General features: G+C 41.5%; 2 protein-coding genes across 12 annotated transcripts; one reads left to right on the top strand and one right to left on the bottom strand.

Annotated features, from left to right (window-relative positions):
- Window positions 1-49,514: 49,514 nt before the first annotated feature.
- CD99L2 (CD99 molecule like 2) lies at window positions 49,515-169,469 on the top strand. 2 transcript variants are annotated; one of them, XM_053670221.1, is made up of 9 exons: window positions 49,516-49,687; window positions 118,094-118,141; window positions 136,941-137,009; window positions 137,123-137,206; window positions 138,796-138,861; window positions 157,692-157,730; window positions 158,232-158,351; window positions 165,284-165,349; window positions 166,559-169,469. In XM_053670221.1, exons 1-9 carry the CDS (start codon window positions 49,621-49,623, stop codon window positions 166,621-166,623), a joined length of 624 nt encoding a protein of 207 aa, XP_053526196.1. In that variant the 5' UTR covers window positions 49,516-49,620; the 3' UTR covers window positions 166,624-169,469. The 2 variants fall into 2 exon arrangements, with proteins under 2 accessions (XP_053526197.1, XP_053526196.1); XM_053670222.1 differs by lacking the exon at window positions 157,692-157,730 and having other exon boundaries at window positions 49,515-49,687.
- Window positions 169,470-170,580: 1,111 nt separating this feature from the next.
- Window positions 170,581-262,522, bottom strand: MTMR1 (myotubularin related protein 1). 10 transcript variants are annotated; one of them, XM_037153389.2, is made up of 18 exons: window positions 262,129-262,468; window positions 245,973-246,078; window positions 235,594-235,617; window positions 234,984-235,010; window positions 233,233-233,283; window positions 229,431-229,506; window positions 226,806-226,900; window positions 226,337-226,444; window positions 217,248-217,349; window positions 216,853-216,936; window positions 215,607-215,756; window positions 214,380-214,568; window positions 200,860-201,045; window positions 200,243-200,449; window positions 195,505-195,597; window positions 184,629-184,742; window positions 180,052-180,228; window positions 170,581-173,019 (listed from the first exon to the last, which is right to left on the bottom strand). In XM_037153389.2, exons 1-18 carry the CDS (start codon window positions 262,284-262,286, stop codon window positions 172,858-172,860), a joined length of 2,109 nt encoding a protein of 702 aa, XP_037009284.1. In that variant the 5' UTR covers window positions 262,287-262,468; the 3' UTR covers window positions 170,581-172,857. The 10 variants fall into 10 exon arrangements, with proteins under 10 accessions (XP_037009284.1, XP_037009285.1, XP_053526193.1 ...); XM_037153390.2 differs by lacking the exon at window positions 235,594-235,617 and having other exon boundaries at window positions 262,129-262,522; XM_053670218.1 differs by lacking the exon at window positions 184,629-184,742.
- Window positions 262,523-288,358: the final 25,836 nt, after the last annotated feature.

The raw sequence follows: 288,358 nt of genomic DNA, 5'->3' as shown, positions 1-288,358 counted from the left end.
CCAAGTCTCCATGTCTTCTTTGGACCCAGTAGCCCTGATTCCTCCATCCCTTCCCCTTGAACTTCAGTTTGGAGTCTCCTCACAGCATGATTTTCTCCTCAGTGCTGCCCATGTGCAGCAGTATGCCTAAGTACAAGCTGTGGCTTTGTGGGTTCCTACCTCAGCAGAAACTCATAATTCAATTCCATGTACATGTATTGAATGCCTACTAATAAATAACAGGGGGTCAATGAAGTGTCATGGGGGTGGGGCTAGAAGGCAGGAGCAAGGCAGCAGCTTTGGGCTCTGACTTCTTGGTGTGCCTTCTGCAACATCACCTCGTCTCCCAGCTTCAGTGTACTCTGTCAAAGGTGATTCAAGCCCTGGCCAGGTGGGTCAGTTGGTTGGAGCGTCATCCTGTACACCAAAAGGTTGTGGATTTGATTCCCAATCAGAGATTGTGCAAGATACAACAGATAAGTCTCTCTCTCTCTCTCTCTCTCTCTCTCTCTCTCTCTCTCCCCCTCCCTCCCTCCCCCCCTTGTCTCTCTGTAAAATCAATAAACATCTCTTGAGGTGAAGATTTCTTTAAAATGGTAATTCAACCCACCTTACCCACCCCAGATATTGTCTCCTCTCCTTGTGAGAGAGGGGAGGGTGTGAGTGAAGCTGGTCTGCATGTCACTAGCAAAAGGCCACCTAGAGAATGGCTAAAGAAAAGTCTAGAAGGTGAAAAAAGTGACAGGAAGTCAGGGGTGCCTGGGAAAGTTCTAAACTCAAGGGCCCCAAGGCAGACTGCCTCCTCTGTAACAAAGCTTAGTGCCCAGTGGTGGCTTGAGTATAGACAGGCCCAGCTGGTTGAGGCAATGAGGGTACTCTGGACTTCTGCCTTGGTCCTCCCTAGAAAGTACCTTAATCACACCAGCGACCTGTGAGGCCAAGCCCCAGACAAACCCCATCACACAGGGGTACCTCAAAACAGAACCCTGTAAGCTTCTTGGCTACCTGGAGATGTTAGGAAAACATTGAAAGTAATTGGAAATAGGACAAAGAGTGACAAATGTTATTTAAAGAGTTTTTCGTTCTTGCCAGTTCAGGCCCTTCAAAAGATTAAAAGGAATCTTCATTCAACAGAAACGAAGTCCTAGCCCCCTATACCCACCCCCCCATACACACACATCTACACTCACACCTGCACCTACCCCTGCCGCAGGTCTTCTCCTGGGTGCCCAGGACTTAAAGGTGACATCCCTAAGGACCAACTCAGCCAGCCTCCTTACAGATCAGTGAATATGCAGCCAGGTGAACATGGGGGTGAGTGTAGGGCCAGATTGTTGAATCATTTAAAATATGTTAAGGGTACTTGCTGTGAAGGTCTTACAATGAAGCATGCCATTTCAGAGGGGGATGTAGGAGCCTTTGTAAATTCATGTCTTCACAGATAAAGAATCTAGCTTCTAGGACTTCCTAGGTTCCTTGCCCCACCCTCTTCACCCCAGGTGACCTATTCAAGGCCTGAAGCCTCACATCTCCCCTCTCCCTTTGCTCTTGGGTGGGAATTACATTCCAACTTTACTTTTTTGCCATGGGGAGGAAAGTGTTTTTGAAGGTAGGTAGGGTCTTGGGTGCAATTACAATAGGTTTGTAGAGTTGCACAGCTGGGAAGAAAGATCAGGTCACACGGGAGTCTCCGGCTGAGTCAGGGCTAGAAGTGTGGTCTCTTGACCCTTAGTGTCACACTTGTCCTACCCTTTATAGTTCAGCTCCACCTTTGGTGCAAAAGCCATTGGCAAGCTGGCAGGTACAGCCAGTGCCATTGAGAAAGTGGGGTTCCAGGTTCAGAATAGCCACACTCAAAAAAAGGCCCACAGGAAACCAGCCTCTGTTCAGCTTTTCCTGCCTGCATGACCACAGGTGAGTCCAAGGGGCCTTGCATAGCAGCCCAGAACCCAAAGGGCTACTTGAGCCATGGGACCCTCAGCCATGTGCCTGTCATGGCTGGGGCAGCCAGGGTCTTGCCTTTCCAGCAGAATGCTGAGGCTAGCCTATGTCTCCTCCACCCAGGTGCACTGAGTGAAGAGTGGGCTACTCCTGGCCTCCCTCCCATCCTGGAGACTCTAGCCCTGTAGGGGAATGGCAAGACCCACCCACCTGAAACAGAAGTCAACACCCAGGCCTCTGAGGCAGCACCAATGCCACCAGGCCCACGAGCTGGCTGAGGCTTTCATAATGACTGAGAGCCAGATGTGGATGAGCAGCCAAAGGGCTTCCTAGGAGTTATTCCCCACTCTGCTGCCTGTGGGAACACGGTCCTGGCCAATACCAGCCCATCCAAGGTCTACTGGGTGGGCCAATACCAGGACCCACCAGGTGGGCCTGGACATGTGAGGAAGAAGATGAAGTAAAAGTCCCTGTCCTCCCAGGCACCTGGTCCTGGGAGCTCGCTTAGGGGAGAAAGGGGTAGGGAAATGAGGACACGCTGCAGTGGGGTAGCCTTTACTGTCTCCCCACCCATTCCAGCAACAGCCTTGCTCTGTCAGATCTTGAAGAAATAAGTCAGATGGAAAAGGACAAGAAGCATATGATTTTACTCATATGTGGATATAAGAGAAAACAAAGAAACAGATAAACTCATAGACAACAGTATGGTGGTTATCAGAAGGGAAGGGGAATGGGGGAGGGTGGAAAGGATAAGGTGGGGTCAAATATATGGTGACAGAGGGAGATTAGACTATGGGTGGTGAGCACATGATAGAATATACAGATATTGTATTATAGAAGTGTACTCCTGAAACTTACATGTTACTAACCAGTGTTACCACGATAAATTTAATTTCTAAAAAAAAAGACTTCATTGTGCTTCTGGGTTACCTGCTCTAGACCACCTCACCTGTGACCCCCCTCCCTTCAGAAGGCAGCAGCAGATTCTCATCACCCCCTTCTCTACCCCACTCCTGGAGTTTCCAACCATCTGATAACCAGGCCCTTCTGTGCCTGCCCCTAGTGTCATGCCAAAGCCTTGCTCTGACTGAGAAACTAATGGGCTAGTGCCCTGTCTTAAGGAAAAGGTACAAACCATCTTTCTTCACCTGAACCGAAGGGATTCCTGCAGTGGGTAGAGGGGGAGCTAAACATGGCCATTTTCTAATATGGGATTGGAGTTGCTATTTTTAAAATGTTTCTCCCTCCTTGTTCTTGGGCCTCAGTTTCCCATACTGAAAGGGGAGACCAAGAGCAAGATGTCCCTGGGGTCCCTTAGGACATCAACATACTTAGGTTTGTCAGTGGGGCTTCACAAAGGGAATGATTCTCCTATCTTCACCCACTCACACTGCCCTAAAAAAAAAAAACAAAGCTGACAGGTGGTCCTCTGCACATTTCAGCACTACAGTAAGAGGTTCCTGTGGTCCCATACCTAAATATTCTTTTCTCCACCTGGTCTCCTTTGGGACACTTTTCACAGCCATCATTTGGGTTATTACTTGTTGAATATCTGTCTCAAGTGGGCTTTTACCCAACTAGCACAGGTTTGGGACCCAGGAGACACTCAGAAATACTAGATGAATGAATAAAGGCCTAAGAAAGTAAAGGCATGACTGTGTTATTGAAGGCTAGGTGTGGAGGGCACACCCTCTCAGAAACAGTCATCAGCCCTCTCTCAGATAGGGTGGGGATGATGAGAAAATTAGAAGACAGATGCCAACTCCCCAAGGGACTTAATTCAGCCAAGCAGGGAGCTGCTAAGGATCTACCTCACTCCTAGAGGAGGGCAAGGACACTCCCCTTTGGCTGCCTGGTGCCAGAGGGCAGCACTGGGAAACCAGAGGGAGGGTGGGTCCCTGTTCTTGATTTCTGAGCACTAGAGTCCTGTGGTACATTTGTGGCACTAACTAGGGCTTTGGCTTGCAAAGAGAACACCACAGTCTGAACAACTCTAAATAGTATTTTATGTTGGGTGTATGAAAAAAAAATGGGAGCCACTCTGCCAGGGATGGAGTCCAACCTCTGCCACTTAACAGGTAGGTGTGTGACTTGAGCAAGAAACACTACCTCTCTGTACCTCAGCTTCTCCATTTGCAAAATGAGACCAGTAATAGTACCCACATCACAAGTTCTTGTGTGGGTCATATGAAGCCCTTAGAGCAATGCCTGACACAAAATTAGTACTCATAAAGGGTTCACAGTTCTAATGGTCACCTTTGATTTCATTCTTGATTCTTCAGACAATGCAGAAGAACAACAGTTAGAGGGCAATCCAAACATTGGTGGCAAAGCCTGAACTGTATTTGTCCACAACTGAGAAACAATTGCCTCTGTTGGGAGTTACATTTTCCCTGGTGAATCACTTTCTCTGGGCTGTCTGGGACCTTAGCTATAGAATCAAGACCAGCTGGACTGGTGCATCAGAAGGCATACACCCACTACTACACTAGCCCTACCTCAACCCATGTTCATTCTATAAATACCTGGTGGGATCTGAGTCTTGTGTATTGTGTCCTATATGGGATTGAGGGGGAGAAGGGGACAACTGGGAATCCTCGAGAGGGGCACTGAGACCACAGTACTGTGATTGCTAGGTGAACTGACAGCTCATCTGGAACACGGACTGAGCACCATTTATCTTTCAATGACTTCACCTCCACAAGGTCCAGCCCAAGGTCTGACACAGAGTGTTTGCTTCATGAAGTATTGAGCAAGTAACGGTGTTTCCAAGTCCAAACCAGCACGAGTATCACAGAAGTACTCATAGCCTAGGAGCACATGGAGCTTTACTCTCTGCTTTTCCTTAGCCGTAAGGGGCCTTGGCAAACCCCTGGACAAATCCATGAGCCTCACTGGTCCTCAGTTTACCCTTCTGTACAGTCAAGGAGCTGCAGATACTAGAAGACCTCCAGGGTCTTTCTCACACTAATATCCACTGGAGCACAAACCCCTCAGTGTTTCTAAGATGCCTGGAAGAGGGCACACTATATGCACAGCGGTTGTTGAAGGAATGAATGGATTAAGAGACTCTGGTTTTATGGTCTTGTAGTGAAGTGGAAAATGTATGTTTATATTTGTAAACACATCTTCTTTGGTAATCTTTTCAAATAATTCTGGACTTTTTAAATGTGAGGTGACTCTCCCATTCAGCCTGCCTTAAGATATTTCAAGGAAAAGCTTTAAAAAATGATTTCTCTAGATTATCATCTTAACTTTCCACTTACTTTTGGATATATTTGTATCTGGCCTGTGAGATTCACAGGTTATCAAAGAAAAGGACAATCAGATAAAATGATAAAGGTGAGGAACTATAAACATAAATTACAAATGGCCCAAGATAGATCAGAGAACAGGATGATAATGATAATGATGATAATAATAATGATGATAATAATAATGCTATTTTGCATTTTGTTCTTTAACAATTCACAAGGTGCCTGCATAACTACTATCTACCCTGCACCTCACAAAGGTCTTGTGAGATATTTGTGCATATATTGGAAAAATTGAAGCCCAGAGAAATCAAGTGTTTTGCCCGAGAACACCAAGCCATCTGGACAGAATCAAGACTCCTGCCTTCCAGTCTTTTGACTAGGCCTTGCTGCCCTTTGTCTTCAGTGAGCAAACAAACAAGGAGAGGGTGTATCCACGGAGTGTATTTCCTGTGTCAATGACCATCCATGACTCTTCTGTCTGCTGAAAACCACAGAGAGAAGTACAGCAAAGGTCAAAGGGCCTGAGGGCAATTGCTGAAGTCATCAGATGAGTGACCTTCCAGGATCTTACCCCAGTGTGTCCCAAAGCAAGCTCCCTAACCTCAGCCCCTCCCTTATATGCACCCCAGAGAGTAGCACCACAATCACTCTAGCATCCTGCCTGATTCCCCTCTCTCTCCCATCTCCCACACCCACAATGTCCCCTAGTCCTATCTATTAGGTTTTCTGAATATCTCCCAAATACTACTGTTTCTTCCCACCTCCCTCCCTCCACTGAGCCATGATCATCTCTCCCCTGAACAACAATTTCCCTGCTTGGTCCTCTCAGATCATCTGCTCTCCACACCAACAATCCAAGGGGTCTTTTATAAATGTACATTTCTTTATTTTTACTGCTCAGTTTAAAATTCTTTCATGACTTTCCATAAAGTTGAAATGACACTACAGAAACACCTTTTAAGATTCAGTTCCAGCCAGGTTCCTGTGCTGCCACAAATACACTGCAGGACTATAGTGCACACACACCCTCACACCCAATTTCACACACAGAGATCCTGTGATCCACCCTAGCACTGCTGATACTAGTCCTAGAATCCAGAACAACTTGGGTGCTCCAGTTGTTTCTGTACCTGCCTGGTTGCTCCACCAGACCTGGACAACTCCAGGGTAAGAACTGCCTCCCATAACCTCTAGATGGCCCACTGCCCTGCAAAGAGTTTGCTTTAACAAGGATCTCAGAGTAAAACTCAAACACAATCAAATTGGATTAACAGTGTTGAGAAACGAAGGCCATCTCTTCATGTGTCTCTGGATATTCTGTATGTCCTCTTTGGAGAAGTGTCTGTTCAAGTCCTTTTCCCATTTTTTAATTAGGTTAGATGTCTTCCTAGAGTGGAGTCGTGTAAGTTCTTTGTATATTTTGGAGATTAAACCTTTGTCTGAGGTATCACTGGCAAATATGTTTTCCCATACAGTTGGTTGTCTTTTTAATTTATTACTGCTTTCTTTAGCCATGCAGAAGCTTTTAATTTTGATGAGATCCCATTTGTTTATTCTTTCCTTTATATTCCTTGCTCTAGGGGACATATCGGTAAAAATGTAGCTGTGTGGAATATCTGAGATTTTCTTGCCAATGTTCTCCTCTAGGACTTTAATGGTGTCACAGCATATATTTAAGTCTTTTATCCACCTTGAATTTATTTTGGTGTTATGGTGTAAGTTGGTGCTCAAGCTTCATTTTTTTGCACATAGCTGTCCAGTTCTCCCAACACCATTTGTTAAAGAGGCTATCTTTACTCCATTTTGTAGAGATGCTCAATATCATTAGCTATCAGAGAGTTGCAAATTAAAACCACAATGAGATACCACTTTACACCAGTCAGAATGGCTATCATAAACAAAGCAACAAACAACAAATGTTGGAGAGGTTGTGGGGAAAAGGGGTCCTTAGTTCACTGTTGGTGGGATTGCAGACTGGTACAACCATTATGGAAAACAGTATGGAATTTTCTCAGAAAAATAAAATTCGACCTGCCTTTTGACCCAGCAATTCCACTGCTAGGATTATATCCCAAGAATCCTAAAACATCAATTTCAAAGAACCTATGCACCACAATGTTCATAGCAGCACAACTGACAATAGCCAAGAGTTGGAAGCAACCTAGGTACCCGTCAGTAAATGAATGGATCCAAAAATTGTGGTACATATACACAATGGAATTCTATGCAGCAGAGAGAAAGAAGGAGCTCCTACCCTTTGCAGCAACATGGATGGAACTGGAAAGCATTATGCTGAGTGAAATAGGCCAGGCATTGAAAGACAAATACCATATGATCTCACCTTTAACAGGAAGCTAAACAACAAAACAAACAAGCAAACAGAATAAAAACAAAGACACTGAAATAGAGAACAAGTGGGCAGTGACCAGAGGAGAGAGGGAAGGGAATTTAAGGGGAAAAATGGGGAGGGATTTTGAGGAACAAGTATGAAAGACACAGGGATGAGGACTGGGGTGGGGGGAATGGGAGGGAGGTGGGGAGATGGGGCAGGGGGGGCTGGGATGGGAGAAATAGACAAAAAACTGTACTTGAAAAATAACTAAATAAAATTAAAAAAAGAAATGAAGGCCAGCATCATTTAGTAGTAATAAAAGCAGCAACATAAAATCAATTTTTTTTAGATTTTATTATTTATTTTTAAAGAGGAGAAGGGAGGGAGAAAGAGAGGGAGAGAAATATCAATGTGTTGTCTATTGCACAACCCCCAACCAGGGGCCCAGCCTGCAACCCAGGCAGTGCCCTGACGGGGAATCAAACCAGTGACCCCTTAGTTCACATGCCAGTGATCAGTCCACTGAGCCACACCAGCCAGTGCTAAAATCTATTTTTTAAAAAATGGTGAGGAGCCCTGAATGGTGTGGCTCAGTGGTTTGGGCATTGTCCCACAAACCAAAAGGTCACCAATTCAATTCACCTTCATGGCACATGCCTGGGTTGCACATCAGCATTTCTCCTTGCTCTAAAAATAAAAAACAAAATATTTTATTAAAATATTTTCTTTTATTTTAATTTATTTTTTAAATATATTTTTTAAAGGGTGAGGTGAGAGAAAGATCAACAGTGGCCCTGCTGCTGCTGCTGCTGCTGCTGCTGCTGCTATTGTAGAAGCCTCTGGGAAAGTCTCCCTGCTAGCTAGCTTCCTGCCTTTAATCTTAAAAGTTGGGTCATGATAATGATGATGATAAGCTGGAGATCACATAGAAATCCAGCTTCTGGAACAATTGATTGATTGGGAGATCTAGAGAGAACAGAGTATCAAATTATGCTATGTGTCACCCTCTCCTTTCCAAATCTTGCCAAAATTTTGCTTGTTATTATGTGATGATCTTAGCATATGTTGCTAGTTAAATGTTTGTGATGGGTTTCCACATCCCCTCTTAGCATGCCAAGTATTAACACTCTATAAATCATAGAATTTTACAGGTAAGAGGACAATTGGCATTTAGTGTGAACTTTTCTAGATGGGGAACTGAGTCCCAGAGAGGACCTCAAGGTTACATGGATGTATTAGTAGCAGAGCTGAGTATGGAAACAAAGGACCCTGCCTCACTACCCTGAGCTCTGCCCACTGCATCACACTGCCTCCTTCTCCCACCAAAGTGGGGACTGGAAAACTTTCCAGTGCTTTAGAAATGGAAGTGGGTATGTTTCTAGAGTACCAAGGGAAAAGGAAGCACATAACTCATTGAGAAAGGAAATGAATGTAAAAGGCAAGGTAGTTAATTTAAGGGTAAGAAAAGTCTCTGGCCTCCAACCACCCTACCTCTATGATGGCACTATTCCTGTTATCTTATGTACGTGAACTGTCCTTTTCAATATACCATGCCACACCCCCACCAAATGGGTGGAATTAGGTAGAGAGAGACTCCTCAGGCTCTGCTGATGGGGTCTTGCTTTCCCCAAGTTTCTTGATCAACTGATGGCCAGATGAATACCCCACCAATCAAAGTCCCCCTCCAGAAACTCAGAATACTGAAAGAGCTTCACAGAATGAGACTTTGAGCAGGACAGAATATAAGTCAATCCTAGCAAAGATACATTCTTGAAAGAATGCATCCTAGCAGGGATATGTCCTCATGAGCACATAGTCATATTTTGAGACCCCTGAGTACAGTGTGTGGTGGGTGCAGAGGTCAAGAGCACAAGCTTTGGAGTCAGGATTACCTGTCAAGCCTGAATTGCCGTATTTCCTATCGTAGTCCCTTGAGTTGGTTGCTAAATTTCTCCATGCTTTACTTTCCTCATAGGTAAAATGGGTCTGATAATACCCACCTCAAAAGGGTAGTTCTGAAGATTGGAAGGGATAAGTGTAGAGGGTACTTAGCCTGTGTCTGGACATATACAAAGTACTCGATAAATGTGATTGTCCTGCAAAGGGGGAATTGTTGGGTATCTTTTTTACTATTTCATTATACTTTTGGATACTAAGCAAGAATTATTTTCATGACCAGAAAAATAGAATGTAAGTTGGGGGTGGTGCTGGAAACTATCCTTGCAACAACATATTTTTTAAATACCACCTTTGTTACTGCAGAAGTTATTGCTCTGAGGTCCTGCAAATATTTTCCTCATTGTCAGAGAGCAGACAGGTGCTTCCAGATCACAGAGCAAAGGAAATCGCCTAAACTAGAAGATGGGTGCCAGAACTGTAGTCTTAACTTGTGCCCTGGAGTCAACACTGGTGCTTCTCTTTACATGGTCTGGGGGCTATACATGGCACACAGTATCTTCTTGGCAGCAAGGTCAACCAAAGCAAAAAACAATTTACAATTCCCATTAGACTTTTATAGAAAGAAAAACATCGCAGATCAGAGCAGGGGGCTCACAAACCTACACTATTTCATGATGAAGGAATAAAGTTTAGATTCTATATTCCTACTGAATAAAAAACAATTCTGTACTTTTGGATTATCGAAGGCATGGAAATGTAGAGAGATAGATAACAAGATGAAAATTGGTGCCTCAGTGGGTGGGGGTGGGGTGCAGAATCTTATTGTTGAAAAGACCTATGGTAGGCTGCAAAATGTTCCCAATAGATATCCACATCCTAATCATCAGAATGATTGAGTGTTAACTTGTATGGCAAAAAAAAAAAAAGTCGATGCAGATGTGATAAAGTTTAGGATTTTGAGATGGGAAGATTATTCTGGATCATCTGAATAGATCCTAATGTAATCACATGTACCCATAAGAGAGAGAGGTGGAGGGAGATTAGACACACGCAGGGGAAGGGTTGTGAAGACAGAGCAGACAGAGATTTGAAGATGTAAGTCTTGAAGATTGGAGTGATTTGGCCACAAGCCAAGGAATGACAGCAGCTGCCAGAGGCTGGAAGAGACAAGGAATAAATTTTCCCCTAGAGCACCTTGATTTTAGCTCAGTGATATTGATTTGGGACTTCTGGCCTTCAGTATCAGAACAGAATAAAAACAGAATAAATTTATGTTGTTTTAAGCCATTCAATTTATGGTAATTTGTCGTGGCAGCTCCAAGAAACTAGTACGGGACTCTTAGAGTTCATTTAATTGGATGGTTTCCACACATTTTTTAGCAGCAAAATTAACAACTCTTCTTTTTATATTTTTATTGATTTTTTAGAGAGAGAGGAAGTGTGGAGAGAGAGACAGAGACAGAGGGCGATTTGTTGTTTCTCTTATTCATGCATTTATTGGTTGATTCTTGTATGTGACCTGGCCGGCGATTGAACATGCTACCTTGGCATATGGGGAAGATGCTCTAACCAATACCCAGCCAGGGCAAAATAAATTACTTTTCAAATGAAAATTCATATGCTGCAGCCTATCATGACAACAGATGAAAGTAGAAGGGCAATGGCTGAAAGAGGGGTTAGGATCCCCATCTGCTATTCTTTTCCTATCTCTATGGTGGCTCCTGACATACCTCCAAGAACATTCCACAAATAGAGTGTGAAAACATGCATCTAGTTCCAACCACATCATTGTACAGATGGATAAACGGAAGCTTTGTGGTGCCAAGGGATTGGCTAAAGGCTTCTCTTGGCTGGTGGGCAGGGAGTATTTGTGAGGAAGAAACAAGACAAGCTACCTTTGCCTGTTTTCTCATTTTCCCTTTTCTGGTTGGACTAAATTCTTGTTTCACAAGCAAACAACCAAGAATGCATTGGAATCCCTGATAAATTTTGTGCTTAGAACCAGTTTCTGTTTTGAGTAAGCTCTGCCAATTGTGTTAAGGGAGGCAAGGCTCAAATGAAACATTTGTTCACAAAGAGCACAGACATTGATTAGGCTGTTACAGCATTTTAGGAGATGAAAAACCACTGCTTGATTCCTCCTCACCTGTGTTTGGAAATGTAGTCTCCCAGGTATGCCTATAACAGTAGGAGTGCAGAGGTGGACAGGAATAAATTGCAAAATTAAGCAGCTATTAGTGTACCTGGAAATATGAATCCTTAAGTAGATCAAAGAGAGCCCAGATGAGAACATAGTTGAATGGAACAATCAGATTTTGTTGTTGTTGTTAGATTAAGTAATATTGAAGGCAAGTCTACTAAAAAGCCTTTTGTGGGGAATATAGAAAAAAGTTACACTAAAATATTACTCTCCTTTTCCCCTCTGGCCTTGGTATTAACAGACAAAACATTAAAAATTAAGGTTTTTTCCTACCCAAGCATAAGCAAGAAGAATGGTATTTTTGAAGGGAAATTTACCAGGGACAAGGAGGAACCCAATGGGAAAGAAGTAAACAAGATCCAACTCCCTTCCCTAGAGTTTAAAATAACTGACTACTTACCAAAATGATTTGGAATTTACACTGATTTATATAACTCTTTCCAGGGCAGGACCGCTGGCCTTGTTGTATTTTGTCCTTCTGCTACTTGATCAATAGCATTGGGAGAAGTATTGTATCTGGACAAATGGAGGCAGGGTGTGTCCCAAGGATGAACAAAACCATGGAAGGTCTAAACCAAGACCAATAGGTGAGCCAATATCAGCTTCCTGATGAAGGCTGCTAGGAGGGGACACTCAGTACAGCAGATGGAAAACAACTCTCAGGTGACAGCAAATGACATCCATGTGGCTTTCTTTGTTCCTTGGAATTGCTAAAGAAAGTATCCTTCCTGCACTCTGGAGGCCACATGGTTTCTCCTGTTCCCACTTCCCAAAGGGAAGAGAAAAATGGAAAGAGAAAGGTGAAGCTCACTGGCTGCTGCCCTTGATCACTGCAGCTAACTGGACAGTGTGTCTTTGTGCAAAATATGCTAGGCACTTCCAGACTAATATAGCCTTCACTGGAAACAACCCATCTGGGACTTTTTCTTTTTTCTTTTACTTTTATTTTGGACCTTGAGTAATGACACACCTCAATTCATGGCATTACAATCATTGGTGTGTGAGATCCCTCTCTGGCTGGATCAATCCATCCATCCATCTTGTCCTCATGATTACTGTTTTCTACTCCAATTCCTCTCCCTTCAGTAGCAAACACTTCAGTGTGTGATCTGGCAAATATGTAGAGTGTGTATATGTGTTTCCAGTAAACCAAAGTGGTATTGTCCTGGAGAACTTGTTTAGTTTCTCCCTGGGTTCTTTTCCACGTAACCATATGTGTGATACCTTTCTATGCTGCTGTCTATTCCTGAATTGGTTGTTTGTAACCATTCAGTTACTTTCCCAGTGGTGGACACCCGGGTTTCCTCTGATCCTCTGCTAGCATTAGCAATGCATGATGAACTCCTTGTGTGGGTCCCTGTAACAGGTGGAATGTTGGCCCAAAGATATCTGGTCCTAATGCCTGGGACCCATACATGTTACCTTGTATGGGAAAAGAGACTTTGCAGATGCAATTAAAGATCTTGAGATGGAGAGACTATCCTGGATATCAGGATGGGCCTGAAGTGCAATCATGTGTTGCATGAGTTTCCTGGGGCTGCTGTAACAAAGTACCACAAACTGGGTGTCTTAAAACAAAAATTAACTCTTTCATGGTTCTGGAGGCAAGAAGTCTGAAATCAAGCTGTCAGCAGGGCACACTCCCACCCAAGTCTCTAGTAGAGAACACTTCCTTGCCTCTTCCAGCTTCTGGTGTCCCCAGCATTCCTTAGCTGTGGCAGCATCACTCTAAGCTGTGGCTCTGTCTTCACATCACCTCCCCTGTGTGTCCATGTATCCATTCCCCCTTTTATAAGGTCATCAGTCATTGGATCTAGGGTTCCTCCTAAACCACTATGACTGTATTTCCTAATAAGGTCACTTCTGAGATTCTGGGGGAACATAAATTTTGTGGAAACACTATTCAATCAGTACATATATATTCTTATAAAAGGGAGGCAAGGGAGATTTCACACATACACATGAAAGGCAATATGAAGATGGAACAGAGAAAGAAGTAAAGATTCTGGCCCTAAAGAATAGAGTGATATAGCCACAAGCCAAGGAACACTTGGAGCCCTCAGCAACTGGAAGAGGTAAAGAAAGAGGCACTCCTAGAGCCTTTGGAGAATGTGGGCCTTGCTAACAGCCTGATTCATCTCAATTATACTAATTTTGGACTTTTGGCTTCCAGAAGTACTAGACAATAAATTTCTGTTGTTTTAAACCACCAAATTCATGGTAATAAAACAGCCATAGGAAACCAGTAGCTCCTTTGTAGGCATGCAGAGTTTGTTAGGTCAGTGTGGACATGTCCACTTGATCTGCCTAGATTTTGTCAGGTGGCTTTCCAAAGCAGTTGCATCAGTCTAGTTTGACTCCCACCAATACACACAATATTTCCCCTTTCTCTTTCTCCTAGCCAACACTTGGCATCATATAGCTGTTTTTGCCAATCTGACATGTGTGTATCCTGTCTCATTGTTTTAATTTGCATTTCTCTGATTACTAATGAAGTTGAGCATCTCTTCACATACTTACTTGTTAGCCTTTTGGATTTCTCCTTCTGGAAATTGCCTATTCATATGCTTTGTTCATTTTCCTGTTAGGTCTTTTTCTTATTGGTTTGCAGAATTTTCTTGTATATTTTCTCTATTAATCTCTTGTCAGTTTAAACAGCAAATATCTCCTCCCCATCTGTCATCTGTCTGTTAACTATCTGTGGTGTCTTCATGGAAATAAATCCTTAGTTTTGCTATAATCAAATCTATCTTTTAAAAGCAAGGCTGCCAACAGGGGGGTAGACTGGTCAGGGATTGTTGCCACATATCAATGTACAGTAGAATCACCCAGAGGGTTTGTTCAAAGCCAGATTCTTGAGCCCACACCCAGAATTTCTGAGTCAGAGTGTGGAGAAGGCAGGTATTTGCATTTCTATTAAGGTCCTAAGTGAGTTTGACACTGCTGGCCCAACAACTGTACTGGGGAGGCCAGTTTGTGGGTTCAGGCACCACACCACCTTGCAAATGGCCAACAAACAATAGAAAGCCTGAAGAGGATGGTATAGCAGCTTAAAATTGGCTCACCGCCAGTGGTCAAAGGAACCCCAGGAGCCATCAGAGCAAAGGATTTCACAGAGGAGTAAAATGAGACCCGAAGAAGATAAGTGACTTAACCATAATCACACTACTGGCCAAGTCCAGACTGCCTGTTCATAGTTCTTTTCATTTCTTCACATGTACATATTCAAAAGGACTCTTCTAGAACATATACATGTCCTTCCACAGCATGGAGACATGCTTAAAAATGGCCAAGGGGATTGATTCATGGCAGCTACCCTGTAGTGTTTCCCACCATCATCACCATCATCAAGGGTGGTCCAGCATGAAGAAGCCAGGAAGTTTCTAGAAAGCATTCATGTGACACAGCATTCTTGTAATCACCCATCCCTTACTTTTGGGGGCACTCCAGAGCAACACCAGGTGTATGTAGAGAGGACTCGGGTGGTGGGCAGGGAGGTGTATACAGCACTCTATCTGGAAGTTCCATCTTCTACTCGCCTCTACCACACCACAGGTGACACCAGACTTCCAGAGCCTAAAACAGGCGGCTTCTCTCTGCTTCTATCTCCCCCTCCACCACATTCTTTCCTCTACTATCACTCTAAGAGAGGCTGAAGACTCAGGCCCCAGACTCCTTCTCCAACTGGGAAAGGATGAGAGTACAGAGGGGAAGGGTAGAAAAAGAAAGGCAAATGGGGAAGTTGAGAGGAGAAGGAAGGTTGGAGAAGAGGATTGGAGAGAGGAGAAGGAGGTAGAAATACAGAGAGGGGAATAGGAGGTTAAGGAAGGAAACAGAAGGGAAAAGAGAGGAACAGAGGTGGGAGAAGAACCAAGAGGGAAGGAAAAAAGGGGAGAAAAATGAGGAGGGATGGGTGAGGAAAGAAAGGGGAAGAGGATGGAGGAGTAGGCAAAAGGAAATAGCTTTGATGACAGAATTGTCAGGGGTTCCTTATCCCAATGGGACTATCTCAGAGTGCCAGTTTGATGTGGGAGAAGGGCCTTGGTGTCCCACTCACAGCCAGCAAAAGAGGCTGGCTCAGCCTTGTCTATGAATAAATGGGAAAGTCTTTGGAAACGGTGACATACTTTCTAGAAAATAAGCAGCACAGCAGGATGGTCCTAACACACTTTCTATTCCTTACTTCACCCCCCCCACCCACCTCCTCATCCTTGCTCCCCACCCTACTTTGCATTCTCTGTCTTACTCTTGGTTTTGGAAGTCCATCCTTCCAAGGGACCAACAAAAAGTCAACCTGGTTGACAAGATTGGCAGGGCATTCAGAGATCATTGTGACTTGGGATTCCCCCACCATATCAATCCAGTCCTCCACCACTAACTATGCACTGGGCATCAGCCTGCAGCAGGCCCTGCTGAGTGAGGTCAGGCATGGGCCCTGCCAGCTGGGCTTAGGACTTGGTGCTCAGCCTGGCCAAAGGGCCCCTGTGGAACTTTACCCTCACTTCAGGCCTTAAATCAAAAGGTGGGGAGCAGACTGGGGAAAAGAGGACAGGAGGACATGGCCCTAATGACCCTTAAACTACTTGTCCTGCCAACCTCTTGTTGCTTCCCTGGCTGCTCATAGCCCCAGCATCTGCTACCAACCAGCTGCCCTTGAACCCTGCTGACCCCCTTGAACCTCACAAGTCTCATGCAAATAAACTTCTGTCAAGCTGTGAGGAGGATTATCTGTCTCTGTCTTTGTCTCTCTCTGTCTCTCTCTCTCACCCTCCCTCCCCCAAAACCCCTCTGTCTCACCTTTTCTTTTCATTCATGCAAGCACATTTATTAAGTCCCCACCATTTCCCAGGTACTAAGCTGGGCACCAGGACTTTCTCCCCCTTGGAAAGAGGGACTTGTCATTTCAATGGTGGGGATGGTTCCAGCACTGCCCAAGCTTTGCCGAGTTTCCCAAATTGCACTTTCTCTGGCTCCCCTAGAGCTGCTTCAGCCAGATTTCCTGACAGCTGGCTCCAGACAGTTCCTCTTCCAATAACCTTTCAGGCCAGCAGGGCCTCTGGGCCCTCAGCACATGCTCCAAATCCCCAGCAATAATGGAGGGTGCTGTCAGCATGGGAGCCAACTTAAATTACATCATGCAGGTCCTAGAGCCTTGACCAAAGCCCTCCCTCAAACCTCATTTTCACCTCCTCCCATCACCCCCGTGAACACTCCCTCCCAAGCCAGTGACCATGTCTCCACTTCCTTAATCTCCTACCACACTTCTAGCTCCTGCCCCTGTCCTGGCCTCTAAGAAACCTCCTAACCAGTTCTCCACAGCATTAGAGCACTATTACAACCCTGCTAGCATGGCTACTGGCTGTCTTGAAACCTAGCCTCTCAGGCTTTCAGAACAGTGTGCTGCTATGGTTTTCCCCCTGTCTTCCCTGCTGCTCCTCCTAGTCCCATTCAGATTCCTTCTCCTTAACCTAAACCATTACAAGTTCACATCCAAATAACACGGGCAGGCAAGGATGTGGAGAAATCAGACCTCTCATTCACTACTGGTGGAAATGTAAAATGGTTCTGTCACTGCTGAAAAGTCTGGTGGTTCCCCAACAAATTAAACATGGAATTACCATATGAGCCAGAAATTCCACTCCCAGATGTAGACCCAAAGACCACCAGTAACAGTGTAAGAAGTACAAATGCTCAAGTTTCACCTCAGACCTGATTCAGAAACTCGAGGCTGGGTCCCAGGATCTGTGTTGTAAGAAGCCCTCTGGGGATTGCTGATGTGCCCTCAAGATTGCCAGCCATGGAGCTTGCTTATTTGCATGTCTGCCTCTCCCTCCAAGGAGCAAGCAGGGACTGTCACTACATGGTCACGCTGGTCAGGGGATATACCTGTCCTCAATGCACCCACAGAGCACTTCTGTCTCATCAACCTTGGGCCACACTGTCATCCTTTACTCATGTCTTCCCACCAGATTGTGAGTACTGCCAGGGTAGGGGCTATGGTTTCTTGTTTAAGGTTGTTTGTATTCTTGACATCTGGGTTCTTAGTATGTGCTCAATCAATACTTAAGAATATCTGACAGACTAACTGACTGAATGACTGAATGAAGGATGTGTTCTTATACTGCTTGAGAAACACGTGGTCCTTGTATTTCCTCTCACCTGGCAGTGAGGTCTAGATGCTGAGTCATAGGAATGTGTATTTTTGAAAAGCATCCAGGTGTTCCAAAAAAAGTGAAAAGAACTCTATCTTGTCCCCCTGTCAACTTAGGAACCAACCTTCCTATTTCATGCCTATGTGAAAACCACACTCTTCACCCAGACATGTGGATCCACTGGCTTCCTCAGTTCACAAGGACACACAGGTGGTCTGGTAAAGACTGCCACAAATGACTGGAATACATGAGTATGAAGGTGTACGGCAGTGTGCATGTGAGGGCTTACACGGGATGTGTGTGTGGTTGTGAGCATGTGTGAAGAAATGTGTGTGTGTGAAAGCATATGTATGAGAATGAGACAGTCTATGTAAGTGTATGTAGTTGTGTAAGCATGTGGAAAAGAAAATATGGCTGTGTGGGGGTATGTAGGTGTGTGCAAATGTGGGATGTATGTGTATGAGAGTATATGAATGTATGTGGGTTTATATGGGCAGACCTATATGTGAGCATGCATGTGTGAGCACATGTGAGTGTGGGTGTGTATGTGTATGTGAGGACAAATGTATGTGAGGGTGTGTATCTGAGGGCACATGTGTAAGTGTGAGAGTTTGTTGGTGTGTGTATATGTGAGTGAGGATATGAGTGAGGTAGGTCACTACTGGGAGAGAAGGATGCATAATAGCAGCAGGTGGCCAGTCTCTGCTACACAGTAGTGAGTATGACTTCCAACCACATGCAAAGTATGTCTGTGCCACACAGTGAACCTGTGGACTTTAAGCCTCAGGCTGTGTGCCCTACCTGGCCCTCAGAGACCTGAGAAAACTGAGGTCAGCAGCCAGAGCTGCTGCTTCACCTTGTATTCCCTCAATTCTTGACCAGGGCCTCTCTCAGGAGGCCAGCCTAGACATGTGGGTTGAATTGAATTGACAATAATTACAGCTGTCTTCAGGACAGGGACAGTGACAGTTTGCCCTGTCTGTCTGCCCAGCCACTTCCTGCTTCTCTCCCATAGCCTGGAATCACTCTGAGCTCCATGCCTGTGGATCAATGAATGGACTGCCTAGAGTCAGCTAAGTGGGATATGACATGGCTTTTGAAGTAAAATAATAACTGACCACTGACAGTCCACAATGCACACACTTATATAGAAGCCGTATTAATCCAACAGAACCCAAGGTGGCTTGTTGCTTACAGGAAGCCCACACTGCAAGTCTGGCCTGTGAGCTCTGTTAGGTTGGTCCCTTGCTGGGTAGGAAAGCCTTATCACCTGCTTGCTGGAAAATGTACTTGGGTGCTTCTGATGAGCAATAGGAAAACAGTTCCACACAGTTGGCAGCCAGAGAACTGAACCCTGTGATCCTCGCCTTCCAGTCTGCTCTAGGCACTGTTGTCATGAGTACCCCAGGGAAGTGACCTCTAAGAGAGTTTTGAACCTTCCCTGGAGGCTGGAGGTAGAAGAAAAGTTAGATAGGGGTGGGCTCCAGGCTTTAGACAAGGCAAGGAATGGGTCGGAAGAGTATTCCACGTTTCCAAGGAATACCAGGCTGGGTCAGGGTCTATCACAGGGTGTCACTTGTGCTATTGGCTGACATGACCACCCACATTGCTGTCCATCTACACTATTCCATCACTTCTGAGGTTGGCCTCATCTCCTTGCTGCTGTCTAGGCAGGAGTTAGGACAAAGCAATGTCATCAATAATCAATCCCAGGCTTCTCTAGGGCGCCCCCTATAGGAAAATAATGGAATGCAAACAGTCAACACTGGGATTCTGCACCCCACAGAAGGATGTCAGCCCATCTGGCTCTGCCAGCAGCTTTCATGGAGCAGTTCAGGGTGCATGTAAAGAGACCATTTTCTCTCCAACAAAGAGACAGGATATCAGAGAGGCTTGAAGCTAAGGTGTTGAGTGCCATGGGGGCCTAATGATGCCAAATGAAGATAACCTCTCTGAGACCATCAATGAGGAACTGGATTTACATGCAAAACTTCAGAAATGTCTGAATCTTCAGATCTTCTTTGCAAATCATGGTGGACTGCCTGGAGGAGAGGTTACTCCAAGAAATCAGAATGCACAGGCTTGAATGAAACCATATGGAGGAGCTTTCCTTCAGGTAGGAGAGGGCAAAGATCTTTGTGTTGAATGGTCTCAAGGGTGATTGGAATGTTTGCTTGAGTTTAAGGACCACTGCAGAAAGCCTCAGACAAGCTCTTTCTCTCCTATGGAATCCCTGGCTGGGCTCCAACAGGGCATACAGCTCAGCCAGAGTGAGCCCCTGAATGTGGCACTCTCCTATCTCCCCTCCTTCCCTACTCTTCTTTGTTTGCCCCATGTTCCCACCATTCCAACTATCTCAATACTCAGCCTTGGCCTTGGGCCTCACACTCCTCCTGAAGAGCTCACACCTTCTGTGGTTTTGATGAGTTATCTCTTTAGAATGCCTCCTTTGCCATCTTTACCTTCATCTGCCTGGTGCAGAGGCTTCCCTTTGAAATCTCACCGTCACCTCCAATCAAAAGACACCCTTCCTTACCTGTTCCTCCCTCTGCACACACCCCTCTGTGAAGCTTTCCCTTCCAATATCCCGGTCTCTGCCTGAGGACTTACCATTCAGGTCAGTCTCTAAGGGCTGCAGCAAGAGGGGGTGTTCTTAAACTTGTCCATCCCTATTGTTTTTCTCCTGCCACTGCTACTGCCACTGCCTTAGTTCCTACTTTCATTACCCCTCCATAACCTCCTGCAAGAGCTTTCTAACTAGTCTCTGCCTTCAGTCTTATCTCTCTTTCCTATCTGCTCATCCCTTCTTTCACCTACTCATTGGACATCAAAAGCCTCTAAAGAAAATGCAAATTTGACCTGCTCAGTCCAGCTCACACTTTTTGTTGTTCTACATAGGCCACAGGACCCAGTCCCAATCCAAGTTCTTTACTCCTCCTTGGCTGTTCACCCTCCATTCTGCCCCTACCCCCCACACTCAGCAGCATCCCCTGGGGCTCTTTGAACTGCCCCATGACTCATGTCCTTAACATTTCCTTAAGCTCTAGTCCCACACTGTGCTCTGTACATTTCTTAAAGAGGCATAGATTTCTACCTGCAACTCTCATTACTTGGGTGAGAGGAAGGGAGTAAAATGAGGAGGCCAATGTCACACAGAAGGTTGATGCCAGGTTGAGCAGTGGTGTTGGGCAGTGCTAGGGCAAGGAACCTCAGCAGGAACAGCAAGCAGGGGCAATGGAGCCACTCCATTACCTGAGATGACCTTTGTGACCAGCACATTAATACCGTATAGTGGAATTGAACAAATAAGTAAATATGTTGAGGATAATAAGAACCAGTTTTCTTGCTATTGGAAGAAAGAAGTGCAACTATGGCAGAGTGGAGTACAAGAATAAACTCTGAGCAGGAATTGGTGTAGATCATGGTTTTAGATATATAGACACAGATGTGTGTATGTGCTTGCTTGTGTGCATGGTATTATACATGTATGTATCCCCTTGTTCTGTCCAGTGAGGGAACCTAAAGCCAATGACATCCACAGCAATGAGCACACACAATCCCCAGACCTTAGTTTCTACATAATTTTTAACGCTTCATTTATTTATTTTTAGAGAGAGGGGAAGGGAAGGAGAAAGAGAGGGAGAGAAACATCAATGTGTGGCTACCTCTCATGCGCCCCCCTACTGGAGACCTGGCCTGCAACCCAGGCATGTTCCCTAGACTGGGAATTGAACTGGCAACCCTGTAGTTTACAGGCCCACGCTCAATCCACTGAGATATGCCAGCCAGGTTTTCTACATAATTTTGTCCACTAAGTAAACCAGAGTTTCTTGGAGAAATTGTTACTTTCCTGAGACAGCAAAGTTGACAGATGAGTCTTGAACATCTTCTACTTCCAAAAGGGTAAGGATGAGCTCTGAGAATGATGGGAACATGCTGAAAGGACCCAGGAACTAGTATGAAGAAATTCCCACTGACCAAGTCTGGAACAATGTGAGTATCAAAATAAAAAGTGATGATAGTGAATGATATATAATCTGTTAAATAGAATAATAATCCAACTGAGGTCTTGTGAATCTAACAGAATAATGGCTCCCAAAGATGTTTGTGTATTAAGTCCAGGAACATTTGGATATCTTATCTTACATGGAAACAGAAACTTAGCAGATGTGATTAATTTAAGGATCTTGAGGTGGGAAAATTATTCTGGACTATTTGGGTAAGTCTAATGTAATCACAAGGATCCTTATAAGAGGGTGGCAGTAGGGTCAGAATAAGAGAAGGATATGTGAAAACTGAAGCAGAGGTTGGAGTGATGCCACCCCTGGAGATCTCAGAAGGAATGTGGCCATACTGATAACTTGACTTTAGTCCAGTGAAACCCATTTTGAATGTCTGACCTCCAGAACTGTAAGATACTAAACGTGTTTTGAGCCATTAATCTGTGGTTATTGGTTACAGCAACAATAGGAAACTTGTATACCCCGTTTCCTCCACTGTGGAGAATGTGGGGTTCTCCAAGGCATGGACTCTCTTGCTCACATACCATCCCTTGCAGGGCCTCCTCACCTGAACCCTGATTCTAGTAGGTACCCAGGAAATATTTGTTTGAATTCACTCAGCCAGGGGAGGCTGCAGGAGCATGGTTAATGTGTGTGGCCTCCTGAGGGACACTCTGAAGGAATCAGGGTACCTATGAATGCTTACATACCATTCTGTTTGCCCAAGATTGGTCACATTTCCAGCTACAGGGATGGTATGTATGCCTGAGGGGGTGTGCTAGGGTCATTTTAATGTCTAGACAAGGAGTCCCAAACCCTAGGACAGGAATCCCAGACCAAAGCACTCTGCTCAAGAAGCATCTGGAGCCTTCTATATCCCTGTTCCCACCTGTGCAGGTACCAGGTAGGCCCCAGTGATAAGTTGTAGTCCTGCAAGGTCCTAGGGCTTTTCATCCATGGACCTTCACCATACCCTTCTGCTAAGGGAGATATATTCTAACAGTGCCAGAGCTGGAAGACTTGCACAGAACCGTTGGGTCCCCTCGACAGTCCCAACTCTGGCACTTTACAGGGAGGAATACCAGACCAAGAGAGGGAAAAGGCTTGCCCATAGTCTCACAACCACTCAGTGGCAGAGCTGGGTTGAGAACCTAGGTGGCTGGACCTCAGATCACCGAGCTTTCATTTCCCAGGATCATGGCAGGGGGCAGGGAAAGGGGGACATCTTGCACCTCTAATTCATCAGAATATGGGAGAGCAATACAGGGTTTTAAATACATATTTAGTGATGGAAATGTTCTAGAAAGTGGTTGTGGTGATGGTTGCACAACTTTACAAATTTCCTAAAAAATCACTGAATTGTATATCTATAAGTTATAGTATCTACATTAAACTTCAATAAATCTATTATAAAAAAATATGCCCTGGCTAGTGTGGCTCAGTGGTTGAGCGCTGGCTGCAAAACAGGTCCCTGATTCCATTCCTGATAGGTCAGGGCACATACCTGGGTTTTAGGCCAGTCCCCACTTGGGGGCATGTGATCAATATTTCTCTCTCACACACTGATGTTTCTCTCCCTCTCCTTCCTCTCCCTAAAAATAAATAAATAAAACCTTTTAAAAAGATATCATAACATCTCTTTGGAAAACTCATAAAGAAACCTATACTTTCACAGCACAAACTATTAGAATGAAGCTTGCATTATTATTTTTGTCCAGTGAGGTATGGGTTTAAAAAGTAAGGGCCCCTGGCAGCCTATCAGAACCTCCCTGGGGCAGACACTATGGTGGACCCCACAAGCTATTGTTTGCCTAAAGCTTGCCCCTCTCAGTCCTTAAGACGCTTGTGGTAGGGAGGGAGATACGTTGCAAACAGAAGTATCAGGACTGCCTGCAATATCTGAGGTGACAGGGATCAGTGCTGCCAAAAGGAATGGACCAGTTACCAGAGACTCCAGAGTCAGCAGAAGAATTGGCATGAGACAGAGTACCAGGACTTGAAACAAAGTCCCTACCCTAACCAAGCACAGAGTATGCCAGCTACCTCATCAGTTCCCTATAGCTAGCTACCTTGGAGGCTGTGTGACTGGGCCTCCCCCTGCTGCCTTACCTCTATCCCTCCTTCAACTCTATCCATTAATTTATGTTTACAGTGTCTTCAGAAAGTATTCTTTGGCTTGATGCCAAGCCAATTTGAATTTTCCAAGCATGACCCTATGAGTCACTATATTAAATGCCTTCAGATAGTTCTCATTGTGGCATATACACAGTGCATTTGGCCAGCCATCTGCAATCACCATAAGGTGCCCAGCCCAATGGTGCAGCACCCAGTGCCAGTGACAACAGGTTCAATAATGATGCTGATGCATGCTGGGGAGAGACAGACCCACGGCATACATTCTTCTGTGTTTTTTTTAATTTAAAGAGATAGATCAGCTAACAAAGGACTACCCAATAATTCACTTAATTTTTAATAGCTTTATTGGTGTATGTCACATATGATGCGACTCATCCATTTAAGGTGTGCAACATAATGATTTTTTGTATATTCACAAGGTTGTTCAACCATTACCACAATCAATTTTAGAACATTTCTGTCATCCCAAACAGAAAAACTGTACCATTTAGCTATTGTCCCTCTACTTCTTCATCCCACCAGCCCCTGGAAACCACTAATCTACTTTCTGTCTCTATATTTTTCACTAATCTGAATTTTTGGATGAATGAAGTATGTGGGCTTTAATGGTCAGTTTTTCAAGAGGAAAACTGTCCAGGTATTGAAGAGCAGGGTTTAGGAGTATGGAGAGGAGGGTAGCCAAAAAGGGATGAGATCATAACTCCATTGGAAGAGCACTCCAAAGTGGGGTGTGAAAAGGATCGTCTTCCTCCATTCAGTGTGGACCAAACCCAGTGTCTCCCCCTGGGGGAAGGTTCTGTCTTCACAGAGACTTACCCTTCTTTGAAATTTCTTTCTCCCCTCTCTCCTCCTTCCAACCTTTCTGGCCTTGCCTGGTTCTTCTGTCCCAAAAGGAGAGGAGAAGGAGGTTGGAGGGTGCCTTGTTTTGTTTGTACCCAAGGAGAAGTGCACATGCACATGTGCTCACACACAGCCTCTACCTCCTTACAGAGCACTTTTCCTGAAGGGACCTGCCACCATGTTAATTTATTGCTAACCCCCTCCTTTCTCCTCCTTTCCAGAGCCAATTGGCCTTTCTCCAGCTCTCAGGAGCACCGCCCAAGATGTTGGCAGCCTCCCCACAGTCATCAGCACCTGACTCACTGAACAATCTATAAAACTCAAGCTTCTCAAGGTTGTAGGCTTAGAACCCTCTGTGTGGCATGAACCACATCAAGGACTCATCCAAGCTCTGCTTGCACATCTCCATTAGCCCGCTCCTCACTACCTACCAGGGCAGCACATTGCCTCTGGATAAAATATAGAAAATTTTGTAAAAGTTCTACATTTCTATATTCCTATAGAAAATCCTTCCCAATATCTTCCTACAACTCCTAATTTTACTGCTCAGGCTTCAGGGAGAAAGTCTAACTCTCTTCTCCCTTATAGCCCTGAAGAGATTTGGTGACAGGTACCAGCTGCTCTTGAGTCTTTTCTTATTTAGGATGAGAAAAACAACCACTACCACAACTGTAATTAAAACAACACTGCCTGCTTTGTTATCCCTACAATCCTCACAACAGCCCTAGGAGTCTATGATTACACTCACTTTACCAATAAGGAAACTGAGGCACAGAGAGGTTCAGCAAACAGCCAAAGAATGTTCAGTTAGAAAGGAAAAGATTTAAGGCTTGAACCCAAGTCCCCCTGACTCTAATAATGCCCATGCTCTTGACCTCTGCACCCACCACATGCCCTCAGTGCTCTTCATGCAATTTTTATTGAGCTAGATTTCACATACCAAGATATTCACACACCCCTTTTAAAATGGACAATGTTGTGATTTTCACTGTATTCAAAGGGTTGTACAGCCATTACCACTAGGTAATTCCAGAACATTTTCATCACACCAAAATGAATTTTCCTAACCATTAAGCAGTCACTCCCCATTTTCCTCCAGGTGCTGACAACCACTGATATAATTTCTGTCTGTTATAAGTCTGCCTATTCTAATGTAAATAGAATCATACAATATGTGGCCTTTTGTGACTGGCTTCTTTCATTTAGCATGATATTTTCATGGTTCATCTATGTTGTAGCATGAATCAGTACTTCATTCCTTTTGTAGGCTAAATAATATTTCATTGAATGTCTACAACACAATTTGTTTATCCACTCATCTGTTCAATGGATCTTTAGGTTGTTTCTACCTTTTGGCTGTTATAAATAGTGCTACAATGAACATTTGGGTACAAAGTATTTGAACACCAGTTTTCAATTATCTTAGATAGATACAGAGAAGTAGAATTACCAGGTCATGTGTTAATTCTATGTTTAATTTTTAAAAAATATTTTATTTATTTATTTTTCGAGAGAGGGGAAGGGAAGGAGAAAGAGTGGGAGAGAAATATCAATGTATGGTTGCCTCTCATGCATCCCCTGCTGGGAACTGGCCTGCAACCCAGGCATGTGCCCTGACTGGGAATCAAACTGTGATACTCTGGTTCATAGGCCTGCGCTCAATCCACTGAGCTATGCCAGCCAGGGCTGTTTAATTTTTTTGAGAAAATGCCAATTTGCTTTCCATCATGGCTGCACAATTTTACATTCCCATCAGAAATTTAGAAGGAGTCCAATCTGTCAATTTCTTGATAGTGTCTTTTGAAACACAAAAGTTTTAAATTTTGATTGAATCCAATCATCTACTTTTTCTTTGGTCACTTGTGCTTTGGGTGTCATATGTAAGAAACCACTGTCTAATGCAAGGTCGCACAGATTGACACCTATGTTTTCTTCTAAGAGTTTTATAATTTAAATGCTTATATTTAGATCTCTCAACCATTTTGAGTTAATTTTCATATCTGGTGAGAAGTAGGAGCTCAAATTCACACTTTTGCATGTGAATATTGTTTCCCCAGCACCATTTAAAAAAAAGATATTTATTTACTTACTTACTTATGGGGGAAAGGAGGGACAAAGACTGGGAGAGAAACATTGATCAGCTCCCTTACACACATACCTGAACCGGGGACTGGCCAGCAACTCAGGTATATGCCCTGACTAGGAATCAAACCAGCAACCCTTGCTTTATTGGACAATGCTCAGCCAACTGAGCCAAGCCAGTCAGGGCTCCAGCACCATTTGTTGAAAAGACTATTCTTCCCTGACTGAATTTTTATGGCACAATTTTAGAAAACCAATTGGTCATAAATGTGACAGTTTATTTCTGAACTTTCAATTCAATTTCATTGATATATTATCTATTCTTGTGCCAGTACCATGCCCATTCAGAGCTATGGAAACAATATAACAGCAAGGAAGTATCCTCACCAGGGTGTATTCTTGCCAGAATACATTTTTTTGAAACAGAAATGTTTTAATTTTCATAAAGTCCAATTTATCTATTTTTTCTTTGCTAGTTTGTGCTTTTGGTATCATGTCTAGAAAACCATTACCAAGATCATGACAACTTACCTCTATGTTTTCTTCTAAGGATTTTATACTTTTATAATTATAACTCTCATATTTAAGGCTTTGATCCATTTTGAGTTAATGGCAAAAATGACTGGATTAATTTATTTTCTGTCTGGCTCAAAGTCTCATTTGCTAAGCCTCCTGTTTCATTTTTAGTTTCTGAAGGTAAAGTGCAGCCAGTGTTTGTTCTGCTATAACTTGATCAAGATTTGGTGGGGAGCAGGGTGGAGCAAGACTATCAGCGTGGCCTGAGGTGTCTTTCACTCCATTTTCACCCTGTGGAAAGAGGAGCGGAGCTGAACGCTGGGAATTTTTTTAACTACCTTCGATTCCTGGCCCCAAAGGCTTTACAAATGAAGAAACTTGCTCTGAAGGAGAGTGGGCTGGCTAAAGGTCACACAGCCAACAGGTTCATAGCTGAACTCCAGTTCATGTGTTTTGACTCAAATCCCATGTTATTTCTATTCTGTAATGATGTCTGCCTTCAATGAAACAAATAAGAATCAGCAGGGGACAGAAGCCCAGTGGGGAGAGATAAAAGGAATACGAGTTCTCAGCAAAGCACTCAATGGGTATCTTTAAGCAGTGACAGACTGGATACCAGACAATTTCTGGGTCTTTTAGAAAAGCTGGAGTAAAGTTTGTCGCATGTTGCTAATTCCTAAGAAAGAAGGCCCTGCAGAGAAAGCATACAGAAGTTGAAATGATTTCACCTACACAAAAGGCCTAAGTAAATCAATGATACTTTTCTAGTCTACAGATGTTCTGTTTAGAAGCTATTGTACACTTGCCCTAAGAACTAAACAAGAGCAAACAAAATGGGTTTTCATCATAGTACAAAGATTTAAACTAGTTCCAGTGAAGAACTTCTAGGAATGGAGTTGTGAATTGAGAAGAAACTGTAGTGATAACCTTGAAACAGTCCATCATCTAGTACCCTTTATTTATTTTTTTTAAATATTTTATTTATTTATCTTTAGAGGGAAAGGGAGGGGGAGAGGGAGAGAAACATCAATGTATGGTTGCCTTTTGTGCATCCCCTGCTGGGAACTGGCCTGCAGGGAACCGGCCTACAACCCAGGAATGTGCCCTGACTGGGAATCGAACCACGATTGTCTGGTTCGCAGGCCCGAGCTCAATCCACTGAGCTACACCAGCCAGGTTAGTACCCTTTATAACCACTTTCATCCTCTCCTGGGACAAGGAAAGACCTAGTCAGCCTTGAGCACTTAGCATATGCAAAGCAGTATGCCTGGGAATCAAGGTACCAATCCCAGCAGGCACCATTGGTGGAGGGCCTGCACACAAGAAGGTAGGAGATTTTACCTAATGGCACTTCCAAATGGAAGAGTCATCTACATAAGACAGAATGACAAGGTTGCAAAATCTTTTTCTCTCTAACAATAGTCCTCTGAGAGACTCTGCATTAAATGCTCTATCTAAAAAGGAACTTCATGCAGACAGACTGTGGTGTAGTTTCATTCTTTTGCATGTGGCTTTCCATTTTCTGAGCACTATTTATTAAAGAAGCTTCCATTTCTCCATTGTACGTTTTTAGCTCTTTTGTCAAAAATTACTTGTCTACATGGTTTTATTTCTGGGCTCCCAGATCACTTTTTATCTTTATTGTTGTTCAAGTAAAGTTGTCTGTATTATCCCACCAACACTCCACCCCCACCCCAGCCTTCCTTACCTCCCTCCCTTGATTCTACCCCCTTGGTTTTGTCCATGTGTCATTTATAGTTGTTCCTGAAAATCCTTCCCCTCTTCCCTATAAGGAACCGTTCTGTGTGGCATGGGAATGTAGCCCAGCCCTCACTCAGGCCAGTGGGGAATGAAGTCCCGCACACAGGAGCCATGCCCACAGATAGGTTCTCCCATGGGGAATCAGGCCTGCATTGTACATAGGCTGCTATGAGATTTGCTTTTGCTAAAACTCCCTCACCCTGAATTGAGGAAGAAAGTGCTTACTGTAACTTCCTAAAATCTGAGCTAAACCTCCCAAGTATGGAGTGCATCCAGTTCAACCACTTTTCTCCTTGATTTGTGACATCCTTCTTTTTGAAGTAATTAGCAACATTCTTTCCTTTGTTATCTGTAAAAGGCAATCACCTACAGTGAACCTGTGCATAGTAAATGAAGACCATCCTCAATGTAATGTACCCAGAAAAGCAATGAAAGCTTGTCCAGGCAGGGGATGGGGCCCTCTCTCTCACTTAGAGAGTGGCCATGCTGTACCTTTTTCTGCACAGGACTTCTGTAGTCCATGTGAATTTGTTCATTGTGGCCAAAACACACAGACCCTGCCAGCTAGGGTCCGCATCACTTCCAACCCTTTATACCCTCCCCCACCATTATATCCTCCCACCTTCCTTCTGACTACTGTTAGTTTCCTCTTAATTTCAATGTCTCTGATTATATTTTGCGTGCTTCTTAGCTTTGTTGATTAGGTTCCACTTAAAGATCGGATCATATGGTATATGTCTTTCACCGCCTGGATTATTTCACTTAGCATAATGCTCTCCAGTTCCATCCATGCTGTTGAAAAGGGTAGGAGCTCTTTTTTTCCTTTTTTTGGGGGGTCTCCCTGTTTTTATTTTTTAATATATCTTATTGATTATGCTATCACAGTTGTACCATTTCCCCCCCATTCACTCCCCTTTACCCTGCACATCCCCTCCCAACCACATACCTCCCCTTTACTGAATGTCTATGGGTCATACATATAAGTTCTTTGGCTTCTACATTTCCTATACTGTTCTTAACCTCCCCCTGTCTACTTTCTACCTACCATATATGCTACTTATTCTTTGTACCTTTCCCCCCTTTCTCCACCTCCCACTACCCTGTTGCTAACCCTCCATGTGATCTCCATTCTGTGGTTCTGTTCCTGTTCTAGTTGTTTGCTTACTTTGCTTTTGTTTTTGTTTTAGGTGTGGTTGATAATAACTGTGAGTTTGCTGTCACTTTACTGTTCATATTTTTATCTTCTTTTTTAAGATAAGTCCCTTTAATATTTCATATAACAAGGGCTTGGTGATGATGCACTCCTTGAATTTGACCTTATCTGAGAAGCGCTTTATCTGTCCTTCCATTCTAAATGAAAAAGCTTTGCTGGATAGAGCAAACTTGGACGTAGGTCCTTGCCTTTCATGACATCCAATACTTCTTTTCAGCCCCTTCCATGCCTGTAAGGTCTCTTTTAAGAAATAAGCTGATAGTCCTATGAGAACTCTTTTGTAGGTAACTGTCTCCTTTTCTCTTGCTGCTTCTAGGATTCTATCCTTATTTTTAATCTTGGGTAATGTAATTACGATGTGCCTTGGTGTGTTCCTCCTTGGATCCAACTTCTCTGGGACTCTCTGAGCTTCCTGAACTCCCTGGAAGTCTATATCCTTTGCCAGATTGGGGGAGTTCTCCTTCATTATTTGTTCAAATAACTTTTCAATTTGTCATTCTTCCTCTTCTCCAGAATGGCACCCCTGTAATTTGGATGTTGGAATGTTTAAAGATGTCCTGAAGGTTCCTAAGCCTCTCCTCATTTTTTTGAATTCTTATTTCTTCATTTTGTTCTAGTTGAATGTTTCTTTCTTCCTTCTGATCCACACTGTTTAATCCACTGGGCCACACCAGCCAGGGCTTGGTCCACACTGTTGATTTGAGTCCCAGTTTCCTTCCCATCACTATTGGTCCCCTGTACATTTTCTTTTATTTCACATAGCATAGCCTTCATTTTTTCATCTAATTTGCAACCGAATTCAACCAATTCTGTGAGGATCCTGATTTCCAGTGTTTTGAACTGTACATCTGATAGGTTGGCTATCACTTCGTTGCTTAGTTGTATTTGTTCTGGAGCTTTTTTTAAAAATATTTATTTATTTTTAGAGAGAGGGGAAGGGAAGGAGAAAGAGTGGGAGAGAAACATCAATGTGTGGTTGCCTCCCATGTGTCCCCCAGTAAGGACCTGGCCCGCAATCCAGGCATGTGCCCTGACTGGGAATCGAACCAGTGACCCTTTGCTTCACAGGCTTTCTTCACAGGCCCACACTCAGTCCACTGAGCTACACCAGCCAGGGCTGTTCTGGAGCTTTGATCTGTTCTTTTCTTTGAGCCATTTTTTTTTGTCTTGGCGCAACGGTTATGTAGTATGGGGTGAAGCCTTAGGTGTTCACCAGGGCGGGGTAACCCATGTCACTGCATTGTGATGCTCTATGTGGGGAAGGGGTCCGAGAGGGAACTATGGAGCTTGCTTCACTCTCTGAAGGTTTTCAGTCATTTTCCCTGCTACCCACAAGCAAGGTGTGCTGTGCCTTCTGCAAGGTGTGCCTTCTGATGCTGATTCCCATGTGGGTGGATGTGTGTATGTTCTAGGACCCTGTGGGCATCTCCAACAAACTCTCCTGTGAGGCTGGGAATTTCTCCCACTGCCGTGTCAAACCCCACAGGTGTTTTCAATCGGTGCTTTGAGGCTTTATTTCCCCACACTGGAGCCCTGGGTTGTGTGGTTTGTTTAGCTCCCCAGTTTTTATTCCCAGAGTATCCACACACAAATGTGGGACTGCTCACTCTACCAGCTGCCCCCTCATAGGGTCCACCAGCCACTGCCTTACCTGCCCCAGTCCTCCAGCAACTCCCTTGCCATGAGTCTTCTCTGCCCAATGTGCCTGTCTTCATCCCTCCTGGTATGGGTGAATGTTCTTTAACTCCTTCATTGTCAGCCTTCCATACAGTTCAATTTTCTATCAGTTCTGGTTGTTTTTTGCTTTTAAAGTGATGTTGTCCTTCTCTTGATTGTGCAAGGAGGCACAGCGTGTCTACGTATGCCTCCATCTTGGCTGGAAGTCCCTCCCTTTTACCTTCTGTTGTGTAGTATTCCATACTGTAAATGTACCATTGTTTTTTTGATCCATTCATTTACTGATGGACACTTAGGTTACTTCCAGCACTTGGCGATTATACATTACACTACTATGAACATGAATGCACAAGTTCTTTAGGATTGGAGTTTCAGGGTAGGATATAATCCCAGCAGGGGAATTGCCAGGTGAAAAGGCAGTTCCATTTTAAGTTTTCTGAGGAAATTCCATACTGTTTTCCACAGTGACTGCACCAGTCTGTATTCCCACCAACAGGACACTAAGGTTCCCTTTTCTCCACATTCTCTCCAACATTTGTTGTTTCTTGATGTGTTTATGATGGCCATTCTGATTGGTGTGAAGTAGCAACTCATGGAGGTTTTAATTTGCATATCTCAGATAGCTAGTGATGCTAAGCATGTTTTCATACATCTCTGGGCCCTCTGTATGTCCTCCTTGGAGAAGTGTCTGTTCAAGACTCATTTTTTAATTGTTTCTTTTTTGTCTTCCTGTAGTGGAGTCATGTGAGTTCTTTATATATTTTGGAGATCAAACCCTTGTCTGAGGTATCATTTCCAAATATTTTGCCCTTATGGTTGGTTCTCTTCATTTTAATGCTGTTTTCTTTAGCCATGCAGAAGCTTTTTATTTTGATGAGATCCCATGTGTAAATTCTTTCCTTTATGTCCCTTGCTGTAGGAGACATATCAGTGAAAATACTGCTGAGTGAAATATCTGAGATTTTCCTGCCTATGTTCTCCTCTAGGACTTTAATGGTGTCACGGCTTATATTTAAGTCTTTTTTTAAAGATTTTATTTCTACTTAGAGGGGAAGGGAAGGAGAGAAGGAGAGAAATATCAGTGTATGGTTGCCTCTCATGAGTCCCCTGCTGGGAACTGGCCTGCAACCCAGGCATGTGCCCTGACTGGGAATCGAACCGCGATCATGTAGTTCACAGGTCTGTGCTCAATCCACTGAGCTACACCAGCCAGGGCATATTTAAGTCTTTTATCCACCTTCAATTTATTTTGGTGTATGGTGTAAGTTGGTGCTCAAGTTTCATTTTTTTCTTTTTAGCTCATATCTCTATTTCTCTCCCCTTACCAAAGTGCTACTGGGTCTGTCGCTGTATCATAAAATTCACAGTTTGAGTTTAAGCTCCCCTCCTCAGCCATGAAATGACTCCCGAACAGATTTCAGATGTATGTAAGAGGTGGTTAACTGGTTGATCTAGAGTTGATTTTGATTTTTTTAAGAGTTAAAGTTTATTAACTCTTAAGAGTAAGAGTTAAAGAGTTTTTAAGAGTTTATTTCTTTGGAAAAAAAAAAAACCAAACTTCTCGAGAGTAGTTTAAATAGTCATTGCCTTCTTCTTGTCTTATAACTTAGAATATGGAGTAGCTTCTTTTCTTTGCCTTGGCAAATTGTCACATTTCTTTTTTAAAAAAAACATTTTATTTATTTGGCGTGAGTGTATATGCCACTCCTGGAAATTGGAGGTCGCTGCAGCGGAGGGGGGTGCTGGTACTGAGGGTGACTGACTTCCACCAAGATGGAGGCATAGGTGGAAGCACTGCACCTTCTCGCACAACTAAGTTTAAAAACAACAAAGTTTTAGCAACAAAAATGCAGCCAAACCATAGAAAATTGAACTACATGGAAGTCTGACAACAACGAATCATTCAGCCAAACCGGTAAGAGGGGCAGAGCCAGCAGCAGAGTGGGGTCGGGCAGGAAAGATCCACCTGACTGACACAGGTATGGCAGCAGCCGTGGGTGGATCCCAGGTGTGGAAAAGCAGGCGGACCCACAGAGGGTGCAAGGCGGTGGACCCACTGAGTGCTGATCACGGTCACACATTTGCATGCAGATAAACATGTGAAGGAGCTAGCAGTGAGACAGACCACACAGGCCCCAGTGCCAGGAAGCAGGAGAGGGAACCGCCATTGTCCCTCTCTGACCCTGCCCCCACACACAGCCTCACAAGCCAGTGACCTGGGTGGCCCCTCTCTGACCACACTGCCACATACAGCATCACAAACCAGCGACCTGAGTGGCCCCACCCTGGTGAACACCTAAGGCTCCACTCCTCATACATAACAGGCACAAACAGATCAAAACATGGCTCCTGAAGAATTCAGAGCCCCAGAGCCCATAAATCTAAGTGAACAAGAAATTGCTGACCTGTTGGATGCACAGTTCAAAACACTGGTGATCAGGATGCTCTCAGAACTGGTTGATTTTAGTCACAAATTAGAGGAACATATGAAGGCTAAACTAACTGAAATGAATGGAAATACACAGGAAACCAATAGTAATGGAAAGGAAACTGGGACTCAAATCAAAGGAGTGGACCAGAAGGAGGAAAAAAGGATCAAACAGAAAAGGATGAAGAAACAAGAATTCAAAAAAATGAGGAGAGGCTTAGGAACCTCCAGGACATCTTTAAACGTTCCAACATCCGAATTATAGGGGTACCAGAAGGGGAAGAGGAACAGCCACAAGTGGAAAACTTATTTGAACAAATAATAAAGCAGAACTTCCCCAATCTGGCAAAGGGAATAGACTTCCAGGAAATCCAGGAAGCTCAGGGAGTCCCAAAGAAGTTGGACCCTAGGAGGAACACACCAAGGTACATCATAATTATATTAGGCAAGATTAAAATGAAGGAGAATATTCTAGAAGCAGAAAGAGATACAGGGACAGTCACCTACAAAGGAGTTCCCATCAGACTGTCAGCAGATTTCTCAAAAGAGACCTTACAGGCAAGAAGGGGCTGGAAAGAGGTAGTCCAAGTCATGAAATCCAAAGACTTACAACCAAGATTGCTCTATCCAGTAAAACTTTCATTTAGAATGGAAGGGCAGATAAAGTGCTTCTGAGATAAGATCAAATTCAAGGAGTTTGTTGCCTCTTGTGTGTCCCTGCTGGGAACTGGCCTCAAACTCCTTGAATTTGATCTTATCTCAGAAGCACTTTATCTGCCCTTCCATTCTAAATGAAAGTTTTACTGGATAGAGCAATCTTGGTTGTAAGTCTTTGGATTTCATGACTTGGACTATACACAATAGAATTCTATGCAGCAGAAAGAAAGAAGGAACTCCTACCCTTTGCAACAGCATGGATGGAACTGGACAGCATTATGCTAAGCAAAATAAACCAGGTGGTAAAGACAAATATTATATGATCTCACCTTTGACAGGAACCTAAACAACAGAACAAACAAGCAAAATATAGCCAAAGACACTGAAATTGAGAACAGGCTGACAGTGACCAGAGGGGAGAAAGGGGGAAGGATTTGAATGAACTAGTATAAAGGACACATGGACAATAACAAGGGGGTTGGTGTCAGGAGGGAGGTGGGGAGGGCTGGGGGTGGGCTGGGATGGGGGTAAAGAGCAGAAAACTATACTTGAACATCAATAAAAATAAAAATAAATAAATGAATAAAGATAAAAACCACAAAAAAAAATTCAAGGAGTTCATCATCACCAAGCCCTTATGATATGAAATGTTAAAGGGACTTATCTAAGAAAAAGAAGATAAAAAAGATGAACAGTGAAAGGACAGCAAACTCACAGTTATTAACAACCACACCTAAAACAAAAGCAAACTAAGAGGACAGCTAGATCAGGAGCAGAACCATAGAAATGAAGATCACATGGAGGGTTAGCAACAGGGGAGTGGGAGAAGGAGAAGTGGGGAGAAGGTACAGAAAATAAGTAGCATAGGTGGTAGGTAGAAAATAGATAGGGGGGAGGGCAAGTATAGTATGGGAAATATAGAATCTAAAGAGCTTGAGACACGTGGTCATAAACTAAAAGGGGGGAATAGTGGTGGAGGGGGTGTGCAGGGTGGAAAGGAATGAAGGGGGGAAATGGGACAACTGTGATTTTATTTATTTATTTATCTTTAGAGGGGAAGAGAAGGAGAGAGGGAGAGAAATATCAATGTATGGTTGCCTTTCGTGCATCCCCTGCTGGGAACTGGCCTACGGGGAACTGGTCTGCAACTCAGGCATGTGCCCTGACTGGGAATCAAACCGCAAATGTCTGGTTCACAGGCCCGCGCTTAATCCACTGAGCTAAATTGTCATATTTCTTTATAAATTTTCATCAGAGATTTTTGTTTTTCTAATCATTACTTTAGACTAGAAAATCTCTGCGTTCAGATCTGTTAGGCCAAGTTCTAAAATCAGCCTGTGAAAGTGCTGTTCCACAGATGCCCTATATGCTGAGAATGTGTCCACATGTAATGTGCAAATATCTATTTTGCTCTTGACTGCTATTCAACCCAAATCCACTCAAGTGAATCTCTTTGAATACATGCCACCTACAGGTTAGTGTAAGTCAACATCAGTTGAATTCTCTTTAAGTACAGTCTGTGACAATTTCTTATTTTTACAATATTTGCCCTTTGAAACAGCCCTTGAGCTTACACATTTAAAGTGGGGCAGTGGGGTTCAGAGACTGTCAAGCAAGCAAAATGATTCTGGTTGTTTCATTCTGTTCTGTGCCCACACATAGCACTTGATTCATAGACTGCAAATGGAACATTGCACAGGATGGGCACAGGAGAATTAGTCTCAGAACACTCTGCAGACTTCTGTCTCTCTGACCAGATGTGCAAATCAAACTGAAAATAAGCACACATCCTCTAATAAGGGTAATATTGTTTGTACTTCCAAAATAGCCCATAAGAAATGGTACTAGAAGAAGAAGTATCACCTGTAAATTACAAAATTTAACATTTATATCAACAATTATCACCCCTTCCAGTGCTAGGGTCTGTTGGAGAAAGTCAAGATGTCCTTGTGTTGGCTCAGTAGCTGGTCTTTCCTGTGGGTTACATGTGAAAACCCTGATAGTAGTCAGAAACCATTCTACTTGATTTGAACTTAGCAGAAGTATCTGGTACAAATGAAAGACCTCCTTAGAGGACAGGGTGGCAAAGGAATGGTCCCCAGGGTGCCACTGAACAGCCACAGTTCAGGAAGCCACACCAACCACAACTCCACAGAAAGGCAGGAGGTTTGTTTTACATTGCTAATGCTTTACTGTGTGACCTTGGACAAGTGGTTTCCTGTCTGTGGGCCTTAGTTTCTTCATCTGTATGTGAGGGGCTGCTGAACCAGATAATAGTGAAAACCCTAAGGAGTTCTGCAGTTTGGAGCTGAGGTAGGAAAGCTTCCCATGTGCCTTTCATCCCTGATCTAAATGAAGAAGTATGTAAAGGCATGGATCACATTCAAATGTCAGAATTTCATTTTTAAGAGATGAAAGGGCATACTGAGAAATACACTAGAATTATGTTCTCTGGAAAAGATGGACTGGGCCCCAACTCAGTAGCTAGAGCCTGGCCTTGATCTAGATAGAATCTCAGGACTGTTTTTAATATGTTCGCTTTTCCTATTCATCCATTAGTCCTATTTCTAAAGACAAAATTACAACTAAAAGCTCTTATCAGAAACTCTTTCACAGCCTCACTCTCTCAGCTCAGCATCACAGGGCAAGAATAGAAAGGTGGGCATAAAAATCTGTGTCCATTGAGCTTGGCCACAGGCGAGATCTGGCAGAGCCTTAAAGGTGTCTCTCAAATTTAGACTTCAAGCAGAGGACATGCCAAACCTTCTGTTTGCTTTGCTCTAACAGTTTTGGAAACCAGCCTTTCACCACTGTCCTGGCCTAAACCTGGTGGGGGGAGGAGAATATATCATAAGGGCTCCAAGGTGGAAGGGACGTGAAAGAGGGACAAGAGAACCAGGCCTAAGCATCCCAAGGAGGCCATCCAACTTTTCCATCTTGAAGTTGTTCTGCCTCTTAAAAAGTCCCATCACCCCGTAGCTTGTCCCCTTTACCTTTGTTTCCACAAGTTGAGGCTACACAAAATAGATCAAATTATCTATGAATTCTCTCCAAGATTCTCCCTCATCACCCTTCTACCTTTTACTTTTTAAAGTCATATTTTTTCTTGTTTCAACACTACCCAAGATTATTCATCGTTGAAAATCCTGAGTTCCCTTTGACATTCTGAGCACCTGTTTCTGGAGCAAGCCCAGCTTGTTAATGTCTCTTGGAGAGGTTACTGGTATCCAGAACACAGTATGCATCCAGGCACCATGGGCTGACCAGGAGACAGTAGAGCCGTTACCCCCCTTCTTGTAGATCAGAACAAGCCCTCTTGAGAAGGTATAGGAAAAAAGATGTAAAAATATTTCACGCAGAGGGCAGGAGGCATCTGAGTGCTGGGGTGGGCCGGGGGAGAATTTGGGAGAAGGTGAGTTTGAGAAATATTCAGGAACTAGCTGCCTGTGGTGATGGGATGGATATGAGGGTAAGAGAGGGGGAGAGTTTGGGAGTCTGGCTAGCAGACAGCATAGGTGATGCCACCACCACCATGAGTTGAGACAGGATTAGGGAGGAAATACATAGAGTTACATGTGAGTGCTCACCTTGGCGGGGATACGTGTACACATGGGTACATGCATGCACACACATACATGCTTATATTTCTCTTATTGTGCCTCCTGCCATTCCCACCTACTTAGCCAAAATAATAATAGTTAAAATGAACAAACAAACAAAAAAACAACAGCTATCACTCTTGAGAGGTTACTGTATTCCAGGTACTGTTCCATCCACTTTCCATGTGTGTTAATGTGTTTTTACAAGCCATCCAGTCTATGGCACTGTTGTGATAGCAGCTCAAACTAAGACAATGCTCCCAGCTGCAATGTATGAGAGTTCAAATTCATCCATATTCTCAGAGATACTTATCTTTATCTATAGCTTTTCTAGTGGGTGTGAAGTGGGACCTCACAGTGGACTATTGTTTCCTTTTGAGAGTATTTATTGGCTTTACACTGGGGCAAAGCTCTCAGATGGGAGGAGTGCTGAGGAGAGACAATGCTTGGAGAGGAGGTTGATCTTTCAGGATTTGTTGTGAGTGGTCAGACATTCCGGGAGAAGGGATGGCCTGGACTGAGTCTCAAGGTATCCATATGTCCATTTCACTTTGAAAATAAACAAATGGTGCCACAGAGAAGTAATACAGTCATAAGAGTCATGATAAGGTCTGAGCCTTGAGGTCAGATGGTTGAGGTGCCTGGAACCCCACTCTCAAGAGCATGGTTTTATCTTAGAGACAGGTTGCCATTTGTAAGCTGGGGAACAAAAGGAGAAAATCTTTTTCAGGACAGCCCCCCTGACTTCTGTGCAGAGCATGTGTTCATCAGGATAGCACTAAAGGTAATGGGACCAGGGAACAGCTGGTCTAATAATCTTGATGTGAGATGGTGATGGCTTGAACCATGGTAAAGACAGTGGTGACAGCAAGGAGAAAACAGTTCCAGAAGATACAGTGAGATCTCTGAGCAAGGTACTTTCAGTTAGTTCTTTCAAAAAATTTCTCCACAGAAAGATAGTCTCAGAAAAATCCAAAGGTCAGAGTTTCTAAAGGAAAATTCCCACAGATGACAAAGGGAAGGCTACTGGCCTCCCCGTGCTCTGCAGCCAGGGCTGCCTCCCCTCCTTCCTGGAATCTGATGGGAAGAGTGAAGGTGGCAGAGAAAGAAAGGACCCTAGTGCCAGGAGCACAAAACATTTAGATGTGCCCTGCCTCTTCACCAAGCCAACTTGACCAGAGTTCATTTCATACCAATTATATGCACTGTGGAGAAAAACACGAAGTGAGATGTCTCTGGATTCTATAACATTTCCCTCTACATAAAATCAACATGAGGTCGCCCTGGCTGGTGTAGCTCAGTGGACTGAGTGCAGGCTTGCAAACCAAAGGATCCTGGTTTGATTCTCAGTCAGGGCACATGCCTGGGTTGCAGGCCAGTTCCCAACAGAGAATGCACGAGAGGCAACCATACATTAATATTTCTCTCCCTCTCTCCTTCCCTTCCTCCTCTAAAGATAAATAAATAACATCTTTTTAAAAATAAAGTAAAATCAACATGAAATCATATGTGAAAATAATAAAAGATGGAAATGCTCCCTCCAAGGTAGTAACAGATGATTTCTTGATAAATAGATAACATTTGACATTCAAAGGTTTTAAGAAACAGGTACATGTTGACCTTGGGTTTAGGGGAGATAAGCATTTGGAATAACAGGATACCCATTGTGCTAAGGGAAGTACAATGGGCGACAGAAATGAAAATATATGTTCACACAAAAACTTTTACATGCATGTTCATAGCATGTGAGCAGTATTACTCACAATAACACCAAATAGGAAACAAACCAAATGTCCATACATGGATGAATGGATAAACACAATGTGGTTTATCCATATAATGGAATATTATTTAGCTGAAAAGGCAACAAGGATTGTGCTACAATATGAATAAGCCTTGAAAACTTTACGCTAAGTGGAAGAAACCAGACACAAAATGCCACATACCATACAATTCATTCTAGAAATGTCTAGAATAGGTAAAATGGTATGAAATCTAGACATAGTATGAAATGTCTAGAATAGGTAAATCCATAGACATATAAAGCAGATTAGTGATTGCCAGGCACTTGGGAAGGGGAAATAGGGAGTGACTGCTAATGGGGATTTTCTTTTGGGGTGATGAAAATGTTCTGGAAGTAAATAGAGGTGATGTTTATGCAATGCTGAGTGTAATGAATTGTACATTTTAAATGGGTGGATTTCATGTTATGTAAATGTTACCTCAACTTATAAAGATAAAAAAAGGTTCTGTCATGTCACTAGGGCTAAGAACTAGGGGACCAGTAGGAGGAGACAGCAAATTCCAAAGCTGCAGGCCCAGTTCTAAGGGAGAGTCCAGCACAGAGGCAATAGGATTAGAATGAATGAGCCCCTTATCCTTCTGGGGCTAGGAGAAGGCAATATGTTCTCACAAGTCCTGAGGGGTAACCTGAAGCCAGCCACATAGAGAAAAGAAAGGTCATTACAGACAATGGGAATATGTAGGAAAACCTGCCAGCACAAAGCAGCATGGCGGGCTCAGGCCAAGATATGTAGGGCTTCATAGGCCACAGGCAGGACTTTTAAGAAATAATACATATTTTTTTATATTTTTCAGTAGTAGTTAACATTTAATATTATATTAGTTTCAGGTTTATAGCATAGTCGGGAATTTGGACTTGCTCTGAGATAGAGGGCCTTTAACATGAGATTGATGGATTTTTAAGTAAGGGAACATGATCTGATTTACTTTTTAAGAGACTCCCTCTGGCTGCTTGGTGGAGATTGGGCTGGAGGCAGCCATGCAGTTGTTCAGGGCAGAGATGAGTGCACACATCCAAGGCTGTTTGCAAGGCAGAATTTGTAGGGCTTGATAATGGAGTGGATGAGATCAGGAGAGGAGTCAGGGCTGCCTCCTAGGTTTAGGGTCCCAGCAACTGGGAGATCAGTGGCGCCATTTACTGAGATAGGGATCATGTAAGGGAGTGGCAGGGTGATTTGGGGGACAAGAAAGGACAGTTCTATTTTGGACATTGCAATGCCTCTGAAAAAGCCATTAGACAACACTGGACAGGCATTTGAATGTAGGTACCTGGTTTCACGGAAGAAACATGGCTGGAGAGGTAAAGGTTGCTGTGATCTGCATGTGGGTATGAATGAGATGGCCCAGGGAGAGAGGTTAGTGTGTGAAGAGAGGACCTGGCAGAAGTTATAATGTGAGCAAAAACACAGAGGCAGGAAGAAGCACAGAGGTTTGGGGAGCAACAAGTGTTCCAGTGAGGCTAGAAACTGGGGCCAGGAGGGGTAGGAGGAAGATGGTCAGAGATGTCATCCTGGGCCTTGAATGCTGAGCTTGGGAACTTACACTAGGTCTCAGGGACAATGGGAAGAAGCCACTGATGGGCTTGACTTAATACTTTCAGAAGATCCCTCTAGTGCAAAGAGTGGACAGAAGAGTGGGGAAAGAAGTAAGGATCCCAGTTAAGATGCTCCATTTTTTCTCAGGTGATCAGTTGTGTTAGGGGTATTCTTAGTGGGAATGAAGAGAAAGGGGCACTTTGAGAAGTCTTGATGGGATTGAATTGCCAAGTATTCAATCAATACATGTTAATTAAGTTTTGTTCAAATTCACAAAACCAGTTACAGACAGATCCGTAGTGCTCCAATTTTTCTCTGCCTTGGTTTTTTACCCATGTCTGGTGATAAAAGTCTACAGTCAAACAGAAGTTTGATATTTGCATAGGGGTTAATGAAATCAAATGGTTTTGTTAAACAGGCTGGGATTTGGCTACTGTAATATCCAATTTCATGTCCATTAGCACCCTATGGATGTCTGTGTCTCTTGTCTGTCTGTGTGCAGGAGGGTGTTAGATGTATTTGCTGCCCCAAAGGGGTGGTAATGAGTACCTATTGAAAACCAACAAGAGGTAATTTGAACACAAAGTTGTTACTATTAATTGGATGCTGTTTCACACGTTCGTGTCCTGTAACTTTTTCTGGGAGGTTTCTTCAACTGCTTCCATCACAGAAAAAGACACAGAGAGGTCAAATGTTTGTTTCTGTGGTTTAAGTCTCCCAAGTGCTTCAGGCAGTCTTCACTATGTACATTAAATAAGACCCTACATCTTCACATTTGGGAGGCAAATGTTAAGTCCTACGCCTGCAGAGGTCAGAATACAGAGTGGGAAATGCTGCCTCAGAAATATCACACATGTAAGGTATTTCTTGCCAAATGCCTAAACAGATTTCATATTAATTCTACTGAGCACTAGAAAGAAATTTACCAAACAATCTCCTGCATTAGGAAAACACAGAAGTACAGGTTTTGCCCTGCTTGACTTGGCACCCAGGCTTCCAGAAGATGAGCAGGTGTTCTGCATTTAGATTTCTAGAGAAGAGGACTCATGATAATGAAACTTGAAACCACGTACTGACCCACTGGCATTTTGTATCCATCTTCTTTTCCACCTGTATTGTTACCATGGCCACCATTGTCATTATCATTTCCATTGTATGGTCCTTGTTGTGTTAAGAAAAAAACTTCAAACCCCAAATGGTCATTTTAACAGATCAAAAAGGATGAGATAATTAGTATCTCATGGGAATTTGTGATACTGGACTACAAAATGCTCTGGTCAAAGGATTCCTTCCACGGGGTGAGCAATATTATGGCACACAGTTGCAACAGGTATGATGGGAGGTTTCCGCAGAAACACAGGGATGAAAGTCACCTCTGTCTGTGAAGCTGCACCTCCTGACCAGTCATGCTGAGTTGTCTCTGGGCAGCCAGCAGAGCCTGAAGGTCTACATCCCAGCTCCCTGTTCTTCCTGAGCCCAGTTAAGCACTGTTGGGACTCTTGCACAGGCCTCCTCTTCAATCTTCTCTTTGCCTCTTTGCCCCATCCCAATCCCCTCTCCACTTTCCCCACCCTTTTACTCTTCAATGGCTGTTGCCTAGGCAGCATTTTCTAAGCAGATACTGGATTTTGTACAATAAACTTCTGAGTCTCCTTACAGAAATGGATTCATGAACTTTACAGGAAAGAAGGGGCTGGAAAGAAGTATTTGAAGTCATGAAAGGCAAGGACCTATATTCAAGATGACTCTATCCAGCAAAGCTATCATTTAGAGTGGAAGGGCAGATAAAGTGCTTCCCAAAGAAAGTCAAGTTAAAGGAGTTCATCATCACCAAGCCCTTCTTATATGAAATGTTAAAGGGAATTATCTAAGTAAAAGAAGATCAAAAATACAAACAGCAAAATGACAACAAGCTCACAACTATCAACAACTGAACCTGATAAACTAAAACAAAAAGTAAGCAAACAACTAGAACAGGAAAAGAATCACCAAAATGGAGATCACATGGAGGGTTATCAGTGGGGAGGAGGAGGGAAAGAATAGGGGGAAAAGGCATAAGGAATAAGAAGCATAATAGGTAGGCATAAAACAGATGGGGGGGTTAAGAAAAGTATAAGAGATAGAGAAGCCAAAGAACTTATATGTAAGACCCATGGACATGAACAAAGGGGGGGAGGAAATGCTGAAGGGTAGGGGAGCAGTGCAAGGAGGAGGGTGATAAAGAGGAGAAAAAATTGGGACAACTGTAAAAGCATAATCAATAAAATATATTTTAAAAAAGAAATGAGCCCTGGCTGGTGTAGCTCAGTGGATTGAGCACAGGCCTGCGAACCAGAGGATCGCAGTTTGATTCCCAGTCAGGGCACATGCCTGAGTTGCAGGCCAGTTCCCTGCAGGCCAGTTCCCAGCAGGGGACACATTAGAGGCAACCATACATTGATGTTTCTCTCCCTCCCCTGTAAAGATAAATAAATAAAATATTTATAAAAAAAGAAAAGAAATGGATTCATGAAATGCCAGTCTGATCTCTTTGTCCCGTAGCCTCACTCCAGCCCCACTGAAAACTCTTTAGGTTCCCAGTTGCCTTTGGATAGGCTGCAAACTTCACCTGCTCAGTGAGCCATATAAGACCTGGTTCCAGCTAACTCATGTTCTGTATGTTTTAAGGTTTCTCATTTCTGGGCCTTTCCACCCCCATCTGCATGGTGAACTATTACTTCCCCTTAAATCAGCTTAATCCTGATCATCCAACTGGGAGTGGCCCCACAGTGCCTTGTCCTTTCCTCTCTAACTACCTGTATAACTTGGAGTTATAATTGTCATCTGTCTCCTCCCAACAGAGCACCTGGGATTTGCTTTCCTTTCTGGCCTGAAAACTGGGCCAGGCCCACACACCCATCCCCTTCTTTCATGGACACTGCTACCTCTACCACATACATACTCTGAACCTAAACCCTTCTCTTCAGTCCCACAGATCCCAGCATCTCCTCTCTAGATGGTGCCACTCCTGTGGACCACTTTCTTTGTCCCTCACTTTCTGACATTCTGCTGCTTAGTGCTTAAAACCCTTTAGTAGCTTTCCTTTGTTCTCAGGATCAAATCTTTGCTCATTAGCATGGCATTCAAGGTTCTGCCTGACCTTGCCTTACTATAAAATCCAAGAGAAGGAGAATAAGAACTCTGTGGAGAAGCAGAGACTGAGGGATAATTTGCTAACAATTTAACAAATGTAAAAGCGAATATTGTTTTAGAATCCATTTTCAGGGCTTCTGTTTATGTATGGGGTGTGTTCCAAAAAATTCCTGTTTCAGGGCTGTGGGTGGGCTGGTATAGGCAGTGAATCCCACACTTGTGAATTTCACTGGCAAGTAGATTTCTTTCTTTTTTCTTTTTCTCACATTTGGGTTAGGGTAAAGTTTCCAATTTTCTGTTTTGCAAAGTAAGCACATTAAACAAAACACTATCATGTTTTCATGAAATAAAGGACTTTTGTATACTAAAAAAGCCTATGATTTCAGAATAAAGGTCAATACTGTAGCTTTATTCGGGACAACTTGCCACAACCACTTCATTTTTCTTATTTCATCTGGGATTGACTGGTAAAGACCTGCTGAGGAACTTTTGTAGCCCTTGGTGCTCCCCTCCCCTCCGCTAGCTGTTCAAATTCCCCTTGATATGCACAGAGTCTTTGTCTCTTAATTGGCCTCCCACAGAGTGGGAAGGGAGGTGGGAGGGTTGCTTCCTTTACCACACCTATGGTGCAGGGGGCCACAAACTAGTTTGGCTAAGAGGGATTAGGGCCCAAGACTGTGGGAGGAAAGAGGAAGCAAATGGAAGGGTTATTGAAGCCAGGAGCATAAACTGAGCAGCTTTGGATCCCAAGGCCATTTGCCACTGCCCCCCCCATGTAATGTGGACTCCTTCTCCACTCTGGCACCCCAAGGATCAAATGGGAGGGGAGGTTAGCAGGAAATGGCACTCCTGACAGGGACAGAACTGCTCTCGAGATGGGTTCCTTCTGCAGTGGTGGGGATGGTGGCAAGGCCTTTCCAGTGCCCTGATGGGCAGATGCCACTATGTGGGGCTGATTTGGGGCATGGGAAAAGGATGTTTCCTTGGAGAACTTTGCGAGGAGGGGTCTATGGTATTTGGGAGCAAGACAGGAACTCTGCACTAGTGATAGTGACATAACAGCTGTTTTGGAATTTAGAACATATCTTCCCAAGGCTATCGTGTGTGATGAGGGTGGGGGACATAAGTTTGGACAGTGATGGAAAGCCAGGCTAGTCCTCAGAACTCTACATAACTTGCATTAGTGGAAGTCCTCTCAGCTCCATCTGTGCCTCTCTGTACTCCCAGACTCGCTTGTTGGCCATTTGTCCACAGCATACTTCTCTGCCAGTGTCGGAGCTGAGGAAAGCAGGGCTTCTTAGGTGAGGAGCTTGTTGGATCAAAAGATTTTACAATTGGTGACAGGACATGAGAAGTTCAAGAAGGTGTAAGTAGCAAGACGGTGGAGATAAGGCAGGCTGGGTCAGGACTCACCCCCAGCTCTCACATATGGGGGCAATGGGGAATGTATGTGTCTGTGTCCAAGGGAGGCACAGAATCACAGTTTCCAAGTGTAGAATTTCCTGTTGTAAGTCAATTTCATGTTCATTTCCAATTCAGCAGGATAGCCAGTACCTGACTGAGAGGATTACCAAGTTTTAGGTGGGTTCTCAGCCTGGCAGGCTCAGGGCCTAGATGTCATAAGCCCTTTCAGACTCACACTAACCTAACTTATGAGACTGAGAGACTGGTCAGGCCCCAGATGAGTCATTTTGCATAAGGAGAGTTGTCTGGTAGGATAACAGTTCAGACATTTGCAGTACTTTGATTAATTACATATTTTTGAGTGGGTGTCTTTTGGCACATGGTATAAACATTCCCTTTTTCTGTTGGTTCTTATTCTTGTGTCATCCTGTGTTCTGGAGGAGCACACTCTAGGTCTCCCATCATTACCTGTTAATATTCATCTTTGTCACAGTTCACACTGCTGGAACAGGGGCCAGCAAACTTTCTGTGTAAAGGGCTAGGAACCAACTATTTTAGACATTCTGGGCTCCACAATCTCTGTCACAACAACTCAACTCTGCTGTAGTAGCACAGAAATAGCCAACTATGATACAGAAATGAATGGGAGTGGCTGTGTGCCCACAAACTTCATGGACCCTGACATTTGAATTTCCTATAACCTTTGCATATCACAAAATAATCTTCTTTTGATTTTTTTCAACCATTTAAAAATGCAAAAACTACTCTTAGTTTGCAGGCCAAACAGATAGGTATGCTGGATTTGGCCAGTAGGCCGTAGTGCGCCAACTACTCCAGGGCTAGAAGGTAGTTTTCTTTTTAAGATTTTATTTATTTATTTATTTTTAGAGAGAGGGGAAGGGAGAGAGATATTGAGGGAGAGAAACATCAATGTGTGAGAGATACATCTATTGATTGCCTCTTATATGCCCCAACTGGGGATCTGGCCTACAATCCAGGCATGTGCCCTGACTGGGAATGGAACCGGCAACCTTCTGATTCACAGTCTGGCACTCAGTCCACTGAGCCACACCAGCCAGGGCATAGAAGATAGTTTTACTGTGTATTACACCATGGCCAGTATTCTGCTAGGGATTTAGGTGTTTGCACTACACATGTACCATTTAGGGCTCCCAGTGGGTGTGACAGTCCAGGGCATGTTGACTGAGATGGCCTCAACTCAGGGGTTGCATTTTTCTTACCTCTTCAGTATAGGCCACCCACTTTCCACCATGTAACTCGATCCTTAACACTACCTTATTGAATCCATCCAGGATTTCAACCATTTGGCTCTAAAGCTCATGTTCTTAGTCATTCACTCACTGGACTTCCTGGTGATCCCCTTGTGCCCTTTGACACTATGGGACTGGAGTTGATGAACTCCCCAACCTCAAGGAACCTCTGTTTTGCTCCTTTTCCCTTATTAATCATTGAGGCCATGCATGAAATTGTGAGGAATAAAAAATAAGGGTAAAATGCCTAGAATATGTCATGTATATATTTAGTATATGTTCAGTAACTACTGGCTATTTCTGTTCATTATCTAGCTAGTTACTGTCACAGAATAAGTAAGCACTGCCCTGAAAATCCAAATAGTCACTTACTCCTTATAGGTTTCTTTCCAGCCCCAGGATTCAGAGCAATGGATGGAAGTCACAGGCTTTATCTCAAGGAGCCCCTTGTGCCTCCCTATGGCTCAGAGTGGGGTGGGAGGTACTGGTGGGGGTGTCTCTGGAGGGGTAGGCCTGGTGGGGGACACAGGAAGCCTGTGAAGGGAAACTGCAGGGAGGTGGTAGTAGCTACCCTTTAAGGAAAATGTGGCCAAGGGCAGCCCATGTTGAATAATGGTACAGACAGGTTCGAGGACCCCACTCCAGACAGCAGTGGTGCTTTCTGTGTCCTCTGTCCTCAAAAGCTGACTACAGCTGGAGCTCTTCTTGAGGGCGTTTGCATCAAAGGCTACAAAGGACATTTTGCTGTTCAGGGTAGAGTACAAATCTGATTATGCCTGGTCGGGGAGATGGACTCCATTTGCGGGGGTGCATGGAAGAGGCCTGCAGCGCGTTCGTCTATCAGTGAGCAAGTCTACAGACTGACTCCACAGATGTGAACATGTGCTCTGAGCATTCCTCAAAGCCTTGGGACCACTGACCCTGTGACTCACCCTTCGTCCGTCCCCTGGGCCCACGGCACTCCAGCTTAGGATGTCCCCCTCTACCTCTTCCCTCTGGCCTGCGCAGGCACCCTGGCCTCGGGCTCATTACTTCGAGACATATCACTGTTTGCTAACCGTGGCCAAACACTAGAACGTGGCCAAACACTAGAACGGCCCTTTTATTTAATCTCTGGACAGGGTTCCACTACAGATTCCTGTGGGGATTGGCAAGTGGGCAGGCAGCCAGCAGTTCTGAATAACCAAGCTCAGCCACTGCCACAGAGGCACGAAGGTGGGTGCTGTCCTGAAGGGGTCTCTAGGGAAGACTCTTTTACCCTGGCCTGTGCACAGTCCTGGGTCCTGCTCCGGCCCCGGAGTGTGGCGCAATGGGTGGAAATCACTGCACACTCTCGCCTTTTGCACTTCTGGCTTCCCTGCTACTGTTGACTCACAGCTGCAGGGCAGCAGGATCCACCTCTGAGACTTCTATTCCTAGAGCTGGGCGGGAAGAGGCCTTGCAGGTGTCTCAAGCCTCACGAGTGCTGGGACTAGACTCAACCCAGACAACACCACCTGCTGGACGTTCTCAGGCCCCGCCCCACACGCACTGAGCCTGCTGGCGCATCCAGGCCCCTCACGCCTCTGGCGCAAACTCGCCCCGCCTCAGCTTACCAGCGCTTGTCCACGCCGCTCCAATGCTCATGCGCACCCCTTTCTACCCTTCCGGGATGCGCGCTCTCGCGGGCTCTGGGCGGGTCCTGCAGGGGTAGCAGGGCTCCTCCTCCTCCTGATACTCCTCCTCTTTCCGTGTCTCTGCACCTTCCTCTGGGGTGCTCTCCCGCAAACTGTGCTCCTCTGGCTTCCCTCCATCCTCTCCCAGCTATGGTGGCCGGGCGCTCGGTGTTCGTCTTATACCTAGCTTTTTCCTTGGTCACTCTGGTCCAGAGAGGTAAGGCGAGCAGAGCGTGGGGGGAATCCTCCCACCCCCGGGGGCCTGCGAGGCGGGGGCTTGGTGCCTGGAGGCCCCATCTTGGGCATTTGCGGCTCTGTGCCTGCCACACGGGCCTGTGCCGGAGACAGGTGGCAGGTGGTGGGCTGGGGTGGGAGCCCCTGGCCGGCAGGGGGCTGACCCTGCCGGGATCCAGGTAGCAAGAGAAGAGGGCCCGGGACCCCTCCATGTGCTGGGCTGGAAACAGCGCAATAGTACCCTCTTAAAATCCTGAAGGAGTTGTCACCACCGGTGACAACTGCTGCCCCCAGGGGGATAGCTTTTGGGAAACCTTTAAGTGAGCATTCATTACCCTTAGCAGGGCGTCTCAAAATGTGTTTCTAGGCCCCCTGAGACAGAAGCACCTCGAGAGCTTCCTGGGTGCATTCCTATCCCTTTTGTCAGGATCTCTGCAGGGATGGCGACTTGTAGGTATAACCAGCTCCCAAGACGCTTCTGGTGACCGCTCTAGTTTTTGAGGCATTGATGCTATTTTGCCAAGGTCAAGGAGAGAGAAATTCTGCTGAATCAAGGAAGCAAGTTTCTTAGATCCTGGCTACTCAAGGTGCAGTCCAGGGCCTGCGCAGCATCACCTGGCACTTATTAGGAGTGCAGCATCTCGGCCTAGCCCCTGACCTACTGAGCCACATTCTTCATTTTAACTAGATCCCCGGGTAGTTAGCATTCCAGTTTGAGAGGCATCTTCTTGGAATAAATGCAGTCTGTGGTTAAAAATAGGGTCTCCCATGGGTACTGGCAGGATCTTCTTACAGTTATTTATATCTCATGTTCACATCCAAAAAATGGGGGGGAGGTTAAGGAAAACACTGCAGTTGAGCACAGCCTTGTGCTCTGAACTTCTTGACAATAAAGGCAAATTCAGCTAATGAAAAACAAGTGAGATCAGCAAAAATAAAAGTTTGTTCTAGTATCGACTTCTGGTGAGATTTATGTTACGTATAAGGAGCACTGGAAAACAGTAGACAGTGTTAGCCAAGGCAGTTTTGCAAAAAATGCAGACATGTTCCTCATGTGGGCAACACTCCTGGAGTTGGTATAACATTTCACAAAGGTGCCAGGCTCTGTTCTAGACACTGGTGGTGCAGCAGTGGACAGAACTGAGACTTGGTGTTCATGGAGCTGATGTCCTGGTGGTGGTGGTAGGGGAATGAAAAGTACAAACATGGCAGTCTATTATATTATATTATATTGTTAGTGCTATGAATAAAAATGAAACAAGTTACAAGGTTGTGAAATTTTCTGTTTTATCTTTCTTTATGAGGTTAAAATTTTAATTTTGTGTATTCCCATTTGTGGGAATTCTCATTTGTGGGAAAGTATAATTATTTAATTGAGTTGCATCTAATGATGTGAAAAATTTGAACGTGGAAGCACAGAAAAGTTAGAAAAATGATATTCCTCTCAAGGCTATCTTCTGAAAGTCTTCAACATAGTATATACATTGAGAAGGTGAGGAATATAAATGGTTAAGTCTCAGTTTTTCACCATCATGCATTATACTAGGTGTTTTAGAAGGTGGTAGAAGAAACTGAACCAGTGAAACCATTTTACAGATGTGTAAATGGAGGAACAGAGAGATGAAGTAACTTGCCTCAAGTGGCAAAGCTAAGATTTGATCTTGGGCTTCTCTGATTCCATAGTCCTTGCTTTCAAGCACTGAACATATATATGCTTTTACTCCTGTAGGCTGCCCTCCTTCTATTGCTTATTGGCTGAGTGGCCTTGGGAAAGTACTCTGAACCTTGGTTAGTTTGCTCATCTGTGTAACACCTAACAACTCACAGAGGTTTCTGGAGGGGACCAGGCAAGTGTCATTCTCAGATCTATCACCAGCTACCAACTCCTGAGTGCTTGTTGTGTGTCAGGCGCTTCACACTTACTGTTTTTAATTGCCCCAACCATTTTGCTGGTTAGGTATTATCCTCGCCTTCCAGTTGAGGGGCTTTCTAGTAGAAAAGCTTGAAAGTGAGAGCACCAGGTTCCCATCCAGATAAGGCTGCCACCCAGTGGCCATTTTAAAAAATTTTATTTAGGAAAGCTGAACCAGAAGAATCTTGTTTCAAGGTAGGAACCCAGTTTTCTGGATCTTTCATACCAAATATACTGATCAATATGGGTTTTACATTGATGGTCTTCCTCTGGGTATGTGGGCAGTTACAGTTTCAGAGGGGCTGTGCTAAAGTGAACAAATACAAAGTAAGTGCAAATTTAGGTAGTTGCTGGCTCTCCCGGAGCCCTGAAGTGGTAGATAAGGTGAGCCTGCCCAAGAACCACTTCATTCTCGTCCAGGTCCTTAGCAGTGAGACGTGACTGGGAAAGTCCAGCAGGCCTCAGAAAGCACACACAACCTCAAAGCATGATTTGTGAGATGCCTCCAGATGCTGGCAAGTTGAGACAGACTTTAGGCTCCCAGGAGTTCAAAAGGGTTGTTAATAAGTCATCCCTGTTTCAGTTAGAGATGGGTTTTTAGTCCACTGTGTATTTTAATAGTTCTGAAAACAGGACAGGTCTGTAAGTCTGTATGTACCTACAGAAATTGGAAGCTCTTCTTTTGAGCAGCAGGGAGGAGCTGCTCAGTGGTGCAGGTGGATAGTAATTATAACAAGGGCTCCATTTCCCCAATGTCTTCTATGCTCCAGGCCCTCCAGTGCCTCACACACTCTCCCCATCATAACTGCCCTGAAAGGTTGCCATGGTGATTCCTCTCGTCTCCTGAGGTCTATAGTGGCCATTTGCCTACAACCTTGAAAATAACTGAGTGGTGTACCACATCTCAGATGAAAGATCTGTTGTCCATTGAGGTTTAGGACTTGAATGCAGGTTTATCTGAATAACCAAAGCAGAGGCATGAATGCCAATACTTTCAGGGATGAGGTAGGTCTTAGAAATGTAAGAAGTGGTAGAGAATAAGTGTGATGAGAGTGCCTGCTCCCTTTAAAGAGGTATCCCAGCTGACAAAGGGAGGGTTCAGGCTTTGGAGGAAGCCTGCCCAGTGCAACCACAACGTGGGGCAAGTCCCTTAACTGCTCAGTGCCTTGGTTTCCTCATCTGTAAAATGGTGATAACCACACCGTCCATCTCACGAGATTCTTATTAGTTTTACACGGGTGCAATGGATAAAATGCTTAGCAGAGCACCTGGATCTAAGCTTTATGTTAGTAATTATTCACATTACCTAAGACATGCCAAGCCACACTTAAAAAATACACAGTGTGAATCTTGAAAACATTATGCTAAGTGAAAGCAGCCAGACACAATGGTCCCACTTATATAAAATGTCTAGTTGGCAAATCCATACTGATCACTGATCAGTGTTTGACAGGAACTGAGGTGATTGGGTAATGACTGCTTAACAGGTACAGGATTTCCTGTGGGGAATGGAAATGTTCTGAACTGGGTAGAGGTGATGGGTGCACAACCTTGTGAATGTACTAAGAGCTACTGAATTATACACTTTAAAAGGGTGGGTTTTATGGTGTGTGAATTATATTTCCATTACAAAATTCACTGTAGTCCAAGCAGAAGAAATGAAGAAGATGGCAGCATGTAACACCCGAGTTTGGATTGGTTTTCAAGAGCCCTCGGACTTGTTTGGGCAGGGGAGAGAGCAAAGCATAGTGGACCCTGAGAGCTGATGGCACTGAGATGCCAGGCTGGGATCCATGCGGAAGCCTTGTAGGCTGACTTGGGCTATTTATTGGGTATGAGCTGATGAGCCACAGAGCCACCTGCAGGTTTGGCCAGAGCTGCTTAATCTCACTTGCCTGAGTTCTGGAATTGCTTCCTAGAAAGGAACGTCTGGGGCAGAGGGGGGAATCTTCCCTTTTCTGGATGGCTCAGGGTTGCCATTATGTGCGCCAGACAGCCATTGCATTGGACCGAAATGGTCTAGGAACTGTTTGCCTTTAAGTCTCATCTGTTTGGGTTTTGGCTCTTTCCTCATTGTGACAGGTCAAATCCCTGTCCCTTCCATCATTTTGGACGCCAGGTAACCAATAAAGTGTGTGAGTTTTTGAAACAACAATACAGAAATCACCCAAGAGTCAGTGCCAGTAGGCACTGAGGAAGGGCCTGTAGCTGCCACCCATAGAGATGACAAAGAGGTTGTTTGGCTGCCAAGAGGGGAGTGTGGAGAAGAGGTCATTTTGATTTTTGTGAGTTCAGGAGAGATACGTTCCAGGTGCACTGACTTTCTTGTTATGGGTTCTTTCCCCACTTTTTTTGGTGCTTTCCCTTGTGCCTGTCCCCTCCTTTTCTGCCCTGGGCATGCAGTTCAGCATGTATTCTTTTGCTGCTCTTGGCATGCCTGTGGAGGCCTGGCTGTGGGGGTTCCTGCCCCCTAACCAAGGCTTGGACCTCCTTGAAGCTTGGTCATAGGTCCACTGACTAGCCAATCTTAGTTTGCATGTAAAAGCTAAAAGTCATCCCTAACACCTAACAAATGGGCAGGAAAGTCTTTCATGCAGGTGCCAAATGGAGGCAGGTGGGGATAATAATAATAATAATGGCCCCCAGAGATGTCCCATGCCCTCATCTCTGGAAACTAGCCATGTTAGGTTACATGATAAAGGGAAATTAAGGTAGCAGATGGCATTAAAATAAAATTCTCCTGAGCTATCCTGGCCAATTAAAGAATAGGACCCTTTAAGTATGGAAGAGGAAGGTAGTAGAGTCAGGATCAGTGATGCTATACAAGAAAGGTTCGGCTGGTCTTTGTTGGCTCTGAAAGTGGAAGAGGCCTCCAGTCAAGGAAAGCACGTGCAGCTCTAGTCTAGAAGCTGCAAAAAGCAGGGGAACAGACTCTCTAGAGCTTCCAGAAAGAACGCAGCCCTGCCCACACCTTGAATTTAGCCTAGCAAGACCATGTTGAGCTTCTGACCCCCTAAACTGTAAGATAGAAATGTGTTGTTTTAAATCAATAAATTTGTTATAGCAGCAAAAGGAAGCTAATAGAGAAGCTGAGGAGTAGATATTACTGTCCTCTTCATTCTTTTGAAAAAACTAGCTTGTGATGTTTCTTCACATTTGCCAATTTAAATCAACCACCAATATGCTCTGAATTCAAGGTTTTATTTTATTTTAATTTTTAATTTTTTATTGTTGTTCAAGTACAGGTGTCTGCATGTTCCCTCCACCATTCCCCCCACCGCAGCCATCCCCACCTCCCTCTCCTGATTCTACCCCACTTTATTTTGTCCATGTGTCCTTTATAATGTTCCTGAAAACCCTTCCTTCCTTGCCTCCCATTTTCCCCTCCCACCTCCCCTCTGGTTACTGTCAGATTGTTCTTAATTTCAATGTCTCTGGTTATATTTTGCTTGCTTGTTTGCTTTGTTGATTAGATTCCACTTAAAGGTGAGGTCATATGGTATTTGTTTTTCACCACCTACCTTATTTAACATATAATGCTCTCCAGTTCCATCCATGCTGTCACAAAGGATAGGAGCTCCTTCTTTCTTTCTGCTGCATAGTATTCCATAGTGTAAATGTACCATTGTTTTTTGATCCATTCATTTACTGATGGGCACCTAGGTTGCTTCCATCCCTTAGCTATTGTAAATTGTTCTGCTATAAACATTGGGGTGCATAGGTTCTTTTGGATTGGATTTCAGGGTTCTTAGGATGTAATCTCAGCAGTGGAATTGCCAGGTGGAAAGGCAGTTTCATTTTTAGTTTTCTGAGGAAATTCCATACTGTTTTCTGGAGTGACTGCACCTGTCTGCATTCCCACCAACAGTGCACTAGGGTTCCCTTTTCTCCACAACCTCTCCAACACTTGTCGTTTGTTGATTTGTTTATGATGTCATTCTGACTAGTGTGAAGTGGTATCTCATGGTGGTTTTAATTTGTCTCTCTGATGGCTAGTGATACTGAGCATCTTTACACGTGTCTCTGGGCCCTCTGTAAGTCCTCCTTGGAGAAGTGTCTGTTCAAGTCTTTGGCCCATTTTTTAATTTGGTTTTTTGTCTTTCTGTAGTGGAGTCATGTGAGTTCTTTATATATTTTGGAGATCAAACCCTTGTCCGAGGTATCACTGGCAAATATGTTTTCCCTTATGGTTGTTTCTCTTTTCATTTTAATGCTGTTTTCTTTAGCTGTGCAGAAGCGTTTTATTTTTATGAGATCCTGTTTGTTTATTCTTTCCTTTATGTCCCTTGCTTTAGGGGACATATCAGTGAAAATATTGGCTGTGTGGAGTATCTGAGATTTTCCTGTCTATGTTCTCCTTTAGGACTTTTACTGTGTCATGACTTATATTTCAGTCTTTTATCTACCTTGAATTTATTTTTGTGTAGAGAGTAGGTTGGTGGTTGAGTTTCTTTTTTTTTTTTTTTTGTATGTAGCTGTCCAGATCCCCCAACACCATTTGCTGAAGAGGCTATTTTTACCCTGTTTTATACTGCTGCCTCCTTTGTCAAATATTAATTGATCATAGAGACTTGGGTTTACTTCTTGGCTCTCTGTTCTGTTCCATTGGTGTATGTGTCTGTTCTTATGCCAGTACCAGTCTGTTTTGATTACAATGGCCTTGTAAAACAGTTTGGTATTAGGTATTGTGATCCCTCCTACTTTGTTCTTCTTTCTCAAAATTGCTGTAGCTATTCGGGGTCATTTATGGTTCTATATAAATTTTTGAAATATTTGTTCAATATCTGTGAAATATATCATTGGTACTGGAATAGAGATTTATAGATTCATTGAATCTATACATTGCTTTGGGTAGTATGGACATTTTGATGATGTTAATTCATCCAGTCCATGAACATGGTGCATGCCTTCATTTGGTTGTGTCTTCCTTCATTTCTTTCTTCAGTGTTGTGTAGTTTTCTGAGTACAGGTCTTTTACCTCCTTCTTTAGGTTTATTCCTAGATAGTTTATTTTTCTTGTTGCTATATCAAATGGGATTATTTTCCTGATTTCTGTTTCTGATATATCATTTATGGTAGACAAAAATGCCTTTGATTTCTGAGCATTGACTTTGTATCCTGCTGTTTGAGTTCAAGATTTTAAAATAAATGTTTATAAAATTGGGGGGCAGTGATGATTTTGGTGCAGAATGAACATTTAGAAGTACTCAAAGGGCCCTGGGAGGCAGCTAGATTTCCTTAGCTTGGCTTTGATTTTAAACTGCTTCACAAGGGGATCAGAGTGTGCACCTGTTTCAGAGTGCACCCCTTTCTGTAGGCCACCTGCAGTGGGGGCCACTAGCTGTCTCCCAAGAGGCCTATTCCCTCACACCTGTTTTGATGGCTGCTCATGAGAAGTAGTGTGCAGCCTGGAGCCCTCAGACAGAGGGTCTCTTATTTGTTGAGGCCACACCTGCTCCTTTGCTGAGGAGGAAGAGTATGCTGCAGTGACTGCTCTCTGGAGGCTGAGGCAGGGAGAGGAACAGAGCAGGAATGTTTGGCCTGGACCTGTACTCTCCAGCTTTAACCAGTTTTGACCTCTGTTTTTATTAGTTTTCTACCTAGGGCTGCTCATAAGATGTCAGAGGGTTATGCAGCTTAAAACAAACAAAAACACTTAGAAAACTAGAGCTGAAGACAGCTGTAATTGACTCCCACAGAGAGGAGTGCCCCTGCACAGTGAACATCTGTTTAAAGTCTCGACATATGACTGGCATTGTGAGATGGTTCTATTTGGGATTATTCTCTTTGGGGTTATTTTCTAAATTAGAGGTGGTACCTTCAGCAGAAAGCATTTTTGCAGTGCAGAACTCATTTTGATCAAAATAGTGCTAAGGCACAGAGGAGCTCATTTTGACATTCTTCTTTCTATTGCTGCCTCAGCTAGCCTGGGATGAGGGAATTAACAGGGCCGACATCCCAGTGTGGCACCACCATTTGCTGTGAACAGTGGTCTTATCTCTGCTTTCTTGACCTCACAGAATTGTTCCAGTAGCCAATTAATTGCTAATGCAAACAGGCTGTGTGTTGTCAAGGTATTAGCAAAGTTAGGCTCCCTAGAGGGGACTAGAATGCAAAGGGACCACCTGCTTTCTTGGTTCTAGTGATAATCCAGGGACGGATGTTCACAATAGCAGTTTGCTTGGCCAGAATGAAAGTGCCTGTTCAATTAGTGAGCAGGGCCCAGAATCTGAATGAGCTCAGGAGGAACTGGCCCAGGAGCAACTCTAATTGAGTTGCTTACATATCCTTTGGGCTTCCTGCAGAATTCTGTGCTCTCTTACAGGAGTGACTCCTTTTTCACTGTTCATTCATTTGGCTCTGTCATCCGCTAAATAAATAAATAAAAGCTAAAGTAATGCCTGAAAAGAAACCAACAAACACAATGTTTTCATCTGTTATGTATCAAATACAATATACTGAGTGGAGCTGTAGTTTGAGGCTCCTCCCATTAATTTCTTCCCAATACTTTGCTTGCTACTTCTCCCCTGAAACTGCTGCTGGCCAAAGTCTTTGAGGTCTTTGGTGTTGCTAAATCAGGTCATATGACACCTCTGATCTCACCCTCCCCCTGGAAGCACTTTCTCCAGTTGGCTTCCAGGAAGACACACTTTATTACTCCTTTGTTTCTCTTAACTCACCTCCCTGACCACAGGACTGGTGGTAGTGCCTTGGGCGTAGTCCTTGGTTGGCTTCTTTCCTTACACTTGCTTCTCCAGGTGCTTTTAGTCGCCTCATTGCTTTAAATTCCTGTGAGTCTTCAGTTTCTATCTCCAGATCTGCTGTCTCTTGACCTCCAGGCACCGACATTCAACATTTCAACATCTCCATGTGGTTGTCTCATGTTTTGCTGGTGGGTAGGTTATTGAAATCATTCATGTTCAGTTGTTCCTCTTACCCCAACAAACTAAATGGATCCTGGCCTACCCCAGGGAGGTCCCTGGACCTCTCCATTCCCCAGCAAGCAAAGGGTTCAGGCCCTGTGCAACATGGTTCATTATTTTGACTATTACTCCTGCTAATAGGCATCTCAAAAGGACCCTGTGCAAATCTGACCTTCTACTTGTTCCCTCCAAACCCTCTCTTCCCACCCAAGTAACTGGAAACCCCATCCTGTTGGTGGTTCTGGCCACTCCTCCAGGGCTGGCTTTTTTTCATGCCCTACATCTGATCTGTCACCAGACTGTATCCTTTTGAGCACCCACAGAATCATCCAGACTCCAAACTCTTCACTCCTCTCTGGTTGCCTCTCTTAGCTGGACCACAATACCCTGTCATTGGAGCCCTGGCAGTGTCTTCCCTGTGGATGTCTGAGTCTACTCCTGCCCTTACAGTTGTTTCCACACAGCAGCCAGACAGTCTTTTAGAGACCTAAGTCACATTGTGTCCTTTTGCTTAGAACTCTCTTGTGGCTTCCTATTGCAATGAAAGTAAAACCTAAACCCTTACTGTGGCCTACAAGTCCCAACAGAATAGGGCCTGTCCTCCTGCTCTGACCTCAGCTTCTACTCCTGCTCAGAGCTGGCTTGCCAGTCTTCAGGCACGCTAAGCATCCCTCTGCCTTGGGACCTTTGTGTTTTCCCTCTCCTCTGGCTAGTTCTTTCCTCAGGTAGGTCTGTGTCCTCACTCATGTTTTCCCAAATGCCCCCACCTTGGAGAGGCCATCCCTGAGCACTGTATCTGAAATTGTACCGCAAGTACCCTGCTATCACTAGCTTGCCCGAATATGCTTATATTATCTGTCTACCTGCTTCTTTGCTTACTGTCTGTCTTCAGCACTTGACTTCGGGATCCATGAGGGCATGGACCTTGTTTTTGTCTTCATTGTTACCAGTATCTAGAACAATACCTGGCACAGTCAGGGACTCGGCAGGAAATGAATGGAACGCTCAAACATAGTAATTGAACATCTAATCAAACGGCCATGTACAAGATATGGGCAGGGTTAAGGGAGACCAGCAAGGGGTGGTGAAGCCTCTGGCCGTTGAAGAAACCTGTGGAATGTTTAACACCCTGGGCTTCAAGGGGTAAGAGGAGGGAGGGTTCCCTGGAACCAGAGTATATAGGATTGTAGGAGAGGTTAGGAGAGGACTGGGCTTCTTGTGGAGGAAGCTGCAGCAGCCTGGAGGGTTGGATCCAGGAGAATAAATGTTGCAAGTATTCTGATTGTCCAGCCTTTTGCTTCTGCTTCCCAATGGCTGAACCTATGGGTCCCAAAGTATACACCCAGGAGCCCCATGGCACTGCAAAAACTCATAGTGGCTGCAAACTCACGGTGGTGCCATGGATCTTTTTAATTTTTGAGGAAAATGCAGTGATGTCTGTCAGACACCACCATTAAATTGGTTGGAATTAATGAGCTAACTACTTAGTAAGTGGAGCTGTTAGGTGTTTCTTTGGGTCTTAGGTGCTGTGAAAAAGCCCCTGAGACACTAAGGGAACAGATGGCCTGAACCCAGCTGGAAGTTAGAGAACAAGGGAAGTTGTTGATATGGCTCATATTCATCAATAGGCGTAGAGTGCAGTATGTGTCTGCTAATGCATGAATGAGCAGTTATTGAGCCAGAAACAGTGTGGGCCAGTGTGGTCAGAACAGAGCAGAATAAAGCTTGTACCTACCCTCAAGGAACTCCAGTCCAGATAGACCTGGAAGCAACTGTATAGAGTAACTGTCCCATGTGTCATAAAAAAAGACCAGGATTATACTGTTGCTATAATGCTGTCTGCCTAGAAGACACCCCTAACCCCCTTCCTACCTTCCTTCCCACATTAAAAGTTGTTCCTGTCACTTATTGCTGGGTGATCAACCAAAGTAAACTAGCTTAAAACAACTGTTTAATTCTATTAATAGATTCTGTAGGTTGAGAATTCAGAGGAAGACAGCAGGGATGTCTCACCTGCTCCACAATGTCTAGAGCCTCAGTTAGGAATACTCAAATGGCCTGGGGCTAGAATTATCTGGAAGTTTTTTCATTCATGTGTCATAAATGATGGGCTCAGCTGGGACTACTGAGACATAGCCTTTCCCTGTGGTTTGGGCTTCCTTATAGCATAGCGTTCAAACTTCTTCATGCCCCCTTTAAGGCTCTAAGCATGAGTATTCTAGAATACAATGTGGAAACCTCATTTTTTAAAATTAAAACTTAAAAAAAATCGTGGTAAAAGCATAAAATTTACCATTTTAACCATTGTATGGCAACTTAGTACATTTTATGGCATTAAGTATAGTCATAATGTTGTATGACCATCACCAGTATATAGTTCTAGAACATTTTCATAACCCCAAACCCATGAAGCAGCCACTCCCTGCTCCCCCTTTCTGCAGCCCCTGGAAGCCACTAATCTGCTTTCTGTCTCTACATATTTGTCTGTTCTAGACATTTTACATAAATGGAATCATATGATATGTAACCTTTTTTTGTCTGAGTTCTTTCACTTAGCATGATGCTTTCAAGGTTCATCCATGTTATAGCATGGATCAGTGTTTCATTCCTTCTTAAGGTTGAATATTCTACATATCACACTTTTTCTATCAGCTAATGGACATTTAGGCCTACCCTTTGGCTATCATGCACAATGCTGATATGAACATTTGTGTACAAGTCTTTGAATATGTTTTCAATCCTGTGGGGTATATATACTTAGTGCATGGCCTTTTATGAACTAGCCTAAGCAATTATGCAGCATTACTTTCATTGCATCCTATAGGCTGAGTCAATTAAGGATAGTCCATATTCAGGTTGAGGACATGCATCCCACCTCACAATGGGAGAGTGTCAAAGAATATTTATTTAGCCATGATTAAAACTGGCACATCAATCCACTGAGTTTTCAAGCTCTAGATAAAATGTTTCATTCGTGGAAGTATTAACTGCTATAGCTCTGTTATGATGCATACTTCTCTGACTTTCTGGTTCTTTTTGAAATAATCCCTGTTATGCATGTTTGTTTGTATCAGTTAATAGCTTTGCTCCTTGCCCACTTCTCTTGATGCCAAGCTGCTGTTATCATCTGTTGGGTTTTCTCTCCAATGAGGGGGATGGAGTAGCTGGCACTGCTAGTTCTTCTAGCACTGATGTTCTATGAGCTCGACCTGGCCTTATTCACACATGCTTTCTCCAGGGGGGCAGGCCTGGAAAACATTGTGCCCAGCATACAGCTTCCTTAGAGGCACTTGCAGAGAGTGGGTCTCAAAGGCTTTAGGCACCCATCAAGGTAGGGCAGCCTGGGGATTTACCTTTCTCCACCTCCGACTGTTTCTACTTAGAGGAGTCATGAGGGTTGAGCGTTCTTTTTTCCTGGACAGAGGCGGTTGAGCAGTTTCCCAACCATGGCACTGTTGGCATTTGAGATGGAATAATCTGTCAGGTTGAGACCTGTGCTGTAAAAGCAGACATATTCTTTGTGATTCCATTCTCAATGTTCAGTATTCCTCATGAGTCACTAAAGTTTTCAGTCATTATCACATTGCCTCAAGATAGACATGTTGGAGTAAATTGGATCACAGTCAGACTTTGTGGATTGGTAACAGCTCCAGTTGACTCTAGGAATATACTCTCAGCTCCTTGGTGAGTTTTGAGCTCATCCTGGTTAGATCAGGCACACTGTCAATCTCTTTTAGAGAGTTACCATCTGCATAGATGTCCACAGATGGCTATCTCATTTATTTTGATCCTTATTAGTTTCCATTTTACATGGCAACCTTGTCTTTTTAAATGTTTTATGATTTTCTGATAATCGATGAGAAAGAATATATAGAAAACTGAGCCAAATATGTGACCAGGCAGTTGATACAAGAAGAAATCAAATGAGACAGCAAACATATGGAAAGATGCTCAATCTCGTTAATAATTATAGGTATGCAAATGAAACAAAATAATATAAAATTTGAGACTTCCACTAGGGTAAAAATTATAATAAAGTCTGACACTACCAGGTATTTACATGATTACAAGAGTAATATGTGCTCTTTACAGTAAACTTGGAAGATATAGAAAACTGTGGAGAAAATATAAACTGTTAACATATTAGAATACGATATTTTAGTACTTTTTTCTCTGTAGAAATATATATTTTACATTACTGGTATCAAACTGATATGTATCTTTTTCCTTTTTGTGTGAAATATAACAAATACAGAAAAGTGTGCAAGGCCTTTAATGAATAAGTGTAAAGTGAAAATCTGAGTCATCACCAGTCAGGATGAGAAATAGAATATCAACAAACACCCAAGTAGATTTCTGTATGCCCCTCCTGATCACAACCCCTCTCTCCCTCCAGAGGTGACCACTAGCTTTTTATGCAGATTATGGTAGATTTTTATGCAGTCATTTTCTTGCTTTACTTTATACTTCTGCCACCTATATATGTCCTGAATAATATAGTTTAGTTTGGCCTGTCTTTTTAGAAATTGAATTACAGGCTTTTGTGTTTTGTCTCCCCCTCCCCCAAAAAACATTGCTTATTATCTGTTGTATTTGTGCTTCATTCATTTTCATTACTATGCATAAATCTGCTGTTTGAATATACTACAAGTTTTTTCTTAATCCATTCTTTTGGATTCCTGTTTTTGACTGTTTCAAGCAGTGATACCATGAATATTGTTGTGCAAATATGCATAAGTTTCTCTAGGGCACTGGTTCTTTTTTTCAAAAAGATTTTATTTATTTTTAGAGAGAGGAGAAGGGAGGAAGAAAGAGGGAGAGAAATATCAATGTGTGCTTGCCTCTTGCCCGCCCCCTACTGGGGACCTGGCCCATAACCCAGGCATGTGCCCTAACTGGGAATCAAACTGGTGACTCTTTGGTTCACAGGCCAGCACTCAATCCACTGAGCCACACCAGCCAGGGTTCTTAAACTATGGTCTAGGGACCCTTAATCATAGTTAAACCCGAGACCACAAGGTTCAACTATTTTTATACTAACATTAAGATGTTAATTGTCTTTTGCACTCTTCTCAAGAGTGTACAGTGTTTTCCAGAGCTGATTTGACAAGTAATATTATTAATCTGATGGCTAATGGAATGTATGCTTTTGTCTTGTGTTTTAAAATTTACTCAGTTTTAATTTCTAATGTGATAGATATAATGGGCATAACCCACATAACAAAGTTAAAAGGTCTGAAAATTGCTATTCTAGGGTTCTACCTAGGAGTGGAGTTTCTGGATTATGTAGTACTTGTATTTCAGTCTTACCAGGTGATGCCACACTGTATTCCAAAGTGGTTGTACCAGTTTATATTCTGTCAGCAACGTATAAATGTTTCTGTCGTTCCAAAGCCTCACCAGCAGCAGCTGGTATTGTTAGACTTCACTACAATTTTAGCCAGTGGTGGATGTGTAATTTTATATTATTATAGTTTCATTTGCATCTGTTTTTTACAAGTGATGTTGAGCATCTTTCCATATGTGTATTCTCCAATTTGATTTCTTCATTTATGAATTGCCTAATCAAGTGTTGGCTCATTTTTCTGTTCTTTTTTTATGCTCCTCACTCATGATGCTTTATTTCCTCCTGTGTTTGGTTATTTTTGGCTGTGTACTGTTTATTGTTCTTGAAATATGTATGTAGGACTTCCTTTAACTCTAGGAGAAGTGTGCCTTCTTCCAGATAATATTTGTGTTTGATTTTTGTCAGGTGCTTTGGGATGTTATTAGTCTGGTATCATCTAAAGTAAGTCTAAATCTTGCCGCCCCAGCACCAAGAAGTCTTCCTTGCCCTCCTCTGGAGGTTCAATTGGGGAGAGGCAAGCTTGTTTCTAAGTCACTATTTCACCATGGGTATAGCACTTTGGGATCCAAGTTTAATGTGGGAAGATATTCTACTAGAGTCCTCAATTTAGGTGGTCTGGGGCCTGAACTTCATTCAGTCCCTTTGCCTGTCTTAGAAGGTTACTGAAACCAAAGACTAAGTTTATCCAGCTTGGCAAATAAATGCCTTCAGAGCTGTTGAATCCTACCTCTCTGGACTTCCTGCTGTGCCTTGCTTTTTTTTCATGCTACCATCTTGTCAGTTCTTCAGTGCTTTTAAGGAAATGTTTTTAAAATCAACCATTTAATTGTTTTTAATTGGAAGGTTGGTTCATATAAATCTATTCTGGCTTTACTAGAGACACAAATTGATGTATATCTTTATCCTGTTCAAGTATGTAATCTTATATTGGGTATTTTCTTATGTAATTAAAATGATTTTGAATATATGATTTTTGAAGAATATTGTGGTAGACTCCAGATCTTTGCTGTCATAAAGTATACTTCAGTAAATGTCTTCGTACAAGTATTTGGCTGAAGATGATGGTACCTAATTACAGGGTGGCTGGGAGAGGTGGGAGAGAGAAGTTCTGGACCTTAGTAGGTATTAGATTCATGTCAACTGTTGTTACTGTTATTATCACACATCCACGTAGAGTGACCAGAGCGGCATGTGTAGTGGTCCTGCCTGACGGCCTCAGTCTTTCCTGTGGTGGGGGAGGCAAGGCCTTGTGGTGGGAGCTGGCTATAGAGTTAAGGTTGGAAGGAGTAATGTCAGGGAACAAAGGGAGCTGATTAAGGAAAGGTGGATTGCTAAGGTACCTGAAGGGCCTAGCTTGAGTCACACACTGTGAACTGGCAGTCGTGCCAATGTCCATCACCATAGGGATGTCCGTCACCATGTTACTGCTGCAACATGGCACCACCCCAGAATGCATCAAGGCAGGTTGTGGGATTGCTCAGCATAGTCAGTTTCTTCCAGGAGGCATTAATTATGTGCTGCTTGAGAGCCAGGCATTCTGCGTGGTGTTGCACCAAAGGATACGACTCAGACACTGTCTTGCTTCAAGATTCTCTCAGTCTAGTGTGGTGAGAGAGTGGGTTTTCCTCTGAAAGTTGGGGGTTAGTAGGGGGAGAGGGCATAACATTGTGACAGGGATTGCTGGTGCTGGCTTGAGTCTCTGCAGTGACTGACTTGGGACTGTAGCTGATGGGAAAGGAGGAGGAGTCAGTTGTAGTCCCTATGAGGAATCAGAAGGAGTGACAAAGGGCTGCCTGACAGGTTCTGCAGGTCTGCTGGAGCAGGAGGTCTTCTGGCCAGTACTGGGAAGATAGTCAGGCCAGAGAGTGAGATTTCCAAGGTGGCATAATGTCTTGTCCACAGTGGGGATGGAGTTGCCTTTAGCTAAGTGAAGTGAGTGGAGGATGGTGGAGCTGAGGAAGGAGGTGAAGGGGCCAAATACCAGATTTGGAGAATATCCAGACCACTAATGCCAATATAGGACAGGTTGACTTGGGGTAGCAAGGAAGAACCCAGCCACTGCCAGGCAGCTTCACCTTATTCCATGACTAGAAGGGAATGTGTTGGAAGTTGTGAGATGGTGTCCTCAAGGAAAGGGGCTGCAGCCTCAGAAGATGAGGGAGGGCTCTTTGAGAGTGAAGGTAGTTTGCTTTGAGGGCCCCAATCTTCCCTCTAGAGGACAAAACAGGCAGAAAGTAATAAAGGGACTTGCCCATGGTCACAGATAGGACCTTTATATCTGTTGCTTCCAAACTGCAGTAGCCTTTGTATAGCAGATTGATTTCCTTTCTCCTCCCTCATGTCAGAATAATTCCATTTTTGTATATTGGGTTTGCCAAAAAGTTCATTTGGCTTTTTTCTTTAAGATGGCTCTAGTAGTACTTAGTTGTCTTTTACTTTACTTGAAACAATTTTGTTAGATCATATTGTGATAGCTGTCATATCAGCATGTATTTTTTTATTTAATTATTTTTCAAGTACAGTTTTCTTTTACTCCCATCCCAGCCCACCCTCCGTGCTCCCCACCTCCCTCCCATTTCCACCCCCCTTAGTTGTTGTCCCTGTGTCCTTTATACTAGTTCTTGTACATCCTTCCTCATTTCCCCTGAAATTCCCTCCCCTCTCCCCTCTGGTCGCTGTCCCCCTGTTCTCTATTTCAGTGTCATTGTTTTTATTTTGCTTGCTTGTTTGTTTGTTTTTTTGTTTAACTTCCTTTTAAAGGTGAAATCATATGGTATTTGTCTTTCAACACCTGGCTTATTTCACTAAGCATAAGGCTTTCTATCAGCATGTACTTTTTAAAAAAACGTATCAAAATTGGTAAATTTTTGTGTAGCCATTTTAATATTGAAAATGGAAGAGAACACACAACTTTTTCAGCATATTATGCTTTATTATTTCAAGAAAGGTAAAAATGCAACCGAAATATAAAAAAGAATTTGTGCAGTGTGTGGAGAAGGTGCTGTGACTGATCAAACGTGTTAAAAGTGGTTTGAGAAGTTCTGTGCTGGAGATTTCTCACTGGACGATGCTCCATGGTCAAGTAGACCAGTTGAAGTTGATAGCCATCGAATCAAGACATTGATTGAGAACAATCAATGTTATACTACGTGAGAGATAGCCAAATACTCAAAATATCCAAATTGATAAATTTATTGCTGAGAAATGAAAAAAACGTGTCTTGTCTTTTACTGACAAAAAAAATGAACTTTTTGGCCAACCTAATACCATACAATTCACCAACTTAAAGTGTATAATTCATTAGTTTTTAGTATATTTGAACAACCATCGTGACCATTGAATTTTGGAACATTTTTATCACCTCCAAAAGAAGCCCTTTAACCCTTTAGCAGTCACTTCCTCCTCCTTCTGCCCCAGAACAAGTAATCTGCTATTCATATAAATCTAGTCACAATATATGTGGCTTTTTGTCCCTGGTATCTTTCCCTCAGCATAATGTTTTCAAGGTTCATCTATGTTGTAGCATGTATCAATACTTCACTGCCTTTTTGTGGCCAAATAGTTTTCCTTTGTAAGGATGTAACACATTTATTCATTCATCAGTTGATTACCATTTGGGCTGTTTCTACTTTTTGCCTATGATGAATAATGTTGCTATGAACATTTTTTTTGTACAGGCTTTTATGTGGACTTAAGTTTTCCATTCTCTTGGGTGGAATTACTAGGTCATACGGTAGCATGGTGTTTAATTTCTTAAGGAATGGTCAGACTGTTTTACAAAGATGCATCATTTTATAGTCATACCAGCTGCGTATGTGGGTTCTAATTTCTCCGCGTTCTCTGGCACTTCTTTTCTCTTCTTGAAAAAAAGCATCCTAATGAGTGTGAAATAGTATCTCATTGTGGTTTTCATTTTCATTTCCCTGGTGACTAATGAAGTTGAACATCTTTTTATGTGCTTATTGGATCATGTACTTGAGTGAAAGTCTGTCTAGGGCATAGGGCTCTAAACTGGGGACCAGCACATCTCTGGAGCTAACACTAACCCTGCCTTGACACAAAATGGGCATTTCACTTTTCTCGTTAGATATATGTCCAGGTATTTTATGGTATATTGTTCCTGTTATAAATGTATCTCCCCATATCATCCCCCTACTTGTACAGGGATCTTATTAATCAAATCTTTCACATGTCATCTGTGCTTTTCCTTTGTCACCTTCTCTTTTTCCTTGATTCTTTCATTCACCTAAAAATGTGCTCAAGTTTTCTTCATCAACATCTCTCCTGCCCGCCTCTGTTTTAAGCTGATATCCCATCTCTCTACTTCTTCAAATCTTCACTTCCTGTTCTTCCCTTCTTCTCTCTTTGTTTTCCCAAACTAGAGTATAGTTTCTGCCATTTGCCTCACTGGTCTATTGAAAGGTTTCACTTAAGGCCACCAGGGCAAATGCATTTTTAAGTTGATTATTGAAGTGGCAGGTCTCAAATCATTGACACTAGTGATCTCTTTGGGTTGTGCAACTGGAAGGAAGGTAGTGATTCCCTTTACTATAGAGTTATTTGGGAAGATGCATACAGGGAGCCTCTTGAGTAATATAGTAGAGAGCAGGTGATAGAAGTAGTGGGATGTAGAACTAACAAAATAGAATTAATGCCAGTAAGTTTCTGGACTAGTGACATTTAAATAGTGGGTTCTGGATACCTTCGAATTGACATTGGGGTTGTATGTGAACTCCTGCACTGATGTACCTGGGTCATTCATGTACTACATTGCAAAATGTCTTTAGATGTTGCTGTGATTTTAAAAATGCAGAAATTTTATAACCTAATATGGTAGATCTTTCTTAAATTAGTTGTCCTTTTCTGAAATTTCCTGCTTCCCCATGCATTTCATCCATGTCTACTTTAGGGTCAAATTTTCAAGTTAAAAATGAAAGTTCATAGGGATTTTGTTTGGAATTGCATTTATGAAGTAGGTTGATTTTAGGAGAGAGAAAGCAAGCTTTTTTTTCCCTACAGCGCTAAATTTTCCCATCTAAACATATGGTTTCTCTATTTATTTCTATAGTCTTTTGCATTTTATAATTTCTGTCATGTTCATACTTCACATTTCTTGTTAGTCTTATTCTCAAGTACTTAATGGTATATATTCCTATTATAAATGGGATCATTTCCCATTATATTTTTTTTGTTACTTTTCAATTACAGTTTGCATTCAATATTATTTTGTATTATTTTTCAGGTGTACAGCATAGTGGTTAGACAGTCACATACTATATGAAGTGTTCCCCCTAATACTTTTGGTGCCCACATGGCAACATAGTTATTACAATATTATTGACTATATACCCTATGCTGTACTTTGCATCCCCATCACTGTTTTGTAATGACCGATCTGTGCTTCTTAATCCCTTCACCTTTTTCACACAATCCCCCACCCCTTCTCCTCTGGCAACAGTCACTCTGTTCTCTATATATATGAGTCTGTTTTGATTTTGCTTATTCGTTTATATTCTTTAGATTCCACATATGAGCAAAATAATATAGTAATAGTATTTGTCTTTCTCTGACACACTTATTTTACTTGGCATAATACACTCTAGGTTCATCAGTGCTGTCGCAAATGGTAAGAATTTGGTTTTGGCCGAGTAATATACCATTGTATATACGAAGTCTGTCCAGAAGGTATCCAGCCATGTAATATGAAAAATAGAGACATTTATTGAAGATACAAGAAAAATTATACATAGGACAATGATACCTCAGTTCCCTTCAAAGTAGGCACCTTGAGACCTCACACAGTTCTCCCAATCACTATCAGCCACCCAGTCATATTTTCCTGAATCTCTTTGATGGTCTGAAATCTCCTCCCTTCCAAAGGTAATTTTAGTTTTGGGAAAATCCAGAAGTCAGAGGGCATCAAATCTGGGATGTAGGGTGTTTGAGTCACCTGGGTGATTTGATGTTTTCCCAGACACTCTGCATATGGTATGATGCATGAGCAGGTGCATTGTCTTGATGAAGCTGCCAACCATCAGTTGCCCATAGCCGTGGCCTTCTGAATCATCCGAATAGTTTCTACAGAGGACTGTTCAAGCTTAATGCAAAATTTGATGTGGATTCATTGCTGTACTCATTCAGTCATTTTGAATGCGATGGCAGCATAGTACAGATGGTCACTCAACGGTGTCTCCCACCTACACTGATTAGTACAGTGAAGTCGTCATTGTTCACACATGCACATTCCAGACCAGTCACCTTGGTTGCCAGGTTACACGGATGTCACACAAACGGTTCTCCTTATATTAACAATGGCTGGACTTTCTCCAGATAATCCTTATATTTTGCTGCTTTGGGGTGAAATTCTCTGAAGATATCAAAGGCATTTGATTTAGTGGTTGTTTAAGACCACTGTCTTCTTGTTGATTTTGTTGGGAAGATCAGTCTATCAAGATCAAGAGGTTTGTTAAAATCCCCTACCATAACTGTGTTTCTGTCATTCTTTCCCTTTATATCCATCAAGATTTGCTTCACATATTTGGGTGCTGCTATGTTGGGGGTATAAATGTTTTCTAGGGTTATATCCTCTTGTTGGATTGTTCCCTTTATCATTGTGTAGTGTCCTTCTTTGTCTCTTACTGTATAGCCTTGATTTTAAAGTCTGTTCTGTCAGATATAAGTACTGTTACCCCAGCTTTTTTCCTTTCCATTTGCATGAATTATCTTTTTCCATCCCTTTACTTTTAGTCTGTGTGAATCTTTTATTCTGAGATCGGTCTCTTGGAGATAGCATGTATATAGGTCTTGTTTCTTATCCCTTCAGCTACTCTACTGTCTTTTAGTTGGAGCATTTAAGGTGATTATTGATAGATAATATATTTTTTGCCATTTTATTTTTCAACCATATATTTTTTGTTTTCTTTCTTTTTCTTAAAGCAAGGCTTTTTCACATTTTTTTCACATTTGTTACAATGCTAGTTTGGTAGTAACAAACTCCTTCAGCTTTTTTTTGGGGGGGAGGTCTGGGATGCTCTTTAGTTCTCCTTCAATTTTATTTATTTTTTGATACTTAAAAAATTTTAAGTACATTTTATTGATTATTATCTTACAGCTGTCCTGGTTTTCCCCCCTTTTTTCCCCTCTATCAGGTACCCCCTTTCCCTCTAGCAATATCCCCTTTAGTTCATGTCCATGGGTCATACATATAAGTTATTTGGCTTTTCCATTTCCTATGCTATTCTTAACATCCCCTGTCTATTTCATACCTACCAATTATGCTTCTTAACCCTGGTACCTTTTCCCCATTCTCTCCCTCCCAGCTGTTAACCCTCCGAATCATCTCCATATCTGATTCTGTTCCTGTTCTAGTTGTTTGTTTTTGTTTTTGTTTTTTAGATTTGGTTGCTGATAGCGTGCATTTGTTGCCATTTTACTGTTCATATTTTTTATCTTCTTTTTCTAGATAAGTCCCTTTAAAATTTCATATAATAAGGGCTTGGTGATGATGAACTCCTTCAAGTAGACCTTATCTTGGAAGCACTTTATCTGCCCTTCCATTCTAAATGATAGCTTTGCTGGATAGAGTCATCTTGGATGTAGGTTGCAGCTTTTCATCACTTTGAATACTTCTTTCAGCTCCTTCTTGCCTGCAAAACTTCTTTTGAGAAATCAGGCAATAGTCTTATGGGCACTCCTTTGTAGGTAACTCTGTGCTTTTCTCTTGCTGCTTTTTAAGATTTTCTCTTTACTTTTTAAAAAAATTTATTTTATTGATTATGCCATTGCAGTTGTTCTATTCCCCCCTTCATTCCCTTCCACTGTGCACCCCCCACCCCTACCATTCCCCCCTTCAGTTTATGACCATGTGTCTCAAGTTCTTTGGATTCTGTATTTCCCCCACTATTCTTGCCCTCCCCCTATCTATTTTCTACCTATGATCTATGCTACTTAATTTCTGTACCTTTTCCCCCTATCTCCTCCTACTCCCCTGTTGCTAACCCTCCATGAGATCTTCATTTCTATGGTTCTACTCCTGATCTAGCTGTCCTTTTAGCTTGCTTTTGTTTTAGATGTTGTTGTTAATAACTGTGCGTTTGCTGTCCTTTCACTGTTCATCTTTTTTATCTTCTTTTTCTCAGGTAAGTCCCTTTAACATTTCATATAATAAGGGCTTGGTGATGATGAACTTGAATTTGATCTTATCTGAGAAGCACTTTATCTGCCCTTCCATTCTAAATGAAAGTTTTGCTGGATAAAGCAATCTTGGTTGTAGGTCTTTGGATTTCATGATTTGGAATAATTCTTTCCAGCCCCTTCTTGCCTGTAAGGTCTCTTTTGAGAAATCAGCTGACAGTCTGATGGGAACTCCTTTGTAGGTGACTGTCCCCTTATCTCTTGCTGCTTCTAGGATTCTCTCCTTCATTTTAATCTTGGCTCATGTAATGATGATGTGCCTTGGTATGTTTCTTCTTGGGTCCAACTTCTTGGGGACTCTGAGCTTCCTGGATTTCCTGGAAGTCTATTTCCTTTACCAGATTGGGGAATTTCTCCTTAATTATTTGTTCAAATAAATTTTCCACTTGTGGCTGTTCCTCTTCCCCTTCTGGTACCCCTATAATTCGGATGTTGGAACGTTTAAAGATGTCCTGGAGGTTCCTAAGCTTCTCCTCATTTTTTTGAATTCTTGTTTTTTCATCCTTTTCTGTTTGATCCTTTTTTCCTCCTTCTGGTCCACTCCTTTGATTTGAGTCCCAGTTTCCTTTCCATTACTATTGGTTTTCTGTGCATTTCCCTTCATTTCAATTAGTTTAGCCTTCATATGTTCCTCTAATTTGTGACTAAAATCAACCAGTTCTGTGAGCATCCTGATCACCAGTGTTTTGAACTGTGTATCAGATAGGTTGGCAATTTCTTGTTCACTTAGATTTATTGGCTCTGGGGCTCTGAGGTCTTCTTGAGCCATGTTTTGCTCTTTTCGTGCCTGTTAGGTTTGAGGAGCGCGGAGCCTTAGGTGTTCACCAGGGTGGGGCCACCCAGGTCACTTGTTTGTGATGCTGTATGTGTGGGCGTGGTCAGAGAGGGCCCACCCAGGTTGCTGTTTTGTGATGCTGTATGTGGGGGTGGGGTCAGAGAGGAACAATGGCAGTCCCCTCTGCCACTTCCCACCACTGGGGCCTGCACGGTCTGTCTCACTGCTAGCTCCTTCACATGTTTATCTGTGCAGGAATGTGTGACCACGGTCAGCCCTCAGTGAGTCCACCACCTTGCGCCCTCAGTGGGTTCCCCCCCGCTACTCCACACCTGGGATCAACCCACGGCTGACGGCGTGCCTGGGTCGTGTGCCTGGGTTGGTCCAATGGATCTTTCCTGCCCGACCCTGCTCTGCTGCTGGCTCTGCCCCTCTTACCGGTTTGGATGAAGGGTTCTTTGTTGTTAGACTTCCGTATAGTTCAATTTTCTGTGGTTTGGCTGCGTTTTTGTTGCTAAAACTTTGTTGTTTTTAAACTTGGTTGTGCGAGAAGGTACAGTGCTTCCACCTACGCCTCCATCTTGGTGGAAGTCCTAATTATGATGTGTCTTGGTGTGGTCCTCTTTGGGTCCAACTTGTTTGGGATTCTCTGTGTTTCCTGGACTTGCATGTGTATTTCCTTCACCAAATTAGGGAAGTTTTCTTTCATTATTTTTTTCAAATAAAGTTTTCAATATCTTGCTCTTTATCTTCTCCTACTACATCCATATGATTCAGATATTGGCTCATTTGGAGACGTCCCAGTTTCATCTTATACTCATTTTTTTTGAATTCTTGTTTTTTCATTCTGCTACAGTTGACTGTTCCTTCCTTATATCCTAAATTGTTGATTTGGGTCTCAGCTTCCCTCCCTTCATTGTTGGTTCCCCTTGTATTTTCTTTATTTCACTTAGTGTAGCCCTCATTTCTTCCCTTATGTTTTTGCCATACTCAGTGACTTATCTGAGCATCCTTATCCTTAGTGTTTTGAACTCTACACCTGATAATTTGGCTATCTCTGTTTTGCATAGTTCTTTTTCTGAGATTTTGTTCTGTTCTTTCATTTGGGCCAGATTTCTTTGTCTCCTCAGTTTGGCAGCTTCCCTGTGTTTGTTTCTGTGTATAAGGTAGAACCGCTTTGACTCCCTGTCTTAGTACATCAGTTAAGTTGTACAGGGTGGAGCTTTACATATTTGCCAGGGCCGGGCAACCCGCTTCACCGCTTTGTGGTGCTTTGTCCGGGAGAGGGGTCAGAGGGGGGACCGTGTTGCTGCCTGATCTCTGGAGGCTTTCCTGGCACTCACCTTGTTTCCAGTCACTTCACCTACTTCCCATATGCCACTGGTGCCCTTCTAGCTGCTGCCCTGGTGATGATTTCCAAAGTGAGTGGATTTATGTATGTTCTAGGACCGTGTGGGCCCTTTAAACGGACTCTCCTAAGAAACTGGCAGCTTCTTTTGCTGCCCCAACCCACACTGGTTTTTACAGCCAGAGGTCGCTAGGCTTTATCTTCCTGATGCTGTAAACCTGGTGCTTTTTTTTTTATGGTTTCAATGTCTTTTCTCACACTATTGAGTATTCTTATAATCATTACCATAAACTCTATATATAATAAATTGCTTGCCTCCATTTCATTTAGTTCTTCTCGAGAATTCTCTTGTTTTTTCATTTGGGGCTTGTTTTTTTTTTTTTTTTTTTGTCTTCCCATTTTGGCTGCTTCTTTGCATTTATTTCTATATATTAGGTAGATCTACAGGGAATCTGCTGCAGATATTTGTCAAGATGCTGCTTGTGACTGTGCCCTGGGCAACCCGTTTGGAGCTATTAGTGATCTACAGCTTGTAGCTTCTTCTGCTGGTCCAGGGTGTGGGCAGAAAGAACCAGGCTGAGCACCACATCTGGCTTTTATCTCAGAGACTCAGCTTTCAGAGGTCCACTTTTGCTGTTAGGCTTAGTCACTATTTTAGCCTCTGGTTGTATGCAGCTGCCCAGATTAAACTCCATAGAGTGGGGCTGTTGCCTCCCCTCAGGATGATCCCACTTGGAGAGGAGTGCTCTGCTTGAGAAAGATGGCTTCTCCAGTTTGGGGAATGACTCAACACAGGGATCCTGGGAGTTGATCCTTCAGTTCTCTCCCAACAGCCACCAACCTAGACTCTCCTCACACATCTGTAGTCCACTCTGCCCTTCCTCTCCAGATATCAGGGTAAGTGGCTGCAAACAGAATTTTGTGCATTGGCCTTTTAAGAGGCTCTCTATGTCTCCAGCCATCTCTCCCTGGCAGACAGAAACTCTGCTTTTCCCATCTGGACATTATCTGGGTTCCTTTCTGGTTCTGGTATTGTAGGCTAGGGGCCTGCCTGGGGTTCAAACCACACACTTCTCAGGGGGACCCGACCAGCCAGCCATTCAGTTAAATGTCCCTCCCGAACTTCAGCTGCTGCCCACTGGAGCCCAGTAAGCCCTCTCACGCCTCTGCTCTCCCTACCAGTCTCATTATGATGAAGTGGTTTTTTCTGTATGTCCTAGATTCATTTTTTTGCATGTATTCTCCAATTTTCCCAACACCATTTATTGAAGAGACTGTTTATTCACCCCATTGTATGCTCTTGCCTCTTTTGTCAAATATTAATTGAACATATAGACATGGGTTTATTTCTAGCCTTTCTATTCTGTTCTGTTGACATATATTTCTGCTTTTATGCTAGTTCTATACTGTTTTGATTGGTATGGCCTTGTATTGTTAGATAACAGGTAGTGTGATTCTTCCAACTTTATTCTTTTTTCTCAAGATTGCTGAGGCTATTCAGGATCTTTTGTGATTCCATATAAATATTTGGATTTTCCACATAAATATCTTCTACTTCTGTGAAATATGTCCTTGGTATTTTGATAGGAATTGTATTGAATCTCTAGATTGCTTTGGGTAGTATAAACATTTTAACAACGTTAATTCTTTATATCCATGAGCATGGTATATGTTTCCATTTATTTGCATCTTTTCTGTTTATTTATTCAGTGTCTTATAACTTTCTGAGCACTGGTCTTTTACTTTCTTGGTTATTTTATTTTTCTTGGTGCAATTGTAAATGGGATTGTTCTCTTAGTTTTCCTTATTATAAGAACAGAATTTATATATTTTTTTAGTTTTAGAGAGAGGGGAAGGGAGGAAGAAAGAGAAATGTATTGATGTGAGAGATAAACATTGATCCATTGCCCCCTGCACACCACCAACTGGGACCCAGCCCTCAACCCAGGCCTGTGCTCCGACTGGGAATCAAACCCGTGATCCCTTGGTCTTCAGGATGATGTCCAACACACTAAGCCATACAAGTCGTGGCTAGTTTCCCATTCTGATAATTCATTATTGGTGTATAAAAATACAGCAGCTTTCTGAATATTTATTTTGAATTCTGCTACTTTATTGAGTTTATGAGTGCTGGTGTTTTTTTGGTGGAATCTTTAAGGTTGTTTATATACGGTATCATGTCATCAGCAAATAATGACAGGGTTACATCTTCCTTTTCTATTTAGATGTCTTTTATTTCTTCTTCTTGTCTGAACTGAATCATTGTGGCTAGGACTTCCAGTACTGTGTTGGATAAGAATGGGGAAAGTAGGCATCCCCATCTTGTTCCTGATTTTAGAGGAAACACTTGTAGTTTTTGCCTATTAATATGATGTTGACTCTAGGTTTTTCATGTACGGCCTTTATTATGAGGTGGTATGATCCCTCTATTCACACTTTGCTGTGAGTTTTTATCACAAATGAGTGCTGGATTTGTCAAAAGCTTTTTCTGTATCTGTTGTTACGGTCATATAATATTTATTCTTCATTTTGTTTATGTGGTGTATCACATTAATTTGCAGATATTGTACCAATCTTGCATAAATAAATCCCACTTAATCACAGGTATGATGTTTTTAATTGTATTGCTGGATTTGGTTTGCTAATAATTTTGTTGGGGATGTTTTGCATCTGTGTTCATCAGGAATATTGGCATATAATTTTCTTTCTTTGTGCAGTGTCTTTATCTTGTTTTGGAATTAGAATAATGTTGGTCTTGTTAAATAAAATGGGAAATCTTCCCTGATTTTGTATAGTTTAGAATAGTTTGAGAAGGATAGAGGTTAGTTCTTCTCTGAACATTTGGTAAGATTCCCCTGTGAATCCAGACTCTACAACTTTTTGTTTGTTGGAAGATTTTTGGTAACTGCTTCAATTTTATTGTAATCAGTCCGTTCAGATTTTGTGTTTCTTTTTGATTCAGTTTTGGAGGTTTGTATGGTGTTAGGAATTTATCCATTTCTTCCATTTTGTCCAGTTTTTTTGGCATATGCTATATACACACACACACACACACACAATTTGTATTTTTGTGACCTCAGTTGTTACATATCTTTCATTTCTAATTTGATTTATTTGGGACCTCTCTTGGGTTTTTTGTTTTTTTTTTTTTTTGATGAGTCTGATTTAAAAGTTTATCAATCTTGTTCATCTTTTCAAAGAACCAGGTTTGGTTTCATTGATGTTTTGTATTTTTGTAGACTTTATTTACTTCTACTCTAATCTTTATTATTTCTTTCTTCTCAATTTGGGCTTTGTTGTTCTTTTTAAATTTCTTTACATATAAGATTAGATCATTTATTTGACTTTTTACTCGAGGTAGGCTTATAATGCTATGAATTTCTCTAAGGACTGGTTTCATTGTGTTTCATAGATTTTAGGTTGTTGTATTCTCATTTTCATTTTTTCCAGGTATCTTGATTTCTTCTTTAATCATCTTGTTAACCCATTCATTGTAATTACATGTTATTTAGCCTCATAACATGTGTATGTGTTTTCCACTTTTTTTCTTGTGGTTGATTTCTAGTTTTATACCACTTGGTCAGAAGAAATGGTTGACATTTTCACTCTTCTTAAATATACTGAGACTTGTTTTGTGTCCTAACATGTGGTTTATCCTAGAAAATTTTCCATTTGCACTTGAAAGGAATGCATATTCTGCTGGTGAATGTGAAATGCTGTGAAGATAGCAAATCTATTTGATCCTAGTGAGTTATTTAAGGCAACTGTTTCCTTGTTGAGTTTTCTGTTTGGATGATCTATCCATTGATGTCAATGGGGTGTAAAAATCCCCTATGGTAATTATATTATTATTGATCTCTCTCTTTGTGTCCATCAAGATTTGCTTCACATATTTAGGTGCTCCTATGTTGGGTTCATAAATGTTTTCAAGGGTTATATTCTCTTGTTGGATTGATCCCTTTATCATTATGTAGTATCCTTTTTTTGTCTTTTGTTGTAGCATTGGTTTTAAAGTCTGTTTTGAGCTTCCAGTCAAGATGGTGGCACTGGCAGATATGGCTGATCTCTTTGCACAACCACATCAAAATTACAACTAAAATATAGAACACCCATCACTTTCACCTATCAAAAATCAAGTTGAATGGAGGACTGACAACTATGGAATTAAAGAAACTGTATCCATCCAGACTGGTAGGAGGGGCAAAGACACAGAACAGGCTGTCCCACATCCATGTATGGTGGATAAAAGTTCAGGAGTGATATCTTGGGAGTGAAGAGTCCTAGCCCCATACTAGGTCCCCCAGCCCTGGGTTCCGGTGCCAGCTATAGAAGTCCCCATAACTTCTGGCTGCAAAAACCAGTGGGGACTGAGTTGGTAAAGAAACTGCTGGAACCCCAAGCAGTTCCTTTTAAAAAACTCACACATGGACTCACCTACTCAGACTCAATCCCTCTGAGCTCCAGAACTGGGGGGTAGCAGCTTGAAAGGCACTAGTGGCATACTGAGAGAAACTGAAATGTCAGGCAACATGGTGAACAGAGGCCATTGTCCCTTTTCTGAGACCTCCCACAATAGAGTGAGAAGGCTGGTGCCATATCTGAGACTCCATCAACATGGCTAACCCTGTTTGACCCACCTGGAGATTCCAAGAGACTCTGCCCCAACTTACAGGCCCACCCAAGCTGCTTTTCCATATGAATGGATGGACTTGGCTCATACTCCATAACTTCTTAAATCCTCTCAAACAAGCAACAGATGGCTTCAGTGAGCCCCAGGCCCTGCACTAGCAGCAGCAACCCTAGATTCACAGCTTGGCTTCATCTGGGAATTTCCAAGCCCAGCACAAGTGCCATGCAGATAAACCAGGCAAAGAAGTAAGCAGTGAGACAGACCACACAAACCAGGGCCCCAGCGATGGGAATTAAAGCCTAAAAGCACCAATTGGAAAAACTTTCAGGGGTCGAGGTGCCGGGAGAGGCTCCCAGGCTCACAGAGAGTTCGTTGGAGAGACCCAGAGGGTCCTGGAGGGTGCACAAGCCCACACACCCGGGAGCCAGCACCAGGGGGCCTGGTTTGCTTGTAGGAGGCAGCAGAGGGGACTGAAATCCGAGAGAGAGCAGAACAAATGCCATTTCTTCCTCTCTGACCCCACCCCCACATTCAGCATCACAACCCAGCAAATGGGTCGCCCTGCCCTCATGAACACCTAAGCTTTTGCCCCGCATACATAACAGGCGGGTACAGAGCAAAACATTATGGCTCAAGCAGAAGAACAGCTCAAAGCCCCAGAGCCAATACTTCTAAGCAACCAAGAGATAGCCAACCTATCAGATGCACAGTTCAAAACACTGGTGATCAGGATGCTCACAGAACTGGTTGATTTTAGTCACAAACTAGATGAACAAATGAAGGCTAAACTAAATGAAATGAAGCAAAAGTGATGGGAAGGAAACTGGAACTCGTATCAATCGAGTGGACCAGAAGGAATAAAAAAATGACCAAACAGAAAAGAATGAAGAAACAAGAATTCAAAAAAATTGAGAGGCTTAGGAACCTCCAGGACATCTTTAAACGTTCCAACATCTGAATTATAGGGGTACCAGAAGGGGAAGAGGAACAGCCACCAGTGGAAAACTTATTTGAACAAATAATAAAGGAGAACTTCCCCAATCTAGTAAAGGAAATAGACTTCCAGGAAATCCAGGAAGCTCAGAGAGTCCCAAAGAAGTTGGACCCAAGAAGGAACACACCAAGGCACATCATAATTACATTAGCCAAGATTAAAATGAAGGAGAGAATCCTAGAAGCAGCAAGAACTAAGGGGCCAGTCACCTACAAAGGAGTTCCCATCAGATTGTCAGCGGATTTCTCAAAAGAGACCTTACAGGCAAGAAGGGGCTGGAAAGAAGTATTCCAAGTCATGAAATGCAAGGACCTACAACCAAGATTGCTCTATCCAGCAAAGCTTTCATTTAGAATGGAAGGGCAGATAAAGTGCTTCTCAGATAAGATCAAGAAGTTCATCATCACCAAGCCCTTATTATATGAAATGTTAAAGGGACTTATCTAATAAAAAGAAGATAAAAAACATATACAGTAAAATGACAGCAAACACACAATTATTAACAAACATACCTAACACAAAAACAAAGCAAACAACTAGAACAGGAACAGAACTACAGAAATAGAGATCACATGTAGGGTTATCAACAGGGGAGTGGAAGGGGAGAGGGGAAAAATTACAGAGAATAAGTAACATAGATGGTAGAGAGAAAATAGGGCGAGGGCAAGAATAGTATGGGAAATGTAGAAGCTAAAGAACTTATGACACATGGACATGAATTAAAGAGGGGGAATGTGGGTGGGAGAGGGTGTGCAGGGTAGAGGGGAATGAAAAGGGGAATGGAACAACTGTAGTGGCACAATCAATAAAATATATTTAAAAAATAAATAAAACCTAAAAATCTGTAATGCTTTGGAATCTATGTGTCACTCAGGAAGCCTTCTGGAGACATTTAGTTAATAATACAAAACAGCCAAGCAATGGGTGATTCAAAATAATGATTTAGAAAAGGGAAAGCTGATGAAGGGGAGTTGGCAGTAAACACTGAGACATTTCAACAGATCTCAGGCTGATTAATCAGGTAGAGAGAGGTGTATAACAGGAACCCTTGGGTTCAGTCAGATCAGAGCCACTTTGAGTTGAGATTTAGCTTTGGGAGGGAGCATTGAGAACTGAAATTATGGAAACAGGTGGGATCACTCTGGGAGAATAGGTGAACAAAAACAATAGCTATCTGGGGAACACCAAAATAAAGTGTGGGTGGTAGTGAGTAGGATCAGTGAAGGAGAATAAGAAGCCAGAGGACAAGAGCCTGAAGAGGAAATGTCATGCATATTCAGGACAGTCTTTCAAGGAAGGTGTCACATAGAGTGGAGGGGTCAGAAAGGTGAGTTATTACAAATAATGCTGCAATGAACATGGGGGTGCATATATCTTTTCAAGTTAGTGTTTTCCTTTTTTAAAAAAATAAATACCCAGAAGTGGGATTGCTGGGTCCTACGATAATTCTATTTTTAATTTTCTGAGAAACTTCCATACTGTTTTCCACAGTGTCTGCAACAATTTACATTCCCATCAACAGTACACTATGGTCCTGCTTTCTCCACGTCCTTTCCAGCCTTGTTTTCTGTTGATTTGTTTATGATGGCCATTCTGACAGGTGGAAGGTGGTAGCTCATTGTGGTTTTATTTCTATGATTAGTGATGTTGAGCATCTTTTCATATGCCTATTGGCCATCTGCAGGTCTTTAAAGAAATGTTTGTTCATGTCCTCTGCCCATTTTTTTTAAATAAAAATTTTTCTGATGTTGGATTGTGTGAGTTCCTTATACATTTTGGATATTAAGCCCTTATGGGATGTATTATTTGCAGATATCTTCTCTCAGTAGGTTTCTCATTTTTCTTTGCTGTGCAGAATTTTTTTAGTTTGGTGTAGTTCCATTAGTTTATTTTGTTATACTTGTTAGAGGAGACACCCAAAAATATATCACTGTAACCTCTGTCAAAGAGTTTATTATCTGTGTTTTCTTCTAGGAGTTTTGTGGCAAGGCAGCAGATGGTTACTAGCCTTGTGGTGATCACCTCATAGGTATATAAATGTGAATTTACTATGTTGTATCCTTGAAACTAATATAGTACTGTATGTTAACTATACTTTAAAATTTTTTATCCTCACCTGAGAACATTTTTTATTGCCTTTAGAGAGAGAGGAAGGAAAAGAGAGAGAGAGAGTTGGAGAGATTGAGATTGATTGGTTGCCTTCTTGTACATGCCCCGACCTGGGACTGAACCTGCAGTCTGGGTATGTGCCCTGACCAGGAATTGACCCTGCCACCATTTGGTTTATGGGTGACACTCCAACCAACTGAGCCACACCAGCCAGAGCTATAAAACCTTTCTTTTTAAACCTAGAAGGGTGAGTCCCAAAGTCTGCCTAGAGATGGCATTTCTCCCCCAAGGTGGCTCATTCTGTGCTCTCCTACTTAGTGGGTTGTGTCACTATTCTAGCCCATATGCCAAGAAACACATGTAGATCATCCTCATGTTCCTCTCGTGCCTGCAGCTCTTCTTAACTGTTCTCACTACCCCTGCCCAATGTGACCTCCCCCATCTACCTTCCTCTTTTCTGGCCATTCCCTGCCACATGTTCTGTTCTGGCCCTCCAGATTTCTCTCTCCTCATGGTGTCTCCATGCTCTCTGAGAATGATAGATGAGCTACTCTGTACCTCTAAGGCTTGACTCAGGAGATTTCCTCTGTCCCAGAGTCCTCTCCCTTTGCTCTCAGAGAATTTCTGCTAACCTCCCTGAACATAACTCAGGTGCCACCCATTACTTCAAGCCTGCCAGGCAGAGCTATGATTAGTGATGACTGCTATGATTAGTGATGAGCTATGATTAGTCACTAGCGATTAGCTAGTGACTGTTAACAAGATTCATAGCAGCTGGCATATGAAGCTGCCATCACCCCAGTTGTTTAAATGTCTCTGCCACTGGACTGGGATCAAGAACTCTGTTTTTCTCACCTTCTTCTCTACCTTTGTCTCTTGTACCTGGTAGGTCTTTAGTGTTTTGTGACTAAATAGTTCTGTGCTAACTTTTTGGTCCCATAAACCTATGAAAAGCATTCACGGAAGCAAGGGTCAGCTCCTGCCAGCTCCTCAGCAAGGGTCTCCAACTGGGCCATGCACCAATACCGGTACTGGTCTGGGCTTGTTAGAAATCTGGTTCCACACCAGGAAGTGAGCTTGAATGTCATGTGCTTGAATCATTCCAAAAACCATTCCCATATCCCCAATCCATGGAAAAATTGTCTTCCATGAAGCTGGTTCCTGGTACCAAAAAGGTTGGAGACCATTGCACTAAAGAATTTCTTTCAAATGAAAACTCCTTGGATCATCAAAAGTAGTATTGGATTTGTAGAAATTTGAACCACATGTAGCAGGGTCAGAACAGTTCTCTCGTGTTTAAACGAATCATACCAGGTCCTGGAAGTATACCCTGTGTCATGTTTGGGCAGTCACACTCAGACCCTGATTAGGGAACAGGTGTATTTATAGTGACCAAGACATCTGCCGCACCTGCCCTCCTCCTCACACACCGGACACTGCTTACTCCTGGCCCTGTTATGGAGGCCAGCCCTGGTTTTAGATGGGAGCAAGAGCTGGGGCAGCCAGACTCCAGCCTGCCTCCCTGTAGTCTCTGACTGAAATCACATTTATACTCGCTTGCCTGTGAATATATCATCTTGAAAGGTAATTTTCTTTTTTATGGCTTAAAAATTTTGAGATGAAATTCACATACCATAAAATTCACCCTTTTAAAGAGTACAATTTAGTGGCATATAGGACATTCACAGAGTTGTGTGACTTACCTCTGTCTAGTTCTGTGATGTTTCCATCACCCCAAAAGGAAACCACATACCCATTAAGCAGTTAATCTGTATTCTCCCCCGCTCCACCAACCTTGGCAACCACTGATCAGCTTTCTGTCTCTGTACTCACCTATTCTGGAGATTTCATACATATGGAATCATGCAGTATGTGGTCTTTTGTGTCTGGCTTCTTTCACTCAGCATAAGGCTTTCAAGCCTCCTCCAGATTGTGTGCAGCATGTGTCAGAATTTCATTTTTATGGCCACTTAATATTTTGTTGTGTGGATGAACCATTCCCACTAGAATTCTGTTCTGTGACATCACTTGGAGCTACCTTGCTCATGGATGTTTCTCAGGGCTGAAATCGGAGCCGGACACCTCCTCATACTGATCAGTAGCTATTTGTTGAATGACTAAATGGAGGTCGCTGGTTTCTCTCAGTGTCAGGTGATTCTCCATGTCTGCTCATATTCTTCAGTGGAGACCCAGCTGGGATTTCTTCTCCTTAGACTGAGAGGTGGGCTGCAGTCTGGGAGGACAGAAATGCTGCATATGGGGGCAGTGGGTAGTGAGCAACCTAGTGAAAAGGCTGGGGGCGGGCCTGAATGGATCCTCTTGTAAGTCCCAGGCCTGCCCTGTTTCAGCTGCCAGCTCCTCAGCAGCTTGCTCAGTTTTTTTTAGAGGGGAGATGTCTGTTCCTCTTCTCTGCAGTGTGGGAGCTACACTGTAGGCCAAGGGGAGCAGCAGGTCTGCACATAGTTCTTAGGTTCCTCCCCCTTCCCTTTCCCACCCCCCCCCCCCCCCCCGCACTGACTTGAGAAAGAGGTAGGGCTCTTCCATCCAGCCTCTGCACCTCCTTCTGGACAGGTGATGTGCTCCTGAGTTCAGCTTCTTCCCACCTTTTTTGTTAGTGTTTTTTTATTGGAAACATGTCATATTTAGAAATTAGGGGAAATTGACATCTTTATGATATTGCATCTTCCTATCCACAACCTAGTATGTCTTTTCATTTGTTCAGTTCTTTTGGATTCTGCAGTATTATTTAACATTTTTTTTTGCACTAAATTCTGGTAAAGTTGTTAAGTATCTTTTTAAATTTATATATGGGTAAATGCTAAATATGATATTAAGATCCTTAACTTTGACTGCATATAAAAAAAGACTATTTTTGTCACCCCAGAAATTTCCTTTAAATCAATGACCAGATTTTCCTTCCTCTCAAGCAACCACTGATCTGATTTTTACATCATAGGATAGTTTTATCTCTTCTACAATTTCATAAAAGTAAACCATGCCATATTTACTCTTGTGTGTCTGGCTTTTTCATGCAGCATGATGTCTTCAAGGTTCATTAATGTTACAAGTGTATATTCAGCAGTTCCTTTTTAATGCTGAGCAGTTTTCCATTATAAGAATATATCACAGTTTATCCATTCTCCCATTCACTGACATTCAGATTGTTTCCAGTTTTGCGCTATTGCAAATCAAGCTGTTGTGAACATTTGTGTACAAGCTATTTGTAGACATACATCTTCATTTTTCTTGAATGGAGATCTAGGAGTACAGTTACTAACTCATAGGGTATAGATACATTTAATTTTTTAAGAAACTGGTAGATTTCCAAAGCGGTTGTATTATTTCCCACTTTCACCAACAATGTATGAGAGGTTCAGTTCTCCCTCATATTCTCCAGTATTTGCTGATATCTAGCCTCTTGGACTTTGATTTTTCTGTTATTCTGATTTCATCCACCTTTGTTCTTCTGGAAGTTCATCTCCTCCCCACCCATTCCTGCTCCCAGTGCTTTTCTGAATGTATTCACTTGTGTGCTCCTTTTCTGATGTCTCCCATGGGTTTTCAGAGTGGTGTCTAGTGTGACATTTTATCTTGAAGGTCTCTGTAAGGAAAAAAAAAGACCAGCTATTCTCCTGGCTTGTTTTCTTCCTCTTTTCTGCATTTGTTTTCAAAGCAGCAAAGAACAAAAAAAAAATTTCTGTTTCCTCCACACCTTCCAGTAAAGGAATATTAACATTTCAGCCTAAACTTTACTGCATGTCTAAGAATAACTTATTTAAGGGGAAATGAGACTGTTGACATTTTACATGATTTTAAATGTTAAAGATCTTTTTCATGGGTGGAGTTGAATGGAAAACCACTGTATGAGGGTAGAAGGTGAGTGGTGGGAATTCTTTCACTTGGTCTCAGAAATATTCAGCACCCAGCCTGAATATTTCATATGTGCAACTGGTAGATGTACACTAGTCAGATGTGCAACTGGTACCATCATTCCTTGCATTTCTCCATCTTTTCAGGAGTATGTGTATGTATAGTCTCTCTTACCATATCTTCAGGAAAATAACTGCTTAAAACTTTTCTTCTGGAGCCATGAAGGCTCTTCCCAGATGGTTACAGACTCTAGGGCTGGTAGGAAATGAGTGAAGTGGGGTGAGACACTGGTTCTGGCTGTCACAACCCCAGTTAGAGAAGTGTAGTAGGTTGGTCTTTCTGCTGGGGGAAATGTGGTATGTGGTAAGGACATCCATTGTGACCAGGCATTAAAACATGTTTCATATACAAAACTTGTACTTTGGGAGTTTGGTGTATTGCTTAGGTTATCTTTCGGAGAATAGAGTGTGGTATGTCTGCAGTACAGTGTGGACAAATATGCATGATGCTAAACTGCTAAGAAGCAAATTCTAGAATGCATCACTGCTGGGGTTTTGGGGGGTTTTTTTTGCTGCTGTCTCTAAAAGTATGGCTCAAAACCTCTGTATTCAGCAATTTGTCCACCTGTCTGGCTGGCTGTTAGTCTATCAGGGATGTGTTGTAGAAATATGAACCTGCTTTCAGCAAGGTATATTTCTGTCTGGGAGGAAAGCACAGGGTGCCAGTCCAGGTTGTGGGCTTGCTGACTTTAAACATCTCCTTTTAACAGAACTTCTCATAGCCAGAAGCTGGGGGTAGGAGTGAATAGAGTAGGGAAGAAACCTAATTATGCAAATTTTGATCTTAAAGCTTTATTCATACATTTCCTGGCAGGCTGTTCTTTAATCTCAAGAGCAAGATTGCTCAGAATTACCATGTATTCCAGTTAATTGCAATAAAATCATAGCAAAAGTTGTTTTTGCTATAATCAAGAGTGATTTTGATTAATACTTGTGAAATCAAATGCCTTACTGGCACTGGGAGTAAGAACAACTTTCTCAGTCAGCCGTCTCTTCTGTTCTTCCCCTCCCTTTTTCCCAAAGGCCAGGACACAAATGTACTTGAAAGATTTTTCTTTTTAAAGTCTACTTGCTTATATGGATAGTCATTTTTAAAGAAAATGTTTCAGAGAGGGAGACTGATTATTTTCCTCTGGCATTAGGGCAGAGGTTATAAAATAGCTCTTTATTGAGGAAAGCAAAGAGGATCCCAGCAAAAGTCTAGGCTGATGACAGTGACAAGAGCACATGTCACATCCTGATTGGCTGTCTCTGTACTGATAGAAATTCAGGGCACTCTAAAATGTGTCTTTTATTGGATCAGCAGAGTACCTTGGGAAGATCCAGAAGAAATGTGCTAGACAAGACATAACAACACAAATGGAGAAGACAATAGAATCAATACAGGTATGAGATAAAAGCAAAATGGAAACAAACTATAGAGCAAGGTATGTACACTTAGTTAAAGGACTAGGGTGGTAGGAGCAGGCATGAAAGAAATGGCGGGACTCAAGATTTTTCAGTTGAATTGGCTCCCCTCATTGATGAGTTGGGTATGGGTGGTAAGGAGAAGAGATGAGTCAACATGCCCAAATTTCCAGCCTGAGCAGCAGTAACTGGCAGTTCCATTTACTCAGATGATGATGATGATGATGATGATGATGATGATGATGATGATGATTTGGGGGAACCTAGTCTAGAGAAGGAAGGGAGAATGTCTACTTTTAGTTCTGGCACAGGCAGTGGTCAGTGGGTGAGACAGTGACAGCCTGTGGAGTCATTCCATTTTGTGCCCTTTCATCTCAGGACTGTGTCTGTACCTCTGTCAGCCTAGTCACTCCCCAGTAAGGACCAGAATAAGACCCACTTGGCAGAGGTATCCTGGGGCATTATGGATGATGTAGAACACCTAGCACAGTGCCCCATACCAGCTCCTTCCAGAGCCTTCTGGCTGAAGTAACAAACTACAAAGTACAGACTACAAATTACTGCCTATCTTCCCTATCAGCAGAGAGGCTAGGAGTTGGACTTAGCAAGGATGCACAGAAAGTGTTAGGCCACTGGAATCACCTGCCAGTATGATGGAGTGATACCATTTGAGCATACTTTGTTTCAGAGGCCTTTTACTTTTCAAGTACTTCTGCATATGTTGTCTGGTTTTTATGCCCAGATGGTATACTCTGTGAGAACAGAGTAGGGCTATTGTCCTGACTTAAGAGATGGTGAAATGGTGGGATAGAGAAGTGAAGAAACTATATAAGACCACACAATACATTATGTATGAGCTTTGCAGACAGAGACACCAATCAATACTAAGCACCTACTATGTGCCAGTTACTTGGCTACTTCAGTAACTCCAAGATGCACAGGGATTGTCAGATCCAATAAGTCAAAGAGGAAATGGAGTCTTCGGAGTAGCTATGCTCACAGGAGAGACTGTGACATGGCCTATGTTAGGACTGGAGACATGACTTGGGAGGCCTCAACATGAGATGAAAACCAAGTCATGGTCTTGGACCACATTACTCAGGGAGTGGAGTCAGTCAGACAGTAGCAGGTGGTGGAGTACAGCCTGGAGTCCTTTTCGGTCCTGCCTCAGGGGTAGGAGAGGGAGATGGCAGTAGATGAGGGACAGCAGGGGCTAGAGAGACCTGATTACTTCCCATGCTGTGTAGGGAAGGAGCCAGTGGAGATGGGGGAGGATACTATTACTGGATCAAGGACCTCTGGGCATACCCACATCCAGGATGTCATTTTGGCCTCCCAGTACCCATGGAAAGTATAGTAATTAGTCTCATAATGGAGAAAACAGAGGTTCTGGGAGAGTACAAAATGGTCCAAGGTCATGAAGTTAACGAGTGTCAGAGTTGAGTTTGGATGCACTTGGCCCAGCAGTTTTACCTTTGAACAGGTTGCCAGCAGGACCTTGACTGGAGTTCTCAGTCTTATGTGTGATTTACACATATATGGAAGGGAAGTGTGATTTTTAGATCACCTCCCCATCCCCTTGGTTTGGCTGCCTTCCCCTTCTTGATCTAGTGGTGTGTCATCTGTGAGATTAGCCATGCCTCTGTGGTCAATATTAGTTATGAAGAAGAGAGAACCTCAGGGCTGGTCTTTGGGGCTGGGTTATCACTGTAGGAGATGGGAGCTGGTAGCTCCCTGGCTACTTCTGAGACCTCCATGTCAAAGACAGTTTAGCTCCAAAGGTGTATCTGTAGACTAGCAGGTACCTGTGCCTCTTCTGCTGACCACCACAACCAAAGCCCTAAAAGCTAGACAGTAGGTCTGGGTCAGGTTCACTGGCAGTGACCTGCTATGTACAGAGAAACCCTTCCCTAGCGGTACTCAGCTCCCCTGGGAGCTACTACAGTTCATTACAGGGGACTTCCTACTACAGGGGATGTCCAAACCCTCTCATGTCATTTTTCCCTTTTACTCTTTCTCTATTCTCAAGTCACATTTGCCACTGTGTCCTATTGATTGTACAGAAATCTGCCTCTGTGTTTCCAGTTTCATTGTTTAAGTTCACCTATGCCATCATATTTTCTTTGGTATGTAATTCACATACCACATAAAGTGTACAATAAAATATTTAAGTACATTCACAATGTTGTATAACCATCACCACTAAATCCAAAATATTTTGATCACCCCAAACAGAAACTTGTGCTTTAGTAAGGAGTCACTCTCATTTCCCCCTACCCCCATTCCTTGATAACCACTAATCTGCTTTCTTCTTTTTAAAATATATTTTATTAAAAATAAAAAATAAAAAAATATATATTTTATTGATTATGTTATTACAGTTGTCCCATTTCCCCCCTTCATTCCCCTCAACCCTGCACACCCTCTCCCACCCACAGTCCCCCCCTTTAGTTCATGTCTATGGGTCATACATATAAGTTCTTTGGCTTCTACATTTCCCATACTATTCTTACCTTCCCCTGTCTATTTTCTACCTACAATCTATACTACTTTTAACTCCTTGGTTGTAGGACTTCCATACAGTTCAATTTTCTCTCAGTACTGGTTGTTTTTTGTTTCTAAATTGTTGTCCTTCTTTTGGTTTGCGAGGAGGCACAGTGTGTCTACCTATATCTCCATCTTTGATGGAAGTCCTAATCTGCTTTCTTTCTCTAAAGATTTCTCTGTTCTGGGCATTTCCATATAACTGGAACCATACAATATGTAGGCTTTGGATTTTGGCTGCTTTCATTGAGCATGTTCTCAAGGTCCACCTAATATATTGTTACATGCATTCATTCATTCCTTTTCATGACTAAATAACATTTTCTTTATCCATTTATCTGTTAATGGATGGATCTTTTAAATGCTTACATGAATGCTATTACACTCTTTGTATCACCTTTCCACTCAGTTCTGCATCTTGAGGGTCTTTCCATGTAGACCTCTGCCATTCATATAAACCCCAGGATTATATCCACATTATCACTGTACCTGATTTGATGGAGGGATTTCTCCATTCATAGTCATTTGAGCTATTTCCAGGTCTTCCGTGTAGCATTGCTGCAACTGGCATCCTTACATAATTCTCCCTGTGCACGTGTGCCAGGTGGATGGCAGAAGCAGACTTGCAAGGTGACAGGATTCAGGTTTTGGATTTTAATATACACTGTCAAATGGTACCCCTTCCCTCTGGTAGCAGTGTGCTGAGGCACTACAAAGACTGTTTCTACTGGGGTTGATGTATATATGTGTGTATGTATGTATGTACGAATGAAAAAGGCAATTCATTGGCTCAGGTACCTGAAAAGCCCAGAGCCGGTGCTAGTTTCAGTCACACATAGATCCAGGTTCTTAAACGATGTTACCTTGATTATCTCTTTCCATCTCACAGTTTTGCTTTTCTTTGAATTGGCTTTATGCTTTGGCAGGTTCTTCATAAAGTAGCCACTGAAAATTACAGTGGCTGAAGATTACATTTTACCAGCTTAGCATGCCCCTGGAAAGAGGTCATCTTTGTCAACCGTTCCAGAAAAGTACTGAATGTTTTTGATAACTGCTCTTAATTAGAACTTTTTCCGTACATTTCTCTTTTTCAATGTAATTTCCTGTGAGCAAAATCAGAGCTGCTGATCACCTGAACAGAGGCTGGAGATAAGACCAGGAGTCCAGCTGGATAATCTTTGTAGCGGAGGCAGAGTCTCAAATGTTTGCAAGAGCTTAGGCCCTACTTGACACAAACACTTCCATGGGCTCTATTCAAAGGACGAATTCTACATAGGAAGCCATCGACCTCCCTGAATTTCTTAAAGCCAGGCTAAGAAGTAGGATGAAGTAGGTCCAGGGACCTGTATGAACCTTTTAAAACTACACTTTTAGTTTTAGATCTACAGAAAAATTTCAATGACAGTGCAGAGTCCCCATATGTCCCACACTCAGTTCTGCCTATTATCAACATCTTTCATTGGTATGGTACATTTGTCACAATTAATGAACCAGTGTCAATACACTATTAATAAAGTCCAAGCTTTATTCAGATTTCCTTAGTTTTCCCTAATGTGTCTTTTCCCTTCCAGGATCCTATCCCCTACCTGGCATTTTGCACCTGAGAATTCCTGGACTGAATAGTCAAGAATTCCAAAACTGGAGTTCCCAATGCCTTTGGGTTCTCCATAGTGTGAATTGTGGGAAGTTTCCTAAATTGGGTTTTTAAAAACATTACCCAGACTTCAGTATAGATTTCACCTTTTTTTTCCTCTTATTACATCTGATGGAATTCAAGGTTACCCAATGATTCTGTTTTTAAGAATGTCCATGAAAAAGTGTTACTGCTGGGGAAGGGAAAGTTGCCATTTTCTGAGGACCTGTGCACCAGCTACCAGGATGGGCTGAGCTCTTCTTTCCCTTGTTAGTCTTTCTCTCAGCTATTAAGTGTGGAGTTTATCTCACTTATGGGTGCTGACCCACTGTCACCATGGTAGCCTTAGAAGGCTCCTCTTTCATTTTGTTTTCTATTAGTTTCTAATATAAAGCTGCACAAATGACCCGTTTATTCCCCTCCCCACCTTTTTTCACCTCCCCTCATCAAGCACTTGTTCTTGATACATGTTATTAAATGTGCACATCCCTGTGAAATATGTAGAGTATGAGTGGAAATCCTACTGTGCCTGTCTGTTTCTTGTTTGCATTCAGTACCATGCTTTCAAGATCTGTCCATGTTGTCACATTAGATTTGTTTCCAGCTGCCCTATGGTATGAACATTTCCTTGTAAGGATCCTCATGTTGTACCTTGATTCTCTGCCAATCCTGGATACCCTCCCAAATTGTCTCCAGTTCTCCACCTAGCAGTCAGTGCTGCAGCAAGCATCTTGCTCTGTGTGCCTGCAGACAGTGTATGACACCCTCTCTTGGGTTCATGCCCAGGATTGGGGCTGTGGGGCTTTGTATTATGGGGTACACAAATGCAAACTTACCCAAGTGCTACCATGTTGTTTCTACAATGTCCATGCCAGTTCACACACCCACCGGTAGAGCCCATGGGTTTCCAAGTGCCCACATCTTTTCCAAATCTCAGCTTTATCCATCTTCCTAATTTTTGCCTTCACCATAAATATGAAGTGGCATCTCATTGTGATGAACAGCTGTGATAAATGTTTCACTTCTGTGGTTCCACACATAGCATGCTTTCTTCATGCGTGAGCAGATGCCTTATTATCACCTGGCTAGGGAGGGATTTCATATTCTAGTCAACTGTTCTTTGTTCCCTGTCCTTTTCCTTCCCAAGCCATGTACTTCTATGTTTAGAACCTTCTCTTAGGCTCACAGCTTTGAAGAAGTTTTACCAGATAAATCCTACCTACTCTACATCTGACTGAATTATTCTGGAATGCTTGTATTGCTTTCCTAGGCCTGCCAAGACAAAGTAGTATAAACTGGATGACTTAAAACAAAAATTTTTCTAATTATTCTGAAGGTCAAAATTCAGGGTGTTGACAGGGCCTTGCTCCCTTGCTTCCTCTTATACTCTGGTAGAATTCTTGTCTCTTCCTAGCTTCTGGTTGTAGGTGCAATACTTTGCTTGTAACTGTACCACTTTGATCTCTGCATCTATATTCATATGGAGTTCTCTGTATCTGTGTCCAAATTTCTCTTTCTATGGGCACACCAGTCATTGAACTAGCATCTACTATCCAGTATAACCTTATTTTAATTTTATTACGTCTGCAAAGAGCCTAATAAGGGTTTCCAAATAAGGTCAAATTCACATGTTCTGGGTGGACATGAATTTTGGAGAACCCTATTCAACTCAGCTAATACCATAGGCAGATTTCACTGCAGCAATTAGAGGAATACCAACAAACACCAAAAAAGAATGTTCATGTGTCTGCGATAAAGTGGTCTGGAAGTCCATGTGGCTGTTCTTCTTGAGACAATGCTGCAAGATCCACATGGAAAATTGATACAGGTATCCGTTGAATTCTCACTTGCTGCCTTTGCCTGATTTGTGCTTTGGTCTTGTCACCTGAAAATAGTGTAATCAGCCTACCTTTATATGAGTAATTTGATAATTCACAAGATTAGCAAACCAAGTTCCTTGTGGATAGAGTTCATCCCCACTGGAAGTCCCTCTGTATTCTGGGTTAGAGTGACCTAGGTAACTAAAGGCTTTGATAATTAGACCAACATCATGTGTCACCTTGCTTTGCACTAATGCCCTGCAAGTACAATAATTGGAGAAAGCTGCACAAATGACAGGACAATGGTGTAGTGTTCACAAATGCCAACTTGTAGCAAAAGTCTAATATACGAGGTGTGAATTATGGACCATAATTAAAGCCTTTGTCAGTCATATTCCCAATTAGAATATGCATAATTGTAAGTAGAACTTTTTTTTTTGAAAGAGTAATTGCTTGTTGAAAGTGTGTCATTACAGGGTTAGGGAGAACAGGACCTGGAGAGAGTTTAAATGAATAATGCAAGCCTATTAAAAGCAAAGGTAGGCACTTATTCTCATTCAAACAGATTCTAGCTGCTCTGATGACTTCTCTGGGGCAGGGAATGCACTGTTCTTGCTATTCCCCAGGCTGAGAAGATGTGTTAGTCAGCAAAGGTTTGTTTGAACAGATGAATATGAACATGGAAGAAAGGAAGGTCTGCTATTGCTGCTGTAACAAATGATCACAAACATAGAGGCTTAAAGTAACACCAGTATATTCTCTTACATTGTGGAGGTTGGGAGTCTTAACGCAGATCTCACTTGGATAAAATCCAAGTGTTGACAAGGCTGTATGTGTTTCCTTGCCTATTACAGCATCTGGAGGTAGGTTATATTCCTCGGCTCATGGTCTCTTCCAATTACATTGACTGTGACCTTCCCTTGTCCCTCTTTCACTTATAGGGACCCTTGTGACTAGTTTGGGCTCACCCAAATAATCCAAGATCATCCCTCCATCTCAACAGCCTCAACTTAATCTCATTTACCAAGTCCTTTTTGCCATATAAGGTGACTTTCATAGGTTTCTGGGGTTTGGATGGGGATTTTCTCAGGGGTTCTGCCTATGACAGGGAGTATTGATTGTTATAACATTACCTTTGCATTATATTACATTGTTTTAAAAATAATTTTTAAATATGAAATTAATATATTCTCAGAAAATAGGCATCACTTGTGGATAACTGCCATTGATATTTTGGTATATATTTTTCTAGACTTTTTGAAAACATCTTGAAGAGTTTGGTAAGTTGGTCAGTAGATCTGTAGGCCCTGAGAAGCTATTGTAAAGATTTTGGCACTTACGTTCCCCTTCCCTAGTGGGTGTATATTTTGTTGTTTTAACAGCTTTATTGAGGTATAATGGACATATGATAAACTGCACTCATTTAAAGTGTACAGTTGATCAGTTCCGGCACACACACACCCCTGTGAAACTATCATCATAGTCAAGATCATGACCGTTTTCATTAGCCCTAGAAGTTTCCTTGTGCCCCATAGTAATACCTCTCTGACCTTATTCCCATCCACAGGCATCCACTAATCTGCTTTCTTTCACTATAGATTAGTTTACATTTTCCAACATTTTAAAGAAATAGGATCATACTGCATATACTTTCTTTTTCACCTGGCTTTTTTGACTCAACATAATTATCCTGAGATTTATCCATGTTGCTATATGTATCAGTCATTCATTCCTTTTCCTCCTTTAAATGCAAAAAAGCCTCCTTTTTGATGATTGTGGTGTTACTAAAAAATACTGGGTTACGTGACTTTATTTGCCAAATGTGCTGAGTGCCCAGTGGACCTGTGCCATGTCTGGTCTTTCTTCAGGTGCCATGGGGGAGAAGGGGCAACTTGGGCTAAGAACTCCTAGACCTCCTTTCTGTGGATAAAATACTCATGAAGAGAAGTTAGAATTCAGCTTATTCAGTTTGTTTCTGTGTTTGACAAGAGTGCCAAGACAATTCACCAAGTAACCTTTGTTGCTAGGTGCATGTCTGATGGCTGCCTGCATGTACTAGGTAGGAAAGAAAACTATGTTTCTAACTCTGGGTTCCATGTCAGGTACAAGTAGGGGATAAACATGGTTTGAATAGTCACTGAGGTTCTTAATGGTGTGTCCACTGCTGAGCCTGACTTAGTTTATGTTTTAAGGGACACATTTGGGCTGGAAAGAAGCTTAAAAAGTAGACAAGTTGGATTCTGTTCCATGACACACAAGAAGCTTTCTTTGGGCCCTTTCAGCTTCCCTTTCCAAGGCAGCAATGTTGACTTGCAGGGTGCTTGTCATTGCTAGTGCATTTTTAAAAATTGTCATTGTATCCTCAAAAAACATCTATATTGTTAGCATCACCCCCCATTGGCTTGTGTACAGAGTGGTGAAAGGTCAGCTGAACAGCTGTCATTTCATTTTTTTCATAGTATTTAATAGGTTATTTGATTTATATTCCCTAAAGAACTGGCTCATTTAGGGATTTAGTTGGCCAAGTCAAGCAGATACAGGCCTGGATATGTTCCCTAAAATTGCTGTGTAGCCCAAGACACCAAACTCCCCTTTTCTACAGAGGCAAGAACTAATGAAGGGGGATGTTCTCACTCTTTTTGAGGATTTGTGTTGAAGGATGAGCCACACTTATGGCTTGCTTCACTGATAAGCTAGTCCCAGACAGAGGTTACAGAGCAGAATGTATTTATATCCACAGACTTGCTCTTTCTGTTTTAGACACAGCTACCTGAATTGCTTAGTCAGTGTTTACAGAGTGCTGTGCAAGTGCCAAGAAGTATCCATTCAGCTCCCCTATGTCTTTTGATTGAAACATTTAATCTATTTACATATAGGTTATTATTGTTAGGTAGTTATTCATTGCAATTTTTTTCCTTTGTACCTGTATTCCTCTTTATTTCTTATTAAAGCAATCCTTTTGCATCTCTTGCAATGCTGTTTGATAGAGGTATGCTTCTTTAGCCTTTCTTAAAATCTGGGAACCTCTCTCTTTCTCCTTCCATTTTATTTTTTTTACCTTTTTAAAAGATTTTATTTGTTTATTTTTAGAAAGAGAAGAAAGGAGGGAGAAAGAAAAAAAGGGAGAGAAACATCAATGTGCAAGAGAAACAACTGGTTGTCTGTTGCACACCTGCCAACTGGGGGCCTGGCCCAAAACTCAGGCATGTGCCCTGACCGGGAATTGAACCAGCAAGCTTTTGGCTCACAGGCTGACACTCAATCCACTGAACCACACCAGCCAGGACTCACCTTCCATTTTAAATAAGAGCCTTGCTGGATAAAGTCCTGGTTGCAGGTCCTTGCTTTTCACTACTTGGTATATTTCATGTCATTCCCTTCTGGCTTCTACTGATTCTATTGAGAAATCAGCTGATAGCCCTATTGGGGCTCCCTTGTATGTTACTTCCTGTTTCTCCCTCACTGCCTTTAAGATGAACTCAATGTCTTTAAGTTTTGTCATTTTATTTATTTTATTTTAATTTTTATTGTATTTTTCCATTACCATTTAGTCCCCTTATACCACTTCTCCCCAGCAGTCACCACACTGTTGTCCATGACCATGAGTCCATTTTCCTTTTTGCTCAATCCCTCCACCCTCTATCTCCCCCATCACTAGATGTCATCCTGCTCTCCATCTATGAGTATGTCTTCATATTTCTTTTTTTTAATTTAAAAAAATTTATTTATCTTTAGAAGGGAAGAGAAGGAGAGAAGGAGAGAAATATCAATGTATGGTTGCTTCTGGTGCATCCCCTGCTGGGAACTGGCCTGCAACCCAGGCATGTGCCCTGATGGGGAATCAAACCGTTATCTTTTGGTTCACAAGCCCGTGCTCAGTCCACTGAGCTACATCAGCCAGGTCCATTTTTCTTGTTAGTTCACTTTGTTCATTAGATTCTACATATGAGTGAAATCATTTGGTATTTGCCCTTCTCATTTTACTTAGCATAATGTTCTCAATGTCCAACCATATGACTGAGGAATATTCCATTGTGTAAGTGTCCCTAGTTGTTTTATCCACTAATTTATTGATGGACACTTGGGTTGCTTTCATTTCTTGGTGATCATAAATAATGCTGCCATGAACATAGGGGTGCTTATGTTCTTTCAAATTGGTGTTTTGGGTTCCTTTGGATATATTCCAGAAGTAGGGTTGCTGGGTCAAGAGGCAAATCCATTTTCAATTTTTTGAGGTATACCCATACTGGTTTTCACAGTGATTGCACCAGTCTGCATTCCCATCAATAGTGCAGAAAGGTTCCCCTTTCTCCACATCCTCACCAGCACTTGTTGTTTGTTGATTTATTGATGATGGCCATTTTGACAGGTGTGAGATGGTATCTCATTGTGGTTTTAATCTGCATTTCTCTGATGATTCTCTAGTGATGTTGAGTATCTTTTTGTATGCCTATTGGTCATCTGTATATCCTCTTTGGAGAAAGGTTTATTCAGGTCCTTTGCCCATTTTTTAATTGGGTTATTTGGGGGGTTTTTTGGTGTTGAGTTTAGTAAGTACTTCATAAATTTTGGATATTAACCCCTTATCGGATGTATCAGCAAATGTGTTCTCCCATTCTGTGGTTTGTCTTTTTATTTTGTTGATGATTTTTTTTGCTGTGCAAAAAGTTTTTAGTCTGCTATAGTTCCATATGTTTACTTTTTCTTTTGTTTTTGTTGCCTAGGGAGATATATCCAATAAAAATTGCTACAAAAAATGTCCGAGATTTTGCTGCCTAAGTTTACTTCTAGGATTTTTATGGTTTTGAGACTAACACTTAAGTCTTTGATCCATTTTATATTTATTCTTGTGCATGGTTTAAGAAGGTGGTCTAGTTTCATTTTTCTGCAGCATCTGTCCAATTTTCCCAACACCATTTATTGAATACACTATCTTTAGCACATTGTATGTGTTTGCTACCTTTATTGAATATTAATTGACTATAAAGACATGGGTTTATTCCTGGGCTCTCTATTTCTGTTCCATTGACCTGCATATCTGTTTTTATGCAAGTACCATGCTGTTTTGATTACTATGGCCTTATATTTATAGTTTGATATTTAGTATGATTCCTCCAACTTTGTCCTTGTTTCTCAAGATCACTGTTGCTATGTAGGGTCTTTTATGGTCCATATAAATTTTTGAAATATTTGTTCTTGTTCTGTGGAATACATCATTAGAATCTTGATAGGATTCGTGTTAAATCTATAGATTGTTTTGGGTAGTATGGACATTTAATGATGTTAATTGTTCCTATCCATGAACACAGTATGTGCTTCCACTTATTCCTTTCTACTTCAATTTCTTCAGTGTCTTATAATTTTCTGTGTACAGGTCTTTTACATCCTTGGTTAGGTTTATTCCTTGGGATTTTATTCTTTTTGAAGCACTTGTGAATGGGATTGTTTTCTTAATTTCCCTTTCTGTTAGATCATTATTAGCATATAAAAATGTAACTGATTTGTGCATATTAATTTTGTATCCTGTTACATTGCTGAATTCATTTATTATTCTAGTAGTTTCTTGGTGGAATCTTTGGGGTTCTCTATTTACAATATCATGCCATCTGCAAATACAGACAGTTCTACTACTTCCTTTTCAATTTGGATGCCTTTTATTTCTTCTTCTTGTCCGATTGCTGTGGCTAGGACTTCCACTACAATATTGAATAAGAGTGGTGAAAGTGGACATCCAGTCTTGTTCCCAATCTTAAGGTGAACGCTTTTATTTTTTGACTGTTGGGTATGGTGCAGGCAGTGGGTGTCATATAGGGCCTATGTTATGTTTAAGGATGATCCCTCTAGTTCCATTTTGCTGAGAGTTTTAATCAGAAATGGGTGCTGGATTTAATCACATGCATTTTTTTGCATCTATTGATATGATCACATGGTGTTTATCCTCCACTTTGTTTATGTGGTGGATCACATTTATTGATTTGCAAATTTTGCACCAAACTTGCATTCCCTAAAATAAATCCCACTTGATCTTGGTTATGATCTTTTTTTCTCCCCTTTACTCCCCTCCACCCTGCATCCCCTCTCCCACCAGCTTTCCCCCCTCCCATTAGTTCATGGATCATATATATATATATATATATATATATATATATATATATATATATATATATATATACATACACACATATATACACACACACTCTTTGGTTTCTCCATTTACTATACTATCCTTAACCTTCCCTGTATATTTTGTGCCTTCCTATTCTTCTTATTCCCTGTATCTTTCCCCCATTCTCCCCCTCCATCTCTGCACTGATAACCCTCCATGTGATCTCCATTTCTATGATTTTTTTCCTGTTCTAGTTGTTCACTTATAATTTTTCTTTCTTTGTAGCGTCTTTATCTGGTTTTGGAATTAGGATAATGCTGACCTCATAAAATGAGTTTGGGAGCTTTCCCTCCTCTTAATTTTATGACATAGTTTGAGAAGGAGAGATGTTAATTCTGGAAATATTTGGTAAAATTCACCTGCAAAGCCGTCCGGTCCATAGCTTTTGTTTGTTGGGAGTTTTTTGACTACTACTTTAATTTCACTAGGTGTAATCTGTCTATTAAGATTCTCTAATTTTTCCTGATTTAGTTTGGGAAGATTATATGTTTTTGGAAATTTATTAATTTTGTCCAGGTTATCTGGTTTGTTGGCATATAGTTCATAATATTTATTACAATACTTTGTATTTCTTTCATGTCAGTCATTTTTCCTCTTTAATTCCTGATTTTATTTATTTGGGCCTTTTTTCTTTTTTTCCTTGATGAATCTGGTTAAATATTTGTCAGTATTGTTTATCTTTTCAAAGGACCAGCTCTTGGGTTCATTGATCTTTTGTATCAATTTTTAGGATCTACTTCATTTATTTCTGTTCTGATCTTTATTATTTCCTTCCTTCTACTCACTTTGGGCTTTGTTGTTCTTTTTCAAGTTCCTTTGAGGGTGAAGTTAGGTTCTTTATTTGAGCTTTTTCCTGCTTATTTTTATTTTTTAATGTATTTTATTGATTATGCTACTTACAGTTGTCCCATTCCCTGCCTTTATCCCCTCTGTCCTGCATACCCCCTCCCACTCACATTCCACCTCCCCTTTAGTTCATGTCCATAGGTTGTATACATAAGTTCTTTGGCTTCTACATTTCCTATACTATTCTTAACCTCACCCTGTCTATTTTCTACCTACCATTTATGCTACTTATTCCCTGTACCTTATCCCCTTTTCTCCCTCCCCCACTGATAATCCTCCATGTGCTGTCCATTTCTCTGATTCTGTTCCTGTTCTAGTTGTTTGCTTAGTTTTTGTTTTTTATTTAAGTTTAGTTGTTGATAGTTGTGAGTTTATTATCATTTTACTATTCATATTTTTTATCTTCTTTTTCTTAGGTAAGTCCCTTTAACATTTCATATAATAAGGACTTGGTGATGATGAACTCCTTGAACTCGACCTTATCTGGGAAGCACTTTATATGCCCTTCTTTGTAAATGATAGCTTTGCTGGATAGAGTCATCTTGGATGTAGGTCCTTGCCTTTCTAGACTTCCAATACTTCTTTCCAACTCCTTCTTGGCTGCAAGGTTTCTACTGAGAGTCTCATGAGCACTCTTTTGTAGGTAAATGTCTCCTTTTCTCCTGCTGCTTTTAAGATTCTCTCCTTATCTTTAATCTTGGGTAATATCATTATGATGTACCTTGGTGTGTGCTTCCTTGGGTCCAAATTCTTAGGGATGCTCTGAGTTTCCTAGGCTTCCTGGAAGCCTATTTCCTTTACCAGATTGGAGAAGTTTACCTTCATTATTTTTTCAAATAAGTTTTCAATTCATTGCTCTTCCTATTCTCCTTCTGGTACCCCTATGATTCAGATGTTGGAATGTTTAAAGCTGTCCAGGAGATTCCTAAGTCTTTCCTCATTTTTTTGAATTCTTATTTCTTCATTATGTTCTTGTTGAACATTTATTTCTTCCTTTTGCTGCAAATCATTGATCTGAATTCCAGTTTTCTTCCCTTCAGTGTTGGTTCCCTGTACATTTTCCTTTATTTCACTTTTCGCAGCCTTCACTTTTTCCTCTAGTTTGTGACTGTACTCAACCATTTATGTGAGCATCCTGATTACCAGTGTTTTGAACCTTGCATCTCATAAGTTTCCTTAGTTCTTTGTCACTTAGTCACTTTTTCTTTGTCACTTAGTTGTTTTGTCACTTAGTTCTTTTTCTGGAGTTTTGATCTGTTCTTTTATTTGGGCCATATAAAGGGCAGAGTCTTAGGTGTTCACTAGGGCAGGGCAACTGACATCACTGAGTTGTGGCGCTGGATGTTGGTGAGGGGTCAGAGAGGGAACAATGCTGCTTCCTCAGCTCTTGGCTTTGAGTCACTTCCTGTAGTACCCACAAGCAAATTGGGCCCTTCTCATGCTGATTCCCGGGTCATTGGGTTTGTATACATTCTAGGACCCTGTGAGTCTCTCCAGAGCACTCTCCTGTGTGCCTGGGAGTTTCTCCCACCACCACAATCCCCACACATTTTTACAGACAGAGGTTTTGAGGCTTTCTTTTCCTGTGCTGGAACTCTTAATTGCATGGTCTGTCTTGCTCTGTAGTTCCTTCCAGTTTATTTTCACATAGATGTGGGATGCCAGCCACCACCTTGTCCACCCCATCCTCCAGCGGCTGCCTTGCTGCGTTTTCTCTCCACCCTGGCTGCCCACCTCCACCTCTCCTACCAGTTTTGATGAATGTTTCTTTAACTCCTTGGTTGTCAGACTTCCATACAGTTTGATTTTCTGGCATTTCTAGTCATTTTTTGTTTTTAAATTTGTGGTTGTCCTTCATTTGGTTCTGCCAAGAGCCAAAATATATCTACCTATGCCTCCATCTTGCCCGCAAGTCCCCAAACAGTTTTGTAAAAGAGAAACAAAGTTGGTGAACTCATACTTCCCAACTTCAAAGCTTATTACAACACAGCAGATTTAAGGCTAGGTGTAGTACTGGCACAAGGGTAATCATATAGATAAATGGAATAAAATTGGGAGTCAAGAAGTAAACCCTCATACTTATGGTCAGCCAAATTTTTACAAAGGTGCCAAGACAATTCAGTGAAGGAAAGAACAGTATTATTTTAAAAAAGATTTTATTTATTTTTAGACAGAGGGGAAGGGAAAGAGAAAGAGAGTGAGAGAAACATCAACATGTGGCTACCTCTTGCGTGCCCAACACTGGGGCCCAGTCCACAACCCAGGCATGTGCCCTGACTGAGAATCGAACTGGTGACCCTTTGGTTCACAGGCCGGTGCTGAATCTACTGAGCCAGACTAGCCAGGGCAAAACTTTTCAACAAATGGTTCAGCGACAACTGGATTTTCATATATATGAATTTTCATATGTATATTTATGAGGTTTTTATATATATATGAATTTTGCATTTCTATATCATACCATAAACAAATAACTCAAAATGCATCCTAGATTTTAAATATAAGAACGAAAACTATAAAATTCTTAGAAGAAAACAGGAGTAAATCTTCATGACCTTGGTTAGGCAAATTATTTTTAAATATGACTCAAAAAGCACAAGTGATAAAAGAAAAAAAAGATAAATTGGACTTCAAAATGAACTTAATATGTTTCAACAGAAACCATCCAGAAAGTGAAAAGACAAACCACACATTGGGGGAGAACTTTTGCAAATCAGATATTTGGTAGGAGACTTCTATCCAGATTATATAAAGCACTCTTACAACTCAATAATAAGAAGACAAATAATACAATTAAAAATGAGCAAGTAATCAGAATAGACATTTCTCTTCATGGGCCTTTTTCTCTTCTCACTTGTCCTATGGCAAGAGGGCTCTTTCGTAGGTGGACTTTCTGTATTTCCTAGGCCACCAATCGGGGAGAAACCTTCATTGAAAGTGGCTTCTGTTTTCTGACTGATCCAAAATGTTATAGTTTGATCCACACTTATTACCAGAAACAGATGAATTACCAGGAAACACTTCCAAATTGAGTATTCAAGCCTTTAGGTGCATTGTCTTCCTAACTTGCAGGCACTCACTTGTTATAAAATTATTTCTCAAAACTTCAGTGCTTAGAAACTGTGTGGTTTTTCCTTGGCATAAAAAGTGTCCATTGGCTTACTTTTTTAAAGATTTTATTTGTTTTTAGAGAGAGGGAAAGGAAGAGAGAGAGAGAGAGAAAAATCAATGTGTAATTGCCTCTACCTCACCCCCGACTAGGGACCTGGCCTGCAACCCAGGCATGTACCCTGACTGGGAATCAAACCAGCAACCTTTCAGTTTGCGGGACAGAGCTCAATCCAGTGAGCCATACCAGCCAGGGCTGTTCATTACTTTAAAGAGTAAGTGGTAAGTGTTGCTTTCCTGGACACATATGGTCTTGGGTTTCCAATGTAAGTATCTGCTAGAAGAGTAGTTAACTTGAGGCAGTGAACTAAGCACTATGATAGCAGAAGACCTTCTGGTATGTGGGAACATGCAGAAAGGAACAAGGCTATGTGTATTGCTTTGGAATTTATAGTTAACTGTGAGGGCCACCAGCCCAGATATGAGATCTGTCCAGTAAAAGTCCAGCCATTGTTGATATAACAAGCATGGTTGGCATGACATTAATGTAACCTGGCAGCCAAGGAGAGTAGACTGGAATGCTCATGTGTTAACAGTGAGACTTCACTGTACTAGTCAGTGGGAGCAGTAGATGCCATTGAGTGAGCATGTATACTGTATAGTCATCACATTCAAAATGACTGAGAGAGTAGAGCAAAACATCTGCATCAAATTTTGCATTAAGCTTGAACATTCCTCCATGGAAACTATTCAGATGATTCAGAAGGCCACAGCTATGGGCAACTGGTGATTGGCAGCTTCATCATGACAATGCCCATGCTCATGCATCACATCTTGTGCAGAGCTTTTTTGTGAAACATCAAATCACCCAGCTGACTCAAGCCCATTATAGCCCATATTTGGCACACTGCAACTTCTGGCTTTTCCCAAAACTGAAATCACCTTTGAAAGGGAAGAGATTTCAGACTGTTGATGAGATTCAGGAAAATATGATGGGGCAGCTGATGGCTATTGGGAGAACTGTGCGAGATTCCCAAAGTTTCTACTTTGAAGGAGACCAAGGCATCATTGTCCTATGTACAGTATCTCCTGTTTCCTGTATCTTCGTCAATAAATGTACCTATATTTTAAATTGCATGGGTGGACACTTTTGGAGAGACCTCATGTATCTGATACAAGTTGAGTGAAACATGGAGGATGACCAATGTGATGCATTTTACTTGGCCAAGGGAGCAGTTATCAGATGGGCTCCATGGAGGAAGTGCCTTTGAGGATGCTGACGACCTTACAGGAAAAGCAAAGGGTTTGGATAAAGATTACTGTGGGTGTGGCGGTATAAAAGTGCATAGATATTGCATTGAATCTGTATATTGCTTTGGGTAGTATGGACATTTTGATGATGTTAATTCTTCCAATCCATGAACAAGGTATATGTTTCCATTTGTTTGTGTCTTCCTTGATTTCTTTCTTCAGTGATGTGTAGTTTTCTGCATACAGGTCTTTTACCTCCTTGGTTAGGTTTATTCCCAGATATTTTATTTTTCTTTTTGCTATATCAAATGGGATGAACAACAATAAAATAATTTAAATTTAAAAAAGTGCATAGAGTGGTTGGATTTTCAATGATATGCAAGGAGTTTGGACTTGACTGTTTAGGCAGTGGGGGTAAATTGGTAGTTTTTGAATAAAGAGGGTGACCAACCAGATTTTTGATGTATCATATTTTTCTTGAAGCAGAATAGAAGACTCAAGCTAAGGAGGACAGTTAGAGGGCTGTTGTGATGATTGAGATAAGAAATTAAGGGAGTGACCACACAAATGGAGATAATGTGATGAATATGAGAAATATTTTGGTGGTAAAATAGATCAAACTTGGTCATGGATAGATCACAAATGAAAGGAGCTGAACTCAAGAATAATAGCCATGCTTCTAACTCAGTGCCTAGGTAGGTGGTGATGCACTCATTTCAGCCATGCTATACAAAAGGAGAAAACCAGACTGGGAAGGTAAAGGGAGACAGAGATCAGCCTGGGCGCTTTTCTTTGTAGGAGTTGGGGAAATCTCTCCTAAGTGGCATGGCCTACAGGATTGGATTTTGGGGGAAGGGTATGGGTTGGAGATGTATAGGAGCTGCCTTGGACTAGCAGTATCTTTTTCCCTTTGCATTGCCCTGGGGAGATGGTAAGGCCAAAATCTTTTTTTTAAGATATTATTTTTTATCCTTTTGCTTTATGGGGTAATACCCAACCCACTGAGCCACACCAGTCAGGGCAAAATCTTGTTGGGCCCATTGAGTATGGACTCAGATTCTTTCTCTGAGCCTGGTCATGTACATGGATGGGCAAACCCCTAACTACTGCTGGACCTTGTGACATAATTGCTTTGCTTTGCCTTTGAAGTTGACTGGGAACATTAGGCTCTCTGTCCAAGCTGGCCTATGATGCAACTCAGGCTCCATCCAAACACATCTGTACTGCTTAATGAGCTGTCTTATGATCATATTATCCTGTTTTTGTTTAATCAACTTGAAACACCCCCCTCTAATCTCCACCCCAAAGTCAACCTTTTAATAGATTCTTTATATTTAAAATAAGTGGGTTGGACTAGATGATCTCTGAGGTCCTGTTCAGCTCTGCTTGGCTTTGATTTGGAAATTTCCACTGATGCAATGTCAACCAGAGACAGCTTCCCACCTCACTTAAAAAAAATTATACTGATATCTACCCTGGCCAGGTAGCTCAGTTGGTTGGAGTGTCGTCTCATACACCAAAATGGTTGCAGGTTTAATTCCTGGTCAGGGTGCACACTCACGTTGCAAGTTCAATCCCCAGTTGAGCTGCATATGGGAGGTAACATATCCTTGGGTGAGGATTAAAAAATATATACCAATATCCACTTGTGTTTATGTTGGACATAGGAGGAGATTCCATGTGCATTGATTATTTTTAGTCAAGAGCCTGTAGCATCAGAAATGTTTTGGGATCACATTGTGACATTCTTGTGCCTTGATTTCTCAGGCTTATGTCACATCAGTAGGATCTAAAGATTCATCAGACACTGGGTGAGTTCAGATCAGAAGGTAACTTTGTTTTCTCTGCATGTATTAAGCTTTTGAACATTTTAATAACACTCTTCTATAAGCTATTCACTCATACATTTTTATTGAGGGCCTTCTACTTACTAGTAGATCTAGTAAATTCTATATCATTTCATATCAAATTCAATAATAATAACTTATATTTGAGAGATTCCTATGTATCAGATATTGTGCTAATCCATATATATGTATATATACCAATTTAATCCTTACATCAGCCCACTGCAGTGGAGGTTGCTATTATTTCCATTTTACATATGAGGAAACGGAGGCACAGAGCTGTCAAGGCTCTTGTCCAAGGTGTCTGTGCTGGTGAGTAGCAGAGCTGGGATCTGTACTTAGGCTGTTTGGCACTAAAGCTTTTCACCAGTACTGATATCCACATGTGTTGTTTTGGAACAGCTTTGGACCAGAGTTGGGAAACCTTGAGCTCCAGTATTTGACATGGCACCAACAGTTCACCTTCAGCAAGGAACTTAGTATCTTGAACTGTCTTAGAAACTATGGCCCCAAGAGCAATGTGTCTCTTGTCATTGGGTTATCATGAGATCCCCAAGCCTCCCAGCACATCATGATGGCACTTTTTTTTCTCCACAGTGGCTTTGTTTTTGTCATGGCTTCTATCATATCCCATTGTAGGAGTGAGCAATCAGGTATGATACTTTCATTTTACATATGGGCAACAGGTCATTTCTATTAGGTCATGTGAATATTCCAGGACCTGCAGTCAGTGAGTGGCAGAACTGATGACATATCGTATCTTCTGGCCCCAGGGTGATTTCTGTTTCTGCTACCAAATGATTAATTTCTGAGACCCACAGGTTCCCACCTGATCATGAATCTGATCTCTGAGATCCTAGGGTACTCTCTTAGAGAGCTGAATGCTGGAGTTGGTATCTGGAGACAGTTATTGCATTTTTTATTGAGATATATAATGTAAAATTTCCATTTTAAAGCCTTCAAATCAATGGTTCTTAGAATACTCACTAGGTTATGCACCCATCACTACTATCTGACTGAAGAAAGTTTGAGTTATCCCCAAATGAAACAGTCTACTTGCTAGCTGTCACTCCCATACCCCTACCCCTGGCATCCATTCCATTTTCCTTTGGCTAAGAAGTCTTTGGGTTCTCAGCTCTGACGTCAGTGGAAAAGATTATCCTTCCAGGCCTTCTAAGTACCTTTGGAATTTCCTCTGAATGGCTATCATATACGAGGTATATTTACCTTTCTGTGTGAAAAGGAAAAATGAAACCACCCTTTCAATTAGTGAGGCGACTTACGCAACTTGTAAAAATAAATCCTCTTCCCACCTTCAAAGTCAAACTACTTTTCATGCATATGGGACACAAAGATACTTCCTAGAGATATGTAAAAATATGAGTACTTTCAGCCATGGCACCTGAATCTAAATCTTTCCCTTGTTTACTAAGTTTTCCTTTAAATAGCAGGTAACCGGAGTGCAGTGTGTCCTGTGAATACCTGAAATCAAGTGCCTGAACACTGCAGATGTACTAATGGTGGTGGCTGTTTTGGACTGCAGTGCTGATTCCTGGCTTCTGGTGAACTATAATGCATTCAAATGATTACTGTCCTCTCTGGGAGTGCTTTAAATTTATTCATGAAACTAGTGAGAGCTCAGTGGGCAATAGCTAAATCTATTTAGTAATCAAAATAAAAGGAAAGCCATTTTCATGTTCCCTTGCAATGCTGCAGGGCTTAGCTAACCCAGAGGATATTAATTACTCAGTATGCTTTGAGATGTAAAAGCATACGTTTATCAAGGCAAATGTGTTCAAATCTAGAGTGAGGCAACAAGAGTTAATTTAAAACAAAACAGTGCAAAAATGTAAGGAAATCAAGGACTACCATAATTGAGTGTTTTTGGTCTGTTCCCAACCTCTCTAGCATGAGGTGAGAGACCTACTTATTTTGTTAAAGGAGAAAAGTTATTTTTACTAGAGACATTTGTAGAATTGATTGCATATGTCAGCGAGTTTGTTGCATAGATTTCCCACATGTGTTGTTCAGGAATGTTTCCATGGCAGGCAGGGGCTTCCTGCAGCATGGAAGTATGAAGTTGTTTTTCTGATCTGTAGGTTTTCCTTTTATTACTGATGGCCCTAGTGGCCCCTTGCAAGAGGGCAGGGGAAACATGGCTTTTACTAGCAGACCCCATCAAGTGAGGTCTTTATCATATTAAGGTGGAACATCTTTATTCCATAGCTCATTTCAGCTTAAATTGAGCTGTGTCCCTCATCCCTCAATCAGTAGGCTCAGTCTTTTGAGGCTGATTTCAGTCTTATTCTCTAAACCCAAGTGATCAGGGGTCTATACCAGAGTCCTATTAATTGGGTCATGATTTGACCCCTCAGGTCAGAATTTGATTCTGGCCTATTGTCTAGTGGATCCTCCCTGCATTTAACAGCTGAGTTCGAGTCTTCTTTGAAAAATAGCTTTATTCCTTTGAAATTGTGGTTTAGAAAGAGGTACTAGCCCTGCTGCCAGGCAGGTGGGTCTTGTGGTGGTTTTCTTAGACAAACTTAAGTGTTTGTGGAATCTTCATTTGGATAGAAAATACTGAGATGATATGTCTATGATTTACCAGTCTCAGGCGTCCCATGCATTCTTATTCATCCACAGAAAAGGGCCAATATTTTAAAATCTGAAAGCAAAAGCACAGTTTAGATGAATATTTATTCATGTAAGATTTGTACTGGACCCTTTCCAAAAACATGAAAGCTTCTTATATGGACAAAAGGTAAAGGTAGATGAGAAACCCTCCTTAGAAGGTAGGGGGATAAATGTAATTGGGTACTTGAGAGGCACCCATCTCTCTGGCTGAGTTGTGACTGTGCCTCTGAAATCTTCAGCAGCCACGGTCCACACTCTCTACAGGTCTTAATACACCAGAAGAGAGCATATATGTTCCTCTGCAGAGATGAGTTTGCTCTTGGCATGAAACCCAAACGTATTAGTCACAAAGTAATATCAGGTACTATCTACTGGTGATTCTGTGGGAACAGATTGAATGTATTCTCACAGCATGGAGACAGAGTTTGGATAATCACAATGAACATACCTTTAGGCAGTGCCCCCTTGCTGCTGGGTTTGTGTTTGGCATAGGCATGGAAATGACCAAGTCCTGATCCATGCTTCAAGCAGCTCACTGTCCACAGCAGCACAGTATAATGGAGCTTTCCATGATGATGAAAATGTTCTCTGCTGGCAATGCCAAACACAGTAGTCTCCAGCTGCATGTGGCTATGGAGCAGTTGGAATGTGGCTAGTGTGACTAAAACTGAATTTTAAAATTGTTTTAAATTACTTTTTATTGATTATGCTGTTACAGTTGTACCAATTTCCCCCGCTTTCCCTCTCTCCACTCAGCACCTCAAAATTCCCTCAGGCAGTCGCCTCACCATTGTTCATGTCTGTGGGTCATGCGTATAACTTCTTTGGCTACTCTATTTCCTATACTGTACTTTACATCCCCATGGTTCTTCTGTAACCACCTATTAGTACTTCTTAATCCCCTCACCTCTTTACCCATTCCCCCACACCCCCAGTACTTCTTAATCCCCTCACCTCTTTACCCATTCCCCCACACCCCCTCCCATCTGATAACCATCAAAATGCTGTCCATATGTGCTGTGGCTCTTGTGGCTCAGATTGAATGCCAGCCTGCAAACCAAAAGGTCACCAGTTTGATTCCTACTCAGGTCACATGCCTAGATTGCAGGCCAGGTCCCCAGTAGAGAGCACTGAAGAGGCAACCACACATTGATGTTTCGCTCCTCTTTCTCCCTCCTTTCCCCTCTCTAAAAATAAATAAAATATTTAAAAAAACACTCTTCAGATCCATGATCTTGTCCCTGTTCTTATTTATTTAGTTTATTTTTTACATTCAATTGTCGATAGATTTGTACTTTTTGCTATTTTATTGGTCGTGGTTTTGATTTTCTTCTTTTTCTTAAATAAACCTGTTTACCATTTCATATAATAATGGCTTGGTGATGATGAACTCCTTTAGTTTTTTCTTGTATGGGAAGCTTTTTATATGCCTTTTGATTCTAAATTATTTCTTACTGGGTAGAAATACAGATCTTTGATCTGTTCTTTCATTTGGACCAATTTTCTTTGTCTCAGTGCACCCATTGCATTGTAAGGGGTGGAGCCTTAGGTATTTGCTAGGGTGGGACAACTCATATGGCTGTGTTGTGGCACTGTATGTGGGGGAGGTGTATGAAAGGGAACATTGCTGCTTGCTTAGCTCTCAGCCAGCTTTTAGTCACTGCCCCAACTACCCACAAGCAAATTGGGCCCTTGTGGTGCTGATTCCTATGTGGATGGGTTTGTGTACGTGCTAGGATCCTGTGGGTCTCTCCAACAAACGCTTCTGTCAGGCTGGGAGTTTCTCCCACCACCACAACTCCCATAGATTTTTGCAGCCAGAGGTTTTGAGGCTTTATTTCCTTGTGCTGGAACACTGGGTTGTGCAGTCTGTTTCACTGTCCAGTTGTTCCTCCCAGTTTATCAGCATGTGAATGTGAGACCACTCAGTCCACCAGACACCACACCTCCCACCTAGTCCTGAAACTGCTGTCTTGCCTCATGTGCTCTCTGCCCTGGCTGCCCATCCCTGCCCCTCCTACCAGTCTAGATGAATGTTTCTTCTTTAACTCCTTGGTGGTTGGACTTCCATACAGTTCAGTTTTCTGTCAGTTCTGGGTTGTTGTTTTTTTTTAATTTGTTGTTGCCCTTCGTTTGGTTTGCAAGGAGACAAAGTATAGTACCTATGCCTCCACCTTGGACGGCAGCATCTTTCATTTCTGACTGGATCTTTTTTATGTTGTTGAGGTTCTTACTAGTTACTTGAATATCCTTAGAACCAGTATTTTGAATGCTTTATCTGATAGATTGCTTATCTCCTTTGCATTTAGCTCTTTCTCTGGAGTTTTGATCTGTTCTTTCATTTGGGCCATGTTTCTTTGTCTCCTTGTTTTGGCAGCTTCTCTGTGTTTGCATCTATGTATTAGGTAGAGCTGCTTCGACTCCATTTCTTGGTAGTGTGGCCTAATGCAGTAAGTGTCCTGTAGGGTCCAGCAATACAGCCTCCCTTGTCACCCAAATTGGGTAGTCGAGGTGTGCCCTTTGTATGGGTTGAGTACACCCTCCTGTTGTAGTTGAGCCTTGGTCACCTTTGGCAGATCAATGGTAGAAATTTACCCAGGCCAGTCAGCTGCAAGGATTGGCTGTGACCACTGTGCAGGGGCAGGGTGGTCAAACTCTGATGGATTCTGTAGCTGTCCACTGGGTGTGCTGGTCCTGGGATTTCCTCCTGGGTGGTGCATTCCAAGGTCAGCCCCCAGCTGTGTTTTGGGCAGGGCCACACTTTCTGAGCTGTAATGCAATCTGAGATGGCTGTTACTCGTGCTAGGCTTAGCTTCCCAGGTGAAGTCAAGCTGTGAATCTAGGCTGGCAGCTGCTAGTGCCAGGCCTGGGGCTCTCTGAAGCCAGCTTGTGCTTGTTTGGTAGGATTTAGGAAGTTGTGAACCTGATTCAAATCAGCCATTCACATGGAAAGACAGCTTTGGTGGGTCCATAAGTTGGGTGGGACCATGTCTCTGGAGATCTCCAAGGCACTGTTAGCCAGGTTGATGGAGTCTCAGATATGGCACCAGCTTATTGGCACTGTGGCTCTGTGGCTGGAGAGTTTAGAAAAGTGACAATGGCCTCTGTTTGCCTTAATGCCAGACACTTCAGTTTCTCTTTGTGTACCACTGATGCCTTTCAAGCTGCTACTCGAGTGCTGGAGCTCAGAGGGCATGAGTCTGTGTCGGCGAGTCTGTGTGTGGGTTCCTTAAGAGGAACTGCTTGGGATTCCAGAAGTTTCTTCCACCAACTCAATCCCCACTGGTTTTTGTAGCCAGGAGTTGTTGGAACTTATCTTCCTGGCACTAGAACTTCTTGGCTGGGGTGGGGGATTAGTGTGGAATGGGACTCCTGGCTCCAGAGATATCTCTCCTGAAATTTTTAAAGTATATTTTGTTGATTATACTATTACAGTCATCCCAGTTTTCCCCCTTTTCCCCCCCTCTGCCCAGTAGCCCCCTTCCCTCCAGCAGTTTGCTCCCCTTAGTTCATGTCTATGGGTTGTGCATATAAGTCTTTGGCTTTTCCATTTCCTATACTGTTCTTAACTTCCCCCTGTCTATTTTGTACCTACCACTTATGCTTCCTTATCCCTGTATCTTTTCCCCCATTCTCCCCTCTACTCGCCCCACTGCTAACCACTATGCAATCTCTATTTCTGTAATTCTGTTCCAGTTCTAGTTGTTTGCTTAGTTTGTTTTTGTGTGTTTTTTGTAGATTTAGGTTTTGATAGTTGTGAGTTTGTTGTCATTTTACTGTTCATATTGCTGATCATCTTTTTTTTCTTAGATAAGTCCCTTTAATATTTCATATAATAAAGGCTTGGTGATGATGAACTCCTTTAACTTGACCTTATCTGGGAAGCACTTTATCTGCCCTTCCATTCTAAATGATAGCTTTGCTGGATAGAGTCATCCTGTTTATAGGTCTTGTTTTTCATTCATTTGAATCCTTCTTGCCAGTCCCTTTTTGCCTGCAAAGTTTCATTTGAGAAATCACGTGATAGTCTTGTGGAAACTCCTTTGTAGGTATCTTTCTGCTTTTATCTTGCTGCTTTTAAAACTCTCTCTTTATCTTTAACCCTTGGCATTTTAATTTTGATGTGTAGTGGTGTGGCCCTCTTTGGGTCCCAAGTTCTTTGGGACTGTCTTGCTTTCTGGATGTTTATGTCTTTTTCCTTTGCCAATTTAGGGAAGTCTTCTTTCATTATTTTTTCAAATTTTCAATTTCTTGGTCTTTCTCTTCTTCTGTCATCTGTAAGATTCAGATATTGGCATGTTTGGAGATGTTCCAGAGCCCTCTTATTCTCTCCTCATTTTTTTGAATTTTGTTTCTTCATTCTGTTCTGGTTGACTGTTTATTTCTTCCTTCTGATCAAAACACTAGATTTGAGTCCTGGTTTCCTTCCTGTCCCTGTTGGTTCCCTGTACCTTTTCCTTTATTTCACTTTCCATAGCTTTCACTTTTTCCTCTATTTTGCGACCATACTGAACCATTTCTGTGAGCATCCTGATTAACAGTGTTTTGAACTTTGCATTTGATAGGTTGGCTATCTCTTTATTGCTTTGTCACATTTTTACTGGAGCTTTGATCTGTTCTTTCATTGTCTCAGTGAACCTGTTATATAGTAAGGGGCAGAGCCTTAGGTTTTTGTCAGGGCAGGGCAACCAACACTGCTCTGTTGTGGCACTGTATGTATGGGAGGGGTCCAAAAGGGAGCAATGCCTCTTGCTCATCTCTTGGCAGGCTTTTGGTCACTTCCTCCACTGTCCACAAATTGGGACCTTCTGGTGCTGATTCTCTAGTGGGTGAGTTTGTGTACGTTATAGAACCCCATGGGTCTCTCCAACAAACTCTCCTGTGAGGTTGGAAGTTTCTCCCACTGCTGCAACCTCCACAGGGTTTTTTAGTCACAGGTTTTGAGGCTTTATTTCCCCATACTGGAACCCTGGGTTGTGTGGTCTGTCTCGCTCCCTGATTGTTCCTCTTGGTTTACCCATCACTAATGGGAGACTGCCTGGTCCCCCAACTGCCACCTTGCTTTGAGTCCTCTCTGCCCCAGCTACCTGTCTCCATCTCTCCTACCAGTCTGGATGAATGGTTCTTCTTTAAGTCTTGGACTTCCATATGGTTCAATTTTCTGTCAGTTCTGGTGTTTTTGGTTTTGAAATTTGTTGTTGTCCTCTTTTTGATTATGTGAAGAGACACTGTGTATCTATCTGTCTATGCCTAGAAGTCTCCAAATGTCTCTATTTTTAAATACTAAATGGCCAGATATTTTCTGGACAGACCTCATATATTGGGTTGACCTAAAAGTCTGTTTAATTTTTTCTGTAAAATAAAAGACATATTTTTCATTTTCACCAATAACTTTGGTCACTGTCAACTTCAACTGTTCTACCCAACTGTGGAACATTGTCCAGCAAGGAATCTCCAGCATAAAACTTCACAAACCACTTTTGACACATTTGATCAGTCACAGCACCTTCTCTGTACACAGCAGAAATCTTTTTTTTTCACTTCAGTTGTGTTTTTAACCTTTCTTGAAATAATAAAGCATAATATGCCAAAATGTTGCATCTTTTCTTCCATCTTCAATATTAAAATGGCTATACAAAAATTCACCAATTTTGATTTTTTAAAAATGCATACTGATATGACAGCTGTCACATACAATCTAACAAAATTGTTTTGAATTACATAAAAGACAACGAAGTGCTACTAGAACCATCTTATGGGGAAAAAAACCCCAAACATTTTGGCCAAGCTAATATTATCAATATTACTCATCACTATTTTTTAATTACTTTATTGTTGTTCAGTTACAGTTGTCTGCATTTTCTCCCCACCCCTCCCCCATCCCAGCCAAGCTCACCTCCCTCCCTTGGTTCCACCCTTCCCCTTGGTTTCATCCATGTGTCCTTTATTAGTAGTTTCTCAAAACCCTTCTCCCCACTGTCCTCTCCCCCCTCCCCTCAGGTTACTGTCAGATTGTTCTTAATTTCAATGACTCCGGTTATATTTTGTTTGCTTTTTCTCTTTTGTTAATTATGTTCCAGTTGAAGGTGAGATCATATGGTATTTGTCCCACACCGCCTGGCTTATTTCACTCACCATAATGCTCTCCAGTTCCATCCATGCTGTCACAAAGAGTATAAATAAGCTCTTTCTTTCTTTCTGCTGCATAGTATTCCATCATGTAAATGTACCGTAGTTTTTTGATCCACTCATTTGCTCATAGGCACTTAGGTTGCTTCCAGCACTTGGCTATTTTAAATTGTGCTGCTATGAATATTGGGTGCATAGGTTCTTTTGAATTGGTGTTTCAGGGCTCTTATCCCAGAGGGGTATAATCCCAGCAGCAGAATCGCTGAGCCAAAAGGCAGTTCCATTTTTAGTTTTCTGAGGAAAATCTGTACTGTTTTCCACAGTGGCTGCACCAGTCTGCATTCTCACCAACAGTGCACTAGGATTCCCTTTTCTCCACAGCCTCTCCAATACTTGTTTGTTGACTTGTTTATGATGGCCATTCTGACTGGTGTGGGGTGGTATCTCATTGTGATTTTACTTTGCATCTCTCTGAAGGCTAGTGATGCTGAGCATCTTTTCATATGTCTCTGGACCCTCTGTATGTCCTCCTTGGAGAAGTGTCTGTTCAAGGCTCTTGCCCCTTTTTTAATTGGGTTTTTTGTCTTCCTGGAGTGGAGTCACGTGAGTTCTTTACATGTTTTGGAGATCAAAACCTTGTCTGAGGTATCATTGGCAAATATATTTTCTCATACAGTTGGTTCTCTTTTCATTTTAATGCTGTTTTCTTTAGTCATGTGGAAGCTTTTTAATCTGATGAGATCCCATTTGTTTATTCTTTCTTTATGTCCCTTACTTTAGGGGACATATCCGTGAAGATGTTGCTGTGTTGAATGTCTGAGATTTTCCTGCCAATGTTTTCCTCTCAGACTTTCATGGTGTTACAACTTATATTTAAGTCTTTTATCTACCTTGAATTTATTTTTGTGTATGGTGTAAGTTGGTGGTCGAGTTTCATTTTTTGCATGAAGCTGTCCAGATCTCCCAACACCATTTGTTGAAGAGGCTATTTTTACTCTATTTTATGCGTCTTCCCCTTTGTCAAATATTAATTGACCATAGAGACTTGGGTTTATTTCTGGGCTCTCTCTTCTGTTCCATTGGCCTATGTGCCTGTTTTTATGTCAGTACCAGGCTGTTTTGATTAAAGTGGCCTTGTAATAAATACAGTTTGATATCAGGTATTGTGATATCAGGTATGGTGATCCCTCCTGCTTTGCTCTTCTTTCTCAAGATTGCTGCAGCTATTTGGGGTCATATATGGTTCCATATAAATTTCTGAAATATTCTGTGTCTGTGAAATATGTCATTGGTACTTTAATCACTATTGATGTTCATCCCAATTGCATGTCTGGTGTGGTTTTTTCAGTTTTATCCACTGTAAAATTATTCTCTACTCCCTTCACTTTCTCATAGTATACTGTTTGGAAGGAAGTCAAAACTTGTGGGGTGGGAAATTATGCTTTACCTCCTTTGAGTTTTTCTAATCTCTCCCTTTTATTTGTTTGATTATTTATTTACATCAGCATGGATTCATGTTTTTTTTTATGCTTCGGTTTATAATCTAGTACTACTTTATTTTGTTGCTTTAATTGTTCCATCTCTAGCCATTGGGAACTCTTTCAGTTAGTCATGTGCTCCTTTCACATATATAGTACTTCCACATATATCTTATGAGGAAGATTCTATTGTGAAAAGCTTTCTCCAAAGCCTTTCAATTATATGTAATGTGTGCCCATCAATATCAATATTTTTAAAAGTATTTCTTGGCAGTATAAAATGGTTCAAGCTCCTCTTATATATTTCCTGTGCCTAACCCTGGCATCAGCCATATGTCCAAGTATTCTCTTTCCTTTTGTTGAAGAACAGTATTTAGAAACTAAGATTTGAGTGCTAGGTGTCCTCATTACCACTGGGGTGTTACTGCTTTTAGACCCTTACAGCTGACAGAGCAAGGGAATGTACATGTCTGCATAGTTACCCATGCATATGCATGTCCATAAATCTTTCTTATATGTAGCCATCTCTGTGTATACATGTATATATATGCATATATGTGTGTGCGTATACACTTTTTAAAGCTACACATAATTCATACTGAGGCCTCCAACTACAATTCATTATCACATAGATTATTCTAGCTTTCTCATATCTGTAATGTCCCTCCCCAATAATGAGAATCCTGCCTTCTGCAATCTGCTGTTCATTTACTTAGTTGATCAATTCCAGTGCACATGCATAGTTGTTTGCTTGAGACTTGATAATGTGTATACAACTGGGGGAAACTACATGCCCATCTAGAGGAAATGATAGCTGTCAAATTCCATAGCAAGCATGGCTGGGCAGGTGGGTCCACTTATGAGGAAGAATCTATTGCGAAAAGCTTTCTCCAAAACATTTTCAATTATATGTAATCAGAGCTATTAGTTTAGGGGTGAGTGCTGTGGTTGTGGTGGGTACTCTGAATTTATTAAATGCAGAGCAGCTCCATTTGTGAAACCTGGAGTGGGGTGAAAGAACTTAGCACATTATCAATGGAGATTTGGGCTCCAACATTCCTGTTGGAAAAGTCATACATAAATGCAGAAAGATTTTTGTAAGATTGCGCCTTATTTTCCATACAGTTGTGCCTTCAAACTTCTAGTGGACTGAAGGATATATATTCTTTTGGTGGGGATAAGTTGTTTGTGGAAGGATATCAACTCAATATATCTTTGGGGGGGGCTTCAACTCATTTCCTTTTGTGGTGTTACCTTCATGACACTGTCTAAAGGGGAATGACCATTACAAGAGAGTATTTTAGTATTATTTCATTTCAGACAAAGAAAATTAAATTTAAAAGATCTTTTTTCTTTTAATTTTTAGGATCTGGGGACCCAGAGGATTCATTGAAAGAAAATTCCTCAGTAAAGCGTGAGTAGTAAATAGAAGAAACTATGAAAAGCAAAAAACAGCAATTAATATGTTTCACCCACTGAGAGTGGATACTCTGTATTTTACTTGATCAGATAAAATATGGTTATCATAAATTATGTTATTTATAAGAAAATCTAAATATTTACAATTTTGTTTGTGGAAAATACCAAACAATATGTTATAACTGGTACAGCATTTTCTCTGAGTCCAGTCACAGCATGTACTGGAGTAACATTCCAGTAGTGGCCTCTGAGGGCTGTCTTTCCCTAGCTCAGAAAAGGGTACTTTGAAGTGAATAAGGAATTTGTTTCTCCTTTTAGATAAAAAAATGGCTTTACTTAAAATTGTGTCTACATGTAATCTCTCAAATGCTAAGCTTTGTTATCAGTTTGTCTTTAAATTTAAAAATATTTAAGTCATTTTTTAAAAATATATGAAGGCTTAGAAAGTAAAGCTGAGATTTCCTTTGACCCCTGCCCATCCTACTAAGACCCACTCCCATCCCAAGAAGGAATTGTTGATTAGTTTTTTATGCTGTTATGTATATCTATATACAGTTTTTTGTTATACATGATGTATAGGGATTTTTATTTTATTATATGTGTATTATTTCACAATTTGTTTTTTATTAATATGTATCAAAAACCTGAGTGAATATATCTATCTGTATTAGTTTCCTAGGGGTGCCATAATAAAGTACCACAAACTGGGTGGCTTCAAACCACAGAAATTCATTCTCTCACAGTTCTGGAGGCCAGACATCCAAAATCAAGGTATTGGCAGGACCACACTCCTTCTGAAGGCCCAAGGGGAGGGTCTAGCCTCTTCCAGATTCTGGTGGTGGTGGCATTCCTGGGTGTTCCTTGGTTTGCCACTGTGGCACTCCAATGTCTGCCTCTGTCTTCAAATGGTCTTCTCCTTTGTGTATCTTTTCCTCTTGTGTTTCTTGTAAGGATACTTTTTTGGTTGGATTTAGAACTCACTTGGGTAATCTTGAGTGGTCTTACCTCAAGATTCTTAATTACGGGGTTGGCCAAAAAGTCAGTTTAGTTTATTCTGTAAAATAAAGGACACACTTTTTTTCATTTTCAACAATAACTTTATGGGTTTGGATATTTTGAGTATGTCAGCTGTCTTCAGCATAGTAGAATGTTGACTGTTTTCAATTAACGTCTCAATTTGATTGTTGTCAACTTCAACTGGTCTACCCAACCATGGAGCATCATCCAGCAAGAAATTTCTAGCACAAAACTTTGCAAACCACTTTTGACATATGTAATCAGTCATAGCACCTTCTCCACACACTGAACAAATCTGTTTCAGCATTTCAGTTGCATTTTTACCTTTCTTGAAATAATAAAGCATAATATTCTGTAAGTGTTGTGTATTTTCTTCCATCTTCAATATTAAAATGGCTACACAAAAATTCACCAATTTTGATGCTTTTTTAATGCACACTGATATAACAGCTGTCAGAATATAATCTAATGAAACTGTTTTGAATGAAATTAAAGACAACTAAATGCTACTAGAACCAAATTACGGAAAAAACAAAACAAACTTTTTGGCCAACCCAACTGCAAAGATCCTTTCTCTGAATAATGTCACATTCATGAGTTTTGGGGACTATGACTTGGCTGTACATTTTGGGGGCCAGCATTCACCTTACTCCATTATATGTATACCTATGTTTCATACACAAACGTGTGCTTTGTGGAGCTGGCATTCCAGTGATGTGGCTTTGGCCTTGGCCAATGATGCCATTTCCTTACTGGTGAACATGTTGTTTGTTTTCGTTTTGTACAATTACAGATAGGGCTTTTGTGAACATTTATTGTCCATATCCTTTGTGCCCAAGAACAATGGAACTAAAAGGCTGAACATTATATGTATTATATATTTTAAAAGTTTTTCCAGGGGAATCCAAGATGGCTGTAGAGTAGCTGGAAGCTCCATCCACTTGCTCCCAGTCTCAGACTGATATTACAGCTAAACCACAGAGCAATCAACTTGAAAATCCAGCTGAGAGTGAGTGAGAGTGTGTGTGAGCATGTATGTGGACCAGTGTGCAGGACATGTGCCTGAGTGGATGAGGGCCTGCCCACCCATAGGGCACCTGGAAGCAGGCAGCTCAGGCTCTTCTAGTGGAGCAGCTGCCTCTGCTGCTGCCCAACCCAGCACTTCTGGCTGCACAGATTTAGGACAGAAGCCATTCTGAAGACTTTAAAGAATCCCTCTCAAGAAGAAGCCTCTGGAGTGCCCTCACCTCAGTGCCCAGACATGTATCTGTGCCCTCTGTCCCAGCAGGGTCATGCATCCAGCCTCCACCAGGAGCCAGGAACTGTGGTATTTACCGTGGAAGGGACTGTCACTTCCCCGATCCTGGGTGTGACAAGAACTGCAAACAGGACAGAGTCTGACTGAGGAGACTGCGGTTCACCTCAGGAGTTGCTGGCAATCTCTGGGGTTGGAGACAGATGGCTGGGGCAGTGCTGGCTGCAGAAACAATGCAGCAGGAGCAGGCCTGCCTGAGGCTGAGAATCACTGGAGGGAGCAGCAAGAGTATCCACAACTGCCCCGTGCCCCGTGTTATTATAGTATCACTGTGGGACTCGGCCATCTGGAGAGATCCAGAGAGAAACTTAATCTAAAATTGTCAGAGGCTCTGGCAGGCTATGGCCATCCCTGACCAAGAGAGATTTTGTGCTTATTGGGGAGGGGGATCGTGTGGAGAACAGGCCCCCCAGAGCTCCATGCTGCAGTGAGAGGGCCACACAGAAACTCTGTTAGAAGAGGAGCTGAGGTAAGACTTGAGACTAAGCAGAGACCCTGTGCTCATGTGTGCTTGTGCACAGTGGCTCTGCCAACAAAACTCAGAGAATTAGAGTCACACTGAAGAGACTGTGGGACCCAACATAGCACAGCTGGCAAGCAGAGCACTGTTCAGAGTGGAGAGTTTGGGCCTGAGTCCCCTGCACATGCAGTAGGGTGGGAAGTAGGATGGCCAGGAGCTGAATTCCTGAAATTTGTTGCAGCCAGGCAGGTCCCTCACAGGCAGGCATGCCCAACCCCCACCTATGGGAGCAGATCAGTGAGGCCAGACTTAAGAGACCCCTGCAGGGTGCATATCCACAGGGGAAAGAAGAAAAAGTTCTGATGGGGCACTTTCTACCAGACACTACGAGCTATACTGTTCCTCGGGCCCTGATCCACTGAAACCAGAAGAGCAGAGATTAGAGACAGGCACAACAAGAGATGTCCAGGGTCACACATAGCCTCTGTGCCTAGACAGAGCTGCCATCTGCACCAAGCAGGAAAGAGTGTCTCCTTTTACAGAGATTGGCCCCTGACAGAAAACCGACAGCTAATTCAGCAGCAATACATTACTGGAAAGAATCTGGGTAAGACATAAACGTGTGGTGAGGGGATGGGGAAACATTCCCACTGTCTTCCCTTAAGACTAAACAGCACCCCCACCCAGGGGTATCCCAGGGATTCCATGCTCCCAATTGCACCAGAGGCCCCCTCTGGAGACAGGCAGAGAAGGTATTGGCAGTCCTCTCGGATCATTAAGTGAACCACTATTGGGCCCTGAGCTGATGGAAAGCTGGCATGGAAGAACAATGGGAACAAGCCAGATCCGAAAAAGACAGCCAAGCCACAGACTGTAGATCATTGGTAGTCTCGAATAGCCTGCCTAGGGCCAGTCTAGGACACCATCTGTTATTACCAGGGGCAGATACAGAAAGAGAAGATAGTGGTAAACATTGGATTATACTGAGACAAATTCCACTACAGTCTTCTTCATTATTTGCATGACTTTCTCTCCCGAATAACTTTTTTTTAAGATTTTATTTCTTTATCTTTAGAGGGGAAGGGAAGGAGAGAGGGAGAGAATATCAATGTATGGTTGCCTCTCGTGGGTCCCTTGCTGGGAACTGGCCTGTGACCCAGGCCTGTGCCCTGACTGTAAATTGAACCACAATCCTCTGGTTCGCAAGCCCACGCTCAATCCACTGAGCTACACCAGACAGGGTACTCCCAAATAACTTTTTAACATTAATTTCTTTCCCTTCAAGTTTGTGCCTATTATTTCATGAGTTTATTTTATTTAATTTATTTCAAATTTTATATTTTGCTCCTCCCTTCTCTTACTCCATTTTTACCTTCTTCCTTCCTCTACTTATTTTTATTTTAAATTTTACTTTTTCTTTGGCTATGATTTATCTCCATTCCACACTCTTAGTATTTCTCCCCTGTCCAGCCTCTCAAAATATTTTTCTCGTCATTAATCATCTCATATTCTTTCTCACATTCTTCAAATACCCTTATTCTCTCTATACCTTTATCATTCTTGGCTCATTGGTTGTTCATATAGTAGTTGTTGTTGCATTTCTTCATTTTATTCCTAGATCTTCACAATTTTTGTATTTCAAATATCCAAATTTACTATTCCCTTCTCCTCTGCCATTTGCCTATCTCCTGAGCTTTCTCTTTTTTGTTGTTTTAAATTTTACTTTTTTTCTGTCTTAGCATGGTTTTCATTCCACACTCTTAGTATTTCTTCTATTCTCTCAAAATCATTGTCCTTTCCTCTAAATATATCATAAGCTTTTTTGCTTTCTTTTTTCTTCATATTTCCATTCCATATGTATTAATCTTTGCTCCTTTGTTATTTCTATGGTGGATCTTTCCCCCCAATTTGGTTTCTAATTTCTTTTTTTTTCCATTTTTACCATTTTATTTTATTTTTTATTTTTTTTAAATTTTATTTAGTTATTTTTCAAGTACAGTTTTTTGTCTATTTTTCCCACACCAGCCTCCCCCGCCCCTTGCTCCCCACCTCCTTCCCATTTCCACCCCCCTTAGTTCTCGTCCCTGTGTCCTTCCTATTTGTTCCTCCAAATGCCTCCCCCTTTTTCCCCTTAACTTCCCTTCCTTCTCCCCTCTGGTCACTATCCCCTTGTTCTCTATTGCAATGTCTTTGTTGTTTTTTTTTCTGCTTGCTTGTTTGTTTTGTTGTTTAGCTTCCTGTTAAAGGTGAGATCATATGGTATTTGTCTTTCAGCACCTGGCCTATTTCACTCAGCATAATGCTTTCCAGTTCCATCCATGTTGTTGCAAAGGGTAGTAGCTCCTTCTTTCTCTCTGCAGCATAGAATTCCATGGTGTATATGTACCACAATTTTTGGATCCATTCATTTACTGATGGGCACCTAGGTTGCTTCCAACTCTTGGCTATTGTAAGTTGTGCTGCTATGAACATTGTGGTACATAGGTTCTTTGACATTGATGTTTTAGGATTCTTAGGATATAATCCTAGCAGTGGAATTGCTGGGTCAAAAGGCAGGTCCATTTTTATTTTTCTGAGAAAATTCCATACTGTTTTCCATAATGGTTGTACCAGTCTGCAATCCCACCAACAGTGAACTAAGGTCTCCTTTTCCCCACAACCTCTCCAATATTTGTTGTTTGTTGCTTTGTTTATGATAGCCATCCTGACTGGTGTAAAGTGGTATCTCATTGTGGTTTTAATTTGCATCTCTCTGATAGCTAACGACATTGAGCCTCTCTTCATGTGTCTCTGAATGTTCTGTATGTCCTCCTTGGAAAAGTGTTTGTTCAAGTCCTTTTCCCATTTTTTAATTGGGTTGGGTGTCTTCTTAGAGTGGAGTCATGTAAGTTCTTTGTATATTTTGGAGATTAAACCTTTGTCTGAGGTATCATTGGCAAATATGTTTTCCCATACAGTTGGTTGTCTTGCTAAATTAATACTGTTTTCTTTAGCCATGCAGAAGCTTTTTATTTTGATGAGATCCCATTTGTTTATTCTTTCCTTTACATTCCTTGCTCTAGGGGACATATCAGTAAAGAAGTGGCTGCGTGAAATATCTGAGATTTTCTTGCCGATGTTCTCCTCTAGGACTTTAATGGTGTCACGACTTACATTTAAGTCTTTTATCCACCTTGAATTTATTTTGGTGTATGGTGTAAGTCTGTGCTCAAGTTTCATTTTTTTGCACGTAGCTGTCCAGTTCTCCCAACACCATTTGTTGAAGAGGCTATCTTTACTCCATTTTATGTTACTGCCCCCCTTTGTCGAATATTAATTGACTGTAGAGAGTTGGGTTGATTTCTGGGCTCTCTGTTCTGTTCCATTGGTCTATGTGCCTGTTTTTATGCCAGTACCAGGCTGTTTTGATTACAGTGGCCTTGTAATACAGTTTGATATCAGGTATTGTGATCCCCCCTACTTTGTTCTTCTTTCTCAAAAGAGCAGCTGCTATTTGGGCTCGTTTATGGTTCCATATAAATTTTCGAAGTGTTTGTTCTATGTCTGTGAAATATGCCATTGGTACTATAATAGGTATTGCATTGAATCTGTATATTGCTTTGGGTAGTATGGACATTTTGATGATGTTAATTCTTCCAATCCATGAACAAGGTATATGTTTCCATTTGTTTGTGTCTTCCTTGATTTCTTTCTTCAGGGCTGTGTAGTTTTCTGCATACAGGTTTTTTACCTCCTTAGTTATGTTTATTCCCAGATATTTTATTTTTCTTTTTGCTATATCGAATGGGATTTTTTTCTTTATTTCTGCTTCTGCTAATTCACTGTTGGTATACAAAAATGCCTTTGATTTCTGGATATTGACTTTGTAACCAGCTGTTTTGCCAAATTCATTAATTAGTTCGAGCAGTTTTTTGGTAGAGTCTAAAGGATTTTCCATGTACACTATCATGTCATCTGCAAACAGTGACAGTTTTGTTTCCTCCTTTCCTATTTGGATGCCTTTTATTTCCTTTTCTTGCCTGATCGCTGTGGCTAAAACTTCCAATACTATATTGAATAGAAGTGGTGAAAGTGGACAACCTTGTCTTGTTCCTGATCTTAGTGGAAAAGCTTTTATTTTTTTCCCATTCAGTATGATATTGGCTGTAGGTCTCTCATATATGGCCTTTATTATTTTGAGAAATGCTCCCTGTATTCCCACTTTGCTGAGTGTTTTTATCATAAATGGGTGTTGTACCTTATCGAAAGCTTTTTCCGCATCTATTGATATGATCATGTGATTTTTGTCTTTGTTTTTGTTTATGTGATGTATTACATTTACTGATTTGCGAATATTGTGGTTCCTAATTTCTTCATTATTGTTAAATTTTTTAAAGCTCATACTATACTCTTCCCTTTTCTTACTCCATTTTGCCTTCTTCCCCCTTTTTAAAATTACAATGTAAATTCTGTTTTCTTTCTTCACCTTGTTTATATTCCCTACTCTTATTATTTCTCCTCTCCCTCCCCTCTCAAAATCATTTTTCTTTCAGTTACTCATCTCATATTTGTTTTCCCTTTCTTCTAATAATCACTTCACACCTTTATTAATGTTTGCTCATTTGCTGTTGATCATGTGGTTGTGGGTGGGCTTTATTACTGAGAGTGTGGGCTTTGTTTCCTGGGTTGTTTTGTTTTGTTCTATGAGCACCTGTACAATAGCATGCAAGGCATGTAGGGCAGTGTGACTTTGAGACAGCCAGAGGGAAGAACCCCCCCAAAAAAAACCCAACAATAATAAAAACCAGTTATAACAAGAGAGCCCACTAAATGGCATAAAGGGCATCACAAGAATATGCAGCTCAGGAGATCAAAGAGAATGTGTCACTGACTCCCACATGTCCCTACCACAGAGGGTCACACACCACGAAGACAGGGAGTAAAAGCACATAATCTAATATGTAGAAACAAATGAGAGGAATCCAACCAAATAAGAAACAGAAGAGGAAAAGACACACAAATAAGAAGAGTCACCTAAAATGGGGAAACAGGGAAATAATACCCAATCAACAGGAAAGTAGGAAAATATAGAAAGATACCTAAAAAAGATAGGAGCAATTCAAATGAACAACCTAGCCTTACATCTACAAGAACTGGAGGAACAACAAAGACAGCCCAGAGCAAGTAGAAGTAAGGAAATAACCAACATCAGAGCAGACCTAATGACATAGAGACTAAAAGAATAATTCAATAGATCAATAAATCCAGGTGCTATTGCTTTGGAATGATAAACAAAATCAACAAGCCTTTAACCAGATTCATAAAAAAAGAGGACCCAAATAAATAAAATCAGAAATGAAAGAGGAGAAATTACAACTGATACCACAGAAATACAAAGGAGTATAAGAAATTACTGCAAACAACTATATACCAAGAAGTTTGAACCTGCGTGAAATAGAGAAATTTCTAGAAAAATATAATCTTCAAAAACTGAACCAACATGAAGCAGAAAGCCTAAACAGAGCAATAACAGCCAGTGAAACTGAAGTAGTAACCAAAAACTCCTGTCACACAAAAGCCCTGGACTGGACAGTTTCACGGGAGAATTTTACAAAACATTTAAGGAAGAGCTAACCCCTATTCTTTTCAGACTATTCCAAAAATCCAAGAAGATGGAAGACTCAACAAAATTTTTATGAGGCAAGTATCATCCTACTCTCTAAACAAGACAAAGACACAACAAAGAAAACTACAGGCCAATATTTCAGAAATCCTCAACTACATCCAGCAATACACCAAAAAGACTATACACTGTGATCAAGTGGGATTCATCACAGGGATGCAAGTATGGTATAATATTCGCAAATCAATACACATAACGCATCACATTTAAAAAAAGGAAAGAGGACTTCCAGCCAAGATGGAGGTGTAGTTAGATACACTGTGCCTCCTCACACAACCAAAAGAAGGGCAACAACAATTTAAAAACAAAAAACCAGAACTGACAGAAAATTGAACTGTATGGCAGTCCAACAACCAAGGAGTTAAAGAAGACACATTCATCCAGACTCTTGGGAGGGGCAGAGACAGGCAGCCTGGGCAGAGAGGACTTGTGACAAGGTGGTGGCTTGTGGACCAGGGCGCGCAAAGCAGTGGCTGGCAGACCCACCTAGGCAGTGGATTGTGGATCAGGGTGGGGTGACCAAGGCTACAGCTGGCTGGCAAGGCAGTAGCTTGAGGACCAGGCAGTCCCACATTCCAGAGCAGATAATCCAGGTGAAGTTGGGGAGCAGATCGCACCTCACAACCCACGGTTCCCAGTGCAGGGAAATATAGCCTCAAACCACTGATTGAAAAAACTTGTGGGGTTTGAGGCAGCAGTGGGAGAAACTCCCAGACTCACAGATGAGTTCATTGGAGAGACCCACAGGGTCATAGAATGTACATAAATGCACCCACCTGGGAATCAGCACCAGAAGGGCCCAATTTGCTGGTGGGAAAGTGGGAGAAGTGACTGAAATTCAGGAGAGAGTGGAGCAAGCACTATTGTTCCCTCTCTGACCCCTTCCCCATATACAGCACCACAACCCAGCAATGCAGGTTACCCCACCCTGGTCAATACCTAAGGATCTGCCCCTCACTACATAACATGTGTGTCAAAACAAACAAACAAACAAACAAAAAGGCCCAAATGAAAGAACAGATCAAAGCTCCAGAAAAAATACAACTAAGCAATGAAGACATAGCCAACCTATCAGATGCACAGTTCAAAACACTGGTAATCACAATGCTCACAGAATTGGTTGAATTGGTCACAAATTAGATGAAAAAATGAAGTCTATGTTAAGTGAAATAAAGGAAAATGTACAAGGAGCCAGTAGTGATTGGAAGGAAACTGGAATGATAAAGAAAATCAAACCACACTCAAATCAACAGTGTGGACCAGAAGGAAGGAAGAAAGAAACACCCAATCAGAAAAGAATGAAGAAACAAGAACTCAAAAAAATGAGGAGAGGCTTAGGAACCTCCAAGATATCTTTAAACATTCCAACATCCCAATTATAGGGGTACCAGAAGGGGAAGAGGAAGAGTAACAAGTGGAAAACTTATTTGAACAAATAATAAAGGAGAACTTCCCCAATATGGCAAAGGAAATAGACTTCCAGGAAGTCTAGGAAGCTTAGGGAGTCCCATAGAAGGTGGACCCAAGGAGGAACACACCAAGGCACATCATAATTACATTAGCCAAGATTAAAATGAAGGAGAGAATCCTAGAAGTAGCGAGATAAAAGGAGGCAGTTACCTACAAAGGAGTTCCCATAAGACTGTCAACTGATTTCTCAAAAGATACCTTGCAGGCAGGTAGAAGGGGCTGGAAAGAAGTATTGGAAGTCATGAAAGGCAAGGACCTACATCCAAGATTGCTCTATCCAATAAAGCTTTCATTTAGAATGGAAGGGCAGGTAAAGTGCTTCTCAGATAAGATCAAGTTCAAGGAGTTCATCATCACCAAGCCCTTATTATACGAAATGTTAAAGGGATGTATCTAAGAAAAGGAAGATAAACATATGAACAGTAACATGACAGCAAACTCACAATCATTAACAACCACACCTAAAACAAAAACAAAAGCAAACTAGGCAAACAACTAGAACAGGAACAAAATCGCAGAAATAGAATTCACATGGAGGGTTATCAGCAAGGGAGTGGGAAGGAGAGAGGGGGGGAAAGAGTACAGAGAATAAGTAGCATAGATGGTAGGTAGAAAATAGACAGGTGGAGGGTAAGAACAGTATAGGAAATGTAGATGCCAAAGAACTTATATATATGACCCATGGATATGAACTAAAGTGGGGGAATGTGGGTGGGAGGGGATGTACAGGGTGGAGGGGAGTGAAAAGGGGGAAATGGGACAACTGTAATAGCATAATCAATAAAGTATATTAACAGCCCTGGCTGGTGTAGCTCAGTGGATTGAGCGCAGGCATGTGAACCAGACAATTGAGGTTTGATTCCCAGTCAGGGCACATGCCTGGGTTGCAGACTGGTTCCCTGCAGGCCACTTCCCAGCAGGGGACACATGAAAGGCAACCATACATTGGTGTTTCTCTCCCTCTCTCCTTCCCTTCCCCTCTAAAGATAAGTAAATAAAATCTTTTTAAAAAAATAAAGTATATTTAAAGACAAAAATCACATGGTCTAATCAAAAGATGCGGAAGAAGCATTTGATAAAGTAAAGCAGCCATTTATGATTAAAACACTCAGAAAAGTGAGAATAGAGGGATAATTCCTCAATCTAATAAGGGCTATATACGAGAAACCTACAGCCTATGTCATACTCAATGGACAAAAACTAAAAACTTTCCCACCGAGATCAGGAACAAGACAAGGATGTCCACTTTCACCACTCCTATTCAACATAGTATTGGAAGTCCTTGCCCCAGCAATCAGACAAGAAAAAGAAATAAAATGCATCCAAATTGGAAAATAGGAAACAAAACTGGCATTGTTTGCAGACGTCATCATAGTGCACAGAGAAAATCCTGTATGTCCACCAAAAAACTACTTGACCTAACAAATGAATTTGACAAAACAGCAGAATACAAAATCAATATTCAGAAAGGCATTTTTTGTATACCAACAATGAAACATCAGAAACAGAAACCTGGGAAAAAAATCTCATTTTATATACCAACAAGAAAAACAAAGTAGCTAGGAATAAACCTAACCAAGGAGGTAAAGGACCTGCACTTAGAAAACTACACAACACTGAAGAAAGAAGGTAAGGAAGCCACAAATGGAAGCATGTACTATGTTTATGGATTGGAACAATAAACATCATCAAAATGTCCATACTACCCAAAGCATCGGTACTTGAATAGGGATTCAACACAATTCCTATTCAAGTACCAATGACATATCTCACAGATATAGAACAAACACTTCAAAAATTTATATGGAACCATAAACAACCCTGAATAGCTGCAGCAATCTTGAGAAATAAGAACAAAGCAGGAGGGATCACAATATCTGATATCAAACTGTATTACAAGGCCACTGTACAGCCTGGTACTGGCATAAAAACAGGCACATGGGCCAATGGAACAGAAGAGAGAGCCCAGAAATAAACCCAAGTCTCTGTGGTCAATTAATATTTGACAAAGGGGGCAGCAGCATAAAATGGAGTAAAAACAGTCTCTTCAACAATGGTATTGGGAGATCTGGACAACTACAAGCACAAAAAAAAAAAGGCTTGACCACCAACTTACACCATACACAAAAATAAATTCAAGGTGGATGAAAGACTTAAATGTAAGCTGTAACACCATAAAAGTCCTAGAGGAAAAGATTGGTAGGAGAATCTCAGATATTCCATGCAGCAACATCTTCACAGATATGTCCCATAAAGCAAGGGACATAAAGGAATGAATAAATAAATGGGACCTCATCAAATTAAAAAAGCTTCCACATGGCTAAAGAAAACAGCATTAAAATGAAAAGAGAGCCACTTATTTGGGAAAACGTATTTGCCAATGATACTTTGGACAAGGTTTTGATATCCAAAATGAATAAAGAACTTACATGACTTCACTTCTAGAAGACAAAAAAGAAAAAAAAACTATTAGAAAATGGGCAAAAAACTTGAGCAGACACTTCTCCAAGGAGGACATACGGAGGGCCCAGAGACATATGAGAAGATGTGCAGTATCACTAGCCTTCAGAGAGATGCAAAGTAAAATCACAATGAGATACCACCCCACACCAGTCAGAATGGCCATCATAAACAAGTCAACAAACAAGTGTTGGAGAGGTTGTGGAGAAAAGGGAACCCTAGCGCAGTGTTGGTGAGAATGCAGACTGGTGCAGCCACTGTGGAAAACAGTACATAATTTCCTCAGAAAACTAAAAATGGAACTGCCTTTTGGCCCAGCAATTTCATTGCTGGGATTATACCCTAAGCGCCCTGAAACACCAATCCAAAAGAACCTGTGCACCCCAGTGTTCATAGCAGCACAATTTACAGTAGCCTGGAAGTGCTGGAAGCAGCCTAAAGGCCCATCAGCAAACAAGTGCATCAAAAACTATGATACATTTACACAATGGAAATCTACACACAGAGAGGAAGAAGGAGCTTATACCCTTTGCAACAGCATGGATGGAACTGGAGAGGATTATGCTAAGTGAAATAAGCCAGGCACTGTGGGACAAATACCATAGGGTCTCACATTAACTAGAACATAATCAACAAAAGAAAACAAACAAAATAAAACCAGAGACATTGAAATTAAGAACACTCTAAAAATAGCCAGAGGGGAGCAGGAAGGAGGCAGTGGGGAGAAGGGTTTTCAGGCACTACTATGAGAGACACATGTACAAAACCAAAGGGGAGAGGCAGGGAGAAAATGTAGACAACTGTAACTGAACAACATTAAAATAATTTAAATAAAAAAAATAAAACTATATTGCCAAATCAAAGGTCATGAAGATTTATCCCTTTGTTTTCTTCTACATGTTTTATGGTTGTATTTCTTATATCTTTGGTCCATTTTGAGGTAATTTTTGCATATGTTGTTCAGTAGGTGTCCAACATCATTTTTTTGTTTGCCTGTGGATATCCAGTTGTTCAAGTACCATTTGCTAAAACTACAATGCTTTCCTCTACTGAGTTGTTTTGGCATCCTTTTGAAAATCAGTTGACCATAAATATGAGGGTTTTGTGTGTTAATGTGAATTCTATAATACTGATCTATATGTATATTATTATGTTAGCGTCACACTTTTTATTGTGGCTTTGTAGTGGTTTTTGAAATTGGGAAGTGTGACACTGTTTTGTTCTTTTTCAATATTATTTTGGCTACGTAGGGTCCAATGTAATTCCAAATGAATTTTAGGATTAGTTTATCCATTTCTAAAAAAAAGGAAGGGGAGAAGGAAGGGAAGTTAAGGGGAAAAAGGGGGAGGGATTTGGAGGAACAAATAGGAAGGACACAGGGACGAGAACTAAGGGGCGTGGAAATGGAGGGAGGTGGGGAGCAAGGGGCGGGGGATGCTGGTATGGGAAAAATAGACAAAAAACTGTACTTGAAAAATAACTAAATAAAATTTTAAAAAAAAGGAAGAATGATTGAAATTGTGGTAGGGATTGCATAGAATATATAGATTAATTTAGAATGTTGCCTTCTTAAAAGTATTGAGTCTTCTAATGTATGAATTTTGGATGTTTCATTTTTTTAGTTATCTTTAATTCATTTCAATGTAGGTTTGTAGGTCTTCGTGTACAAGTCTTTATACATCCTTGGTTAAATTTATTCCTAAGAATTTTATTCTTGCTGCCACTGTAATGGAATCATCTTCTTATTTTGCTTTTCAGATTGAATGTTACTAATATTGTATAAAAACAGAATTGATTTTTGTGTATCAGTCTCATGCTGCAACTTTGCTTAACTTACTGTCTAATAGTTTTTGGTGGATATAAGTCTGGATTCTGTAGGGTTCTATATAAAAGATCATGTCGTCTTTGACTAGTCATCATTTTAATTCTTTCTCCCCAATCTAGACTTTTTTTTTCTTTGTGTTGCCTAATTTTCCTGGCTAGGACTTCCAATACAATATTGAAGAGAAGTGGTGAGAGCAGACATCTGTATCATGTTGCTGACCTTAGGAGAAAAGCTTTCAGTGTTTCATATTTAAGAATGATGTTTAGAGTGGAGTTTTCATAGATGCTCTTTTTTTTTAATATCCAGCTTATCTTTATTCTTTTTTTCTTTTTTTAAATTTTTTTATTGATTATGCTGTTACAGTTGTTCTATTCCCCCTTTCATTCCCCTCCACCCTACCCCCCCATCCCCACCATTACCCCCCCTTTAGTTTATGACCATGTGTCTCAAGTCCTTTAGATTCTTTAATTGATTATGCCATTTGTTCTATTCCCCCACTTCATTCCCCTCCACCCTGCATACCCCTCCCCCACATTCCCCCCTTTAGTTCATGAACACGTGTCTCAAGTTCTTTAGATTTTATATTTCCCCTACTATTCTTACCCTTGCCCTATCTATTTTCTATCTACTGTCTATGCCACTTATTTTATGTACCTTCTCCCCCCTTCTCCTTCTCCCACTCCCTTCTTGCTAATCCTCCACGTGATCTTCATTTCTATGGTTCACTCCTGATCTAGCTGTACTCTTAGTTTGCTTTTGTTTTACCTGTGGTTGATAACTGTGAGTTTGCTGTACTTTCACTGTTCATCTTTTTTATATTCTTTTTCTTAGGTAAGTCCCTTTAACATTTCATATCATAAGGGCTTGGTGATGATGAACTCCTTGAATTTGATCTTATCTGAGAAGCACTTTATCTGTCCTTCCATTCTAAATTAAAGCTTTGCTGGATAGATCAATCTTGGATGTAGGTCTTTGGATTTCGTGACTTGGAATACTTCTTTCCATCCCCTTCTTGCCTGTAAGGTCTCTTTTGAGAAATTTGCTGACAGTCTGATGGGAACTTCCTTTGTAGGTGACTCTCCCCTTATCTCTTGCTGCTTCCAGGATTCTCTCCTTCATTTTAATCTTGGCTAATGGAATTATGATGTGCCTTGGTATGTTCCTTCTTGGGTCCAACTTCTTTGGGACTCTCTGAGCTTCCTGGATTTCCTGGAAGTCTATTTCCTTTGCCAGAATGGGGAAGTTCTTTTTTATTATTTGTTCAAATAAGGTTTCCACTCGTGACTGTTCTTCTTCCCCTTCTGGTACTCCTATAATTCAGATGTTGGAGCATTTAAAGATGTCCTGGAGGTTCCTAAGCCTCTCCTCATTTTTTTTTTTGAATTCTTGTTTCTTCATCCTTTTCTGTTTGGTCATTTTTTCCTTCCTTCTGGTCTGCTCCCTTGATTTGAGCCCCAGTTTCCTTTCCATTACTTTTGGTTTCCTGTGCATTTCCATTCATTAGTTTAGCCTTCATATGTTCCTCTAATTTGTGGCTAAAATCAACCAGTTCTGTGAGCATCCTGATCACCAGTGTTTTGAACTGTGCATCTGAAAGTTTGGCTATTTCTTGTTTGCTTAGATTTATTGGCTCTGGGGCTCTGAGTTGTTCTTGAGCCATGTTTTGATCTGTTTGTGCCTGTTAAGTACGAGCAGAGGTGCCTTGGTGTTTACCGGGGCGGGGCCACCCAGGTTGCAGGTGTGTGACACTGTATGTGGGGGCGGAGTCAGAGAGGGAGCAATGGCGGTCCTCTCTGCTCACTGGGTTTGCCTCACCGCTTGCCCCCGCCTGTTTTACTGAGCGCAAATGTGCAAGCCCACTGCCCTGTGTGGTCTGTCTCAATGCTCGTCTCTTCACTGGTTTATCTGCATGCAAATGCTCAACCGCAGACAGCCAGCCACACTGCGCCTTCCCTGGGTCCACCCATAGCTACCCCGCACCTGGGATCTGTGCCCTCGTCTGCCTGTATGCCGCCAGGTGGGGGGATCTTTTTTGCCCAACCCACTCAGCTGCTGGCTTCGCCCCTCTCACCAGTTTAGCCGAGTGGTTCTTTGTTTTCGGACTCTGTATTGTTCAATTTTCTGTGGTTTGGTTGTGTTTATTATTGTTAAAACTGCGTTGTTTTTAGATTTGGTTGCACAAGGAAGCTCATAGATGCTCTTTATCAGGTTCAGGAAATTTCCTTCTATTCCTAGATAAAAATTGAGTGTTTTTATTATAAATTGAGATTAACTTTTATGAAATGATTTTTCTGCATCTATTGAGATGATCTTGTTTTATTTCCCTTTATTTATTAATATTGCATATTTCATTGATTAATTTTTCTTATGTTGAACTTACCATTACATTCCTAGAATAATGCCATGACCAAGTGGGTTGTATCCCATTTGATCATGGCATATAACCCTAATATGCTGCTAGATTTGTTTTGTTAGTATTTTGTTGAGGATTTTGCATCTATTCATAAGGCTTATAGGTTTGTAGTTATCTTGTGGTGGATTCATCTCGCTTTGTTATTAATACCTCATAGAATGAATTATGAAGTCTTTCATTTTCTTCTTTTTGGAAGAGCTTAAGAAGAATTGGTGTTAATATTTCTTTAAACATTTGGTAGACATCACCAATGAAGCCGTCTGATTCGGGGGTTTTCTTTTTGGAAAGTTTTTAAATTACTGATTTAACCTTTTTACTTGCTATAAGTCTAGTCAGATTTTCTGTTTCTTCTTGATTCAGTTTTCATAGTTTGTGTATTAATGGGAATTTGTCCATTTCATCTAGGTTACCTAATTTATTATAGTGTTGTTTATAGTATTTCTTAATAAGCCTTTTTAAAATTTCTGTTAGGTTGGTGGTAATATCCTCTCTGTCATTCCTGACATTAGTAACTTAGGTATTTCTTTTTTTCTTGCACAGTCTGCTGCCAGATTGTCAATTTTGTTGAAAGAATCAACTTTTTGGTTTTGTTTACCTTCTTTACTATTATATATTCTCTATTTCATTGATTTCTGCTTTAATAATTTCTTCCTTCTGCTTGATTTGGGTTTAGTTTATTCTGTTTCTAGTTTATTATTATGAAAAGGTTAGGGTTTTCATTTGAGATTTTTAAAAATGTAGATGTTTACAGCTACAAAGTTCCCTCATGAGCACTATTTCTACAGCAACATAATTTTTGCTATATTGTATTTTCATTTTCATTCATCTCAAGTTGTTTTATAATTTCTGTTGTGATTTCTTCTTTGATCCTTTGGCTATTAGGACTTTGTTGTTTGATGTCCATATAATTGTGAATTTTCCAAATGACCTTCTCTTAATAATTACTATTTTCATTCTCTTGTTGTTGGAGAATAGTTGTTGTTGAGTTCCCTCTTTTTAAATATACTGAGATTTGTTTTGTAGCCTAGCATATACTGCGTATGTAGTTGAGTAGAGTGTATTTCCTGTTATTGGGTGGTGTGTTTTATAGATGTCTGGTAGGTCTAGTGTTGCTTGTCTTATATTTCCATTTTGATTTTTCTAACTGTCAGATTATCTGTTTTCCCTTCAATTTTGTCATTTTTGCCTCATGTATTTTTTGGGTTTTGTTGTTAGATACATATATGTTTAAAATTTTATATCTCCTTGCTGGATTTATCCTTTGATTATTATAAAATGTTACTCTTTGACTCTTGTAATAATGTTTGTCTTAAAGTCTGTTTTATCTGATATAGTTATTCCAGCTCTCATATGGTTACTATTCGCATTCTATAGCTGTATCCATTCTTTGGCTTTCAATTAATTTCTATTTTTGCTGTTTTTTCCCTTAGTAGTTAATAATTATTGAGTTATTGCTATATATAAATCTAAACCTGTTATATCCCTGCCTTTCCTGTAACTTATTTTTTCCCATCTAATACTTTCAATAGTTGTAACAGTTACAGCATAATCTTCATACTTAAGAAAAGAAACTATTGGAAAGTGTGTGCATGGCATGACATATAATTGATGCAAAAGAATTTCATAATTTTAATGGAATATGGGTAAGTCTGTACACCTAATATTTGCAGTAGTTAACACACTGATATAATATATTTTCTTGGTATTGTAATCACTTTCGGTTTATAAGACACTCCTATACTCAACTGGGAATATAACCTCCATCTAGACATGGGCAGAAGTGTCTATAGTTATGCTGCCAGGTTGCTAGTGATGGAAACCAAGGCTTGAAGCTCTCAAGGGTCATGCTTAAGCTCTGGAACTCACTGGACCATGTGGTCATTTCCAGCAGATGTGGGATGAAGCCCCAGCTCCACTAATCTCCCAGTCTCACGTAGGACCACATCTGCCTCACCACCTATCCTCTGAAGAAAAGTGACCAGAACTTGTTGCATTTAAACCTTCTACATCTTTTTGTCATCTTTCAGTAAATGATTCCAAGAGGCCATAGAGGGATCTCAAGGACCAAGACAAGGGTACTCTACTCATGATATGACTTTCCTGAGCTATGAAGTGGTTGCTATATTTTGTTAATAAATTTGTTCTCTTTGCTATCTCCTCTCCCTCTTTTAGAGAGATGGGACCATGTCAGCACCACAACCAAGAGGCCAGGAACTACCAGAGCTCCGGCAAAACCTGCAGGTAACTCACTGCTCTGAGGAAGGCAGTGAAGAAAGACCACATGGAGCTCCCTCTGGGGTAGTGTCCAAATGAGCTACCTCTCATTTAACCAATTGACTTTCTCTTTTATGAAGCAAGTGATTTGGACTTGGCTGATGCTTTGGATGATGGGAATGATCGAGATGATGGCCACAGAAAACCAAATGTGGGAGGAGGAGGTAAGTTGTAGGTGGTTGAAAGCACTGGTCAGCACTGTAGCTACCTGCTTGAGTTGTAACTCATTAACTACAACAGCCCACAAAGCTACTTGTGGCCTGGAAGAGCTGGGAGCACTTCAAGACATAGGAGAACCCTATAACAGTGTACTGAAACTTTTTTGGATTCCCAAAATTACTGTGGATCTCAAAGGATTTTGGTTATATGGGTTATATCTATCAATATTTATCATCTTTGAACTTAAAACTAAAAATTATTTATTAATTAAAAATGAACAACAGTAAACCCATACATGTTAGTATAAATAGCATATTTTTAATGGCATGGGTTTTTATTTTTTATTTATTTTTAAAATTTTTAAGATTTATTTCTAGAGGGGAAGGGAGGGAAAAAGAGAGAAAACATCAGTGTGTGGTTGCCTGTCATGCACTGCCTACTGGGGACCTGACCCGCAACCCAGGCATGTGCCCTGACTGGTAATTGAACCAGTGACCCTTTGGTTTGCAGACTGGTACTCATTCCACTGAGCCACACCAGCCAGGGTGGGCTTTTATTTTTTTATTAATTTATTTTTAGAGAACAGGGAAGGGAGGGAGAAAGAGATGGAGAGAAAGATCCATCTGTTGCTTCATATGCACCCTGACTGGGCACCAAACCCACAACCTAGGCATGTGCCCTGACAAGGACCTGAACTGGTGACTACTTGGTTTGCAGGATGACACCCAACTAATTGAGCCACACTGGTAACTGCTAAATAGCATTTTGTGAGAAATAATTATGCTTGGGAATACAAAAAATAAATTTAGTAAAAAGATTTTTTGTACATATTTTCCAATTTATATAATGGCTCTCTTAGTGGATGAGCTAGAGTCTCACAGCTGGGTCTGGATTCACTTGTTATAACATGTTGCAATGGTTGAAGTATACGAAGGAAATCTAACTTCAAATTGATATGCAGGTGGGAAAGGGAGGAATATTTAAATAAACTTTTAAGATCACTGTGGACATTTTTTGATAAGACACTAAAAATAAACTCAACCAGTGGTTGTTTCTTTGAGGTTAAATGCAGTGTGGAATGTGAAACTGTACCAATGAACTTCCCATTGTTGAATTAGACCCCACAGAATTCTTGCACTTTCAGTGGAACTTTTATCCATTCTTGATTGGTCATTTGGAAAATATTGGTATCCCCGGGTCTTTTGACCTTCCAAATAATGCAACATTTCATGATATAACACTCATAATTCACTTCAGTTAATATTATGATCCATGTCATTAGAAAAAGTATGTATTTATTTGTTTTCTGTGTGGGATGGTTGATCTTGAGCCTGCACTGAGCAAGCTGGCCCCATGGGAGCAAGAGCCATCTTATTCGTGGTCCTGTTCACACTCAAAGTAAGGGATATTATGTAGGATGTGTGTATTAGTGGGAGAGAATCTTGGCAGCCATTTTAGAATTTTGCCTACCATATTCATCAAAGACATTCTTAAGTGGAAGTCCTTTTCTGGGTGTGTTGGGTTACATTAACTTAAGTTTCTTGTCACTGGAAAATGTTTTTTGGCATTGAAATGTATATATTTTTTTCTCCAGGTTTTTCAGACAAGGATCTCGAAGACATATTAGGAGGTGGTGACTACAAACCTGACAAGGGTAGAGGTAGGAGTATTGATCTGTCCAAGTACCTTGTTCTCATTCAAAATGTGATTACATGGTCACTAGATGGATTGAGCCATTCTTAGCCTCTGGTCTGGTAGTTCCCAGACATCCCTGCTTGCAGCTTCTGATTTACTTGGAATGATATGGGATGTGCAGCTTAAGGAAGAGAGTTTATAAGACAATTTGGAAAAGCCACACATTTCCCCTGATGTTCATAAGGGTTCATGCTGTGTGGGTTAAAGTCTCTATACTAGGAAAAATTATTTGCCAAGGTGGTCCAAGTTAGAGTAACTAACAGTCACAGGACTTATTGGGAAGATGTTCCTCCACCTGGGGAGCCTGTGACCCTTGGGATTGGAGAAGCAAAAATCATTGCGACAAGAACTTTTTAAAGAGACTCATAGCAAGCCAAACATCTTTTAAAATATATTTTTACTTTTACATAGTTTAAGACCCACAGGAAATTGTAAAAATTGTCCAGGGATATTCCTGTGCACCTGTTACCTATTTTTCCCTTACATAAAAATAGCACATTGTCAAAACCAGGAAGCTGATATTGGTACAATATTGTTATAAGTATAGACTTTATTTATTTTTATTTTTAATCTAATCTTTATTGTATTTTCCATTACCATCTATAGACTTTATTTAAATTTCACTGCACTTCACATGCACTTGTGTATATGTGCACATGTATGCATGTAGGTCTATTAAATTGTATCACAGGTGTAGATTTTAGTAACCATGAGCAAAATTAGGATGCAGGATGCAGAATTGTTTCATCACAAGGAAACTTCCTCATGCTAGCCCTTCATAGTCACATCCTTCCCCAATGCCAGATATCTTTAATTCCTCCACATGCCAAAGATGTAAACCTTTTATCATACTGTATGTCAGGATTTGATCCTAGTATGGAGAAAATATTAGCCAGAATTGATATGACAAAACAGATTATGGTTATGATTTGTAATTGTTACTTATGGTTGCATCCTATTATGATGGTACATTAAGATTGCAACTTGTTGTATGTTGGTCAGTCATTATAACATTCATGATGGTAACCTGTTCTGATGGCAAGTTGTGGTTGTAAATTGTTATGACAGTAAGTTGTTGCAGTTACAAAAAGTTGCGAGTGTATCTGGTTGTAATCCTGGCTGTGGTACTATCATTTTCTCCCTTCTTGCAGGAACTGTGTGCCTTTCATAGGGGAGCAGTGTTTTCTTCTAATGAAAGGATACCACAGTCAAATCTGCCCTTCAAAACACCTTTCCAAACAGTGTCATCTTGAGTAAAAAGCTCTAAAGCCTCTAAATGAAACTTGAATATGTCAGGAGAAAATGGAACATTTAAATGGCAAACCCAGCAAATGAGGCAATTACTCCTGGGTGACAAACGGTATTTCCAGATTGGGAGATGGCAGTAGTAGTGTACATATACACATATATGAATAGAAGTCTGGATGATATGTCAAGGGGTTTTCTTCTTAAAAGTACATGCTTTAGCAAGGAGGAAGTGCTAGGAAATTGTTTAATTAGGATCATATTTGAACTTCTCTTGTAAAGAATAATCAATTGTTAGCTTAAGTTATACCCTCTGTTATTATAGATGTCAATAAAAGAAGATAAACAGGGTCCCAGCAAAAATACATGTGGGAAACTGAAACATGGCTATGATAAGCACATGATGAAATTCTCAGACACTATCCTCTGTGTCAATATACTAATAGCATGAGTGAAGATAAAACTTCACATTGAAGTAAATGATGATCTTTGGCCTAAAAACAATCATAATCTATACATTTTTCCAAGCTTGGGTCTTAGGCACATGGACTCAACTGTAGTTTTGGAGTGTATTTCAAAATAATGTTATCTGTTATATATTTTTTCTGAAGAAAACATTTCTGCTGGCCTTATAGGAGCCCCATATTTTCTCTGTAGGTCACGGTGACAGTCTGTTGTTAGCAGATTGCATCTGTTGTCCTATCTCCCTATTAAATCCTTGTCAAGTTTACTGGTTGGTGGCTTGCTAAGGCTAGAGAAGCTGCTGGCTCTCTATTCACTTGCTACTGAGATTGCCACATTAACTGACAAAGTGACAAGCCACATGGGTCTCATTTAGCAGCTGCAGTATAGTTGCTGGCTTTTGCAGCCTATTCACCCCTCCCCAGCTGAACTAATCCAGGGGAAAGGGAAATGAGAGCAACCCTGGGCAAACAGGCCATATTCCAGCTGTTCTCACTGTTTCCTGAAATGACTGTCTTTGATTGTCCCGGGTTAGAGTGGCTTTTTCAGGAGATGATTTATTGAACTCCTCATTTTCTCATGCCAGAAGTCCTCCCCTTAGTATCTTTTGAATCTGGGATGTTTTTTTCTCTTTGCCTCCCCTCAAGCCCAGGGTCATTACCTTAACCTCTTAACTGGTTTCCTGGACCCAGTTTGTCTTCCATACAGCTCCAGAGAGAACCATCACAGAACTGATCTTGTCAGACTTCTGCTTTAAACAATTGTGTAAAAATGAAAAGGTAGCTCAATTAAAAAACTACCATAAGATTTGAAGAACTTCACAAAAGAAGTTATATAAAGATGATTAAAATAATTTTCTTTAAGAAAATGCAAATTAAAACCACATGAGATATCACAGCACACCCACAAGTATGGGTAAAATTAGACTGAAAATACCAAATGTTGGTCCGGATATGGAGCAACTGAAACTTTCATATATGTTGTTGGTAGAAATGTAAAGTTTCTTATAAAACTGAACACAGACCTCTCCAGTGACCCAGAAGTTTCACATATTCAAGAGAAGAGTTGTAAAAATGCTCATGGCAGCTTTATTTATAATAGCAAAACAAAACCCAAAAAAACGGAAACGGCCCAAGTATCAATAGGAAAATAAGTGAATAGGCAAGTTGTGGTATACTTATATACTCATATGATGGAATGAATTACTGATACACATAAAAACATGGATAAATGTCAAAAACATTATGCTGAGGGAAGGAAGCCAAAGAAAACAAGAACACATACTATATGAGCCCAAACATGTAAAGTTGTTATACTTTCAAAATAATTTTTGTGTTAGAAATGAGATCCATGCTTACCAGGACTGGGATGTCATTGGGCGGGGACATGAGAGAACTTTCTGGAATGATGCTAGCATTTTGTATTTTAGTGGGAGTATGAGTTTTGCAGGTACATTCATCTACCAAGACATCAAATGTAAGATTTGTTTATTTTACTATATGTAAAATTTACCTTGAAAAGGAATCATGAGCAAATGTGGAACTCTATATGTTTAAAGGTGAAGTGTATTGATGTCTGTGACTTACTTTGAAATGCATTACAGAAATAAGAAAGGGGTGGATGGACTTATGATAAAGCAAATAATGCAAAGTGTTCATTATAGAATCCAGAGGGTAGATAGGAGTGTTCACTGTACAGTGCTTTCAGCTTTTTTGAATGCTCAAAAATTTGCTTAATTATATGTTAGGGAAATTTGTTTAAAGAAGAAAAAACCCCAATAAACCCAAAAGTGTCTTTAATGGCTGCTCACTGCCTACAAGATAAATTGAAGTCCCTTAGCCTACTGCCCTATCTTTTTGCCCTGGACTGCCAGGTTCCATTCATCTCCAAACATACAAATGAACTGATAGTGCATATATTTGTGCCTTCACATTCTGTTTCTCTAAAAATCTTTTTTTCCACTAGATGAATTCCCAATCATACCACAGAAAGTGCTAAGCTACTCATTCTTTAAGAGATACCTCAGAGATCACCTCTTCTCTGGAGGCTCCTCCCCTGTGTGGGCCTATTTTCCCTACCCCAGCTTGGCCCTGTGGTACAACATTCATCTCCTGCCTCTGGGTTCTCCTAGAACCTCTTATTACTGCTGGTATAGGATAACACTTACCACACAAGTCACACTAGAGACACATGTATCCTTATCACTGCAGATAGATTTGGTTTCCTGAAGGCAGGCACATTTTTGCTTGTGAATTCCTGCTATCCCCAATTAATGCACTGAAATGGGGAGATTAGGATAGAACAAACACCTGGCTTTGTTCTCTACCCTGCTCTGCACACCTCCCCTTGAAGGGAAGGGTGACACATTGATTGTCTAGGCTGATGACCTTCTAAGCCACATTGGTGGTGGGAGTCATGGCATGAAATGCTTTTTCCTGGATCTCAAAGGGAGTGAGGGAGCCCTGGGCAATCCATGTGGCTGCTTGAGTGTGTGCGTAACTCACATTATTATATGTGAACTCTGTGATCTTGTCTGTAAATTCTGCTTCTCCACCCCCAGCTAAACTTTAAGGTGGCTTCAGGGCATGTTTTTAACATAGTACACAGAAGCCCTGACTTTGAAGGTGCTGGCGTACTTGTCTAGCTCCTTCATAAAGTAGAATGCCTTATCTGATCTTCCTTTTTCTCCTTGTATTTATTCTCAATTGGTAAAGGATCTGGAGGGGAATAGGTGTCATTAACATGCTCAGATCATCCCCCACTGGCATGTTGGTCAGAAAACTCTTGATGAGTTGACCCATGGAATCAACTGGGGATGAGAAAGAGGTTGTTGGCCTTGGGGGAGAGAGTGGATCAGGGAGGGAGCAGAGTGAGACAGGCCAGTGCTCGTGCTTTCTCCTGTCTGATACAACAACAGCCTTTCCATCCTCATTGAGAGTCCTTTTGCCCTCCTTAAAGATCATTCTGGGACAGCAGCTATTCATGGCTCTTACTAGATATTTTTATCACCTGCTTGTTCTCTCTGGACCTTCCCTGAACTTCTGTGTCTGTGCATAGCTAGCATTTTGGTGACCAGTTTGTTTTGGCAGTCCTTGGAACCTTGGATGGTAGGGGATGGGTGTCTTCAGGGCAGACCCGCCTTCTCTTCAATTGCAAATCCTCCCTGCATTGCAGAGAACACCATAAAGAGAGAAGCACCACTTTTAACTTTTTCTTGGAGGTCTAAAGTTGAAACTTTCTATGCAGCATACAGTGCTCCACTGTGCCAATGCCTTTCTTTGTGTCAGAATCTGCCACTGGATCTAGCAGCCTACATGCTAAGTTCATTATTGTATGCTACCTGTTTCTTACTATTTTGGGCTCACAGGGCAGGAAATACTACATCATTTCTTTTATTTAGAAAGGAAAGTTTAATAATAGGACCAAATTGAGTGCCTTTTTACTCCCAGATAACAATTTTTAAGGCCTCAAGCATGTAGTTCTTAAACACTGAGGCAAGAATCAAAACACATACTTTAGAAGAGATACAAATATTCTCTTATAGATGTGGCTGGGTCACAGATATTGGCTGTTTGAAGATGTCCCCTAGTGTGAAGCATGAATGCTGTCACCTTTAGTTTCCAGGGTTAAATGAGAAGATGGTCTTGGCTGTGGTCAGTTAATTGACTAAAACTTCGAGTGCTATTTCCCTCTAAATGTATCCACTTTGGTTTTCAGGAGAAACCTGCAGGAGCTCCTGACTTTGATTTCTTTGCAGAGCTTTTCCTAAACAGCTTCTTCTGCTCTCCTCACTTGCCTAGCATGTACCTAGACTCAGAAGACTGCTTTCTGCCTTTGGCTTTTCATTTTATTTCTCCTATAATACCACACATGGGAAGCCTTGCTTAGGCCTGTGTGCATGTTTCCTGCCTGAAACCTCCAGTCCTCTGGAGTTTCTCAGGCCCCCAGGTTTCCTTACTGTTTTTTAAACAATTTTTTTCATTGAATTTATTGGGGTTATTGTGGTAGGATATACATAAAATTTGCCATTTTAACCATTTTAAGTGTACTTTAAGTGGTATTAAGTACATTCACGATATTGCGCAGCCATCTCCATCATCTATCTATGGAAGCTTCCCAATCTGAAGCTCTGTACCGATTAAGCAATTATATACCTAATCTGGTGAAGGAAAGACACACAAGTCCAGGAAACTCAGAGAGTCTCAAACAAGTTGGACCCAGAGAAGCCCACACCAACACACATAATAATTAAAATGGCAAGGCTTAAAGTCAAGGAGAGAATCCTAAAAGGTACAATAGAAAAGCAAGTAGTTACCTAGAAGGGAGCACCAACTAGACTGTCATCTTATTTGTTAACAAAAACATTTGAGGCTAGAAGGGAGTGGTGTGAAATATTCAAGGTGATGAAAAGCAAGGACCTACAACCAAGACTAGTTTACTCAGCAAGGCTATTGTATAAAATCAAAGGAGAAATAAGGAGCTTCCTAGACAAGAAAAAGCTAAAGGAGTTTGTTAACACCAAACCAGTACTGCAACAAATGTGAAATGGCTTGCTTTGACAAAAAGAAGAAAAAAAGAGAAAAAACAGAGGAAAATAGTCTAACAATGAAATGACACTAAATATGTATCTATCAATAATCACCTTAAATGTAAATGGCTTAATCAGTGTTGTCCAACCTTTTAGTGTCTCTGGACCAGACTGGAAGAAGAGTTGTCTTGGGCCACACATTAAATACATTGCAACACATAATCACAAAAAAAAATCTCATAATGTTTTAAGTAAATTTATGATTTTGTGTTGGGCTACATTCACAGCCATCCTGGGTTGCATGTGGCCTGTAGGCCACAGGTTGGACACCCCTGGTAAATGCTCCAAGCAAAAGACATAGGGTAGCCAACTGGATAAGAAAACAAGAAGCTGAACACAGCCTCTCACAACAGTGCCAACTGGTACACTGATACAAATGGGTTTCTAGAACACTCAGTAGTATGGGAAACCTGTACTACAAGGAGCCTGCCCTACAGAAAATAATTTTGGATGTTTTGGGGTGCCTTCCTTCTATATCAGCAAAAATACTGCTACATGAGATATCTGAAATTTTATTGCCTATGTTTTCCTCTAGAATTTTTATGGTACATGACTTTGAGTCTTCTACCCATTTTGAGTTTAGTATATGGTGTAAGTTGGACGTCTAGTTTCATTTTTTTGCAAGTACTAATCCATTTCTCCCAACATCATTTATTGAAGAGATCTCTTTATTCCTTTGTATGGTCTTGCCTTTTTCATCAAATATTAATTGACCATAGAGAGATGTGGGTTTATTTCTGGGCTCTCTGTTCTATTCCACTGATCTATGTGTCTGTTCTTAAATTTTGGGGATATTTGTTCCAGATGTATGAAATATACCACTGGTATTTTAATAGGAATTGCATTGAATCTGTAGATTGCTTTGAGTAGTATGGACATGTTAATAATGTTAATTCTCCCAACCATGAACATAGTATATTCTTGCACTTATTTGTATCTTTCTCAATTTCTTTCTTCAGTGTCCTATAGTTTTCTGAATATAGGTCTTTTGCCTCCTTTGTTAAATTGATTCCTAGATACCTGCTTTTTGTTGCAATAGTAAATGGGATTGTTTTCTTAGTTTCTCTTTCTGATAGTTCATTATTGTTGTATAGAAATCCCATTGATTTCAGAGTATTGATTTTGTATCCTGCTACTTTGCCAAATTCATTTATTAAAGTCTAGTAGCTTTTTGGTGGAGCCTATAGGGTTTTCTATGTATTATGATGTCATCTGCAAATAATGACAGTTTACTTCCTCCTTTCCAGTTTCGATGCCTTTTATTTCTTCTTCTTGTCTGACCACTGTGACTAGGACTTCAAATACTGTGTTGAATAAGAGTGGTGAAAGTGGACATTTCTGTCTTTTTCCTGATGTTAGAAGAAACAGTTTTAGTTTTTGTGCATTGAGCATGATGTTAGCTGTAGGTTTTTCATGTATGGACTTTATTATGTTGAGGTACAATTCCTCTATTCCCACTTTGCTGAGAATTTTTATCATAAATGGTGCTGGATTTTTGTCAAATGCTTTTTCTGCATCTATTGATATGATTATGTGATTTCATGTCCATAGGTCATACATATAAGTTCTTTGGCTCCTACATTTCCCATACTATTCTTAACCACACCCTGTCTATTTTCTACCTACCATTTATGCTACTTATTCCCTGTACCTTTTTCCACTTTTCCGTTTCCCCTTCCCCACTGATAACCCTCCATGTGATTTCCATTTCTGTGCTTCTGTTCCTGTTCTAGTTGTTTGCTTAGTACATTTTTGTTTTAGGTTTAGTTGTTGATAGCTGTGAGTTTGTTGTCATTTTACTGTTCATATTTTTGATCTTCTTCTTTTCCTTAGATAAGTCCCTTTAACATTTTATAAGGGCTTGGTGATGATGAACTCTCAGGTGGGTGGGTTTGTGTACATTCTAGGACCCTCTCAGTTTCTCCAATGAGCTATCCTCTGAGGCTGGGAGTTTCTTCTGCTGCCTCAGCCCTTACAGATTTTTTCAGTCAGAGGTTTTGAGGCTTTATTTCTCCACACTGGAACCCTGGGTTGTGTGGTCTGTCTTGATCCCCATTTGTTCCTCTCCATTTATCTACATGAAATTGTGGGACCACCCGCTTCACTAGCCACTGCCTTGCCCATCCTGGTCCACCAGCTGCCATCTTGCTACAAGCCCTCTCTACCCGACTGCCCATCTCCACCCCTCCTACCAGTCTGGATGTTTCTTTAACTCCTTGGTTGTTGGACTTCCATATAGTTTGATTTTCTGTCAGTTGTGGTTGTTTTTGTTTTTAAATTTGTTGTCCTTCTTTTGGTTGTGCAAGGAGGCACAGTGTATCTATCTATGCCTCCATTTTTGCCAGAAGTCCGCCATAGTATTTTTTTTTTTTTACAATTCTTTGTAATTCTGTTGTATCCATGTTTTTTCTCCTCTTTCATTTCTGATTTCATTAATTTGGGTCCTCTTTCCTCTTTTTTTCTTGATGAATCTGGCTAAATATTCATCAATTCTGTTTATGTTTTCAAAGAACTAGCTTGTGGATTCATTTATCCTTTGAATTTTTTTTTTTAGCCTGTCTGTCATTTAATTCTGCTCTGGTCTTGATTATTTCCTTCCTTCTACTCCCATTGGGCTTTGTTTGTTTTTTTGTTCTTTTAAGTGTAGGGTTAGATTGTTTATTTGAGATCTTTCTATGTTCTTTAGGTAGGCCCGTAATGCTACACACTTGCCTCTTAGGACTACTTTTGTGGTCTCCAGTAGGTTTGGGCTATTGTGTGTTCATTTTCATGTTTTCAGGTACTTTTTGATTTCTTCCCTGATCTCATTGATGATCCATTCATTATTTAATTATTTGCTATTTAGTCTCCATTTATTTTAATGTTTTTGAGAGGTGTGTGTGTGTGTGTGTGTGTGTGTGTGTGTCTGTGTGTTTTACTGAGGTTGGTTTCTAGTTTCATGCCATTGTGATTCAAGAAAAGTCTTGGTATGATCTGAATTTTCTTGAATTTGTTAAGACTTCTTTTGTGTCCTACCATGTGGTCTGTCTTTGAGAATGATCCATGTGCACTTGTGAAGAATATGTATTCTCATGCTTTGGGATGAAATATTCTATAAATATCAATTAAAACTTTTTAATTTAGTGTGTCCTTTAAGGTCTCTGTTTCCTTGTTGACTTTTTCTCTGGAAGATCTATCCAATGGCAACACTGGGTGTTAAAAATCCCCTACAATGACTGTTTTGCTGTCAATCTCTTCTTTAAAGTCCACCAAGATTCTCTTTATATATTTAGGTGCTCCTATATGGGGCACATATATGTTTACTAGGGTTATATCCTCTTGTTGGATTGATCCCTTGAGTACTATGTAGTGACTTCCTTTGTTGCATGTTATGGCTTTTGTTTTGAAGTCTAGCAGGTAGAAGTATTGCTACCCCAACTTTTTTTGTCTCCGTTTGCATGAAATATGTTTCTCTATCCCTTCACTTTTATCCTGTGTAAATCTTTTGTTCTGAGGTGGGTCTGTTGTAGATAGTATATATATGAGTCATGTTTTTCTTTAAAGATTTTATTTATTTATTTTGAGAGAGAGGGGAAGGGAGGGAAAGAGGGAGAGAATCATCAGTGTATGGTTGCCTCTCACGCACCACAGCTGGGGACCTGGCCCGAAACCCAGGCATGAACCCTGACTGGGAATTGAACCAGGAACTCTTTTGTTCTCAGGCCAGCACTCAATCACTGAGACACACCAGCCAGAGTTGGGTTGTGTTTTTTTATCCATACAATTCTCTGTGTCTTTTGATTGGAACACTGGATCCATTGGCATTTAAGGTTATTATCTTTTTAATATATTTGATTGATTATGCTATTACAGTTGTCCCATTTCCCCCTGTTCACTCCCCTCCACCCTGTACATCCCCTCCAACCCACATTCTCCCCCTTAGTTCATGTCCATGGGTCATACATATAAGTTCTTTGGCTTCTGCATTTCCTATACTGTTCTTACCCTCCCCCTTTCTATTTTCTATCTACCATCTGTGCTACTTACTCTCTGTACCTTTCCCTGCTCTCTCCTTCCCACTCCCCTGTTCATTACCCTCCATGTGATCTCCATTTCTGTGGTTCTGTTCCTGTTGTAGTTGTTTGCCTAGTTTGCTTTTGTTTTTGTTTTTGTTTTAGGTGTGGTTATTAATGATTGTGAGTTTGCTGTCATGTTATTGTTCATATTTTTATCATCTTTTTCATAGATAAGTCCCTTAAACATTTCATATAATAAGGGCTTAGTGATGATGAACTCCTTTAACTTGACCTTATCTGGGAAGCACTTTATCTGCCCTTCCATTCTAAATGAAAGCTTTATTGGATAGAGCAATCTTGGATGTAGGTCCTTGTCTTTCATGACTTGGAATACTTCTTTCTAGCCCCTTCTTGCTTGTAAGGTCTCTTTTGAGAAATCAGCTGACAGTCTTATGAGACCTCCTTCGTAGGTAACTGCCTCCTTTCTTCTTGCTGCTTCTAAGATTCTCTCCTTAATTTTAATCTTGGATAATATAATTATGATGTATCTTGGTGTGTTCCTCCTTGGGTCCACCTTCTTTGGGACTCACTGAGCTTCCTGGACTCCCTGGAAGTCTATTTCCTTTGGGGAACAGATAGGGGAAGTTCTCCTTTATTATTTGTTCAAATAAGTTTTCCACTTGTTGCTCTTCCTCTTCCCCTTCTGGCACCCCTAAAATTTGGATGTTGGAGTATTTAAAGATATCCTGGAGGTTCCTAAGTCTCTCCTCATTTTTTTGATTTCTTGTTTCTTCATTCTTTTCTGATTGGGTGTTTCTTCTTTCTGGTCCACACTGTTGATTTGAGTCCCAGTTTCCTTCCCATCACTATTGGTTCCCTGTACATTTTCCTTTATTTCACTTAGCATAGACTTCATTTTTTCATCTAATTTATGACCAAATTCAACCAGTTCTGTCAACATCGTGATTACCAGTGTTTTGAACTGTGCATCTGATAGGTTGGCTATGTCTTCTTTGCTTAGTTGTATTTTTTTCTGGAGTTTTGATCTGTTCTTTTGTTTGTACCTTTTTTTTTTTTTTTGGCCTTGATGCACCTGTTACATAGTGAGGGGTGAAGCCTTAGGTATTCACCCTGGCAGGGTAACCCGCATTGCTATGTTGTGGTGCTGTATGTTGAGCAGGGGTCCGAGGGGGAACAATGGCACTTACTCTACTCTCTGCCGGATTTCAGTCACTTCCTCTGCTTCCCACAAGCAATTTGGGTCCTTCTGGTGCTGATTCCCATGTGGGTGGGTTTGTGTACATTCTAGGACCCTGTGGCTCTCCCCAGTGAACTCTCCTGTCAGGCAGGGAGTTTCTCCCACTGCCACCTCCACTCCCGCAGGAGTTTTCAGTCGGTGATTTGAGGCTTTTTTTCTTGTGCTGGGACCTTGGGTTGCACAGTCTGTCCCGCTCTCCAGTTGTTTCTCCCGGTTTATCTGTACACGAATGTGGCACCACCCAGTCTGCAATCTCCTGCCTTGCTGGGTCCACCTGCTGCTGCCTTGCTGGCCAGCAGCAACCTTGCATGCCCATCTCCACAATCCACTGCCTCACCGTGTCCACCAGCCACTGCCTTGCCACAAGTCCTCAATGCCCCCGCTGCCCATCTCTACCCCTCCTACTGGTCTGGATGAATGTGTCTTCTTTAACTCCTTGGTTGTTGGACTTCCATACAGTTTGATTTTCTGTCAGTTCTGGTTGTTTTTGTTTTCAAATTGTTGTTGTCCTTCTTTTGGTTGTGCAAGGAGGCACAGTGTGCCTACCTATGCCTCCATCTTGGCTGGAAGTCCTTAAGGTCATTATTGATAGTACTTGTTCATTGCCATTTTTTCTTTATACCTATGTTCCTCTGTTTCTTTTTCTTCTTAAAGCAATCCCTTTAAACCCCTTGCAGTGCTGATTTGGTGTTAATGAACTCCTTTAGCTTTTTTATCTTTTTTTGTTCTGGGAAGCTCTTTGTTTCACCTTCAATTTTAAATGATAGCCTTGCTGGATAGAGTAGTCTTGGTTGCAGGTTCTTGCTTTTCATTACTTGGAATATTTCTCGCCATTCCCTTCTGGCTTGAAATGTTTCTATTGAGAAATCAGCTGGAAGTTTGATTGGAGCTCCCTTTGTAAGTAACTGACTATTTCTCTCTTGCTGCCTTTAAGATTTTCTGTGTCTTTAAACCTTGCCATTTTAATTATGATTTCTTGGTGTGGATCTCTTTGGGTTTGTCTTAATTAGAACTCTATGCTTCCTGAACTTGTGTGACTTTTTCCTTCACCTGGCTAGGGAAGTTTTCTGTCATTATTTTTTCAAACAGGGTTTCTAACCCTTGCTCACTTTCTTCTCCTTCTGGTATCCCTGTGGTGTGGATATTGTTATGTTTCATGTTGTCCCAAAGTTCCCTTAACCCATCCTTGTTCTTTTTAAATCTTTTTGCATTTTGTTGCTGTGATTGGGTGTTTTTTCCTATCTTGTATTCCAAATCACTTATTCAATCCCCTGCTTCATCTAGCCTGCTTTTAATTCATTCCAGTATATCCTTCATTTCAGATATTGCATTCTTCCTTTCCAACTGGTTCCTATTTATGGTTTCTATGTTCTTTTTCTTACTGATGTGTTGGGTTGGCCAAAAAGTCCATTTAGTTTTTTCCATAAATAAAAGACATATTTTTCATTTTCACCTATAACTTTATTGATTTGGATATTTTGAGTATGTTGGTTATCTCCTGTGTAGTGTAATGTTGATTGTTCTCAGCTAATATCTCAATTTAATCACTATCAACTTCTATTGGTCTACTCAGCTGTAGAACATTGTCCATTGAGAAATCTCTAGCATAAAATTTTGTACATTCAGTCAGTCACAGCACCTTCTCCATACACTGCACAATTCTTTTTTTGCACTTCCATTGTGTTTTTACCTTTCTTGAAATAATAAAGCATGATATACTAAAAATGTTGCTTATTTTCTTCCATCTTCAGTATTAAAATGGCTACACAAAAATTCTCCAATTTTGATAAGTTTTTTAAAAATGCACACTGGTATGTCAGCTGTCACAGTACAGTGTAACAAAATTATTTTGAATGAAGTTAAAGACAACTAAGCACTACTAGAGCCACGTTCCAGAAACAAACAACCTTTTTGGCCAACCCTGTAGTTCCCACTAAGTTCCTTGTAGTTCTCACTACATTCCTTGAGCATCTTTATAACCATCACTTTGAATTCTGTGTCTGATAAATTGCTTGCCTTAAATTCAATTAGTTCTTTTTTTGGTATTCCTGCCTTTCTTTTGTTTGGGGGTTATTTTTTGCCTGCCCATTTTAGCTGACTCTTTTTGTTTGTTTCTGCACATTAGATCTGGTTTGGCTCTCTGTCTTCATGGGGTGGCCTTCTGTGGTAGAACTCTTATGGAACTCGATGGTGCATAAGACCTCCTTGACCTTGACCTCCTGTGGTGGATGCTCTAGGGATGCCATTTTTGCAGTATATGTGGGCTCTCTTATTGTTTTGTGGTCTTGATTGCTGTTGGTCCATTCGTTTGTAGGTTCTCCCCTTTGGCTGCCTTTCTGAGAGTCTCAACCCCTACCATGTCTTGTAGGCTGTTGTTCAGGTGCTGACAGAACAAAGCAAAACAACACAGAAAACAAAACCCACACCAGCAAAAGAAACCCCAACAACAGCGCAAAATCAATGATAAGAGAACGAAGAATTAAAAAAGCGAAAGAGAAATAGATTATAGGAAAACCAAGAATATGATAAGACAAAAGAAACATAATTATTATGAGAAGATAGTGAGGAGAATCAATAAGAGTAAGGAACAGAAACAGGAAATCACCATAAACAAACAAGGAAATGGAAAATATATAAGAACAGGAAGGAAGAAGGCAAAATAGAGTGATGAAAGGGAAGAGTGAAATATGAGATTTGAAAGAAAAAATAGGGAAAATAATTTTTTAAATTGAAGAAAAATAATAAAAAGCTACATGAAAAGAAAAGAATGAAAAACCGTGATGTCTGCAGCTCGTGCAAGCCAATGTGAGATGCTTTCCAGTGTAGCTCTCCACAATCTGTTAGAAACTACAAGTGATCCACAATTTATGTCTGTCTCCTTCAGGCTTGGCTGCATCCATAATGGACCTCACTGTTCTGTAAGGCTGGCTTTTTTATCAGCACAGGGCTCAGGATTGGGTGGACTAATGGCCAAAGGCACTACAGTAACCACCTCCACCTGCCTCTACCTGCAGTCTTGCTGTTAGTCTTAGTCTAACCACTGACCTGTCTGTTTCTGAGGGGACTTTTGGTGGAATTCGGAGGATGGGACCTCTGGATCTCCTGTGGGAGGTGCCATTCACATTTAAGGAAAGATGGTGGGTATATTTCCTCATGTCCCTGTCACATGTCTGAGTTTTTACCAGGTTATTTTTTGACCCCAGGAGGGCGAAGCCCCTAGTAAGATAGTGGGTGGGGCCTCCAGATCACAAAGTTTGGGTCTGCTGGAAACCTAGAGGATATTTCTAGGCTCTCTTGTGAGAGGGAAGTTCCAGTCTGGTTCCTGGGAAAGTGTATGGAATGGCTATATCCTAAAGCCAGTCTCAACACCCCTGAGTCTGTCTATATTGCTGTCTCCTCTGCAGGGGTAAGACTCAGGTTGGGGGAAAGTAAGAAAGAAAGATTTTTTTTTTAAAAAAAGGACACAGGGTGGGGTGAGCTGGATTCCAGAGAAGAGGGGTAGGAGGCTTTCAGAGGATCTGGCATACAGTTTTTCACAGGTGAGGTGATTGTTTTTCACGTGGGAGGGGCTTGCTCTTCTCAAGAAAAATGGCTGCTTCACTGTGGTGTTATATCCTAGCACTGAGAACCCAGCAGCCATTTCCCCCCACCTTTCTCCCCAGCTTCCCACTCCAGACTCCTCATGCAACTACAGACTGCACTGCCCTCCCTTCACCAAGCCCAGGGTGAGTGGCGTGGCCTGTGGGATCCTTGATCCTCTAGCACAGCAGGGCAGGGAGGGCACAGATGGGCATGCACAGTTGGACTCCAAGCCCTCACAAGTGGCCTCACTGCTGACATGTTAATGCACAGGGCAACAGCAGTGATCATGTTCTTTAAAATGCTGGTGCTTCTTGATTTGTAAATAACCATTCATGTACAATCGTGAATTTTTATAAAATGCATTTAACCAAAGGGTTTAGCCCCAATTGGGAATATAACAAACCTTATATTCTCCCCCAGACTCTTTTTTAAAGTATTTTTATTGATTCTGCTATTAGTTTTCCCAATTTTCCCCCCTTATCTCCACTCTGCCCTGCTCCCCCAGCCCTCCAGCATTCCCCCCACTTTTAGCTCATGTCTGTGGGTTGTACATATAAGTTCTTTGAGTCCTCTATTTCCTACATCATTTTTAGCCTCTCCCCATCTATTTTATGCCTACTAATTATGCTTCTTCTTCCCTGTACCTTTTCTCCCCTATTCCTCCCTTCCCCCTCCCCACTGAACTCCCTCTGTGTGATGTCCATTTCTCTGATTCTGTTTCTGTTCTGGTTGTTTGGTTAGTTTTTGTTTTCATTGTTTTTCTTTTCTTTTAGGTTCATTTGTTGATACTTGTGAGTTTGTTGTCATTTTATTGTTCATATTTCTTTTCTTCTTCTTAGATAAGTCCCTTTAACATTTCATATAATAAGGGCTTGGTGGTGATGAACTCCTTTAACTTGACCTTATCTGGGAAGTACGTGATCTGCCCTTCCATTCTAAATGAAAGCTTTGCTGGATAAAGTTATCTTGGATGTAGGTCCTTTCCTGCCCCTTCTACCTGCCTGCAAGGTTTCTTTTGAAAAATCAGCTGATAGCCCTATGGGAACTACTTTGTAGGTGACTGTCTCCTTTTTTCTTGCTGCTTTTAAGATTCTCTCCTTATCTTTAATCTTGGGTAACTTAATGATGATGTGCCTTGGTGTGTTCCTTCTTGGGTCCAACTTCTTTGGGACTCTCTGGGCTTCCTGGACTTTCTGGAAGTCTGTTTCCTTTGCCACATTGGGGAAGTTTTCCTTCATTATTCGTTCAAATAAATTTTCAATGTCTTGCTGTTGCTCTTCTCCTTCTGGCACCCCTATAATTCGGATATTGGAATGTTTCAGGTTGTCCCAGAGAGTCCTCAGCCTCTTCATTTTGGGGGGTTGTTGTTTCTTCATTTTGATCCAGTTGGATGTTCATTTTTTCTTTTGTTCCAGATCATTGCTTTGAATCCTGGTTTCCTTCCTGTCATTGTTGGTTCCCTGAATATTTTGCTTTATTTCATTTTGGGTATCTTTCACTTGTTCTTTCATTTTTTTGACCAAGCTCAACCAGTTCTGTGAACATTTTTATTACCAGGGCTTTAAATTCTCCATCAGATATGTTGGCAGTCTCATCATTTAGGTGTCTTTCTGAGGCTCTGCTGTGTTCTTTCATTTGGGCTATATTTCTTTGTCTTGGCACAGCTGATAGGTTATAAGGGAGTGGGGCCTTAGGTATTCACCCAGACAGGGTAACCCTATTTGCTACATTGCCTGTGTGGGAGGGGACAGAGAGGGAACAGTACAGCTCTCATGCTCTTCTGTAGTGCACTTTCGGACACACTCTCATGTCAGACTGGAAGTATCTCCTACTGAGGCAACCCCAGCCATAGTCCACAGTCAGCTCTGCATCTCAGTTTTCCCCTTAAGTCAGTCCCTTCCACACAGCTCTGTTGAGCTCTGCAGTCAACCCCACCTCCCAGCCACCTCACCACAGTTTTTTTGAGTCAGCCCCTGCGTTCTGCCTTATGGTCTGGTTGTTCTGGTTGATTTTTTCTTTAATTCCTTGGTTGTCGGAGTTCCATGCTGTCTGATTTTATGGTGATTATGGTTGTTTATTGATTTTAGATTGGTGGTTATCCTCCTTTTGTTGTGCGAGGAAGTGAAGGGTTTCTACGTACTCCTCCATCATGGCTGGAACTCCTCTCCCCCAGACTTTTTTTTTTTAAAGAAACTATTTTAGAGCACTTTTAGGTTCATGGTAAAATTGATCAGAATGTAGAGAGTTCCTATATCCCCTCTGCTCCCTCACACCCACAGCCTCCCCATTACCAACATCCCTTACCAGGGGGTGAACATTTGTTACCATCCAGGTACCTATATTCCCCTAGACTCTTTCCAGACTCTTATCTGTGAAGGAAATGTCAGAGTTTATTGCCTCCAACATCACAGGATAGTTTCCCCTAAGGATCCTGAGCTTTGTCAACAGTCTCCCCTCCATTAATGAGCATTATGCCCTGAGAAGAAGAAGGCAATGTGAAAGGAGTGCTCAAGGCCAATTAATGTGCTGCAATGGCACCACTTGCTTGTCAGACCTGCTGTCTGGGGAAGTGTGTGTATGTGCATGTGTGTGCTTAGTTCTATGAAATTTTATCACTTGTATAGATTCTTGTGACCACTACCATAGTCAAGATAAAGGATAGCTCTGTCACCACAAGGATTCTGCCTGTTTTGCTTTTATAACCACAGCCAGTTCCTTCCCTCTCTGCTCTCCCAAACTCCTGTCAACCACTGATATCTTCTCCATCGGATATTTCAGTAACTTTTGAATTTCAAAATCCTGGGTGAAGGATTGTCCACCTTCATTTGTGTATGTTCCAAGAACAACTCCAAGTCTAAGTTAAACTGGAAATAGAAGCCCTTAAAAACTCTTAAGATTTAATCCTGTAGCATATTATAAGGATGCTGTATATGTATCTAAGTTCCATGAAGAGAAACATCTGGATTTGAAGAAAAGCAAGTAAAGCATTAGGTACAGGAAGAAAGTAAATTGAAATATTAACCATAAATCTAGTTGACTGGCAGGATTATGAATAATATTTATGCTAGGCCTTTCACCTTTTTAGACGAGATCGGGCACGTCCAGGGTGGTATGGCTATAGACCCTTTCACCTTTTTAAAAACAAAATTTTACATAAGCATGTTCCTATAATCAGATAATGAATAAATATGTCTTACAGAAGGTACTAGATGCATGGAACACAGATACTGTTTTCATTCAGAGTCAGGCTCACCTGGCATGAGCCCAGCTCAGCCACCTGCTGGCAAGTCCGTAAGCTTCTGATCCCTCCTCTGTAAGATGGGGATGCTAGATGACCTGCTTCACTGGATTGCAAAGAGCATCAATGGAATATTGTACACAAAGAGCAGGGATATAACAAGTGCTCAGTGCACAGCTGCTATCATTTTGAAAATAAAAAGTCCCACCTGGCAGCCTGGGCTTTGAAAGTGACCACCATAAGGAAGCAGAACTTGCTTCAGTTGGGTAGAAGCTCACATGGTGGGGGCACAGGGGTTACTGGCTTGGGCTTATGCAGAGAGTAATCACAAGGGTCAGGGAGTTGGGAAGGGGCTGTCTTTCCTAACCCAGAACTAGATGGTCATGGACTCACAATGGACACCATGTATTTTTTGTCCTTTCTCCAGGTGATGGCCGGTATAGCAGCAACGATGACCCTGAAACTGGTGGGTTTGTGTCCCAAGGTTTCTGTTCAAAACCACAAGGAGATATAGTCCTGGCCCACTCTCATTTGAGAGTTGGTGTTCCTTAGCTTCCCCTGAATGTTTCCATTAGAAAACTGTGAGGCCAACGGCAGAGGAACAAAGTCATTTAAAGGAATTAAGCATGAAAATAAGGCCCCCTGGGAGGTGGCCCCATGGGAAGTTCACTGGACTAAGACCCAGAGACCTCTCTGAAACTCACTTAAATAGGGACTCCACCATTTCCATGTCCACCCTTTTAAGCTGCTGAAAATGAAAACACTTAGAAAAATGAGAAGCATTTGGCAAATCCAAGGGGACACTATGTTATTTGGTGGCCTTCGATATAAAAGGCTACACCTCTCAACACTGGCTTGGGGGTCCTGGGCATTGCAACAAAACTAGCTCAGTGTTTCAGCTAATCCTTGTGGTACTATTGGCTTGACCTTATGTCTTCTCATTTCTTCCACTCTCTCCTTTTACCAGGAATGTCGCCAGAGACTGGAACCATTGCTGGTGTGGCCAGTGCCCTGGCCATGGCCCTGATTGGTGCTGTCTCCAGCTACATCTCCTACCAGCAGAAGAAATTCTGCTTCCGTATTCAGCGTAAGTGGATCCACCCTGTGGCTGCTTGTACCTATGCCCATAGCAATTTTATTCCCCCCGTTCCTGGGTGTTAACAAATTGTTAAGGTTTTCCGAGGGTAAGGGGCAGAGACATGAGCACATTGACTTTCAGGTCTATTCCACAGCCTATCTGAGAGCAGCTCCACAGAAGACTTCCTGGGAGAGGGGGAGGTAGAGTAGCATTTTTGAAAATCCTTGGGGACAGATTTATGCCAAACTAAAGTGTAAACCAAACTAGAAGAGAGAATGGGGCTGGACACATTAATCTTGGTCTTTCAAGGGTTCCCATTTCCAGAAGCCAGATTTCCTTGTGGGCAGAACCCAGTGGCCATTGTGATGTTTCCTTGTCTTAGAACAGGACAGACCCTGAGATTTCCATATGGTCTCAGATTTCACTTAAAGTAATTTGGGGCTTTCAGAGGCCCTGGGGTCAACAGCTCCATCTTATGCTGCCATTTTCCTCTGGAGCAGAAGGCAGCAGTCTCTGGGGATAACTAAGACACAGCAAGCAGCACTGTTGTGCAAGACCACTCATTTTGGCAACCCTTCCCATCCTCTTGGATCCCAAGAAGTCACTGCCCTGGTGCCCCAGCTCCTCCCCTGTGAGCCAGAAAATCTTAAAATATATGGAATCATGACTTGTTTTAAAGGAGTAGGAATGCAAGAGAGACAATAAATGTGGTTTTGCCCCCTCCTTTACATGCTAGATTTGTAAAAGCTAGGATGCTTCCATTCTATGCTGTGGCTGTCTATAAGGTGTGTTACAAATGAGATCCTCTCCTAGAAGCCGTCACGTACATCATGTCAGGAGCCCTGTGGGAATGCTATTGGGGGTGAACAGAAAGACCACACTTGTTGGTTTTCTAAGCACAGCACTTATGTGTCACTGTCTGCAGAGAGTATGTGTCTACTTTAAGACTGATGATTTTTGGTTCACGTGATAGAATTTGAGTCAGTAGTAGATTTCCTACTTCCTAAAGCTTAGTTAGAATCATCCCCTGTGAGGTTTCTTCTACTCTTCCTCTAGACCTCTGCCCTTACTTCTAGCTGGGAGCTGAACTTCCCAGAAAAATAACATGATTCCCAGAATACTTTGAATATGGATATTGCTGAAACCTCCAATTATTTTTTTCATCTGGCCATTATATTTGCTTCTTTTACTCTTATACAACATTATTTTTAAGTATTTTTATTGATTATGCTATTACAGCTGTCCTAATGTTCCCCCCTTTATCCCCACTCTGCCCTGCTCCCCCAGCCCTCCAGCATTCCCCCCACTTTTAGCTCATGTCTGTGGGTTGTACATATAAGTTCTTTGAGTCCTCTATTTCCTATATCATTTTGGCCTCTCCCCATCTATTTTATGCCTACTAATTATGCTTCTTCTTCCCTGTACCCTTTCTCCCCTATTCCTCCCTTCCCCCTCCCACTGAACTCCCTCTGTGTGATGTCCATTTCTCTGATTCTGTTTCTGTTCTGGTTGTTTGGTTAGTTTTTGTTTTCATTGTTTTTCTTTTCTTTTAGGTTCATTTGTTGATACTTGTGAGTTTGTTGTCATTTTATTGTTCATATTTTTTATCTTCTTTTTCTTACATAAGTCCCTTTAATGTTTGATATAAGAAGGGTTTGGTGATGACAAACACCTTTAACTTGACCTTATCTTGACCTTCCATTCTAAATGAAAGCTTTGCTGGATAGAGTCATCTTGGATGTAGTTCCTTTCCTTTCATGGCTTCAAATACTTCTTTCCAGCCCCTTCTTGCCTGCAAGGTTTCTTTTGAGAAATCAGCTGATAGCCTTATGGGAACTCCTTTGTAGGTGACTGTTTCCTTTTCGCTTGCTGCTTTTAAGATTCTCTCCTTGTCTTTAATCTTAGGTAATGTAATGATGATGTGCCTTGGTGTGTTCCTCTTTGGGTCCAACTTCTTTGGGACTCTCTGGGCTTCCTAGACTTCCTGGAAGTCTATTTCCTTTGCCACATTAGGGAAGTTTACCTTCATTATTCGTTCAAATAAATTTTCAATGTCTTGCTGTTGCTCTTCTCCTTCTGGCACCCCTATAATTCGGATACTGGAACATTTCAGGTTGTTCCAGAGGTTTGTAGGTCTCTTCACTTTTTTGATGTCTTGTTTCTTCATTTTGATCTAGTTGGATGTTTATTTTTTCTTTTGTTCCAGATCATTGCTTTGAATCCTGGTTTCCTTCCTGTCACTGTTGGTTCCCTGAGTATTTTTGCTTTATTTCATTCTAGGTATCTTGAATTTGTTTTTTCATTTTTTTGACCAAGCTCAGTCAAATCTGTGAGCATTTTCATTACCAGGGCTTTAAATTCTCCATCAGATAGGTTGGCTATCTCTTCATCACTTAGTTCTCTTTCTGAGGCTTTGCTGTGTTCTTTCATTTGGGCCATATTTCTTTGTCTTGGAGCAGCTGATAAGTTGTAAGGGGGTGGAGCATTAGGTATTCACCCAGGCAGGGAAACCCTCTTTGCTGCGCTGCAGCGCTGCTCCTCTGGTTGTTCTGGTTGATTTTTCTTTTAATTCCTTGGTTGTCAGAGTTACATGCTGTTTGATATTTCTGTTGCTTCTAGTTGTTTATTGATTTTAGATTGATTGTTATCCTCCTTTTGGTTGTGTGAGGAAGTGAAGGTTTTCTACCAATGCCTCCATCTTGTACAGAACTTCTTATACAACATTCTTGACCAGGGCCACCACATACAGATACACAGGCTGTGCACATTACTCCAAGGGGCACCATTCACATTTCAGAGCACAACCTGCACAACTGTTCATAGTCTTCCTCCTTGACATACTGTCAAATCGCCAAGGATTAAGAAGCTTGGCTGTAGGGTGCTATAAACAAGGAAGTGTCAGGAGGAGTACAAACCTGGCCAAAAAAAAAAAAAAACCTGAGGGGCTTAAAAGAACAGAAATTTATTCTCTCACAGTTATGGAGGCCAGAAGTCCAAGAACAATGTGTCAGGATTGGTTTTCTTAAAACTCTATGGAAGGATCCTTCCTTGCCTCTTCCAGGTTCTGGCGGCCCTAGGCATGCCATGACATACGGTTGTATCACTCCAATTTCCGCCTTTGTCTTCACATCGCTTTTCCCTCTGTGTCTGTCCTATTATGTCTCTTATAGGTAACTTGTCATTAGATGAAGGGCAAGTTACACCTGGATAATCCAGGATGCTCTCCTCTTGAGATCCTTAACTTAATCACATCTGCAAAGACCCTTTTCCGAGGAAGGATCCACAAGTTCCAGAGATGAGGATGTGGACATATCTTTTGGGGGCCACCATTCAACCCAGTACAGCATCATTACCCTAATAGTGAGAACTCCCACAGCCCAAATCAGTAGGTATGATGTGCACCCTTATCTCATAGATGAGGAAACAGAGGCTCAGATGATTATTGAAGGAGCTTACTCCAGATGGGAAGCTCTGAATCCAAGAGGGGTGCCAATAGGTAGAAACACAGAGCAGCTGTGGAGAAAAGAGATTGATTTCCAAATCAAAGAAGAGATGTCTGGGTTGTATCTGTTTGTCTCTATGGGGGCACTAAGGTGAAATTAAAAGATATTATTTTCACATTTGTTTCCTTAAACAAAGAGGTGTGAGGTTTTGCAAATCAGATTAGCAGGGAAACCAAATAAAATATAAGAACATAAAGGCCTTCATATGCAGAGTTGAGCAATTTATATATTTGAGAAAGAATAAACCAAAAAGAGGGGGTATTGATGACAGCTGAAAGCCATGTGGCAACGAAGCTGGAGGGGATGAATGTGACCTCTCTTTCTGTGAGGCAGCCTTGAGATGAGGTGCTGCTGTGCTAGGCAGCAGGGTAAGGGTCTGCTGGTGGGGTGGCATATGCCAGGGAGGCATGTGGGCTTACAGGGCTAATGGTGGCTCCCAGGAAGTTCATGGAACCCACTGACCTCACAGATCCTAAGTGGGAGCCCAGTACGCCTCTCCCCAGCCCCCCATTCAGTCTAAGGGAAGGTTTTTCTCCCTGCCAGAGAATTCACACCAAATCCACTGACCCCTGTGTAGGTAGCCCCTCCACTTGTGTCTTTATCCCCAACCCCCCTACCCCTGGTTTCCTCCTTTACTCTCTTAATAATGTCATCGTCATTGCTCAACCTGCACTGTCCTGAATCCCTTGGACACACTCATACAAATGCTATCAAAGGATCTCTCTTGCTTCTGTATCCACTCTCTTTACTACCAAATTTCTCTCAGAATTTTTAAGTTGTCTTTACCCCATCTCTTTGGCCTCCCCTCACAGATTCCTCCAGTCCTACTGGATCCTCCTGTTCCCCCCAGCCCACATTAGTGGTTCCCCAGTCCTGGAGACTGCGCCCTCTGTTCTGGGATCACACCACCATGTCCCCTGCCTATCCTTGGCCAGATCTCCTAGTCCTCCATCTGAATGGTTACATCAGCCTCCTGCCCGCTCTGGTGTCCTCTACACTTCTGCCTGCTCATAGTAGCCAGAGTGACCTGCTTAAAATGCACAGGGCCAACTCTGCCGGGACCTCCCATGTTCCCCACTGATCTCCAGGTCATGGCCCAGGCCCTGAGCTTGTCATCCAGAGTACTTCATGGTTCCACTCCAACATAACTCTTCCCTTTTGTTCCCCTCCCCAACCCCGGCCCCAGAATCCTTTCTCTACAGCCATACTCACTTTCCTGAGTGTACCCTGCTGTGTCCAGCATCCTCTTTGCTGTCCCCTCTCCTCACCTAGCTGCTCTCATTCTTTGGGCCTGGCTACCATCACATGAAGCCTTCCTGCCCTCCCAACCTGAGGGGCCCTGACTAGATGCCTCTCCTTGAGCGTGGCCACAGCACCCTCTGCCAACTGATGTGGAGATCATGGAGTAGGATTGGGGTTGGTTTATTTCCACATCTGTGACCACAGTCCCCATCACTCTCTAGACTGTCAGCATGTGCCGGGACTATATACACTTCATCCACCAATGCGGGCCTCACACCTAGGCTGGTTGGGAATTAGGAGTTGTCCCACGGATGAGGGGTAGCTAAGCCCACCATGAAGGTGAGGGTCGGGACCTCCCATCCCTGCCCTTTCTGCTGGGGTTCTGCCCGGAGTGACGTCAGCCACCACTGTGTGGAGATCAGGGAAGGCATAGTAGAAACCACTCTGTACTGGGCACATCAGGAAGCCTCAGGGGATGGCACATGGCATCTCAGAGGGCTATGCCCCCTGTGGCACTCGTGGGCTTCTAGCCTTTTTTTGCCATCAAAGGAGTTCAGGTTTTGAGAACCCTCTGTTTCCCCTGTGCCTGCCCTCAGTGCCAAGGGCCTGCGTGTCTCACTGAAAGCCCATGTGCTTTGTTGCCTGGGCCTGAGTTCTTGGTCCTAAGCTTTATGTCTTGCCTTCAGATGCAGCAGAAGGTCAAGGTAACAGTGTGCTTTGACTTACTTTCCTCTTCTGCTTTGGCATCTATGCCTCACTGTACCCTTCCTCATCCCGCTACCCTTGCCACTTCTCACCGCTCTCCACCCATCCGCTTCCCTGGCACTCTCCAACTTGGCTGCAACCACAACCATCTTTAGCTTTCCCTGATTGTATGGGAGGGTGCCACCTGCCAGGCTCTCTCTCCCTAGGCTGTGTGTGACTGGGTTCAGGGGTGTAGGGGAGAGGGGTGGGTGTCCTGCCTGGGACTCAGATGCCCATTGGTGGTCATCTCCAAGGAGGAACCGAATAGCTACCCACAGGCAAGCCGGTACAGTTCATACCAGGATGATAGCTGGGCATTGATCAGGGGTCAGGGTGCATTTCCCATACCCTGCCTATTAGCTGGGAATAGCTTCCCTGAAACCCGTTACTTGCCCTGACCCATATGGGGGCCAGTCACACCTGCAGATGACTGATGTTCACATTTTTCCTGGGCCCATCTGGTATCCGCCTTGAGCCCAGAAAGCATCAGGGCAGGCAAGTGTACTTTTCTAAGCAGAGAGCCTATGTGTAGCCCAGAAGGTCAGAGTAACTTATGACTTACACTGGAGCCTACTCATTTGATTTGGGGTTGTAACCATGACCCAATTTTCCCACAAGCCCAGCGCTCTGATGAGATTTCCATTCTCCCACTCATTCCAGGATAAGACAGGGACTCTTGATTCTCCCGAAGCAGCAGCAGGGTTGGGGTCTAATCTGAGGCCTGAGTAATGGTCCTTGTGTCCAGCATGTGCTACTCGGTGGCCAGATTGCTGGCAAGCAGAGTCCCCAAGTCCCTCTAGGAAGTGTGTGGGCAGAAAGCCCAAATTACTAACTAGACCAGAGAAGCTATTGGTGGGCTGTGGGCCCTGTATGCTGGGGCAGAGACACTGGTATTCCCACTGCCTAGAGTCATCGGTTGGCCTCTCCATGTGGGTGTTGCCTGGGAAGGCCGTACACTAGTAGGAGCTTTGTTGGCATCTCCAAAATGAGCCCTACTCAGCCATCTGCCCCGCCCCACTCAGCATCCATCAGTTACTCATGTAGTGCTTGGCTCCCACTCTGCCTCCCTGGCCCCTGGGCCAGCATGTAGACCCATGGGTGACACTAATCCCTGCCATGGGTGCCTTCTCTGCTGAACGGAGCTGCTGACTGGCCCACAGTGTCACATGTGGTGGCACCTGCCATGTGGGGCTGGGGTGTCCGTCAGCTACCTTTGCCTTGTGTCATCATTAATGAGGATGATGACAAGAACTCATGGGAAGGCAGCACACTCCCAGACAACTACTCTTCCCAGCAGGGACATTCAGGTGGCTCAAGATGCAGCATCTGAGTCTATAAGGGAGTTGTGCTTTTTTAACTGTAATGGAGGGCTTGATCAGGAGTGCTTATTAATCATGGTGCAGACCCTTTTGTTCTGTGTCAGTCACTAACTCTGTCCTTTGCCATTTGCAGAGGGTCTCAATGCAGACTATGTGAAGGACGAGAACCTGGAAGCTGTTGTGTGTGAAGAACCCCAAGGTGAGGACTTCTTGGTCAGTGTGCCTGCTGGAGGTCTCCTAGTTGGTGAGCCTGACACTGAGCAGAAATGTGCTAGTAGAGCGGGAAGCACTAAGGTGTCTGTTTCTAGAATTTCCAGCCAGATCAAGGGGCTTTTGGGGGCCCTGAGGTCCCTGCACTTAGCCCCCGATCAGCTGGCCACTAGGGACACTGGGCCCACAGCCAAGACCAGCTGGTGACGTGTTGAGGACTTCAGTGCACTGTCGGGGCTCAGGTTCTGCTCCTGACTCATTTGAGCATGAGCCCCAGGCCCCTATACTCTCTGCAGTGGAAAGAGATGACTCCCAGACAAATTCTGATAGAGCAGGACTTTCCAATTTTCAATTTTCAAACTGCCAAAGGCAAGAGGGAACTTGGTTAAAACATGGACCCTATTACATTTCCTTCCTTCCCTTCCTCTCTCCCTCTTCTGTACTCATAAAGCCCTTTCTGGGTGCAGGAACCATCTGCAGTGAAGCCTGCATAAGTCAGGCTGCTGGCCTGGAGTGGCCAATTTCTCAGGGCATATACCACCTATGGCCCCAGAATGCCAGTGGGGTGGTCAGGAAAGGCTATGTGAAAGGGAGAACCCAGCAGTTTTCCTCTGCAAAGGCTGGAGTAGGTGCAGAGAGGGAGACAGGGGAGTGTGGTACATCTTGTGCCTAGACCAGATGGCAGCAGAAGTGGGGACAGGCCCCACTGGTGTGTAATGGAGGGCAGGGTACTCCATGACGTTGCTCAGGAGAGATGCTTGGCAGTAATATACCGAATGGATTAAAGAGCCATGGATTAAAACATGGGAAAACTGACTGTATAGTAGCACTCACTAATCATTTTTAAAACTCTTAGCCACCACTGTATAAGCACATTCTGTAGACCAGGTACTGTGTTAAGTGTTTTATTTAAAACAATCCTCCCAGCCACCCCATCAGGAGCATTTCTGTGTTGCAGATGAGGAATTGGAGGCTGAGCTGTTCCCAGTGTCTTTCCAGTTCCCTTCTCTCCGGGGCCCAGGATTGTCCTGACTGCGGACAGAGTGGGTGCCAGAGGGGAGGGCGGCCAGGACGGGCTGAGCTGCCCAAGCCTTAAAGACAAAGAGCCAGATCATTATCCCCAGCAGGGGCTGACTTGTGTATTTGTGGCTTCTCTGCAGGATGGAAATCCCTTCTAACAGGCATCTTCTCTTCCCAGTGAAATACTTAGAGCTGCCACCACAGTCCTCTGAGCCACCACAGCCCCAGCCACCCAGGATCTGAGGGCCCCTCCCAGCAGCGGGTGTACAGTGGTGCTGCCACGGAAGACCAAGCTCACTTCATTTGGACCTGCAGCTGCTGTACTCCTTTGATACCACTGGCTTCTCATTCTATGTTTTCTGGATGAGCTCTGGGTGTTTGTGAGTTTAATTTCTGTGCCCTGCACACAGGGTGGGGTGCCTGCTGTGCCACGGGCACCCTGAAGAGACTTGGTGTTGAAATCCAGCCTTGGAAGTTGCTGGGTCACCAACTGCCCAAAGGCAGCCTGCCCCAGGCCTTAGTGAGCTGGGGACAGAGACCAAGCTGAGGGAGGGCAAGACAATGCTTATACTTAGGGGACAAGAGACTGATCACAGGATAGTGTGATCCCTGAGACCGGCAGCCCTTGGTGTGACCTCAGAGAGCTGCTGGGGAGCCTAGCTAGCTAGTACCCAGTGCTTAGCACTCCTGTAATGAAAGAACCAGTGAACACTAGGCATTACACACATACAACACCCTGGTGGGGATAGGGGCGGGTGGGTCATTTGGGTCCTTTCCAGTTCCAGCTTTGATGCTCACTGCTGGGCTTCCAGAGAGCTGGTCCACGTGGAAAGTTTTCATTTCTTTAAGTGCAAACATGCATGCCATGATAGACTGCCCTGAGAGTTTAGGAATCCTCTGGAGAAGTAGAAGCTATGACTCTTAGGTCTAATTCCCATCTGATTCCATAGGGGACTGGGTATAGTCTGTAGACTGACAATGTTAGTTTTTAGGAATCATTTATGTACTAGAAATGCTTTTTATCCCGGGCAGGGGAGGTGTCACCCTCCACCCTGCTTGTGTTTGTTTTGCTAGCAAACAGACATCATGAATGAGCATCAAAGTCAGAGCATGCTGTTGCTTGCTCAGAAATATATTTGAGGGGGATAGGAGGGGAGGGGAGGTGAGAGGAAGGATGTTTGCCTGATTTAGTGACATACACCCGACTTGGAAAGTTTGTAGCTACTCTGTCTGCCCTGTTGATGAGGAATGAGCATTGGGTGCCTGCTCACTATGGTAAACACTGGAACTTGGCCCTGGCCCCTCACCTGGCCTGCTGCTGTCTGGTTTGGGCTGGAGTGAAGCTGGCTTCCTGTTTGGCCCACATATGGTCCTGTCCCTGTGAGTTCTGCTGTCAAAGGCTGACCTAGAGTCTAAAGCCACAATCTATTGCTAATCATTTTGCAGTGTCAAAAATCAGTTCTGAAAGCATAATATAGGTGAGCAAGAAGGACACAAGTTCATGTGCCTCTGCCCTGCAAGGGAGGCCTCACAAATTCCACAGGCTGTGTTAGCTCCTTGTCTGCTGTGCTGGGATGAGATGAAACTCCAACTTGTTAAGAAAACAGTCCAAATCTGAACAGGCCCCTTAGGTTATCTAATGCCTGCCTTGTGTTTTCATTTTAGTGCTTTCTTTAAAAACATACTCTTGGGGTGGTAATCAATTGTAGGGTGTGGTTCAGTGTTGTCCTTTGGATCTATTCCCAGGGCAGGCCTGCAGGTCCTAAAATGCCTTCTCTTGTGTGGGGGTACATTGCAGACAAGCCAGGAAGGAGTGTGTGTCTTTGAGGGGGGCATGGAGCACTGAGGATACACTTCTGCATGGTACTGTGGAGGCAGAAAAATCTGACCTCCCTGTGCTCCAGGAGATTGAACAGGGGAGGCATTGGCTGTAACATATGCCTGTTTCCAGCCCCTCCCAGTAGCTAGATTTTGTCACTTTTGCTGGGCTTGTCCCTCCCGAGGATGGCAAGAGCTGATGGCCTCTTCCCCTGACCAGTACTGAATAGGAGGTAGCTATGAAGGATTTTTGCATCAGTGGCTTGTTGCCATGTAGACAGGATGACCTCTGGAGTCAGAGAAGGCAGGAGTTGGAGGGATCACATTAGGGGGTCTGAGTACGAAGACCTGTGAAGCATTTTAAAGGATAAAAAATATGGGCAGCACTTGCCTATGGTAAAATATTTCTCCTCCCTGCCACTAGGAAGTGTAGACATTTATAGAGAAGTATGTCACAACAGTGAGTAGTATGAGGAGTGATGTAGCCTGTGTGTCCCGGCATGGCCAGGCATGGCACTGGTACTAGGCGGTTGGGCTTCTCCACTGGGAGGCCAGAAGCCAGGTACCTGCCTCTAGCTGTTCCCTTTAACTTTAACCTGAGGCTTGTGATGGCAAAGAGCCTGCCATCCTTCAGCTGGTGATGAGAAGTCAACACACTCTGCAAAGCCATCTTCTCAGCAGCAGTGACTTCAGTTGGCAAACCCATTTTATTCCCCCTTAGCTATCTGGGCGCCTTCTACAGAATGCCCACAGCCCGGTGCCCAGACCTGCTCCTAGTGTCTGGCCATGCCTGAAAGGTCACTCAGCTACTCATTTGCAGAGCTCTCATCCTGGGGCAGCAGCGGTTGGGGAGGACTAACACCTGCAGAAGCCTACAGGGCTCTTGTAACTGTGTGATTAACTTAAAGTTGCATGAGCCAGCATGGGCCTGTCCTAGGTGACAGGGGAGATAAAGTGAGTGAATTAGAAGGGTCAATTCAAAATAGCCAATCTGTATCAGCTTAATGTGGTGGTGGGGGGCAGTGTTAATAACTGAGCACATGGAGGAAGGAGACATGGCATCTTTGTGGGGTGAGGTACCCTCCAGGGTCAGACCCACAGAACAGTGCCAGGCCCACTACCTTGACAACCTGGGGGTTAGTACCAGTTCTCTAGGAAGAAGAAATCGAGACTGATCTCAGAATCCCTGGTACTTTTTATGTGCTTGTATTTAAATGTGAATTGTAATCTGTCTTGTCTTTGCATTAAACAAAATGGAGCCTAACAGCTGATTGCCTTGTGATGGCGTTTAAGTCACTTCCTTTGTCAAATGATGCTGTTTGTTTCTTAATTTATGACATGGATCCAACCCTCCTCCATATCCTCCCCAGTCACATGTGTATTTCTCTAGAATGTGAAAGGAGGCTTAGGGTTTCCAGGGGGCAGCCCTCCTCAGGGTACAAGGAGCTAAGGTCTGATGTCAGGGGTAGTGGGGATGACAGAGGCAGGCCCCAGACTCACAACTCTCAAACTCATTACTCTGCATTCTTCAAAGAAAGGCAGTATCTAGGGAGGTAGTATGCAAGGTCTGTGTAGTGCTTTCAGCCACAGAAAGCTGAGCAGGGGGTAGACCCCTGTGCCCTGCCACTCATTGCAGCTGTGTGCAGAATGGCCTGTTTGGGATCAAGTGTGCCCTTGTCATGACCTCGCAGCTGGGCTTAAAAACTGAAAAAAAAAAAAGACAATTTCAGTGTGAGGGTTTTCACATTGATGTGGTGGCATTTTTGTTCTTGTAGTAAAATAGGACCAAGTTTTCAAACCCAAACCCACTAAATGACTTCAATGCAGAGGTTCTGCATGGCCAGCTGAGACCTGGCACAGTGGCTCTCCCAGCCTTGCTACTGGGATGTCACTGCTGGGGACTACAGCTGCAGTAATTGCTCCGTGGAGAGAGACAGGGAACCCAGGCCCTTTAAAGAATGGTGACCTGCAGGGTCACTGTGTTATCATCCAAGCCCCTACAGCCCCCCTGCCGAAGGCCAGCATTCCTTCTGTAGACTTGGGGTGGGGACCTTGGGGCTTCTCAGAAGTCTGCGGGGTTTTAGACTCTAGGACTCATGGCCTGGAAAGAGAGCCCTGCCTCCTCAGCGCTACACCTGACTCTCAGGTGTCTCCAGTCCTTTCCCATGTCCTTAACGTTTTCTCAAGGTACTTACCCATTTCAGCCAAAACACCGAAGACTTATGATAAACTGCACTTACAATTTAGTAGATGAATTAAATCATGTAAAGGCACTTTACATATATTGCACTTGGCAAATAATAAAATAACATGAATTGAATGTTTACTGTTGCTAATTTTCCCCAAGGGAAAAATCTACCAAAATACTTAAAATAAAAAGAATGACAGAGCAAACATCATTTTAATTACCAATTGAAATATAGTGCATCAGATGAGGCAAATAAGATACTGTACCAGTTTTTAAAAATCTGAACCGCAAAGTTTTACATTCTAGTACACTTAAATACCCCCCCCCAAAGAACTGTTTAGGTAACAAAACTATGTTTTAAATTGTTTTAGAAATCGTTTTCTGCAAGGAACATATAAAGGAAAAGGATCTGTATTGCTGCTTTCAAATCGAATGGGAGTTTCTAGGGCTCCTTCTAGGGTCCAGCATACAGAGGAGTGTGAGGCAGCCCAGTCCAGGGCCCCACCCTGCCCCAGCACCAAACTAGCTGAGACAGGAATAAGCACACTCTGCTTCTCTGGTTCTGTCGCAAGGCTCATGTAGTCCTCACCAGTTTTAATAGTCTTAGTGCATCTGGGGCATTAAAGAATATTTCTAGGGGGAAAATGGCAAATGTCTGCATTTAGAAGAAATCAGTGTATCAATGAATAATCCGATTTATCCATTTATAAATAAGCTTTCAGATATGTTGGAAGCGTAAGTCAAAAACTAGTAGCAATTGAACTGTGACTTAGAAACAAATCCCCAGCTAATAAAAACGGAGAATTCATTTTAAGTGATCAAATTACTTTGAAGAAGTACTTCTGATACCCTACAGATACCAGATAATTTTCTGTAAGAATCAGAAAGTTCCAAGTTGAAAAAACATCTGTTCTCTATTTGACTGTAAAAAACCTTTTTTAAGAATATATTTTCAAAAATAAGGTCAATATGTAAGACTTAGCACAGCATCCAGTAATTTGAAACAAACTGGATATTCCAATGCAGTTACACTTGGATCTGACCCTATGAGCTTCTGAGGCCCCTGATTTGAAAGGCAAGCTTAATTCTTGCAGGGAAGGGGGTCCCTTTGACTGGCAGAGCAGCGGGAGGGTGTGCCTGCTGGGGTGGGCACAAATGTGCAAGATTCTGTAACACACCACACAGAGAAGCTCCGAGCTTTAGCACTAGTGGGTGGACCAGTTGATCATAAATTAGTTCCTGCCCATACTGATAGGGGCCTAGAGCCCAAAGTCAGTGAGTGAAGGTGCAAAACTGGGAGGAGAGACCTGGTTGGAGAAGGTTGTCTCTGAGAGGAGAAAACCAAGGGAAGTGCGTGCTATACTTTTGGCAACTGAAGGAAGCCACAGCACAGTGGCTGCTTTAAAATATTGATGTTATCATACGGGTAAACTAAGTTAAAAGGATATTCATACAGGCAGGTAAGGGGTGAGAGCTGACTCACTTTGACACAAATGGCCAGCAGCAAAGAAGCAGGAGGCTGCAAGGTCAGACCAGGAGCTGTGGACAGGCAGCTCCTTAACAGAGTCCGTAGGAAAGCCAGTACCTGCTCAGAGCTGCCAGAGTCCCCAGTTTCCCCTCTGCAAAGCCATCCCAAGGGAACCTGCTGCTATTGCCATCAATGGTCTAGGCCACCTCAGGAAGCAAGTACCAGAATTAAGGTGAAGACAGAAGACAATACCATTTAAATGACCATATTCTAACTGCATTTCAAATATACCACATAAAAGCATGAGTTTTGTTTGAAAATAATGTCTTACACAGTCCAGTTTGGAGATACCTCCTGGGGTGACTGGTCTAAACATAAAAAAAAGACATAGGAAAATAAATGCATATTTGTTTTTTAAAAAATACCTTATATGTACACAACAGTAATTGGTACAGGAGTCCCCTTGCAAGAGAATACTCTAGAACAGAGTATTCTCTGGTCTGTCTTTCCCCCCAGGTAGTTAATTTTAAAACAGTTTTCAAGTTGTAGCAAGGAGCTGAAAGCAGCCCCATGGCTGGCAACATGGTCTGTAAGTGAATGGCATTTGTTTTAATGAAGGAAAGAAATGGTACGAGGCCTTCTTGATCCTAAGCACTACATTCCATTCACTATGGCTTCTCCCAAGCTGCCTGAGCAATAGAAAGTTGGGTCACAGGGTCAGTGGGACAGATGGCCACCCTGAGAAACCAGAAAGGAGAGAAATGGGGTGTTTGGAAAACAAAAAGTACAGGTGACAGTGGGAGCTGTCAGCTAGCCACACACATGATCACTGGTTGGAAAGGCCATCCAGATGTGGAGGCACTAAGCCTAATCCTAAATGACAAGATCACAAGCTACAGCCAGAACAGGTTGCAGGACCCTTGCCTGAGTCACTGGGAGACCCATGGAGCTGCAGGATGGCCTTGATGGCTGAACTCCCTGGAACTGCTGCCCCTGGAGCCCATCAGACTGAGGTGTGCACGGGTGTGACTGAGTGGGAAGGTGAGGAGCCCCGCTCAGAGGGGGACGAGGCTCGAGTGGCCATCTCCCGCTGCAGGTCCTCCACCCTCTTCTGTAGCTCCGCCCTGATGGCCAGCAGCTCCTTGAGATTTTGGTGAATCGGCATCTGGGGGCAAGCAGGACACAGCTAGGTTAGTGAGCCACTTCGGCACTGTTTCTAACATAGCTTTTCAGCATACAGATGCTACTAACTGCAGGTGAGTTTACAACCAAATGGCCTGTTTGTCTGAAGTCTCCAAGCCACGCTACAGGGCCCCCTACCCAGGAGCTGGGGGGCCTCAGATGGCTCTGTGAGGATGCTTGGATGCTTTTGTCACCTGTGCTCTTCTGCCAGCTTGTACAGGTTCTCAGAGAACACTAGTGGCCTCAGGTTTAAAAAAAACAAAAAAACACCAACCTGTGCATCCTGACGAGGAAAGGGGTAGTCTTCCTCAGACTGGTGGGAAAATGCAGTTGGCTTCTGAGATGCCCCAGAGCACTGTTTACATGTATGCCTCCTGCACACACACACACCTCCAACACCTCTGAAGTTCTGCAACTTTAAAATAGCTCTACTGGCTAAACTATACTTCTGTTAAATCAGCACTTTCTACAACTTGAAGTTGTATTCGTTTTCATCACTTGGGATAGGAGCTGGTAGAAGTCACTAGAGAGAGCAGTGCAGAGGGAAGTCCCTTAGGGGCACTGGCTCCTCCCTCCCTCAACACCCACTCAACACCCTCCAGTCTCTTCCTCCTTCCACCCAGGAGGTAACAGCCTGACCTTGGCCTCAAGGCCCAGTGTGGTCAAACCCTAGCCTGCCTGTCCTGCTCACTTCTCACCAGGTCCTACCTACACTCCCCTCTAGCATTCCAGAATCCCCTGTGATTTGGAAGGTCCCATGCATATGCTTTCCCTTCTACCTCTTCACACACATGCTTACTTCATCCCACAGTGACCAGCAAAAATAGCACATGCTCTGGGTGGAAGGCTTTTGGACTCTCCATTCCCACCAAGCCTGTTTGTTTCATCAGGGATGCCAATGACAGCCTGACTGGGGGACAGAGGAAAGGAGGGAGACAGAGATGAGAGGGAGGGACATAAATACAAAAGAGGGGAAGAAGGACAGAGACAAAGGGGTGACAGAGATGAGAGGGAAAGAAAGGCAGAGATTTGAGTGAGTGAGCCAGAGATGAGAAGAGAGGAAGGGAGAGTGCCAGAGAGGAGGTGAAAAATAGGGCAGCCAGGTGCCTCCACCATAGCAGGGTGGCTCACTGACCAGCACTGAAGAGGCTGAAAGTAACCTGGCTTCAGCAGGTCAGAGGAAGAAGGGATAGGACAGCAATGTGGGAGTCTGACAGCAAAGGCCCCTCAAATAAGAGAAAGTTAGGGATCAGCTGCAAATCAGGTGCTGATCCCTAAGCCACTGTGAGATAAAAAAACAGCACCCCTCTTGGTCTTAGGGCCTATTTGGCATTTTCCTGTTTGTGAGGTCATTTGGCTCCAATCAAATGATAGACTGCTTTGCAATCAGGCTCCTGTTACTAACACACATGCAACTTGGCCTCAGAGAACAGACTGTGGGGAATACAAGTTCATACACACCCAGGGACCGAGAGGAACATTATACATCTCTGTGTAGCCTTTCGGGTATTTTATTGTATGTCATCTTTATTGACAATAAGCCAAAGGCATGCTTGCTCAAGAAAATGCACACCCAGGGGCCAGTCACCCAGAGGGTGCTAGCATGTATGAGATACAAGCCACAAGGGTTCCAAAGGACACAAAGTATTTGCTGGTCCCTCCCCCATACCCAGCAATCCTTTGATGGATGCCCAGGAGCCCCTTTCCAGGCAACCAATCTAGCCTGTCCTCAGAAGAAAGAGGCCCAACAAGCTTGTGCCCCCATCTATCCTCCTTGTTCTGTTCCTCCTCCTCTCTGCTCAGCCTGGCTCAGTGCCTTTGTCATGGATACCCACATCAGCCTTGTTGCTGATCCCTTTGCCACAGCCTTCCCCTGCCCCCATTCCCATCCACCTTAGTGCTACCAGAGAGAGTTTTCTAGAACACATACCAGGTCTTGCCCTACAAACCCTGGTGGGGGTAGGGGTAGGGTGCACCCATAATTTCTGGGATAAAGTACAAACTCTTACAGATGCTTTACAAGGCCCTCTGAGGCTTGGGCCTGCAAAGCTCTGGCCCTGGATGTTAGCAAGGCCCACCCCACTCTCCAACACTCTGTGTTCCTAGCACCTAGAAAGTCCAAAGCATGCCTGCTGCATTGAGGATAAAAAGCTGTTCCTCATGGGACTGCCTTCCAGTTCTCCCTTCTGTGTAGCACAGTGCAGAGAGAATGCAAAAAGTTGGACCACTTGCCTACCACCTTTCAAGGCAGGAACTCATTTTACACTCAAGTCCCCCGACCCCTGCAAGCTTTCAGAGAGGCTAAGGACCTTGTCCCACATCAGGCATCAGATCACCATCAGAGACCGAGTCACCACCAGAAACAGTATTTGGCCTTGGCTTAGGTGCAGCCTTCCCTTCTGTGACTGCCTGTGCCAGGGGACCTTGTATGACTGACTGGCCACTAGGGGATGAGTTGCCCAAGGCATGGGCCAATCCAAAGAGGGAAGGGGAAAGGATTTGGGGATCATACTTATGAGGAAGCCTTCTGGAGGCCACAGATGATTGCTAACTGATGCCACAGAGCTAAGGATGTGTGCTCATTGGTACGGGCATAAGCACTGAACATTTGAAATGAGTTACTAATGGCTTACTGGGCACAAATAAAATTAACTTGTATTTAAAACACTGACCACTGACCAAAGAAGCTGACTAAATGTATACTCTTGGTTTTCACGGAATAAAGAGTTGAGACTGTGTCTTTCTGGCTTCAGATGTTCTTTCAATAAAGAAAATATTTTACAACTGTTAAAAGTTAGCATTTTTGCTTCTCAGAAGAGACACTAAACCCAGAACCTGTTTGGTATTTAGAAATGTGCTCTGGCTGCCTTAGTGCAAAAGTCCTCTTACATAAATGTAGAAATGCTCACTGCCTTTACTGCTCCATCCCGTTGTAACATAGGAGGCAGCTAGTGGCCCCTTGCACCATGTTACAAATTTGCATGGTACATGGTAACGGCAGCTGGGGCCCACATATAGTAAATGGAGGGGAGTTTCAGTTCAGGGAAGTTTGCTAAAAAATGTTCTCAGATCACCAGCAATTGACACCATGAGAGACAGAGGGCAGGGAAAGTATTTCCAGAGTCGGAAGGGAGGTGGTTGAGGGGCAGCCTGTAGAGCATGGAGTCCATCAGCCTGGGAGGACGGGGTGGTAGAGGCACAGGTACAGTGAACTCCTGGTTCTAGGGCCTGCTCAGAGAGAAGGACAAGTACTGCATTGAGCATGCCCTGATCATGGTGTTCTGGAAAACAGGCCTCAGGTCTTGAGGGTGGTATGGCTGACTCAGGTTCTAGAGTAAGAAAGGGCTTTTGTAGCTAAAGCTTTGTGGAACAAATGAAATGAACCAGGAACAGGGAAGGACAGGCAAGTGATGAGCACCTTGGGCTGTGATGTTAGGAAGGAAGCTGGTTAGGAAATGAAGAGCAGTGCCATGGGAAGTAGTTTGTATCTCTCAGAGCCTGGAGCAATGTGTACAGTGAGTGAATTTTCCAGTACAGAGGAAAGGTTACTGAAGTGATGGTGCCTTCCAAGTTCAAGTGCCAGGCCAACTGAAAAGAGAAATAACAGTTGGTCTTCCCCATAACTAGTGGGGCTTGGGGATTGTAATGGGTTGAATTATATCCCCCTTATTCATATATGGAAGTTCTAATCCCCTGTACAACAAGTTGTGACAGTATTTGGAGAAGGGGTTTTTACAGAGGTGATCAAGTTAAAGTGAAATCATTAGGGTGGACCCTAATCTGATATGAATGGTGTCCTTATAAAATGGGGAAAATTGCACACAGAAATACATATAAAGGGAAAACGATGTGAAGGGACACAGTGAGAAGACAGACATTTACAAGTCAAGGAGGGAGGTCTGGAGCAGATACTTCCCTCATGGACCTCAGAAGGAACCAACCCTGCTGACAGCTGATCTTGGACTTCTAGCATCCAGAACTGGGAGATAATACATTTGTGTTGTTTAAGCTACCCAGCCTGTGGTACTTCATTGAAACATGCCTGTAGAGCAGGAGTCCCCAATCTCTGGGCTGTGGACCAGTACCAGTCTGGGCCTGTTAGGAACTGGGCAACACAGCAAGAGGTGAGTTTGAATATAATCTGTTTGAATCATCCCCAAATCATCCCTCCCAACTGAGTCTGTGGAAAAACTGTCTTCCACAAAACTGGTTGCTGGTGCCAAAAAGGTTGGGGACCATGGCTGCAGAGACTGTGAAGACACTGAATAAGAGGGAAGGATTGAGAAGGAAGAGGGCAGAGGAGAAAGGAAGATTTGTGTATCTGTGGCCAACGGAAGTGATGATGTTAAAACCCTAGAAACACATTCCAGGTGGACTGCCAGGAAACCCTAAGAATACTACCTCAAAAAAAAAAAAAAAAAGAAGAAGAAAACCAACTTCAAGTTCCAGCCAAGATGGAGGCATAGTAGAAACGCTTTGTTTCATCACCCAACCAAAAGAAGGATAACAACAAATTTAAAACAATAAACAACCAGAAATGCCAGAATAGGAAACTGCATGGAACTCCAACAACCAAGGAGTTAAACTTTCATCCAGACAGGACAGGTGCGGACAGGTGCAGACAGGCAGCCAGGTAGGCAGAGAGGACCCTAGCAAGGTGGCGGCCCTGAGGGTAAAGAGGGGCTGGCTCACCAAGAAACTAGAGACACAAAACTTCTAGCAATAAAATACTCTGGGCATTGTGAAGGTGGGAGAAATGCCCAGTCTCACGGGAGAATCCACTGGAAAGTGGGGCTATTGTGGAGCCAGCAAGGACCATTGTTCCCTCTCTGACTCCTCCCCCACAGAGAGCATCACAACGCAGCAAAGAAGGTTGCCCTGCCCAGGCAAATACTTAAGACTCCAACCCCTTACAACATAACAGGTGTGCTGAGACAAAGAAATATGGCCCAAATGAAAGAACAGGTCAAAACTCCAGAAAAAGAGCTAAGCAATGAGGAGATAGCCAACCTATCTGATGCACGTTCAAAACACCGCTAATCAGGATGCTCACAGAACTGATTGAGCTTGGTCACAAAATGAAGGAAGAAATGAAAGCTACACAAAGTGAACTAAAACAAAATATAGAGAGAACCAACAGTGAAGGGAAGGAAACTGGGACTCAAATTAATGATTTGGAACAAAAGGAAGAAATGAATATCCAACCAGAACAGAATGAAGAAACAAGAATTTTAAAAAATGAGGAGAGGCTTAGGAACCTCTGGGACAACTTTAAACATTCCAACATCTGAATCATAGGGGTGCCAGGAGAAGAGGAAGAGCAATAAATTGAAAACTTACTTGAACAAATAATGAAGGAAAACTTCCTCAATCTGGTGAAGGAAATAGACTTCCAGGAAGTCCAGGAAGCCCAGAGAATCCCAAAGATGTTGAACCCAAGGAGGAACACACCAAGCACATCATCGTTAAGTTACCCAAGATTAAAGATAAGGAGAGAATCTTGAAAGCAGGAAGAGAAAAGCAGGAAGAGAAAAGCAGACAGTTACCTACAAGGAGTTCTCATAAAACTATCAGTTGATTTCTTTAAAGCAACCTTGCAGGCAAGAAGGGGCTGGAAAGAAACATTTGTAGTCATGAAAGGCAGGGACCTGTATCCAAGATGATTGTATCCAGCAAAGCTTTCATTTAGGATGGTAGGGCATTCCCAGATAAAGTGCTTCCCAGATAAGGTCAAGTTAAAGGATTTCATCATCACCAAGCCCTTATTATATGAAGTGTTAAAGGGACTTATCAAAGAAAAAGATAAAGATAAAAAATATAAATAGTAAAATGACAAAAAACTCATGGTTATCAACAACTGAACCTAAAAAAACAAAAACAATCTAAGCGAACAACTCGAATAGGAACAGAATCCCAGAAATGAAGATCACTTGGAGGGTTATCAATGAGGAGGGGGAGAAGGAGAATGTGGAGTAAAAGGTACAGGGAACAAGAAGCATAATTGGGGGTCATAAAATAGACAGGGGTAGGTCAAGAATAGTATAGGAAATAGAGAAGCCAAAGAACTTATATGTATGACCTATGGATATGAACTAAAGGTGAGGAAATGCTGGAGGGTAGGGTGTGCAGGGTGGAGGGGGTATAAAGGGGAGAAAAAATTGGGACAACTGTAATAGCATAATCAATAAAATATACTTAAAAAAAGAAAGCATGAAATAAAAGTTTCAAAAATTGAAGAAAAAAAAACTTCAGCAGAAAGTTACCTGTCCACAGAGGTGAGTGCTCCCTCCACCAATCTGCTCCCCACCTTGCAGACTGGGCACCCATGTGAAGAAGATTGGGGGTGGGGCAGGACTGTGTAGTGGAGAGGCTTGGGGGAGCACCTCAGGAACCCTAACTGGTAGTTTCTGAGCCACAGCCCAAGCTCAGCCACTGAAAACCAAGGGTGACCAAGGCTTGGCTGCCTAGCTTTGATGTGCACTGTTCTCTAATATGTTTTCAATCTCAGAAAATGTTTGAGTGAAAAAGTGTGACAGAAGGAGGAAACTTTATTCCTTCTTCAAGTGGCACCTGTTCTGTGACTCAGCACAGGCTACCTTTCTGCTGTACTACCAGAATCTAGAAACTAGAACCACGATGCATTTTTCAAATATCCCCCCACCAACTCCACATGTGGTACCCTGCATAATTGGTACTGCTACCCACATAAAACCCCTGAGTCATGTTGCTGGGAAGACTAAGTCAAACATGGTAGCTGATAATACTTTATCCATATGCCCATAAGCAGTAGAAGACAGAGGTGTTAAGGTTTTTAACTAAAACCCACCAAATGGCATCTTGATTGATGTGTGGAAGGAACCTACTGGAACATGAACATAAAGGGTTGAACCCTGAGAAGCAAAGGCAGAGGGTCTTTAGTATAATGTTCTAACACCTAGCATGCACCCATTACTGTAACACCATCTTTATTTGAACAGAAAGACATGCTCTTTTGAAAAAAGAAACAAAAAGATACCTGAGGCCTCATTCGTGGATTCCATCGCACATAATAGTTTACCCATAATTCCAAATGACTCAGACTAGCAACAGGATATAAGACGTGGTTTTCATAATTCACAAAGAAGGGATTAGAAAATTCATCAAGCTGGCTATTGATATAAGACCATAAGGATATAGTCTTTGTGGGTACATCCTGAAAAAACAAAAAAGGAATACATTGAAATAAATTCAGCTTTTCTTTATATATTCTCAAGACTTTGTATTACATAAAGAAAAGGATCTGCATCATGAATGAAGCAAGTTCAAACTGAAATTCAGGAACATTTATTAAGCCCCACACCTATCCCTCTGTCATACATTGCCTCATTCAAGGGATGACATGAAAACACACACTGATTACTATCCTAGAAAAATATATTGCTGAATTAGATAACATATGGCAACTGTATCTGCGTGAAGGCAGAATGAGAACTTTCTAATAGCCATGAAATGATCGGGCTCATCCATAACAAATACACTTTAAATTCTGATTTGCAGTTTGCTTTTGTGACTCAATATTAAGGACTGTGGGAAGAATTTATAGATAAAATTCATTTTGTGGAAAACCACAGCTATTTTGTGAAAAACATGCCAGAGTAGCAGGCTGGAGAAGCCTTATATAGAGGAGTAAATGTATCATTAAATTATATCTCCTGACCACCTGATTTTACAGTGCACTGTTTAGAAATACCATAACCATTTACACTGTTCATATGAATGAAAATGCCCAAACCCACAGGCATGGCAGGGCAGCTAAACATTAAACATGGATCAAGCACAAGGACAAAATCAAAATAATAAAATGGTGAGGCCAAGAGCATTTTCTACCATTCTGCTTCTCCCAAGATAGCTGACTTCCTCACAAGGTATCCAGACTCAGAAAAATCAATTAGGACCTTTTTATATTTTTTAATTTTATTTATTGATATTTAGAGAGAGAGGGAAGGAAAGTAGGATAGATAGCGGGAGGGAGAGAGGAGAGCAGGGGGGAGAGAGGGAAAGACAGGGAGGGAGAGAGATTGATTTGTTGTTCCACTTATTTATGCATTCATTGCTCTATTGTATGTGCCCTGACCAGGACCAGGATGGAACTTGAAACCTTAGTGTATTGGGATGGTGCTCTAACCAACTGAGCTACCTTTCCAGGGTGGATTGGACCTTTTCATATTTTATATTTTGTATTTATAAGAGAAACACCACCAATAATTCAAGGGACTCTCAAATCACCAAAACAATCTTGGGGGGAAAAACAAAGTTGGAGGCCTCAACTTTCCAACTTCAAAACTTACTACAAAGGTATAGTAATCAGTACAGGTTGTGCTGGCATAGAAAAGAATACAGAAACAAACCCTCACATTTAGTCAACTGATTTTCAACAAGAATGTCAAAAAAAGAGGGGAAAGATGATACAACTGCATAACCGCATGCTAAAGAATAAAGTTGGACCCTTACTACACAATATACACAATAAGTAACTGAAAAAATAGATCACAAACCTAAATCTAAGAACTAAAAAAACTCTTAGGAAAAAAACCACTGGCCCAAATCTTCATGACTTTGGGTTAGACAATGCTTTCTTAGATTTGACCTTATAAGCACAAGCAACAACAGAAAACATAAATTGGATTCTATCAAAATTAGAGACTTGTTTCAGATGACACCACCAAAAAATGTAAACATAATACAGAATGGGAGAACATTTTTGCAAATTATATCTGATAAGGGACTTTTATATATAAGGAATATATAAGGAACTCTTATAACTCAATAATAAAAACACAACCCAATTAAAAATAGGGAAAGTATCTGTATAAACATTTGTCCACAGAAGATACAAAGATGGCCAAGAAGCACATGAAAAGATGCTCAGCATCATTAGTCATCAGAGAAATGCATATCAAAACCACAATGAGATCCCACTTCATAGCCACTGGAATGGGCAGAATCAAAAAGACAATAAGTGTCTACAAGGATATGGAAAATGGAACCCTTAGACATTGTTGGTGAGTAAAATGTTGCAACATCTTTGGAAAACATCTGGGTTCTTCAAAAGGTTATTATATACTTACCACGTGACTCAGAAATTCTACTCATAGGTATCTACCCAAGAGAAATAAAAACATATGTCCACACAAAATTTTGTACATGAGTGTGCATAGCAGCATTACACATAATAGGCAAAAGTGAAAACAACCCCAAAAATCCATCTGTTGATAAATGAATAAACCGTGGTCTCTTCATAAAATAGAATATTGTTCTGCCATAGAAGTGAATGAAATACTGACACATGCTGCAACATGGATGAACCTTGAACATATGCTGAGTGAAATGAGCCAGTCACAGGACAAATATTTTATGATTCCATTTACATGAATGTCCAGAAGAGGTCAATCCATAGAGATGAAAAATAGTGTTTGCCAGGGTCAGAGGACAGGTTGGGGCATGGGAAGTGATTGCTAATGGGTCCAGGGTTTTTTTGAGGGTGGTGAAAGTCTTATGAAAACTGGTGATGGTTGCACACTCAATATATTAAAAATCACTGATATGTATACACTTTTAAAGGGTGAATTGTGTGCTATTTAAAGTATGTCTCGAGAGTTTTTTTAGAGTCCATTTTGGCAAAAAACATTTAAGAACCTAAGGGTTTAAAATCTACATATTGTACATATGAACTTATTCTGCTGATTTAAAAAAATGGTTTTATTGAGATAAAAGTTGCATCCCATAGAACTAATTGATCCTTTTTCTTTTTATCAAACAGGACCTACTGGAATGTGGATTTATCCTGATCACAGTGGGAAGCCACAGAGATTTCAAGCAGGGAAGAGGCATATGACAGCACTAAAATTTGGGAATACTATTCTGGTTGCTATGTTTAAAGTGGGCTGTTAGAGATCAGAAATGGTGGGAGCTGAGTCTGTTCCTGGACAGCTGCCTTAGTCCAGGTGTGAGATGGTGGGATTTGAACTAGGCTTGTAGCTATAAAGCAGTGAGAAGTGGCTAGATTCAGAATGTATTTGGGGGACAGGGTCAGCAGTACTCATTGATGAACTGGATGGGGCAACTGCAGTGAGGGTGAGAGAAAAATTGAAGATGGCCTCTATATATTTGGCCTCAGCATCTCAAAGGACAGAGGTGCCATTTATTGAGATACAAAAGAGCTAGGGAAGAGCTGGATGGCGTTTAGAGCTCTGAGACAGATGGAATCACCTACAGAGAGAACAGAGTTTGGAATGATAAGAGAACCCATGACTGGGCCCAGGTGACTCCAACTGAATATACCATGGGTTAAAAGGGAGACTGGGTAGGGAGGGCAGTGAGCTGGGGGAGAGCATCATGGAATGAGGGCGTGGTCAAGTGAGAAAGCTGCTGAGAAACAGAGAGGTGGGCACTGGTGACCTACTGTTTTCTCCTAAATTCTATAATGTTCTAACATTAGGTTGGCCAAAAAGTCTGTTTAGTTTTTTTCCGTAAAATAAAAGGCTCATTTTTTATTTTCACCAATAACTTTATTGATTTGGATATTTTGAGTATGTGACTATCTCCCATGTGGTATAATGTTAACTGTTCTCAATTAATGTCTCAATTTGATTGCTATCAACATCAACTGGTCTACCCAAATGTGGAGCATCATCCAGTGAGAAATCTCCAGCACAAAATTTCACAAACCACTTTTGACACATTTGATCAGTCACAGCATTTTCTCCATACACTGCACCAATCGTTTTCAGTGTTTCAGTTGTATTTTTACCTTTCTTGAAATAATACAGCATAATATGCTGAACAATGTTCTATATTTTCTTCTATCTTCAATATTAAAATGGCTACACAAAAACTCTTCAATTTTGGTAAGTTTTTTTAATGCACGCTGATATGACAGCTGTCAGAACACAATCTAACAAAATCGTTTTTGAATGAAATTAAAGACAACTAAGCACTACTAGAGCCCTTTTATGGAAAAAAAAAACAAACAATCTTTTTGGCCAACTGAATACATTTCACCTGCAGATGGTAGTCTTCTTCTGGTATCTAGAGCACACAGTTTAAGCTACCTTTCTCCAACATTTTGTCCATTTTGATCATTTGTTTCTTTTATCTCAAAGTGCGGAGAAAAGGAAGAGGTGAGCTGTAACTCTGAGAGACTTGGTATCTGCTGCTTTACCAGCTTGAGAGAAAAGGAAGTTTAGCTTATTACCCAAAGGGAAGTTTGGTGCTCATCTACAGACTTCATTTTCCTAGGTCTCCAAGTACCCTTCTGCCCAACAGCACAGAGAATGGAGCCAGTGAAGTGGAAAGTACATGAGAAAGAAGCTGTGTGCTTGCTGTCCCAGCCCCTAGGCCTCAAAGTAATGGGCTTGTTTTAGACAACCTGTAAGATTAGATACTGGAGCTGGGGCTGGTGAACCCAGGTAGGAATCTAATACAACCCTTCCATTTATAGACAGCAACAGAGCTACACCCAAATCCCATCTCCAGTCCCCTTCGACAGTAGCACATAATGTGAAAGGTATCTGAACAACTGGGAAAGTTATGGACAGGATATAATGCACTTACCTCTTTGAATAGCTGCTGTTCACAGTTGCTCAAGAAAGTCCCAAAGAGACAGCTATAAAGGTGATCCAATATTGTAATCAAGAATAGTTCATTAAATTCAAACGCTGAAGGAAACTTAAATGGAGAGAGAAATAAGGTTAAAAGTTCAGTGTCTAATAAAGAGTGGCACCAATATTTTTGTGAAAAGACAGCTAAACTGCAACTTATAATATAGTCAAAGCTTAAAAGGAACATGGGGCCCACATAACTACCTACAGTTTCAAGTCCAAGCTTTTAGATCTGGCTGAACTGGAGGCAACAAAAATTGTACTCTTCAATGCCGAAAAAAGCTTATGGAGCTCCCATTTCTCACCACGATGGTAGAAGCAAGCCCACATTCACCCTCCGGCCACAAACAACTAGAAAGCTGGACAAAAATACATAAAACAACTGTTTTCAGAAAATGGCAACTGTCAGCATGGAATTGTGACCCCGCCATGAAAAAGAGTCAAGAAGGAGAGCCCTACTGTTGTCCCAGCTTTTTGCCTGGCAGCACGTTCTAAGCTATGGAGAATGGAGGGGGGGTTTCAGGTACAGCATACCCCAGAAGTGACTTAAGGAAAACTAAGAAGTCCCTATGTATGAAAGGAACAAGTTGTAATTAAAAAACCTTCTGACTTCCAGCCAAGATGGAGATGTAGGTAGATACACCATGCCTCCTCGCACAACCAAAAGAAGGACAATAACAAATATAAAAATAAAAAACCAACCAGAACTGACAGAAAATTGAACTGTATGGATGTCTGACAACCAAGGAGTTAAAGAAACATTCATCTAGACTTGTGGGAGGGGCAGAGATGAGCATCCAGGTGGAAAGGACTTGCGGCAAGGCTGCAACTGGCAGACAGGGCAGTCCCACATTCACATGCAGATAAACTGGGAGGAACAACTGGGGAGTGAGAGAGATCATGCAACCCAGGGTCCCAGCATGGGGAAATAAAACCTCAAAGCCTCTGACTGAAAACACCATGAGGGTTGAGGTGGCAGGAGAAACTCCCATCCTCAGAGGAGAGTCCATTGGAGAGATCCACAGGTCCTAGAATGTATATAAACCCACCCACCTGTGAATCAGCACCAGAAGGGCCCAATTTGATTGTGGGTGGTCAGAGAAGTAACTAAAAACAGGCAGAGAGTGGAGCAAGCAGCATTGTTCCCTCTTGGACCCCTCCCCCACATACAGCATCACAGCAGAGCAATGTGGGTTTCCCCACCCTGGTGAACAACCAAGGCTCTGTCCTTTACTACATAACAGGCTCGTTGAGACAAAAAAAATAACCCAGCCCTGGCTGGTGTAGCTCAGTGGATTGAGCTCGGGCCTGCGAACCAGACAATCGTGGTTCGAATCCCAGTCAGGGCACATACCGGGGTTGCAGGCAGGTTCCCTGCGGGCCAGTTCCCAGCAGGGGACACACAAAAGGCAACCATACATTGATGTTTCTCTCCCTCTCTCCTTCCCTTCCCCTCTAAAGATAAATAAATTAAATTAAAAAAAAATAACCCAAATGAAAAAACAGATCAAAGCTCCAGAAAAAAATACAACTAAGTGACCAAGAGATAGCCAACCTATCAGACGCACAGTTCAAAACACTAGCAATCAGGATGCTCACAGAATTGGTTGAATATGGTCACAAATTAGAGGAATAAATGAAGGCTGTAAAAGGTGAAATAAAGAAAAATGAACAGGGAACCAACAGTGACAGGAAGGAAACCAGGACTCAAATCAACATTTTGGAGCAGAAGGAAGAAACATTCAACAAGAACAGAATGAGGAAACAAGAATTCAAAAAAATGAGGAGAGGCTTAGGAACCTCCAGGACAACTTTAAATGTCCCAACATTTGAATCATAGGGGTACCAGAAGGAGAAAAGGAAGAAATTGAAAACTTATTTGAAAAAATACTGAAGAACTTCCCTTCAGTATTCAAAACTTCCCAATCTGACAAAGAAAATAGACTTTCAGGAAGCCCAGGCAGCTCAGAGAGTCCCAAAGAAGTTGGACCCAAGAAGGAACACACCAAGGCCCATCATAATTACATTACCCAAGATTAAAGATAAGAAGAGACTCTGGAAAGCAGCAAGAGAAAAGGAGACAGTTATCTACAAAAGAGTACCCATAAGATCAGCTGATTTCTCAAAAGCAAGTTTGCAGGCAAGAAGGGGCTGGAAAGAAACATTTGTAGTCATGAAATGCAAGGACCTACATCCAAGAATATTCTATTCAGAAAAGCTTTCATTTAGAATGGAGGCCAGATAAAGTGCTTCCCCGATAAGGTCAAGTTAAAAGAGTTCATCATCACGGAGCCCTTAGTATATGAAATGTTAAAGGGACTTATGTAAGAAAAAGAAGATAAAAAATATGAACAGTGAAAGGACAGCAAACTCACAGTTATTAACAACCACACCTAAAACAAAAGCAAATTAAGAGGACAGCTAGATCAGGAGGGTAACCATAGAAATGAAGATCTCATGGAGGGTTAGCAACAGGGGAGTGGGAGGGGGAGAAGGTACAGAGAATAAGTAGTATAAAGGGTAGGTAGAAAATAGACAGGGGTAGGTTAATAATTTAAGAATTGTAGGTGCTTAAAAAAAACTCATATGTACGACCTATGGACCTGAACTAAAGGGAGGGAATGGGGGTGGGAGGGGGTGTGCAGGGCAGAGGGAAATAAAGGGGGGAAATGGGACAACTGTAATAGCATAATCAATCAAATGTATTTTAAAAAATAGAAACGCCCTGGCTGGTGTAGCGCAGTGGATTGAGCGCAGGCCTGTGAACCAAGGCATCATGGTTCGATTCCCAGTCAGGGCACATGCCTGGGTTGCAGGCCAGTTCCCAGCAGGGGACGCATGAGAGGCAACCACACATTGATGTTTCTCTCCCTCTCTCCTTCCCTTCCCCTCTAAAGATAAATAAATAAAATCTTTAAAAAAAAAATAGAAACTTTCCCACAGAAACAACTCCATGAATATATACCCCAAAATTCTCACAAATACATAAGTAAATTGAACCTGGAAATACATAAAAGGGGTACTAATATATGACCAAGTGGGGTTTATCTCAAGAAGAAAAGGCAGGTTTAACATTTGAAAATCAATAATGTTATAAAAAAATCAAGTCGTGAAATTCCCCATATTAACAGAATAAGGAAGAAAACCACACAATCATCTCAACTGTTGTGTGGTTTATTTGTTTGGTTTTTAAAAAGCTAATTGTTAATGTGGTTTTGGAGAATTCTGACAAAGACTTTTCCATTGCCAGAAGGTTCTAGCAGTAGCTGGCCTTTCTTTAGTAGCCATGAGGAGACAATCTAGAAATTATAATCCTAGCAGCAAGCATGTACTGGGGTCCCACCTTGTGCCAGAATTCCAATATTAAAACATAGTAAAATATTCATTTTCTACTTAATGAAACAAAACCAATTGGAACAAAATGAAACAGAACTGCCCAGCATGTTTTTATTTGTCAGTTTACTTTAAACACCCAGTCCTCAATCATAGTGATGTTTGCACAAGATCACGACTAATCCTGTCATCTCTAGAGTGACAACCAGGGTCACTAATAGACAAATTTATTTTTTAGCTTAAATTTATTATGTTATTAAACCAGGGACAAGCTTCTCAATGAGAAATCATGGCCAATCCAGGACTGTCCAAACTCCAACTGAAATTATTTTCCTCACCAAGATACAACACTACCCAATTTAACCAATTCTACTTAGCTATCTTGGATTAAGGCCAGCTTCTCTTTCCACCTTAAGGATTGTTCTCATAGAAACACACAACTCTGATCTATAAAGTCCCATTAGAATACCACTTCTTCAGAAACCTCTGGAAATTAGCTGTAGTGCTTGTTCCTTCTACCACTCTTGTTCTTAAATAGATGAACTAAATCAGCTAAATCTGGCTGACATGCTATAAAGATAGCTCTCAGAGCCTTTCGGATTTCCTCTTAAAACTCCAGCAATGGCCTCACATTCCAAATGGCTTTTAAAAGGCCAAGTGTATTATGTCCACTTTCCCAGTATTTTTCTATGCATCTTAGTTCTGCCCTATTTATAAATTATTGCCACCTTGAAATTTATTAATTTTAAGCAAATATATAACCTTTGTGTATATTGAAACTTTATTAAGTCAATGATAAAATGGAAAATTACTTTCAAATATGTAAAAATATATGTTTACTAACAGGACAGCTAGGGTTCTATTGACATATTTTTGAAGTTTTCATTTCTAAGCCTGCATTCTGGATATGGGAGCTCAGTTGGGTGTATTCTAGCACCACTGCCTCTGAGCCTTATTCTGGCCTAACGGCCACCAGATAAGAATAGGCAGCACTCAGCCCAAGCCTATCAGTACTCATGACAATGGAACACAAGGGTTCCATCTACTCAGCTAACGGCTATTTACATTCAAAGGGCGTTGTAACATTAAATTCAACTCAGGCAACATTTAATTAGGGTAAGTAGCAATAGGTAGAGTAATACAAATGAAAGATGAAATCTCTGTGATGCATAGTTTGTTTTGGCCCCTTCTGGAAACTGTATCATTTACTTAAAATATATGGTCTCAAACACTCCGCAGAAATGTATAATGAAACTCTGCACCTCCTGAGGGACAAAAATCTCAACAACTTATTAAACCTGTCCAAAACAGTAGACTCCATTAAAGGATTGCTATTGTAGAATGTTTTTGAGATTATTTTCTAGAGTCCCTCGATTACTTTTCCCTTAGGTCCTTTTATATCAATTTGTACACAGAAAGTAGCTCAATTTATTCTGAGATTTCTGACAACTTTACACTGAGTTAGCTAACTTGATTTAGCAGGAGACAACCTAAAAATAAGTTAATCTTGTTATATTAACACATCTTTTCTAATAATCTACATCTCATTGTGACTTAATTGATATATAAAGACTAATATGCACGTTTCTGCATCTAATGCATTAACGATATCACTTTAAGATAATTATACACATTTCATGGACAGTCTTAGATCTGTGGAAGTTATCTGAAATCTTCTAATCCAAAGCCCTCACTTTCTTTCTTAAAAACAAATAAACATTACAAAAATGATACAGATTAGACATGAAAATGAGTACTAACCAACATAAATGGCAGTCAGATTGAAGATGTTAAAAACACACTCACATTCACCTAGGCATTAGGGAGGAATAAACTACTCTACACCCACAAAATGGTGCTTATCCCTTCAGAAGCATCAGAATTATTTTTTGCATTCACCTACTTTATGCAATTTTTGTAAGATGGATTGTATACTTTTTTGTATTAATCTGAATGTAACCATCATTTAAATTTTTTACTGGCTTGGCACCAATATGAACAGCAGGAAGTTTATGGCACACAAAACAGACTTCTGGCTAGCCTTTTGAGTATGTGTTTGCTGGTTCCTGTCACTCATACCAGAGTGCCTACCTCTGAGACCACCCCTCTTACCCCAATATCCTTCTAATTTGCTGCTTTCAGTCAGCTGTGATCTGGCACTTAGATGACTGTGGAGCCCAATTAGCTTGGGGCAGCTGGTCTAAACGTGAGAGTGAGTTCTGAGAGGCCCAGGGACTCTGGAAATTTACTGTGGCTGCTCAGATTATCCCCCCCCCACACACACACACAAACACACTTTTTCCTTATTTCTGAAGGTATGTCTATGGTCTCTAGACCCTTGCTACTCCAAGTGTGATCTGTGGACCAGCAGCATGACCTGGGTGCTTCTTAGAACTGTAGACTGTAGCTCTGCCCCAGATCCACTGATCAGAATCTATATTTAATATCCCCAGGGGATTTCTGTGCTCCCATAAGTCTGGGCTGCAATGGTCTAGGGAAGAATCCTCTGGAGAGCCTGTGAAACAGTGTTGGAAGCCCTCCCCAGCAGGCCTGGGGCAGGGTTGACAATTTGCATCTCTAACTAGTTCCTGGGGGAGGAGACCAAGCCTATAGGCCCCTGGTCTGCATTTGGAGTTATCGTCTAGATTACTGATCCTCTAAGTCATGTGCACATCAGAACCACCTGGGAAAGGAGCTTTTAAAGAACTACGCACAACTAGACCGTTCCCCAGGCCCACAGGAAGAAGGATCTCTAGGAACAGGCCTAAGCCTGTAAATCTTTAAGTTTCCAGGGGCTGAAAGTGTGCACTCCACGTGGATAGCTGGAACTCCTGGTCCTCCAGTGACTCTTGGGGAGGAGTCTTAGCTGGAACAGAGAGAGGGCAGAGGCACTGTGGTGGTTTCTGGCCTTTTTCCTTCTCAATACCCTCCCCTACCACACACCCAGCAATCAGTAATGGAACCTGATAGTGAGGAAATGGGACTGGTATTTCAGACTTTCCAGGATGGGGGAGGCAGATGTCCTCTGAAAGAGCTCCAAGGCGATCCTGTTAAGGCAGCCAGGAGGATCAATCGTGAGCTCCATGGTTGTTGGTGGAGCCATGCTGGTCACCAGCAATCTTTCCCCCTGGTCCCCATATGATTGAAGCCACCAAGACCAGAGCTCCAGACTAATAGGAAGCAGAGAGCCAAGACATGGTTCCTATCCTCTCTCCTTTCCTCATAACTCCATGCTCAACCAAGCCGAGCAGCAGGCATTTGGGAAAATTCTGTGCCACGCTCTTTCTGTACCACTCTGTCTCTCAATTGCCACACACTCTGCCAAACTCTACAATTCTTTGCACCCCTCCCCCATGCCCATCTGCCCCATCTCTGCCTCTTTCTGCCATCCTCTATGTGCCCGCTTTCTCTCTGCCCCCTCCCTCTGCCTCCTGTCCCCTCCCTACCTCTCCTCTTCTGCATTTCTCTGCCCCTTCTCTGTTCCCTGTCTCTGCCCCACTGTGCCTCACTCTCAGCCCTCTTTCGATGCAACTCTCTCTGCCCCACTTTCTGCCCCATTCTTACTCTGCCCCATCTTTCCTAACCCTCTCTCTTCCCCTCCCTGAGTCTTTCTATAGCCCCTCCCTCTGGCCCCCTTTCTCTGGCCCAATTCCCTCTCTGCCCCTCTGCACCTCTCTCTGCCCTGCTCTGATTCTTTCTGCCTGCCTCACGGCTTCTCTCTACCCATTTATGACTCTCTGCCCATCTTACTCTGCTTCTCTCTGCCACCCCTTCTCTCTGTCCCCCCTTCACTCTCCCCTCCTCTCTCTAGAAACCTGCTGCGTCCCTCTCTCTGGCAAACTGTCCCATCTCTGCTCCCCTGATCCCACTTTCTGTGCCCCTCCCACCTGGCACCCTTCTCTGCCCCCTGCCAGTACTCTTCCCTGCATCTTTCTCTCCGTACTCTGTGCTATACCTCTCTATCTTCCCCCTGGGCAACCCCTCCCTACCTCTCCTACTCTGTCTCTGTGCCCATCGGTCCCCCACCCAGTCCTTGTCTCTCTCTGAATTCCCTCTCTGCAGCCCCCTACCCTCCTTTGATACCCTCTCTTACTCTTACCTCCTTCCCTCTCTCACTCTCTGCTCCTTTTGCCCGCTCTCTGCAAAAATCTCTGTCTCCTCTTTCTACACCCTTTTTTCCCACCTCCCTCTCTGTCCCGTTCTGCTCCCTCTGCCCCTCTCTCTTGGCACCTCCCTCTTTCTGCTCCCCCTGTAATTCTCCTCTTGTTCCTTCTCTCTGCCCCTACTTCTCTCTTGGCTCTGCCTCTCCTCCCCCCCAACCTTCCTCTAACCCTTTACTCCCTTTTTGCCCCCCTTTGCTGCCCCTTCTCTCTTGCCTTCCTCTACTCTCTCTGCTCTCCCTTTCTCAGCCAACCCTCACTCTGCCCTCAAAGTCTCTACCTGCCACCCACCCTCTCTTCACCATTCCCCTTCTCTGTCTGCCTTCCTCTCTGCTCTCCTCTGACCCATTCCTTCTCCATCTGTCATCCCCTTCTCTCTGCCCACCCACCAATTTCTGCCCCCATCTCTGCTGCTATCACTTTCTTCTCTCTGCCTTCCTCTCCCTGCCACCCTCCCTCTCCATACCTGGCTTTCTCTTCTTTTCTCTGCCCCCTTTCTCTCTCCATCTCTCTACCCCACCTCTGCACATTTCTCTATGCCCCCTCCTCCTTTCTGCCCCTCCCTGTCTGCCTTTCTTTCTGCCTCTTTCTCTCTGACTCTTGCTCCTCTGTCACCCTCTCTGTCCCTCCATTCTCTGCCTTTCTGCAACCCCCTCTCTCTCTGTCCCTGTCTCTCCCTGCCCCTTGGTCTGCTTCTCTCTGTCCCCTCCTCTCTCTCTCCCACGTTTACTCTCTGCCCTCCTCTCTTCAGAAATCTGCCTTCCTTCTCTCTCCTCCAAACTGAACCCCCTACTCTGCTCTTTTCCTCTGGCCTTCCCTCTCCTCCACCGGCCCCCACTTCTCTCCCTCTCTGGTATCCTTGTCTCTCCCTCTGGCCCCCTCACTCTGCCCTCACCTGTATTCCTCTCCCTCTGTCTCCCTATACCCTCTTCTCCCTTCACCTCATCTCTGCCCCTCTACCCTCTCTTCCCCTTCCACTTTTGTCTCTTCTCCTCCATCTCTCCCCTCAACCTCTCTGCCTTTCCTCCTCTCTGCTACCCACTGTTGCTTCATCTCTGCCCTCACTCAACTCCCTCTCTGTTTCTCCCCTTCTGTGTGCCTCTCTACCTCTCTGCTTCTCCCCCCTTTTGCTTCGCCCTTCTCTACTGCCCTCTGACCTCCCCTGTCTCTGCCTCTCCTCTCTCTGCCCTCAGACTCACCAGCTCTCTTTCTACAACTTCCTGTCCTCTCTCTCTCACACCCCCTCTACCTCTACTCCCTTTCTGCCTAGCCCCCCGTCTGCCTATCACCCCTCTCTCCAGAGGCTTCTTAGTGTTCTCTCTGATCTCCCTCTGCCCCTCCCCTCTCTGCATCTACTTCCCATGTCTCTGCCTCCTCTGCCCTCTGTGCCCCCTCTCCCCGACTTCTCCCTCTTCCTACGTTTCCCCTTCTTTCTGTCTCTCCCCCTCTCTTCCTCTTTACCTCTTTTTCTGTCTTTGCCTACCTACTGTGACTCTCTCCCCTCTGCTCGCCCTATCACTGCCCCCCTTTGCCTCTCTGCATCTGTCTCTGTCCTACTCTTTCTCTAACACTGCCTCCTCACTCTCTTTGCTTTTCTCTCTGCTTCTGTCTCCCTGCCCCTACATCTGCTTCCCTCTCTCTACCCCTCTGCTTCCTTCTTGATCTCCCCCTCTCTACTTCCCTTTATCTATACCCCTCTGCTCCTATCTGCCCCTTCTCTCTGTCCCACCTTTGCCTCTCTGCCAACTTTCTCTGTCTAGTCTCTTTACCATCCTCTCTTGTGATGCCCTCTCTCTGTCCCACTCTTGTGTTCCCCATCTACCCCACCCTCCTCTCATTCCTACACTCCTCTCAGCCCCCTTTCCTACTCCCCTCTGTCACTTCTGCCCCTTTCTCTGCCCCTCTCCTACCCATCTGTCTGCCTCCTTCTGCCCTTTTCTCTGCCCCTTCATCTGCCTCCTCTCTCTGCCTCTGTCCCCTCTGCCTTTCTCTGCCCCTCTCTACTCCTGTGCCCCTTTGCCTCCCTGCCCCCCTCCTCTGCCCCTTCTCTCTGCCTCTGCCCCTACTGTGCCTCTGCCCCTCTCTTTCTCTGTTCCCCTCAACCTCACTGCCCATCTCTCTGTGACACCCCTCTCTGTGCTGCTCTCTACCTTTCTCCCCCACCCCCGCTTCTCTCTGCCACTCTCTCTGCCCCATCTTTCACCCTCTCCTTCTACTTGACCCTCTCTCTCTCTGTCTCTCTCTGCTCCTCTATCTCTCCCTGTCCATCTCTCTGCTCCTGTTTCTCTCTGCCCCTCTTACTCTCTGGTCCCTCTCTGCTACTCCAACCCCTTTCTCTCTGTGTTCCCCCACCCCTTCAATCACTGCCCCTCTGCCTCTCTCTCTGCCATTCTCTCTCTGTCACTCCCTGTGTCTCTCTCTCTGTCTGGCTCTGGTTTTGTCTCTGTCTCTCTCTGATTACAGGTCCATTTCCATGGCACGATCTCCCTTCACGAGGGTAAATCCCCAAACTCCAGTTTGGATGTAGGACATGAGGAGAAAAACAGTACATGCATCATGATCTACTTTGAACTAAAATCCTCCAAGCCCAACTGGCTTAGGGAAGGGTGGTCTGTGCATGGCCTTCTTCCTTACCAGGGGCCTGTGTAATGGGATTTGGGAACTAAACCCCAGGAGACGACAAAATACTCTGCAGTTCCTATCTGCCACTGATTGGTTTTTGGATAGCCATTTCCCCAGTGACCTTGAGGTTAGAGGGGCTGTGGCCTGGGGCAGGGTGTGGAGATTCCTAGATACCCTGGTCAAATCCCCTTTTCATCACGTGCACATCACTTAGAGTAATGTTCTCAAGGTTAATCTACATTATAGAATGTGTCAAATTTCTTTCCTTTTTATGACTGAACAATATTCCATTGTATGTATCAACCACATTTGTTTATCCATTTATCTGTTGATGGACACTTGGCCTTCAATCCCATCCCCATTTACATTTCTGGCCCAGCAGGGGATTGGGAGCCAGACAGTCCCCTGCTCCCAGACAGAAAGGGAGCAAGAGAGGCAGAATGGCTGAGTACGGCCTGGGTTTGCAAGGCTGAGGAACAGGATGACTGACAAAAACCACTTGCACAAGAAAAGTAACTTTTGATGTGACGTTGTTCATTTCTAATTTTCTGCTTATATTTCTCAGTGAAATAGAATAAAAATGAATTAAATAATAGGAGTTATAATTTACACATATCTTCATTCTGAATGAACATCAAAATTTATCTACTCTTCAACTTTAAGATATGTTTGAATCAGACTATAAAGGTCAGAAATATATTTGAAATCTCTCACCTGTCTTGTCATTTGCCAAACACAATCAATAAACTGAAGAAATATTGGTGACCGGTCAGCATCTGCATGGTTGTCATTGCCATGGCCCACTCTCTGAACAGAAACAACAGGTTAAATGTTTTAATGTACACTGTGGTCCTCTCAAAAGTCACTTTGAATTAGCTGGTGACAAGAATCGTATCTCACTCATATGTCCTAAGTCCTAACAGAATTCCTGACATATAATAGGCACTTAAAAATGTTCACTGAATTGAACTGACTTTCATTACCCTTGGGAAACAAAATTTCTGTGTACTATATTTTTTATTTTTTTGTACTATATTTTTAAATGTTGATAGTTTTATAATGTTTCTTTCATATTGCTGGGATCAAGTGTTATAAGGGAACAGCCAGCATTTTTCAACGCAAATGATGGGGTCAATCCCAGCCATCACACCAAGTGCACAGTGTCACCATGAGACTACCAATTAGCAGCTCACACAACACATTATGACTGTAATTTTCTCCCTAAGTAAAAAAAAGTTTCTTCTGTTGTTCAGAAATATCAGGAAGTGTGAGAATCAAAATAATGATTAATACTATACAAATTTAAGCAATTTTACATGCCTTGGAGAACCTCAAATCTCACTCTTAAAATGGTGATGGCTAGAGTCCTTGCCCTAGGAATACAATGTTGCATCTTTTTTCAGTTTAGAGATATAGTTGATAGCTAGAATCGTACTTCAGACCTTTTGCTATTTTAGAAGATATTTATAGACTCGTACTAAAAGTAAAAAGTAATTTCAAACATATAAACAGGACTGATAAAGACACTGAAAATATGTTAAACAGCTCAAAAAGTGAGCACTGTAAGAGAAGCTTCTAATAATCTGATGAATCAAATAAACTAAGCAAACAGGAGAAAAGGAAAACACACTGTGAACATACAACATAATCACCACACATTAAGAGTAAGAAGTACTGGGTCTATGACCCTGATACCAGGAAAGTCATAAAAACAAGGAAATGACCAAGTCAGTGTCAATACCTTGGAGTAACATTGTATTGCCTTAATTGTCTTAAATTTTACTTGTGAAACATATATAACATAAAATTGACTAACTTAACCATTTTAAGCACATAGTTCAGTGGCATTAAGTACACTCACAATGTTGTGCCATTACCACCACACCAATCTCCAGAACTTTTTCATCTTCCTAAACTGAAACTCTGTCCCCATTGAAGAACAGCACCCTATTCCCCCTCTCCCTGCCCCGACAACGACCATTCTACTTTCTATGAATTTTAAAACTCTACATATAAGTAGAATCACATACTATTAGTCCTTTTGCGACTGGCTTATTACAATTAGCATAATGTCCTTAAGGTTCATCCGTGTTGTAGCATGAATCAAAATTTTCTTTCTTTTTATGACTGAACAATATTCCACTGTATATGCAGATGGAATATTTGTACATACAATGTACAATTCGTTTATCCATATTTGTTTATCCACTTATCTGTTGATGAACACTTGGGCTGCTTCCATATTTGGACTATTGTGAATACTGATGCTATGAACATGGCTATACAAATATCTGTTTGAGTTTCTGCTTTCACTTCCTTTGCATACATACCCAAGAGCAGAATTGCTGGGTATGATAATTCAACTTCTAATTTTTTGAAGAACTGTAAACTATTTTCCATAGAGGCTACATACATTGCCTTATTTCTGTGCTTCCCCTTTAAAAAATAATTCACAGAACCTGTTCTTCAATACTTAAGGCACCTAGGCAGCAATGTTACACTGACAGCTCACAATTTAGGATTCATTCTTCCTTTTAATAGACATTCACTGAACTCCTACAGTGTATATGTAACACATCTTGCCTGTTGCTCGGGATTTCAGGCATTTTCATGGTGTCTAGTAGAGGTCAGGCCTTTGGCTAGACACCTGGGTATGAAGACAAATGAGACACAGTACCTGTGCTTTATGAATAATTTATTTATGTTCTAGTCATGGGAGAAAGACCTAGAAATAACAAGGGCACTACAGTGTTTCAGGCGGTATGGTGGGGCCACAAAGGAGTAAGCGGCCATCTTAAGATGGGGTGGAGGAGAGAAGGAGGAGGGAAAGTCACAAAAGTCAGTCATGGAGGAGGTCTCATTTGAGCTAAACCTTGAAGGACAGGAAGATGACTATTTCCTGGCTAGCCAGGGGGACATTATGTCAGAAGCAGTGGGGGCACCATGAGTGCCACTATTGGCTGTGAAGAGAAGAGGCTCAGAGAATGAAGCAAAGGAAGGGAGGCAAAATGTGGCTGAAAAGGAGGACTAGGGCCAGATCACCAAATGCCTCAAATGCTTCGCTGAGGAGTTTGCCCACAATCCCATAGGCCATAGGAAGGCTCTGAGGGATTCACACTGGGGAGTGGCACCATAAGATTTGCTTCTCAGAAAGCTCCATCTGCCTGCAGTAAGGATGATGGATTAGAAGCGTATAGGCAACAGAGAGGCTAGTTAAGAGACTACATAATATAGTCGCAAGGAAAGTGGCCGGGCTTGATTTAAGGGGGCATCAGTGGTAATGGCAAGACTAAATATTTGAAATAAATGTACTTAGTCATGGGACTAGCTGATATCACTAAGAGATTAAGCACAGAAAATGGAAATGATCCAAGGAGTGAACCCTGGAGAACCCCAAAATTAAGAGGTTGGGGAAAGAAGTAGGATCAGAATGTAGGAGGAAATTCAAGTTTATGCAGATCTAGAAGCAAGTGAAGAAAGTGTGACTATCATTGATGACTATGACAAGAGCAGTTTTGAGGAATGGGTGTTGTGAGGAGGAAGTCTGGCTGAAGTGGTTTAAAGAGGGACCCAAAGGAGCAAAATTGATAGTTTGTGTGGACAACAGCTTTTGATAAGGGAAGAAGCAACAAAGGAGTTTTTGATAATGCTTAAAATAGTAACAGGAGCTAAAACTTACCCATACAACATGGGCCAGGCACTGTCCTAAACACCTAATACATATAAACTCATTTCCACCCTACAGCACTCCATTTCAGAGAAAGGAAACCAAGGCGCAGAGAGTGAAGGCATGTATCTAAGGATCTGACAACAGCTTCTGAAGGGATGGGGAGGCTGTGGAACTTCCCTTCCCTCTCCTCCCTGAAAGTGCAGCACAGCGGGTGCACTCAGAACCCTCAAGGCTAAAGCCATTTAAAGTCCTCAAACTGCCCATCCTTGTGCCTTCCACAAGTGACTCTGAATGGGATTCTGGGAGTATTCTGATTCAACACAAGTTTCAGACAGAATTCCCAACAGTTCAGCAGCCTGAAAGACCAAGAATTAGCTGCCATTTTGGACTAAAAAAAAAAAAAACCCAACTCAGCCTTAGAATGCCCTTCCAGATGATCCAGCAATCCCACTCACAGATATATACCCAAAAGTAAAAGCAGGCTGTTATGGGCTGAGTTGTATACCCCCTCCAATTTTGTATGTTAAAGTCCTAACCCGTACTAATATTAGAATGTGACTGTATTTGGAGACAGGGTATTTAAAGAGATAATTTAAAGGGGTAATTAAGTTTAAATAAGGTCATTAGAGTGGGTCCTACTCCAGTCTAACTAGTGTCCTTATAAGAAGAAGAAATTTGGACAGATACATACAGAGACAAGACAATGTAAAGACACAGAAAGAAGGCAGACATCTACAAGGTAAGGTGAGAGGCCTCAGGAGAAACCCACCCTGTTACATTCTTGATCTTGGACTTTTAGCCTCCAGAACTGTAAGAGAAATTTCTGTTGTTTAAACTATCCAGTCTGTGATACTTTGTATGGCAAAAACTTTTACACCAATGTTCACATCACAGCAGTGTTATTCACAATAGCCAACAATCTAAGTATCTATCAACAGATGAATAAACAAAATGTGGTCTATATATACAATGGAGTAAGTGCTATTCAGCCATGAAAATGAATTAAATTGATGTATGCTACAACATGGATGAAACTTGAAAACATTATGCTTAATGAAACAAGCCAGCCACAGAAAAACAAATTTTGTATAATTCCACTTATACCCGGTATCTAGAATACGCAATTCATAGAGACAGAAAGCAGATTAGTGGTTGCCAAGAGCTGAGGGAGGAAGGAATGGGAGTGACTCCTTAGTGTGTCACTACCTTGTGTCCCACAAGGTTTCCTTTCAAGATGATGGAAATGTTTTAGAACTAGATACAGGTAGTGATTGTACAATATTGTGAATGTACTAAATGCCACCAAACTGTACACTTCAAATGGTTAATTTTATATTACATGAATTTTACCTCAACTTTTATTTTTAAAAGTCATACATATACTAACAAAAGGGATGTGAGGGTGATCTGGCTGCAACATCTGTCACCCCACTGATCACCAGGGTTGATTTGGTTGATCTGGCTGGCTAGGCAGGTGTCCCCTTCCTCCCTCACTGATCCATGTGCATCCCTCCCGAAGCTGCACACTCAGTCAAAGAGGACAACCTTCCCAACTAGAGGAGAGGACCGGTCTTCGGTCAAGGGTATACGAGTAGCTGCGCTCCCCTGCTAGAACCTCCAAACAAGCTATACTGGTACATAGTATTATATTATGGCAGTTCAGGTCTGATACAGAGCAAAAAGCCTGTGTACATGTATACATGTGTATGTATGCATGTTCTGTGATATACACATGCATATGCTAGAGCAAAACAGTCAAAGCACGGATCTGTTTCAACTTACCAGTGCAAACCTATGTCCAAAACTTATCCACTCCTTTTCTATGAGAATCTCGAATCCTTTAATGGTGCGGTAATAACTGTCCAGCATCAGCATAGCCAGAGATGTCAGCTGTGCTGTTCGATCCCAACCATCACTGCAATGGACCACCACTGAGGTTTTCCCAGATTCTATTTTATCAGCAATTCGCACTGCCCCAGCAAGAAGCATCTTCAGAAAAGAAGGTACATTAGACCAAGCAACATTTAATTTCTATTGTAGTAAAAATAATTCTGGAAAAGAATGTGGGCAGTTCAGATCAATACATCAAACAAGAATGCAATCAACTGAAAACCACTACAAAACATAAGCAACATTGGGGGTGGGTGCTTATACTAAGAAAAATGACAGCAGTAAATAAGGTCCTTTATTAAAATGGCCAAAAAGTATTCAATACTTTAAAAACCTGATGTAAGACAAACAGTATCCCTTTTTATTCTATCACAAAATCCCATGGAAACCAAGAAAGGCCAGGTACACATACTTATTTGCAATGTTGAAAAGCTACCTGGATACAGATTTATGCCACTGACACAGAGAAATCTTATCCAGAAAGCATGTAAAGGACTGGTCCTCTTTACCCTTATATACTCCAGCCAATGTGTTCCATCCACGTTGGATAGCCACCGTGTCTCATCAATTGAAGGGTACACGATCTCTTTTAATTTACGTAGTGACTCTCTCATCACATGAATGTTATGGATCTCTAAGAACACAAGTTCCGCATTCGGGTAAGCACTTTCACTTTCATATCCTCCACCCTTTGCCTATGAAAGACAAGAGAGAGGCATCACTTCATCTGAGTTAACTTTTCTGTTCTCTCTGGTATTACCAAATAGAGACCATTTAAAGATGCAACAAACATCTGTTTATTATAAACCTCCTACATCTTTTGTATGAGTTTCCTGTGGCCACTGGAACAAAAGCACCACAAACTGAGTGGCTTCTCTCACAGTGCTGGAGGTGGGAAGTCCAAAATCAAGATATTGGTAGGACCATGCTCCCTCAGAACTCTCTAGGGGAGAGTTCTTTGCCTTTTCCAACTGCTGGTGGTCCCAGATGTTCCTAATTTATAGACACATTACTCTAATCTCTGGCTCATCATCACATGGCCTTTTCCTTTGGTTTGTGTCTCTGCTCTTCTTATATGGACACGAGTCAGAGTGGATGAGGGCCCACCCTAATGGAATATGACCTTGTCATAACTTGATTACATTTGCAAAGACCCTATTTCAAAATACGGCCACATTCACAGATATCAGGGGGTTAGGACTTCAACATATTTTTTTTCATTTTTTAAAAAGTTTTTATGTATTTATTTTTAGAGACAGGGGAAGGGAGGGTGAAAGAGAGGGAGAGAAACATCAATCAGTTGCCTCTCTCATGCCCCCAACAGGGAACCTGGCCGGGAACCTGGCCTGCAACTGAGGCATCTGCCCTGACCAGGAATTGAATGGGTGACCCTTTGGTTTGCAGGCTGGCACTCAATCCACTGATCTGCACCAGCCAGGGCCAACATATTTTTTAAATGGAAACCCATAACAATCCTCCATCACCCAACATTAATTTTCAAAGCATTAAGAAAAGGATCTTACTCAAAGCAATTTAGGTTTAAAAAGTTCTGTTTTTTTTTTAATTTATTTATTTTTAGAGGGGAAGGGAAGGAGAGAGGGAGAGAAGTATCAATGTACGGTTGCCTTTCATGCGTCCCCTGCTGGGAAGTGGCCTGCAGGGAACCGGTCTGCAACCTGGGTATGTGCCCTGACTGGGAATCGAACCGCGATTGTAAAAAGTTCTGTTATTGCCATCTGACTGAATACAAAAAGTTGTACTACCACCAAAAATTTTTTTAAATGTACTTTCATTACATTGAAAAAATAGTATATAAGAACACCAGAACCAAGAGAATTATTGATATGGAAATTAAAACAAAATGAGACCCCTCCCTCACTCCCTTTTTTCTTTCTTTAAAATATATTTCATTATGCTATTACAGTTGTCCCATTTTTTCTCCCCTTTATTTCCCTCTGCCCTGCACCCCGCTCCCACTAACATGCCCCCCATTAGATCAAGTCCATGGCTTGCACATTTATTTGGCTTCTCCATTTCCTAAACTACTTTTAACCTACCCCTATTTTCTAACTACCATTTATGCTACTTATTCCCTCACACCTTTCCCCCCGTTCTTCCCCTACCTCCTCCCTGCTGATAACCCTCCATGTGATCTCCACTTCTGTGATTCTGTTCCTGTTCTAGTTGTTTGCTTAGATCGTTTCTGTGTTTTAGACTCAGTTGTTGATAACTGTGAGTTTGTTGTCATTTTACTCTTCATAGTTTTGATCTTTTATTTCTTAGGTACGTCCCTTTAACATTTCATATAAAAAGGGCCTGGTGATGATGAACTCCTTGAACTTGAGGTTATCTGGGAAGCACTTTATCTGCCCTTCCATTCTAAATGAAAGCTTTGCTGGATAGAGCAATCTTGGATGGAGGTCCTTGCCTTTCAGGACTTTGAATACTTCTTTCCAGCCTCATCTTGCCTGCAAGGTTTCTTATGAGAAATCAGCTGAGAGTCTAATGGGAACTCCTTCATAGGCAACTGTCCTTTTCTCTTACTACTTTTAAGATTCTCTCCTCTTTAATCTTGGCTAATGTAATTATGATGTGCTTTGGTGTGTGCTTCCTTGGGTCCCACTGCTTTGGGACTTTCTGAACTTTCTGGAAGTCTATTTCCTTTGCCAGATTGGGGAAGTTCTCCTTTATTATTTTTCAAGTAAGTTTTCAATTTCTGGTTCCTTCTCTTCTCTTTCTAACACACCTATAATTCGGATGTTGAAACATTTAAAGTTGTCCCAGAGGTTCCTAAGCTTGTCTTCATTTCTTTGAATTTTTGTTTCTTCATTGTGTTCTGCTTGAATGTTTTTTTTCCTTCTGCTCCAAATCATTGAGCCTCAGTTTCCTCCCTTTCACCGTTGGTTCCCTGTTCATTTTCCTTTATTCTGCTTTGCATAGCCTTCACCTTTTCCTCTGTTTTGTGACCATACTCAATAATTTCTATGAGCATCCTGATTATGAGTGTTTTGAACTCTGCATCTAATAGGTTGGCTTTCTCTTCACCACTTAGTTCTACTTTGGGAGCTTTGACCTGTTCTTTCATTTGGGCCATATTTCTTTTGTCTTGGTGTACCTGTTATGTTGTAAAGGGGCAGAGACTTAGGTATTTGCTAGGGCAGGGCAACCGACATTGCTGCATTGTGGTGCTATATGTGGGGAAGGAGTCAGAGAGGGAACAATGGCAGTCACTGGCTCTCGGCCAGCTTCAGTCACTTCACTGGCTACCCACAAGCAAATTGGGCCCTTCTGGTGTTGATTCCTGGGTGGGTGAGTTTGTGTATGTTCTAGGATCCTGTGAATCTCTCCAACAAACTCTCCGGTGGGGCTGGGAGTTTCTCCTGCTGCTACAACCCCCACATGTTTTTATAGCCAGAGGTTTTAAGGCTTTATTTCCCCACACTGGAAAGCTGGGTTGCACAGTCCTTTTCACTCCCCAGTTGTTCCTCCTGGTTTATCCTCACACAAATGTGGGACTGCATGGTCTACCAGCAGCCACCTTGTCCACCCTGGTCCACTAGCCACTGCCTCACCCTACTGGTCCTCCAGCCACCACCTTGCCTCTCTGCCCCAGCTGCCCATCTCCACCCCTCCTACCAGTCTGAATGAATTTTTTTTTAACTCCTTGGTTGTCCGACTTCCATACAGTTTGATTGTCTGGCAGTTCTGGAGTTTTTTGTTTTTAAATTTGTTGTTGTCCTTCTTTTGGTTGTATGAGGAGGAAAAATGTATCTACTTATGCCTCCGTCTTGACTGGAAGTCTACTACTAGAAAATTTCTGTACAAGAAAACAGTTTGTAAATCCCTAACACTGAGATTTATTTAAACAATTTTAATAAGTTAAAATGCAAATGTAGCCCTGGCTGGTGTAGCTCAGTGGATTGAGCACGGGCCTGTGAACCAGAAAATCGCGGTTCGATTCCCAGTCAGGGCAGATGCCTGGGTTGCAGACCAGTTCCCTGCAGGCCAATTCCCAGCAGGGGATGCATGAAAGGCAACCATACATTGATGTTTCTCTCCCTCTCTCTTTCCCTTCCCCTCTAAAGATAAATAAATAAAATCTTAAAAAAAATGCAAATGTAATTGAAAAGGGGGGTGTAATTCAGCCCTTGATTATCTCATAACAAAATCTGATCTATCTTTTATTTTGTAGAGATCAACAATCAAAACACATTTGTACTAAAAATGTAGAAAAACTGAAATCTTAATACACTGCTAGTAAGAATTAAAATTGTGTAGTCTATGGAAGAAAATTTGGTGGTTCCTCAAAAAGTTGAATATGAAATCACCGTATGACATAGCAATTGCAGTCACACAGAATTGAACAAAAACTTGTATATGAATGATCACATCTGTAGTATTCACAATAGCCAAAAGGTAGATACAACCCAAAAGTTCATTAATGGGTGAATGGATAAAGAAATTGTGGTCTAACTACATAATGGAATGTTTTTCAGCTATACAAAGGAATTAAGTACTGTTTCATGGTACAACATGAATGAACCTTGAAAATATTACATTTTAAGTTAAAGATGCCAGGGATAAAAGACCACATATTGTATGGTCCCACTTATATGCAATGTCCAGAATAAGGGAATCTATATAGAAAGTAAATTAGTGGTTGCCAGGGGCTGGAGCAGGGGAAAGAATAGGCAGTGACTGCCAGAGTTTCCATTTGGGGCTATGGAAGCACTCAGGAATTAGAACTGCTGAATCACATTGTGAATACACTGGAAGTCATTGAATTGTAAAACTTCAGAATGGTTAAAATGGCAAGTTTTATGTTATGTGAATTTTATATCAATAAAAACAATAAATACACCTGTCAATCCAAAGATCACACTCATCATTACAAAATGAGTAATGATTACCCGCTTACTAGTTACCATTACCAAGTGGGTACTAATGCTTGGCCCTGAGCTAAATACTGGAGTAATAATTATGAACAATTGTAGACAATGGTTCTCAAGGCCCTCAAAATCTAGTGCAGTAAGTGGGGGAGGAGAGGTGTGCATTCAGAACAGGGGGCAAGTCCTTTGCTGTAGCAGAGCACAAGCCTGCCAGGGTAGGTAAAAGAGACATCTACACTGAGAGGAGAAGACAAGTCAGGAAAGCTTTACTGTGGGGAAGAAGGTCAAATCACTCAAGGAGGAGGGCCCATTGTGTCTAGATGACCAGAGATGGGCAAGGATGTGACCCCCCAAGAGGCAGGTAAGAAGTTCAGCAGAGAACAGCAGGGCAGTGGCAAGAAAGGGAGAGAGGTGGCCCTGGTGGTGAGGCTCTAGATCAGACCAGCACTGTAGAATAATAACTGGCTACATGGGGCAGAAGGGACTGGAGCAGGGTGGGACCTGTGCAGGTGGACCAGCTCAGAGACAGGCAGTCATTTGTTTGAAGGAATCGGTGATGGAGGCAGCAGGAAAGAGACATGCACTTGATTTGAGATACTTAAGAGGCAGGACATGGTGGCTGATTGGGGCAATGAAATTGGGTAGCAGAGGAAGTGACAGTGATGATTCTGGACTGGGTGGCCTGAGAAGGTAGTTATCATTTACTGGGATACCAACTATTGGAGAAGAGTGTCTGGCTTTGAGCATAGTGAGCACAAAATGCCTGTGAGAAATTCAACTGGAGAGGTCTGCAGGCCATTGGGTACACAGGCGTGGAGCTCAGAAGAGAGGTTTGAGCTGTGCATATCAATATGAAGTTAGAAGCATGTGGATGATATTTGAGGATGGAGCTCAGGCACATGGTGCTCAAGGACAATGTTTAAAGTGAAGAGAGAAGTAAAGGCTAGGAACCTGAACAAGGCCAACACTCAAGGAATAAAAAGCAAGAGACTGAGGGGAGCAGCCAGAAATTGAAAAAAAAATAAAAAGAAGGGAAAACAGTATTTTGAAAAGGAGAAAGTACTTAACTATGTCAAAAGCTCATGAGAGCAAGGAAAAGAACTAAAAATACACAATGGATTTTGTGACAAGAAAATACTTGGTGACTTTACCAAGAACAGCCTGGGAAAAGGTGAGGATGGGAGCTAGTTTCAAGTGGCTTAAGGGGCAAGTGAGTGACAGTGAGAAGTGAGGAATAGCAAGGAGACAGTTCCTCCAAGAAGACTATAAGGGGCAGGAGAAGGTGCTAGCTGGAAGGGGACAGTGACAACAATTCCAGGGAGAGCTTATTTATATAGATGGAAATGACTTCATGGGAAGGAGTCAGTGGAGGATAAAGGTCAAGAATCCCAAAGGAAAAAAAAAAAGGGATGATTGAGCAGGTGGGGAGGTTGTGGACTGAAGGCAGGACACAAAGAGACCACACCTTCAAAAGGCGCAGGAGGCAAGAGGATGCCATGGACAGCTATACAAGCTAGTTTCCAGGTATGGTGGCAGGAGCAGAGGGGGTTCCTGTCTGAGGACTGGTTTGCTTTTTGTATGAGAAGGTCAGCTGCTGAGGATGAAAAGGGTAGAACAGGGTCATACATTACAGAAGTCATTAAGAGGCTAAAACAGTTCCAGGGGAGACTGGGGGGTAGTTAGGGGGAAGAATTTTCCCAGCAGTGCTCAGGGCCCAGTCTGGAAAGTATGAATCTGGAGTGGCTCCAACCTGAACATTGTTAGCCTCTTATCTTCCTGTAACACTCAGCAGCCCAGGTTGTGTGCATGAGAAATGCAGGCAGGCATAAGTAAACTGAGCATTGGATGAGACAGTCTAAGGAGGCCTGGCTGGGCAGGATAAAGTGGACATGGGCAGGGGAAGGGAAGAGGAGGGGAGAAGAGAGGAGAGGGGCCTGAGGGCAAGCCATGGATCAGCCCTCAAGCACTGGCACAAGAGGCTGGGGTCTGAGAAGACAGTTTGCATCTGAGAATTCAGAAGGAAAGCAGTTCTGTGGAAGGCCAGAGGCTGCATGCGGCCGAAAGCTCAGTCACCTGGATGTTAGAGCAGCTGCTGAATATCTGATTAAGTCTTCAAGTGGCAATATAACAGGAAAAAAAACAGAATTGTGCATATTTGAGTGCCAGCTTGTATGTACTACAAGTTATTCTAGAGAATCATGAGATGCTGACTTCATTAAAACACTTTAAAAATATTTTATTGATTATGCTATTACAGCTGTCCTGATTTTTCCCCCTTTGCCCCCCCTCCACCCAGTACCCCCACTCCCTCAGGCAATCCCCCCACCATTGTTCATGTCCCTGGGTCATGTGTATAAGTTCCTTGGCTACTCCATTTCCTATATTGTACTTAACATCCCCAGGGCTATTCTGTAAGTACCTATTTGTACTTCTTAATCCCCCAACTCTTCACACATTCTCCCCCTCTCCTCCATCTGGCAACTTTCCAGTAACTAACTTCTTCTCTCTTGCTTTTAAGAGTCTCTCTTTATCTTTAAGCTTTGGCCTTTTACTAATGATGTGTCTTGGAATGGGCCTCTTTGCATCCATCCTAATTGGGACCCTATGTTCTTCCCAGACTTTCAGGTCTACTTCCTTCATGAAATTAGGGGAACTTTTCTTTCATTATTTTTTCAGGTACATTTCCAATTTCTTGCTCTTTCTTTTCTCCTTCTGGCACCCCTATGATGCAAATGTTGGACATCTTGAAGTTGCCCCAGAGGCTTTTTATATTATTCTCACTTTTTAAAAATTCTTTTTTCTTCTTACTGTTCTGCATGGTTGTTCTTTGGTTCCTTATGTTCCAAATAATTGATTTGATTCTCAGCTTCATCCATTCTACTATTGTTTCCCTGTAAATTGTCCTTTATTTCACTTAGTGTATCCTTCATTTCTGACTGGGCCTTTACCATGCTACTGAGGTTCTCACTAAGTTCCCTGAACATCCTTATAAACAATGTTTTGAACCCTGAATCTGATAGATTGCTTATCCCCATTTCCTTTAGCTCTTTTTCCGGAGTTTTTATCTGTTCTTTCATTTGGACTATGTTTCTTTGTCTCCTCGTTTTGGTAGCCTCCCTGTGTTTGGCTCTATGTATTAGGTAGAGCTGCTTTGACTCCATTATTTGGTAGTGTGGCCTAATGTAATAGGTGACCTGCGGGGTCCAATGGCACAGCCTCCCCTATCACCCAAGCTAGGTACCCGAGGTGTGCCCATCATATGGGGTGAGAACACTATCCTCTTGTAGTTGAGTCTTGGTTGCCCTTGCCAGATCAATGGGAAGGATTTACCCAGGCCAGTTAGCTGCAAGGACTGGCTGTAAACACTGACCACCAACCTCTGCCTTCTGTGAAGGAACAGCTTTGCAGGGGCAGGGTGGTGGTGCTCTGACATGGTTTGTAGCTGTCCACTGGGTGCGCTGGCCCTGGGGTTTCCTGAGTGGTGCAGGCCAAGGTCAGTCCCCACCTGGGTTTGCCTGGGCCACCCTCCCTGAGCTATAAAGCAATCTGAGATGGTGGCTTGGAGATTCCCAGATGAAGCCAAGCTGTGATCTAATCTGGCTGGCAGTAGGGCTCACTGAAGCCAGCTGTTGCTTGTTTGATAGGATTTAGAAGCCAAAACTAGCCATTCTTATGGAAAAGTAGCTTGGGTGGGCCTGTAAATTGGGTGGATGAGCTTTTGTGGATCTCCAGGGCAGGGCAAACAGTATTAGCCGGGTTGATGGAGTCTCAGATAAGACACCAGCTTATAGGCTCTGTGGTGGGAAGGCTCAGCAAAGGGACAATGGCCTCTGCTGGACCCAATGTCAGACACTTTAGTCTCTCCCTGTATATCACTGGTGCCCTTCAAGCTGCCACCCTGGTGTTGGAGTTCGAAGGGTGTGAGTCTGAGTAGGTGAGTCCATGTGTGGGTTCCCCAACAGGAACTGCTTAGGGCTCCAGCAGCCTCCTCCACTGACTCCGTCCCTGCTGGTTTTCACAGCCAGAAGTTGTGGGGACTTATCTTCCTGGCACTGGAACCCTGGGATAGAAGGCCTGGTGTGGGGCTGGGGCTAGTCACTCCCAAGATATCTCTCCCAAATTTTTATCCATGTGGGTGTGGTACCCAGCCTGTTTCATATCCTCTGCCCTCCTACCAGTCTTAGTGGATGTGGTTTCTTCAATTCCACAGTTATCAGACTTCCATTCAACTTGATCTCTGATGGTTCTGAGTGATGGCTGTTCTATATTTTAGTTGTAATTTTGATGTGGTTGTGCAAAGAGGTGAGCCATGTCTGCCTATGTTGCCATCTTGACTAGAAGTTGACTAACACACTTTTTGAACACCAGCTATGGACAAAGCAGTTTAGAGTTCATTCCTGAGTCCATGGCATAATTATAATTTTCATAAAAAATAAACCTAAGCACCCGCTGAAAATACTGCTGACTAAGGTAGGAACAGCATTATGCAGTGGTCAAAGGCACAGACCTCAGTGGCAAGGGAAGTGGGTTTTTAATCCCAGCTCTGCCACCCAAATGGCACCTCAGCTTTCTCACCTATAAAAAATTCAAAGGGCCACTGTGGGGATTAACTGGTAAGTGAATCAATAAAATAAAAGAAATTATTTTAATTGAAGCTAATCTATGGAAAGTTTGGGGCTTGCCCACCAACCCCCAAAGATGCTTGAGAACTGATATGTTATTACCTCAAGCATCTACCATGTCTGAAGCTATGACCTAAGTAGAGGAATGCCTCCCACTTCCCTGAAGGAGCTCTGAGTGTTGGAAGAGGGTCTCGGAGGGACTGTGCTGGGCCTCATGCTTAGCTCAGGAAAATCCCATGCTAAGACTTGGTTTTTACCAGGAGAATGCATTTGAAGAGAATTTGTTGCCTGGAATCTGATTACTAAGTACAAACAAAACAAATGACAATCAGAAAATGGGGTTTTAAAAGAAAAAGAGTATGAGTACCTACTGCAAGCCAGGATGCAGAAAGCAGACACCTGGAGGTTCTGAGATAGAAGAAGGGGAAGGGTGGTGAGAAGCGGCCCCACCTATACCCCAAAAGAACAGGGAGAAGGTTTCAGAGAGTTCTCTAAGACAAGAACTTGGTAGCCAGACCTTTCTCTATGGGGACAAGCAGAGTTCTAGAGAGAAGGTAGTGACATTGGGGCACTATTACTGAATAGCCCCCAGGTCTGCAATAATAAGCTGATAGCAGTGGAGATAAGGCCATTCCCCAACTGTCTTGGGAAAAAGAAACCTGAATACCAGCAGCCAGCTGAAGGATGGACTCAGATTTCCTCGATTTTAAACCAACTGTTCAGTGTTTGTTGAAGGTCTGCCATGCTCTTCACCCATCAGCATGTCAATCCTCACCAGCAGGGAAGGCTCCCAGTTGAGAAAATTGAAGCCTCAGGGGTTCCAGTCAAGATGGAGGCATAGGTAGAAATGCTTCGCTTCCTCGCACAACCAAAAGAAGGATAACGACGAATTTAAAAACAATAAACAACCAGAACAGCCAGAAAATCAAACTGCATGGAACTCTGATAACCAAGGAGTTAAAGAAACATTCATCCACACCAGCAGGAGTGGCAGAGATGGGCAGCCGGGTGGAGAGGAACCACAACAAGGCTGCAGGCCTCATGGGTGAGGTAGAGGCTGGCTGACCAGGAAACTAAAGACTCAAAACATCTAGCTGTAAAATCCCGTGGGGGTTGCAGACAAGAGAAACTCCCATTCTCACAAAGAGTTCCCACAAACCTACTCACATGGGAATCAGTACCTGAAAGGGCATAGTCAGTTTGTGGGAAGTGAGGAAAGAGGTAGAAAGTGGAGCTAGAGCAGAGTGCGCAACATTGTTCCATCTCTAACCCCTTCCCCACAGACAGCACTGCAATGCAGCAAAGAGGGTTGTCCCGCCCTGGTGAATACCTAAGGCTCCGCCCCTTACAACATAATAAGTGTACAGAGACAGAGAAATATGGCCCAAATGAAAGAACAGATCAAAACTCCAGAAAAAGAGCTAAGCGATGAGAAGATAGCCAACCTATCTGATGCAGAGTTCAAAACACTGCTAATCAGGATGCTCACAGAACTGATTGAGCTTGGTCACAAAATGAAGGAAGAAATGAAAGCTACACAAAGTGAACTAAATCAAAATATACAGAGAACCAACAGTGAAGGGAAGGAAACCAGAAAACGAAACTTTTTGTTCCAAATCAATGATTTGGAACAAAAGGAAGAAATAAACATTCATCTGGAACAGAATGAAGAAACAAGAATTCAAAAAAATGAGGAGAGGCTTAGAATCATCTGGGACAACTTTAAGCGCGCCAGCATCTGAATCATAGGGGTGCCAGAAGGAGAAGAGAAAGAGCAAGATATTGAAAACTTACTTAAGCAAATAATGAAGGGAAACTTCCCCAATCTGGCAAAGGAAATAGACTTCTAGGAAGTCCAGGAAGCTCAGAGTGCCCCAAAGAAGTTGGACCCAAGGAGGAATATACCAAGACACATCATATTTAAGTTACCGAAGATTAAAGATAAGGAGAGAATCTTAAAAGCAGCAAGAGGGTGTACTTGAAAAATAACTAAATAAAATTTTAAAAATAAATAAATAAAAATTTAAAAATAAAAAAAAAGCAGCGAGAGGAAAGGACAGTTATCTACAAAGAACTGCATATAAAGCTATCAGCTGATTTCTTCAAAGCAACCTTGCAGGCAAGGAAGGGCTGGAAAGAAGTATCTGAAGTCATGAAAGGCAAGGACCTGTATCCAAGATGTCTTTTTCCAGCAAAGCTACCATTTAGAAAGAAGGGCAGATAAAGTGCTTCTCAGATAAGATCAAATTCAAGGAGTTCATCATCACCAAGCCCTTATTATATGAAATGTTAAAGGGACTTATCTAAGAAAAAGAAGATAAAAAATATGAACAGTGAAATGATAACAAACTCAACCCCCAGGCCAGATACCTGGATCACTGAGCTTATCAACATTATATACTAAGTTTCAAGGATGTATACAGTACTGTGCTGAGTCCTATATGTGCATTCTTCTCACTTAATTTTGATCCTTATACAGCCCTCTACATGAGACACGGTTACCTCCCACTTCATAGAAGGGAACCCGAGGGTTACAAAGAGGTAATGTAACTGGCCTAGGATTCTAACAGAGCACCAAGTGGCACAAGCTGGAGGGAAACCCAGGTTTAACTGATTGCCAAACCAAGGGTTCTTAACACCCTGACTCTCAGGCCAGTTTGGATATGCTGAAATTGTTACCTGGGAGACAGCTAAGTAACAACAGCCAAGTTGTTACCTGAGTGTCAACCAGAAAATGGAATGGAAATTCTGTCTCAATCTCAGGAGGCATCAGGGTGGGATAGAAACTTGAATGTCAAACTCAATATGTAGAGGGTGTTTAAATTCATGGGTTTGGAGGAGATAGCTCAGGGAGATTGCACAAATAGAAAAGGGAACCCCAGATTGAGTTCAAGGATCACTGCCATTTGTAGGTTGGGAAGAGGAAGAGGAACCAGTGAAGGAGAATGAATCAGCCAGGCCAGAGAGAGAGAGAAGTCAAGAGAATGGAGTGGTGCACTCTGAGGTCAGTAAAAATGACAGCTAACTTGACCTGAATGCTTTCTCACAGGGACAGGTACTGTACTAGGGGCTTTACAGTAGTCTTACATCCACTTGAGGAAGTAGATTTACTGTCATTGCCGTTTTAGAGATGAGGCAATCATGGTGCAGAGAGATTATGTAACTGTCCAGGGTCACATAGCAAATAACTAGGTTCCTTCTATGGTCTCTCAGAGTATGCTTCATGTTCCTCCACGATGACCACTTGGCAGTTCATTTGACTGCTTATTCAGTAGGTGCCTCTCCAGAAACCTAGCAAATGCCTGGCCCTCAGCAGGCACTCAAGTACTAAGGGAAAATGGCATGTCTGATGGCTTGTTTGCTCCTTGAAGTAAAAGTTAATGGCTTCTCCTGAGAGTGAGATGGGGGAAGTAAGAGGGTGGGGTTTTTTTTTTTTAATTGTGGTCGATGAAATACTGAGGAAAAAAGAGGTTCAACAAAGACCCTTTTCCCCAAGCACTGCTGAAAGGAACATGAGGGGACATTACCATGCCCTTAGACATCTCCCTTCTGGCCACTCTTGTGAATGATGTGCTCTGGCACACTGTTGAATAGGTGCAGGTGTTCTCTAGAATGCCCTGCTTATCTCTTCCTGATAACCATCCAAAGCCCATTCGAATGCCCCTCCTTCAGGAAGCCTTTCCTAGGTTCACAAGCAGGGCTGGCCACTCAGTCCCTCTCCTGGCTACCCCAGCACACTGAGTTGACATGTGTATATAGCACCTCACCTGGTCTGTTGAGATATTCCCTCAAGTAATTGCTCATCACGTTTGTTAACCAAATGGCATGAGATGATAAGGACTGTTACCACCTTCCTGATACATGAAATTACTTGTGGAAAAGGCCAAGCACTCTGACTGTCAAATACCCACCTATAGTAACCCATTGCCAGAAAGTCATTCATGGGAAATAGAAATGACTCAGTTCCAAGCCTTTTCCCTTTGGATAGTGGATACTGGAGGTTTGAGGTTATAGCTACTGTTAGGTATAAAGGATCCTATCCCCTTTAGCTAGTGGGAATCAAATGGAATGATCTACAGATGCCACTGCTTCATGTGATTTATGGAAACTTTGTATACTTGTTTACTTTCACATAGTTCACTCCATTCTAACAGAGCTTCAGACCAGATATGAGTTAATCAAGCAATCACCATATTTCACAAGTTAAAGAAACTTACAAAGACCTCACAACCATTTCGTTACAATAGTTACTTGATTCTTTAGGTGATAATTCTCTTTCTGGGTCTTTACTTAATTAATTCAGCAGACAAGATTGTGGAGGAACAATGATAGACACAAGATCCCAACCCACATGAGACATCCACAAGATATACCCCAGGAAGGAATATCTATGGACTACTCAGAAAGATTTCACCTACAGATGGGGAGGAAGTCAATGGGCTATTTGAATTGCATAACAATTTATAGACAGTACATAAGGCAAAACCTACAGGTTCTGCAACATCATCAAGAATGTACCTTGTTGGTATCAGCAACACTGTTTTGTCGGGCATCGAAGATGGTAAGTTTGTGAGACTGTGCATTAGCATCCATTATAGTCTGCAGGTATTTTTCATCTTCTTTGCAGCGTTTATCACTGGGCCCCACAAGTGGCTGGCTACATCGAGTGATTGTTGCCTGACTTTCTGGATGAATCCATGACAATACCTAGTGTTTGTAAGTAACAAATATGAGTACGGTTCCTAAAACAGTGTGTGTTCTAATTACCAGGTAGTAAAAACAAGTTCTCTCGTCAAGGACAGTTTCTTCTGTATATTTTCCTCAAACATGAGTGGTCAGGCCCATCACAGCATGATAGTGGCTATGAGTTGCAATTATTTGGGTCAGGAAAAAAGTCGCTGATCCCATTAGATGAGCTCTAAAAATCCCCTTTCACATCTAAACTTCTATAATTCTAAGAAAAAGAAACTATACTAACACTGGGCCCCATTCCTATTTGATTGACTAGTGTTATTTTGTCTCTTTACTTAAAAGCATCTTTGTATCTCAACAATGATATATGTGGCTGGGTGAGGACAAAGTGAATATACAGTCTCTCAAAAAATCTAAAGCTATATCACCAAACACCCTGTTTTCCTCCAGTGGCCAAAAGACTCACGATTATACCATACTGCAAACTCCAGGTTCAAAAATGTTCAGTCCCTCCTGGGTTGTGGTGACAGTATCATTGGGGTATGCATATGTCCAAACTCATCACATTGTATACATTAAACATGTGATATGTTTTTGTGTATCAATTAAACCTCAATAAATCTCTTTTAAAAACTCACCCCCTGCTGACTCCTATGTTTCTTTTCAAAATGATGTCCCTCCCACTTAGTGTTCAGCCTTGAACTCAACACCTAAGAACGAGTGTTGAGTTTGAATGCATTCTCTAGGATGCGCTGGCGAAACCAGTGACATAAACTGTTAAAGCAATAGCATGCTAACCTTTTCTTGCTATCCTTCATTATTCTCTACTACATTTTTAGAACTAAAGTTACACTCATAACTTTAGTTAACAAGGCAGAGTCAGGAAACAGAATGTTTATATAATTAGGTAGTTCTTGATAATCAAAAATATGTTCAGGTTTTTAGGCTTATTTTTGTACTTTACATTTGTTCATTAGATTTTTTCTATCTTTTTTCCATATTAGATCTGGTGCAATATAAGTTTATACTTAAATGACAATGTTTATTACTTACAGGGACTCTGCCTTTTGCTCGAAAGGCTGCCACTTTTGAAAGGTCATCATCTTTCACACTAGTTGGCACAACAATGATGGCAGGGTAAGTATCACAGAGCTCATAATTACTATTTATTCTGGATATTTTCCAGCTCTCATTTGGTAAGCCCTGCAGGATGTTAGAGAAGAAAGAAGAGGGGGGAAAGCATACTTTTACACTTTCAGAAAGTACTAAGCATGATCCACATACCTTTCTTGTTTTCTACTAAAATCTGCTTATAATTTGTTAAGTGCTAATTAAAAATTTAAAAATATATCTATCTAATATGACTCATTCCATACCCATTTAAAAATGTAATGAAGCATAAGAATTTCCAAACAGACTAAAAAATGAAAGTTATATGCTAGAATCTCAGACCTATAAATTTCTTGTAGTATTTCCATAAAGAATGACCATAGTGTTGTTTTTGAAAATACTCATGAAAGTCCTTTAGAGACACAGAAATTTCTTACAGATCTCTAAAATAAGTAATATATATTACCATACCAAATATAAGGTGGAGACAAAAATTAAATGTCATGAAAATAATCTTATTGGAAGATCTTGAAATTTACCATGCACTAAAGAGCTTCTGGTAGAGAAACACCATAACAGACACATGTAGTCATGTTATATATCTAAAATATAATTTGAGCCCTGGCTGGCGTAGCTCAGTGGATTGAGCGTGGGCCTGCGAACCAGAGTATCGCGGTTCGATTCCCAGTCAGGGCACATGCCTGGGTTGCATGCCAGTTCCCAGCAGAGGACGCATGAGAGGCAACCATACATTGATATTTCTCTCCCACTCTTTCTCCTTCCCTTCCACTCTCTCGAAAAATAAATAAAAAAATATTTTTAAAAATTATATATATATATATATATATATATATATATATATATATATATATATAATTTAAGCCATTGGTTTTGATCCTGAGTCATCAACTCATTACTAGAATATCTAATAATAAAACCACCTGGTCAATTTCCTTTTTAAACTCCAGTCCTTGTACTCTACTTGCCTCTGTTAAAAAGATGTGGCAGGGTCAAAGGTTTGGCATAGGGAGAACAGGGCATCCCAGGGGTGAAGAACCTATAAACTAGGTAAATTATACCCATGCACAACTTGTTTCAAAAGGTTTCTTCTCCATAACATTTCTAATGTTTTAGAAAAGAAAAAGATGCTCGACCTATTACTTTTAGTTGGATAAGCAACATACTTTACCTGTCTCTTATATTCAGCTACTGGATCATAAACTTTCCATCCATTAATTGGAAATTTTTCTTTATAGTTGAATGCAAAGACTGTCTGGATAAAAAACCCACAAATGACACATATCAGCATTTTTTGCTATGTCATATGCCCAATATTAAAGCTTTCGTTCAGTAATGAGCTGAATGTATTAAGATGGGCTAAATGTATTAAGATTCCTATTTTAATTTGTAAATGCTGACATAACAAATAACCAGTTTTCTTAATCATTACACAGAACTGACAAATTTTAAATATTCTAATATTAGTTACCAACAGAGAGAAAAGAAATAAAAAAGGACTGATAAAACATAAAATTTTGAGGCCCCCACAAAGGCATACAAAAAGGGTTTTTTTAGTGTACTTACCTGCCCATTGGAAAGAGGAAATGCATGTTTGTTGAGGTTTTCAAATATTCCTGGTTTACTCTGTTCTTCTTGTTTATAAGCAAGTCGTAAGTTTCTCATATCCTGTTAAACAATTAACAAAACTCATTTATTCAACATGTATTGAGTATCTATGAGGCAGACACCATGCTATAAGAGATCAATAAAATGTTTTTATTTGTTTCTCATGTTTATACTCTATTTTGCTCCTACTAACAAGAGGTAATTAACAAAAACACATCTCCAACAAGATTTTTAAAAAATTAAGTGAGGAAATTGGAACAACGGGCATGGATGTGTTAGCGAAAACTCATCAGATAGAACCAAGAATAAGATTAGTACATAAAACACATGCCATCAAGTTCTGCGAACTTGCTTCCTAAAGATGTGCTACACAATCAATTGTAAGCTTTAGAGTATTAAGAAATCAGTTACAGGACTTCCGCCAAGATGGAGGCATAGGTGGAGAAGCGGTGCTTTCTCTCACGACCAAGTTTAGAAACAACTAAATGTTAACAACAGAAAACACAGCCAGAACACAGAAAATTGAACTTTTCGGATGTTTGATAACAACAAATTCTTCAGCCTGACCAGTAAGAGGGGCGAAACCAGCAGCTGTCAGAGCGGGGTTGCACAGAAAAACTCGGTCAGACAGACGGACTCGGGCGCGCTGAACCCAGGTGCAGGGTTGGACCTAGTGAGCGACCCAGCGAGCGACCACGGGGAAACAGCGAGGGGGCAGGGCTGCAGGTTGACTGTGGTCGCACTTTCATGCATAGATAGACAAGCAAGGGAGTGGGCGGTGAGACTATGGGACTGAGCAGGCCCCAGCGGCAAGCGGCAGCAGAAGGTGCCCCCATTTTCCCACTCTGACCCCGCCTCCACATACAGCATCATAAACTAGCCACCTGAGTGGCCCCACCCTGGTGAACCACCTAAAGCTCTGCTCCTTACCCAGCAGGGAGAAAGAGTAGAAGGGGTCCTCACCATTTCCCCGCTCTGACCACGCGCCCACATATAGCGTCACAACCCAGCGACCTGAGAGTCCAAGGCTCCGCTACTCATACTTAACAGGCGAGAACAGACCAAAAATGGCTCAAGAAGATCTCAAAGCCCCAGAGCCTATAAATCTAAGCGATGAAGAAATAGCAAAACTCTCAGACGCACAGTTTAAAACACTGGTCATCAGGATCCTCACAGAACTACTTGATTATAGCCACAAATTAGACAAATATATGAAGGCGAAACTAATTGAAATGAATGAAATTGCACAGGAAACCAATAACGATGAGAAGGAAACTGGGACTCAAATCAATGGAGTGGACCAGAAGAAAGCAAATAATGGCCAAACAGAAAAGAGTCAAGAAGCAAGAATTCAAAAAAATGAGGAGAGTCTTAGGATCCTCCAGGACATCTTTAAACGCTCCAACATCCAAATTATAGGGGCACCAGAAGGGGGAAAGGCACAGCCTTTATAATAAAGGAGAATAATAAAGGAGATATTAATAAAGGAGAATTTCCCCAATCTGGCAAAGGACATAATAAAGGAGAATTTCCCCAATCTGGCAAAGGAAATAGGCTTCCAGGAAATCCAGGAAGCTCAGAGAGTCCCAAAGAAGTTGGACCCAAGAAGAAACACACCAAGGCACATCATCATTACATTAGCCAAGATTTCAAAATGAAGGAGAGAATCCTAGAACCAACAAGAGCTAAGGGGACAGTCACCTACAAAGGAGTTCCTATCAGACTGTCAGCTGATTTCTCAAAAGAGACCTTCCAGGCAAGAAGGGGCTGGAAAGAGGTATTCCAAGTCATGAAATCCAAAGACCTACAACCAAGATTGCTCTATCCAGCAAAACTTTCATTTAGAATGGAAGGACAGATAAAGTGCTTCTCAGATAAGATCAAATTCAAGGAGTTCATCATCACCAAGCCCTTATTATATGAAATGTTAAAGGGACTTATCTAAGAAAAAGAAGTTAAAAAAAACATGAACAGTGAAAGGACAGCAAACTCACAGTTATTAACAACCACACCTAAAACGAAAGCAAACTAAAAGGACAGCTAGATCAGGAGTGGAAACATAGAAATGAAGATCTCAAGGAGGGTTAGCAATAGGGGAGGGGGAGGAGGAGAAGGGGAGAGAAGGTACAGAAAATAAGTAGCATAGGCAGTAGATAGAAAATTGATGGGGGGGGGGCAAGAATAGTATGGGAAATATAGAATCTAAAGAACTTGAGACACATGGTCATAAACTAAAGGGGGGTAATGGTGGGGACGGGGGGATAGGGTGGAGGGGAATGAAGGGGGGGATAGAACAACTGTAATGGCATAATCAATAAAAAAGTGAGAAAAAAAAGAAATAAGTTACAGATTTTGCACTGTCCATAAAACAGAAATGAGACAGAGGTTTCTTCCCAGTACTTATAGCAAAGGCCTCTGTCATGAAGATGCTAGGGTCCTCAAAAATTATAATGCTCTTTCTTAAGATGAGTTTCTTACAATGCCCTACCATGTAAGCTGCTAGCAGAAGGCCCAAATACAGGTAGGCAGGAGAGTTCCCAGAGGTGGTTCTGATGGTACAATTTCTTCCCAGTACTGGTTTGAGCAGTGCCCCATGACCTTCTTAAAAAATTGTTGTTAGGACTTCTGGCCAAGATGGAGGCATAGGTGGAAACACTGTACCTCCTCGTACAACCAAATTTAAGAACAACAAAGATTTAGAAACAAAAACACAACCAAAACAGACAGAAAATTGAACTGTACCAAAGTTCAACAAAAACGAACAATTCATCCAGGCTGGTTAGAGGGGCGGAGTTGGCGGCCAGCAGAGAGGGGTCGCAGCACAGAAAAGTAGTGGCTGCCAGCGTGCAGACAGCGATTGGCAGACCCCAGGTGTGGGATGGCAATGGGCAGACCCAGTAAGAGCAAAAGGTAGCTGGCTGACCACGGTCACACATTCAAACGCAGATAAACCAGGTGAAAAAACAGACAGTGAAACAGACCACGCAACCAAGGGCCCCAGTGATGGGAATTAAAGCCTAAAAGCACCAATTGGAAAAAATTTCGGGGGTTGAGGTGCCGGGACAGGCTCCCAGCCTCACAGGAAAGTTCAATGGAGAGATCCACAGGGTTCTAAAATGTACACAAGTCCACCCACCTGGGAAACAGCACCAGAAGGGCACTTGTGGTGAACTGGCAGATGGGACCAAAATCCAAGAGAAAGCGGAACAAACGCCATTGCTCCCTCTCTGACCCTGCCCCCACATACAGCGTCACAACCCAGCAGCTGGGTTGCCCTGCCCTGGTGAACACCTAAGCTTTCACCCCTCATATATAACAGGCATGAACAGACCAAAACATTATGGCACAAGAAGAAGAACATCTCAAAGGCCCAGAGCCAATACTTCTAAGCAACCAAGAGATAGCCAACCTGTCAGATGCACAGTTCAAAACACTGGTGATCAGGATGCTCACAGAACTGGTTGATTTTAGTTGCAAATTAGATGAAAAAATGAAGGCTACACTAAGTGAAATGAAGCAAAATGTATAGGGAACCAATAGTGATGGAAACAAAACTGGGACTCAAATCAATCAAGTGGAACAGAAGGAAGAAAGAAATAACCAAACAGAAAAGAATGAAGAAATTAGAATTCAGTAAAATGAGGAGAGGTTTAGGAACCTCCAGGACTTCTTTAATGTTCCAACATCCAAATTATAGGGGTACCAGAAGGGGAAGAGGAACAATCATGAGTGGAAACCTTATTTGAACAAATAATAAAAGAGAACTTCCCCTATCTGGCAAAGGAAATAGACTTCCAGGAAGCTCAGAGAATCCCAAAAAAGTTGGACACAAGGAGGAACACACCAAGGCACATCATAATTACACTACCCAAGATTAAAATGAAAAAGAAAATTCTAGAAGCAGCAAGAGCTATGAGGACAGTCACCTACAAAGGAGTTCCCATCAGACTGTCAGCTGATTTTTCAAAAGAGACCTTGTAGGCAAGAAGGGGCTGGAAAGAAGTATTCCAAGTCATGAGAGGCAAGGACCTACATCCAAGATTGCTCTATCCAGCAAAGAAGGGCAGATAAAGTGCTTCTCAGATAAGGTCAAGTTCAAGGAGTTCATCATCACCAAGCCCTTATTATATGAAATGTTAAAGGGACTTATCTAAGAAAAAGAAGATAAAAAATATGAACAGTGGAAGGACAGCAAACTCACAGTTATTAACAACCACACCTAAAACAAAAGCAAAGTAAGTGGACAGCTAGATCAGGAGCAGAGCCACAGAAATGGAGATCACATGGAGGATTAGCAATAGGGGAGTGGGAAAAGGAGAAGGGGGGAGAAGTTACAGAGAATAAGTAGCATAGATGGTAGGTAAAAAATAGATGGGGGGAGGGCAAGAATAGTATGGGAAAGGTAGAAGCTAAAGAACTTGTAACACATGGACATGAACTAAAGTGGGGAATGGTGGGGAAGGGGGTGTGGAGGGGAATGAAGGGGGGAAATGGGACAACTGTAATGGCATAATCAATGAAATATATTTTAAAACATGAAAAAAAACAAACAGCTGTTAAACACAAAAAGCTCATTCCTCTTTAATATTATATGAAATTCAAAAATAGGAAGGACTATAGGCTGACAGTGACCAGAGGGAAAAGGGGTGGGAATTTCAGAAGAAAAGAGGACGAGTTTTCAGAGACAAATATAAAGGACACATGGACAATAATGGGGGGAGGGGCTGGAAATGGGAGGGAGGTGGGGAGCACTGGGGGGTGGGCTGGGATGGGGGTAAAAGGCAGAAAACTGTACTTGAACTCCTTAAATAAAATAAAATTTAAAAAAATCAAGGTAAAGTAGAAACTTATTAGAGTACAACCAAGGAGAAGAAGAAAAAATAAGGACTACAAACAAATTAGTCATTGTTGTGATATTGTGTATGTATAAAAACAGCAAAAGAATGGAAATAAGCTAAATGTCTATCAATAGAGGCTGGCTTGCCCTGGCTGGTGAGGCTCAGTGAGTTGAGCACTGGCCTGTGAACCAAAAGGTCACTGGTTTGATTCCCAGTCAGGGCACATGCCTGGGCTGTGGGACAGGTTCCCCATCAGATGCATGCAAAAGACAACTAATCAATGTTTCTCTCATACATTGATGTTTCCCTCCCTGTCTTTCTCCCTCCCTTACCCTCTCTCTAAAAAATAAATAAAATCTTGGGCCCTGGCTGATGTGGCTCAGTGGAATGAGCACCAGTGTGCAAACCAAAGGGTCGCTGGTTTGATTCCCAGTCAGGGCACATGCCTGGGTTGCAGGCCAGGTCCCCAGTAAGGGACACATGAGAGGCAACCACACATTGATGTTTCTCTCCCACTCTGTCTCCTTCCTGTCCCTTCTCTCTAAAAATAAATAAAAAAAATATTTTTTAAATCTTGGGACTTCTGTTCAAGATGGAGGCATAGGTAAACACAGCTCACCTCTTCACAACCACAGCAAAAATTGCTACTAAACTATATAACTATCAGCCAATATCATCAGAAAACTGAACTGTATGGAAGTCCAACAATCAAGGAATTAAAGAAGTCATTTTTATGCAAATGGATAGGAGGAACAGAGATGCAAAGATGTAGAATGGGTAGTCCCACACCCACATGTGTCAGATAAAAATCAGGAGGAATATCTTGGGAGAGAGGGATCACACCAGACCACACAGCCCAAGGTTCTAGTGCCAGGAAGGTAAGTCCCCATCACTACTGTCTATAAAAACAAGTGGAAGTTGGGGCAGCGGAAGAAACTGTGGGATTCTCAGGCATGTCCTCTTAAAGGGCCCACAATGGACTCAGGACTTACTCAGACTCACTCCCTCTGAGCTCCAGCACCAGGGTAGCAGCTGGAAGGGCAGCAGTGGCATACTGGGAGAAACTGAAGTGTCTGGTATCAGGGCAAGTATCCAGGGGACAGCTTCCTCCTGGACAAAACTCCAGAGGACTGGCAGCAACCATTGTCCCTTTTCTGAGCCCTCTTCAATGCAGAGCCATAGAGTGGCAGCACCATACCTGACACTCCATCAACCTAGCTCACACCAGTTCCTGGGCCCTGGCAATTACCTAAGGCTCTACCCCATGCAACTTATGGGTACGCTTTTCTACAATAGGCCATGCTACTAAGACTGGGAGTCAAAGCTACTCTACCTAATACACAGAAACAAACACAGGCAGGCTGCCAAAATGAGGAGACAAAGAAATATAGCCCAAATGAAACAACAGAATAAAACTCCAGAACGAGAACCAAACAAAATGAAGATATGCCATCTGTCAGATGCAGAGTTCCAAACACTGGTTATTAGGATACTCAAGAAACTCATTGGATACTTCAACTGCATGAAAAAGACCCAGGCAGAAATAAAGGTTACACTAAGTGAAATAAAGAAATATTTACAGGCAATCAACAATGGAGTGGATGAAGCCAAGATTCAAATCAATGGTTTGGAACATAAGGAAGAAAAAACATTCAATCGGAATAGCAAGTAGAAAAAAAATTCAAAAAATCAAGCAAAGGCTAAGGAGCCTGTGGGACAACTTCAAAAATACCAACATCCAAATCATAGGGGTGCTGAAAGAAGAAGAGAAAGAGCAAGAGACTAAAAATTTATTTGAAAAATATAATGAAAGAAAACTTCCCTAATTTGGTGAAGGAAATAGAAATACAAGTTCAGAAAGCACAGACAGTCCCAGACAAGATGGACACAAACAGCACCACACCAAGATTCATCATAATTAAAATGCCAAAGGTTAAAGATAGAGAATCTTAAAATCAGCAAGAGAAAAAAAGAGAGTTACCTACACAGGAGTTCCCATAAGGCTGTCAGCTGATTTCTCAAAAGAAACTTTGCAGGTAAGAAGAGACTGGCAAGAAGTATTCAAAGTGATGAAAAGCAAGGACCTAAAATCTAGACTACGCTATCAGCAAATCTTTCATTTACAATGGAAGGGCAGATAAAGTGCTTCCCAGAGAAGGTTAAGTTAAAGAAGTTTATCACCACCAAAGGCCAGCACAGCCATGCACTGCCCAAAGCAAGTTTGTGAGCCCAAAGATCTGTGACATGGAAGAGTAAAGTCTTTTTTTTAAAAGGGATTTCAACTATAGTCTAGGGCCAACCAGGAGGTGGGAGCTGTCCTCAGAGATTTGACCAAATCAAACAGATGGGCAGGAATCCAAATTCCAAGTTTGGAAGGGACTTTGATGATTCTGCGGGCAGGTCCTTTTTCCTAGTGCTTCAGGTAGGGTTGTTAATAAACTGTATTTCCAATACAGAACATCAGTTAAGGCATTTAAGTGACTAATTATCTCTCCAGTTATCACATACATTTCTAATTAACCCTTTGAGGAAGGGTATAAAACCAAAAATAAGCACAGTGTTCTGGCTAGGTGGTTAAGTTGGTTGGAGCATTGTCCCATAGACCAAAAGGTTGCTCATTCAATTCCCAGTCAGGGCACATATGGGAAGCAACCAATCAATGTTTTTCTCTTACACTGATGTCTGTCTGTCTGTCTGTCTGTCTCTCTCCATCTCTCTCTCTGTCTGCCTCTCTATCCCCTGTCTCCCCAATCCTCCCTCTTTCTCTAAAATCAATAAACATATACTCAGGCGAGAATTAAAAAAAAAATAAGCAGAGCTCAGGTGAAAATTGTAATGTAGCCAAGGAACTTAATTGTCTTTTTAATCATAGAATTTATGAATACAGTTTGACAGTTGTACAGCACAGGTTTGAACTGTGTGGGTCCATTTATACGCATAATTTTTCAATAAATACTGTAAATATCTTTTTCTTCCTTATGATTTTCTTAATAACATTTTTTTTTTAATCTAAGCTTACCTTACTGTAAGAATATAGTATATGGGGGTGACCTCCTAAAAGATGAAATTATCTGCTGGAAAGTGGGCCCCTTGTTGTAAAGGTTTCCCCAGCTAGGTGAGTGTTTAAGGAACCCACCTGTATCAGTGGAACAGCTGGCATTGTTGTGAGAGGCTGAAATTGAGTTCAGTGAATTTTTTGAAGACTCTTTCAGCACATGTGCCCATTTCATGATGGGTGATTTATGAACACACCTGCCCACATCACACTGAGTGTTAAAAACCCCCATGTCCCACCCACCCTATTCATCTGATCTCACCCCGAGCAACTTTTTTTTTGTTTCCCCTGGATAAAAAAAAAGTTTCCAAATGGACATATCTTGTCAATGTGGAAGAAGTGAAGCAAAAATTGGCAGAAGCATTAGAAGGCATCAAAGGGGGTGCAGGGCGGAGGGGAATAAAGGGGAGAAAAAAGGGAAAACTATAATAGCATAATCAATAAAATGTATTTTAAAAAATCAACAAGCTCAGAAACTTTTCAGTAATGGAAAAAACATCTCAATAGGTGTATTGCATCAAATGGAGGGTACTTTGAAGGTGACTGAAGTTTAAACATGGAAGAATAAATACACAATTTTCATAAATAAATTCCAGGGGGGTTTTGGGTCCCCCCCATGTAATACATACAACATACAAAATGCGTGTTAATCAACTGTTACCAGTAAGGCTTCTGGTCAACAGCAGACTATTAGTAATTAAATTTTGGAGAGTCAATGGTTATATGTGGATTTTCAACTGTGCAGGCAGTCAGTGCCCCTAAGCCCCACAATGTTCAAAGGTCATATTATTGTTGTCCCTTTAGGAAGTCTTTGACCCTCTGTTGTTCTCAAGATTAGTCTTAAAACAACAAAACTGAAGAAAAATATAAATCTCTATTTTCCACTTAATTTCTCTAAAATGCAACAAATAATATCAGCATGTAGGTTATCGATCCATTATAATTAGAATACTTTAACAGAAAAAGAGATTTGCTTCAATGGTTTACATAATGATATGAATTGGTGGATACGAGATTTGAAGAGGTCACTGTCCTAAAACATTTGAGTTACTAACAGTACAGATAACCCTGACTGTCCAAAGACCAGGAAAAATATGTCAGAAAAAGTTCCCAGCTGACTGCCTCTTGTAGTTTTACTAGTGTTGGTACCATACCTTGCACACTATTTCTATACCACAAGAATTGTCCCCATGGCTCTGTGCTCCAATCTTCTCAACTCTGCTGATCACTCCCAGGGGAACATCAAGGATGAAATGAGGGTCCTGAGTTTACAAATTAAGATGAATGCCTGTTAGTGTCAGTCAATAGAGTTTTCATATTTTAAGTCTTCACTGGCTTAAAACACATTTGTTTACTTTGTCCCAGCTGAGAAACTGAAGTCTGATTTATAACATGCTTTCTGAAGTACATGTTGAGACTACAATTAAACTTCCCTTGTGGATATAAGTGCTACTTTAACAGCTTTATTTTTTAAAGAAAACAAAATCTGTTTTTACACATCTAAAAAGTCACCTTCTGGTTCTCTTACGGTAGTGGGCTTTCAGGGTACTTCTTACTTTCTTATTTTTGTTTACTTGCTTCTGAAATGTTCTTAAAAACTAAAATACACTTTAAAAAACTCACCCTCTCCACATTTTTGAAGTACATCTTAAAGTCTGTCACTGTCAGCGTTCCACTCACAGCTCCCATAAATGGGCAGATATACATGACATCTTTCACTGAAAGAGAAAATTCAAAGTATCAACTACTGCCATGGACATGTGCTTCAATAAATCTTAACACAAGCATGTATATAAAATTTCCAGTTTTCTAGAAATTTTAAATTTACTATTTTAAATAAAGACATATATAGATAGTCTTCTAATAAAATTCCTTTTTTGCAAATAAAATTATGTTTTGGTACTTAATGAGATTTTAAATAAAGGGCTTCATAATAAGCTACATTTTGTCATTTTTCCAGGTTGTTAACTTTTTTCCCTGATAAATTAGTCATATCAAAAATATATTAATTAAACTCAAGACCCTGGGCTACCATTTAATAAATTACTGCTAATGAAAACTGAGTAAAGCTAAAAACTGTCCCCTAGTACATCTCCAAAAAGCAACTTCTTTACAGATTGACAACAACTAGAACCACATCAATGGAATAGAAAAAGGCTTCTTTCCTTCAAATTCTTTATCAGCTTCCATATTGATCTTCATTTTTTGCCTGTGAATATCAGTATCAGCATATTTGATTTCTATGAATGCTAAGAACCTCACGCCTACCACGCCTTCATGATCTTCCCAAAGCACCACTCCATTGGCATGACAGGAAAGTACATAGCTAAAGATAAGTCCAAGTGGATCAATGAAAGGTACTAAAGTTGTCATTCAGCCAAACACTTCCATTAAAGTTTTCTATAACTCATTATGTACCATGTGGCTTCTGTTGTTGGGGTTCTAGTAATAACTAGAGACAGTCCCTGCCCACAAGCAGCCCATGACCTATGATTGCACTATACAGAAAATGACAATTATACTATAGTCTGATAAATGCTGTGATAACCATATGGGCACGATGTGGTAAGAGCTCAGGAAAGGGTCAGCTTAACCCAGCAGGGAAGCAGGAGGGAGGTGGGTTGGGGGAAAGGAAAGAGAGCAGCCAGTTGTTGGAGGTTAGTATGGCTGGATCAAAGAGTGCATGAAGATGACAGGATGTGAGGCCAGAGAAGACTTGTTTGTGAATGCTCATAGCAGCTTTATTGGTGATAGTCAAACAGTAGAAGCAACCCAAATACCCTTCAATAAATGAAGGGATAACCAAACTGTGCTGCATCCATACAGTGGAGTACAATTCAGCAATAAAAAGGAATGACTGTTGACCCATACCACAGCATGAATGAGCATCGATATAATGATGCTGAGTGGAAGAGACTAAACAAGAAAGAGAACATACTCAATTATTACATTCCTAGAAAACTCTAGAAAATATAATCTAGTCTATAGTGCTTGAGAATGGGGAGAAAGCATGAGAGGGAAGGTTTATAAAGGGGCCTAAGGAAACTTCTGGGAGGTGAAGAATATGTTCATTATTTTGACTGTGATGATGGTTTTCCAGGTGAATAATGTATCAAAGCTCTTCATGTTTACTTTAAATCTGTGTAGTTTGCTGTCAGGAGCAGAGGCAAGATATAATTAGCTCTGCATTTTAAACAGATCATTCCAAAAGCAGCATGGAGGCAGGGCTAGAAGAACTCCTAAGGAAAGAACAGCCAGAGAGGCCAGAAGACCACCAGGAGTGAATAAAATGCCAGAAGCCAAAGAAAAAAAAGTGCCCAAAGCAAGGATGAATAAGCAGGGTCCAGAGCCACAGAAGAGGATATTCAGTGTGGGCAGCTGTTTGTATACCCTGGTAGGAGAGTCCAGCTACTCAAAAGTTCTTTTTTTTTTTAAGTATAATTGTTTTTTTAAAATATTTTATTTATTTATCTTTAGAGGGGAAGGGAAGGAGAGAGGGAGAGAAACATCAATGTATGGTTGCCTTTCGTGCGTCCCCTGCTGGGAACTGGCCTGCAGGGAACTGGTCTGCAACCAAGGCATGTGCCCTGACTGGGAATCGAACCGCGATTCTCTGGTTCACTCAAAAGTTCTTGACACAAGGTGACTATACTCTGAGACAGCACACATCTTTGGAAGGAAGCCCTGAGGAAAAAAGGCAATACTCAACCTAGAATAGTAGACTGTCCTATTGAACCCCAGCAATTGTGAGATGAAAAGGCTGCACCCAGATGTTCTACCATCTACCCATGGTACAGTGTACTACCTGCTGAAATGCCTGCTAGTCCACAGTGGGGGGAATATGGTAGCCCCCTAGGCCATTGCCCTTATAATCCAGGGTGGCAACACACACCCTTTTCTTGCACTAAAATTTTACTTCCTTGATATATTTTCCTTATAGTGAAGGATTCCAACAAAGCAATGAATTGATATGCAGCAAAGGTCTGATCAGCCTTCATTTCATTAGGAAAAGTTGGGCCTTTCTTCTGTTGGTAATGCCAACTAATGCTCAGAGTTTAAAGTGATTCTCTATAGTCTTCTATCTCTTAAGGTCATAGGGACATTAATAAGAATGAATAGGCCTAGTCCATTTGTCCCCTAATGAAACTGGTCTGGCTGATCTTTAGTACTTACATCACCTGTGCTCACAAGGAAAGTACTATATCATTTTATGGATCCGTATAAGCAAAGCATACACATTAAACTTACCAATAGCTTTGATTGATTCTCCTGGAAAAAGAGGTGCTTCTTCTATCTGTACCAGCTTATTTCCATCCCTTAGAGCCTAGCAATAAAACAAACAGGAGTAAATCCCACTTTCTATCTATATGTATGGGAATAATTGTGGTGTTCTATGCTCTCACTACAAAGCTACAGAAGCATGCAAAATGTATACCCCCCTCCCTTTACAAGACAATTTCAAAGCTCAGCATCACAGGACACCATGCTGCATATTCTAGCAAATTATTACACATATTTAAAGTTCACAGTTAGAAAGCATTAATACATATATGGCTTGACCATAACAGATACATACTTTAATCGCTACACAGACAGCTATTATAAGGTGCCTCCAGAATTTGGAAATAAAGTAAAAAAAAAAGTTACCTTTTGAGAATGAAACTAATACAAATAAAATCAACATTAGATGTAGGTGTTTAGCTAGCTATAGAAATGACCCAGCCTATGAGATAGTATGAGAAACCCTGAAGTCTAATTAAAGTAGTCAGGGAGGGGTCTCAGAGCAGTGATATTACCAAGGAAAGCCCTAGGCTTTTGTATTGCACCCCAGCTACCGTGTGTGTGTGTGTGTGTGTGTATGTGTACATACACACAAAGCGCTGGAGCTTGTCAATATGTGTCCCATCCATGCCAAGGGAAAATGTGCCCTCACCTGGCAAAACTAGAATATTTCAATCAGGATACTGGAGCAGTGTGTGTTCATTAGGCTTCTCTGAAGCCAATTCACTTTGTGTCCATTCCACAAATTGATAATGAGGTATTAGGTTTCCCACACTGATACTAGGAAAAGGATGTCTTATATGGATGACCATTATAAGGTGCTTGGGTATAAATGTGGGTAAATGCCCACAATTCTAAATATCCAGATTGGCACTACAGTCCAGTAGCCAGTTTCTTATGAGTCTGATTAGATAGTGCCAGAGAACTCAGGGGAGCTGAAAAACTGTTGCCCCCAAACTACAAAGCTATAGACCAGAGCCTGAACTCAGTGCCTATTCCAAGGTACTACCACCCATTGCGATGTTGCCAAGGAAGCTGGTTACTTTCTCCTTGGCAACTCTGACACAATGTATCATGAATAAGAATAAGGTATTCAAAACTCAGAAATCCCCAAGCTGTGTGTCATAGAGCATTAAATTTACAAGAGCTGTGAATAGGTCTTTTTTTGTGAAAATTTTGGGAAATGCAGAATTAAAGAAAACAAGTTAAAATTTTTTTAAGTGAGATGTCTTTAGCGTGTTAATGTACGCCATGTCAGCAGAGGGCGCTAGAGCATGCATGCTGCATTTCCCATACCTATTTGATCAGGGACTGCTTTCTTAAAAAAAAAAAAAAAAAAAAAAAAAAAATTACCTGTTAACATCAAGCCACTAGTGTTCAGAGGAAAACAGATTGGACAATACTAAGTTTTCAGCATAATTTTGTGAAGCAAAACATTAAAACCTGATAACTTTTTAATTCTAATTATTGAAAATTCAAAATACTGCTTTTCGTAGTTAAAATAATATTCTAATATTTACTAAAGGGAGTCAGTTGAAAACACTATACACAGCAGTTTCATCAATTTTTTTTAATAAAGAAAGGAAAAAGGTAAAAATATAAAGAGCACATTCTATGCTAAATGTTGGTCAGGATAGATCTGTTCTTTGGGGAGGGCACACAATGACAGTCAGTCCTCCTCCTTACCAAGAACCCAGTTAAAATAATACAGGTTACCTCCAAACAATTTTATTTCATTTGAATTTTTAGTCCAGATTAGTTTTTAAAACACTCTTCAGCCAAAAATTTTATGGAGGTAGAGAACTGTTAAAGGGGACATGGGGAAGTGTTTGTGGATTTTTATATTCACACCTGACTTGGAAATATATCTTTTCCACGTGGAAGTATAAACTGATATTTATATATTCAAATGTCTAGTTTTAGAAACACTGAAAAAATCATTAATCCTTAATAGAAGCCTTAATTTGAAAGTCACCTTCTTTACTTTATTACTTTAACTAGAAAGTAATTTTATAATATAGTTACAATGTAAAAAAGCCATTTTAATCAATATCCAAGTTTTGTATTACTTCAAATATAACATTGCTAAAGCTTATTTTAATGGCTAAATATTATATTATATAGACTTAAATTCCTTAACTCATACTTTGAAATAAATGAGGATACGTTATTTTGAAATATATTTCCTAAAGCAAACTATTCTAATCAACTATATCTGGAAGGGCTGGGGGAAAATGTGACTCACCTGAAGCCTTATATAGAGCCACATCAAACCCTGTAGAGTCCTCAACCCCAGGACTCCCTTGCAAAATGTTGCAGATGGGAGAAAGTGGTGATTGGGACCATTCTGAGAATGTACAAAGCTCTCAAGATAGAGGTTGGAGATCAAACATTTCTCTTTTCTTCTCTTCTGAAAGCCACACTGAATTTGGTGTGAAATACCTATGCATTTATATGAAGCATGACTGTGTTGGTAAGACAGTGAGACAAACCTCTGACTAATAATTAAATCTGGAACATGCTTTTTAAGTGATGAGAAAGCAAACAAATAAATAAATAAGCTCACTGCTTCAGATTTCCCCACAAAAGGTTTCTTTTGTACAGGAAACACATTTAGCTTTAGCATAGGGATTCAAAATGAGAACAATTTTAAAAGGCTCACTGGTGAATATAGTAGATTCCCTTTAGAAAGTTGGTGTTAGGAAATGGGACTCACACTTGTGCTACATTAAGGTTTGATTGCAACTACCAAGTTGCACAGGACATGATTTGACCCTTGATTTATCCAACCCATGTAGAGCATAATCAAAGAATGGATTCTTGTGATGAAACTTGATCTCATAAACACACCTGTTCCTCTTGCTGCCTTTGAACCAACTGTTGCCCAGTTGAGAAATTTGCTCTGGTGATCCCATCCAAATCCTGTTCTGGTGACCCTATAGGACCAGCTGACGGCCAACCAGCTCCCTGAATTTGTCCCCATGGGCTTGAACCTGTGGGATGTCTCTGGCTTCTCTACTACTTTTCTCCTCGTCTGAATCTAAGGTGCTGGGTGGGAAGTTTGTATAACCACTGCATGCCAAAAGCAGTGGTTTTCAAATTGGGCTCTTCAAGTTGCTTCCAGAGTTACCAAAGGAGGGTGGGCTAGGCAAAGGCACAGCTGAGCATGGGAACTTGCCATGTTTTGCTGGAGCTGCACTTTACAACTTTCACATATTAAGTTACTTCATAAACTTTGTGTAAAGTTCTGTTGCTTTAAAAGACTCCAGAGGGTCTAGAAGTACTGAGCAGAGTAAGCACTCAAGAATACTTGAATGACTTTTTTTCTTGTTAATAAATACAAACTATATGGACTCATTCCACAAATACAAGGTAGCACGTACCACACTGGGCACAGACCACACACATTTGAAAAATTCCAAGTTTACACCCTGAAGGAGCACTCTTAGCATGTGCATCTGTCCCATTTAAGTCTTTGTAAAGGCATTTCAGAATCCTGTCATAACTGAGACTCATTAGCTCATCAATAACCCTATGTGGGAAAACTGAGAATTACTGGGAAAACTGAGAATCAACAAATTTCTGGTTGACAAAATGTTGGATAAACCAATTCTTGCAAATAATGTCATAATGGAATCTATCAAACTTGGACAGGAGAACCCTACTGTAGTGGTAAAAGCATTTGTTTACCATCTAGAAATCTAGTATGAAATGGCTTCTAAATACACAATCTGTAGCTACAAACAGATGAGCATGTAGCACTTGCCACCTGATCAGCTTCAGCTTCAGAAGGGTAGCCATTGTGTTCTTCCTGAATCTCCTGCACAGCATCAGGTGCATGGACAAGAAAAGACAAAGAGGAGAAAGAGAAACATGTGCAAACAGACAGGTGAAAGGACAGAACTTCTTTTTTAAAGAGACAGTAAGCATGTAAAAGTCGACACACCTTTCATGACTTTGCAAATCATAACATTTCACCCCTTGGAGGTAAGGAAACAACATGTAGGCCATCTATAGCATCCTCAGGCTAAAATCAAGTATCTATTCTATATTTGTGTTGGGGTAGAAAAATGAGAAGCAAACAAGTATCATGGATTTCAAAAATGTACTGTCTTTTTAAAATCAAGCAACACATACTATACCATATAGTAAAGGAAAAAAACAACAGACATACAATATGCTCATAGAAAATAAAGCACACCACAGAAATGAGGTAAAGGGCAAAATCAAGCAGTACTCACATACTATCAAGAATTATTATATTGTCCAGGGATCAACTCCGCTGGTATTACCAAAATTTCCACAAACATGCACATGCACATATCACATGCTGGAGACATACATATGCATATAAGTATACATATAATCTGGTACTTATTGCTTGTTACTAATTAAATATTATGAATTATGAATGGACATATTAAAAATATTTCCAATTATAGTACCAATATGCTTCAAAGAAGCAACTCAGGCCCTGGCTGGTGTAGCTCAGTGAACTGAGCACGGGCCTGCAAACCAAAAGATCACGGTTCGATTCCCTATCAGGGCACATGCCTGGGTTGCAGGCCAGGTCCCAGCAGGGGCCAGTTCCCAGCAGGAGATGCACCAGAAGCAACCATACATTGATTATTTCTCTCCTTCTCTCCTTCCCTTCCCTTCCCTTCTAAAGATAAATAAATAAAATTTTAAAAAAAGAAGCAACTCAGAGGTCACGCATCTTTATTTAAACTTTTAAAAAGTTTTTAAAACTTTAAAAATTGGACATTTAGTACAGCACAGGGTATAAAGAATATGAATACTGAAGATGACAAGACTTTTAACCCCTTTTGAAAGTTGTATCAAGTCTCTAGGCTGAAAATATTAAAATTTAGCATAGATATATATATTTTTTCCTTCATGAAACTTTGGTTCCAATGACTACATTTCTTTGAAGGGTAATCAGTGAAAAAGAAACAAAGATTTAAAAGAATTTACTATTTCCCACCTTTCATTTTTGTCAATAAAGTGAAATTGCTACTTAATATGTTTTCATGCTTTATGTCAAATTGAGTTTAGTACACATTGGTACTGCTACCATTCAAAGAAGGGTAATTTTTTAAAATGCAGCCAGTTTTTTGAAATTTCCATTTTCAAAAACAAAGAAAATGGAATCATTCTTCAACAAAATTTTAAAAACAGAAAAGTGAATAACTAAACAACAAAAAACATATAGCATTTCAAAGTCCATGCAAGTGTAAAGCCAAACACTAATATTTAACAATGTGAATCAGTAAAACACAATGATTCTCATGAGTGAAAGAAAACATGGTGAAAACAAGATTAAATAAAGATAAACCAATTAGAATCATAAGAATTTGACTTAACCTGTTTATTTTTTTACTACTTTATTGGCTTCGATAAGGTTAAAAATTAAAAACTGAAGTCACTAAATTATTCTACCATAATCCACATTGTTTTCATTTAATGGGAATAGGTTAATTTTCAACATCTGATACTCAGGCTTAAATGCATGCACATTACCAATCTTTGTCTTGCTTTATGAATATTCTGAAATAAAGGGAAGGAAAATCATGAAGAAAGACAAGCAATAACCCACTAGATGTAACAGCTACATCTGTGTTTTAAGAAATACTAAATGGGACTGAGTTTGCTAACTTATCTTCAGGATTAGCATTTCTGTTTTTTGGATTCAGCATGCAGACATGAAAGTGACAAACTCTTACTTAGGATAGACAACAACTGACCACTTTCTTGTTTTGCCGTTGCTAAATTGTTTAGCATGAATTACATAATAAACAAGGTTAAAAGAGGACTCTATAGGCCTAGCCTTATAAAACCCTGCCATGAAGATTCATTTGGTCAGAATTCATGTAACACAACAAAAGTCAGTATTACATACTGGTAACAATTTTAGCATCCTGTACTCACACACATTAGCTTTTACTGTACATAAAAATATTGTAACAAATAAAGCATTTCCAGTGAACACTTAAAGCTATGACACAGCAAAGCAAACTGATCCGAGTGACTCATAAAAACCAGTGAGAAGGTAAGGAACACTAAATAGACTCAATGTTCAGTAAAGCACAGAGACACACAAGTAGGAGGCCCATCTGCCAAACATCCTTACCCTTATATCAGGCCTCCTGAAAACCTGTTAGTTAAAATACAGAACATCATCATCATAAACATGTTACTCTTGACCATTGCAAAATGTCATTAATTTCATCAGCCCATTCCATAAAAAACATCATATCCCTCTACATAAAACCAACAAGACCAATCCTAACACATTTGCCCTATAAGTTTCATTCAATATCAAATGAATCTTAACATATTTGTCCCATAATTTTTTGGTAAGTCTGTGGTTTGAAGAAACTGACTGCCCTTAGGCTAAGACAAACAACATTATTTTAAACACAAACCCCTGTCTCAAGCACTATGACAAGCCATTGTGAACAGGCAGTGTGTGAAAAGTTCATTTGTGTATCTGCTTGGAATATTGAATGCATTTTCCCTATAGAAACAATGATATAAAAAGGCAGCTCTGCTCCCAAACCAGCCCACAGAAATAAAACAAAACAAAAAAACCGTAAAACTTCCCACATTTCACCCAGAGCATAGCTCAGCTATAGCTTTAATGGTACCACAAAACCTAGATAACCACAAATATAACCTGGTTTCTGCAGAAATTATATTTCCAACTTGCACTTGGGGACTCCAGGATTAGATTCCCAGATATGGCTGCTCCACCAAGAGAAGGATGGCTGTCTTACCTATCCCTAGCCCCTGCTGCCTGGGGAGGGGCAGCTCTAGGTGGGAAGAAGTAGATGCTCAATTTGAGAAAGCAGAGGAGAGCAGGGGAAGCCTGGGTTGCTGCCCCCGCAAGGGGAAGCCAAGTTTTCTTGAATGTGAACACTGATTTCAGCAAAGTTCTTCCTGCACCAGTAGCCTATGAATGCTACTTGAACATGCAGCATGTGCATTGGGGAAGCCCAGAACACAAGAAACACTGCAGAGAATGAAAGGAACTTTTTACAAGTGTGTAGTGGTAATGGTCTGAGAAAGACCTGAATCGTCTGTTCCCCATTCCAAAGTCTGAAATCTGATCATCTAACCACTGGATGTTCTATGAAAAACAGATCATTAAAAAAAATCACCAGAGGTTCTTATTAGCTGTATAGATTTTTTTTCAGGATAAAGAACACCACGTGAAGACTTCATCATGGTATCATCATTAAATGTAAATACTCTGAGTAAAAAAAAGGTTTTCTGAATCACATGATGCTGTAGCACAAAGAGATTTAAGCCCATAAATTCCTAAACACAGACTATTTCGATTAAGAAGCTTAAACCTGTTTTTTTTTCAAGAGTGGAGGTGATGGATATTTTATCACCTTAATTGTGATAACAGTTTTGCAAGTGTACACCTATCAAAACTTATTAAATTATATGCTTTAAATAGGTGAGGTTAATGACTCATCAATAAAAGTTAGTATAAATGCATGCTTATGTTAATAAAAACTCAAAATGGGACATATGTGGCAATAAAAACTCAAAATAGAAAGTCTCCACTCCCACCCTGACTGGTGTGGCTCAGTAGGTTGGGTGTTGTTCTGCAAACCGAAAAGTCACCAATTCTATTACTAGTCAGGACACATGCCTGGGTTTTGAGCAAGATCTCCAGTTGAGGGCGTGTGAGAGGCAACTGGTTGATGTTTCTCTCACACACTGATGTTTCTCTCTCCCTTTTTCTCCTTCCCTTCCCTTTTCTCTAAAAATACATAAATCAAATCTTTTTAAAAAAAACTCTCCACTCCCTGCGTTTCATTCCTCAGTGGTAACCATGCTTAACTATACCTATTTTCAATTCTAAGGATTGCCTCCATAACCATAAATATAGTTACACCTTGACTTCTTGATTTGTCAACTTTATCTTTTTTAATTATATTGATTATGCCATTATAGTTGTCCCAATTTTTCACCCTTCCTCCCCTCCACCCAGCACCCCCACTTCCTCCAGCAACCCCTGACCATGTTCACATCCATGGGTCATGCATATAATTATTTGGCTACCCCATGTCCTATACTATCCTTTACATACCCATGACTATTCTGTAAGTACCTTAGTCTGCTCGCCTCTTCATCCATTCCTCCACAGCCCCCTCCTATCTGGCAGCCATCAAAACACTCTCTTTATCCATGATTCTATCTCTGTTCTTGTTTGCTTAGTTTGTTTTTTAGATTCAATTGTTGACAGGCATGTATTTATTGCCATTTTATTGTTCATAGTTTTGATCTTCTTTTCTTAAATAAGTCCATTTAACATTCCATATAACAATGGTTTGGTAATTATGAACTCCTTTAGTTTTTTTCTTTTCTGGGAAGCTCTTTATTTGCCTTTCAGTTCTAAATATCTTTGCTGGGTAGAGCAATCTTGGCTGTAGGTTTCTGCTTTCATGACTTTGAATATGTCTTGCCAATCCCTACTAGCCTGCAAAGTTTCTTTTAAGAAATCAGCTGACAGTCTAATGGGGACTCCCCTGTAGCTAGTTAACTCCCATTTTAAACAGTAGCTAGTTACCTCCCATTTTAAAAGATGAGAAAATAAGCTTTATCAAACTCCCTCTTCCTACTCTCTGATGATTGAAATTTTGATTTTTAATTCTTTTATTGTCTTCCTTAAGCAGCATCTGCATCATAAAAAATACTCATGGGAGTGGAGATAATTAGATAAGGGTAATGGGGGGGTAAACGATGACAGAAGGAGACGACTTCGGGTGGTGAAAACACAATATGATACACAGATTATATATTATGTAATTGTACATTTTAAACCTATAAAGTTTTATTAACCAATGTCACCCTAATAAATTCAATAAATTAAAAAAATATTCATGATATGATTTTTAGGTTCCAGACACTCTTCCAAACACTTTGTATGTATTAACACATTTTATTCCCAGAACAACCTTGTGAGATAAAAACTATTATTGGCTCCAGGGCTGAGAAAATCAAGATATAGTTAAATAATCTGGCCAAGTTCAAGGAGGCAGAGCAAGTATTTAAACCCTCATGGTCTGCTATACTACCTCAGCATGGTGCCACTATAATTAACAGATTTAAACTAGAGTCTTTGAGCTTACAATCTCTTGGAGGGTTGATGAAGAATATACCACCACTACCCCTTCCTTTGTTTCCCTTCTCTACCTCCAAACCTCTGCTCTAGCAGGCCATTATTTTCATATTTGTTCTGTAACTGTAATTCTTTTTGACACTTTCTGTATAAAGGGATACTAACAATTGAAACAACAAAGTAGCATTCACAAGTAGTTTAAATGGGCCTTTTTTATATGTAGGACATATATCATTGTCAATAGGCCTTTCTTATTAAAAGGATAAACTAACTCAAAAGCCTAAAAACAGGTAGGATGATACGTGCTTTTACATTCACATAATTCTTTACCTACTGTAATGAAATCCTTGGTATTCTTGGTATGAGACCAAGAAGGTCAATGGAGGTTCTCCTGAAAGTCTCTAAGTTGATACCCAAGTGTATCTCTCTGGCTTAGTTTACATCTCTCCTGAAATAAGCCACTTCAGGTATACAAAGAGATTCTTTTTTTCTTTCTTTTCTTGAATTGAATGCTGATTCAAGCTGGAGAAGAAAGCAGTGGTTTTAAGTTAAGAGGCCTGGGGCCAGCTCTCCTTGGCCTGTTCAGGGCCTCCTGCTGTGTGCACTTGGTCTCACTCTCTATACATACAAAAGGAGAGGAGTTTCCAGAATGGCTGCAAGGTCCTGACCAGCTCTAAAACATAGAAGTTATTTATCTAAGCCTCATGGAAAGACGTCACAAAATGCCTTCCCAACCAAAGCTTCTGGAGGCAAATTGGCATAGTGGTTATAGGAATAAGTTCTGGTGTCAAATCCTGCTTTACTGCCCACCAGTCCCCTGACAAACCACACAAGCCCTCAGATTCTTAGTTTACTCTTCTCTAAATCAGTGATGCTGGACACCACTCTCCTGCAAAGTGTTGGGAGGGTTAAACTGGGTAATAGAACTGTACCTGAGTGGATTCATACTCATGAAACAGTTGTTAGCATCAGTACTATTTAGGTAACATTTTAAAGTTGATGGGTCTTAGTCTACCCAATATGTACCACAACTGTCCTGACCTGCCTCATAACCCCTCTCTCAATTCCTACACATGCCAAGAACCTACAAGAAGGTGCAAAAAGTTAATAATGATCTTATTCTATGTAACAAAGCAAGAAGACCACCTGAAAGTTAACTAAAAATTTACCTACCTCTAAATGGCTTTCCCTGAGTTCTACCCAAGATGGAGGTGTAGGTAGAAATCATTCACTTCCTCACACAACCAAAAGGAGAATAACAACCAACTGAAAATCAGTAAACAACCAGAAGTGTCAGAAAATCAAACTGCATGGAACTCCGACAACCAAAGAATTGAAGAAACAGTTAACCAGACCAACTACACTGGTAAGATGGACTGACAGAAAGAACCCCCAGCAAGGCAGCAGACCGCATGGGAGGGGCTGACTAAACGGGAAATTGAGATGCTGAGCTGACTGGACTATGGCAGGGGTTGCCAAGGTGGGAGAAACTCCCAGTCTCACAGGAGGGTTCATTGGAAAGTGGGGCTGGAGCCAAGCAAGCAAGCTGCATTGTTCCCTCCCTGGCCCCTCCTCCACAGGCAGTGCCACAGCTCATTAAGGAGGGTTGCCCTGCCCTGGTGAATAACTGAGGCCCCACCCCCTTACAACTTATCAGGTGCACCGAGACAAAGAAATGGGGCCCAAATGAAAGAACAGAGCAAAACTCCAGAAAGAGAGCTAGTTGATGAGAAGAGAGCCATATCTGATGCAGAGTTCAAAACCCTGGCTGACTGAGCTTGGTTGCAAAATGAGAGAACAAATGAAAGATACCCAAAGTGAAACAAAGCTAAATATTCAGGGAACCAACAGTGACAGGAAGGAAACCAGGACTCAAACCAACAATTTGGAACAAAAGAAAAAGATAAACATCCAACCAGAACAAAATGAAGCAACAAGAATTCAAAAAAATGAATAGAGGCTAAGGAACCTCTGGGACAACTTGAAACGTTCCGATGTCTGAATTATAGGGGTGCCAGAAGAAGAACAAGAGCAAGAAATTGAAAACTTACTTGAACAAATAATGAAGAAAAACTTCCTCAATCTGGTGAAGAAAATAGATTTCCAAGAAGTCCAGGAAGTTCAGAAAGTCTCAAAGAAGTTGGGCCCAAAGAGGAACACACCAAGGCACAACATCATTAAGTTACCCAAGGTTACAGATAAAGAGCAAATCTTAAAAACAACAAGAGAAAAGGAGTTACCTACAAAGGAATTCCCCTAAGACTATCAGCTGATTTCTCAAAAGAAACCTTACAGGGTAGAAGGGGCTGGAAAGAAGTATTTGAAGTCCTGAAAGGCAAGGACCTACATCCAAGATGACTCTATCCAGCAAGGCTATCATTTAGAATGGAAGGGCAGATAAAGTGCTTCCCAGGTAAAATCAAGTTGAAGGAATTCATCATCACCCAGCCCTTAATATGTGAAATGTTGAAGGGACTTGTTTAAGAAAAAGAAGATCAAAACTATGAAGAGTAAAATAACAACAAACTCACAACTATCAACAACTGAACCTAAAAAAAAAAAAGCAAAGGCAGAAACAAACTAAGCAAACAACTACAACAGGAACAGACTCAGAAATGGAGATCACATGGAGAATTTTCAGCAGGGAGGGTGCTGGGGGAGAACGGGGGAAAGGTACAGGGAATAAGAATCATAAATGGGCCCTGGCTGGAGTAGCTCAGTAAACTGAGCGTAGGTCTGCAAACCAAAGGGTTGCCAGTTCGATTTTCATTCAGGGAACGTGCCTGGGTTGCAGGCCTCTCCCTGTGTTTCTCCTTTCTCTATAAATAAATAAATAAATAAATAAATAAATAAATAAATAAATAAATAAACAAACAAACAGATAGATAGATAGATAGATAGATAATCTTTAAAAAATAGAATCATAAATGGTAGATACAAAATAGATAGTGGGAAGTTAAGAACAGTATAGGAAATGGAGAAGCAAAAGAGCTTATATGTATGACCAATGGACATGAACTAAGGAGGCAGAGGATGGTGGGGGGGGTGGTGTAGGGTGGAGGGGAATAAAGGGGAGGAAAAAATGGGACAACTATAACAGTATAATCTATAAAATAAAAAAAAATTTTTAAAGAAATATTAGCCCTGGCCAGGTGGCTCAGGTGTTTGTAGGATCATCCCATGCACCAGAAGGTTTAGGGTTCAGTTCCCAGTCAGGGTGCATATGGGAGGCAACAGATCAGTGTTTCTCTCCCACTGATGTCTGTCTGTCTGCCTGTGTCTGTCTATCTGTCTATCTGTCTCTCTCTCTGTGTGTCTTAAATCAATAAAACATATCATATGTGAGAACTGAATACACACACACAAACACAGTAGTATAGTTCAAGCATAATGAAGCCTTCTCCATACACTGCATTCCACTTCCCTCCAAAGCCCTTCAGGAAATGTTTAATCACTTAAACCAGAATTGAATCACTGTAATAATCGGTTAAATGGTTAAACATAGTACAGGACCCCCTCAATTTTTCCTATTTCTTCAGAATATTTAAAGAAGAGATCTAGCTACTAAGTGTGCATGGATGAAGAAAGGGGAAGTACAGAGAGCTGACGATGATAATGATGATGAAGCCAGAGGCAGGATGATTACATTAAAATTCCAATGCCCTAATTTCCTGAAAGCTAGCCAGAATCAAATCCTTTTGGACAAAACAGAGTTGAATAGTGTTCTAGAAATAAAGGAATTTAGAGACTTACGATCTAATCCAAACTCTCTTATCCTTACAGAAAAGGAAACTGATAGTCAGAGGTCATACAAGGTCACAAAGCTAACCAGTACTGTTTGTACTATTCCATCATGCTGCCTCTTCCTGGCCTAGTTCTACTTTCCCAGCAATGGAAACCAATCAACTGTGCCACTTCTAATATTTCCTAAGAACATTTCAGTACAATCCTTAACTGTATTATTTTATCTAATCTAACCCAGTCCTCCAGAAGTGCCTAGCTCAAATTCTCAGTGCTTGCGTCTTATCAAAATGGTGCCCCATTCACACCAGCATCACTTGGTGAGGGGTCAGCCTGGGCAACCTCAAGCCCAACATTCCCCCTCACAAATGTCACTTTTGTCTCCATCTTATAAGTGTGCCCAGGTCTCGGGGTGCCCAGCTTCTTCTTCTGGTGCTTGAACCATTCCCAGAAACTCATCTCTGTTTACTGCCATCTGTCTAACAAACATTTATCAAATACCTGCTGTATACACGCCACACATTCATATACCCAGTAAACATTTATTGAGCACCTGCTGGTACCAGGCACTGTTTTAGATGTTGGAGGCATAGTGGTGAACAAAACAGACTATAAAGTTCCAGCCCTCTAGGACAAACTTTTTAACTGGGGAGGCAAGTTTGATGTGCTAGTTTTTCTAAGACTCATTAAAATAATTATATAACTGTTAAAACATGTCCATGGGCATACTATCTAAACTCATCTCATGTGATATCAGTGATATTCTCAGCATACTCTAGGTGATCTGGTCCTGAGCTGTCAATTTATGATAAGAGAAAATGATAAAACAAATGTTCCCCCAAATCTAACATAAGTTGGTAATTATTCAGATTTATGGGAATGTAGCAGAAATGAATGGTCTCATCACCAATTTCAACAGATATAAACCTCAGAAACCTATCTTTTCCAATTTTAGTATATGTAAGAAAGATATAAAGGACTGAGTTCACTGCCTTCAGAGATTCTGAAGTAGGATGGAGTCCAAGGAAACTGCATTCTTGCAGGTACTCCAGTGAATATTGATGTAAGAAGACCCAAGGGCCACATGTTTAAAGATGGCGGGTGGGGCAGGGCGCAAATTTTAAAATTCACTCTAGCTTTTCAGTAGGATGACTTGGGTTCAAATTCCAGTTCTGACTATGTGGTATTAAGCAAGTCAAGTAACCTCTCTGAGGCTTGATTTCCTCATCTGTTCAATGGTGATTATAATAAAAGGTACCTCACGGAGCTGTTTTAAGGCTTAAATGGATGATATGTGAAAAAGTATTACAAAACCATAGAGCCCTATATGTGCTACGATGTGGAACCACTCTCAGCAGCTTATAACTCAGAAGACAATCAGCATTTCAAATCAAGATACAAGTACTCTTCCATATAAACATCTGTTCCCATTTAATTACAGACTTTGAGTTTAAGCTATAATAAATTAACCCCCAAATTAAGCATGCATTTCAGATAAGATATTGCATGATAGATAATTTCAAATATTACTGACTGATGACTACAAAGTAAATCATCAAGAAACTGTATCTGGACCTTTAGGGAAAACCCTATGCAATGGCTCGAAGGTGTCACAAAGGCCCATCTTGGTTATGCTGATTTTAAGAACCAGTTTATAAGTAGCATATAAAACTATCCTTGTGGTTCAGAATAAAAATATTTATTATTTAAAAAAAAACTCTCTCCTTGAAAAACACATAGCTCATAAATAATAAATTTAATGCCAACTTTGCAGACTTGGCTACAGGGCAAATATAACTAAGACAATTATAAGACATACTATTTTATAATAATTCATTAAAGGCTTTAGCTATGATCTAATGTAGATATTTAAAATTCGATTTACAAAATATAGAAAAACCTTATTTTTTATGAATACCATCTGTTAAAACATTCCAATAGGAGCCAATTGTGCTATTAAGCCAATTGTGCAAAATTTGTAAATAGACTAAAATTGAAAAATAGTTACTTCATATTTAAGTACAGACTCAGACTGATCTATTAACATAGAGGTTAGAAAGCTATGCACATGGTCAATATTCAATCTTCTATAGAATCCAATCAGCACTAACAAAAATTCAACCAAATGAAAACATTACAGTTAACTCCTAATTGTCCATACAGAAAATCAATCCAAGGACTGACAGCTATTCTCTACTAATATGGGTCCTTGAGCCTCTCCACTCAGTGGGGCAGTTTTTCAACTAAAGTGGGGGCAATAGGGCAACTGGGATCAATGGGGTCAGTAGCTGCTCAGTGACCAGCTATTCAGGCATTGGTGATGCAGCAGATGTTTCTCCTACCTGGAGGTGGAATATTTTCCCAGCAGGGTTTTGAGGACTGGGAGCCCCAGCTGCTCCTATGTGTATAAACATGAAAACCAAATAGCAGGGAAACCTATTAAGGAATATACTGTCACTCCTCTGGCTGGGCAGATCATCCAATTTCTACTAATGCACAGCCATGCTTTTCTTCAGTAGGTGTAATCCAAAGCATCCAACAGCTAAGATGAAGCAAGTACAGCATGAAAGCCAAATCTCAATTACATAGCTTCTCGAGTCAGTCTCTGCACTTGTTATATTATAAGCTAAAGAGGAACTTACACCAGTGCACTTAAACAACGAGCAGCTATTAGGAATGAATTAGGATCTTTATTGTAGTTCTTTGTTTATAAAACTTGATGCCTGGTAAGGACCATGATTTTGAGAGACTGTTGACTGAGAGTAGTCTGGAATACTAAATGCAATTAGCACATATGTGTGAAAATCAATTCTCCTACTAGCAGGCAAAAATTACTATAATATATAGAAAACTTATTTCAAATAAACATTACGATTAAAATGTAAACATGGTTTCATTTAATATACCTGATAATAGTTTACTGACATTAAAACAAAGTTAATATTCAGCCTAAAAGATGGAGCACCCAAGTTTTTTATTTGTTAATTGATTCAACAAATATTTATTGAGCACCTGCTAAGTTCCATGATCATGCTAGGAAACTGCAGCCCCTCGCTGTTGACTAGGAGGTTTCCACTCTTTAACTTTAGAATAAACAGGTAATCCCACTTTTAAAATAAGCAAAAAGATATTTGTTAACTCAATAAGGACTATAAAAATCAGGCAGCCCATAAAATATTCTTGAGATTTAAAAAAATTTTTACATTCTGTTATCATATGTTAATGCTGAATACTCACAGGTGGTACCTAAATACAGTAACAAATTATGACATTAGGGAAACACTGTATATCAAACATTTTCTGAAATTCAGAATATTAACAAAAAAGATATAGGCATTTATTATAATAAAATATAATATAAAATACATAATAAATCAAAAAATGAAACTGAATTTTTAAAAAATGATTATAATCTAAAGACAGCTTTTCCAATTAATTACAAAATTATGACCACATGTACTAGATCCTGGTAAAATTTCTCTTCTAAAGTTCCTGAGAACTTTTCAGTCCTGTTCCCAACCAAATGGTTGCCCAGCAACAAGGGGCCAAAGTCTCACTCCAATTAAAATTGCAAAGTAGGTTCTTGGCTACTTAGCATATTGAAAATGAATTAAGGACTCAATGCCACTTACCTTGTAATCTCTGGATACATTTTCTGATGTCACTGATCCTGATATCTGGCTAGAAATTGTAGCAGCTATAAGCTGTTTACACCATTCAACATGTGATCCTGTGGGACTAAAAGAAATAGTGTGATTAAAATATTTTAAGACACAGGCTCTTGGTGAGAAAAATGAGCCCTGACTGGGGATCTAAGTGCATTTCTATTTTCAGACAAACTTTTATTACACTATTTAGTTGCCTTTACATTTAATATAAGAACTGAAATATAGGCCCTGGCTGGTGTGACTCAGTAGATTAAGTACCAGCCTGCAAACCAAAGTGTCAAGGGTTCGATTCCCTGTCAGGGCACATACATGGGTTGCAGGCCAAGTCCCCAGTAGGGGATGCACAAGAGGCAACGACACAACAATGTTTCTCTCTTTTTCTCCCTCTCTTTCCCCCTTCCTTTCTCTCTCTAAAAATAAACAAAATCTTTTTAAAAATATATATATATAAAAGAACTTAAATACTGACTAACAACTAGGAAGTAAGATTAGCTTCTAGGTTGACTTTAAATAAATCGATAATTTATTTTTAAGTTTAAGATTCTAAGCAAGTTATTCTCTATTATTTGATGGAATTTTACCCTTAGAATTACAGGGATGGGCAAAAGGAGGTTTACAATTTTAAGTACCCAAAACAGTTCATTCTTGTATTATTTTCCATATGAAAACTGTAAGCCTACTTTTGCCAACCCATGTATATTGAGTGGATGTTCTTAATGTGATGTATACAGAACATTAATTCTAAAGTGAAATATTTATCTTACATGATATGCTTTTCAAACATTCAGTTTCACGTTCATAGTTTTAAATCTAGAAAATAATATAATTTTGAGTAAATCAAAGTGACTCTTAACAGAGCGAAGTTGACTATGTTATTTTTTTGTAAGAACAGAATAAAAAAATAGCATCCTGTATCTAGTAATAATGTTATCTCACATTTCTATAAGGGCTTTGATGACTTAGAAAAGCCTCTTCCAGTCCATTATTGTATCAGAGCCTCACAACCACAGTATGATAAGAAGACACAACAGGGAGTTCAAAGATGGCGATGGAGTAGGACAGAGTGGGTTCCATTTCCTCGTACACTTGGAAGAAAATCCTGGCTGATCTATGGAGGAACAGCACAAACAGCCAACAGTTCCCCAGCATATATGAAAATAAGAGACCAGAAATCGTAAGAGACACTGAAAAACCAGACAGTAAGGAGACGGCTGCAGGACAGTGGAGTCTCAGGGACCAGAGTAAAGACAGGAGCAGCAGCAGCCCCAGCTAACACTCAGCCCCCAGAGCCCATGGCGCGCCCAGGCTGGCGCACCAGTGCCCAGCTCCTGATGCATCTATCTCGGACTCTTTGGGAGCCCTAGGCCTGTCAAAGGGTCCTTGGAAGAGAGCTGGGTTATCAGCTCCCTCCCTCCCTGGCCAAGCAAGGTTGGGCACCAGGAGAGACCTGTTTGCTAGAGTTTGCAGAGAATGTACTAAGGACAAAGGGCCAAGATCAACCACAGACGCTGTGGTCGCCAGCTCAGGAGAATTGAGAGGCGCAGTGTGGGGCTGTGACTCCAATAGTCACCAGTCTGGCTGGGGGATTAGGCTGTGCTGAGAGGCAGCCTTTCTAAAGGAGAAAGTTTTTGGAAAGTAAACTGAAGGATTCTCCTGTGACAGCCACTTGGCCTGCTCCCCACCCACCCTGGCAGTGAACCCAAGGTTGGGCAGAGGGCCTGAAGTTCCTCCACAGAACTGGAATGGGTCTGCACATGAACCTGGACCCAGGCAGTCTGGCTGGCACACGTGCATGCGTGCCCCAAAACCCAGCCCACGGTGATGACCCTGGGGGAAAGAGTGCTATGAGGAAGACCTAGATCCCCTTCCTGCAGCGCTGGGGAGAGGCGCCAGGTTGGCTCTTGGGAGAGGGCCCTCAGAAATACCACACCAATCGCCACTCAGCCTGCTGCAGCCAGATTAACCGGTTTGGCCAATTTGCAACCAACAAGAGATGTTTTTTTTTAAATAAACTTTTATCTTTTTCCTTTTATTATTGTTTTATCTTTCAATATTCTTTCCTCTCTTTTCTTCTTTCCTGTTTTACTCCTTCTTCCTTTCCTTTCCAAACTTACAGCTTTTTCCTCCCTTCTCTAGACTTTTTTTTCTTTTACCCACAAGTAACACAAACAACTTGGAACTGAGAAAAGACTAGAGTTGCACCCAAAGAGAGGGCATCCCAATAGTAGAGACACAAAGAAAAATTTCACTTTGCTATAGCAGAGAAGCCACAAGTTGCTATATATTTGTATTATTATTATTTTTTCATTATTCTCACTTCTTTTATATTTTAATAGTATCTTTGTATTCCTCCTCTTTCTGTATAGGCTTCTTTGCCTTGGCTGGGTAAATTGTATCATTTGACAGGTTTCCCCTGTTCTCTCCTCCACAGGGTATTGCTAATTTTCTATACTTCACACCACTTGTTTTCGCTTAGCACACTATTCAAAGTCTATACCCCCATTCATGTTATCCAGATCACAGAGTCTGTCATGTGATTGTTGCTCTAATATTATTGTAAATAATAGCTGTTCTATACAACTGTAAATACTTCGTAATACATCTCCCAGATCATAGCCCACTTTACAATTTCCTGAATTCTATTACTATAGTGGTTAACTCTATTTGCTCACACACTATACCTATTTACTATCCTTTACTCTCACCTTACCTCAGAATCTGACTGCCCGCAAACTCACTGCTTTTTAGATCCAACTCACAAGCCTTCCCTCTCCAACAAGAGACTTATCTCTTGTCCATTCTCTCTTAAAAGAGGCAAGTTGGGTGGAAGATTATAGTTAATACTACGTATAGCCTAAAGATCCTCTATCTCTTCTCTACTGGCTGTTACTGTAAATATCATAAAATACTCTTCTGCTGAAATAAACCATTTTGCCCCCCCCAACTGATTACACGCACATGAAAAAAAGAGTAGGTGGAACCACAGAACACCAGGATACCTGAAAGAAACTGCACCACTGAAGTTCACAGGTATTCTACCAGAGAAGTTCACACCATAAACCCAGGAAGCCAGAAAAGATCAAGTCAAGAAGCTGAGGCTAACCAGAAGAGTCTCATAAACAATGGGAAGACAAAGAAACAATCCACAAAGGAAAGGAGGAAGCCTCAGAAAGAATGTTAGATGAAATAGAGGCAAGTCAGCTATCAGATATTGAATTCAAAGCACATGTTATCAGGAAGTTCAAAGAGCTCACAATGAGCTATCAGAAACTACAGGGGAGCTATAATGAGCTCACTGCGAACTATATCAACATGAAAAAGGAAATAGAAACTGTCAGCAAGGGCCAGGAGGAAATGAAGAATACAATTTCTAAACTGCAGAACACAGTGGAAGGAACCAAAAGCAGGACTGATGAAGCACAAGATCAGATCAGCAAGTTGGAGGACAAAGTAGAAAAAAAACTCACAGAAAGAGCAAGAAAAGGAAAAGAGGCTCAGAAAGAATGAAGAGGGATTAAGAGAAATGCACGATGTAATAATAAGAGAAATGTAAGAGAAATATATTATAAGAGAAATATAAAACGTAATAATATCCAAATAATAGGGATACCAGAAGGAGAAGAAAAGCAAGGGATAGAAAATCTACTTGAAAAAGTAATGAGGGAAAACTTCCCTAATGTGATGAGAGAAAAAGTCAAACACATCCAGGAAACACAAAGAGTCCCAATCAAGAGGAACCCAAAGAGGCCCACTTCAAGACACATCATCATTAAAATAGCTAAATTTCAACACAAAAAGGGAATCTTAAAGGCAGCAAGGGAAAAAAAATTAACATACAAGGGAGCCCCAATAAGGTTAGCTGCTGACTGCTCAATGGAAACACTCCAAGCAAGAAGAGAATGGCAAGAAATATTCCAAGTAATGAGAACCAGAGGCCTACAACCAAGGCTACTTTACCCAGCAAGGCTCTCAATCAAGATAGAAGGCCAAATAAAGAGCTTCCAACACAAAAGAATATACCTCCACCAAACCAGCTATGCAAGAGATGCTAAAATGACTCATTTAAGGAAAGGAAGAAAAAGAGAGAGACAGAGAAGAACACAGGTACAAAAATGGCAATGAATAAGTACCTATCAATAATAACCTTAAATGTAAGTGGATTAAATGCTCCAATCAAAACACACAGAATAGCTCAATGGATAAGAAAGCATGACCCACACATATGCTGCCTACAAGAGACCCACCTAAGGACAAAAGACCATCACAGACTAAAAGTGAAAGGCTGGAAACAAATTTACCACACAAACGGACAAGAAAAAAAAGCTGGGGTAGCAATTCTCATATCAGACAAAATAGACTTCAAAAAAAGGGCCATAAAGAGAGACCCAGAAGGTCACTTCATTATACTCAAGGGAAGAATCCACCAAGAAGACATTAACATCGTAAACATATATGCACCAAACATAGGGGCACCCAAATATATCAAGAAAATCTTAGAGGACTTCAAGAAAGATACTGACAGCAACACAATTACAGTAGGGGATTTTAACACCCCACTATCAAAAATGGACAGATCTTCAAAATAAAATATCAACAAAGATATTGTGGTATTAAACAACACCCTAGATGAAATAGACTTAACTGATATATATAGAGACCCTCATCCCAAAGAAACTAAATACACATTCTTTTCAAACGCACATGGAATATTTTCAAAGACAGACCACATAATAGGACACAAAATGAGCCTCAACAAATTCAAGAAAATTGAAGTCATACCAAGCATTTTCTTTAACCACATGGGACTGAACTGGAAACCAACCCCAAAGGAAAAAACCCCAAACACTCAAAATCATGGAGATTGAATGCCATGCTATTAAACAACAAATGGGTCAAGAATGAAATTAGGGAAGAAATCAAAAAGTTTCTGAAAACAAATAAAAATGAACTCACAACAACCCAAACCTTATTGGACACAGTGAAGGCAGTGCTGAAACAGATCATAGTAATGCAGGACTATCTAAAAAAGATAGAAACATTTCAAACAAACAACCTAACCCTATGCCTACTAAAACTTGAGGAACAACAACAAACACAGCCCAGAGCAAGTAGAAAGAAGGAAATAATAAAGATCAGAGCAGAATGAAATGACATAGAGACTAGAAGCACAATTCTAAGGATCAATGAATCCAGGAGCTGGTTTTTTGAAAAGATACACAAAATCAACAAACCTTTAAGTCGGCTCATCAAGAAAAGAAGAGAGAGGACACAAACACAATCAGAAATGAAAGAGGAGAGATTGCAACTGACACCACAGAAATAGAAGGGATTGTAAGAAATTACTATGAAGAAATGTATGCCAAGAAATTTGAAAACCTAGGTGAAATGAACACATTTCTAGAAAAATACAATCTTCCAAAACTCAATGAAGAAGCAGAAAGCCTGAACGGACCAATAACAGCAGATGAAATTGAAGCAGTAATCAGAAAACTCCCGTCACACAAAAGCCTTGGACCAGATGGTTTCACAGAATTCTATAAAGCATTTAAGGAAGAGCTAACCCCTATTCTTCACACACTATTCCAAAAAAATCCAGTATGATGGAAGATTCCCAAACTCTTTTTATGAAGCCAACATCATCCTAATTCCAAAACCAGATAAAGATACAAGAAAGAAAACTTCAGGCCAATATTGCTAATGAACATAGACAAAAAAATCCTCAACAAAATATTGGCAAATCGCATCCAACCATACATTAAAAAGATCATTCACCATAAACAAGTGGGATTCATCCCAGGGATGCAAGGATGGTACAATATTCGCAAATCAGTAAATGTAATACATCACATAAACAAAAGCAAAGACGAAAATCACATGATCATATCAATGGATGGGGAAAAAGCTTTTGATAAGGTACAACATCCATTTATGATAAAAACAGTCAGCAAAGTAGGAATAGAGGGAGCATTCCTCAATATAATAAAGGCCATATATGAGAGACCTACAGCCAATATCACACTCAATGGGCAAAAAATAAAATCTTTTCCACTAAGATCAGGAACTGACAAGGTTGTCCACTTTCATCACTTCTATTCAATATAGTATAGGCAGTTTTAGCCACAGCAATCAGGCAAGAAAAGGAAATAAATGGCATCCAAATTGCAAAGGAGGAAACAAAACTGTTATTGTTTGCAGATGGCATGATAGTGTATATGGAAAATCCTATACACTCTACCCAAAAACTACTCAATATAATAAATGTGGCAAAACAGCAGGATACAAAGTCAATATCCAGAAATCAAAGGCATTTTTGTATACCAACAATGAAACAACACAAGCAGAAATCAAAACAAAAATCCCACTGGACATAGCAAAAAGAAAAACAAAATATCTGGGAATAAACTTAACCAAGGAGGTAAAAGACCTTATGCAGGAAACTACACAACACTGAAGAAAGAAATCAAGGAAGATACAAACAAATGGAAACATACACCATGTTCATGGATTGGAAGAATTAACATCATCAAAATGTCCATATGACCCAAAGCAATTTACAGATTCAATGCAATACCTATTAAAGTACCAATGGCATATTTCACAGACATAGAACAAACACTTCAGAAATTTATATGGATCCATAAAAGACCCCGAATATCAGCTGTAATTTTGAGAAAGAAGAACAAAGTAGGGGGGATCACAATACCTGATACCAAACTGTATTACAAGGCCACTGTAATCAAAACAGCCTGGTACTGGCATAAAAACAGGCACATTGACCAATAGAACAGAACAGACAGCCCACAAATCAACCCAAGTCTCTATGGGCAGTTAATATTCGACAAAGGCGGCAGTAACATAAAATGGAGTAAAAATAGCCTGTTCAACAAATGGTGTTGGGAGAACTGGACAGCTATGTGCAAAAAAAAATGAAACTTTAGCACCAACTTACACCATACATCAAAATAAATTCAAGGTGGATAAAAGACTTAAATACAAGCCGTGACACCATTAAATCCTAGAGGAGAATATTGGCAGGAAAATTTCAGATATTTTACGCAGCAACATTTTTACTGATATGTCCCCTAGAGCAAGGAACATAAAGGAAATAAACAAATGGGATCTCATCAAAATAAAAAGCTTCTGCATGGCTAAAGAAAGCAGTATTAAAATAAAAAGAGAACCAACTGTATGGGAAAACATATTTGTAATGATACCTCAGACAAAGGTTTAATCTCCAAAATATACAAAGAACTTACAAGACTCCACTCTAAGAAGACAAGCAACCCAATTAAAAACAGGGCAAAGGACTTGAACAGACACTTCTCCAAGGAGGACATACTAAGGATCCAGAGACACATGAAAAGATGCTCAATATCACTAGCTATCAGAAAGATGCAAATTAAAACCACAATGAGATACCACTTTACACCAGTCAGAATGGTCATCATAAACAAAGCAACAAACAACAAATGCTGGAGAGGTTGTGAGGAACCTAGGGGGCCCTAGTTTACTGTTGGTGGGATTGCAGACTGGTACAACCATTATGGAAAATGGTATGGAATTCTCTAAGAAAACTAAAAATGAATATGCCTTTCGACCCAGCATTTCCACTGCTAGGATTCTATCCCAAGAGCCCTGAAACACCAATCCAAAAGAACCTATGCACCCCAATGTTCATAGCAGTACAATTTACAATAGCCAAGAGTTGGAAGCAACCTAAGTGCCCATCAGTAAATGAATTGATCCAAAAACTATGGTACATTTACACAATGGACTTCTATGCAGCACAAAGAAAGGAGCTCCTACCCTTTGCAGCAGCCTGGATGGAACTGGAAAGCATTATGCTGAGTGAAATAAGCCAGGTGATGAAAGACAAATACCATATGATCTCACCTTTAACAGGAACCTAAACAACAAAACAAACAAGCAAGCAAAATAAAAACAATGACACTGAAATAGAGAACAGGGGGACAATGACGGGGGGGAGAGGGGAGAGAATTTCAGGGGAAAAGGGGAAGGATTCACAGGAACAGTGTAAAGGACACATGGACAAAAACTAAAGTGGTGGAAATGGGAGGGAGGTGGGGAGCACTAGGGGGTGGGCTGGGGTGGGAGTAAAAGACAGAAAACTGTACTTGAACAATAATTAAATTTTAAAAAATTAAATAAAAAAAAAGAAGAAGACAGAACAGGGAATAACCAACTTGTATCTGAGATAATAAAACTGAGGCACAGAGGGGATGTGCCCAATCAGAAAGTGGGAAGACTGCCTGCAGGTCTGTTAGAGCTATCCTGCCAGACATGGCACAATCAGTTGCAGCCAACTAACTGAGCTAGAGAGCAAAACAGAGGCCAAGACCACAGATAGTAGCCACTTCCTTATATGAGAACAGAGCAATTCAATGAAAATGGCACCTTCCACTTGTACGGTGCTCCAAAGTATTCAACGCATTTCCAAACACAGCCACACCCCAGCCTCATAATGATCCAGCTTACAGATGAGAAAACTGAGATTCCAGTGTTTGACAAGTCACATGACTGGTAAGTGGTCAGGCTGTGCTCTTCTGACTTTAAAGACCACATAAGCAAACTAGGCAAAGAGGGGATTAAAAACTGGCTCATAGGGGCCAGATTTCTCTTTCATCTGGTCAAAGCACTGAAGAAATAAAGCAAAAGGATAAAGATGCTTATGAAAGTTTGTGTTGCTGGCAGCTTTCACTGTAAAGAATGTTCCAGGCTTTGAAAAATCTCATCACTAATTAAATCAACGTTCATGTATTAGAAAGTTAGAAAAACTTGGATTCCTAGGCAGTATGTAAAATACACGAAATAGTAAAATAAAGATATTTGGTGTTCTCTAGCAGTGATCTAAATTGCAGTCTCTGACCAAGATAGCTCAGTGGTTATCCATGGGACTGAAAAATATAAGTAAAAACATTTGCTGAATGGGCATTCCTATGATACTTCAAGAATTCCAGACGTCCCATCAAGAGCTTAGCACTGGCCTGCGAACCAGAGGATCGCAGTTCAATTCCCAGTCAGGGCACATGCCTGGGTTGCAAGCAAGTTCCCTGCAGGCCAGCTCCCAGCAGGGGACGCATTAGAGGCAACCATACATTGATGTTTCTCTCCCTCTCTCCTTCTCCTCTAAAGATAAATAAATAAATAAATATTTTTTTTTAAAAAAAAGATAGAAGCTTAGGGAGACACACCATGCCTCCTCACACAACCAAAAGAAGGACAACAACAAATTTAAAAACAAAAAACAACTAGAACTGACAGAAAATTGAATTGTATGGAAGTCTGACAACCAAGGAGTTAAAAGAAGAACATTCATCCAGACTGGAAGGAGGGGCAGGGATGGACAGCTGGGTAGAAAGAATTCACCACAAGGTGGTGACATCTGGAGAAGTGGGTGGGCAGGCTGTGGCTGCCTGAGTAGGCAGTTCCACAGTTGTGTGGGGATAAAACAGGAGGAAGTACTGGAGAGTGAGAGAGACCGTGCAACCCAGGGTTCCAGCATGAGGAAATAAAGCGTCAAAACCTCTGACTGAAAACACCTGCAGGGGGTTGGGGTGGTAGTGGGAGAAACTCCCAGCCTCACAGGAGAACTTATTGGAGAGACCCACAGGGTCCTAGAATGTACACAAACCCACCCACTCAGGAATCAGCACCAGAAGGGCCTAATTTGATTTGGGGTTGCAGAAGAAGTGACTGAAAATAGGCAGAGTGGGGCAAGCCGAATTATTCCCTCTTGGACATCTCCCCCACATATAGCATCACAACGCAGCTACGTGGGTTGCCCCACCCTGGTGAACACCTAGGGCGTGTTCTCTTTACATAGTAAAGGCTCCTCCCCTTACTATGTAACAGGCAAGGGAAATACAACTAAGCAATGAAGAGATAGCCAACCTATCAAATGCAGAGTTCAAAACACTTGTAATCATGATGCTCACAGACTTGCTTGAATATGGTCGCAAATTACAGGAAAAAATGAAGGCTATGAAAAGTGAAATAAAGCAAAATGTACAGGGAACCAACAGTGACAGGAAGGAAGCCAGGACTCAAATCAACGGTTTGGAGCAGAACAAAGAAAGAACATCCAGAACAGAATGAAGAAACAAGAATTCAAAAAAACAAAAATGAGGAGAGGCTTAGGAACCTTTGGGGCAACTTTAAACGTTCCAACATCCAAATCGTAAGAGTGCCAGAAGGAGAAGAGGAAGTGCAAGAAATTGAAAACTTATTTGAAAAAATACTGAAGGAGAACTCCCCCAATCTGGCAAAGAAACTAAACTTTCAGGAAGTCCAGGAAGCTCAGAGAGTCCCAAAGAAGTTGGACCTAAGGAGGAACACACTGAGGCACACCATAATTACATTACATAAGATTAGAGATGAGGAGAGAATTTTAAAAGCAGCAAGAGAAAAGGACAGTTACCTACAAAGGAGTGCCCATTAGACTCTTGGCTGATTTCTCAAAAGAAACCTTGCAGGCAAGAAGGGGCTGGAGAGAAGTATTTGAAGTCATGAAAGGCGAGGACCTACATCCAAGAGTCCTCTATTCCAGCAAAGCTCTCATTTGGAAAGAAGGGCAGATATTGGAAAGAAGGGCAGATAAAGTGCTTCCCAGATAAGGTCAAGTTAAAGGAGTTCATCGTCGCCCAGCCCTTAGTATATGAAAGGGACTTATCTAACAAAAAGAAGATAAAAAATATGAGCAATAAAATGACAACAAACTTACACCTATTAACAAAATCTAAAAAAAAACAAAAGCAAAAACAAACTAAGCAAACAACCAGAACAGGAACAGAATCACAGAAATGGAGATCACATGGAGGGTTATGAAAGGGGAGGAGGTAGGGAAAGAATGGGGGAAAAGGTACAGGGAATAAGTAGCATAAAGGGCAGGCAGAAAATAGACAGGGATAGGTTAAGGATAGTATAAAAAATGTAGAAGCCAAAGAACTTTATACGTACAACCCATGGACATGAACTAAAGGGGGGGGAATGCAGGTGGGAGGGGGTATGCAGGGCAGAGCAAAATAAAGAGGGGGTAATGGGACAAGTGTAATAGTATAATCAATAAAATATATTTAAAAATAATTCATTTGCCACAATTTCTTTTTTTAAGACATAAGTATTTTTTTAAAGATTTTACTTATTTATTTTCAGAGAGGGGAAAGGAGAAAGAGAGGGAGAGAAACATCAATTTGTGGTTGCCTCTCCTGAACCCCCTACTGGGGACCTGGCTCACAATCCAGGCATATGCCCTGACTGGGAATCGAACCAGCGGCCCTTTGGTTTTCCACTGAGCCACACCAACCAGGGCTGCCACAATTTCTAACTAAGAGGAAGGAGGAGGGAAAAGGGAAGGATTTGTCTCCTTTTTTAAAGGCTAAGTCATCTTTATGGCTCAGTTATAGCATATTTTGTCATTGTGTGGCCTTTTTCTCTGCCAGCACCAACCCCTGATTGCAAATCTAATTGTAGGAAACTGCCCCCTTACCCACCATGGGTGACCCATTTTTACTATTTTCTCAACACCCTTTCCCCCTTCTGATAAGGACAACTCTCTCTACTATTGGAAACAACCCTACCCCACCCCTGATTTCATAGGTCTCTGTGGGAGAGGGGGAAGGGGAATACCTGACCTCTTGCTCCTCCTGACCCCACCTGTAGGGAAGTGACCCAGGCTGGGCCAATCAAAAGCTTTTCTTTTAGACCCTGGGTAGTGTGGATCCACCCTAGCCCCTTTGAGGCCACTCATCACCACATCCACCTTGAGAAACCTACAAAGATAAAGAGTAAGACAAAAAAGAAAGAAACAGATGGGGTGTTCCCTGACAACACTGTTTGCAACTCTGGCTCCAACTCTCAAATGTTGTGATGGCCATGTGCACCAAGACAGTCCCTTTTTTGCTTAAGCTAGAATGCTTTGTGTTTTATTACCTGCAACCAAAAGGGTCCTAGCCAACAAAGTTATGCACAGCATGGTTTAGTAGGCAGGTAGTCAGGAGGTCTGAATCCAGTCCTATTTCTGTCACCTGTTAGTTCCGTGTTCTTGAGCAAGCCACATCCTCTTGCAGGACCACAGCTTTGACGTCATTAAGAGAAGTACAGTATGCAGAAGAGAGGGGAGGGCCCCACAGTCCACAGGGTGGGACTGAATCGCAGTTGAGAGCCAGGTTCCACTCTCACAGTCTCTCTTAAGAGTATGCATCAGAACTGTGAATGATAGACCTGAGAAGGGTAGCCATGTCTCCTCTCCCCCATGTCTTCTCTTTAGTCTGTAAAATTTCCCTCCACATGCCAGGTATCAACAACCACTCGGGGGCCTCCCAGCTTTGTTTCTCCAATCTGGACTCTCCCTCTAGATTCAGATTCCCATAATCCTAGGAGACATCTCCACTGGTTGGTCCCAGAGACCCTGCCAACTCAACCAATACTGAACCAGTATCTGCCCCACGTTTTCTAAATCAGGGAAAAGCACAGCTAGTTACCCAGCACCCCCTCCCAGGCCTGAAAGCTGGAATTTACACTGGAGCCCACCCCACTTTTCACTCTACATCTGATATCATGAGAATTCACCTTGCTCCATTGCTATTCCAGTTTCCTTTTTGGACACCCATCATTCATCTATGTTCTCCTGCCTCATGAATTTAAGCCTCATCTGTACATGGATAATTCCCAAATTGAGGTTGGCAGCCCAGATACCACCACTGAACTCCAGGTTCATATACACCAACTGCTTCTAGGACATACAACTGGTGTCTCACAACTGATATATCCACAGCTCAGAGACTGCCAGTGTCCTAAAACTGCTTCACTTAGAGCCTTCTCCATCTCAACAATACTACTTCCTACAAGCCAGAAATCTTGGGATTGTCCTGGATTCTTCTTCTATCTTACCCAACAACCAGTCTTCAGCAAACCCTACTGGCTCTACCCTGAATGTTTTCTTCAAACTGTATCCCAAATCTGACCACTTATTCCTCCACACCACTGCTACGTGCTAAACCAGTATCCTCTCACTTGCAAGACTGCATTAGCCTCCTGCCCGATAGTCTCTCTGCTTCAACCCCTTCCCCTTTCAGACTGTTGTCCACAGAGTGGCCATGGAGATCTTACTGAAATCTACATCAGGTTACATCATTCCTCTGCTCCAAGACCTCCAGTGGCTCCCCATGACTCTCCACCATCTGCCCCTGTGACCCTCCTGACCCTCGTCCCCTATTGCTCTCTCCCTTCCCCCCTGGCCACTAGTAACACTGGTCTCCTTGCTGACCCTAGAACACTTCACTCAAACTCCCACCCCAGGGTGCACAGGGTTTTGCCTACAGTGCAATCATCCCAGATATCTGTATGACTGAACCCCTCACTTCTTTAAGGACATTACTCAAATGTTACTTTTACAGCTAGGCTTTCCATGACCACCCTACATAAAATTCCAACCACTCTCCAAGTTCATATCCCAACACTTCCCATCCCTTTCCCAACTTACTTTTCCCCTCTAGCACTTATCACCAAGTGATAGAAAACACATTTCATTTGTTTTGGGGTTCTTTTTGTCTTTCTCCCACTGAACATATGCCCCTCGAGGGCAAGGCTTTGTGTTCATTTCCTGCTATACCTTCAGTGCCACACAGGACCTGACAGTGAGTGATTAGCATTTCCATAATCTGCTACATAAGATTTCCCAATTCCAGTCCATTCGACACATTACTGTAGAGCAATCATTCTCAAATGCCAGTCCCATCCTGTAGCTCACCTGATGGAAATCCTTCTGTGGTCCCTACAACTAGGATGACCACATAATTTCTCATCCAAACCAAGGCATTATTGTGAGTTGAAGGAGAACGTTATTAATAATTATCCCAGCCCTGGGTGGTGGAGCTTAATGGACTGAGCACGGGCCTGCAAACCAAAGATTCACTGATTCAATTCCTAGTCAGGGCACATGACTGGGTTATGGGACAGGTCCCCAGTACTGGGTGTGCAAGAGGCAACCACACATTGATGTTTCTCTCCCTCTCTTTCTCTCCTTCCCTTGCCTTCTCTCTAAAAGTAAATAAAATCTTGTAAAAAATAATTACACTGGCCCAACTGGCAAACCAGTACCATTTTATGCAAATGAGACCACACAGTCCACGTCACATAGCACAAATGGTTGTTTAAAATGCAAAATTCCAGGCTCCACCTCAAAAGCAGATGGAGTAGATTTATGGGGGACCTAAGAATCTAAATTTGATTCCAGTACTGGAGGTGATTCTGTGGCAGGTTATACAGAACTATACCCCCAGAAGCATTGTGCCACAGGATAGTCATAATTCCCTAGGAAAGCACACACGCCCCTTTAAGATCTGGCCCCTGCCATCCTTCAAGTCTTTTCCTTTACCAAGTTCCCCACATCCAGCACCACCTGTGTGACTGCACATTCCACTCCAATGACCTCAAAACCCTCCCCACCCTGTCCTCTGGCTAAGTTCTCATTATTCACCATTCAGTTCAAATGTCGGCTTCCTCAGAAGGCTCTCACTTACTGCCCATACTCATCAATTCCCTGACCACTAACAAATCAAGTACCCCACCTCCATATACCCACAACGTAGTGAATCACAACTGAGGCTGTAAGCTTTTTCCAAACTACTAATTCCTGGGCCACTCACCAAACTCCTGAATCAGAAGCCTCAGAAGTGGCATCTGGCCATATAGAGTTCTTTTGAAAAAGCTTCTCAGCCCTGGCTGGTGTAGCTCAGTGGATTGAGCAAGGGCCTGCGAACCACAGGATCATGGCTCGATTCCCAGTCAGGGCCCATGCCTGGGTTGCAGGCCAGTTCCCAGCAGGGGACTCACGAGAGGCAACCATACATTGATGTTTCTCTCCTTACCTTCCTCTCTAAAGATAAATAAAAAATTTTTAAAAAGCTTCTCAATGATTCCCACACAACCTATCAGAGTGCTTCCATGTTCACCCTACCCTAGCATTTATCACATTCAGTTTAAACTGCTGGTTTGTCTTCTCCACTCAACTGTAAGAGAGCAAATATTCTGACTCTCCAAGCCCTCAGACACTACAGAGTATTCATAAGTGCAATTCTGGCCATTCTAAAGTCCTGTCTTAGCTGTGATTAAATATCAATGAAGCTAATAACTTGGGTGATGAATGTATTAAAATACACTGCAATTACACTGGGGTAGAAACAAAGGAAGTGTTTCTTGTTGTTCCCATGCCTTTGGAAAGTCCCAAAAGTTCTGTTTGGTAGTGTGACTAAGCCAGGCAAGAATGAACGTCTGAACCTGATGGAGTTGTCTCTCTTGCCTAACTGCACTCTCTTGTCAGTGAAATGGCCAAGAGGTGGTAATACTGGATATACTGGAAGTGGGATAACCCTTTCCTTGCACGGGGGGGGGGGGGGCACTAGGGCAGCCCTCCCATTTCGACAAGGTCAGTTTATGCTTGTAAGGGATGAATCTTAGTTCTGAAACTGCGTAAGAAGCAGGAGGCTCTTGTGTTCATGGAAACAACAAACAGGTACCTTTCAAGCGTGGAGAACTGAAAGTAAACGATTGTGTTCTGCATCAAGAGCACTATGGCCATTTTCCACCCCAGTTTTTCAAATCAGAGTACCTTTGCCTCCAAATGAACCAGTCGCGACTCCTGCCAGGTTCCACCCCCCCCAGTCCCCATTCCCAATCCCAACATCGCTGTTGAGACCCCAAGCATAGCGCTGTTGAGATATGTTGGTCTTTAAACCACTGGAGGCAAGGTTACGCTACAAGAAGAGAGCCCGGGTGAAATGTCTTCTCCAGTGATTTGTGGCTAGAGCAATGTCAGCCCAAACGTAGCAGGACGTGGAACTGGAAATGGTTTGACATCTGCAAAGCCCCTCAAGGGTGTGGGGAGCTTCCGAGCGAAAGGTGGAAATGAGCCAGGTGAGGAGTCGAGGATGTTAGGGAGGGGGTTCGGGACCTCCAGATGTGGGGGACCCGGTAGGGGGCCAAGGAAGGGGTCGACATACACGGGCCTCTGACTGGCGCGCGCAGAGAGGGCGGCTGAGGCTCATGAGGGGCCCTCGGGAGTCAGGTCGCGGGAGGCCTCGGCGGGCCGGGCCCCGCTTACCTGTCCAGAGTCTCCACGCTGGGCTGCCGAGAGCCGGCGGCCGGGACCCCCGGGACCCGAGGAGGTCTCCAGCCCCCTGCCGGCCCCGGGCCCGGGCCTGGGCCCGGTCCCCCAGCGCCCTCGCTGCCCGCTGCTGCTGTTGCTGCTGGGCGGTCCATGGTGCGGCGAGACCGGTGCCACCGCGGGGAAGCCGCAGTCGGGAACAGATTGGCGCCCGGAAGGTCCCGCCGCGTACCTCCTGCGGACCGATCTGCGGCCGGCCGGCTTAGGCGGTCGCCGCCATTAGCTGTCACCTGGCGGCACCGCTTACCCACAAGGCCGCGCGGGCGCGCGCGCGCGGATGAGGGGTAGGAGTGGCGGGTTGCAAAGCTGGGTGCAGCGAGGGCGTCTAGGGCTCGGCGCATAATTGCTGCTGGGCCCTGCGCCGGCCCTGCCAACCTGCCCAAACCCACGTGGACTCGCCCGCAAAACCAGAAGTGGGTGCAGAGGCCCTCTAGCTTCAGAAACCTGGACAACGCCCAAGCCATTTGGGGTCGAAATCTACAGATGGATGATGCAGACTTGCTTTACTCAGGAAACTAACAGATTGACTATGGAGATGTAGGTTTTTTAACAAGTTCAAGGAATTTCAAGAATTAAAAATGATTTTTTCCCCTCAATTTTAACAAAATACTTTTGGACTGGGAAAGTTCAGGCCGCTGGGCGTCCCTGGTCTTGAAATGTCCAGGCAGTAGAAATGCCATACATTTTAGCAATTCTTCCCCATCCCGTTATTCTTCTCTCATAAAACCCACCTCCTGCCATGTGTGGGGCAACCAAGTGTTCTGATGCCGCTCTGAGAACTTCCACCCTTGTTTCAATATTAAGACTAACACTTAACTTCTGTTCGTTAAATCAGTGCTATGAAAATCAAGCCAATATCTAATGCTGGACTAGACTTAATTTCCCTGCTCACTTCTAGGGTTCATTCCCTGCCACCTCATCCCTGATTTTCTTAGAAATCATGACTAAGCCCCTTCTCCAATGATTGCCCTGGGTGTAGACAGCAGACTTATGACCCTTATAAAAGGCAGACCTGGAGACATAAAATTCCCATTTCCTATCCCAGACCCATGCTGCCTCACCTGCTTAAAAACTTCATACTGAACCTTGCAGATATGATGCCTGGGGCCCCAGCAGCCATATTACACACAAGAGGAGGTGAGCCTGGAGTGAAAAGGCAACAGGATAAAGAGCACTGAGGGGAAGGAGGGGAAGAAGATCCCTAGACACACTGGAAACCTACCTTCTGCTGGGTTCTGGCTTTCCAAAATTATTAAGTCGAATATTTAACCCACTAATATAGACTGACTGTTTGTGTCTCCCCTCCTCAAATTCATACATTGAAGTTATAACCCTCAACTGATGATATTTGGATATGAGGACTTTGGGTGGTGTTTAGATCCTTAGGATGGGCCCTTGGTCTGATGGGATTAGTGTCTTATTGAGAAGAGACACCAAAGAGATTGGTTTCGCTTCTGTCCATGAGCAGGCATGGAGGAAAGACTTCTGTAAGGACACAGTGAGAAGACAGCTGTTTGCAAGCCAGGAAGAGGGCTCTTACCAGGAACCAAACCTGCCCAGAACCTTGATATTGAACTTCCTAGCCTCCAGAACTGGAAGAAAATAAATGTAGTTTAAGTCCCCCATCTGTTGTATTTTATTATGGCAGCTTGAGTATACCAAGACACCCATTTCGAGTCAAGTACTTAGTTACAAGGAGCTGTAAGCATCCTAGCTGCCTTGAGATTTGTCAGAAAGAAATTGGTAAATTTTAAGCATATTGAAGTACCCCATTATTTAAGGAGGATTAGGCCAAAGAGGAATTCACTATGACAATATAAGACTTTTAATTCAGTTAAGCAAATTTAGGACTTACACAAAGATAATCTGACATATCCCTGTCTAAGAAGTTCACAGTCAAGTGAAGGAGACAGACAAATTAACAATGACAATACAGGTTGGTAAGTGCTATGATGGAGGCAAGCACACAGGTTTGGAAAACACCCAGCCCAATCATTGAGAGAAAGAGGGTTAGGAAGACTTCTTAGAAAAGGTAACACAAAGCTGAATCTTAAAGGAAGAGTAAGTCTTTGATCAGATGAAAAAGTCAAATTGTTTCAGGCAGAAAAAAACAGTTAGTGGACTTAAGCGTAGAGTCAGTTAAACAGCTTATAATGTGTAAGGGAACTCCAAGAAATATATTGTTGCTGGAGTATGGAATCACACAAGACAAATGAGGAGGTCGACTAAAAGCTAGGTTGGCCAAGACATGGAGCATCTAGAATGCCAGACTAAGAAGTTTGGACTTTGTTCTGGATTCTGATGCTGGCAAGGCTTACTGCATTTGGAGATATACAACTATATGTTCCCTCTGTGATATATGGTACCTCCAAAGACAGTTTCAGTAATACCCCTATCCTACATGCTCTTTTGTAATGTGATCTTGAACTCCCACATAAAAAGTCGCAGCCTATGTCCCTTCCTCTAAATGTGGACTGGCCCTATAACCTCTTTTGAATGTGGCAGAAGGGATGCTAGGTAACTTCCCAGGCTAGGCCTTAATGTATCTGCAACTTCCACCTTGGCTTCTAGGAATACAATATTTCTTGCAACCCTGTGAGGAAGACAAACAAGTCACATGGAGAGGCCCATGTGGATGAGAACCAAGGCTTCTGGCTACCATCCCAGCTGAGTTTCTCAACTAGCAGCTAGCACTAACAACCAGCCATGTAAGTCAAGCCATTTCAGGCCTTTCAGCCATTCCAGAGGCCTAGCAAACACCATGTGAAGTTGGAAACTTATTCCAGATTTTTGAGAAGTAATAAATTATTGTATTGAGCTACTAGTTTTTAGGGCTTTTTTGGTTGTTTTTTGTTTGTTTGGGTGCAGCAACAGAGCACCCAAACACTGCTTTTGGTATCTAACACAGAAAAGTAACCTCCCCTTTTTTGCCCCCCCCTCAGCTGGGAATCCATGCTCAAACCACCCCACCCTTTAAGGAAGGTGTTCCCTCTTATTTGGTCTGAAACTCTGGAGGGTCTAAGATTTTCCCATACAAACAAGCTTAGAAAACCTAACCTGCCACTATACTCTGACACTGACAGAGTTTCTCTGGGTCAGAAACAAAGGTAGTTAATTATTTACAGCAAAAGCAGCAGCCGGTGCACTATCTTGGATCTGTTACCTCAACCCATCTCCACAGTATGACATGCTCTTTTGCAATGTGACCTTGCATACCTACATCAAGAGGTGGTGTCTGTTCCCCTCTTCTTGAATGTGATCTGGCCCTGTGAACTCATTGGGCTAGTAGGGGGCTAGATGATATCTGCACATACAGTGAGGTACGTCACAAGAGAGGAATTCCAAACTTGGGAACTCTGATCTTCTATAGTACTGCTAATGACCTGCCCATTCTCCCTTCCAAAGAGAGCAATTTCCCTGGAATGCAAGCAAATCTCTTCACTTTTATTACTTTAAATTGGCTCCTAGGAGGGAGACTTCTATAATCTCGACTAGCTGGGAATGTCTCCTTATACAAGTGTTCTTAACTTGGTCATACATTCATTCACTCAGAGATCCTGGAACACGCAGAAACCTGAGATAGACATGGAGAATTGGCTCCCAACACAAGTGACCCAACCTGCTCTTCCCTGCAAGACCCACATCAGGGTCTATTCAGAGTTGTTGGGTTGACCATCCTGCCTTCCCAGGTATCACTTGAGTAGACATATGTTTACCTGTGTGGTAGGAGGCAAGGTGAGGAGTAAGTAGTCAGGCCCATACTGGTGACACCAACACTTAAGAGGCAGGTGAAAAGAGAGAAGCCTTGGAGGAGCCTGAGACATTGACAGAGACAAGGAAAAGAGGATAGAGGGGACCTGAGGACCAACAGAGTAGAGAGTTTTAAAAAGGAAGGAACAGACTTCTAGCCAAGATGGAGGCATAAGTGAACAGGTTTTGCCTCTGCCCACAATTACAACCAAAATTACATCTACCCTACAAAACAAATAACACCCAGATTCATCATAAAATTGAGCTGTATGGAAGTCCAACAACCAAGGATATAAAAAACACACATTATTCCATAGAGGTAGGAGGGACAGAGATGTGGAGGCATGCATAGGCTCGAGGAGGCTTATAGAGATATGGTGAGGTGGCAGAATGGGTCTCACATTTATGTGTGGTGGATAAAAATTGGGAGAGGTACCTCAGGAGGGAGGGATCCCAGCCCCAGACCAGACCAGACCAGACCACACAGCCCAGGATTCCAACACCAGGAAGGTAAGTCCCCATAATTTCTGGCTGCAAAAACCAGAAGAAACTGTGGGACTCTCAAGAGACTGCTCTTAAAGGGCCCAAAACAGACTTAGGACTTACACAGACCTACTCCTTCTGGGATTCAGCACCAGAGCAACAGCTGGAAGGGCACAAGGGGCATATGGGGAGAAAGAGAAGTTACTGGCAAGCAAGCATATGCCAGGAAACAGCTTCCTCCTGGGAAATCTCCAGAAGCAGCGTAATTGTCCCCATTCTGAGCCTTCCTTCACAGAGAGACACAGATCAGTGAAATAGGTTGCTGCACTCTTGCTACTACCTAAGACCTCATATAATTTACAGGTGCCTCTTCTACAATAGGCCACACCATTAAAACAGGGATTCAAAGCAGGTCTATCTAATACATAGAAACAAACACAGGAAGGTTGCCAAATTGAGCAGACAAAGAAATATAGTCCAAATGAAAGAACAGAACAAAACTCCAGAAAAAGAACTAAATGAAATGGAAATAAGCAACCCATCAGATGCACTGTTCCAAATTCTGTTTACCAGGATGCTCAAAGAAATCACTGGGTACTACAACAGTATAAAATAGACCCAGGAAGAAATGAGGGTTGCATTAAGTGAAATAAAGAAAAATCTACAGGGAACCAACAATGGAGGGTATGAAGTTGAGATTTAAATCAATGATTTGGAACATAAGGAAGAAAAACCATTGAAGCAGAACAGCTAGAAGAAAAAAGAATTCAAAAAATAAGAATAGAATAAGGAACCTCTGGAATATCACCAAATGTACAAATATCTGAATCATAGGGGTGCCAGAAGGAGAACAGGAAGAGCAAGATATTGAAAACTTGCTTGAAAAAATAATGAAAGAAAACTTTTCTAATTTGATGAAGGAAATAAACATACCAGTCCAGAAATCACAGAGTCTCAAAAAAGGTGGACCTGAAGAGGACCACATCAAGACTCATAGTTAAAATGTCAAAACTTGAAGAGAGAATCTTAAAAGCAGAAAGAGAAAAGCAGAGAGTTACCTACAAAGGAGCTCCCATAAGGCTGTCAGCTGATTTCTCAAAAGAAACTCTGTAGGCTAGAAAGGACTAGTGAAAGTATTCAAAGTGATGAAAACCAAAGACCTACAGCCTAGATTACTCTATCCAGCAAAGCTCCAATTTAGAATTGAAAGCAGATAAAGTGCTTCCCAGACAAGGTAAAACTAAAGGAGTTCATCGTCACCAAGCCATTATCACACAAGATGTTCAAGGGACTTATTTAAGAAAAAGAAGATCAAAACCATGATCATTAAAATGGCAACAAATGTGTAACTATCAACGACTGGATCTAAAAAACAAATTACACAAACAAGCAGAACAAGAACAGAATCATAGATATGGAGATCATTAGGAGGGTTATCCGCTGAGAGGAGGAAGAGGAGAATGGGGGAAAAGGTGTAGGAATTAAGAAGTACAAATTGGTAGGTACAAAATAGACAGGGGCATGTTAAGAATAATATAGGAAATGGAGTAGCCAAAGAATTTATATGCATGACCCATGGACGTGAACTAAGGGGGAAGATTGCTGGAGGGAATGGAGGTACTGGGTGCAGGGGCAAAGGGGGGAAATATTGGGACAACTGTAATAGCATAATCAATAAAATATATTTTAAAAAAAGGAAGGAACAGTTCAGAGTGACAAGTGGTGTTGAGACATGTGGTAGGTAGGGGCAAGGAAGTGGTCCTTGGAATCAGCAATGTGGAGGTTGTATGGACTTTGATAAGAACACTTTCAGGGGACAATTAAAGCTGAAGGTGATAGTTATGAAATGACTAGGGGGTCTATTAGTTAGGCTTCTCCAGAGAAACAGAATCTATCACTCTATCTTTATCTCTTTCCCTATTTCTATCTCTCTCTAGATATATAGTCGTGGGTCACACAATGATGGGTATATGTTCTGAGATGTGGATAGCTAGGTGATTTTGTTGTACAAACATCATAGACTGCACTTACACAAACCTAGATGATATAACCTACTAATCATCTAGGCTTTATTAATCTAGCATACTGCTCCTAGGTACAGATCTGTGCAGCATGTTACTGTATATAACAGCATGAGATTGAGTCAAGCACAAGAGAAAATGATGTAATCGAGAGAGGCAATAAACACAAGATATATGAGGCTGCTGCTGGCATAACATGGCATACAGTTTCACAGCAAACTTTTTCTTATAACTAGAAAGAACACACTATAAAATGACAATAAAAAGTATAGCACAGTATATGAATAAACCAGTAACACTCATTTGTTAACATTGTGAAGCATTACATACTGTACATAATTGTATCTACTATACTTTCACATGAGTGGCAGCACAGTAGGTTTCTTTACACCAGCATCACCACAGACGTGTGAGGAATGTGTTGCACGATGGTGTTAAAATGGCTATAATGTCACTAAATGATAGAAATTTTTCAGCTCTATTATATGAGGCCACCTCCACATAAGCAGTACATCATTAAGTGAAATGTCATTATGTAGAGCATGACTGTAATAAGATTATAAGAAATTGAATCACCTGATTATGGAGGGCAAGCAGTTCTGTGATATACTGTCTGCAAGCTGAAGACACAAAAAAGCCATTGCTGTATTTTTTTACTTTGTGCCTTATTTATTTTTAAATATATTTTATTGATTATGTTATTACAGTCATCCCCTTTCCCCCCTTTATTCCCCTCCACCCTGCACACCCCCTCCCTCCCACATTCCCCCTCTTTAGTTCATGTCCATGTGTCTTAAGTTCTTTAGCTTTTACATTTCATACTATTCTTGCCCTCCCCCTGTCTATTTTCTGCCTGCCATCCATGCTACTCATTCCCTGTACCTTCCCCCCTCCCATCCTCCCACTCCCCTGTTGCTAACTGTGCATGTGATCTCCATTTCTGTGGTTCTGTTCCTGTTCTAGTTGTTTCCTTAGTTTGTTTTTATTTTAGGTGTGCTTGTTAGTAATTGTGAGTTTGCTGTCATTTTAGTATACATGTTTTTTATCTTCTTTTTCTTAGATAAGTCCCTTTAACATTTCATAAAATAAGGGCTTGGTGAGGATGAACTCCTTGAACTTGACCTTATCTGAGAAGCACTTTATGTGCCCTTCCATTCTAAATGAAAGCTTTGCTGGATAGAGCAATCTTGGATGTAGGTCCTTGTCTTTCATGACTTGGAATACTTCTTTCCAGCCTCTTCTTGCCGGTAACGTCCCTTTTGAGAAATCATCTGACAGTCTGATGGGAACTCCTTTGTAGGTTACTGTCTCCTTATCTCTTGCTGCTTCTAGGATTCTCTCCTTCATATTTATCTTGGGCAATGTAATTATTTTTTTAAGTGGCAAATCTTTTTTTTTAAGATTTTATTTATTTATCTTTGATATCTTGGGCAATGTAATTATGATGTGCCTTGGTGTATTCCTCTTTGGGTCCAACTTCTTTGGAACTCTCTGAGGTTCCTGGTCTTCCTGGAAGTCCAATTTCCTTTGCCGGATTGAGGAAGTTCTCCTTTATTATTTGTTCAAATAAGTTTTCCACTCGTGGCTGTTCCTCTTCCCCTTCTGGTACCCCTATAATTCGGATGTTGGAACATTTAAAAATGTCCTGGAGGTTCCTAAGCCTCTCCTCATTTTTTTGAATTCTTGTTTCTTCATTTTGTTCTTGTTGAATGTTTCTTTCTTGCTTCTGATCCACTCCATTGATTTGAGTCCCAGTTTCCTTCCCATCACTATTGGTTCCCTGTGCATTTTGCTTCATTTTACTTAGTTTAGCCTTCATTTTTTCATCTAATTTGTGACTAAAATCAACCAGTTCTGTGAGCATCCTGATCACCAGTGCTTTCAACTGTGCATCTGATAGGCTGCTATCTCTTGGTCCCTTAGTTGTATTTTTTTTTTTAGTTTTAATCTGTTCTTCCATTTGGGCCATTTTTTTTTGTCCTGTGGAGCCTGTTATGTATGAAGGGTGGAGACTTAGGTGTTCACCAGGATGTGGCAACCCAGTTGCTATGTTGTGATGCTGTATGTGGGGCATGGTGCCTGAGAGTAAACAATGGCGCTTGCTCCACTCTCTGTCAGATTTCAGTCCCTTCTGTCACTTCCCCCATGAAAACTGGGCCCTTCTGGTGCTGATTTCCAGGTGGATGTTTGTGGGTTGTGAACATTCTAGGACCCTGTGGGTCTCTCCAACAAACTCTCCTGTAAGTCTGGGAGTCTCTCCCAGCACCGCAACCCCCACAGGTGTTTTCAATCATTGTTTTGAGGCTTTATTTCCCATCGCTGGGACCCTGGGTTGTGTGGTGTGTCTTGCTCCCCAGTTTCACCTGGCTTATCTGCGCACAAATGTGGGAGCACCCAGTCAGCCAGTTGGCTTGTGCATCATGCCCCACTTCATAATCACCACCTTGCTGGATTCACCTGCTGCCATCTTGTGCACCCGGGATTTGTCAGCTGCTGCCTGACATGCCTGGTTCCACCACTTTTTTTTTTTTTTGCCACAGCCCCTCTCTGCCCAGTTGCCTGACTCCGCTGCTCCTACCAGTCTGGATGAATGTGTCTACTTTAACTCCTTGGTTGTTGGACTTTCATACAGTTCAACTTTCTGTCAGTTCTGGTGGTTATTTTGTTTTGAAATTGTTGTTGTCCTTATTTTGGTTGTGCAAGGAGGCACAGTGTGTCTACCTATGCCTCCATCTTGGCTGGAAGTACAAAACATATCTTAATTAAATTACTCAAAATTAAAAATGAGGAGAGAATCTTAAAAGCAGCAAGAGATAAAGCAGACAGTTACGTACAAAAGAGTTCTCATAAGACTACCATCTGATTTCTCAAAAGAAACCTTGCAGGCAAGAAGGGGCTGGAAAGAAGCATTCAAAGCTATAAAAGGCAAGAACCTACAACCTAGATTACTCTGCCCAGAAAATCTATCATTTAAATGGAAGGACAGATAAAGTGCTTCCCAGATAAGGACAACTTAAAGGAGTTCATCATCACCAAGCCCTTTTTATATGAAATATTAAAGGGACTTATCTAAGAAAAAGAAGAAGATCAAAACTATGAACAGTAGAATGACAACAAACTCACAACTATTAACAACTGGACCTAAAAACAAAAACAAAAACAAACTAAGCAAATAAGCAGAGAATGAACAGAAACGTAGATATGGTGATCACTTGGAAGGTTATCAGCAGGGAGTGGGAGGGGGCAGATTGAGAGGAAAAGGTAGAGAGAATAAGAAGCATAAATGGTAGGAACAAAATATACAGGGGGAGGTTAAGAATAGTATAGGAAATGCAGAAGCCAAAGAACTTATATGTATGACCCATGGATATGAACTTAGGTGGGGAGAAAGTGGACTGAGGTGGGTGCAGGGCAGAGGGTGATAAAGAGGAGAAAAAAATTAGACAACTATAATAGCATAATCAATAAAATATGCTAAAAACAAAACAAAAAGAATAAATTATCACTAAGCTTGTGGTGATTTCTTACAGAAGGAAGAGAAAATTAATATACAAAGCAAATGACATCTTGTGCCATAAATACTGTTATATGCACAGTGATTAAAAAGCATTTTCTGAGAAGGGTTGTGGGGGTGTAATGAACCTTAAAGAACATGCAGTCCATATCTTTGCTGAGCAGATGGACACTGAGGCCTACTCCCAGACCTCACACCATCCATGCAAGTACTTCAGAAAAAGAAAAAGAAATAGTAGTAGTTCAGGGCCCAGACAAGTATCCAGGTCTCCACACATTTTAACCAGGGTTCTAACACAGGTTTGTTATTTAAAACTCTTGAAATGAGTCAATCAACTTTCTCTTATAGTTTACATAGAATGATCTGTGAAACAAAGTCAATTTCAGAAGTACGTAAGTACTAACCACTGTAAATGAGTGTCATGTTCTACAAAGCCACTAGAAAAAAGAACTGTTAGGCCTTAACAATTATGTATAAACATTCCCACATGGCTTAAATACATTATTGTCTTTGCTTTCAAAGGACAAATTATTGCAAATAAAGAATAAGCCATATCTAATTCTAAGCCTCATAAGGAAATGAGAATACTGTTTTGCTGATATTTCCTCTATCAAATATGTTTAATACAAAAGATTTTGCTAAGATTTTTTAACTAAGTTATAAATCTACCAATAGATGTTGGAATATAAAAGTCTAATTTCAAATACTATTATTTCAGCATCATGCATTAAGTGATTCTTTGAACCTAAAAAAAATAGCTGCAACCTACAACCCTGTTAGATTTTTCTGTGAATGTGGCTGAACACTATATATATTTCTTATTTCCTTTGGGTATAGGCTACTTTTGCTTTATCACCACCAATAGGTATATTCATGAAAAAAGAATGATGAAATTTCACAGTCATAAGTGTCCAGACCCTAATAAAATTCCTGTACTTTAAGAACATCCCCTTTGTATAGTCCTATTTTTGCCTAATGCCCCCAAATGCCAGAAGAGCTGTCCAAATGACTGACGCCACAGATTTACACTCTGTAAAGAGGGCTGCAGTTGATGAGATACTAGTCAGCTTAGTGTGAAACTTGTGAAAATTATTTTTTCCAAAAATACATGAAAATAAGCTTTGTTGCATTACCAAAAATAGATCAAAAAGTGCTTTGACTATATTCAGGAAAAAACTGTTATATTGTCAAAAGTAGGTATGATTCCAAATTATATGGAAGGCTGTACTAGGAAGATATTGTTCTATTTCATTCCAGAAGGCAGAGCTTAGATATTCAGTGGGAACTCAAAAATGCTGTATTTAGTTTAATCCTTGTATACATTCTTTTTGTTTAATTTAATTTTCATTTTTCCATTACCATTTAGTCTACCTATACCCCCAGCAATCACCTTCCAGCAATCACCACACTGTTGTCCATGTCCATGAGTCCTTTTGCCACTTTGCTCGATCCCTCAACCCTATAACATCCCCAACAGCTATCATCTGCTCTCCATCAAAGAGTCTGTCCAATTTTCCTTATTAGTTCAGTTTGTTCATTAGATTCCACATATGAGTGAAGTCAGGTGGTATTTGTCTTTCTCTATCTGGCTTATTTCACTTAGCATAATGCTCTCCAGGTCCATCTATACTGTTGCAAAAGGTAAAATTTTCTTCTTTTATATGGTCAAGTATTTCATTGTGTAAATGCCCCATAGTTGTTTTTTAAATATATTTTATTGATTACGCCATCACAGTAGTTCTATTTGCCCCCTTCATTCCCCTCCACCCTGCACACCCCATCCCCCACCATCCCCCCTTTAGGTAATGAACACGTGTCTCAAGTTCTTTAGATTCCATATTTCCAATACCATTCTTGCCCTCCCCCTATCTATTTTCTACCTACCATCTATGCTACTTATTTTCTGTACCTTCTCCCCCCTTCTCCTTCTCCCACTCCCCTGTTGCTAACCCTCCATGTGATCTTCCTTTCTATGGTTCTGCTCCTGATCTAGCTGTTCTCTTAGTTTGCTTTTGTTTAGGTGTGGTTCTTAGTGACTGTGAGTTTGCTGTCCTTTCACTGTTCATCTTTTTTATCTTCTTTTTCTTAGGTAAGTCCCTTTAACATTTCATATAATAAGGGCTTGGTGATGATGAACTCCTTGAACTTGACCTTATCTGAGAAGTGCTTTATCTGCCCTTCCATTCTAAATAAAAGCTTTGCTGGATAGAGCAATCTTGGATGTAGGTCCTTGCCTTTCATGAATTGGAATACTTCTTTCCAGCCCCTTCTTGCCTGTAAGGTCCCTTTTGAGAAATCAGCTGACAGTCTGATGGGAACTCCTTTGTAGGTGACTGGCCCCTTATGTCTTGCTGCTTCTAGGATTCTCTCCTTCATTTTAATCTTGGCTAATATAATGATGATGTGCCTTGCTGTGTTCCTTCTTGGATCTAACTTCTTTGGGACTCTTTGAGCTTCTTGGATTTCCTGGGAGTCTATTTCCTTTGCCAGATTGGGGAAGTTCTCCTTTATTATTTGTTCAAATAAGTTTTCCACTGGTGGCTGTTCCTCTTCCCATTCTGGTACCCTTATAATTCAGATGTTGGAACATTTAAAGATGTCCTGAAAGTTCCTAAGTCTCTCCTCATTTTTTTGAATTCTTGCTTCTTCATCCTTTTCTGTTTGGTCATTCCCCCCCCCCCCGTCTGGTACTCTCCTTTGATTTGAGTCCCAGTCTCCTTTCCATTACTACTGGTTTCCTGTGCATTTCCATTCATTTCAATTAGTTTAGCCTTCATATGTTCCTCTAATTTGTGACTAAAATCAACCAGTTCTGTGAGCATCTTGATCACCAGTGTTTTGAACTGTGCATCTGAAAGTTTGGCTACTTCTTCATTGCTTAGATTTATCGGCTCTGGGGCTCTGAGTTCTTTTTTTTTTTTTCACTTTTAAAATGAAAGAGAGAATTCTAGAAGCAGCAGGAGATAAGGGGACAGTCTGAGTTGTTCTTGAGCCATATTTTGATCTGTTCATGCCTGTTACGACATATGAGAAGCGGAGCCTTAGTTGTTCACCAGGGCAGAGCCATCCATGTTGCTGGGTTGTGATGCTGTATGTGGGGGCGGGGTCATAGAGGGACAATGGCAGTCCCCTCTGCCGCTTTCTGCCACTGGGGTCTGCGTGGTCCGTCTCACTGCTAGCTCCTTCACTGGTTTATCTGCATGCTAGTGTGTGACCACGATCAGCCCTCAGTGGGTCCACTGCCTTGCACCCTCAATGGGTTTTCCCGCTTCTCCACACCTGGCTCCTGGCACCTACAGCTGCTGGTGCACCTGGGTCAAGTGCCTGGGTTGGTCCAGTGGATCTTTTCTGTCCGACCCTGCTCTGCCACTGGCTCTGCCCCTCTTACCGGTTTGGCTGAAGGGTTCATTGTTGTCAGACTTTCATGTAGTTCAATTTTCTGTGGTTTGGCTGCATTTTTGTTGCTAAAACTTTGTTGTTTTTAAACCTAGTTGTACTAGAAGGTGCAGTACTTCCACCTACACCTCCATCTTGGAGGAAGTCCCCCATAGTTATTTTATCCACTCTTCTATTGATGGATACTTGGGCTGCTTCCATATCTTAGTGATCATAAATAACACTGCAATGAACAAAGGGGTGATTATGTTCTTTTGAATTAGTCTTTTGAGTTCCTTCAGGTATATTCTCAGAAGTGGGATTGCTGGGTAAAAGGGCAGATCCATTTTTCATTTTTTTAGTTATTTCCATACAGCTTTCCACAGTGGCTGCACCAATCTGCATTCCCACCAGTGCAAAAGGGTGCCCCTTTCTCCACATACTCACCAGCACTTGTTTGTTGATTTATTGATGATAGCCATTCTGACAGGTGTGAAATGGTATTTCACTGTGGTTTGAATTTATATTCCTCTGATGATTAGTGACGTTGAACACCTTTCACATGTCTATTGGCCATCTGTATGTCCTCCTTGGAGAAGTGTCTATTCAGGTCCTTTGCCCATTTTTATGGGGTTGTTTGGTTTTTTTAGTGTTGTGTTTTGTAAGTTCTTTATAAATTTTGGATATAAACCCCTTACCAGATGTATTGTGGAATATGTTCTCCTATTCTGTGGCTTGTGTTTTTATTTTGTTGATGAATTCCTTTGCTGTGCAAAACTTTTTAGTTTGATATAGTCCCATTTGTTTATTTTTCTTTTGTTTCCTTTGCCTGGGGAAATATATCAGAAAAAATATTGCTATGAGCAGTGTCTGAGATTTTGTTGCCTATGTTTACTTCTAGGACTTTTATGGTTTCAGGTCTAATGTTCATTTTTAATTTATTTTTGTTTGTAGTGTAAGAAGGTGGTCTAGTTTCATTATTCTGCATGTATTTGTCCAGTTTTCACAACACCATTTGTTTCTTAAAATTTTTTTGTATTTTCCTCTGTGAATCTTTTTTTATTGTTGTTCAAGTAGTTTTCTGCCTTTCTCCTACCCTAGCCCAACACCCCAGCCCTCCCCTCCTCCCTCCCATTTCCACTGCCCCCATTATTGTCCATATGTCCTTTATAATTGTTCCTGCCAAACTTTCACCGTGTCCCCCTGAAATTCCCTCCCTTCTGCCCTCTGGTCACTGTCAGCCTGTTCTCAATTTCAGTGTCTTTGGTCATATTTTCCTTGCTTGTTTGTTTTGTTGCTTAGATTCCACTTATAGGTGAGATCATATGGTATTTGTCCCTCACTGCCTGGCTTATTTTGCTGAGCGTAATGCTTTCCAGTTCCATCCATGCTGTTGCAAAGGGTAGGTGCTCCTTCTTTCTTTCTGCTGCATAGAATTCCTTTAACAACACCATTTATTGAACACACTATCTTTAGCCCATTGTATGTGGTTATTTCCTTCCTCTGTTGAATATTAATTGACTATAAAAATGTGGGTTTATTTCTGGTCTGTGTTCTGTTCCATTGATCTGTGCATCTGTTTTTATGCCAGTACCATGCTATTTTGATTATTATGGCCTTATAGTATAGTTTCATATTAGGTAGTGTGATTCCTCCAACTTTGTTCTTTCTCAGGATCATTGTTGCTATGCAGGGCCTTTTGTGGTTCCATATACATTTTTTTAAAATTTTATTTATTTATCTTTAGAGAGAAAGAGTGGGAGAGAAACATCAATGTGTGGTTGCCTCTCACGAGTCCCCTGCTGGGAACTGGCCTGCAACCCAGGCATGTGCCCTGACTGGGAATTGAACCGCGATCATGTGGTCCGCAGGCCTGCGCTCAATCCACTGAGCTATGCCAGCCAGGTCCATATACATTTTAAAAATATTTGTTTAATTTCTGTGAAGTATATCATTGGAATTTTGATAGGAATTGTACTGGATCTATAGATTGCTTTGGGTAGTATGGACATTTTAATGATGCTAATTCTCCCTATCCAGAAACATAGTATGTGCTTCCACTTATTTGTATCTTCTCAATTTCTGTCTTCAGTGTCTTACAATTTTCTGAGTACAGGTCTTTTACATCCTTGCTTAGGTTTATGCCTAGGTATTTTATTCCTTTTGAAGCAGTTGTGAATGGAATTGCTTTCTTCTTCTTCTTCTTCTTCTTTTTTTGCATTTTATAAATTTAATCTTTGTTATATTTTTCCATTATAATTTAGTCCCCTTATACTCCTCTACCACTAGCAATTGGGATTGTTTTCTTAATTCCTCTTTCTGTCAATTTGCTATTGGTATATAAAAATGCAACTGAGACTTCCGGTCTAGATGGAGGTGTGGTTGTCTGGAGGCAGGCCTCCAGAAACGAGGGAGCAGCATTGACCCCTCTCCTAGACCCACTCCCAGAGCCAAAAAGCAATGAAGCAGGTTGTCCCACCCTGACAATTACCTAAGGTCTGCTCCACACAATTTATAGGCACCTTTTCTACATAGGCTATGCTACTAAGACAAGAAGTAAAAGCAGTTCTACCTAATACACAAAAACACAGGGAGACTACCAAATTAAGGTGGCAAAGAAATATGGCCCAAATGAAAGAACAGGACCAAACCACAGAAAGAGAACTAAATATAATAGAGATAGCCAACCTATCAGATGCAGAGCTCGAAACACTGGTGATAGGGATGCTCACAGAACTCATTGAGTATGGCCACAAAACAAAGGAAGACATGAAGAATATACTAATTAAAATAAAGAAAAATCTACAGGGAACCAACAGTGAAGGGAATGAAGCTGGGATTCAAATAAATGATTTGGAACAAAAGGAAAAAATAAGCATTCAGCCAGAACAGAACAAAGAAACAAGAATTAAAAAAAAAATGAAGAGAGACTTAGGAACCTCTGGGACAACTTCAAATGCTCCAACATCTAAATCATAGGGGTGCCAGAAAAAGAAGAGGAAGAGCATGAAACTGAAAACTTATTTGAACAGATAATGAAGGGAAACTTCCCCAATCTGGCTAAGTAAATAGACTCCCAGGAAGTCCAGAAAGCCCAGAGAATCCCAACGAAATTGGACCCAAGGAGGAACACACCAAGACGTATCATAATTAAAATGCTGAAGTGTAAAGAGAAAAAGAGAATCTTAAAAGCAACAAGAGAAAGGAACAGAGTTAACTACAAAGGATTTCCCATAAGACTGTCTGCTGATGTTTTGAAAGAAACTTTGCAGGCTAGAAGGGACTGGCAAGAAGTATACAAAGTGATGAAAAGTAAGGACCTACAACCTCCATTACTCTATCCAGCAAAGATGTCATTTAGAATGGCAGGGCAGATAAAGTCCTTCCCAGACAAGGTGAAGCTAAAGGAACTCATCATCACAAAGCCATTATTACATGAAATTTTAAAGGGACTTATTTCAGAAAAAGATAAAAACTATGAACATTAACATGACAACAAACTCACAACTATCAGCAACTGAGTCTAAAAAACAAAAACAAACTAAGGAAACAACCAGATCATGAACAGGATCATAGATATGGGGATCATTTGGAGGGTTATCAGCTGGGAGGGTTTAGAGGGAAAACAGGGAAAATGTGAAGGGATTAGGAAGCAAAATTGGTAGGTACAAAATAGACAGGGGCATGTTGAGAATAGTATAGGAAATGGAGACGTCAGAGAAATTATATGCATGAGCCATGGACATGAACTAAGGGGGCATTGCTGGAGGGAAGGGACATATGAGGTGGATGGGAGCAAAGGGGGAATAATTGGGACAACTGTAAGAGCATAATCAAGGAAATATACCAACTATTCTTTATGTATATAAAAGCAAAACAAAGTATTATGTATCCTAATAATAATTAAATATTTTTAAAAGGAAAGAAAAAGAGTCCCTATCCTCTTCTGGATGATGGTTTTGGTATATGAATCAAGGTAGGCCAGGCACATATTCTTGACATGGACCCTGAATGGACTGAAAAAGGGCTGTAGGAGCTTGTTCACAACAATCACAAGAGGTGAGATTATGGTCCCTTCATTCCTATTGCCTTAAAATTGTCTGATTCTTGCCACTCTGTGAGATTTTCAGCCTTTTCTTTGATTCTGTATGCTTCTCTACATTTCCATTAACATTTGCTTGAATTTCTTACAAATGCTACTGGTTTCTGGATATTAATTTTGTATCCTGCTATGTTGCTGAATTCATTTATCATTTCTAGTAGTTTCTTGGTGGAATCTTTGGGGTTCTCTATGCACAGTCTCATATATTCTGCAAATAAAGACAGGTTTACTTCTTCCTTTTCAATTTGGATGCCTTTTATTTCTTCTTGTCTGACTGCTATGGCTAAGACTTCCAGTATGATGTTGAATAAGAGAGGTGAAAGCAAACATCCCTGTCTTGTTCCTGATTTTAATAGGAACACTTGTAGTTTTTGCCCAGAGTATGATGCTGGCAGTGGGTTTGCCATATATGGCCTTTAATATGTTTAGTTATATTCCCTCCATTCCCACTTTCCTGAAAGTTTTTATCATGAATGAATGCTGGGTTTTATCAAAAGCATTTTCTGTAGCTATTGATATGATCTTGTCATTTTTATACTTCCTATTGTTTATGTGGTGAATCACATTTATTGATTTCTGAACATTGTACCAAACCTGCATCCCCAAAATAAATCCCATTTACTCATGACATATGATCTTTTTGATGCATTGCTGTATTTGGTTTGCTAATATTGTATTGAGGATTTCAACATGTATGTCCATCAGGCTTATTGGCCTATTATTTTTTCTTTGTAGTGTCTTTACCTGGTTTTGGAATTAGGATAGTGCTGGCCTCATAAATGGGTTTGGGAGCCTTCCCTTACTGTTGAATTTTTTTTAAAAGATTTTATTTATTTATCTTTAGAGGGGAAGGGAAGGAGAGAGGGAGAGAAACATCAATGTATGGTTGCCTTTGGTGCATCCCCTGCTGGGAAATGGCCTGCAGGGAACCTGCCTGCAACCCTGGCATGTGCCCTGACTGGGAATCGAACCGCGATTGTCTGGTTTGCAGACCCGCGCTCAATCCACTGAGCTACACCAGCCAGGGCTGTTGAATTTTTTAAAATTGTTTGAAAGTGTTAGTTCTCAGAATGTTTGGTAAATTTCACCTGTGAAGCTATCTGGTCCCGGGCTTTGTTTGTTGGGTGTTTTTTTATTGTTGCTTCAATTTCATTAGGTGTAATCTGTCTATCCAGATTCATTCTTCCTGATTTACTTTTGGAAGATTGTATGTTTCTTGCCATTTATTCATTTTATCCAAGTTGCCCACTTTGTTGCATATAGTTGTTCATAATTTTTTTCTTAAAGTCATTTGTGTTTCTTTACTGTCAGTTGTTATTTCTCTTTCATTTTTTATTCTACTAGGGTCCTTTACCTTTTTATCTTTTAGAGTCTATTAAAATTTCATTGATCTTGTTTATTTTTTCAAAGAAACAGAACTTAGATTTATTGATTTTTTTGTATCATTTTTTTAGACGGTTTCATTTCTTTCTGCTCTGATGTTTATTATTTCCTTTCTTCTATTCACTTTGGGCTTTGTTTGTTGTTCTTTTTCAAGTTCCTTTAAGTTAGATTTTTTATTTTAGTTTTTTCTTGTTTTATGAGATAGTGCTGTCATGCTATGAACTTCCCTCTTAGAAATGCTTTCTCAAAGTCTGCACTCAGTGGGGCGCAGCGGAGAGGCGCTGGTCCAGTTTGGGGAGCGCACTTGTGAGACCGGCTGAGTTCACTGAGAAGAGAGGAAGGCCACACCAATAGCCCCTCAGACTGCTGCAGCTAGTGTGACCAGAAGAAAAAGTTTGACAACTGGAAACCAACAAGAGGTTTTTTTTTTTCCCCTTAAAAAATAACCTTTTATTTTTAACTTTATTATTGTTTTCTTTCAATATTTTTACCCTCTCTTCTTCTTTCTTGTTTTATTCCTTCTTCCTTTCTTTCCAAACCTACTGCTTTTTCTCCCTTCTGCTGCCATTTTTTTCTTTCTTTTCACCCCCAAGTGAAACAAAAGACTCGGAACAGGTAAAAGACCAGAGTTGGACTCAAAGAGGGGGCATCCCAACAGTGGAGACAGAGAGACAAATTTCACTTTGCTATAACAGAAAAACTACAAGTTACTGCATATTTGAATTTTTCATTATTCTTACATCTTTTAATAGTATCTCTGTATTCCTTCTCTTTCTGCATAGTCTTCTTTACCTTGGCTGGATATATTGTATCACTTGAAAGGTTTTCCCTGTCCCCTCAATCATAATGTATTGCTAATTTACTGGCCTTTACATCCCCTTGCCCAGTTAGGACACTATTGAAGATCCAATACTCCCTAATCTTGGTATATCATAGATTCTGTCATATGATTGTTGCTCTAGTATTATTGTAAATAATAATTGTTACATACTATTGTAAATACTACACAACACCCCCCATAGATCTTAGCCCACTTCATTGTTGCCTGAACTATATACTGTAGTGGTTAACTCTATTGTCTCTCACGCTACACCTATTTACCTTCCTTTATTCTCACCTTACTTCAGAATCTAACCTCCCTCAACCTCACTCCTTTCTAGATCCAAATCACAAACCTACCCTCCCCAACAAGAGACTTATCTTCCTTCCATCCTTTCTAAAAAGTGGCTAATTGGGTTGAAGATTACAGTTATCGCTGTATATAGTCAGGGGATCACCTATCTCTTCTCTACCGGCTGCTACTGTAAATATCATAGAATACTCACATGCTGTCATAAACCAGTTTGTCTTCCCCTCCAACTGATCACACACACACACACACACACACACACACACACACAAAGAGTAGGTGGAAGCGGTGTACACCAGGATACCCAAAGGAAGAGGAAACCCAACAACAAAGGAACCACCAACAGATTACAACAGAATAAGGTGAAAGAGGGAATAGAAACCACACAAAACTCAACCCAAGACCTATCTGGAAATACAACTGAACAGCGGAGAAACTACCCAGGGTAAACACGTGAACAAGAGCAAAAGAAAATCCTCAAAACCCTGTATGCTCAGAAGAACTAGCTTCAAGGCAACCCACTTCACCAGCACAGCAAATTAAAATGGGTAGTGGATAGAGGGACCATCAGTTCACCAGTGGTGGGAAGAATCCACACACACAAAAAAAGACCCAGAAACAACAAAAACCCAAAGACAAACTCAGAGACAATGTAAAGGACAGCACAAGACCAGCCAGCTGGGAAGATCAAGGAGACTACACCATTGAAACTCACAGGTATTATATCACAGAAGTTCACACCATAAATCGAGGAAGCCAGAAAAGATCAATTTAAGAAGTTGAAGATGACAAGAAGAGTTTCACAAACAATGGGAAGACAAAGAAACAATCCCCAAATGAAAGAAAAAAAGGAAGCCTTGGAAAGAAAGCTAGATGAAATAGAGGCAAGTCAGCTATCAGATATTGAATTCAAAGCACTGGTTATCAGGAAGTTCAAAGAGCTCAAAATGAGTTACCAGAAACTACAAGGGAGCTAAAATGAACTCACTGCAAACTCTATCAACATGAAAAAGGAAATAGAAACTATCAGCAAGAAGGAAATGAAGAATACAATTTTGGGGCTGAATGAAGAACACAGTGGGAGGAATCAAAAGCAGGATCGATGAAGCAGAAGACCAGATCAGCGAGTTGGAAGACAAAGTAGAAAAAACTCCAAGAAACAGCAAGAAAAGGAAAAGAAGCTCAGAAAGAATGAAGAGGGATAAAGAGAAATGCAAGACAATATGAAACATAATAATATCCGAATAATAGGGATACCAGAAGGAGAAGAAGAAGAGCAAGAGATAGACAATCTATTTAAAAAAGTAATGAGGGAAAACTTCCCTAATGTGATGAGAGAAAAAGTCAAACACATCCAGAAAACACAGAGAGTCCCAATCAAGAGGAACGCAAAGAGGCCCACGTCAAGACACATCATCATTAAAATGGCAAAACTTCCAAAGAGAGAATCTTAAAGTCAGCCAATGGAGAAATAGCAAGTAATATACAAGGGATCACCAATATGGTTAGCTGCTCATTTCTCAATGGAAACGCTCCATGCAAGAAGAGAATGGCAAGAAATATTCCAAGTAATGGGAACCAGGGGCCTTCAACCAAGGTTACTTTATCCAGCAAGGCTCCCAATCAAGATAGGAGGCCAAATAAAGAGTTTCTAAGACAAAACAAGTCTAAAAGAATACGCCTCCACCAAACCAGCTTTGCAAGAAATACTAAAAGGTATGCTTTAAGGAAAGGAAGGAAAAGAGAGAGAGACAATGAGAAGCACAGCTATAAAAATGACAATGAATGAGTACCTATCAATATATCCTTAAATGTAAGTGGATTAAATGCTCAAATCAAAACACATAGAATAGCTGAATGGATAAAGAAGCATGACCCACACATTTGCTGCCTACAAGAGACCCACCTCAGGACAAAAGACCTATGCAGAGTAAAAGTGAGGGGCTGAAAACAAATTTTCCAAGCAAACGGCCAGGAAAAAAAAAAAAGCCGGGGTAGCAATACTCATATCAGACAAAACAGACTTCAAAAAAGGGCCATAAAAAGAGACCCAGAAAGTCACCTCATAATACTCAAGGGAAGAATCCAATAAGAAGACATAAACATCATAAATATATATGCACCCAACATAGGAGCATGCAAATATATAAAGAAAATCTTAGAGGACTTCAAAAAGGATACTAACAGCAACACAATTACAGTAGGGAATTTTAACACCCCACTGTCAAAAATGAACAGATCTTCCAAACAAAATATCAACAAAGATATTGTGGCACTGAACAATATCCTGGATGAAATGGACTTAACTGATATATATATATATATATATATATATATATATATATATATATATATATATCCCTTCATCCCAAAGAAGCTAAATAAATATTCTTTTCAAATGCGCATGGAACATTTTCAAAGATAGACCACATGAGAGGACACAAAACAAGTCTCGACAAATTCAAGAAAACTGATATCATCCCAAGCATTTTCTCTGATCACAAGGGACTGAAACGGGAAACCAACCCCAAGAGAAAAGACCCAAAATATTCAAAATCATGAAAATTGAATACCATGCTATTAAGCAACAAATGGGTCAAGAATGAAATTAGGGAAGAAATCAAAAAGTTTCTGGAAACAAATGTAAATGAACTCACGACAACCCAAAACTTATAGGACACAGCGAATGCAGTCCTGAGAGGGAAGTTCATAGCAATATAGGCCTACCTAAGAAAGATAGAAACATTTCAAACAAACAACCTAACCCTACGCCTACAAGAATTCGAGGAACAACAACAAAGACAGCCCACAGCAAGTAGAAGGAAGGAAATAACCAAGATCAGAGGAGAATTAAATGATAATAGAGACTAAAAGCACAATTCTAAAAATCAATGAATTCAGGAGCTGGTTTTTTGAAAAGATAAACAAAATTGACAAGCCTTTAAGCAGGCTCATCAAGAAGAAAAGAGAGAGAACCCAAATAAACACAATCAGAAATGAAAGAGGAGAGATTATAACTGACCCCACAGAAATACAAAGGATTGTAAGAAATTACTATGAAGAATTATATGCCAAGAAATTTGAAAACCTATGTGAAATGGACAAATTTCTAGAAAAATATAATCTTTTAAAACTCAATGAAGAAGCAGAAAGCCTGAATAGGCCAATAACAACAAATGAAATTGAAGCGGTAATCAAAAATCTCCCAAAGAACAAAAGCCTTGGACCAGATGGGTTCACAGGAGAATTCTACAAAGCATTTAAGGAAGAGCTAACTCCTGTCCTTCACAGGCTATACCAAAAATAAAAAAATGATGAAAAAATCCCAACTTCTTGGTATGAAGCCAGCATCATCATAATCTCAAAATCAGATAAAGATACAACAAAGAAAGAAAACATCAGGCTAATATTGCTAATGAACATAGATGCTAAAATCCTCAACAAAATATTGGCAAACCACATCTAACAATACATTAAAAAGATCATTCACCATGACCAATGGGATTCATCCCAGGGATGCAAGGATGGTTTAATACTCACAAATCAGTAAACGTAATACATCACATAAACAAAAGCAAAGACAAAAATCACATGATCATATCAATAGATAAGGAAAAAGCTTTTGATAAGGTACAATACCCATTTATGAGAAAAACACTCAGCAAAGTGGGAATAGAGGGAGCATTCCTCAATATAATAAAGGCTATATATGAGAGACCTACAGCCAACATCATGCTCAACAGGCAAAAACTAAAATCTTTTCCACTAAGATCAGGAATAAGACAAGGTTGTCCACTTTTACCACTTCTATTCAATATAGTATTGGAAGTTTTAGCCACAGGGACCAGAAAACAAAAGGAAATCAAAGGCATCCAAATCAGAAAGGAGGAAACAAAACTCACTGTTTGCAGATGACATGATAGTGTACATGGAAAATCCTATAGACTCTACCCAAAAACTGCTCGACATAATAAATGAATGTGGCAAAACAGCAGGATATAAAGTCAATATCCAGAAATCAAAGGCATTTTTGTATACCAACAATGAATCAGCAGAAGAAGAAATGAAGAAAAAATCCCATTTGATATAGCAAAAAGAAAAATAAAATATTTGTGAATAAACCTAATGAAGGAGGTAAAAGACCTGTATACAGAAAACTACACAACACTAAAGAAAGAAATCAAGGAAGACCCAAACAAATTGAAACATATACTGTGTTCATGGATTGGAAAAATTAACATCTTCAAAATGTCCATACTACCCAAAGCAACTTACAGATTTAGTGCAATACCTATTAATGTACCAATGGCATATTTCACAGACATAGAACAAACACTTCAAAAATTTATATGGAACCATAAACAGCCCCAAACAGCAGCTGGAATTTTGAGAAAGAAGAACAATGTAGGAGGGATCACAATACCTGAAACCAAACTATATTACAAGACCACTGTAATCAAAACAGCCTGGTACTGGCATAAAAACAGGCACATAGACCAATGGAACAAAACAGAATGCCCAGAAATAAACCCAAGTCTCTATGGTCCACTAATATTTGACAAAGAGGAGAGTAACATAAAATGGACTAAAAATAACCTCTTCAACAAATGGTGTTGAGAGAACTGGACAGCTATGTGCAAAAAAATGAAACTTGAGCACCAAGTTACACCATACACCAAAATAAATTTGAGGTGGGTAAAAGACTTAAATATACGCTGTGACACCATTAAAGTCCTAGAGGAGAACATTGGCAAGGAAATATCAGATATTTCACTCAGCAACTTTTTTACTGATATGTCCCCTAGAGCAAGGAATATAAAGGAAAGAATAAACAAATGGGATCTCATCAAAATTAAAAGCTTCTGCACGGCTAATGAAAACAATATTAAGATAAGAAGAGAACTGACTGTTTGGGAAAACATATTTGCCAATGATACCTCAGACAAAGGTTTAATCTCCAAAATATACAAAGAACTTACATGATTCCACTCTAAGAAGACAAGAAACTCAATTATAAAGTGGGCAAAGAACTTGAACAAACACATCTCCAAGGAGGACATACTGAGTATCCAGAGACATATGAAAAGATGCAAAATATTGCTACCTATCAGAGAGATGCAAATTAAAACCACAATGAGATACCACTTTACACTGGTTAGAATGGCCATCATAAACAAAGCAACGAGCAACAAATATTGGAGAGGTTGTTGGGAAAAGGGGATCCTAGTTCACTGTTGGTGGGATTGCACGCTGGTACAACCACTATGAAAAACAGTGTGGAATTTTCTAAGAAAACTAAAAATGAACATGCCTTTTGACCCAGGAATTCCACTGTTAGGAGTATATCCTAAGAATCCTGAAACACCAATTCAAAAGAACTTATGCACCCCAGTGTTCATAGCAGCACAGTTTACAATAGCCAAGTTCTGGAAGCAACCTAGGTGCCCATCAGTAAATGAATGGATCAAAAAACTATGGTACATTTACACAATGGAATTGTATACAGCAGAAAGCACCACCCACCCTTTGCGACAGCATACATAAGACTGGAGAGCATTATGCTAAGTGAAATAAGCCAGGTGGTGAGGGACAAATACCATATGATCTCACCTTTAACTGGAACTTAATTAACAAAACAAACAAGCAAGCAAACTATAATCAGAGACATTGAAATTAAAAACAATTTGACAGTAACCAGAGGGGAGGTGGGAGGGAATAATGGGGAGAAGGGGGAAGGGTTTTGAAGAACATCTATAAAAGACACATGGACAAAACCAAGAGTGGGTGGAAGCAAGGGAAGGAAGGAGATGGGGATGACTGGGGTGGGGGTGACTGGTGTGGGGGCATGGTGGGGTGGTGGGGGGCAAATGCAGACAAGTGTAATTGAGCAACAATAATTAAAACAAAAGAAACTTGAGCACCAACTTACACCAAACACCAAACTAAATTGAAGGTGGATAAAAGACTTAAATATAAGCCGTGACACCATTAAAGTCCTAGAGGAGAACATTGGCAAGAAAATCTCAGATATTCCACGCAGCAACATTTTTACTGATATGTCCCCCAGAGCAAGGAATATAAAGGAAATAAACAAATGGGATCTCATCAAAATTAAAAGCTTCTGCATGGCTAAAGAAAAGTGTTAAGATAAGGAGAACCAACTGTTTGGGAAAACATACTACCCAATGATACTTCAGACAAAGGTTTAATCTCCAAATTTTACAAAGAACTTAAACAACTCCACTGTAAGAAGACAAGCAACCTAATTAAAAAGTGGGCAAAGGACTTGAAGAAACACGTCTCCACGGAGGACATACAGAAGATCCAGGGACACATGAAAAGATGCTCAATATCACTAGCTATCAGAGAGATGTAAATTAAAACTACAATGTGATAACACTTTACACTGG

Source organism: Artibeus jamaicensis, unplaced genomic scaffold (genome assembly GCF_021234435.1).
Source record: "Artibeus jamaicensis isolate MK-2021 breed Jamaican fruit bat unplaced genomic scaffold, CSHL_Jam_final contig_554, whole genome shotgun sequence".
Classification (NCBI taxonomy): domain Eukaryota; kingdom Metazoa; phylum Chordata; class Mammalia; order Chiroptera; family Phyllostomidae; genus Artibeus; species Artibeus jamaicensis.
Note: the sequence above shows the minus strand (reverse complement) of the source record. Positions and strands in the feature narration are given on the sequence as shown.

Bases quoted from the DNA above. Each gene is read 5' to 3' on its own strand.
- MTMR1 (XM_037153389.2), bottom strand. From the start codon at position 262,286: ATGGACCGCCCAGCAGCAACAGCAGCAGCGGGCAGCGAGGGCGCTGGG. The intron at 216,937-217,247 runs GTAAGTACACTA...TTTTTTATCCAG, and splicing joins TTCCTCTTTCCAATGGGCAG to ACAGTCTTTGCATTCAACTA. The intron at 195,598-200,242 runs GTAAGTTGAAAC...GTTTCTGTTCAG, and splicing joins TTGGACATAGGTTTGCACTG to AGAGTGGGCCATGGCAATGA.
- CD99L2 (XM_053670221.1), top strand. From the start codon at position 49,621: ATGGTGGCCGGGCGCTCGGTGTTCGTCTTATACCTAGCTTTTTCCTTG. The intron at 49,688-118,093 runs GTAAGGCGAGCA...TTTAATTTTTAG, and splicing joins GGTCACTCTGGTCCAGAGAG to GATCTGGGGACCCAGAGGAT. The intron at 157,731-158,231 runs GTGGGTTTGTGT...TCCTTTTACCAG, and splicing joins CAACGATGACCCTGAAACTG to GAATGTCGCCAGAGACTGGA.